The 288,358-nt window shown below is 36.8% G+C and overlaps 3 protein-coding genes and 2 long non-coding RNA genes across 11 annotated transcripts; 2 read left to right on the forward strand and 3 right to left on the reverse strand.

Annotated features, from left to right (window-relative positions):
* Window positions 1–6,877: 6,877 nt before the first annotated feature.
* Window positions 6,878–190,661, forward strand: LOC149086517 (uncharacterized). Of its 5 annotated transcripts, none has more exons than XM_089255975.1 (7): window positions 6,878–7,095; window positions 77,525–77,606; window positions 80,336–80,471; window positions 127,901–128,011; window positions 170,918–171,010; window positions 171,700–171,795; window positions 190,390–190,661. In XM_089255975.1, the coding sequence occupies exons 2-7, from the start codon at window positions 77,562–77,564 to the stop codon at window positions 190,506–190,508; spliced, it is 600 nt and encodes a 199-aa protein (XP_089112101.1). In that variant the 5' UTR covers window positions 6,878–7,095; window positions 77,525–77,561; the 3' UTR covers window positions 190,509–190,661. The 5 variants fall into 5 exon arrangements, with proteins under 5 accessions (XP_089112101.1, XP_089112102.1, XP_089112104.1 ...); XM_089255974.1 differs by having other exon boundaries at window positions 6,918–7,201; XM_089255976.1 differs by lacking the exon at window positions 77,525–77,606 and having other exon boundaries at window positions 6,905–7,095.
* LOC149086518 (uncharacterized) lies at window positions 17,107–17,595 on the reverse strand. The gene has a single exon (XM_089231786.1). The coding sequence runs from the start codon at window positions 17,593–17,595 to the stop codon at window positions 17,107–17,109; it is 489 nt and encodes a 162-aa protein (XP_089087912.1).
* LOC149086519 (uncharacterized) lies at window positions 17,944–19,694 on the reverse strand. The gene is made up of 2 exons (XM_089231787.1): window positions 18,580–19,694; window positions 17,944–18,487 (listed from the first exon to the last, which is right to left on the reverse strand). The coding sequence occupies exons 1-2, from the start codon at window positions 19,692–19,694 to the stop codon at window positions 17,944–17,946; spliced, it is 1,659 nt and encodes a 552-aa protein (XP_089087913.1).
* On the forward strand, window positions 45,333–46,525 carry LOC149086520 (uncharacterized). Its single transcript, XR_016192554.1, has 2 exons — window positions 45,333–45,543; window positions 46,302–46,525. It is a non-coding gene; the product is annotated as an uncharacterized LOC149086520 (long non-coding RNA).
* Window positions 162,993–166,418, reverse strand: LOC149086521 (uncharacterized). Of its 3 annotated transcripts, XR_016196124.1 has the most exons (3): window positions 165,924–166,418; window positions 164,333–164,643; window positions 162,995–163,693 (listed from the first exon to the last, which is right to left on the reverse strand). It is a non-coding gene; the product is annotated as an uncharacterized LOC149086521 (long non-coding RNA). The 3 variants fall into 3 exon arrangements; XR_016196126.1 differs by lacking the exon at window positions 164,333–164,643 and having other exon boundaries at window positions 162,993–163,693; XR_016196125.1 differs by lacking the exon at window positions 165,924–166,418 and having other exon boundaries at window positions 163,375–163,693; window positions 164,333–165,659.
* Window positions 190,662–288,358: the final 97,697 nt, after the last annotated feature.

A 288,358-nucleotide genomic window follows, 5' to 3' on the forward strand; every position in this document is an offset into this window, starting at 1 on the left:
AAAACAAATTTATGTCCAGTAAGAAAATTATTAAAATATCTTATAAGAAAATTATTAAAAATACGAGAAACTTGTGCGCATGCCAACGTAAAAAAAAGAAAAACATTACGCGAAATTAAAGTAAATAAAGCAATCGTTGCCACAAGTGTTGAAGAAATATTGATTTTTAATACGTAGTAGTAGTTGTAAACTTTTTGCTTTACGTTGATTGGTTGAATAGTGAATTGAACCGTAGAAAAGAACGAATGAACCGAAAGACCGGTTTTTCCTCCGCAACCCGTCACGTGATCCTAAGGACAATGCTCAACGCAAAGGGGAGAGTGCCGCTTAAGGAATTTTTCTTAGCACGTTCCTTACGATAGTTCCTTATCTAACGACAAGCGCGGAACGGGCGTTATATAAGGAAAGTGGGCTTGTTTACCCCCAGGCTACCTAAGTGTTGGGGTACTGGAAACAGGGCTGCAATTGGGGGGGGGGGGAGGGAGGCAAGTGTTCAGGGTGCCGGACTAGAGGGGGCGCAAATTTCACCCTTTAACCTCCCTTCAATATTACTTGAAATATTTTAAATTTCTAAGAGTGATGCGAACGTAAACAGTTTGGGAATCCCTGATTTGTAAGGAGGAAATTTCATATTCCTAGTATTAGAATGCAATGGTACCCGGCTCAGGGCTTTAAAATTTTGCATTCATTTCTTATTTTCTTTTTTTTTGTTTGTGTTATAATTTTATTTTACTATTATGTATTTGATTCCTCATCAAAGGCACCGGAACCTAGGAGCGGAGGATATTTGAGTACCCACCCCCAATAAATTTTGTAAGGGGACTGAACCATCCCCAATAATTTTTAGGAAAACAACGCGTCCTCTGTTTCCTGCGTATGCGCTTCAGTCCCGTATATACGGGACGGCCAGCAACTTTCGGCGCTCTCTTCCCACCCAATGTTAATTTCTTCATGTCAGCGCCTCTGTTGTGAAGGCTCGAAAAATCGGGTTCAATCGTACTTGTTAATAAGCTTATTCGTTGTTCACTTCACTTCCTCCCGCTTTTTTTTTCTGTTGTCTCATGTCCCCATCCCCAAGGGTCACACTCAACAAAAGAAGAAGAGATGCGCTTGAGTTTACCGACAGTACAAGCAAGAGAAAATATTCCACCCCCCCCCCCCTAAGTTATCTCTACAGGTACCTTCAGGCAGCACTCTGGGAGGATGCAATTTAGAATGGATGGATGCCGAGGTGATTGCGAGATAAGACTACTATTGTCACAGAACAAGTGCATTGAAAGAAAAGTAAAAAAAATAAAATTTCGAGCAGATGGTAATGTTATTAGTAATGTTATTTAGAGAAATTTTTTGTCAAAAGTTTTTTCTGAGCCAAGTGTGAGAAAAATATCCACTCGAACTTTTGGGGGGGCTGAGCCGGCTCTTCAAAAATGTTGGGGGGGGGGGGAACTCGGGCCCATGGGCCGGATACAAGTTTACGCCTATGGTGGGGGCCCCTGAAAGTATTATTATGTAAAATAAAATGTAAATTTTTGTGAGGGCCCCATTCTCTTGGCCCTTGGGAAGTGTTCCGGTTGCTCCAGCTAATTTACGGTCCTGACCTAAAAGTTAAAATGGTGGGGCATAGTGCCACACTTTTGAAGTTTTTTCCTCTCTGAAAATAATGTATCATGGGTCTGAAAAGAAGTCATGAATATCTCTCTTGAATTGCAGGAATAGTCACTTGTATACAGCTTCGAATTTTCTCAGCATGAATCTTAATTTCTTTTTAGAAAAACGATTTCCTTAACCAGGACCATCTTAAGAGCATGATGGGGGCCCCGAGATGAGAAATTTTTCTGTGGCCCTACCTGGTAAATTCTAGAAAATTTCAACCAGATCTCATTTTTGTGTGGCCTCCTTTTTCTCTTGAGGAGCCTCATACATTAAGAACTCACAAAATGTACTAGGCAAAAGCGATCATTACAGTAGTGCATTTAATTCCCAAACAATACAATATTTACCAACACTCTAAAATATAGATTTGTGTATGAAATGTTTCATCTCTAATATGAAAATATTTATATTAATGCCAAGCAATGACCCCCCTTGCCCCTTGTCAGCAAATTTTCGTCATCAACTCTGCCCCTCTGAATCCTAACTCATATTTTCATAAAGGGTGGTTGATGACGTAAGCATTATCCAACCTCCCCCCCCCTGCCCCCTTGTCATCAAAAGTCAGCAAATAGAAACCCCCCCCCCCATCGATGATGACGTAATACTTGAACGGCCCCCTATTTAAAAAGCCCATATGAGTAGCTTCTGTCGAGAAAGTAAAAAAAGGAAAAAAGACGATGATATGGCTATGAGAGCTATATAGCTATTTCGATAAGCAAAATATGGTTTTATCATCCCCTTTTTAATGGAAATTGCATTTCACTCCAGCTACGTTTTTCTTTCCTACTCCCGATATATCTTTAATGATGGTTATTCATTTCGCTACGGAATTGCTAATATTCTCAGATTAGATAAATTATATATATTATTATTAGCAAATAATTTATATCGCATATATTGTATTTTCCCACGTATACTCAGCCTATGCGATTTTCATTGCTTTGTAGGAAAAAAAATGTACTTATCAACACATAAAATTTTTGTTGATCGTGAATGAAATGAAGGAAGAAAAGGACGGTCCCACACACAATTGTGTAAAATTTATATTTGAAAAAACATAAATTTTACACAATTAAAATTTTTCAAAAATAATTTTTATCTGAATATTTTTTAAATTACGATTGTTTTGTACCTGAAATCACAATTTCGTAAACACTAATAAGATAAACACATTAAAATTAAAAAGTACAAAATTCAGTAAATTTGATTTCCAAAAAAAAATTTTAATGCTAATAGTAATTCTTGTGATGGACATTGAATATTAAATTACTGAACATTAATAGCTATATTTCCTTCTTATTAGCCAAATAAGTTAATATCTGAGACTGACTTTTTTGTAATTATATTTGTTGAAACTTCTTAAGATACTATTTTTTATGCAATCCTTCCTACACACAAGATGTGCCCCCTCCCAATGTATAAAATGCTAAACCCAACAGTTTTCTTTTCGACAAAAAACTGTTCCAGCATGTGTACTAGTTTTTTGATTAGCTTACATAAAAAGTTAAATTCAGTTGAAAACAGTTCATTATATTATTAAATATAAGTTGAAAGGACTTCCTTGAAGCTGAGAGAGATTCTTAAAAATAAAAAATATGTAAACAATGTTTCAAATCTGACAGTTAATACAAGCTTCAGTGTATGGACAATTTTTTTTACGTGTAAAATGCATCGCTTTTGAATCATGTTCATGTTTAACTAAAGGGTAAACTAGTAGCCAAGACTAAAAATTAAAAAAAAATTGACATATATTTATACAGATTCGTCATTATTCATCATCAAAATCATTTTCCATCCCTGTTTTTACTAGCAGGTTTGGTAGTTAAATCTGGATTTTTTTTAAATATATACTGTATTTACATGATAATCACAATAATCTAGCAATTCGTTACTTTCAAAATTTACACTGTAACCTAAACATAATTAAGGCAGAAATTCAAACTACGTAAACATTTCCTAACATTTTCCTCACTTAAGAAATAACGACAAATCAATTATCAAAAATAATTTATTCATATTTATATGGAAGTATTTGAGATTGCTAAAAGAAATAATGGTACGTATAATACAAACACACATATAGTAACTAAATATTGAGATTTTCTTCCGTGATGGAGTCAGCTCGTCTTCAGTGGCCACATTTTATCATAGATATGTGTTTTCACCCTACTTTTGCTCCCAAATACTTGTTCCATCTGAAAAATTAAACATAGGTTTCATGAAAAAAAAATTTCCCTAAAGAATGAAGCAAATTATACTCATGTGTTGTGATTTCAAATACAGTGGAATCATACTGCATAATACGAATAAAGCACATGTAATCAGCAATCACGTGGTACGAGTTATGTAATGATAGATTACTTAAATATTATAAATTTCACTCAATGATTGCCCAATGCTGGCATGAACTGCACGTAAATAAGGTTCCGAAAAGTAATTTCATGAATTTTTGAATTGGTGTTTTGAGCACGAAAGGTATGATCACACACTAAAATCTCGATAAAATGATATTCTGCAAATCAAGAAAAAATATCATTGTAGAGGGATTGCTGTTGTATTAAGAGTAGAGATGTAAAATTCTTGAGAATATTGTCACGAAGGAGAAGGACTACTATTGTAAATAACTCCAGTTATTTATAATATAATTATATATAATATCCTAGAGAATATTCTCTGGAAAGACTACTTTTATAAATTACTGGGGAATATTCTTATCAAAAATAGGAATTATTCTCAGGTTATTTCTCATATTAATATTCTCATCTCACATCTCTAATCGAGTGGCAGCAGTTTAACACTATACTATAGGAATTTCTTAACAAGAATTTCAAAATATTGATGTAGAGAGATTTATTGTTATATCAAGTATCATTGTAGTGAGGTTTAACTGTAAATAATAAACCAATGAACTGATATTTATATGCAAAATATTGATGCACAAATAGAATGAAATGAGCTGATAATTATATGATATTGGATAATGAGAATGCACCACAGGAAATATTTTTTGTTGTGCATGTGTTTTCATTTGTGATAATACTGTGGATTCTGCTTATAAAGTTTTTGGTTTTTTTTTCAAAAAATTACCATGAAAAATGTAAGCGGGGAAAATGCTTTAAACAGGAAATCTTAATAAAAATTAGTTCGAGTACTAAGCTGGAAAATATTATACGTGGGAATGTTATGAGCGAGATCGAGTGAATATAGAAGGAAAATGTCATGTTTACACTCAGCAGCAAAATATCATGTAATAAATATATTCCTGCCAAGAGGTAAAAGCTAAAAAAAGGTAATATATTGCAGCGTTTTGCTGACTTTTGCTGACAGTGGGGGGGGGGGGGGTCAAAAATGGCTAAAAATTTGCTTACGTAATACTTGAACGGCCGCTAGGTGACAAATGCAGTAGTGACAAATAAAAAGAATGACCATGCCTGCTTGTCAAGTTTGCAGTTACGTCTATAGCCACCTTAAGGGCATGTCCCCCCAAGGGCAGGGCTGACAGGGATCCAGCCCTGGGGCCCTAGATGATTCTAATCATTTGTTACAACTATAACTTCATTTTAGAGTGACCCGTCGAAGATTCCAATCTGAGAGCCCGGCTGCAAGATGTGGGGGGCCATGCTAAAGGGCATCGGAAGAATGGTCCTCTCATGCTGCAGCAGGGATCCTGGCTGGGATCTCTCACCGGACGTCCATTCTGAATTTACAGTGTGGAAAAAAAGAGAAAATTTTAAGAATTCTTCTATAGGCTGGATTTTGTCAGCCCATCCTTCGTCTTCAGCTCGTCTGCCACTACGAAGGTTACCATCAAGGTCCATGGGTTCGCACTCGGGCATAGAATATTCGAAGCAAGTTCTTTACCCACCGAGCCTAGGGCGACCACCGATGGATGGAGCCTTCATTTCCCACCCAACTCCACTGGTTGGAAATTACCGTATGGCGATATATGACCGGAGTTGGTGTGCGGTGTAGTAGCCCATCCTTCTGGGGGCCATGGTCGAAAATGTTTTATAAGAGCAGTGTTCGGCTTCAGCTTGATGCATGGAACTGATTATTAAAAAAAGGCTGGAGTTTTCGATCTCTTCTGCGGAATAAAAAATATATTTTTTGTATTAAAATAATGTGCCGTAAGTGCTCGAGCAGCCGGGCCGTCTTAAGAGCATCACGAGCTTTCCCGGGCCAAGTGATTTTTCTGAGGCCCTGCCACGTAAGTTCTGGAAAATTTCAACCAGATCTTATTTTTGTGAATCTAATGCGACAATGCCTTAAGACGACACTGTCGAACAGCCGGTGTTTACGCAAGAAAAACACTGCGATGACGACGTTATCGAGAGCACTGTCGTGGCGCTTTAAGTGAAGTTTCTAGGAGGCCAAAATAGCGCTAAAGACGCCAAACGGGAAAGCGCCGTTGCTAATGCGCTATTCTCGATGGGCAGTTGCTTTACCTTAATGTAAATAATAGAATCGTCCGACATGACGTAACGAAACGTAGCCAGTGTTCTTCTCGTGATCGGTAGACTATACTCGCTTGGTAGTGTTTGGAGAATACCGATTTCGCGGTGAAACTGAAACGGGTTTCAACTGATCCGAGTTTCAGCACGCTGAGTGGTGAATACGGCCGCTATTGTCCCAAGTTGTTGTCCTTCAAAGTAGAGATTATTTACATGGAATCAAATACGTATTCAACTGAAAAACTAAAGACTTGATCAATTAATATCATAAATAATTTGCACCATATAGGACACAAGATCGTTCTATATCATAGTTATGACTTCGATATATAACAATATGGTCCAGATATTGTACTATATCGTTGTGCTACTGGGGAATGGTGATTGGTATTGCTTTAGCAACACAAACAGATATGTTCCGGCGTCCCTGGTCTGACACCAAAACCATTCAAGTGCTTAGGGTCTCCAATCATCTTGATCCGGCCCTGGATAATGCTATATACTGTATATTGTATATAGGAGGTAGTGCCTTCAAAGGGGGATTGAAAAAATTTTAATCAATGAGAAACAAAATATTCGGAATTCTCGAATTAATTCTGAAAATCTTTTCAAATATGGGGAATTAAAAGAGCTGTGATATTTAGAAAGTTTTGCGTCGTGATTGATATCGAAAATTTCGGTCGGCATATGTGTGTATCTCGTATTTTTCTGGCATAAATATGGTCAGACTAGTAAGCCAAGATTAAGAGCAAAATACTTCAATGTCCCATATGAAATACGAGTTGTGTGGTCAGAGTTGTAGAAAGTAGATTGACCATTGCAAAGGCTTGATTTTACCGCTCGATGTTTTCCCTTGTGTAGCCTTGGCAGGCAGCATAGAGCCGTGAATAATAAGACCAAGACCCTTGTGAGCTTTACAGGTTAAAAACAAAGTCGCAGAACCCTCAATAATAGGTTCGTTTGGAATTCGGACGATTTTGTCTTCGACCAGGTAAGTCGGCTTTTGGAAAGCAGCCGGAAACATGGAGGAAAGAATAACAAGAGGTGACATCAGGCACGAAAATTGAAGCTGTTGTAGCAACCCTATGAGCTGACAAGTAAGCCCAAACAAACCGCTCTTTTCCCTATACTTAACGTGTTTTGCCGGATCGAATTCTCTTAAAATATTAATATCTAAATAAATTTAAGCACCATGACTGTTTAATGCGTCTTCGGGTAATCTACATGATCCGATAAAGGGGAAAGATAAAAGTTTATCCTTGTATAAGGGGTTTTTATATTTTTAATTTATTTTTGAAAAAGGGGAAGATCACTTTTCACTCTCGACTCGTCATAAGTTTTTAGTTCAGTGCCTTCAATTTATTTTAAAAATTTGATGCATCACTTTAATGTCTATGGGAATATGATTAATTAAAATAACATGAAGCTCCAATAAAATGCAATTTTCATAATTTTTCTTTTAACTGTTTATTTTGCCTTGTCGTTTCGTTCATCATTATCATAGATCCGGGACATTTCAAAAGTGTTTGAAGCCCGTGGGCGCTCGTATTAAGCTTTACATGAGGAATTTTGATTTCTGAAGCAATCCTGAGGTGCTCGAGCACCTTCTGACGGCAGTAGCTAGAATTTTTGCCACCCGGGGCAAACAGCATTTTGCTGCCTCCGTGCCTCAAAGTACTGGAAGTGCTCGAGCGTCCTCTGCCACTGTGTATTTATGGTTTTGCTGCTTGTAGGCTGTACAAATTTCGCCACCCTCTTCTTTCGTTTCACTCTCATATTCTTGAATACATATGATTGAAATATATGCTGCCCATCCGAACCTTCCGCTATGTAGATGTAGTATTAAGAAAAATATTAAAAATAAAAAACTTTTTTTTACGAGCCGCGATAAGTCATCTTTCTGGCTTATAGTATTTAGGAAAATAATCACTTGGGCAGTTTTTTTCCCCCTCTTCATTTTGCACCTATTACTTTGCTTTTAAAGTGATATGTGTACGAAAATTTCACAAAAAACAGTTTCGAATTGAATATGAAATCTAAAATTGTCTGTGCTCGAGTTTTTGTTGTTCTACCTGGACTGGAAGTATTTCTACAATATTTTAATATAAACAGCTGAAAGGCATTATATATGCTAATGTTTTGCATATACACTCATGCCCATAAATTGAGGATAATGCCAGCTCCGGCAAATAAAGGTTCAGAAACAAAACAAACGTTACTTATTCATAAAGCCCATTTATTAAACAAAGAATAAAGAACGAAAACGATGGTGTATGTATGATACCATTCATAAAAACTACGATTTTTGCTCCCTGGAGCAATTGTAAAAAATATCTTTTTTATAAAAACTTACTATTAGATGGTTGGTATGATGGTTAATACATTGTATGTCTCCCATAAGATGAAATACAGTCCGTACAACGCCTAGGCTTGCTGAGTATCAAATTATTGATCTGATCTTGGGGAAGATCACTCCACTCAGCAAGCAATGCTCTCCGAAGTTCCGGTACACATGTAGGAGGTGATTGACGGGCTGTAACTCGTCGGCCAAGCATGTCCCACGCATGCTCTATCGGATTCAAGTCAGGTGAGAATGCTGGCCATTCCATACTGGTTATATCCCCAGATTCAAGGCATTCGTTTACGATGTTTGGTCGGTGAGGACGGGCATTGTCATCCATAAACACAAATTCTGCGCCCATGGCACTCCTAAAGAAATGTACATGTTGTTCCAGAATGATGTCCTGATAAATTTGGGCTTCCATGGTTCCGGTTTAAACATGCAGATCTGTTCTGGAACCCAGTATAATTCCACTCCTAACAAGCAATGCTGCACCACCGTAACGGTGTCGTTCAATGATGTTGTCTTGGTGGGAACGGGTACCTGGCGTTCTCCATATGAAAGTCTGACGTGAATCAGACTGCAAGCTAAATCTGGACTCGTCTGAAAACATCACACAAGCCCACTGTGACGATGTCCACATTGCATGTTCTCTACTCCAGGCTAATCGCTGTCGACAGTGAGTTGCCGTGAACGGAACACATCTGACAGGCCTGCGAGCATATAGACCAATATCTCCCAAACTCCTGTACACGGTTTGCCTTGAAACTGTGGTACCCGTGGCTCAGGGGCGTAGCCAGAAATTTCGTTCGGGGGGGGGGGGACCAAAGTGACAGAACAATGGATTTGGCCATCTTTTTTCCCCTTTTTTCGGTCATTTTCTCACATTTCGGAGGGGGACCAGACCCCCCAAGTCCCCCCCTCGCTACGCCCTTGCCGTGGCTGCAGATAGCTGACGAGACAGGTCGGATGCTGTGCTCCGTCTGCTTCTTTTGGCAGTTACTGCCAAATACCGGTCTTCATTTGGCGTTGTAACTCTGTGGCAACCTGTACTGTAACGTCTACTGACATTTCCGTTATCTTGGAATCATTGCCAAAGCCTAGAGATGATGCTTTGGGCAATTCCAAGTTCTTCGGATACTTCCATCTGAGTACGCCCACATTCCAGGTAGCCGATAATTCTACCACGTAAAAAATATCCACATGCGTCCTCTGTGTCATAACTATTTGCTTATGGCACTGAGCGCCTTACAGAACTCTTGTGAACAATTTTACTTCTTTGCCACCATTCCTTATGTACCCCCCACTTACACTCTCGTCATTGTGACGTACTATCTGCATCATCTGGTGGCTTCCTGGAATTTGCATATCATTCATGCAGATGTGTGTGATAATTCTACAGGTGAAATTTTTACTTTAGATTTCGATTTCCGTGTGATTCTGAATTATCCTTAATTTATGGACATGAGTGTATAATGTTTTTCGCAAAAGAAAAGAAAAAAAGACAGATTTTTTTTTCAAACACCGTTTGTTCAAGTGTCTTTAAACATTGTGTCTCTCTCAGCACTGAGATATTACATGCTTTGGCATAATTTTTTTTTTTAAATTAAAATGCCGAGAAGGAATTTTGGGGCACAAGATATGGGTAAATTTTGGATATTTTTGCAAAAGGTCCTATGTTGTTGAAGTTATTATTCGAAAACAAATAACAACTAAAATTGTGAAAGCTCTCATTCAATTGTATAAATATATCCACAGAATTTGAGGGAAAAAAATAGAGTTCTTAAAGTGAATAGTAAATTTTTAAATGATTTTTAAAAACGGGGATGTTTCTCATAGGAAAGCATGGGAAGCCAGGGTTTGTTTGGGCTTACTTGGCCCCTTTAATAGAGTGATCACTGGCTTCATCTGGCAACCCAGATTCCCCATGCTTTCTCAACGGACGTGCTGGTCGCGTCACCTCCTGTTATTCTTTCCTCCATGAGCCGGAAACAATTTCTCCATCTCTTTTCTTCCCAATGGTTCACATTTGGGTATGGATAGGATGCGGTAACTGCTGCTCCCTTTCAAACGTGGATACCATAGTCATACGACTAAGGGCCTCCTCTCACACGGGGATATTCAAATTGAACTCGAATAACCATAACTTGAACGAGTTGAGTTGCCCATTCTTCCTCACACTGCACTACTAAAAATAATCTCAAAGCCTGGGAAAATGAGTCAAAACCACACTCCTTGTTTTTAGTTCACATCTCGCTGTGTATTATGAACCAGGGTAGGGGGAAAAAATCAAATTTTTAGTAATTCTAGCAGCGATGAAGTTGATATTTTATTATAATTATAAGTAACTATTATTTTGTGCACTATTATTTATGGCTAAGAAAGGATAAATAGACGAAAATTATTGTACATCCTTGGTCCTCCCACATCTTTGTGGCCAGACTTTTCACAAGCCCTTCTGTAGTGAATTTATATGAAAAAACAATAGTAATTGTTCCGGGACCCAGGGCTGAAGCCCTGTCAGCCCCACCCTTGTGGGGGCTATAAGTACATTCAAAATAACACCGGGGTGGGAACTCTGCTCCCATTGCGCCAAAACTAATATCTTGCGCCATCCTGCTCCAATAGCATATTTTTGTATTTTTCTGCGCCAAATAGCGAATTTTGCTTCAGTATGCCTGGAATTTCGGAAAGGACGCCAAAAAATGTTTGTTCCTGCTAGTCACGAAACGATTCTTTCCGAGAAGAGCGTGTTTTATTCCACTATACTTAAACTATCGGCACCTCATCAGGCTTTCCATCACGAAACCCCGATATTGTCCGTGATCGTGGAACTGAAGATGGTTTGCAATGTCTTTCAGCTTTAAAGTACAAATGCGAGTGTTTCTGTTTAAAAAAAAAAAGTTGCCACTGGAAGCAGCAGAAATTTCCGTAGTCGATTGTCATTGTGTTAAATCCCGATGTTTCGTGAAAAAAAATTTCCATTCCGGGAGTAAAAAGCGCATGTCTGCCGAATTATGAATGTTAGTTTAGAAACTTTGCCGAATAACGACCGTTAAATCGTCAATATCGCCAAATAACGAGCGTCAGATCGCTAAATAACGAGCATTAAATCACAATCTCGCCAAATAATGAGTGTCAGATCGACAATCTCGCCAGATAATGAGTGCTGAATCGCCAAACATAGAGTTGATTCTTTGTAATTCTCTCCCATTTCGCAACAATTTCTTTCCAAGTATAAAAAAATTAAAAACTTATAATATTTTTTTAGCTCATTTGAAGTGCTGCTGTTCAAGGCAGCAAATTGTGTCCTCAGTAAGCAAAAATCATCTTAAATAGACGGGTGCAAAACATTTTATGACAGCCGCTTTTTCAAACAAGGTGTCAAAAGCCTAAAACACCAAAAACAAAAATCAAGCTGATGAAAAGATGTTTGATAACAAAAGACAGTGCAGTTTTATTTTGAAAAGGGTTGAGGGTTAACGAAAATATTCTTGTTAATTTCACTGCTCCAATTTATAAATATCTGCTCCGAATCCCATATTTTGCTGCTCCAAAACTGCTCCGAATCCTGAATTTTGCTGCTCCGAAATGGACTTAGCCACTTCCCACCCCTGATAACATCATAAATAACATCGTTACAGCAAACAGGAATCTGATTCCTTTGCGTTCTACAGAATTAGAATATAGACGAGAAGAATTAATTTATTACCCATGAGTCCTGATAATTGACTGATAATCCATAAGGTAAGTCAAATTCGCACACTTTTTTTTTACCGAGAAAAAAAAAATATGAACTGTATTTATATTGAATGGGGTTTTCATATATTCTCTCACACACGTGTGTACATGACTTATTTACACGAATTACAGTCGGTAGGATTATGGTAGACCTGTGTGTGTGCATCACGCAGAATTTCTTTAAAAAATACCATAAATCCAAAAATATCCGTGTGCCCCCCCTCCATCTAACAAACTTGCCAGTGAAAATATTAAGGAATGCTTACACAGTTGCACAACAAATGTTGGCGTTCAACTGAGAGTTGTCAAATTTGCTCCCTGGGTAGATACCCATTTTCCTCCCCGGGCTGGGTTTTTCAGGGAATATTGTTTGTTTTTGAAGAAAATGTGTTACTTTCAGGTTAAAATTTTAGTTTGAGCTTAGTCTTATATATTCCAAAAATTGCTGCATAGTGCAGTGTTTAGAATATGCTATTTTGAAATATCTTTAAATGATTTTTATGAACAAAAATGTGATGAATCATTTCTTCGAATCATAATTTTCATCGAATTTTTTTCGAATCATCACTTTTTTAATTCTTCTGACTACCTTTTTGTATGTAAACATTCAGGTAGGAGATTCACGTATTAAAGTATGTTACAAGAAATTGCAAACAGAAAATTGTAACCATGGACCATTGTTTAACAAATATAGCTGACGTGATATGTGATCAGCATATCCACAGAAATTGCTTATTTATGATAAATAATAATTTTTGACACAAATCCTGGTACAAATAAATTGAAGCCTCTGTGAAGAAGTAAACCAATGTATATATAAACTGAATTTTCATTTAAAAAATATTTACATGTTTGCATTACTTTTTTATAAGTTTTATACAGGTACATCAGACTTCCATAACTGAAATAACAGACAAAAATAACATTATCTCATAACGAAAACAAATTAAATTTCTGGGATTCTTGAATTGAACATTGGTAATGAACACCAAGTGAAATAGAACAAAAAGTATACTTTTTTTTCCTCCAAAAATAAGAGATAACCATAAAATAAGACTTAGCTTGATTTTTCAAGATGCTCATGATATAAGCCTGACCCCGAAAATTTGCCTGTTAAAATCATCAGCCACGTGAAGGCATTCTGTAGGTCTGTTGCTATACATGACAGGTTTTCTTCTATAAAGTGATATTAATATACTATAATGTTATTGACATTTGTATTTAATGATAATTCAAGTTATTCTCTAGTTTTAAGTTCCCAAAAATGGCTAATTTGGATAAGTGGAAAACACCTCCACAGTAATGAATCCTCAGAATGACTGCTATCTGCTCTTCATCAGATCATTTTTTACTTATTACTGCTCCTTTAAAAATATTTCAGGATTTAATTTAATGAAGCAGGGATATTCTTCAACAGCGAGGAATTCAAGAAAAATAGAGACTTTGAGTTTGGGTTCGATTAAAAAAAAACTTTATGGTTTTGGTTACATAGCTAAAGGTTTTATTTTTGATGGATCAGGACACATTTGGGTACATTTTCTGCGGGGTTTGAAAAATTTGGAGAAAAAAATTCAGGCACATTCTGATTTCTCAGAATTTTCATTATCAGAATTCATTTACATAGCTGCCAAGTCTCCCGAATTTTTCGGGAATCTCCCGAAAAGTTCTTAAATCTCGCGAATTTTTACGAAAATCACGAAAATCCCTAATTGTCACTAAAAATTCCCTACTTCATTAAAAAAATCCCCGCTTATGAAAACAATCCCTAAGGAATTTCTTGTGGGGCATGAAGCCTCTTTTTTTTCCCTTTCGAAATGACGTCACACGTCGTAAATGGGGAAATTCCCTTTTTAAGGAAGTTTTACAAACCCTTTACAACAAGAAAGTTGTTTGTCTTATCGTGCAGGGAAATGGCTTAGCAGCCAATAGTCCTGGATAATAATTGAAGATTATGGTGATGCACATGTGGTCAAAATTTCTTTTGTTGAAGTTACGTACGTGCGATATAACAAAGCATGAATAATGATAAGCAAAAACATATTTAATCAATTTTAAAGATACTTATTCCGATGAATTTCCTTTCATCAAACGTTCCAGAAGAGGGCTGACTTTTCCTTTTTGTACAAGTTGTGTTACAGACATAAACATCGGTCATGGAAAGACTGCCATCATCAGTCGTGAAGTGAAAAAAAAACATCAAGCAAGTGTCACAAAAAGTCAGTGTTCTTCAAAAATTGACGGTGTTTTCCTTCATCTTCCGATGATTTTGGGGTCATTCGCGGAGAATGTTTGTTCACAGCGTTTCTGATTGAACACAATATTTATTTTTACATCAATGAAGTTTTGGCCTCCAATTTCACTTGTTTTTTGCGTAGGAATTTTATTCCCAAGGGTTTAACTTCCATGTGTGTAAAATCCCTATTTTAATTGGACTTCAGTTTCTGAGTAGGGATTTTATTCCCTACGCTTCAACTTTTATGTTTGGAAAATCCCTATTTTATTTGGAAAAATCCCTATTTTATTTGGAAAAATCCCTATTGTATTTATTAGGGAGTGGTTTTAGCATAAAATATGGGTGTGTGCGAAAATCTCCCAAATTTTCATTTTCAAAAGTTGGCAGCTATGCATTTATTTTATCACAAACAATCTTCTTGTTACAGTTCTGCATACAACTTAAGGTTCAGATATAATTACACAGAAGTGGGTGTGTTTGTGTGTAAACAATTATTCCCTTATAGTATGAAAAATTTTATTGATCAAATACATAGTTTAACATGCACCAAAAATGTATTTTAGACATAATATAAGATGTATACACAGGGCCGCAACTAGATGCTTAGTCACCTGAGGCAAGTACACATTTTGACACCCCCTTGTAATGTTGGAGAGGTTTCAGAATGAAATTTGCACCCCCTCGGGTCCAGCGCCCGGAGTACGAGACCTGCCTGCTCCCCCCTAGTTGCGGCCCTGTGTACACATGAAGGATGTGTGTTAGATTGGGTCAAAAAAAATTATTTTCGAATCGCTATAGTGTGGAAAAGTTGCCTCCTTTAATAAAAAGATAAATGACATAAAAAATTAAAATCTGTTGACGCATCGTACTTGAAATTTATGAAAATTGATGAAATTGAACATTTTTCTTAATTTTTTTAATATTACTTAAAATTGAATGATCGATACACAAAAGTTTATGTTTATTTTATGGTTCAATAAAGTAAAATAAATTAAAACATCATTAATATTTCAATGTTTATTGGTCACGCAATGTGTTCGCAAAACTGGAATTGACCAAATTTTTGCAAGTTTCATTGTGCAGCTCTTTGCTTTGTTTCATTGTGCATGCTTTGTCAGAACAAAATGACCCAGAACTTACCACGATGAGGTGGCTGCACATCGATTTTCACCCTCACCCTATCCAATCAACCATCCAAAGTAGGAGAGTGTAATTTACATTATAGTTATCAAATTTGACTAGGATTTAGTGGTTTACAGTTTCTTCTATTGTTTCTTTTCCAAGTGTTCACGTTTAAAGTCTGACTTTTGGGAGAAATTAGGCATGACTAATTTTGATAAAAGCGTAAATATGGTGTAGCTATCTCTAGCTTCATCTCCACATACTTTAGTTGAGGATTCTGTAACATGTCAGGCACATCTCTCGACTGCTTGAGTGGGACTGGAGCACATGCGAATTGCATGTGGGAGGACCACTACAGTGGATCACGTGTCTACTCCATTTCAATGAACTACTTTTCAGTCATATTTTTCTGCATAGATTTGTTCTGTTTAGTTCAGACACAGGGCCAAAATCTTTTTCTGGGATAACAGTTTCCTGGGTTTGAACAGCTCACTATGGTGGAGATGGTGGATAATCATGAGATTATTTGATTCTAGAAGTAGCCACAAAGCAGGGTTGTCAAATTTGCTCCCCATTTTCCCCCCGGGCTGGGTTTTTTTAGGGAATATTGTTTGCTTTTGAAGAAAATGTGTTACTTTCAGGTTAAAATTTTAGTTTGAGCTTAGTTTATGTATTCCGAAAATTGCTGCATAGTGCAGTGTTTGGAATATGTATATTTTGAAATATTTTTTAATGATTTTTTAGGAACAAAAATGTGATAATAAATAATTTCTTGGAATCACAAACACCCTTTTTATAATTCTTCTACCTTTTTTATGTAAGCATTTAGGTACGAGATCCACATATTAAAATATTTTACAAGAAATCACAAACAGAAAATTGTAACTGGCACTTCACAATATGCACCTGCTGATTTCTTTGGGGCTTGCTTTGCAGTCGCTTGTTAGGAATTATGAGACGACATTTTAGAATTAGATTTAATTTCTTCAAATATAAAGCATGCGAGCTACATACATTTGCGACTTGTTACCACGATGTTTTGAACGTAACTGTTGCCATCTTACAAAACAGTAATAATGAGAATAAACGATAAAAAGTTAAACAATAAAAAGGAAGAAAACAAAAATAAAACGATCCCCGATTGTCCATACTCCCGCCCCAAAAAGGTGACAGTCAATAATCGACTGGCAAATGACATAGATGATTCATGGAACGTTTGTATTCACACACCATTCACCAATTTGTACCATTCACAGTCTTGATTTCCACAACTCTGACCTTTCCATCGTCACCTGGAAAGACTTGGGTCACTCGAGCCAAGTGCCACTTGAGGGGAGGTGTGTCTTCCTTCAAGATAACGAGATCGCCGACTGCTATGTTTGACGTTTCATGTTTCCACTTCATCCTTGGTTGAAGACTGGTCAAATATTCCCTGGACCATCGATTCCAGAAATCCTTTTGCAATTTTTGTATCTTGGCCCATTTGGCTTGTAGACTTCCCGATGCTTCACCATCACCTTCAGGTACAGCAGTCATTGGAGTACTGATGAGAAAATGTCCAGGAGTCAAAGCTTGCAGTCGTTTGGATCTTGGCCGAGTTGAGTTAGGGGTCTTGAATTCATGCAAGCTTCAATCTGGACAGTCAGAGTAGTTAATTGCTCATAAGTGAGAGCACTTCCCTTGCACGTTTTCAACAGATGATGCTTTAAACATTTGATGTTGGATTCCCACAGTCCACCAAAGTGAGGTGATAACGGAGGAATGAAGTGCCAATGGATTTTTTCTTCAGAGATAACTTTCTGTACATCTTGAGATTTACAGAAATCGAACTGCACCTTTAAATAATTGGCAGCACCCTTGAAGTTGGTTGCATTGTCCGAATACATATCTGTGGGCTTCCCTCTTCTGGATATGAATCTTCTAAATGCTGCAAGGAAAGCTGCAGTACTTAGCTCTGACACTATTTCAATGTGAATTGCCTTTGTTGTGAAGCATACGAACAACGCTAAGTATGACTTGAGTCGAACCTTCTGCCTCTTCAATATCGGCTTCATTGTAATCGGTCCTGCAAAGCCTACACCAGTTCTTTGGAACGGTCTGCAGGGCAAGACTCTGTGTGCGGGTAAATTACCCAACATTGACGTCTCAGGTCGTGCCTTGAATCTGTAACAGGTTACGCACCTGTTGAGTATTTTTCTTACGGTGCTTCTACCCGACGTAATCCGGAATTGCTGTCGAATCATTGAGAGAACCAGTTCAGCTCCAGCATGAAGGTATTTGAGATGGAAATGTTCCACTACCAGGGATGTCAGATGATGATTTTTAGGCAGGAGCAATGGATGCTTGGCACTTGTACTAAGATCCGAATGTTTCAATCTACCACCCACACGTATCAAACCCCTTCAATCGATGAATGGACTTAGTGAAAAGAATTTGTTTGTGGGTGGAAGGGGATTTCCCTTATCAAGAAAACTGTGTTCGTCCTTGAACTCTGAGTTCTGCACGATCCGAACTAATGCTAGAGTAGCATCATTTAATTCAGCAGCACTTAGTGAACCAACGATTTTGTTCTTGGATTTACAATTGTGGATGAAACGAAGACTCCAAGCAGCAACACGTTGAAGTTTAACAAACGATGAATACTTGCTGATCACACTCCATTCTTCCACGATTTCGTGAGATTGGGTTGCATTCACAGACTTCTTTAATTCTGATTCATCCTCCATCAACTGGTCTGAAGGGTCGGAATTGGATGGTATCACCAAGCCACTTTCACTTAACCAATCTGGCCCTCTCCACCACAAGAAATTTTCTCTCAGCTGTGACGGTGGTAACCCCCTGGAGGCACAATCAGCTGGGTTCTCCTTGCCGGGAACGTGATGCCATTGATTTGGATCACTTGATAAGTGAATCTGTTTCACTCGGTTCGCGACGAATGTCCTCCACCTAGTGGGATCGAATTTTATCCAATGAAGTACAACCTTCGAGTCAGCCCACAGAATTGTGTTGTTGATTTTCAAATTCAAGGCTCCATTCACTCGTTCGAATAGTTTAGCCAGCAACACTGTTCCACACATGGTATGGTTGTAGATTTCAATGGGGCAACCTTTGTCTTTGCACATATCAAGGCTACATTCACTGCATCATCTGTAAACTCAGTGCGAAGGTAACAAACTGCAGAATATGCCTTACATGATGCATCACAAAATCCATGAATGTCCATACTCCTGACAGTTCTTGTACTCCCCATAAGAAATCTGGGAACAGCAATGTCCTTCAGGAGAGAAAACTCCTTACTAATTTTTCTCCATCCAACAAGACATGAGGCATCAAAGGGTTCATCCCAACCCCTATGATCCTTCCACAGACCTTGCATCAGAATTTTTAGGATCACGGTGGTCGGACTCAAAAAACCCAGAGGATCATAAACCTTAGCAATCTGGGATAGGAGCTGTCTTTTTGTTTGGATTTCTGTGGAAGTTTCATCAACCTGAACACTGAAGGTATCCACACATGTATTCCATAGAATTCCCAGAATTTTTGTGAACAGAGTTTTTTCGAATTGAACCAGATTTGTAGAACCTTGAAGTGCCGGGGGAAGGTCATTCATAACCGCCTTGATGTTAGAGTTCCACTTCCTCAACTGGAAGCCTCCCCTTTGCATGAGTTTTATCATTTTGTTCATCAACATCCTTGCTTCACTGATGGTTGCAGCACCGGTCAGCAAATCGTCGATGTAGAAATCCTTCGATGCAATCCTTGAAACATCTGGGAATTGTTGCTCTTCATCTTGAATCAGCTGCTGAATTGTTCGAATGGCCAAGAACGGAGCACAGGTTGTACCATAAGTAACTGTAGTCAGTCTATAGTCCTTCAACTCCTCACTTGGATCGTTTCTCCACACTATGCGTTGAAACTCGGAGTGATTCCTCTGAAAGAGAATCTGTCGAAACATCTTTTCTATGTTGGCGGTGAGTGCAACAGCATGCGATCTGAATCGTATAAGAACATCAAAGATATCTTCCTGGAGTCTCGGACCAGAATGCAGAATTTGATTTAGTGAGATACCTGATGACGTCTTGCACGAGGCATCGAACACCATCCTCAGTTTAGTCGTGCTGCTCTGCTCTCTCAGGACACCATGATGCGGCATATAGAAATGCTCAGTGCAATGAATACTCACGCTTGATTCTGGAATGAGCTCCATATGACCCAGTTCTTGGTACTCGTTCATGAAGTCCACGTATTTCTTTTTGAGTTCGGGTTGGCTTGACAAATCGGGTTGGTCTCTCCAGTGTCTTGAATCGTTTGACTGCTATGGATCTAGATTCTCCCAACTCAGCAGTTGTAGATTTGAATGGCAGACTCACTACATACCGTCCCGAATCACTTCTCTTGACATCTGTAGAGTAAATTTCCTGGCACATCATTTCATCTGACAATTCTTCTCTTTCGGCGGGAATCGCTTCCAGTTCCCAGAACCGGTTGAGAATCTCGTCCACACTGGCACTACAACACTGAGTCTGAGTGCAGCTAATTTCGAGTCCTTGCCGTGTCCCCTTAGCCAGCACCCTTCCAGTCAGTATCCATCCCAGTTTTGTCCTCACTGCAAGTGGAGCTCCAGGCATTGAGAGTCGTTCCGGCTCTAGAATATCGAAGAAAACATCTGCACCTAGAATTATATCGATCGGCCTCGATTTGTAGAATTCAGGATCGGCTAGTTGAATGTCACCGAACATCCCCTCAGGAACGGATATCTCGAAGTTGGGGATTTTTGAAGACATTTTTTCGACAACTAATGCTGCTGTTGTATGGATTTGATCCTTGCCGCAACTTGCGATGAACTTCAGATTCACTTGTGCTGTCGAAACGTCACATATTTCATCACTGACGCCTAGAATTGAATGCTTAGATTTGTTGAACATCAGTCCTACTTTCTTGCAACAGTCCTTGGTTATGAGAGATGTTTGGGAGCCACTATCCAGGAGTGCTCGACATTTTACATAATCACCCCGGCACCCGCGGACATTTATGAGTGCTGTAGACAACAGTACTTGACTTGATTTTGCTTTGGAAACATTGAAAGTGCTCGACACAACACATTAGCATGTGTGGTGATACAACACATTAGCTTGTTTACGAGTAGCACAGGAAAAAGCAAGTCTAGAATTGCCTTTCGACTCTTCCCTTGGTCTGGGACCATCTTGGACAGGCTTTAGACACCTGGCCTGTTTTTCAAGGAAAGCTATGAATTCATCACACTCGGGATAATCTTGACCTTGACTTAGTTCCCACTGCTTGATTAGATTATCATCCAATTTTTGTTTTAGAAAGTACACCAACAGTACATTCGAGAGACCACTTACTCCAAGTCCCAAGCACTGTAGATTTCGTATTGCCTCGTTCGCCGTGTCCAGCAGTTCCAAGATGTTTCTTGAATTCACGATTTTCACTTGTTTCAGCTGGAAGATCTTGGCGCACTGTGCATACGCGAGTTCACGCTTGTTGTCATATCTCGACTTCAGAGAATCCCATGCTTGAGAATAACTCGCACTTGTAATCGCAAATCCCATCAGGGCCGCTTCTGGACATCTGATAAAGTGGGGTTGTTCCCGATAGAACCCTAGAAGATTTCCTTGAAGCGCAGCCAACCTCTGAACTCGCCCTTGAACTCCGGTAACTCGAACGTTGGCAGCTTGAGATTATCGTCCTTCGACTGAGATTTTTCACTGGGCTGGCTGAAACTATCTTCAGCCATCGACACCGAACTTGTCATCTCGCGAATTTTTAGTCTCAGCTCTACGTAGCCGTCATACTCCACTTCACCGAGTGATTCATTCGATATCGCGGTAGCACCTCTCTAGATTCTGATTCAAGTTTTTTAGCTCGCGCTTGAATTCCCGTAGCAAATACACGTCATTGGATTCTAAAATGACTGACACCTCTTCTTCCGCCGTTCGAATTTCCTTCGTCCAGAGCTTGAATTCTGGGAGCATATCACTAGATTTTGATTTCGGCATATTGGAGAACGATTTAATTCTAACAGAAACGCCACGGAAAAGAGTTCACTCACCGATAACACTCGCTTATTTTGGTTGACTAAGTTTCCTTTCCTATCACCGAGCTTCCAAATCGAAACAAGTACACACGAAGAGCCTCCGGCTTCTCAACGGACCATTTATCATGCCGCTTCACAATATGCACCTGCTGATTTCTTTGGGGCTTGCTTCGCAGTCGCTTGTTCGGAATTATGAGACAACATTTTAGAATTAGATTTAATTTCTTCAAATATAAAGCATGAGAGCTACATACATTTGCGACTTGTTACCACGATGTTTTAAACGTAACTGTTGCCATCTTACAAAACAGTAATAATGAGAATAAACGATAAAAAGGAAGAAAACAAAAATAAAACTATCCCCGATCGTCCAGTAACCATGGACCTTAGTTTAAAAAATATACCTGATATATGTGATAAGCATACCTACAGAAATTTATTTATAATACACAATAATTTTTCACACACACAAATCTTTGTATAAATAAATTGAAGCATCTGTGAAGAAGCGAACCAATGTATGTAAACTGAATTTTCATTCAAAAAATATTTACATGTTTTTGCAATACTTTTTTATAAGTTTTATACAGGTACATCAGACTTTCATAACTGAAATATCAAGAGACAAAAATAACATTATCTTATAATGAAAAGAAAATAACTGGGATTCTTGAATTGAACATTGGCAACGAACATCTTCAATTGAAACAGAACGAAAAGTATAGTTTTTCTTATGTGAAAATAACACCTAAGCAAAAAATAAGCCTTAGCGTGATTTTTCAAGATGCTGGTAATATAAGCCCGACCCAGAAAATTTGCCTGTTAAAATCGTCAGCCAGATGAAGGTATTCTGTAGGTCTGTTGCTATACATGACAGGTTTCTTGTATAAAGTGAAATTATATAATAATGTTATTGACATTTATGTTTAATGATAATTAAAGTTATTCTGTTGTTTTAAGTTCCCAAAAATGGCTAATTTGGACAAGTGGAAAACACCTCCAGAGTAATGAATTCTCAGAATGACTCTCCTCCTCTTAGCCATATCATTTTTTAATTATCACTGCTCCTTTAAAAATATTTCAGAATTTAATTTAATGAAGTAGGGATATTCTTTAACAGTGAGGAATTTAAGAAAAAGAGAAGCATGAGAATTAGCTCCTGAAAGTTTGGGTTCAATTATAAAAAAAACCTGTGGTTCTGGTTACATAGCTGAAAGGTTTTATTTTTGACTTATCAGGACACTTTTGGTTACATTTTCTGCGGGGTCTGAAAAATTTGGAGGAAAAAAAATTCAGGCACCATTCTGATTTCTCAGAATTTTCATTATCTCCAAATTCACTTATTTTACCACAAATAATTTTCTTGCTGCAGTTCTGCATACAACTCAAGGTTGAGATAAATAATTACACAGAAGTGGGTGTGTTTGTGTGTGAACAATTATTCCCTTCTTTATAATCATGGTCAATTTTATTGATCAAATACATAGTTTAACATTCACCAACAATGTATACTTAGACATAATATAAGATGTACATATAAAGGATGTGCATTAGAGCGGGTCGAAAAAAAATATTTTATTTGCAAATCGCTGTAGTGCGGAAAAGTAGCCTCCTTTAATAAAAAGAAAAATGGCGTAAAAAAATTTTAAATCGATTGACATCTTCCGGTCATGCATCGTGTACTTGAAGTTTATGAAAATTGACAAAATTGGACATTTTTCTTACATTTTTTGAATATTACTTAAAATTTGATGATCGATGTGCAAAAGTTTCTTATGCTTATTTTGTGGTTCAATAAAGTAAAATAAATTAAAACATCATTGATATTGCAATGTTTATTGGTCGCACAATGGGTTCGAAAAACTGGAATTGACCAAATTTTTGCAAGTTTCATTGTACAGCTCTTTGCATGCTTTGTCAGAACAAAATGACCCAGAATTTACAATGAAGCACATTGTGTTTCACCTACACTCTATCCAATCAACCATCCAAAGTAGGAGAGTGTATGTACTTTACATTAAAGTTACCAAAATTGACTAGGATTTACTGGTTTACAATTTTTTTTGTTGTTTCTTTTCCAAGTGTTCACGTTTAAAGTCTAACTTTTGCACAATGAAACTTGCAATGAAAACAGAATTTATCCCCTATTAATTTTTTTACCCTTCAGATTTTCCCTGACTTTTGACAAATATTTAACATTTTTCATGACTTCCCCCGATTCTCCCTGACTTTCCAGGTTGCTCAGAATCCCGTGTTTCCATTCGACTAACGCGTATTGTTGCCATTGACTCCTGTCACATAAGATATTTCATTTCGTCGTGTAAGTTATTTCAAAATGTTTGCTCATACCCATTAGTTGAAGGGGGGGGGGGGATTTTACCTACTTGAAACCAATGTTGGTCAAGGTCACTGAACCTGCTTTTTCAGTAAATGGATGAAAATCATCAAACATTACACTTCACTCATAGTTTGAAGAATATGTAATAGATAGCAGCACTATAACAAGCATTACACAGAAACAAGGTTCACAACACGGACATGCACATTTCAACATGTATCAGTTCTGAGAAATTGAATTTTCTGGATGTTATGCCGGAACTGATATTTTGAAAGAAAAGTGATATGTTTCGGCATAACATCCAGAAAATTCAATTTCTCAGTATATTTTTGGTCTGAAATATACTATCTCTTCATATACCAATTCGTTTTAAGTTCCACAGAAGAATATGGACGTTTTAAATGTGTGGTATAATAGCAGTTGTAAATGGATGAAGGGGTTTTTTTTTTCCATTGTTAAAAACAAAACTCAATACCAGCTCTAATTTATTTTCTATCTCTTCTGAGAAAAGGGTTTATCTTCTTGTTGGTTTTTTTTTTTGCTGCCTCTGTATAGGGGGCCATTAAAATATGTCAAGATGGGGCAGGAGAGGGGTTCTACCTGAGGGTTGTATGGAAGGCAGCTGGATGGGATGAAAGAACTTGTCAACAGTGCCGTCTTAATGAATGGGCTCACCCGGGCACTTGGTGAGAAGAGGGGCCTCGGGAAAAATGAGATCTAGTTGAAATTTTCAAGGGTAAGCGTGTAAATTTGTCTGGTGGGCCTCAGAAAAATCATTTGGCTTGGGGTCCTATGATGTTGTTAAGATGGCCCTACTTGTCAATGGTATATATTTTTTGTTTATAGAATTCGCCTCCTTGCTACACAAAGTTTACAAGACACCACAAATGAGTAAAATTGAAAGAATTGTTTTCTTGTAGGAGTTGTTTTTCTTGTAGAAATTGTTTTAGTTGGAGATGGGTTGAAAATGTGTAATGTTTGGAAAGAGCTGTATAGAGATGTAAAATTCTCGAGAATAATCTTTCGGAGAATATTCTCATCGACGAGAATATTCAAGAATATTCTCTTTACCATTATAAATAACTTGAGAATATTCTCCTCTTATTTATAATATAGTTACATATAATATCCTTGAGAATATTCTCTGGAAGGACTACTTTCATAAATTAGTGGGGAATATTCTTATAGAAAATAATAAGAATTGTTCTGAAGTTATTAATAATAGTCCTTCCAGAGAATATTCTCCTCGATGAGAATATTCTTCAGTTACCGAAATCTTTCCAGAGAGTATTATCAAGAATATATGTAATAACATGTATTATAATAAATAATCTTGATAAATAACTTGAGAATAATTTTTATTTTTGATAAGAATATTCTCTAGTAGTTTATAATAGTAGTCCTTTGAGAGAATATTCTCTGTCCCTGTCTCTCTTCCAGTAGAAAATTAAACCAACAGGGCTGAATTACGCAACTTTTAAAACAAGGGAGTGATACAGAATGTAAGTGTATTGTGCATTAAAAAAAACAACAGTTCTGTATCTTCTTAGAATGAAGGTGATTGTATAATAATTTTGCTTCCTTTATCAATCAAGTTTGGTTTAATTTCTTTTGTGTTGTGAACTTATTTCTGAAAATTTGTCTAATTTTAAAATAATTTTTTAATGTTTTAATTTAATGGTTTCTATATAAAATCTTTATAACCAAATTTTTAAAACCTCTCATCATGACCTGGAGAGGCTAAACTAAAAGTTGTCATTAGGAGTGTCACTCGAACTAAAAGTTGTCATTAAAGGTGATTATGCCAAAAATTGTTTTGTTGTAAATGTTTCAGGCAATGAAAACTGATTTATATTTCACAATATAAACAAAATCAGTAAAAAAATTTTAATTATTGTTTTGTATGTGATTACTGACACATAGTCGTACATAATCCACATTAGATTCTAGGTAGAAGACACAGCTCAAAATATAAAACAACTTTATTCTCTTTCCGGTGCTTACATGCTGGCGGCCTTGACCGCGTTTTTGTTAGTGTTGCCATATGCAAACATGAACACATGACATTCCCTCCCTACATATGCAAAAGAAAAATACTCAGGGATTTTTTTTCTGATAATATTAAAAAATGGACGTAACGAAAGGCATACAACAGGCTGAAGAAATATATGTATACACACAATTTTCAAAAACAAAAACATACTCCCTATTATAGTGCTATATATCCGAACATGGATGCGTAGGGCCTACATACATTAAAACACACACAAAAAAAAAACCCTATAAGTCCCACTTCACAGGTGCACGACAAGAATGCTGTGAGCGTCTTAAGACTGGAATAGTCTTTGGAGTAGTCTGATCAGCCTCTTGAGAAGACTCTACTGGCTGAGGAACCTCGGCACTAGCTGGCAGATCTGGTTCACAAGATTCAGTTGACTCTACAGGTGGTGGTGGTGTTCAAATTCCTCAATCGCAGCTGGTCCCTATGACGAATCACATAGCCCGAGGCTATGTTTACTCTTGACATAACTCTTCCAATGGGAGTCGAAATCTCTCCTGGAACCCACTTTGGACCACTACCATAGTTTTTACACCAAACCTCATCCTTGGACTTGAACTTTGTATTTCCATTAACTGGTAGATGACTTCCAGGCTTCAGCAAGTCCAAACGACTCCGGATGGATTGATTGAACATGAGTAATACCCCTTTGGTGGAGAAAGTCGGAGAACTCCTCACTGGTGAATGATGTCCCGTTATCACTCAGGTGACCAATGTAAAGGTCCTTCCAAGTAAATATTTGCGGAAACGGGAGACGCCGAATATCAGAGCCAAAGCTTCTCTTTCAATCTGGCTGTAGTTACACTCTGCTTTAGTAAGCGATCGGGAAGCAAAGGCAATTGGACGATCTCCACCAGCTGACGGATGCGATAGTACTGCTCCAACACCATATGGACTAGCATCACACTGCAAGCAAACTTCTTTGGTTTCGTCAAAATGCACCAGCAAAGAAGATAACCTTTTCTTAGCTTCATAGAAAGCATTTTTCTCCAACTTAGTCCACTTCCAGAACTCATTCTTATTCAGCAATTTGTACAGCGGAGATAACACTGACATGTTCAGCAGAAATTTAGCATAGTAAGTTAGTAACCCTATGAAGGATCTGAGTTCCTCCACATTGGCTGGTTCAGGTGCTTTCTCAATAGCATCCAACTTTGTTTGGGCAGGATGCAGACCATCCGAATCTATCCTGTGCCCTAAATACTCTACAGATGGCTGCATGAGAACACACTTTGATGGATGCAGTTTGATGCCAGCTTCTTGCAATGTTGTCAGGACCCTTTTTAGGTTCCTTAAATGATCTTCTGCTGATCGACCTGTAATGAGTAAATCGTCTAAATAGCACAAAGCGCTATCATGCCCCTGCAGAAGCTTATCCATTTCCCTCTCGAAGATAGCAGGAGCTGAAGTTACTCCGAATGGTAGCCTTGTATAACGGAATAAACCTTTATGCGTGTTTATCACCAGGATATCCTAAGAGGCCTCGTCCAGCTCCAGCTGACAATATGCATCTGACAAGTCAATCTTGGAGATGGTTGCACCCCCAGAAAGACGTGCAAACAAGTCCACAACATTTGGAAGAGGAGAATGCTCCAGGCCAGTAGCAATGTAGGCGGTCAGCTTGAAATCACTACACAACCTTATTTTCCCATTTGACTTTAGTACTGGCATAGCCCATGCAGATGATGTCACTCTATCCTGTACAACTAACTCCAAAAGCCTGTCACTTTCATCTTCTACTTTCTTTTTGTATGCATACAGTACAGGGCGAGCCTTGAAGAACCTTGGTGTCACAGATTCTTTCTTGTTTAAGTGCACCTTTACATCCTTCAGCTTTCCCAGTCCCGGGGAAAAGAGCTCCTGATGGTCCTTCAAGACTGTCGGTAAGCTTATTTGCAGTGGTGATGGAAGGCAAGTCTGGATCGCGTTTATAGGCAATGTAGACCTGATATCATGCCAGACTTCTAGCTCGTTGATCCAGCTCCTCCCCATCAGGGTCACAGAACACTGTTCCACTACCAGAATAGGAAGCACCACATTTTTTCTCTGTACTTGACAGACACATCCATAGCCCCTGCAATCTTTAGGGCAGCGGTTCTCAACCGGTGCTCTTGGGGCTCCTTGTGTACTCTCCAGGGGCTCCGCGGCCGCTCGAGGAAATTAAAAAACCAGTAAAATTTACAAAATAGTTATAAATATTTTTAATTAAATAAATCAGTACTTTTTTAATGGATAATTAAAAAATGGGCCTACGGGGCTCCGCCATAGAATTATTTTTACTAAAAAGGGCTCCGCGAGTCAAAAAAGGTTGAGAACCACTGCTTTAGGGTATGCTTGGTGAAAGATCTCAACTTGATGTGTGTATCTCGCAATGCAGGAAACTTATGTTTATACTTTAGAAAAAGAGCATGAGGCATTATTGTAAATGGAGCACCCGTGTCTACCTCCATTTCTATCGACAGTCCCTCAACTTCAACACATACTTTACAAGGAGGAGGAACACTCTGTAAAGATATCAATGATAGCACATCATAAACAGAGTCCTGATCACAAGCTGGCACATACATTACTTGATGGACTTTACTAGAATTGTTTTTGAAACCCGCTTTGCTTTTGATCGATTGACAAGCCTTGGCAATATGCCCGATTTTTCCACAGGCATGGCATTTGCTTTTAGAAAATTTGCATGACGGGGATTTGTGCCCTCTCTCTCCACACGAGTAACAGTAAACTCCTACCTTCGATACAGATGACTGCGACTTTGAATTTTTACTGTGTGGCTTCTTCTGTTTCACCATGAAAACTTCTGCTGACAATGCACTGTCCACACGAAGATTTGATGCGTTTCTTGAAACGGCCTCCGCGGATAGTGCTATCTCTGATGCCCGATCGAAAGTTAGGTTCCTTTCAGCCAGCAATTTCTTCTGAATGGTTTCGTCGTTAATACTGCACACCAGTCTGTCATGAAGCATCTGGGACAGCGTAGCACCATAATTACAGTATCTAGCACGGTTCCGGAGTTCCGCAATGAAAGTAGCAACTGATTCATCTGATTTTCGACATCAGCAGCTGAAACGGAAACGCTCCACGATCTCTGAAGGTGGTGGTTCGAAGTGGTTTTGCAATGTATCTAAATAGCTGTGCTAAAGACCGGGCAGTAGGCAACACCGGTGACAAGAGGTTCTTCAGTAAGCTATAGGTTGAGGTGCAGACGATCGATAGGAAAATCTCACGTTGCCGGCCCTCATCTTCAACTTCATTAGCCACGAAAAATTGAGATAGACGTTCCGAATATTTTAAGAATGACTCCTTTTTGCAGTCAAATTCCCCTAAATTCCCAAAAAGAGCCATGGTCGCATGTGATAGCAAGAGCAGTTAGCACCATGGAAGGCCTATCTCGCTACGGAGGCTAAACAACACGGATCAAATGCGTACTTACGACCACACTCCGTCTACCTTCCGACTCGTCGCCACTATTTTGTATGTAATTACTGACACATAGTCGTACATAATCGGCATTAGATTCTAGGTAGAAGACACAGCTGAAAATATAAAACAACTTTATTCTCTTTCCGGTGCTTACATACTGGCGGCCTTGACCACGTTTTTGTGAGTGTTGCCATATGCAAACATGAACACATGACAATTATTTAAAAGAAAAATGAATATTCTCGATTATATTCAAGTTTTACATCCAGGAGAATATTCTCACCTCACATCTCTAGAGCTGTAGACATTTTTGTCAATGTGAAGTTTATATAGAACAAGTCTCTTTCAGGTTAGCCTGCCACCTTTGTTGGTCTAGCAGTAAAAAGATACCCCATTAAGTGTGAGATGAGTTTTTTAAGACCCCCCCCCCCCTCTGAGTGCAAGTCATTCCTAAAACGATTTCAAAGCTCCAAACATTTTGCTCCATTTTTGTTTGAAGCTTTTTTCAAGATCTTGTGAAATCTTATTGCAAGATTGAAACCTGGTAAGGTGGAGGCTGCAGCTTCTGCAAAAGTTGAAAAAAAACACTGAAATTGATCTGGATTGAGAAGGTACCCCAATTTTAATTTTCCTGAATAATCAGTCAACATGTATTTCTTTTTTTTGAAATCTCACACCCTTGAAATGCTCTTTTGCGATCCCGGTTAAGAACCAATTATTCTATAGTCTGTTTCAGGTTAACTTTGCAGTGAAGGGGAAGGTACGAGGGAACCACATCACTCGTTGCTATGGAAACGAAAGCCTCTTAACCAATGCATCGATGCGCGGCCTTGGTAAGGTACGGCAGATTCTTGCCAATCTCACGAGAAAAATATTTTTTTGAGTGTAACGTAATAAGTATAAAAAAATTGCGCAGTAAATTAGTAATAATTATAGAATTTTAAAAAAAACTGCAGATACTTTCAGAAATTAGTGAGATTTTTTAAATCATTTTTGTTTTTTTATTAGAAAGTGCTTTAAAATTTAGAAAAAATAATTACCCTATATCAGTGTGTCACTTACTCCTCATTGATTGGGCCTTAAGTAACACTAAAAATTTCGAAAACATAGTAACATTTTTCTTTTCTATCAGCTGAAATTTATTAATAAAAATTCCAAACAATAAATATGAAAACTACGTATAATTTTAAAATACTGTATATTAACCATGTCTCTCAAAAACTTGGGGATTTTTAATTTTTTCTTCAATTTATATGGAAAAAATTAACGTTAAATAAAATTTTTGAAGCCAATCAAAAATAATAAATTAAGAACATGCAGATTAACTAGAGTTTTCATGTGTAAATGCAGGAATAGCACCAAGTAATAAGGATACAGAAAAGTTGAAAATTTTTTTACTGACTTTTCTTGTCGAAATTTCTGTCGCTCACCCACTTTCCACCCCCCCCCCCCGAACGGTATATGTCAATGGCATGTGTTTTCATGACAGTTTTAGTCTTTTGTTATGATTGATGTGCTGCTCATGGTTATTACGGATGATTCTTATGGAGTTTTGTTTACAGTGAGTATTCAAAAACCAAAATTATAGTATTCAGGAATGGAAGAGCAGAGAACTGTTTACATGGCTATCTCCAGTGAAAAGAAAGATAGAACTGTCACATAAAAAATGAAAGCCTAAACCACTGTGGGCCCCCTCTCTCTTATTTTATCTGCAGAGACACTAAAAGGCAAGGGGCATCTGGAGAAACAATGGAAAATTCAACCAATAATGATATGAAAAATATATATTTGGTCAGGGTTGGCAAAAACCCAGATTTTTTGGGGTTTTTGATATTTGAAACATAAGGAAAGAAAGTTATATATGCTATAAATATATATAATAGACTGGTAATTTATGGCAATTAAGTATATAAGTATATTAATAATTAACATTAAATAAACAGAACATTAAATCAATATTGATAAAAATTTTAGCTGATTTAGTGTGTGCTTAAAGCGCAACCAGAGTTCAAACACCTCTAATGGAGAAACACTGTTCCCAAATGATAAGAAGAAATAGTGTAGCAGTTTATTAGAATTACGATTAAAAAAACAAAAATCCTAACAAATTATTTGTAAGCAACTAAACATTCTGAAACACATCAATCTTATTCTCTGAAAAAATAGTGTAGGGGTCATTCCATGTCAAATCACCCAGCCATGACACCCATAGTCTCAGATTTCAATGATTTTTTTTTTTTGTTGCTTTTACTATCCTTATTAACCGTGTGAAATATTATTTGCATATATTATTTACATAGATTGATGACTGGTGTGTTAGTGATACATATATTTTATATATTTTGTTTAAAAAATCAATGAAATAAAAAAAAATCTGATTTAAATCAAAAATAAATCAATTTTTAAAAAAAAATCAACAACCTTAATTAAAAGGTATATTATTAGCATAAAAAAATTTGGATACTTTTCAATCAAGAACTAACCTTTGGCGGTCACTTGTTTTAACAATAAATTGTCATATTGGCCTTTGGTGTTTGGGTTTTGATGTTCCAGCATCCACAATAGTATTTGAACTTTTGCATGTAGAAACATTATCTTCAAGAGGTTGCTTTCTTTTCAATGAAGTAGATGTCTTTTCACTGCATAAAGATTCATTATCATCAGTGTTTGATGAACACAAAAACGAGGAATGAGCTTCTGATTTCTTGCATTTATTCGCATGAGCACGGATTCTTTCCACTTTTGCACTCTAACTATGGTATTGCAAAACCTACGGGTCACTTGCCATTTGTTATCAGTTTTATCCACCATAGTCCATTCAATGGACTGTTTTCTTCCAGAACTTTCAGTCCTTGGCATGGCTGACTAATTCAGATGACTTTTCCGGGGCTCAATTTTTAAGCTGCATTGTTTGAGAAAATAAATCATAACTTTTTCAATTTTCAATATATTCAAGTGAAATTTCCACTAAAGTGTTCACAAAAACATACAAAATATGAATAAATATAATTCATACACTTACATTTGAAATGTATGTTTTTGTGAACACTTTAGTGGAAATTTCACTTGAATATATTGAAAATTGAAAAAGTTATGATTTATTTTCTCAAACAATGCCGCTTAAAAATTTAGCCTCGGAAAAGTCATCTGCATCAGTTTTTGATAAAGTTCAACATTTTTTTTCTCAAAAAGTTTTAGAGATATGCAAATAATATTTCACACAGTTAATGAGGATAGTAAAAGCAACAAATAAAAAAAAAATCATTGAAATCTGAGACTATGGGTGTCATTTTGGCATTTTGCCGGGTGATTTGAAATGGAATGATCCGTAGATTAAGAGTTAATTTTTTTTCTAGATATATACTTTTGCTTTACCTGAATACTAAATAAGTTGTATTTAGATAATTTTGTTTTTTGTATTTGTTTACAACACTTTATTTCCTTTAAGAGGGAAAGGGAAACATTCTAGAAAGAATTTGTTGCACCTGTGTTAAGTTGTAAAGCACCAGCTGCAAGCCATATCTCTTATTGGATAGAGTTTACAATGATACACTGAAGAGCCAAAAAAACTGGTACAGGCATGCATATGCAAATAAAGAGATATGGAACCAATCAGAGTAAGGCGCTGCGGTCTGCAACACCTATATAACACAACAAGTGTCTGGCATAGTTGTTAGATCGGTTACTGCTGCTACAATGGCAGGTTATCAAGATTTAAGTGAGTTTGAACGTGGTGTTATAGTCGGCGCACGAGAGATGGGACATAGCATCTCCGAGGTAGCGGTGAAATTTGGATTTTCGCGTACGACTATTTCACGAGTGTACCGTGAATATCAGGAATCCGGTAAAAAATTAAATCTACGACATCGCTGCGGCCAGAAAAAGATCATGCAAGAACGGGACCAACGACGACTGACGAGAATCATTAAACGTGACAGACGTGCAACCCTTCCGCTGTAACGTTTTAATGTTACTTCCCGAATTATATTTTTTATCCTCAAGTTTTTTGACAGCACGAGGAAATAAGACGACAACAGAGTTCAAATCAAGACATTTATTCAATTATAAAAACTAAACACAGTTACAATATTAATTCAGAAATCTTCCAACGATATTAAAAAACATTAGTTTAACGTTAAATTAAAAATATAATCGTATCACAGACTTTTTCATATATTGCACTTATCTGGGGAAGGTCCGGAACTTCGGCATGTGGTTATAAGAGAGACACTAAGTCTGGTTTTGAAGTGGATGTCCGCGAAGACGAGACCCGCCAAAGGCAGATTCTCACTGGCCCTGAGATCGGTGAAGCAGTGTTTCCGATTTCAAGGTGGACTGTTTCGAATTAGCACAACATCGGAACCAAGAGTCTGGCGAACCAACAGATGAGAATCTGTAAAAGAGACGATCGTCGGATGTCAATCCAGCGGGTGCCGAAGAGCTAGAACTGCAGGAGATCAGGAATCGGGCGGCGATGAGGCAGATGTTGAGAACAGTCGTTATCGACACATCTATTTCACATAGTTGGCGAAACCAACTAGACCAGGAACCCTGGGTAGAGACCTTTCCGACATCACCCGGTTAGCGTTAGAAGAACCAAACCATTGCACTTACGTAAAGCTACTATTAAAAGTTCGGACCTGCCCAGACACAAATATAAAATTAGATACTCATGATAGGATACGATTCCAAGCCTAAGGCTAGATGAGGTCACGTTACATTAGACCTGACTAGAAGATTAGTACCACTGTACTATAACATCGGAACACCAAACTCGTTAAACGAGTGAGGTGAAGATAAATGCAACGAGATGTGATGAGATGTAATGCGATCGTTCAATAACCACAACTTGTATATATACGCTAGTGGGGAACAAGTATTTTGGTCCACTTGGACCGCGGAAATACTCCGTCACATCATGAAAAATATTACGTCACAATAATAAGAACATTGGTATAATTTGCATATAATTTCGAAATATTAGTATAAACATTAAATTACCGTTTGGCAACATGTCAGGCGAACTGGCCAGGTTCACCCAACACAACCAACGACAATTGGGAAAGTTGACCAACGGAGATCCGCGGCCATCCGCCGGCAAACGAAATATTATGTTAATATAAAACTTGGAACGTACGAAGGAAAACAACCTCCAATGAGACTTGGTGACATCTCACCCGGGAGACACCAACAGATTAAGAATTCTAAAGGTAAGTACACTCTTGACATTAATTAAGGAAACATGACCCGGAGGACGTCATGTTACACCGCAAATTGCTGCAGATTTCAATGCGGGGCCATTAACAAGTGTCATCGTGCGAATCATTCAACGAAACATCATCGATATAGGCTTTTGGAGTCGAAGGCCCACTTGTGTACCGTTGACGACTGCACGACACAAAGCTTTACGCCTCAAATGGGCCCGACAACACTGACATTGGACTGTTGAGGACTGGAAACATGTTGCCTGGTCTGACGAGTCTCAGTTCCAATTGCTTCGAGCTGATGGACGTGTATGGGTATGGAGACAACCTCATGAATCCATGGACCCTACATGTCAACAGGGGACTGTTCAAGCTGGTGGAGGCTCTGTGATGGTATGGGGCGTGTGCAGTTGGCGTGATATGGGACCCCTGATACTTCTAGATACGACTCTGACAGGTGACAGGTACGTAAGCATCCTGTCTGATCACCTGCACCCATTCATGTCCATTGTGCATTCCGACGGACTTGGACAATTTCAGCAGGACAATGCACACCCCACACGTTCAGAATTGCTACAAAGTGGCTCCAGGAACACTCTTCTGACTTTAGACACTTCCGCTGGCCACCTAAATCCCCAGACATGAACATTATTGAACATATCTGGGATGCCTTGCAACATGCTGTTCAGAAAAGATCTCCACCCCCTCTTACTCCTACGGATTTATGGACAGCCCTGCAGGATTCATGGTGTCAATTACCTCCAGCACTACTTCAGACATTAGTCGAGTCTATGCCACGTCGCGTTGCGGCACTTCTGCCGGCTTGCAGGGGCCCTACATGATATTAGGCAGGTGTACCAGTTTTTTTGGCTCTTCAGTGTATAATATAAAAATATTTGAAAATATATTTTTAAATTAATTGATATTTAAAATAATAAAAATTTAAATCACTTTAGAGCTGCATAAGTAATTTTATTCAATTGCAACAAATAATTTTTCATATCTGAAAAAAATTGATTTTAATCAGTGATTTAAAAAAAAAAAATCAGTTGATTTAAATCAACTGATTCAAATCACTACAACCCTGCTTTTAATATAGCTGATAGTGATGCATTCATTTAAAGGAATGTTTAATGCTTTGCATCCGGGTTATATCCCTCCTAATAGGAAGAAATTAGCTGGATCATTATTAGATGAGGCAGTTAAAACTGTTGATATTCTAATGGCAGAGGAAATGAAAAATTCAACTCTCACTCTGATGTTGGATAGTTGGTCAAATGCAAATGCTGACTATCATCCCAATGAGTATCCACACTGGTAAGAGCACCCACTTAATAGATGCTGTCGAATGCGACTCACAAGAAAACAGCAGAATTCTGTGTGGAAATAGCTGAAAGGGCTATGGATACTATTAAGCAAGAGTATGATTAAAGTATTTTTGTTGTTTGTTGCGCTAACGAGAACGAAATAAAAAACTTTCATGATATAATTTTCCAAAACCATCTACATGTCCTTGCTTTTGGCTGCTCAGTCTATTTTATGAATCATCTTGTTAAAGATATCACCCCTAAAAATGTAAAATATGTAGAAATACAAAAATATTTTAGACACCACCATAGACCACTTGGGTGGCTTATGGAAAAAGATGGACAAAAGCCACAATTACCTAATGAAACAAGGTGGAATTCTGGAGAAGTTTGCCTTTCTTCATTCATCCATAATTATCTAAAATACATAGAAATATCCATTGCACATAAAGAAGAAATTGAAAAGTATTGTGATGTTTTTAGATAACAAAGGATTATATTGAGAATGCATCAACTTGCAAGTGCAGTTATCGAGTATTGGTAAAGTCCTAGATAATTTATGAAGAGATAGCTGTACTCTTGGACAGACAATAGAAATATGGCTAGATGTATTGGAAAGTAAAGAATTATCTTCGTATGAGGAGTGTGTTGCACATCGCTTTGAAAAAGCACTAACTCCATTTCATTTCCTTGCAAATATGACTGGTCCTGCTTTGAGAGGGAAAAGATTAACTAAGGAACAAGACGCTTCCGCTGAACAATAGATCAAAAAACTGAATACAGAATTTATTGCGCTACAGATGTTTCAAATAGAAGATGCAGATTTCTATTCAGGAACAATGTTTTCACAAAACATTATAGTCAGTTGAAGCAAAAAAGTGGTGGAAAATCATGCATTGCAAGGCAGAAAAAAATAAGATTTTGAATGCAGACTTTTGCAAATTTTTGGAAGACCTGCATTCAATTACATCTGCATCAATTGAGCGAATTTTTTTCTACTTGTATGGTATATGTACTAGTATGGTCAAAACTGAGAAACAAACTTGGATGTGAAAAAGCAAAGAAATTAGTGAAAGTATATAGATCACTCAAATCAAAAGATGCTATTAAAAAGGATTGGTAATTGTGCGTTAGAAAACATTCATGAAATGTAGAGATGTGACATCCCATCTCCTGGATGTAAAAATTGGAGAATAATTGAGAATATTCATTTTCCTTTCAAATAATTTAGATTTTTTTTATTAATTTTGTTTATATTAGGAATTATAAATCAGTTTTCATTGCCTGAAACATTTACAACAAAACAATTTCTGATATAATCGCCCCCAATGACAACTTTTAGTTCGAGATATTCTGAGAATATTCTCCCGGTCATGATGAGAGGCTTTAAAAATTTGGTTATAAAGATTTTATATAGATATCATTAAATTAAGACATTAAAAAATTATTTTAAAATTAGACAAATTTTCAGAAATAAGTTCACAACACAAAAGAAATTAAACCAAAGTTGATTGATAAAGGAAGCAAAATTATTATACAATCACCTTCATTCTAAGAAGATACCGAACTGTTGTTTTTTTAATGCACAATACACTTACATTCTGTATCACTCCCTTGTTTTTAAAAGTTGTGTAATTCAGCCCTGTTGGTTTAATTTTCTACTGGAAGAGAGACAGGGACAGAGAATATTCTCTCAAAGGACTACTATTATAAATTACTAGAGAATATTAAATAATATAAAAATAAAAATTATTCTCAAGTTATTTATCGATATTATTTATTATCTATATATATAAAATTGATTTTCTGTCTGTGTGTGTGTATGTTCTCTATACAAATCTACAATTTTAGATTGATCGTTGCCAAATTTTGCATATATACCAAATGGGACCCGACTTGAACGATAAGCTACTTTAAAATTTCGTCAGAGTAGGGCAAGTGCCCCAAATAGGCGAAAAACTGTCTGGCAACAATGGTTTTTGGACCTCAGCAATCACTTTCCGAACGTTTACTTTGGTTACCGTGGTTCCCTAGCAATGCGTTTCAGGCATGCATATGCCTTTACAATGGTTTGTCACTTCTTTAATGCTGCCAGTTATGTATAATAGTTTATGCCTTTATAATGGTTTGCCACATTTTCAATACTCTCAGTAATGAGGCTTTTGGAATAGACGTCATAATCATGACCATCATCGCTTTGAGGGTCAGGAAAAGGGTGATCCTCCTAGAAATCAGTGTTATAATTGCCGATTCTATCGTATAAATGCGGAAATTTAGTGGGGTTTTCTGTCACATCAATAATTTTAAAAATTGTATTGAAATCTCGATTTTTGAAATATTAAGGTCGCTTAGAGATAGATATACGAAGCCCAGGAGATTAAATACGAAGTAATTAGCTGGACCTACTTTGAGTTGGATATCCATGCAATAACATTGATTTCAACTTTTTATTTATATCTTCTCAAGCATGAAAATTAATGTCTCCGTATTGTCTTTTGATATTTATTTGCATAAATTCATATAGTTTAGGATGTTTTTAAAATTAGTTTTGGGCCCCGTAAAGTGCATCGAAAAAATTCCTCAGCTTTAATTAAGCATTATTGGAAGCTGAAACAGGCAGAGATGGATAACTTGAAGTTCAGGGGGAGGGAATCGAAATACCTTACACCCATAAAAAAAGGGGGGGGGGGACTATTCATTTCTACGTTTCTTTAAATTTAGATTTATTTCTTTCATGAGTCGCGCAGGACGTCGCCATATTGGTTAACTTAGATACGGTTTGCATGTCCCTCAAAGAAAGAGGGAGATATCGCATGATCCAAAAAGCCTCATTGAAGAAAACCCGGGCAGCGCCGGGTATTGTAGCTAGTAATACATGTTATTACATATATTCTTGATAATATTCTCTGGAAAGATTTCGGTAACTGAAGCATATATTCTCTGGAAGGACTATTATTAATAACTCCAGAATAATTCTTATTTTCTATAAGAATATAATATTCCCCAGTAATTTATGAAAGTTCTTCCTCCAGAGAATATTCTCAAGGATATTATATGTTATAAATAACAGGAGAATATTCTCATCAAGAACTTATAAGAATATTCTCAAGTTACTTATAATAGTAGTCCTACCAGAGAATATTCTCCTCGATGAGAATATTCTCCGAAAGATTATTCTCGAGAATTTTACATCTCTATGAAAATGTTTATTTTCTTTACTTGTAAAAAAACATTTAAAATATAATGGGAAGAAATATAATTTAAATAAGCATTGAATGCAGATTTATTTGTCTTTCTTAGGATAGTCATAACCCCTCCACACATCCCAGAGCCAGGACCCCCTTGGTGGAGATCTTTTGTGGGGCCCCTCTGTAACGAATTTTTAGTGTAAAAAAAAATCGAAAATAATATTTGCCCGAGGGTGGAGTCCTGCAAGCCCCACCCTCGTGGGGGGCCACAGAGTACATATAGACAATGCAATAAAATCACACTCTATCTGTGGCCCCCATAAAGGTATGACAATGCAATAACATCATTACAAAGTATACTGTTTGCAAGTAATTGAAGTTTTAAGAGATGGGTAATTCCATGCTTGACTTACGGCATCAATTTTTCAGGCATTATAGTGTGAATTAAAAAAACACACTCAGCAGTAAAAAACTTTTTTTTGTGTATCAATACTTTCCTATAGGTATGCATATTATTTTTAGCAAATAAAAAAATCTTTGCAACTGATTTATTTTATTTATAAATTTTTTTTTTTAAATTCTGTAACTGTGACTTACATTACCTGAACGGAACTCATTTTTTAGATTTGTTTTTAAACTCTAATTTCTTCTGATTGTCTCATCAGTGAGAAAAATTGCTGTATCATAATTGTGCTGAAAAGTTCTACATTACAGGAAATAAAATTCAAAAGATTTTAAGAACTCAATTCATTCTTTAATTAAATTTCTTCACGTAACTTTCACTACACAATTACCATTTATAAATTAAAGCAACAACGGTGTCTATAACAACTATATCAACCCATTACATAGTTGGAAAAATCAATTTTCAAATGTCAAGTAACATCTACAGTCAAAATTAGGCTCTGGCAGTTTTTTAATGTTCATATCAGTATCAACATCACAAATATCGTCTTTTGATGGCCAAGTAAAACAGCTCCCTTTTTTTGCAGAAACTTTACTTTAACTGACATTTTCTGTTTGTGAACAACTTGGCCTGCAAAATACTTCATTTTGCATTTCCCTGGAAATGGAACTAAACTCTAGTTGCCAACATTTATTTCACACTTTTCTCCTGCTGGCTCATCATTATGCTGTTCTGCTTGAACTTCTCCAGTTTGTAGGTTTATTATAGTGAAATGTTTTGGTTTTGAAGACGCATTAGCTGCCTTCAACACAAAATCTGCAACTTTTATGAAACAATGCAGTTTTCTTGTATTAGGGATAGAAAAGATTTCATTCCCTCTCGGGGAGCACAAGTGATCTAAGTGACTTTTCTCTTTTTCAACTGTATGCTCTGAAATATACAATATGGACAGGGATGCCGGGAGTCAGAAATGATTGGTGTTGCTCAAAGTATGCGAGTCATTTCTCTGTACAGGTCATAATATTTACATATATTTTCGCTTTGACCATACGTCCCTTTTTTGAAGTAGTGTCCTTTTTTTTCGAATTTATTTGATTTTAGCGATGACCCGTTCTTCAACCTACTTTTGTAGTAGTGGTAAGATTTTTACTACAGTAAAATGTAACAAACCTATGCAGGAGGGGTATAGGGGTCCCGTGTCTGCCCCAATACCAGTACCGTCTTAATGCATGGGCCCACCTGGGCAAGGCCCGGGGGCCTCAAGAGAACGCAGGTCTCACAAAATGAGAACAAGTTAAAATTTTCGAAGATTTGCCAGGTGGGATCTCAGAAAAATCGCTTGGCCCTGGGGCCCATGATGCTCTAAAGACAGCCCTGCTCAAGACAATCAAAAATTAAAATTATTTTTTTGAATAAATTAAAATATTGAAAGAAAATTCCTTTATGTGTTATATTTTTCAATTTCTGTTAATTTAAAATGTTTTTTGAAGGTAATAAATTCAAAATGTCTCTAGGACAGATGCCCTGAGTCCCCCCCCCCTCATAATATTCACATAAAACTGTGAAATTCTATTATAAACCGATAAAGTGGTGGAAAATGGGTTTAATCATCAATCAATGATCGTTTTGATCATCAATTCTTTAAAACCATGTTAATGCGTATTCTGAAATCATATAGTTCTATCATATGCATTTTACAGTTTTTAATCAATGATTGGATTGTTGATGATTTAGTTGAATTCCCATTTCAAGTTTCCCGATAATTTAAATTGACAACCATCATCACGCAGTAACGTTGCGGGTCATTTGAGTAAAGTGGTTTCAGAATATTGGTTAAGCTTACATAGAAAACAGAAAGTGATACAAATACATAATGCGGGTCATTCCGTGTCAAGTCAGCACAGTGATTTTACTCCCCATCTCAGATTTTGATGAAACTTGGCACAGAGGTAGCCTACATGTAGATAAAGAAAACTACCCAATTTCATTAAAATACGTCAACCCATTTTGAAAATATAGTGATGTGAAGTTGTCAAAATTCACCAAAAAACACCCCACGGCCATAATTTCAAATTGCTGTTGCAACTCTCCTAATTAAGCTAAAATGATGGGACAGGTGTCATTTTGCAGCATTTTTTATGGGCTTTCCTATGATATACAACATAATATGGGTTTGAGATAAAATGTTTTTTTTTTTAATTTAAATTAAAATTTAAATTTTGAATTTATCAAAAAGCGCATCTTCAAAAATTTGCAAAAAATTATATACAACACTTCACATTATTGTTAACTGATTCCCTAAGTATGAAAGTGGGACTGTCATGGGTTTACTACTTTATAAAATTTCAAAAATACATATTTCACTAAAAAAATTGACATTTTTGTAAAATTTATAGATTTAAGTGGAAATATACATAACTTACCCATAAATAAATCTTTAGTCTTTATTCTTAATATATCTATGTACACATTGAAATTTACTCTTAACACATACGCTGCTCAAAACAATTAGGGGAGCACATGGTTTTAACAAAATTACGCAAAGATGTATACCGATAAGTAACATAAAATGAATCATCCATAATTTAAAGCCTAGCAGGAAATGGAAGAAGAAAACTTCGTATGCAAATCAAAGTTCATGACGTCAAAAACCAGAAAAAGGAGATATCGGGATGTTGTAGAAACGTCTGTTTTACTGCCGTCACTGTGAAATTCGATTGCGCAGTATTTTTTTTTTGAGACAAGGTGACTTGAGGATGTCTCAACAACGTGATTTACCGGAGTCCATGGCATGGCGTGTTATAGGCAGACTGGAATCCGGGCAAACACAATGTAGTGTCGCTGACGCTGTTGGAGTCGCCAGAAGTGTTGTTGCAATTCTGTGGAATCGATTCCAAGAAACAGGAAATGTTAGACGTCGACCAGGGCAAGGTCAGCCACGCGCCACTACAGCAACTGATGACCGGTATATATGGTTAACAGCCCGTCGAAACAGAACAGAGAATGCTACGCAGCTGCAAAGACGGCTGCAAGAGAAGGCCACCTGCTAGCAATTAGCCATTCTTCTGTTTACCTTCTCTTATAGCCATATCATCGTCTTTTTTCCTTTTTTACTTTCTCGACAGAAGCTACTCATATGGGCTTTTTAAATAGGTGACAAATAAAAAGATTGAGCATGCCTGCTTGTCAAATCTGCAGTTACAGCCACCTTAAGGGCATGTCCCCCCCCCCCCCCAAGGGCAGGGCTGACAGGGATCCAGCCCTGGATGATTCTAATCATTTTTTACAACTATAAATTCATTTTAGAGTGACCCGTCGAAGATTCCAATCTGAGAGCCCGGCTGCAAGATATGGGGGCAATGCTTAAGGGCATCGGAAGAATGGTCCTCTCATGCTGCAGCAGGGATCCTGGCTGGGATCTCTCACCGGACGTCCATTCTGAATTTACAGTGTGGAAAAAAAGAGAAAATTTTAAGAATTCTTCTATAGGCTGGATTTTGTCAGCCCATCCTTCGTCTTCAGCTCGTCTGCCACTACGAAGGTTACCATCAAGGTCCATGGGTTCGCACTCGGGCATAGAATATTCGAAGCAAGTTCTTTACCTACCGAGCCTAGGGCGACCACCGATGGATGGAGCCTCCATTTCCCACCCAACTCCACTCGTTGGAAATTATCGTATGGCGATACACGACCGGAGTTGGTATGCGGTGTAGTAGCCCATCCTTCTGGGGGCTATGGTCGAAAATGTTTTATACGAGCAGTGTTCGGCTTCAGCTTGATGCATAGAACTGATTATTAAAAAAAGGCTGGAGTTTTCGATCCCTTCTGCAGAATAAAAAATATATTTTTGTATTAAAATAATGTGCCGTAAGTGCTTGAGCAGCAGGGCCGTCTTAAGAGCATCACGGGCCAAGAGATTTTTCTGAGGCCCCTACCACGTAAATTCTGGAAAATTTCAACCAGATCTTATTTTTGTGAATCTAATGTGACAATGCCTTAAGACGACACTGTCGAACAGCTGGTGTTTATGCAATAAAAACACTGCGATGACGACGTTATCGAAAGCACTGCAGTGGCGCTTTTAGTGAAATTTCTAGGAGGCCAAAATAGCACTAAAGACGCCAAACGGGAAAGCGGCGTTGCTAATGCGCTATTCTCGATGGACAGTTACTAAAAGTAAATAATAGAATCGTCCGACGTGACGTAGCCAGTGTTCTTCTCGTGATCGGTGGACTATACCTGAGGGGCCCAGTGCGTCTGAATAGTTTTGGACGCGAAAAATATTTGCCCGATTTTATATATTGTGAGTAGGAATCGCAAGGGCGTAGTGAGGAGGGGGACTTGGGGGTCTGTTTCCCTCCCGAAATGACCGAAAAAAGGGGAAAAGATGGTGAAATCAATTGTTCTATCACTTTGGTTCCTGCCGAAAGAAATTCTGGCTACGTCTCTGAGGAATCGGCATCCATTATTTCAAAATATGCAAGAGTGCTGTGAAATGTCCATATATAAAATGTTAAATACACAATTCAATATATTAACACAAAAACTGGCGAAATTCAGTGCTGAAGGTAATTTTAAATTAATGAAAGAAAATCAAAAATCCTGAAACTGATAAAAATTTTAGACTTGATGAATCAAAAATAATTGAAAGAAATAATTGCTGTACCAATTCAGAAGTTGCGGGGGGAAAATTTTTCAGTATTGTTGAAAGAAATAATTCCAAAATTGATGAAACTTCAGAATTAATGCAAGAAGTAATTTCAGAATTCACGACAGCCTCAAATAGTTTACCGTGAGTGTAGGGCAGGGTTCGCGCTGCCAATCGCCATTGCGCCAAATCGCGACAAAATATTTCATTTAGCGAATAAAGCAAAGATCGAGTTCGCCAAATCGTGAGTGTCCATTCGGCCTCTTGATAGTCATATCGGCCATTTGATGCATGTGCGAGAATTCGTAAGTGGAAATTTTTGTTGGCCCATCGCGAACAATGTTCAGTTACTTTAGGTACGGTTCCAGAGAGGGGGGAGGGGGTTTGACAGGGACGATGAACCTCATCTATAGTCTGTTTCAGGTTAACTTTGCAGTGAAGAGAAAGGTAGAGAGTGTATTCCTTCGCCGCAAAATATAAATCGGAGGTTTACGATGACCCTTTATACAGAATATTTCAATTTTTTCTATAATTTTGAAAAAAATACTCAAAAAATATCGTTTTGAACCGATGTTTACTTGTTTAAAATCTTTAAATTATAAAAAATATTGGTTACCATTATTATAAATCCATGGCAACGGCAACGACATTCTGGCGCGATATCCTAAAAATTTTCCCTGCCAATATCACTGCCGTGTTTTTTCCGTCGCACAATTATATGCTATATATACATATTTTTTTTCGTTATTAGGTTGAATTTTCCATAACGATACAATTTTTCATTCAGTTTTACATGCAGTTACAGGCTGACACATAAACACAAATATTCAATCAGGGGCTCGGCCATCTACTTGTCGTTCATAACAACCTGTCCCTCGGTGAAGGACAATTCTGAAAGACAAGCTGAAGGACAAAATTCTCAGCGACCATTTTCCACTCGTTGAAGATTGTCGTTCAGACCACGTGATACGATAAGTACGCAAAAATGCTTCTTCGAGAGTAATTCATCTTCTGACCAATCAGCGCTATGTTAAGGAAATACAACTACTACTATGTTTTTTATTTTAATTGTTCTTCCTGCCGGTGGCAACAGAAACATTCTGTTTATTTACTTTCTGTCTCTTCCGTGTGCTTTTTTTTCTCTATCGCAATGAATGGTGCTCAACCCAAGCGATGTTCTAAGACCATCGCCGCTCAGTATGAGGTGATGATAATTTTTTTGGAGAAACGCCAGGCTTTATAATTGAGGGGAAGCTGTTCTCTGACCTCACAAGTCACGACAAAAATACAACATGGTCACGGCTGGCGACAAAATTAAATGCCATTCCGTATGGTCCCAGCAAAGATGGGAAGGATTGGAAAAAGGTGAGTACTTCCAAGTTTGTTGAATTTTACCTTGTAATTTATGAAATATAGTTAATTTATTAAATATGTTTCGTTTATAAAACCAAAAGTTTTGTTTCCTGCTGATGTTAGAAAAATTACAGAAACGAAATAAGGAAATATTGCATTTAATCGCTTAAACTAAATTTTTTTTTTTATCAACATCTCTCAAAGGAAAAAAAATCTAATGTAATTGTTTTTTATGTGGTTTATATAAACAATGGTAGAATGTTACAAAAATTAACAGCGGTCCAAACAGGCCTTTTTGAATCTGGTTTTTGAAGGTTGAATTAATGTGGCAGTTATGCATAGGATGATTATTTAAACCAGAACATTTCTTTTTGTGTAGATATGGACTCACTACAAGAGTGCTGTGAAAAAAAAAAAGTGAAATTCACTTCATCCAATGCCACATTTTCTCACAAGCGAAGAGCTTCTTTACATTGTGATCTCATTAAATTTAACTTTTGGGACACTGTGCCTATTACCTCTGGCATACAGAAATGTTTCACGCATTTCCAATTGAGTTTTGTAGTCTTCCAGTTAGTGCCGTCTTAATGCATAGGCCCCCCACCAGGTTTGAGACTGCCCTGCATTTTCAGAAACTTATAAAACAGTTGTGACATGATGGCATTGGGTTGTATCATTATTGTATATAACTGTCTGAAAGTTTGATGCATAATGGATATGATTATGAGGTATTATTTGTTAAATCTCCTTCACTTGAATACACATTTCAGGTCCTGTTGATGTATCCCTTACTGTACCTTCCCATCAAGAGGAAACAGCCTCAGCTTCATTGAACAGGATGCCACAACGAAAAAAAAAAGCGATAGAAGAGCTCATACAGGCACAGGAGGAAACTGCAATAACCTTCAAAGAAATACCCACTTCTATAAACAATCTTTCATCACAGTTATGTAACGTGTTTAAAGATTTTATTGAAGTATATGAGAAAAATTAAAATTGTGATTTTTTTCCTTTTTATTGATTGAATTTGTATTGCTGTATTTCATTTAGATAGATTATATTTATTTAGATAAATTCAACCATTTAAAAATTCATGAAATGTATGTATGCATTGGCTAACAGAGATCAGGAAATAATAACAGATTGGAAAGTTAAAATAAACATAGGGAAGGATCAAGATCACTAAAACTATTTCCGATATCCTTTTAAAACCAAAATCAATGAATTCCTCACACCTTGATTAAATAATGAGTCAACTCTCAGTTACATTTAGTTTCATTGTGCATTTATTTTATTTTCTTGCAAAATTTGAGGTATGGCAAGAATTTAACTGCCAGGACAATACATTGCAGCATAAAACATTCAAAACACAAGACATTTTATAAGCAATACTATATTCAAAAACTGAAAACATCACAATCAAAAATTCACAAAGATAAAACTTGGAAGACAAACGCAACATTTGTGCATGCCCTTCTGGTCAATAACGCTTTCCCTCCCTATTTTTGACTGCATTCACACATATAGGTTGGAAAAACACACCCGCAGTCAGTGTTCACCGCTCAAAAAAAAAAGCCACACAGTTCACTAGCAATAGTCATCATTACCGCTGAGCATCCATTGCCTCGATGTTAAGAGTCAGAAGTTCTGTCTCAAATAATAAAAAAACTATGTAATGATAGTTAAAAGACTGCATAGAAGCATGTGAATTACTGAAACCTGACATTGTGTCAGACAGAAATCGTTACAAATATCCTGAAATTTAGTAATGGAAAAAAAATTTTCTTTACGTAAAGGTTGAGAACAGTGTTCAGACAACATACGTGTATAGTACTACAAGAACAAATTCTGTTTGATAGTTTGTATAAAGATATCACACCTTTTCTTATTTTATGTCATTGCATAGTGACAGTTTTCATGGAACGTATCATAAATGACTACTTAACCAGACATGCACCTCAGCCATATTGCTCTGCGGAACTTCTAGCAAATTGATACATGTTTGAATGTGCATGTCCGTGTTGTGAACCTAATGTGAAGCTTGTTTCTGTCTAATGTTTGTTATAGTGATGTCATGTGGCACTCATTGAAAATTTGGAGGGAGGGGTTCAGGCTCAAATGATGGTGTCGTATAAATGCAAAAACCATATAACTGGTGCTTTTAAAAAATTAACCCCCCCCCCCACTTTGCACAGACGTTTCCCAAAATTCAAAATCATAAAGGATGACTATTGGCAAGAAGTTTAAATACTATATTTCTCACCAATTGTGCATTGACGGAGTGAAACTGCTTCCCGTTGACGTAAGAAGGCTCTGGATACTTCTTGTCAAACGTTGGTGCCACAACAGGAATGCGTATACAGTCTATGGCACAGATAACTCCCAGGAATTTGAGCTTCTCCCAAAAACTCTCTTGCAGGTCGACATATTGGGACATCTCACATACTTATGTAGCATCAACGTATTGATGGCCTCAGTAACTGTATGGATAGAGTTACTCACAGACTGTTCGTACATCCCCAAACAGACGTCTTGGCTCAGGCTTCTTTGGTAGGCACCAGTGGCATGCACATAGAACCTGCGCAAAAGTTAAATCAAACATGAGGTAGTTGTTCAAGATATATTGTAAAACTATTATATTTGAATAAACTAATGTTATGGTAAAGTGTTACGAGAAACTGTTAGAAACAAATGCTAACGCGCTCACGGAAAATGTAACCACCCCCCCCCCCCCAAAACATGAAAAACAATGACATATAGTGTGGCTATCAGTTAGTAATGGAATGGTTGCCATTAAATAAGGTCATTATAACGAGCATATAGACTGTATACCTGTATAAAAGTACAAGGGAAAAACATGCATAAGTGAGAGCAGGGCCGCAACTAGGGGGGGGGGGGGAGCAGATGGGTCTCGGGCACTAGACCCAAGGGGGGTGCAAATTTCATTGATACCTCTCCTTCAAAACGTTACAAAGGGGCGTCAAAATACTCGCTTGCTCCGGGTGACCAAGCATCTAGTTGTGGCCCTCAGTGAGAGAGGCATACAAGTGAATAGCATTATTATCCATGCAGTGTGCAATCGCTTCAGTACTCACAAAAATAGGTAAACCATTAAGTGAATATTTCATTGGAACAACTGTGATGGACAAAGGGTGATCTAAACAAAATACTGTAAACTTGTTTAGGGTACTTATTAATTTTACACACACACATATACACAGGCAAGGCTTGACAAATGGAAAAAATATTTAGGCGCCAGCCCAATTTCTTAGCTGCCCTGCAAAATTTGGGATTCACAGGTCTGGGGTTGTCTCAAGAACGCAATGGGTCCATGTGCCCCCATTCCGCAGGACCCCTACGCTTGAATCTTTGCCGGTCCTTTCCAGAAAAGGTGAATTTAGAGTGTAAAACAATGAAAAATGATAGAAATCGTTCCCGGGGCCCCTTCAGCCCCAACCTTGTGGGTACCATGCATGGGCCTCAGGCAAAGTTATATTCTAGGACCCCCTTAATTAACTGAAAGGGCCTGTAGATTATAAATTTTATGCTTTCCTCGCGAGAATCAATAGCACCAACTCTCTCTTACGAGGCCATTTATGCACATCGGGTCGTGCCCGGAAGGGGGCCCCACGTGTTAAGACGGCACTGCACAGAACTACATATTTTGTGCATGAGTTTTTCAAAATACTTTTATTTTGAAAGCCTAGTGTTTTTTAATGAATATCAAAATTACCTGAAAACATTGTGAACATAAAAAATGTATAGGCCTAAATAGGCTTACGTTAAGTACTTGATTCGTTTTCCATTATTAATAAAAAAACATTCATTCAAAATTTAAACACCACATTGAAAATGAAACACCACTACAACGAATAATTTCTGATTATAATTATTTTAATTTAAACATTAATTATTACTTAACTTTCTCTCAACTGTCAGCGGTGCCCGGTGTCTCGAGTTCCGACCTATGGGCCAACATCGGCGCAATTCCTCGAACACTTTCCTCGTAGCATTTTTCTTCAACCTAAAAAGGTTCACGAATTCTTTATCCGACAGCTCAAACCCATCCATGACGTATCTATTTCAAACCGGAGCACGTGCAGGCATTTGAGAATCGTAAAAATCATTTAACAACACGTAAGTCGACGCCATCGCCATTGTTAAGCCTACTGAAATAATTGTCCTTCCGCTGAACGAGAGGTTCCTGGCTCTCGTTCACAATTGTCCCTCCCAGCTATCCGCATTTATCGTTCACGAAGAATATGGTCGCAAAAACTTCCCTTTTATCGCTCATAACAAGAAATCGCTGAGTGAACGATAGAATCGTTACCAGGGACAAGTAGATGGTCGAGCCCCAGGTTTATTTTCTCTCAAAAATAGAGTTCAGATATTCACTCATAGATTACAAGTGTTTCTCTTCCACGAGAGTGCCGATACTATCGTGAGAGGCCCTCTATGGGTGCAGAAGTTTTGGTTTTGGTCCTCCTTTTTTTTAATTATTTATTTTTTGCCATGTTTATGGGATAGTTTTAGTTTCCGATCACGGAGAGTGTTGACACGAGTCGTGTCTTCCACTCACACGAACGGACGCCATCTTCCACCCACCTGTTTCTCCAGATGCCCCTTGCCTTTACTGTCTCTTCAGATAAAATAACAGAGAGAGAGACGGGTCCACAGTGGTTTGGGCTTTCATCATTTATGTGACAGTTGTATCTTTATTTTCACCGGAGATAGCCACGCGAAAGTTCACTGCTCTTCCATTCCTGAATACTACATTTTTGGTTTTTGAATACTCGCTGTAAACAAAACTCGATAAGAATCATCCGTAATAACCATAGACTAAAGATATAAATTATTCTTACTCTGTGGTAATAACCATGAGCAGCACATCAACCGTAAGAAAATATTAAAACTGGCGTGAAAACAAGTGACATCGACGTATACCGTTCGGGAAAAAGGGGGGGGGGGAAGGTCGAGCGACGGAAATTTCGGCAAGCAAAGTGAGTAAAAAATTCTAAACTTTTCCGTATCGTTATTATTATTTGGTGCTATTCTTGCATTTACACATGAAAATAGTTAATCTGCTTCTTCTTAATTTATTTTTATTTTTTTTGATTGGCTTTAAAAATTTTATTTAACATTAGTTTTATCCATATAAATTGGAGAAAAAATGAAAAATCCCTAAGTTTTTTTAGAGCCATACAGTATTTTGAAATTATACGTTGCTTTCATAATACTATTTGGATTTTTTTTGTAAATAAATTTCAGCTAAGGGAAGGGAAATATTGCAGAAAAATATTACTACGTTTTTTGAAATTTTTAGTGTTACTTACGGCACATCAATGAAGAGTAAGTGACACGCTGATAGAAAATAATTATTTTTTATAAATTTTAAAACACTTTCTAATCAAAAAACAAAACAAATGATTTCAAGAACATCACTTTAATTTCTGAAAGTATCGGCAATGGTTTTTTTTTAAAATTCTATAATTATTACTAATTTATCTGTGCCATTACGTTACATGTAAAAAACATTTTTCTCAGTGAGATTGACGAGAATCGGCCATACCTTACCAAGGTCGCGCATCGATACATTGGTTAAGAGGCATTCGTCCCCATAGCAACGAGTGATGCGGTTCCCTCGTAGCTTCCCCTTCACTGCAAAGTTAACCTGAAACGGACTATAGAAGCGTTAATAGTTGAGCGCACCCCGAAGAGCCTGCATGCAAAAAACAACCTGTTGTTAGTGAACCCTTTACTCGATGATAATCCTTCCCTCAGCAGAGATGCCGCCGACGAGCAATAAGAACAATGCAAATTTTGGATTTTCATCAAAGGTATCCTAATTCCTTCCCCCTCCAGTTATTATGTTCACATTTATTTTAGTTGCTTATATTTATTAGCTCTATTATGTATAATAATTAGTTAATATATACTATATATATATATATATATAATTAGTTATATTTATATTGCTTATAATTCTTACTTTATTATATTTATATAATTGGCTTTTCTTCATGAATAAGACATAGAAGTGTTAAACACAGTATAAAAATGTTGACAAGTGATCATACATCAATCAAAATGAATATAAGTCAGGAAAAAAGTTTCCCTCTAATAGATGAATATGTATGTAGAGTATCATGAATCTCATTGAAACACAGAATGCGGAATAGAATAAATGTAAAAAAATATAAATAACAGTATTTCTGTTAATGGTCCCAGTAGGCAACAATTGAATTTCGAAAATGCTTTTGAATTGTGGACAGCAAAAAAAAAAATCTCTGCACAAATTCTGGAGAACTGAAATATTTTTTGTACTGTAAAAAAAATTTACATTTTATATTAAACAATTTTTATTTACACATGATTTGCATTTTGATTTATATTTTCATCTTGAACTTGATACGAGTTGTTTTGGAATCCGCATTTTACGACGCGTCAATTTGGCTAAGGTTCTCTCTCATTTGGCTACAACTTTTTTCATCTGATTAGCCAAATTGCTACAATTGATAAAAAGTCAGGGTGAACCCTGGTGCTGGGGCCCACAAAGCACAGTGCCCAGTGCGACCGCTCCTGTCACACATTCCTAAGAGCGGCTCACTTTCGCAGCGGAAATCACTTTTCCTCATTTCTGTTTGACAGCCTCAACCGTTTGTCAGTGAATATTTGTTAAAATTTTTTTGACTGGGCTATGCCCTCACATCCTGTTGGCTGGGATTTTTGGTGGCCCGAAACAGAAGCGGATTTAAGGGCGGCGCACCAGACGCACACCCTGGGCCACGTAAAACCCAAACGTTACACTTTTTTCTAATTTTCTAACTTAAAAGTTATTGTCAATATTTTCATTACCAGTTTAAACGACAGCGGATAGTTTTTCTACAGTTAATTACACAAAAGAAAGCAAATATATATATATATATATATATATATATATATATATATATATATATATATATATATAAAGAAACTATAGTTGCGAAAAGAAACTATAGTTTTCACTAAAATCAAAATGCAACAGCAATGTATTAGATTTCATGGTTTTTTTTTTACATTCTCAAGAAACATTTCTTGTTGTTTTACATAAATATGCTGTAAAAACTGAGGTAATTTTTCTTCCAGTTTCGTGAATATGTCATTCAATGTTAAACAGATTTTTTGTTTAGTGACAACATTTGTTTCATCTTTCATCCACTGATAAAACTTGACTTCCTCTAGTTCACATGTAATCAGTTTAACAAAATCAGACATGCGGTTAGGAAAAAACTCATTCCTTCCATAATATAAGTCTAACATTTTCATGATATATACACAAACATAAATTTGGTGTTTCATGCCTCAAGCAGATGTGGGCTGGACGATACTCACAAAACTTAGAACAAATTTGATGTTACAGTTTTTATTTTAAAAACTTTCATGTGCTTCTCCAAGAGTCATGCATAAATATCTTTTCTGTACCTTGGATTATTTGCCACACCAATCATTAGAAAATATACTGTTTGCGAGTAAGTGTAGTTTTTGTTGGGTTGGGCAAAATCAGACCAACCCTGTATATGGTAAATAATTGTCTAATGAAAAACACGAGAGTGATATATATTGGCGGGGAAAATTTCTAAGATATCGTGCCAGAATGTCGTTGCCGTTGCTATGGATTTTTGATAATGGTGACCAATATTTTTTGTAATTTAAAGATTTAACAAATAAAAACTGGTTCAAAATGATATTTTTTCAGTATTTTTTCAAAATCCTAGAAAAAACTGAAATATTCTGTATAAAGGATCATCGTAAACCTCTGTTGTATGGAACTATATTTTGCGGTGAAGCAATACTCTCTACCTTTCTCTTCACTGCAAAGTTAACCTGAAACAGACTATATGTTTTGTGACTCTGATGCTACACAATAGCATTACATAGCTGCCAAGTCTCCCGAATTTTTCGGGAATCTCCCGAATTTTAGCTTCATCGCTCGATCTCCCGAAAAGTTCTTAAATCTCCCGAATTTTTACGAAAATCCCTAATTGTCCCTAAAAATTCCCTACTTCATTAAAAAAAATCCCCGCTTATGAAAACAATCCCTAAGGAATTTCTTGTGGGGCATGAAGCCTCTTTTTTTTCCCTTTCGAAATGACGTCACACGTCGTAAATGGGGAAATTCCCTTTTTAAAGAAGTTTTACAAACCCTCTGATGGTAACAAGAAAGTTGTTTGTCTTATCGTGCAGGGAAATGGCTTAGCAGCCAATAGTCCTGGATAATAATTGAAGATTATAGTGACGCGCATATGGTCAAAATTTCTTTTGTTTAAGTTACGTACGTGCGATATAACAAAGCATGAATAATGATAAGCAAAAACATATTTAATAAATTTTAAAGATACTTATTCCGATGAATTTCCTTTCATCAAACGTTCCAGAGGAGGGCAGACTTTTCCTTTTTGTACAAGTTGTGTTGCGGACATAAACATCGGTCATGGAAAGACTGCCATCATCAGTCGTGAAGTGAAAATAAACATCAAGCAAGTGTCACAAAAAGTCAGTGTTCTTCAAAAATTGACGGTGTTTTCCTTCATCTTCCGATGATTTTGGGGTCATTCGCTCAGAATGTTTGTTCACAGCGTTTCTGATTGAACGCAATATTTATTTTTACATCATTGAAGTTTTGACCTCCGATTTCACTTGTTTTTTGCGTAGGAATTTTATTCCCAAGGGTTTAACTTCCATGTGTGTAAAATCCCTATTTTAATTTGACTTCAGTTTTTGAGTAGGGATTTTATTCCCTGCGCTTTAACTTTTATGTTTGGAAAATCCCTATTTTATTTGGAAAAATCCCTATTGTATTTATTAGTGAGTGGTTTTAGCATAAAATACGGGTTTGCGCGAAAATCTCCCGAATTTTCATTTTCAAAAGTTGGCAGCTATGGCATTATATTGTGTTCTGCATTTTCAAGGCATAAGCAATGTTTACAAAGCTCTGCAAAGAGCAAGAAATAAAAGTGCTTCATTTATCAAACTGTGACACTAGCATTGAACAGTGAAATGTAAACAAATCCCTTTAAAAAAGATGGACAGTGCAGTAAAACCATCCAGTTCACCTGGACATTGCACCCAGTAATTTACACACTTTGCACTGTGATTTTGGAAGTGTTTGCAAAGGAGTGTCGTTCTTTAAAAAACTTGCATGTCTTCATAATTTGTTGTGCATCAAGGAAGAGAGTTTATACAATGGACTACTTTGGAAGACTCCTGAAAAAAAGAAGGTAATTATTTTGTCTCTTCCCTCACAATATGTTATCTGTGGTTGTATGCCATGGTTCCTACATCCTTACAATCTCCTTAAAAAGTCCTAACTTCTCGTTTCCTTCTGGAAGGGCCCTTATAACTCCTTACTTTTTGCAGCCACTCCTGAAAAAGACCTTATTTTTTTTCTGAAGGGATGATCGGCATAGAATAGGCATTCCCCCATGGTGATGAATACAGGGGTGGGAACTCTGCGCCAATTCGCCGCACTGCGCCAAAACTAATATCTTGCTCCAATAGCGTATTTTCGCATTTTTCTGCGCCAAATAGCGAATTTCGTTTCAGTAGCCCGGAATATCGGAAAGGACGCCAAAAAATTTTTGTTCCTGCTAGCCACGAAACGATTCTTTCCGAGAAGAGCGTGTTTTATTCCACTATACTTAAACTATCGGCACCTCATCAGGCTTTCCATCGCGAAACCCCGATATTGTCCGTGATCGTGGAACTGAAGATGGTTTGCAATGTCTTTCAGCTTTAAAGTACAAATGCGAGTGTTTCTGTTTAAAAAAAAAAAGTTGCCACTGGAAGCAGCAGAAATTTCCGTAGTCGATTGTCATTGTGTTAAATCCCGATGTTTCGTGAAAAAAAATTTCATTCCGGAAGTAAAAAGCGCATGTCCGCCGAATTACGAATGTTAGTTTAGAAACTTTGCCGAATATCGCCAATGTTGCCGAATAACGAGCGTTAAATCGCCAATATTGCCAAATAACGAGCGTTAAATCACCAATGTTGTCGAATAACGAGTGTTAAATCGTCAATATCGCCAATCTCGCCAAATAACGAGCGTTAAATCGCCAATCTCGCCACATAACGAGAGTCAGATCGCCAATCTCGCCAGATAATGAGTGCTGAATCGCCAAACATAGAGTTGATTCTTTGTAATTCTCTCCCATTTCGCAACAATTTCTTTCCAAGTATAAAAAAATTAAAAACTTATAATATTTTTTTAGCTCATTTGAAGTGCTGCTGTTCAAGGCAGCAAATTGTGTCCTCAGTAAGCAAAAATCATCTTAAATAGACGGGTGCAAAACATTTTATGACAGCCGCTTTTTCAAACAAGGTGTCAAAAGCCTAAAACACCAAAAACAAAAATCAAGCTGATGAAAAGATGTTTGATAACAAAAGACAGTGCAGTTTTATTTTGAAAAGGGTTGAGGGTTAACGAAAATATTCTTGTTAATTTCATTGCTCCAATTTATAAATATCTGCTCCAAATCCCAAATTTGCTGCTCCAAAACTGCTCCAAATCCTGAATTTGCTGTTCCAAAACTGCTCCGAATCCTGAATTTTGCTGTTCCAAGGCTGCTCCGAAATGGACTTAGTCACTTCCCACCCCTGTGAATAGCATTGCCTAGAAAAATAAGAGGAGGCTTCCGGACTATAAAGAGGGATAAAAGAGAAAAAACCTCACTTGTGTAATAGAAAACGTGAAAGGAAGGGGATGGGATTGGAACATCCAATTGTCGTGCATACTTGTCGACCGTTACGATTTTACGGTATTTAGTGCGATTTTAGCAAATTAATACGATTATATGCTTTTGCTTTGAAAAATAAGATTTTTTACAGAATAGCTAATGACGTTTTCCTGCCTATGTCACAAACTGGTCAGCGGTAAAAATCGATGGTCCGCCGAACGACATCACTCCGCGGAACCAGTAGCCGAAAATTCCCCCATGCTCAGCGGTGAGAAAAAGTTGAACACTGCTGGGAGTTTTTTTTACTGGTGCGGCGAAGCAATGTCTCCAGGCGCCTATATTAAGCAGTATACTGAGTGATGCCTCAATCCTTTAGCATCCGTTTGATGATCAATATTTTTCTGAAATTTGCATGCCATCCTAACCCTTTATGCTTTCATGAATTATACAGCATTTTATTTATTTTTAATCCAGGTTGAATTTTCTAAATGAACTTGCGTCAAAAATTGTGTTTATAATTCACGCATTTTTGATAGATTTATAATAATAGACAATTTTCCGAAATTTGAGTATCGTCAATTTTTTCATGTCTGAAATTTATAAAATTACTTTTTGGATTACTTAGGATTTTCAGAAATTTTCAACAAAAAATAATATTGCTCTTGATATAGTTCTATTAATATTGATCCTTCAGGTAACTAGAATGTCTAATTTCCAGTTATGAATATCAGTTGATTTTCAGCCCTTTAGCATCCATGTAATTTTGGAATTAGAATTTTTGTTTTCATGTGATCGGGGGACTGTGTCCCCCAGTGAGTGAAATAATATTTCATTTTAGATGAAACATTACAGTAGAACAAAAGATACACAAGCAAACATTTTTTTTCGTTTTATTTTTTAAAATTAAACCATACCTTCATTTCTCATGCAGCAATTACTTTTCTAATTGTAATTATATAACTTCCTAATCAATTTTTAGTATGGGGTCCCAACTCACGTCTTTTTTCCGTGAATTCGAAAAGGGCTGTGTTACGCTTTTTATGAATACAGTAGGATTTTTTTTCCTTCAGAGTTTGGCATGTCTGGTTGTGTGTGTGGGAGGGTCGTTAACAATCCAATCATTTCGGGAGGGGGGGGGCTGGATGAATCTCTTTTTGTTATATAACATTGTAAAATTTGAAACAATGGAAGCCAGAGATAAATCCAGTCAGATGGCCCTGGAATTTATTTGTTGTGAAATTAGTACAAGTGAAACGTTTTTGTGACCCTTAGGGGGGGGGGGGGCAGGGAAAGTCGATATGGTTCCAGTTCTAGGTGGATCTTCCCCAATGGGGAAGTTGACAGGTTTCATTTTGGGGGCCTGGATGAATCTCAATTGTTTTTTGTTGTTTAACATTGTAAAATTTGCAACAGCAGAAGTCTGAGATAAATCCGGTCTGGGGCCTCCACTAAAAATTTGCAAGTAGGGTCCCGTGTCGGGACCCTGGATTTTATTCCTTAGATAAATGAATACAAATGAAATTTTTTTTGCCCTTACAGGGAGAGAAGTCTGACAGACGTCCAGGTTGGGGTCCCCAATGGGGAAGTTGGCAGGTTTCATTTTGGGGCCCTGGATGAATCTCATTGTTTTTGTAGTTTTAGCAGTAAAACTTGGCTATAAATCCATGTATCAGGCCCATAAAAAAACCATGTTGGTTTCCCGCACCTTGGTTGGGCCCTTGGATTGTAGTCGTTGGTAAAATGAATATGAATTAAAACTTTTTGTGGTCCTCATGGGGTGGGGGTACAACAGGGCTCCAGGCTGGAGACCCTCATGAAGGAAGTCATTCATTTCGGAAGTGTGCTTGATGAATCTCATTGGTTTTCTTTTTGTTCCTTTAAGATTGTAAAATTCCTCAGTAAGCTGGTGCTTTCACATGCCACTTTTCATATCACTCTGACAAAGTGGGACAAAATATACCAGATGTGATGTGACGAGAAAAAGGGTGTTGCTGCCGAAGGGTGCAAGAAGACTTTGCCCCCCCCCCAGTATAGGGGGGCAGCTATATTCATAAACTTTTCCCTGATATTTAATTTTTGATAATTTTTGACTCATTCACAAATGCAGATAATTTGAAGCTGTCATGACTTGTAGAAGAAAAACTGAATGAGTTTTCTTAAAAATACATTTTGTGGCTTTTTTTGAAAAAACCCCAAAAAACCAATGTATATATATGAAAGGATTTGAATAAAAAATGAAGTTGTTAGTTATTTTGTAGCTTATGAGCTTATTTCCATAAACAGTTTACAGTGATTTAACTCTTATTTGGTTAACATCTGTTATCTCTCTCACAGAAGTGGCCACGGCTGAAGAAAGATAAAAACAAAATTTATTGCTGACTCAGTACATCACTTCCGATTTCTTAAAATCATTTTAATACTACTACCGCAACTTTCATTCTAGTCTTTCTTAATGCACTTCTCAATACCTAATCCTGATTATGCCCTGTTGCTGTTCGAAATTTGTGTTGTTAAACACAATTTCGCTTGTTACTTGTGCATACAGTCGCAGCATATTTCTTCCTTTTCAAAGCAGCTGAAATTCCTACCCATCATACTTTTAATTCTGAAAGTTGAAATCTTGGAACCATTGAAATAGAAATAAAAAAACTAGAAATTAAAAAAAAGGCATTTCAGTGAAAATCAGTCCGCATGCAGGCTTCTTTTGTTTTTAGTCTAGTGGTGCAATTTTTTTCTGAGGGGGGGGGGGAAGGTGGCCCCACAACTCCTTAAAAACTCCTCACTTTTCATTTGAAAAACTTTGTATGAACCTTGTACACTGTTTTGGCCAAAAATTGTTTTTGCTGCCAAGTCATTCCTGTCATTTTGCTTTAGCTTGTGTAAATCTTATATAATAAGATATTTTTTATTAATAAGATACTAAAATAGTGCTGTGAAAAAATAAATTATTTTTGAATTAAAAAAAAAGGATTTTTGAGGGATTTTTTTAATGTTACGCTATGATTGTTATCTAAGGGGTTACCCCCCCCCCCCTCCTACTTTTTCTAATTTTTTGAGTTAGAACCCTGTATATGCGTTTTTGATCAGGGAAAATTTTGAGTTTGTCCAGGGAGAGTCAGGGAAATGATCGAGCAGATTTTGCTGGAAACACTGAAACAGCTGCTGTGTGGTCCGCCACTTGGCGACTTTTTTTTGGCATTAAACATGTCTGATGGCCCAACGAAAAGTCGCCAAGACCTTCAGATACTATAGGTGCCAAAAAAAAAAAAAAAAACGTCAGCGTACAAAACAAAATAATAGAAACCACCAAGCATAATAATAGCAAAAATATCACTTTCTTTCATTGGTATTAAAAAAATAAAACCTGGACTTTTTTAAAAATAGACGGATCGGATCGGGCATAAAGAATTCCAGGCATGAAAGTTTCTCTTGGTTCCTTTTAAATAATAAACCGATAAGACAATGGATAAATAAGTAATAAATATAATGAAATAATAAAACGTAGAATGAATAGTAAACTAAAATGGTATGATACAACCTGACCAGTAGATACTAATCAAAGTTACACAAGCGACAGGAGAAGGGAGGACTAATAAAATGATTCCAGCTCCTTCAAAACTGTTACCTTATCATAAAATCTCCCCAATTTCGTCCAGTTAGTGTAAAAAATCTGTACATTTAGGGGAAAAAAATTTCCCAAAGAATTTACTCGAAAAAAACTACTTCATAAGCAAATTGTCGCCATTTTGTCAAATCACAAAAAAATCATATTTGGGGAGAAAACACAAAATTTGTCAATCTCCGACCTTTCGAAATCCAAAATTGGCACAATCGCATGTATCTGCTTTATTCACAAATCCTGTTTTGGGCCCGACAGATTTTTTGGTTTGCAAGATTTGGTTTTTGGGAGGTAATTTAACCCAAGGACTTCAACCTACTGGTTGGCCATGATTAGCGATAGCTTGCATGGTGTCATAGTTTTTGCAATGGGAAAATATCCCTAAAATTTCCCTTTTGCTAATGACCGCTAAAATGTTGTAAAAAATCTTCCAAAGTTGACAGCTATGCAAATAAAAAATTAGAAATTGATTCTCAAGCTTCATCTTATCGAAAAAAACTACAGCATTAGGTATAATGGGGAGATAATAATATATGAAGTCAAATAAATTGCTAGTGAACTATATAATGCAGAATTATCGTAAGTGTGGACTTGTATCCGGTCCATGAGCCTATTCCCACTTAATATTTGCCATGGTCTCAGTAATACCTATAAAAAATATTTGGTTTAGCCCCCCCCCCCCCCCCCCCCCCCGCCCACACAGTACTTGAAATAACTTCATGCGTTTGCATATTGTACATGCTATCATTTCTAATTCGATAATGCACTTGTCAGTTTTAAATCCTCTCTCTGTAAAATTTTTCTTATGTATGATCCCTCAAGCAAAGATAAACATAGAAAAAAAAGGGAAAAGATTTCGAGTGAAAAACATGTTTTTATATACTTACACAATTCTCAAGGTTACATTCTTATCTTAGATTGGTGCAAATACTTGACAAGCAAAAAAATGGTGTTTGTATTTCTTCCATAGAACTTCTGACATAATAGTATGTCAGTAACACTGGATGGGTCAAGTCCTTGTGAATCTAAATTCTATGTTATAATTACAAACATTTGCGTATGCAATGCTGGGGCTTTAACCCCCCCCCCCCCCCACCTCAAGCCGAGATTATAGTCTTACTTTACAAGTAAAACCATAACCCCCCATTTGGAAGAATAAAGTTGAAACCCCCAATCCTTGAGAAAATTTTGGGTACGCCCATGATTACAAATACCAAACTATGACTTGGTATGGTGCTCCGCAGGCTCATAGAAATTTTGAATTTGGCCCACAATCTGTGGTTGAAGACCCTTGGTTCAAAGTCACGTGACTATTAGACCAGGGCTGAACAAATCCCAGGTCACGATAGCAACTAAAAAAATTAGTATCGGTATCTAAAATTTTCTCTGTAGCAGACTGAGCAGCGCAAATTGTTTGGAATTTATCTGTATGTATAACATGTTCTGACTGACTGATTCATCATTGCAGAGCCAAAACCACTGAAGCTATTAATATGAAATTTTGTCCGTAGTTTAATTTCATTACGTAAAAACTTACTAACAATGGAGTTTTTTAAATTCGACGTCTGGGAGGATCATAAAGGGGGGGGGGGGGTTCAAAGGTAACAAAGAAATCATACCGAGCAGAAACTGCTGAAGCTACAATTATGAAATTTGGTCAGTAGTTTTATTTCATTATATAAAAACTTATTAATAGTGGTTTTTTCAAAAAGATAAGGGGGTTCAAAGTTTACATACAGAAATCATGCCAAACCAGAACTGCTGAACCATGAGACAGTTCAAATGTTATATGGGACAATCATGACTGAGGGTCATTCCATGTCAAATCACCCGGCCATGACACCCATAGTCTCAGATTTCAATGATTTTTTTAAATATTTTTGTTGCTTTTACCATCCTTATTAACCGTTTGAAATATTATTTGCCTATCTCTAAATCCTTTTGAGAAAAAAAATGTTGAAATTTATCAAAAAATGATGCAGATGACTTTTCCGAGGCTCAGTTTTTAAGTATTAAATTTTCAATATATTCAAGTGAAATTTTCACTAAAGTGTTCACAAAAACATACAGAATATGAATAAAAATAATTCATACGCTTACATTTTAAATTTACATACATAAAAAATTATGTAAACTTTGTTTTTGTGGAATTTTTCGCTAGAAAAAATGCAATTTTTCTAACGTATTTTTAGACCAGAGGCACAGCAGTTACCAAAACAACTTTTATTTTAAACTAGCTGATATCTGGCGACGTTGCCCGCCTCGTAAAAAATGTATATACGTATAGCTTATTAATTATTTCTTAATCAAAAAAATTTCTGCATCAAGTAAGAAAAAACTACTTTTATTTTTAAATATTTTAATTAAAAACTTTAGGCAATCGCTTGTGAATACACAATATTTTTTGTTTTTCCATCTAGTGTGTAGATGTACAAATTTTTGGGATTACCAACACACGAACAGGCGACGGTGAAAAACAGGACTCAAGTAGGTTGATACCTGCCACTGCTAACGACTGGCCTTGCGCTTTGTTGATTGTCATGGCAAAAGCTAAATGAACCGGTAACTGTAATTGCTTGAAAGTGAATGGCATTTCTTCAGTGATGATTGGTATAAGTGAAATGAAGACGTCTTCTCCTTTGGCACATCCAATTAGAATCGTTGCTTCAATGATGTAATTGTTCAATTTCTTCACGCAGAGACTCTGTGTCTCCAAATTTCTTAAAAGCATAGGTGCTCCGACTTTGAGGGTCAAGTTTTATGGTGGCACACCCGGAATATCCAAAGAGTTCAGAAATTCTGCAGGATACAGAACTGTCTGTGACAGTGTCAACTGATTTGTAAGATGTGGAGTCTCTCGGAATAATTTTTTGGATTTTTTCGTTGATCTTGTTCACACTGTCATTTTTCGGTGCCAGAATCTCTCTCTCACAAAGCCACACATGGTTTCGGTGCTTTTGTTGAATGTTTGGGAAGACTGTCTGTAAGTTTTTGAACTGAGTTTAACAACTGGCAAAATCCAAATCCATTTTGGAACGTAATCAGTCCAGTGCTTGGATCTATGGGAATTCTTCCATTGCCAAGTTTGACCAAGTTTGATGTCAAAATGATAGCAGTGCTGAGTAATTTTGCAGTTGAAACTCGTATGTTGGTGGATAATATTTTTTTAATTTCGTGTCAGAGTGTTGATGATTTGAGGCAAGCATTGAGTTCAACAGCTGGCTTTGAAAAGTTGTATTATCAGTTTTGTCGTCGTAGTTATTGTTCTCTGTTGTTAGTGACGTCATACGTCCAGCTTGTGCAGCGAATATTATGCAAACGCCTTTTAAGCATTTTTTAAATTGAAACTATACCACTACGATGGGTGGTTGATGAGATAGAGGCCACATTAGCACTTACAGAACACCCTGTATATAGGGGACCGTTCAAGTATTACGTAAGAAAATTTTTTTGCCATTTTTGACCCCCTCCCTCCTTTGTCAGCAAAAGTAAGCAAAACTCTAACCCCTCCCCCACCCTTGTCAGAAAGATTTCGTCATCACTGCCCCTTACCTCCTAATGCATATTGGTAGGATCAGAAACGTACGCGGGAGGGGGCATAGGGAGTTCGTGTGCCCCCCCCCCCCCAGACGAAAAAAAAATATTTTTAATGCAAAAAATATTTTTAAAAAAAATTAAAATTTCGAAAATTCCTTTATATGTTATTATAATCGATTTCTGTTAATTTCAATGCTATTTGAAGTGTAAGAACTGAAAATTTCTCTTTAAGAAATTGATTGCGACCCACCCTTTAAGCCATATATGGTAAACCCTTGACACGCAGACCAAATGTGGCCCTGAAGGTTATCTGATGTGACTTGGCCCCCTCAAACCTAATTTTGTTAAAATGAACTACGCGGTACATTTACAAATCGCTTAAATGACCCGTGGCACAATTCCAGAGCATTTAAGTGGCCGTGGCACATTTAGAGATTCCTTGAGTGACATGTGGCACAGTTTTAGAGCACTTAAGTGGCCCCAGTGCGGTTCTACATCACTCAATTTACCCGCGGAACATTCCCAGATTACTTAAGTGATCCATGGCATAATTACGGATCACTTGAGTGATGCGTAGCACAGTTTCACAGAGCACTTAAGCGGCCCGAAAACATTTCCAGAGCACTTGAAGGATCCCTGAAACATTTAGAGATCATTAAAGTGGCTCTGTAGGGGACTTATCAATACGTAGAATGTTACTTCAGGTGTCCAATAAATATCGAAAGGTTTTCCGTTTTTGGCGCACCGAATGAGATGCCATTAAGAATATTTCATATCTTCATGAAGGGTGGTTGATGACGTAAGCATCATCCACACCCCTTCCACCCTTCCCGCTTGTCATTAAAAGTCAGGAAATGGGAAACCCCCCTTCCCCATTGATGCTGATGTAATACTTGAATGACCCCTAGGCAAGCAGAACTATCTGGTGCTTCCTGGGTTTTCTTCAATTACTGGTAGGATTGGAAAAGTGACAAACCCTTATAAAGGAATAAACTGTTATAATAACATGAGGTGACTCAATGGTACATGTAGTCTATCCATAATGTACATGTAGTCTATCCATAATGTACATGTAGTCTATCCATAATGTACATGTGGCAAACTCTTGCACCTGCTTCTCGCTGGCACCTGGGTAGTCCAGCAAGGGAAAAAAGATAAGGATACTCACACACACTCTCTTAACTCTCTCCAGACCAGTGGTCACATTAACCAGCCCATTATTATATTTAAAAATGTTTAATATTCCTGTGAAATAAATTGTATTAAATTTCAACTTCAAAGTACACTATTCAAATAATGTGCAACCTAAAAGCAAGCTGAACTAACAAGCCATGTGTGCTTCAAAATTTTAACCTTGGATTATTTAAGAAAGTTCAAAATCTACCAAGCAAAATGCAGATCGCTAGCGGAACCGAGAAAATGTCTCATCATAAATTTGTGCATTTATTTCCTCTCTGGATTGAAAGCTAAAAACGGCGATGAACTCTGCTCTGACGAATACAAAGATACAAGAACGTGTACGAGGTTAGTGTGTTATATTTCTTCTTTTCGCGAGCATCCATACTCATATTTTTCATAAACATGTTGGTAGATAACGCTGATCCTCCGCAAGTCAGTCGTGTCGCGTTATGAATCCCACCTTTTTGGAAACAAAACATAAGATTATGGTTTTTTCAGGTTGAATCAGCTTTCGTTATGTCAGGCATCACACAAGACGAAACAAAATTTGCTAGTTTATTATCGTCGGTTGATTCAGACACTCTTAATTACATGAGTGATTTACTCTATCGGCCCCCTGACACAAACAAATACGAAGCTCTGAAAGAACTGCTCATAGCCGAGTCCGCTGACTCCGAAAGTCGGGAAATAAAAAAATTGCTCAGTGACCTACAATTAAGGGATAAAAAACCATCATTTTTACTGCGGCAAATGTGGGAACTGGCAAAAGATAAATTAAACAATGATTTTTTGAAAAATCTTTGGCTACAAAGACTACCGTCTGAAATTCAAACCATCCTTTCGGCTTCAAGAGAGGAATTATCCCAATTAGCCATTATAGCTGACAAAATCCATGAGGTATCCGCAGAACATATGGTTTATTCAATAAATCCGTCAGAGTTAGAACTGACCGCTGTGTCGTCACCTAATTTGGGTTCCTTGCAAAAACAAATCGAAAACTTAAGCTTGCAAGTAGAGCGACTGTCTAGGGACAGAAACTGACCTCGCTTCAAAAATAAACGCCATTGGTCTCGCAACCGAAACCGCAATGGTTCAGGCCACCGATTTCCTCATGCTAATAACTCAAACAATGGCCTCTGTTATTACCATAACCGTTTCAGTGCTTCTTCTTTCAAATGCAAACAATCGTGTTTTTTCTCTCAGGGAAACGAGTAGCGGCCACTGCCTGTACGGATACAGATGGTGGCGAAAATAAGGGTTTGAGTATCAGCCATCGGTTAAAGGTATACGACAGACAAACAAATTGTAGTTACTTGATTGATACAGGAAGTGATGTTTTGTGTATACCACCACGAAAAGGTGCTCATGGAGCCACCGATCTGGTACTTTTTGCAGCCAACCATTCTAAAATAAAAACATATGGCACAACCCTTTTACACCTTTCCTTGGGCTTGCGTAGATCATTCAAATGGAACTTTGTGATTGCTGAGGTATCTGTACCCATAATAGGCGCTGATTTCCTACAACACTTCGGTCTATTAGTGGACCTAAAAAGGAACGGCTCATAGATTCTACTACTAATCTCAGCATTGCAAGTGATTCCAAGCCTTGCTCTCAAGCCACGGTGAAAACAATAGACAGATTTTCTCCATATCATGACTTCCTGAGAAAATACCCAGATATCACAAATCCGGCATTGAATTTTAAGGAAGTTAAACATTCTACGGAGCATCATATCCAGACGACAGGACCACCTGTTCATTGCAAAGTCCGACGACTGCATCCTAAAACATTTGATCTAGTCAAAAAAAGAATTTGAATACATGTTAGAAACAGGCATTTGTAGGCCATCAAAGAGCCCCTGGGCATCGCCCTTACACGTCGTAGATAAGCCAGCTGGTGGTATACGTCCGGTGGGAGATTATAGGAAGCTAAATGCTCAGTCAGTCCCTGACAGATACCCTATACCCCACTTACAAGATTTTTCTCACGCGCTTTATGACAAGAAAATATTTTCTAAACTAGATATTTTTCGAGCTTACCACATAATTCCAGTACGTGAAGAAGATATTCCTAAAACTGCAGTTATCACACCATTTGGGCTGTACGAGTTCCCATTCCTAAATTTTGGACTCTGCAATGCAGCTCAGACGTTCCAAAGATTTATGGATGAGGTTTTAAGAGACCTAGATTTTTGCTTTGTTTATATTGATGACATTCTAGTTTTTTCTAAGGACGCTGATGAACACCTTCGTCACTTGAAGTTGCTATTCAATCGCTTAAACAAATATGGTATCAAACTTAATGCCTCTAAATGCGAGTTAGGCCTTAAAGAATTGACATTCTTGGGTCATGTAATAAATGAAAAGGGTATCAAGCCCTTGCGCCTGAAAAGGTCCAGTCCATTTTAGAATACCATAAACCTAGCAACTTAAAAGAATTGAGGCGGTTCTTAGGACTAGAAAATTTTTACAGAAGGTTCCTGCCACGAGCAGCAGAAAAAACAAAATGTCTTGACAGAATTTTTAAAGGGCTAGACTAAAAATTCTAATCACAAAATTGATTGGTCTGACGAGGCTTCTACAGCTTTCGAGGACTGTAAACATCAATTAGCCGAAGCTGTACTTTTAGTACACCCATCTCCAACAGCTCAATTGGTCTTGAACGTTGATGCTTCAGATGTAGCCATAGGGGGAACCTTGAATCAAGTGGGACAGACATTAGAACCCCTTGGTTTTTTCTCTCGGAAACTTTCCTCGACCGAAAAGAACTATATCGCTTATGATAGAGAATTGCTTGCTATATTTGCCAGCTAAAATATTTTAGATATATGTTGGAAGGTCGACAATTTAGCATCCAAACTGATCACAAACCGTTAATATATGCATTTCGCCAAAAATCGGAAAAATTATGAGGCAAAACAGACAGAATACATTTCCCAATTTACGACTGACATACATCATATTAAAGGATCAGAAAATTTGGTTGTGGATGCTTTATCACCAATTGAGGAAATTACAACACCATGTCCCATCAATTACACTGAAATAGCGGAAGCCCAAGAAACAGACACGGAGCTAATGAACTTATTATAGACGCAAACTTCATTGGACTTCAAAAAGTGACACTGCTCGACTCTGACCACAAACTGTATTGTGATGTTTCTTCCAGAAAAGTCAGACCTTACGTTCCAAAGGACTTCCGTTACCAGGTTTTTCAGGCGGTGCACAAATTACCACACCCGGGAACCCGAGCCACTACCAAACTGGTCACAGACCGATTCCTCTGGCCCTCGGTTAATAAAGATGTCGCCAGATGGGTCAAGTCTTGTATTCCGTGCCAGAAAGTGAAAGTTCACAGACATACAACTAGCAGTTTGGGCTCATTTGAACTTCCAACCGAACGCTTTAAACACGTCCACCTTGACGTGGTTTTCTTATGCACTCACTATGGTGGATCGCTTTACGCGCTGGCCAGAAGTGGCACCGATCGTGGACATTACTGGTGAGACTGTGGCGAAGGCATTCCTGTCGGTGTGGATATCTCGATTCTGATGTCCGATAGAGGACCCCAGTTTGAATCTTCGTTATTCCAAGAATTATCAAACCTCTTGGGTGTTCAAAAATTATGAACAACATCATTCAATCCCAAAGCAAATGGCATGATCGAATACGTACATCGTCCGCTGAAGGCCGCAATCAAGTGCCAGAATACGAACAGATGGGTCGATATACTACCAACAGTTTTGTTGGGTTTCAGATCAACTTTTCGACATGACCTTAGTGCAACGTGTGCAGAATTAGTATATGGTACAACTTTGCGACTTCCTGGTGATTTCCTCGCACCACAAAGAACTGAAGCAGCTCAGCCGTCAACATTGGTCTCAAGACTACGTGATGACATGCAGCGTTTGACTCCAGTACCAACAAGTTCCCATGGGGTGAAAATGTTTTTGTGCATCTTGAACTTTCGCGCTGTTCACATGTCTTCGTGCGCCACGACGCGGTACGCAAACCTCTACAACCAACATACGATGGCCCATTTGAGATACTAAAAAAAAAAAGACAAATACATGTTTCTCAAAATTAAGGGAAAAAAAGAAGCGGTATCGGTAGATTGGATTAAGCCTGCCTTTTTTGTCGCCGAAGAGGACAGTCAACATAATGGCGAAGCCCCTGAGTCACCCGTGACCACAACAACTCGTTCCGGGAGACACGTGAGTTTCCCAAGACATCTCGTGTCCTACGACACTGGAGGGGGAGTACTGAAGTGACTCAACGGTACATGTAGTCTATTCATAATGTACGTGTGGTGAACTCTTGCACCTGCTTCTTGCTTGCACCTGCTTCTCGCTGGCACCTGCCTAGTCCAGCAAGCGAAAAAAGATAAGGACACACACACACACTCTCTCTTAACTCTCTGGAGACCAGTCGGTCACATTAACCAGCTCATTATTATATTTAAAAATGTTTAATATTCCTGTGAAATAAATTGTATTAAATTTCAACTTCAAAGTACACTATTCAAATAATGCGTCAAACAGAATTAAAAGTGTGACAAACCATTGTAAAGGCATATATTCACGTCTGAAACGCATTGTTGGAAACCACGGTAACCAAAGTAAACATTCCGAAAGTAATTGTTGAGGCCTTAAAACTATTGTTGCCTGCAGTTTTTCGCCCATTTCGGGCATTTGCCCAGCTCTGACGAATTTTTAAAGTAGCATACGGTTCAATCCCAGACCTGTTTGGTATATATGTAAAATCTGGCGACGATCGGTCTAAAACTGTAGATTTGTATAAAGAACATACATACATACTTTCACATTTATGTATAAGATTTCTCCTAAATATATGAAGTAAAATACTGGAGAAAAAAAATAATTGTTTTTTGAGCACTGAAAGGTTTTTTGATTCCTATTTGAAAAATGGTGTGAGGCTTTTTTATCTCAAGTAGTGCTATCCCCCCATCAAACATGCAGGACAACAGAGCAGGCGTGGTTGGTAGGGTCCATCCAAGTGACAGGTTGACTATACCCATTAAGTGATCCTATTCTTTACTAATACACACTCAACTTCAGTACCTGTTCTTTTGTTACAGTATTGGCTATTTTTTTTTCTTTCTGTCGTGCTCACAGAACATATTTAGAAGTTTATTTTTCCTATTGCAATGGAACCTCGCTAAAATGACACTTGATGTAACGATATTTTTCACGTATTGTTTGGAAATGTCTATTCTCTAATGTTAATCGGCTGCCTCTCGATATAGCAATAATCCCTTTACAGCGATATTTTTTCTTAGTCGGCATACTGTCGTTATATTGATGTTGCACTGTATATAGACTGTACTTTTCTCACAAATTTATTGGCGAAAAGAAGAGTTTATTCTCTAAATGCATAGCAACACTATAACAGGGTATTAGAGATTACGCAACAAAGTTTTTCTTTTTTTTTATTAAAAAAAAAATATTTAAGCCTGTTCTGAGTCTACATAGAGTTTCACGGCATTACAATACTTTATAATTTCACTTCCTTGTAATTATTTCGTTACTCTTTCGCAGACGTTGCATGTGACTTATCATTTTGTGGTATCACTAAAAGATCTTAGCACATTTTATCCGAGCAGTGTGATGCAGTTTTCCAATGCATACTTTTCAGTTTAATCAAATTGCTTTATCGCAAGGGAAAAAGCTGCACAGTTTTAAACAGTATAGGAAATCTATGAAAGCAACACATATTATGATAAGGCACAAAAATATACATATATGGTGTACCTTGAATTTTTCCTAGAAATTTGAAAATAACAATAGTCGATGATTTTAATTACATAAACATCGATATTATATCTTATGAGTAAATTTGAAATATGCAATGAATTGGAAAATACCTTCGTTTTTATTTAATCTATTTATACGGCACGAAATGATTTATGCTTCACATATAAAAAACTAACTGATTATGAAATGTATTGATATATCGATTTTATATGTATATGGAGGGAAGCAATATTATGATGATGCCATTAATAATTTACGATACGTTATAAATACAAACGTTTTAAAATCTTATTTTTGAGCTTTGTTTCGCTGGATGGCATGTTCAGCAACGCGATGCATCTCACATAATTTTTTTTCTTTCGATTAAATTTTTTTTTTTTAACTTTCTGTGATGATATACTGACCAAACAATAACTAAAGAAATGGAATATTTGTCAGAATTTTAATTGAATTAAAGATAACTACTTTTCAGGGTTTATCTCAATGTAATGTCACATACAGTTGGTCATATATAATTGAATTCTTATGCTTCACATAAATTACATGAATTATCATAGGATTCTATAAACACATTTGAAGAAAAAAAAACTGCATACATACGCAGTTGTACCCGCTTATAATGAAGTTGGAAAAAATAGCAAATGTATTCAATATACGCGAATTTCATTATATCCATACCAGCTTGAAAAATGATAGGATTAAGTGAATAACACATTTTGCACGAACAATATGAATTTTTCAGTATGCCGTTGTTGGCGATTGAAGATTTAGCTGGTTGGCTTCTGGGTTTCTCGGTCTTTGACTGCCTGTTCGTAGCCCTGTTGATTCCTTTGACAAATGGACACGAAAACAATTGCCAGTCCGATTGCTTGGACGTTTCCTGCATAACCGGTTCGGTGCCGATCTCCTCCTGTTGACAGCATGACCATCGTCGTATCGTTTCGAGTTCATCTCCTTGAGATGCGAGGCCTTGCCCTCGGATGCGTCCTAATTGGTCTTGCACTTGACGAGGGCGAGCGTCTTCTTCACCATGTTCCCGTTGACGTAGGGACAGCACCTCGTACAGACATCTGGTATCTTGGATCCTCGATTGACGACTGCCGCATCGACGACTTCGCCGTGTTCTGATATAAACTGTGACACTGACTCGGGTGTCATTTCCTCGGACGGCATGTTGCAGACCTGCAGACCGGGATCATTTCAGCGCATCCGGTCTCTCAAGCCAGTACGGCACAATCCGGCGCACTTTAGTGCCTCCTCCGTTGACTTGGAATTTGTTCGAGTTCCTGAGACAGTACCGGACGACCCTCCAGTCCTTGGTCAGGGTCTTTAACTTCCTGAAAGATGAGACCAACCTCAGGCTGATGTAGCCCTCCTTGTTTCTCCTTATTTGTTTCAGCAGGAAGTTGTTCTTCCTGATGTTGAAGTCGGTGAAGTAGCTCTCGACTTGGGATATGATCCTCTCTTCAAGTTCTTCGTTAGGTATGCAAAAATCGTTGTTATTGCCGTTACTGGCCATCTGTTTGCCATCGGCAGATGAAGTACACACGCCGTCCTTACGGCTTGGCTCATTGATCGGACTTAGAACTAGTGCATTTCCCAAGAGTTTGTCGTATGCCGTCGGACATATTAACATTTCATTTATCAAGCGACTCGACACTGCGCAAGTAATTGGCACGTACCCTTCGCTGATCTTCATCATACATATTTTCAGAGGGGCTAATCTCACTTTCGCCAAATGCGGACTTGATCCTTATTCTCCCCTCGCCTTCACTGTTGTCGATCTCAACCAAATCAGATCTAACGACTGAGATCTGGGTCCCGGAATCGACTACGCCTCTTATTGTCTTCTGACCACATTTCAAACTCACGGTCTGCGGTGTGTCAATGTTCGCACCAACACCAGCTGCCGGCACCGTGATACGTGCTGTTAGGACTGTGGTTTCTTCAATCGTGTCCCCCTCTTCTGTCTGGACAGAGTTCACCTGGGCCCGACTCAATGGCTCCTGCTGGCCTCTTGCAGGACAAAACCTTGCCATATGGCCTTCTGCTCCACACTCATAACAAGTGACTGCAGCTCTCTCTCTGGAATTCGAACCCATCGTCGCCCTAGGTGGGCAGGACTCACCCTGAAGCCTCTGGTTTCCGCTGGCTTTCCATCTCGGATTTTGATGAACAGGTCTTGGGGTTCTCGTTCTGTCACTAGGGGAGTTGTCCTCAGAGTCCTCTTCACATCATTGAACCTATCTAGTTTCTCCGATAGCTCACTTGGAAACACCATATCACTCCATTCGTTCAGATAGTGTTCTTTAAATTCTGCTGGGACGCGTTTTTTCATTTGATCGGTGATGATTAAATCTCTTAGTCACTCAAACGTCGTGACCCCCAAAGCCGCCGTCCATCAATCAAAATAGGTACACAGTTCTCCAAGTGCCTTCATGATTCTTGTGGTGCGAAGAAAACATCTGTCGGAACTTCCCTGGGGTGAGTTTGAATCTCCGCAATAATAATTCTTTAACTTGGTTATAGTCCTGTACTTGCTCTTCCGGTTCGCGGGCAATTAACTGGTTCATCTCGTAGGGAAGAAGTCCCAAGAGCTCAGCTAACCAATCTTCCCGTGCCAGGGCCACACAACGAGCTTGCCGCTCGAACAGCACCAGGTACAGACTTATGTCTTCTTCCATCCTGAACTTTTGCATCATGTTTTGGAAATCCCGGCTGGGGGTTCTGCCGCACCCAGCTTGATTATTCTCCTCTCTTCTGGCTCCTGTCTCGATCCTCAGTCTTTCGAGTTCATGTTCCATCTCCATCTCTCTACGCCTCTCCTCCATCTCTTTGTCTCTACGCCTCTCCTCCATCTCTTTGTCTCTACGCCTCTCCTCCATCTCTTCGTCTCTACGCCTCTCCTCCATCTCTTTCTCTCTATGCCTCTCCTCCATCTCTTTCTCTCTATGCCTCTCCTCCATCTCCATCTCTTTCTCTCTACGCCTCTCCTCCATCTCTATATCTCTACGCTTCTCCTCCATCTCTTCTCTCTCTTTCCTATTGCCTATGATCGTTTTCAGCATCTCTCTGCATGTCGCTTCGTTGTACAGTTCACTTTCCTGTATGGTACTCACTAGTTGCATTAAGTTGAACTCCGGTCGGACTTCTACCCCCAAGTTGGCGGCCATGGTCTCCAGATCCTTCTTGCTCCCTTTTGCTAAATACGCCATCTTTATTTATCGTCTCGATACTGCCGTACAACACTTGCTCCTGTTTTCCTGGGCAGGATTGCCCCTCTCAGCACCGGTTGTTGGGTTGACTTCACGAAAAAAAACAGCGCGTGTGCTCGACGCCGCTACTATCCTTCTATACGAACCGGGGTGCTTCCACCATCGCCAGGACACTCTTCTTCGAATTCAGCTCACAATCTTGAGTCATTGAAGCCACGACCTCATCCTGTCGACTGCGCCAGTAAACTTTCCCCGACTTTTTCTCTGTCGTAGGTCCTCGGCTATACCTCCACCACAATTTCAGGGCGAAATAACTGAATTCTAGACTCCCAAAAGAAGAAAACAACACTTTATTTAATTTATTATCCAACACCTCCAACGGAACTGTCCTGTCTCTTCGGTACAAACTTTTACACTTTTTTCTTTTTCGAATGTCTCAACTCGTTCTCGTTTCTCTCTCTCGCGACTCCTGTTTCTCCTCGGCCTTTTCCCAACCTCTTTTCTCCTGAACCTTACAGAAAAATTCTTGTGTAATAAAAGAAATTGAGATATCAGATAAAACAGTAGATTTTGCTTTCGAAGACAAATTAAACATGCAGCACAATGTTTCAAAAGGGCCACATCACATATGTTTTAAAATAAAGAAAAATCGTGGTTTTGGCATACACCGTCAGAGCTATGCAATTCACATGGGCTATTATTGCTTTCGAAAGAGAAAAACCCTCTTTCTGATACTTTGGAACCACCATATCTCAGTTAAATCTAATGTAGTAGGTTTTTTCAAAAAAAAAAAAACTTTTTTGGTGGTGGTAAATTTTATACATTGATCCCTATGTATGGGATATTGATATTCCGATTCCTTTGATCGCTAGAGTTACTTTCTCTAACCATAATTATAAATGCTCAAAATTATCACAAAACAATACGCCAACGTGGCGATGAACTTAAATCATAGGAATCAATACATAGGAGCCGGCCAAAGCACAAAATTCGGACATTGGCCGGGCAAACTGTCTAATTTTGGGCTTCGTGACTAATTTGTGTGCCGACCAAAAAAGAAATATCATTGTATATGGGTTATCGCTATATCAAGAGGTAGCAATTTAATATTAGAGTATTGACATTCCCGCACAAAACTTGAAAAAATATCGTTGTTGAGGGATTTATCGTATTATCGATTATCGTTGTAGTGAGGTTTCACTGCATATAAAAAATTTTTAATATAAAATTAAAACATGTAAAACAAAATACAGCCATTGCGTGAAATTAACAAATAGTATGAAATATTATGCAAGCCACACGTTAAATTTATGTAACTTGGAATAAATTCTAAAAAAAAAATTCAGTTTATCTTCTAGCCAATGAACTTTGTATTTTAGTGGATTGCATACGTTTATTTACGTGTATGCAGTGAAATCTCGCTACAATGATACTCGATAAAACGATAAATCCCTCTACAATGATATTTTTTCCATTTTATTTAGCAATGCCTATAGCCTGATATTAAACTGTTGCCTCTCTATATAGCGATAATCCCTCTACAACAATATTTTTCGTGGTCTCCAGATTATCGTTACATCGAGATTTCACTGAATTTAAAATAAAAAAACGATAATTTTCAGAATAATTTTTACGTACAGCTTCACATGTTGTGAATATAATGGGGAAAAAACAAAGATTAATAGTTTTCTTTTTCTCTCTCTATACTACCCTTCCCAAATTCAATTCTAACAATCGTGCATTTTCACTTTCAAAATACCAGTGAAAAATACCACACCTTGTTCTATACAGACTGTATTTATTGTGATGGTCTGGAACCAATTCATTGTAACTGTTCAACCAAGTGCTTCATTCATTTTAACTAGCTTTTACAACGTGAGAATTAAGGAGGCGTGAGGATTAGGAGGCGTTGAAGGTGTCAATCAAGGTACAATAGGCCAAGGTGGAAGGAACAGGTCTTCCGTGATCTATATATTCGTCACCACCGCTCAAGGATTGGAAAAAATTTCACCCATATATTCTTCATCACCACTCAAGGATTGGAAAAAGTTTGACCATATATTCGTCATTGCCACTTGACTGGTTAATATATTTATTCTGGCTCGCAACACAAAATTCATCGAAATAAGACTGGATCGCTCCGATTTCAAATCATTCAACTAGATACTGAAATGCAACCCATCATCCCAGATTCCAATTATTATTTTTTGTTTATTTTTTCTACCATCCATGTTGACCATGCAAAATTTCATGTACGTAACTCAAAAACTTTTAGAGAGAAAAAAAAATGTTTTCTAACTTAGGAATGACATCTTTTAAGCTAACCCCATTCAAGCAATATTATTTGTGAAAATATATAACTTTCAGGTTTTTAGTTCATTCAAATCAAATTTCTACTAAAATGCTCACGAAAAAAATGTAGATTATGACTAAGAAAGAAAATTTAAACGTCTGCATTAAAAAATTAGATTGTAAAAAAATAGTTAAAATTTAATATTTGATTCTTTTTATAATAAAAACACAATTGCTCACCTTTGCTTTTACATTTACAAAAGCTCTTTTGTTTTTCGCACAGCATATTCAGTGACATTGAACTCTCCACAGATTTTTTCCCTTGTTCCATGAAGCAGGGGCCAGAGTTAAAATTTGCAGTTTTTCCCTTGTTGTGATGGTTAAATTTTATTAGTCTTATTTCTAATTAACTTTATCAAAATAATCATATCATTTGCTTTCTGTTTAATATCTTCATTAAGTGTGCTTTGAGATTCATTTTCTGGTACTACAAACCTTTGATTTTAAAGTGTTACTGGCAGATTCAACTTTCCTTTTGGCATTGTTTGACTTGCACTGTGGAGCTACCCTATGAAGTTTAATTGGAGACTCTTTTCTATGTTCTGTAGAGATGAATTTATTTTTTCAAGTGCTTCTTGTTTACTAATTGACATTTCCAAGTTATTTATACATTAATATCACTGTTCATCTCTTCACAGCAGGGTTGGGGTTTTGGACGTCCGAAACTGGTTTTGGACAGGACACGCGGGATAAACTGTCTAAAACTGTACAAAAGTGTCTGAAACTGTCTAAAACCTCCAAGTTTCAAAATGTTGTTTAATACTAGCAGAAAATAAAACAATCAAAAATATTTCAAAAAGGTGCCATTTGTTTTTTTTTCCTAAGTTAACTGTTTCACTAAATTGATGGTTTTAAGTTTGAAATCTGATAGTAAATTAATATCATGTAACTGTTTAAATAAACACTATTTTCAGTTTTTTAGTTTGTTATAAATGTTATTTCTACTTCACATCTTATTTTTCATGTATGATTATGAAGCAGGTACTGTATTTAGGACAGTGATTGTCCAAAACCCTGCCGAATCTCCCCAAACACTTTTCTTTAAAAAATACATTATATTGAAGGTACCAAATATGTATAGTCACAGTTAATAATCATTGCATTATTGTGAAACTCAACATAAATATTATTTTTTATTAGATAGCAATATAATGATGTGAATATATATCATGGTGTAGTGTTTATTTGATGCAAATTGTTCTGTTTTGACTTTTCAAACTTTTATTTTAAATTTATCTTTTTATTTTACATTCTCAATTTTTAAAAACTAATGATAAATAAAGGAAAATATATCTGAAGAAAATGAGGGCACTATTTAGCACCTACTCATGACTAACAGAACACAATTTCACAAACACTGATTACGCCTATATGATGATAAGACTTCAAGACCCAAAGTTTTTGTTAAATTTAAATTGCTGTGGTTATGAGGCTAGGAGCTAATATTTTACTGAATAAATTCAAGCTATATTTACAATTCTATCATATGGGGGACAACAATACGAAAAACACTGGAAGAAGGCTTATCACATTGTTTTTTTATTTTCATGTCCCCCAAGTTATGCATCAATTGAAAGAATATTTTCAAATTTTGTTATCTTAGAAATCATTTTGGCACAGATAGGGCAGCTAAATTAGTTATGTGTTGTCGAATGTTAAAAGGCACAGCTGCGCTTGATTATTACGTAAGTTTAATTTCATTCTGTAGTCATATCTATTGTTTTTTTTCTAATTTCCATGCAACAACTTTTTATTCCATTCTTGTATCTTTCATGTTTTCATAAATCTAATATCTAACCTCAAGACAGTTCAGTTTCAATTGTTTGATAACCTGATATCAGTCATATAACCCTTTGCACATACTGTTTTGAATTTCAGAATTATATTTAATGTAATTTTAATATTATAATATAATTTATATAATATAAAGTTTATTATTTGATTATAGAAGTTACCTCTTCATCAAATTACAAAGTTTTTCACTTAGTTATAAGTATGAAGTTTTGGACAGATTTGGACAGTACGATTTTATATTTTACCGTACTGTCCAAAATCTTGCCGACCCTGGTAAATATTGTTTAATGCCTTAAAAATATAGAAGACAACTGAATGCTATTGGGTAGCATCAGAATCACCAAACTTAGAATAGGCCTATGTATCCAACTGCTTTGTAATGCAAACTGTTGTTTCACCTATTTGCACCATAATTTTGAATGATGAATGTTAGTTACTGTCCAAGACCATGAAGAGTAATACAAAATTATTTTTTTTCAACCAGCAGAAGTTTTTAATGACTACTGTACTTGTTGAACCCTCAAACTAAGCAAATGAAAAACTAATAAACCAAATGGTCCACATACACCCCGTCCCCAAATAACCTTTAAAATGATACAATTTTAGCTTCGGCAGAATCATTAATTGCAATCTCCAACATTTGTAATATTTGACAATATATCAAGGATTCCCTGCTCAATTAAAATCAGTTACATAAATTTTGTTGATAGAATTTGGTAAAAAGTAGGACAAAACAATTAGGACATTTTACTGAAAAGTAGGACTAGTGGGAGCCCTGCAAATGGGTGCTTGTTGCACACCTCTAGCCAGTTTAATTTCTGACCTCACAGCAAAAAATCATGTCACTTAATTAAAATTATTGTACTGAAATGAGTATTCTACTACCTCTCTTTTGGCCTAACTTTTTGAAAAACCCTGTATTGTTTTCAAATAAAAAAAAAACGTTCAGAAAGTGACAAAAAATTTATAAAATGAAAAATAATTTACACTCTTCATGTTTCCTCTTCGTTTCCAACCCTTTACATATACTGTTTTGAATTTCAAAATTTTATTATATTTAATGTAATTAATAATATAATATAATTTATATAATATGAAGTTTAATTGATTATAGAAGTTACCTCTTTATCAAATTGCAAAGTTTTTCACTTATAGTTATAAATAGGAGGTTTTGGACAGTAAAAACCACGGTATTTACCGTACTGCCCAAAACCTTGCCTCACGGTATTCAGTTTCTTCACCTAAATTATTGATGTTTATATTCACTTTGTCCCTACAGGCATGGCATATTTTTTGCCCTGGAATTGATTTTGTACAACCATCTATTTCATTTATACAGTTTTCTATACTTAAACCTTTTGTTATTTTTTATGACATTTAAAAGGATTAAAGCATGCTTTCGGGTGTATTTCATACTTTGAGAAAAAAGTTCTATGATGCTTACACACAGTAGATAAATGTTCAGAACTTGCTCCACTCCTGGAGATCAAAAGATTGATGTCCAATGATGTAATGGGTAGTAGATTTTCCACTTTTACATAACATTTTTTATGACAGTCAGATCCAGTTTCTTTTCTAACACTATAAATTTCAAGTGTCTTTTCTGACATTTTACTTTGAATTCCAAAATGATATAAAATATTTAGCTCAAATGGAAATTGTGTTATCATAAGAAAAATTTGCCAACCCTGGAGTAGGCTACTCTATGGAGCACATTCTGTCTTCAGCAAGATCATAATTGAGACATGCATCATTTGATGGGGTGGGGGGCAGTTTAGTTCTAACACTTTTGTTTTAGTTTTCTCAATGAAGCAGCAGCAGTGACTTTATCATCACCTGCTGGGATGATAGTCTTATAATCAAATAAGACACCAGCTGCCCTCTGAAGAACAAAGACCAGTGTGCCATAGTTTATATCTTCACAGAAGCTATATTTTTTTACAATCATCACAACAAGAAACATCACATCTAATACATCAAACCACCAGGCATTATATACATTAGGTTTTAATTCTACTCTCTTCCATCTGCCTCAGCTACAACAATAGGAAAATAGGGTGGCACCATGCCCTGCCGGGGGGGGGGGCTTCTTCCACAAACAGCTATACAGAGAGTTGATCCAAAATGTCACATTGCAGAGAATGATCACATATGTGCAGTGGATAGGAAAAGGGGAGAAAAAAAGCAGTGCAAAATTAATGCTGAAATGTCAAATGTTGCGAAAATTATGATACACAAAGTATTGATGCAATAATGACATGGTAAAAAAAAAAATTTCTGGTGCCTAGACTTCTTTGCAGATTTGTTCAGCCCTATATTAGGCAATCTTTCCTCTGCTGCAGCCATTCTTTTTGTGTTTACTACACCATCTCTGAAACACTGTCTGTTTCCTTGTATTATTTTTGTAAATAATGGTGCTTTCATATTGGACTTGTTTTGAAAAGTATGTAATTTGTTGAAACAAATATAGTGAAAAATTTTTTTTTAATAAATGTTAAAATTTGCAAAATCGTAAATTCTCTTATAACACAATTTTTTTATAACGAAGTGATTTCTTCAGTCCCTTGGAATTCATTATCATGAGATTAAACTGTACATTATCTACAATTTTCTTTCACAGGTGGTTTGGAGCTTCATGATGAACAGGGGAGAAATATTCCAAATTGAAAAACAAGCAGCAGAAGTTTTTGCCAAGTATGGGGATTTCTGCAAAGTACTGACGTATTTTTCGAAAGAATACAGTGGAATTGCTTATAGTGAGTAATTTCTTTTTCAAAGATTTGTTTTTAGAGAAAGGATTATTATGCTGCTAAAATAGAACAGGATTATTGTTAAAAATTGATAAATTTTACATTAAAAAATTAAAGTCATATGATAATGATTGATGCTATGAAAACTTATTCATTTTGTTGTGATGCTAGGCACTCTTGTTAGAACGTAAAATTTAAAGAATAATCCAGAATAATCCATCCGGGGTTGATGGGGGCCCGTGAAAAATCCTGGCCTGGCGCCAGTATGTGGGGCCATGGGTTTCGCCTCGCGTTCGTGCCAGGTTGGGTCTCGTGTCAGATCGCAACCTTGTCCACTCTTTTCAATGTCAATGATGTCACAGCCTATGTAGTAGAATCGTCCAACTTCAACTGCAACTTTGGACTATGATATCTCTTTGGACTTGCATGCAGACTGGTATGATTATTTGAGAATTCTTTTATTGTTAACAGTTTAATTGTAATCTAAATAACCTCTGAAAATGTTAATAAATTACTTTTGTTAAAATTGAAGATCTCGTTCTAATCATTTGTGTCTCCCTCTGTACCTTTACACTAATTCTCTGGTTTACAACTTGGGCCGTATGCAGGAACATTGCAATATGTCAGGGCTGTAACTAGGATTTTTGTCTCCCGGGGCAGTTGCCCCTCTACTTCTATCTAGTTTCGGTCCTGCATATGGACACTACATATAAGAGTACATATGGTTTCTGATATTTCTATTGAAAGCACATTTCAATAGTGCTTCAAAACAGAGTTGGGTTTTCGAAGCATCAAAAACTGGTTGAAACCGTCAAAAACCTAAGTAAATGCTTTTGGATAATATTTCGAACATCATTGGGTTGATAACATGGATGAGAAATTTTTTGTATATTATGATTTATTTTTGTAACACATTTATTACAATAATCAAAACAAAATATTAATTATAATTTGAAATTTTCACTTTCTCTACCGACAGAGTCTAGAACAGATAATATATAATTTTATGGTTCATTTTATCTTTTGATTACCAGTATTCAATTTACTGAGAGAAATGGAACTGTTTATTCAAAATACGTGTGATAGGAGATTACAGGGTTAGGTTTTTGAACTTATCTCAGTATTAAAACAGTCAAATTTATTGTCAAAATGTTATCATTCTTACTTTTGAAATCCACAACAGTTCACTGCGAGATTATTTAGTGCATCGACAATTCAGTGCAAGGGAAATAAAAGGTTAATAATATAGTTTATAAACCTCATTTATTACCTCTAAATGTTCCTAATAGATGGCACTGCAGGTTCTACTGTTACAATCAACAGGAAACTGCAACTGGTCTCTTATTGGCTCACTGTACTAAGTCTAATTTGCTTGGTTGTTCTAGCGCATTAAGTCAAATGTAGCGCGTTGCCATTTTTTTCCAGTTTTCCATGCCATACATTTGATATTTTTTGTTCTATGATGGAATTTTTAATCAGTGAAAAGGGACGTAACATGCATAACTCATAATGGTTTTGTTAGATAGCGAGTACTACAGAGACAATGAAGAATATTTACATGACATATATTAAATTATTTCAAAGACACCTGGATTGGGAGGTGAACACAATGAGATCGTCAGAGAGATCCAAAATTTCCCGTAGGACTGGAATCAGTTCGACGCTACTATTGATGGCTTGGCGAAAACCAATAATAATATCATCCAAATGTTTGGAAATTCGTAAGAGCTCTGCAGGAAGAGGAAAAACTCACAAATTAAAATAGAGCAGTGCATCTTCGGTCAAGGAAATACTAAGCGTCGTAAAAGAGCTGTGGACACTGGAAAAAGAATTTTTGAAATAGTTCAGAATTACGAGAACCGAACATCAGATGAATTTTCAGCTGCAAGCGTAACTATTTTTTATGACATGATTCATAATTCTAATACATTTCTCATTTATTTACAAAACATAATCACTGCGCTGAATTGTCTTGCGCTGTATTGCCACCGTGCTGAATTGTTGGCACTGAATTGTCTTGCGCTGAACTGTCGTGATGCCTTACTTTTGTGCTTTAGGTTTACTACTCCTAGTAAACTTTGTACTTTATTCCTAGTTTTAGCTTTTCCTGAGCATCATATGCAATTAGCACTATTCAATTGAAGAGCATTTTAGTCCTTTAATTTAGTATTTTTATTGCTAGCTATATTCTAATGTTATGCACAATAAGGATACCATTTTAAGCATCAGTAGTTATCTAGATAATTTAATAACAAAAATAAACATTACATATATGGCGTAAAAGAAGTTTTTTGAACATCCATCTGTTACAGGGTTTAAGCTACGGTCGCATTTTTCATAAAATGCGAAAGAAAATCATAGAATGCGAAATAAGTGGTAGCCACTTTCGCAAAAATGCGTACAGGAGGTACAAAACGAGTAGACATCCAATCGTCAATCATTACAATAGCATTATAGCATTTTGTTAAAGCTTTTCTCCCCATTTTCGCTTTTTTGCGAAAGAAATTTTTTATCTAGTTTAAACCCTGATCTGTTATGAAAAGAATACAGCTGATTTATATCAATACACATATATAAACAGTGGAAGAAATTTTGGAAGGTCGAGAATATATATATATATATTCTTGACCTTCCAAAATTTCTATATATATATATATATATCATGTTGAATTGAAGAATATCAAATAGTTCCATAGTTTTTCCCTATAACTGCTTTTATATTATGCTCTATTAAAATTGCATGTTTTATAGAAAAAATACAAATATATATTGTCCAAATAATTCTGTAAAGAACAGATTATTTTACAATCATATTATATATAAGTATTTATTCTTTGTATAATATAGTTACTTTAAACATTACATGCAATGAATGTGTGTATTTTCAGCAGGAATTTTTATATTGAAAAGCAATATTTAAGGTTTTTGATGTAACAGTTTAAACCGCCAAAAACTGCCATGTGTCAAAAACCTACCCAACCCTGCTTCAACCATAAAGTGATTTCTGCTCAAATGTGCTTTGATAAAACTATAATTTTTTATTTTAAAAGCAAGACCTTTAGAATTCAATATTGTCTACAAGCTGAAATTAGAACTATACCTGTTTAAAAATTATCTTTAACAAAAACGGGTCTAGGTCAATTTGTGACAGCGTCAATTCGTCGTGCTACAAGTTTGTCGCGGTACGAATTTGTCGCAAGCTCATTTCATCGCGGTACAATATTTTACGCAGACTCATTCCATTGCTGTACAAAGTTGTACCAAGTCGTTTCGTCACGACAAATTTGAATTGCTTTAAAATTCATGTTTGTTATGATCTTATAAATAGGGTAGTTGCTTTAGGCATAAAAAATGAAACTAATTTTTTTTCTCATTTATTGGAAATGTTCCCCCTTTCCATCTCTGTTTTAATTTTTAGTAAATGAAGAAAAGTATTCATTGAAGTCATTGAGGGACATTGGAACGTACACCCAGATAATAAATTGGGATCCAATAAATTTTTAAAATTTAATTTTCACCATGTAAGCCACATTTCTGTCGGGATTTCCATTTCTTGCAGTGAGGGGCATTGGGGAGCTTACCCAAATAATAAATATTGAGATCGAACAAATTTTTAAAATTTAATTTCTTCCATATAAGCTGCCTTTCCCACTTTTTGTTGGGATTTCCATTTCTCGCAGTGAGGGGCGTTGGGGAACACACCAAGATAATAAATTGAGATCAAATAAATTTTGAAAATTTAGTTTCCATCGTATAGGCAGCACTTCCCACTTTCTGTAGGGATTTCCATTTCTTGCAGCGAGGGGCGTGGGGGTGCACATCGAGATAATAAATTGTGATCAATTATCAATCCCATTTGCCCCAGCACGATTTCCGTAATTTACTATTAAATGTATCCATGAATAGAATATATCTTTAAGTAATTTTTTATCGACAATGTATTTAAGTTTTATGTGTAACAGCTGCGAAAAGTCTTATTTTCGAATTATTATTTTTTTTGCAATGCAATGTACATTCAAATCACTTTGTATTATCACATCGAAATGATATTCAAACACTCTGACCATAGGCGCCAGAAACAGGTGCGGTCTTAGGGCAGGCAGTGTGACCGGTGCAATTGCACCGGGCGAAAAATAATGGGGGGCGCCGAAACAAGGTAGAAAAATTAGATTCACATAAATAGAAAATAATCTTTTAGGTATATTTAAAAAAGAAAAATTATTGTACAAAATATACATGGAAAACAACAGCATGTAAAAAACAAGTATATACTGTATAAAGACGATTTTTTAAAGGGAAAAAGACTCTGAGCAGTGCACATGGGGGGGGGGGGCACATTCAACTATTCTAGCGTCTACCAATTTCGGTGAAAATAAGAATGCACAACGCTAGCTTTTTTTTTCAAGCCCCTCCCGGACAAACTAGACAGTTTGCTTCCTCTTTTGTTGTCCCTGAGCTCATAAGAATTGGAGTCGTATCCCTCGATCACCCAATTTTTCTTCTAACAAGAAAAAGAGTTCCCCCCTTCCTCAATGGTGTTTCCTGTGTTGCAGGGAGTCAAGAGAAAGTTGTGGGTTTTTCCCTCTTGAGAGAGAGATTTTTTTGCGGTAATGGCCAGACAGGCCGGACCATCTAGAAGTTCTTAGTGACCCCCCCCCCCCCAATTATGGAATCCAATTGTGAACACAGTATATTTTTTAAATATTGACTTAAGAAATATTTTTTCAAAAATGAATGAGAATAAAAATAATTATTTGTAGGCCCTGTTTGAATAGAGGGATCTTCCGCTGGGCACTGTTTTTTCTGCCCGTCTCACAAGGACAAATTAGAAAAAAAAATGTCTCACATTGGGAAATCATGCATTTTGGCGTCTCAAATTACTTAGGACTCCTGGTATGTCTCCAGGCTCACCAGACTTTCCTAGTGCAGCAGGGCATGTATGTGGACAGAAAAATTATAACATACCACTCATTCACAACTGAACACCCTTTAGAGTTTCATAGACTGAAGTTCCAGGTACCCAGGCCCAGAATTAATTTAGTGCGTAAGCAGGGCGCAACTAGGAAGGAAAGTTAACTCTGTCGCCTGGGCCAGGTTTCATTATAGCGCCCCACTCAATACAATGTTTAACAGAAAAAACTGACTCAGTGCCCTTAGTTGTCGCCCAGAGGGCCAGACGCCCCTGCTCTCGCTTGATTACAGTCCTGTGCATAAGGTGTGATCATACCAGGCCTCAAGAATGAAATTCCTCTCTTTTCTTTCAAGGAACTGATGAAGAATTTTTGTTAAAAATCCAATTTTATTTTTTTTTAATAATTGTGTTTGGAAACCAGAATTCCAAATTTTCCCAATTCCGTTTATGAATAAAGGAAGAAGTTTAAGGTGAAGAATAGCGCTTTATAGGATATTTCTTCCAAAACTATGCTCTGCTGCATTATTCTGCGATTAGGTAAGCTGGGGAGGGGGGTGTATACGATACGTCTCACCAAATAAATTTATTAATTTAATTGTGTGACGATTTATTAAAACGTGTATTTTTTATATTTTCCCCCCACGTAATGCATATTGCCTTGAAATTAATCAAGCTGCACTGTAGTTAGGTGGGCTTATGTTGTGAATTGGTAAACTTTTTACAAAGGGCACCGCAGACCAAAAAAAAAGGGGGGGGGGGCAACTGGGGCGATTTTTATTGCCGTGCTGTAGGAAAAGGAAACATGTAATAGATAAACGATAAAGATAATATCTGAAAGAAATGCAGGATTTTCAGGCGAAGATTGGGTGGTCTTTTATTGTCATTAGAAGGAGATGTAAAACAGAGATGTATCGTAAGAGACTAATTCCTCTGCTATAGTCACTTTAAATTCGTAAAAGGGGGGGGGGAAGGAAATATACTTTCGAGGGGATGTTTTGTAACAGCCTTGTTGGAGTGGTCAGCCAATGATTTTTTAAGCGTCATGGTAAATACAAATCAACGCAGCACAAATTCTTGACCAAGACTTGGGATTGCTTGAAAAAAAATATATCAGCCGCCTTTATCACGAGGGGCCTAATTGTTCAACATGAATTTGATGATCGTAGTGAAATTTTATCGTTGTTGTATTAGTTTTCTATGAGTTATACGCTTTTTTAGCATCTTTTGAAAAAAAAAAGATTGGACCTTTACAATTAGGCCAGAGACAATGGTCCATTGCAATTGATCAGACCAGAGAGTTCCACGATTAAATTAACACTGAGCCTTTGATGGCTACAAGACTTTTCTTCGGAAACCAAAAATCGCCTGATATCACTCTAATATACATAGATGGTTTTTGTATCAACATCAATGAAAAATTTTACAGCTTATGGCATTCTGGAACTCTAGAGAAGCTCTCACGGAGACCTTATTAGAAACTAACAGACGTCTAAAAATAGGAAAGTCCTTTTTTTTCTTTTTTTTTTCTTTCCTGGATGTGAGTCGTGGATAAGAATTAAACTAAACTCTACCATATTTTGTTGATAAGGTTTTCGCGGCCATCATTTGATAAAAATTGTTTTTTCGGGTTCGGAGACAGTTGTCCGTTTGAGTTAGTTCTCAACGTTTCCCCAACACTAGTGATTGGCATCATCAGGAGAATAGATAAACTGGATCAAAGTCAAGTTTTCCGGAGTCTCAGGTTGTATTTATGCACATAAGTGGCTTGAACTACACTATTGTTTTGCAATTGGTCAGTTGATTCTATGACTGGCAGCGTATTGAAAACAGTTGTTATGCTGGTAGAACCTGATTGCTCGAGAGATGTGGAGTTATCTGATTGGCTGTTGTTGTCATTCTGTTGCTGGATCTTGAAGGGGAAGGTTCTTGTTCTTCTGAGAGCTGGTGTCCAGTATCTGCTCAATTTCAAAGTTTCTTCTCTTCTATTATAGCTGTTTTTGTGCTTGTATATTTCAATAGTCTCTCTGTAGATTCGTGGGAAGAAGTGGTCAACATTAGCTATTACCTGTGTTTTGCTGAACTGTACACTGTGGTTGTCGTAAAGCGCATGCTCTGCAGCATCGTTCGTGCTCTTTTATTCTCGTGGCCACAGATCTTTTTGTGGTTCCAATATATACCTGACCACAGGTGCACGGTATTCGGTAGATCCCCGGTGTTGATAGAGGGTCGCGGTGGTCTTTTGCTGATCGCAGCATTTCACATATTTTTCTGGTTGGTTTGAAAATGGTCTTTATATGATGTTTTTTCATGACCTTGCCATCACTCCGGGGATAAAAGGCAGCACAGCTTTTCCAATTGATTGTGACTCCTCATTTTCCGTTGGTGATTCCTTGATGGAGCGTAAGGCTTTTTTGATGTCATCTTTTGTGTACCCATTAGAGCGGAAAACTGATTTTAAGTGCTCAATCTCTTTACCTAGATCTTTTCCTTCACATAGTCTTCTTGCCGTCTCGATCAAGGTTTTCCGTATGCCTCGTTTTTGGTGAGGGTGGTGATTGGAGAGCTTATGAACATATCTGTTGGTGTGAGTAGGCTTGCGATAGATGCTGTGGCCTAAACGTTGACCTTGACGGCTGACCAGAACGTCCAAGAGCGGGAGCTGTCCTTCTTTCTCTATTTCCATAGTGAACTTGATGTTCTCATGAATTCCGTTGAGATGGTCCAAGAATCGGTGAAGATTTTCTTCACCATGCCCCCAAACAACGAATGTATCGTCAACGTAGCAGAGCCAAATTGTTGGTTTGAGAGGCGCTGTTGTTACTTCCTGCTTCTCGAATTTTTCCATAAAGATGCTGGCAACTACCGGGCTCAAGGGGCTTCTCATAGCTACTCCATCCGTCTGCTCATAAATGATGTTGTTCCAGGTGAATAAGGCAAAGCTGGAAACGGCTTACTATATCTTTTTGGAATATTTCATCAAGTAGTGCTAAGATGTCTTTCAGTGGCACTTTGGTGAACAATGATACGATGTCGAAGCTCACCAGTATATCATAAGGGTTGCAAGTTGATATTTCTTATTTTTTCGACGAAGTGACCGGAATCTTTCACAAATGTGCTTGTTTTTCCTATGTGCGGCTGCAAGATGGTGGTTAACACCTTGGCTAGATTGTAGGTGAGAGATCCAATGGAACTTCCTTCTTCCCACAAATCTACAGAGAGGCTATTGAAATATACAAGCACAAAAACAGCTATAATAGAAGAGAAGAAACTTTGGAATTGAGCAGATCCTGGACACCAGCTCTCAGAAGAACAAGAACCTTCCCCTTCAAGATCCAGCAACAGAATGACGACAACAGCCAATCAGATAACTCCACATCTCTCGATCAATCAGGTTCTACCAGCATAACAACTGTTTTCAATACGCTGCCAGCCATAGAATCAACTGACCAATCGCAAAACGATAGTGTAGTTCAAGCCACTTATGTGCATAAATACAACCTGAGACTCCGGAAAACTTGACTTTGATCCAGTTTATCTATTGTCCCGATGATGCCAACCACTAGTGTTGGGGAAACGTTGAGAACTAACTCAAACGGATGACAGTCTTCGAACCCGAAAAACAATTTTTATCAAATGATGGCCGCAAAAACCTTATCAACTATTTACATTGCCTCTACGGGGAGTGAGTTGTCCAATCTTACCAGAAGTTAAGTAAACTTAGGAAATCAAATGCGCAACTGCTGTCGTCGCTCGCATTCTTGTCACGTTGCCGAGATTCGAATATCATTCCCACCTTTCTGAAGATGAAACGCCTCTTCGTTACTGCACAAGCTCACAGCATCTACAACGGATTGGAGAAATCGTTGCTTTGCGAACGCATTCACTTCACGCGAAGAGAACTTGCCAGAACCGACAAAAACATACTGGATATATTCTATCAACTGAGTAGCAAGCTGAGTCCCGAGGACTGGAATAAAATCGATGGGATCACGTACAGAAGTATGGAGAACACATCAACCGCAACACAGAACGTCAAAAATTGAAGTTTCATAAGATCAACTAATGCCGGTTTGAGCATCCACCCATGGACATGAAAAAGACTGTGGTGAACTTGACAGATCGAGTGCTGACGGAAAAGAAAGTATCAGTGCTCGCCAAGGGAGGAAATTTTGCCATCACCCCACGCGAAATTCCCACTGAAGAAATCATCGCAAATGTTGAAGCAGCCATGAGAAACATGCCAGAAGAGCAAGCAGAAGAAATACGAGTAGAAACATCCAGAATTCTGACAAGAGCCAAGCCACCCTGGAAAAATCTAAAAGCAGCCGAACTACGAGCGATTAGGAGCCTCAGCTCCGATAAAGATATTCTCATTCTGTCAGCAGACAAGGGAAATGCAACGGTAATAATGAAGACAGAAGAATACGGCCGTAAAATGACAGAACTCTTGGATCCATCAACGTATAGAGTGCTCAAAAAAGACCCAACACAAAAGATCCTGAGGAAGATGAACAGTTTGGTAAAATCCTTGTCTTTACCTGAAAATGAGAAAAAAGGTATCTGCAGAACAGAAGCACTTTCTCCTCGCATTTATGGTTTGCCGAAAATACATAAAGAACTGGTTACGTTGCGGCCGATTGTGAGTTCTATTGGATCTCCCACCTACAATCTAGCCAAGGTGTTAACCACCATCTTGCAGCCGCACATAGGAAAAACAAGCACATTTGTGAAAGATTCTGGTCACTTCGTCGAAAAAATAAGAAATATCCACTTGCAACTCTTATGATATACTGGTGAGCTTCGACATCGTATCATTGTTCACCAAAGTGCCACTGAAAGACATCTTAGCACTACTTGATGAAATATTCCAAAAAGATATAGTAAGCTGTTTCCAGCTTTGCCTTATTCACCTGGAACAACATCATTTATGAGCAGACGGATGGAGTAGCTATGAGAAGCCCCTTGAGCCCGGTAGAAGCCAGCATCTTTATGGAAAAATTCGAGAAGCAGGAAGTAACAACAGCGCCTCTCAAACCAACAATTTGGCTCCGCTACGTTGACGATACATTCATTGTTTGGGGGCATGGTGAAGAAAATCTTCACCGATTCTTGGACCATCTCAACGGAATTCATGAGAACATCAAGTTCACTATGGAAATAGAGAAAGAAGGACAGCTTCCGTTCTTGGACGTTCTGGTCATCCGTCAAGGTCAACGTTTAGGCCACAGCATCTATCACAAGCCTACTCACACCAACAGATATGTTCATAAGCTCTCCAATCATCACCCTCACCAAAAACGAGGCATACGGAAAACCTTGATCGAGACGACAAGAAGACTATGTGAAGGTAAAGATCTAGGTAAAGAGATTGAGCACTTAAAATCAGTTTTCCGCTCTAATGGGTACACAAAAGATGACATCAAAAAAGCCTTACGCTCCATCAAGGAATCACCAACGGAAAATGAGGAGTCACAATAAATTGGAAAAGCTGTGCTGCCTTTTATCCCCGGAGTGATGGCAAGGTCATGAAAAAACATCATATAAAGACCATTTTCAAACCAACCAGAAAAATATGTGAAATGCTGCGATCAGCAAAAGACCACCGCGACCCTCTATCAACACCGGGGATCTACCGAATACCGTGCACCTGTGGTCAGGTATATATTGGAACCACAAAAAGATCTGTGGCCACGAGAATAAAAGAGCACGAACGATGCTGCAGAATGGGCCAAACAGAAAAGTCGGCGGTGGCAGAGCATGCGCTTTACGACAACCACAGTGTACAGTTCAGCAAAACACAGGTAATAGCTAATGTTGACCACTTCTTCCCACGAATCTACAGAGAGGCTATTGAAATATACAAGCACAAAAACAGCTATAATAGAAGAGAAGAAACTTTGAAATTGAGCAGATACTGGACACCAGCTCTCAGAAGAACAAGAACCTTCCCCTTCAAGATCCAGCAACAGAATGACGACAACAGCCAATCAGATAACTCCACATCTGTCGATCAATCAGGTTCTACCAGCATAAAAACTGTTTTCAATACGCTGCAAGCCATAGAATCAACTGACCAATCGCAAAACAGTAGTGTAGTTCAAGCCACTTATGTGCATAAATACAACCTGAGACTCCGGAAAACTTGACTTTGATCCAGTTTATCTATTGTCCCGATGATGCGAACCACTAGTGTTGGGGAAACGTTGAGAACTAACTCAAACGGACGACAGTCTTCGAACCCGAAAAAATAATTTTCATTCCGTATTTTCTTGCGTATAACCCACAGATGCGAGTTTCGCTAGTTTGAGGAGAAAAAGATAGCGAACTTCGTAGCAGGCAAGGTTCGCATATCCTTACAAACTTCTTAAAAAGTCCTAACTTTTCATTTCCCTCTAGAAGGGCCCTTATAACTCTTTGCAGCCACTCCTTAAAAAGTCCTTATTTTTTTTCTTTGAAGAGATGACCTTTCTTAGAATAGGCATTCCCCATGGTGATGAATAGCATTGCCTAGAAAAATAAGAGGAAGCTTCCCCCCAATATAAAGAGGGAGAAAAGAGAAAAAAACAACCCCCTTCTTTGTAATAGGAAATGTGAAAGCAGGGGGATAGGATTGGAACATCCAATGGTTGTGCATACCTGCCAACCGTTGTGATTTTGTCGTATTTAGTACAATTTTAGCAAATTAATATGATTATACGCTTTTGCTTCTAAAAATACAATTTTTTACCAAATCGTTAATTTTGACGTTTTCCTGCCTATGTCGCCAACGTTGGAAATCTATGGTCCGTAGAACGACATCACTCCGCGGAACCAGTAGCCGAAAATTCCCCCACACGCCGTGGCGAGAAAAAGTTGAACACCGCTGGGAGTTTTTATTGGGAGTTGGGAGTTGGAGCTTATGCGGCGAAACGATGTATCGAGCCGCCTATATACTGAGTGCAGACCTCGCAGCACTCCTATTTTTCCTACGATTTTCTTACTTTCGCCGCAATCGCCCTTTTTTACCGCAATTCTCTTCTACTATTCCTGTTTTATTCCCCCCTTCTTTTGTTTAAAGCCAATATCTCACTACGAGAAACCGCAAAATGTGACTGCTTTCCGCAGTTTTTTTTATGTGTTTTATCACATCGCAACTCGCTACTGGAAAAGAAGATTTTTTTTTTTTTCAGTTCCAACTGGAGTAGGGGGGTTTGACGTCAAGTGTATATTTTCGCTGGCGCACCATAAAGTGCTGGAAATTGACAGTCCAGTGGGGAAAGCGAATCCATTTCGCAGATTAGTTGCCGTAAATAGGCTCTTATCAAGTCGCCTTACCGTAAATAAAAAGGCAAAAAAAGGAGGGAGGTACAGGCTGTATCCACATACCAGAGATTCCATGAGAGACTAGGTTTCTCTTTCCTGGGATCCGGTAACGAGCATTCATCCCTGAAGCAAGGTTTTTCTACACTGGTGAAATAAATTAAGAGAATTTGCATATTTTATCGAATTTCATGAAAAGAACTGAACTGAATGTAAAACCACTGCTTCTAGACAAAAATGCAAATCTTGTACGTCAAATATGTAAGCGTACACGTGTGTGTAGGCGGAGCCAGTAGAGAAACAGGCTTTATAAGCGCGCGTAAGTTAAGGCGCATTTGGTTCGCTAGCACACCTCGGCGAATTTCTTGTGTTCTTTGCAGCAATCGGTTAATTTCAACTTGTAACAGTAAAAATGAGTAACCACCAACGTTTAGATGATGGAATGAGGTGGCGAAGTGTGGGGAGGCTAGGAGCAGGCCAATCTCAAGTCCAGATTTGTAGAGAGTTCAATTTTACGCCCAGCGTCGTGTGTAACTTATGGAAACAGTTCCAGGATACCGGATCCTTCGAGAGAAAGCCTGGGCAAGGTCGTCCAAGAGCCACGACGGCCAGAGAAGATCACCATTTGTCGATTATAGCGAGGCGTAACAGGAGTGCTACAGCTTCTCAGCTCTCTCGTGACTTGTATGCAGCCACAGGAACCCGTGTATCAAGGGTGACTGTTTCCAAAAGACTTCATGAGAGAGGGTTGTTTGCAAGAAGACCTGCTGTTTGCGTCCCGCTCACTTCTACGGACAGGAGAATCTGTTTATCATGGTGCAGAGAGCATAGAGATTGGAGTATGGATCAATGGGCAACCGTTCTCTTCATTGATGAGTCCCGGTTCAGCCTAAGCACCGATTCTCGTCGTACGTTCATATGGAGAGAAGCAGGGACCCGCTACCTACCCTCCAATGTCCGCGAAATCGACCATTATGGCAGAGGAGGTTTAATGGTCTGGGCAGGCATCATGTTGGATGGCCGCACACCTCTCCATGTCTTTGAAAGAGGCGCTGTGACTGGTGTGAGGTATAGAGATGAGGTCTTAGAGCCCTATGTTTGCCTTTTCAGGGGTGCAGTTGGCCCTGACTTCATTTAAATGGACGATAATGCGAGGCCACATAGAGCTCTTCTGCTCGACGATTTTTTAGAGAGTTAGAATATTCGCCGGATGGATTGGCCAGCCAGATCTCCAGACCTTAACACTATAGAGCATGTCTGTGACGCTCTGGGGAAGGCAATTGCAACTCGCAACCCCCCTCCGGGAACCATCCAGGGAATGAAAACAGCGTTGCTGAACAAGTGGGACCAATTGCCACAGGAAATGATAAACTGCCTTATTTCAAGTATGAAATCACGCTGCGAGACCATTATATCTGTAAGAGGGGACCATACCCCCTATTAACCCACTTTTTTGTTTATTCTGCAACCGCTGTTTCATACCTTCCGACTCCAACGAGTGTTACTCACGATCATGCGTGTGTATTCCAATTATTGAATGGTTATTCGTTTTGTATTGTATCAATGTATGTACATATCAAATTTCATTAAAATCGGTACATTAGTTCTAGAGATAATCCACCAAGTCTGCAAATTCTTTTAATTTCTTACACCAGTGTATTTCAAGGAGACTCCAAGAAAAGACTGCTCCCGAGAAAGCACGCTACGACCCTGGGAAGGGGCAGGGCTGTCTTAAGAGCATCATGTACCCTACGGGCCAAGTGGTTTTTCTAAGGCCCTACCTAGTAAATTCTAGGAAATTTTAACTAGATCTCATTTTCGTGAGGCCCCTCTACTCTTCAGGCTTCTGGACCGCTCCCGGGTGGGCACCATGCATTAAGACGGCACTGGGAAGGGGTTGTTTTTTTCACTGTAGAGTTTTTTTTTAACCTCAGGGCCTTCGGCTTTAATTTCAATGATAACGCACAGTTCTTGAAGTTTGGGCTGAACATCCCTGATGTTAAAAAAAGAATTCTCTTAATTTCTTACACCAGTGTATAAGTAGGCTTTTGACTCCGCGTGAACCGAACTGGATCATTTTGCGTCGGCAGAAATGTGTTACATAATCATGTTAAGCATTTGTGTTTTCCAAACGTGGCGCTTCAGCTCAGGACGGCTATATAGTATATGACCCTTGCGTCAGCTACTCTATCGGCTGCATGCTCCGGTTTGAAGGGAAGAGAGACAACACGAAAATGAAGAGAAGATCGCTGAAACGCGCGGCATACGATGCGACACTTAACTCCTCCAGTTGCAGTCCGCCAATCACGCCCGACGCTAAGCGCTGTCGTGAGCTGTATTGTGCTCTGTAGGAAAACAGTCATACTGCTTTTCTTATTGATGAATAGACTGCGTGTCGCGATGGCTGATTCATGTCGCACGTGGCACAGAAAACATGCTTCTAGAAAAACCCAGCTTTAAGTGACAGAGCCCGAGCCACGTCTGGTTTTACAGGAGGGGAGACGGGCCGATCTGCCGCTAGTTGAACCCATTTTTTTTTAACCTTCAGAAAATAACTTTCGGTTATCTTTATGTCAGCGGTCATTCAAGTATTACGTCAGCATCGATGGGGGGGGGGGGGGTGTTAATTTCTGATTTGATGACGGGGGTTTGGATGATGGTTGCTTACGTCATCAACCACCCTTTATAAAAATATGAAATATTCTTAATGGCGTCTTACTCGGTGCGCGAAAAACGAATAAAACTTCACTAGTTTGTGGGCACCTGAACTAACATTCTTCCTATTGAGTCCCCTACAGAGCCACTTTAGTGATATCTAAGTACTTAGCCGATTTAAGTGATCGGGAAATGTGTCGCGGACTGCTTTAGTGCTCTAGATCTGTGCCGCACGTCGTATAAGTGATCCGTGATTATATGCTGCGGATCATTTAAGTAATCTGGGAATGTCAGGGTTCGTACGGTGCTTAAAAACTCATTAAAAAGTCATTAATTTTCATTTCCTTTTTAAGGGCCCTTAAAAACTCCTTGAAATCCTTCCAGCTGTTTCTAGAAAAAGTCGAGTTTCCAGCGCTCTCAATTTTGTCCTCGAAAATCGGATTGTGGTAACTGCAGCTCCTTATTCAAATTATCGGCTCCTCATCGGGCTTTTCATCGTGAAACCCTGATCATATCCCTGATCGTACAACTGAAGATGGTTTACTCTAGTTCAGTGTTTCTCAACAACAGACCGCGGTTTCAGTTTTCAAAAAAAGAAAAAGTCGCCACTGCAAGCAGCAGAAATTACTATGGTCGATCATCATTGCGTCAAATCCCGATGTTTCGTGGGGGAAAAAAAAAATTCATTTCATGAATAAGAGCTCGTCCGTCGAATTATGAGTTAATTTGTAAATTTCGATAAATAATGAGTGTTAAATCGCCAATGATGCCAAATAACGAGTGCTAAATCGCCAAACATCGTGTTGAATGTCCTGAAATTTGCTCTCATTTTGCAACAATTTCTTTCTGAGTACAACTGAAAAACAAGAAGGAAAATTGAAAAACTTAATTTTAGAGAATTTGTGTATGTGTTGATCCACTTTGAGCGAGAGATGAATAAAGAGTTGCTGCAAATATAATTTTGCAAGAAAAATCTTTGTCAGCTGTGGATTTTATTTTGAATAATTGGGGGAAGGGAATGAATATCCCTTTCAGAATTTTTATAATATATGTGATGTTGTGTTATGAGTTATATTTTTGACCAAAACTTCAAAGTTTTAGAACACTTTGGTGACAACAGAAAAGTATGTATGTAGATTGATTATTTTATGAATTCTTATGATGCTGACAAATCAAAAGTTGTAATTTCTGAACCACATCTATGTCTATATTTTTGAGAAGAGAGAAAATTTGGCAAATAAAAAATAAATTTGCATATGTGCCCCACCCTTTTTTTTGCTGTAAAAGTTATTAAGTTTGCCATGACTCCTTAAAAACTGCTTGAAACTCCTTAAAAAGTCCTTAATTTTTATTTAGGAAATTTTGTATTAACCCTGCCAGGGCATATATCCCCAACCAGAAAAAAATTCCATTCACCAATTTAATCTTGAGGTATAGAAGGGGTTGTTTATACCGTTTTTGCAAAAACAAAAATGTCGATTTTTCTATGTATATGCCTAGATGAATCTTCAAATTAATTTAAAAAATATTTATTTCAATTCAAACTTCTAAGAAAAATATTCGGCAGATACAAACGTAGTGGTATATAGTGCTCAATAAGAAATTCTGTGGGAAAGGAATTTTTAACGTTTATAAAAAAAAAAAAATCTGCATATAATACGCAGGAAAATACGTTAAGTTTATTGTGATTTCCATGGAAAACAGAAAATAAAGTAGTACCTCACATATCTAAAACAAAAGAATGGGAGTGGCAAATCCGTTTCGAACAAGATAAATTTCAGATATAAGTATCTTCGTAGAGGTGGAATGAGGTATTTTAAAGCTGATAAAATTCATAATAAAATAGTGTGGTAAATGTGATAAATCGGTTATTATGCATCACCAATCGTCTCGGTAGTGTTGATAAATTTCACTGCATTCATCAATTTTACCCTCAATAATTTTCAAACGGAGTTAAAAGTCGCCCCGAGAAGGCACGCACAGTTAAGTTGCGCTAGTGTCATCAGTTGATGCAAGAGCACTGAAAGGAGCACTGCCAACGAATGAGGCAATAAAATTGGGAGGTAGCATACAACTCAGGATTTTGGCAGGATATCACTTTTTGTGAGATGTTGCTTGATATATTTATATAAATACTTCAGGTATAGAACAAAGACAGATCTAATATTGAACTTTTATCAAAATTGTGGTTGGAAAAAATATTTTTCTCCCACAAGATGTCGCCAATAAATGTAACAAAGATATGCGACTTCAAAATTATGAGAAACGCCGGGGGAAGGGGGTTGGTGCACGCAAATTTTCTAAATAACACATTTACAAATTTTTCAATTTCAAAATACTGTAACTGGTGTTACTTTGCGTCTGTGTTCACCTTTTTGTTCTACTTGAAGTATTTTTTAACATATTTTAAAAAATATAAACTTCTGGCTAAATGTTTTCCATTAAAATGCTCTTTTCTCGAAAAAACTGAGGTTTTTTTTTCTGATAAAGAATATTTTTTTAAAAATCATGTGTTCAAATGTCTTGAAACTTTGTGTGTGTCTGCCAACACTGAGGTGTTACATACCTTAATGCGAGAGGATTTCTTATTAAAATGTTTTAAAGAGATTTTATGACACAAAGTAGGAGTAAATTTCAGTGTTTCTTGAAAAAGCTGTAAATTGCTGAAGTTAATATTCGAGAAAAAAAACTATCAAAATACTAGCCGCTCTCTTTAAATGGTATAAAAACATTCATAGTATTTGAGAAAAAAAAAACAATGCCTAAAGTGTATAGAAAATGTTTAAATGTTTCTAAAAGGAAGGAAATGTTTCCTATAGGAAAAAGCATGTGTAACGCATACGAAAAACTAAGATAGTGCACCAACCCTCTTAATGCAGTGGTTCCAGGGCTGTCTTAAAAGTGTCATGGGAAAATTTACTTGTCTGGTTCTTACAATTTCAACCAGATCTAATTTTCGTAACGTGCCCGAGTGGGCCCATGTGTTAAGATAGCTCTGAATTACTCAAACTTCTGTCCCCCATGGCTTCCTTGCCTATTTCATGGTTCATCTGCGGTTTCCCAGAATAGTTTATTAGATATTTTACCTTATGAAAGAATCACTTCAGGGTGACACATAATAAATCAATGTTTACAGCTCACTACACTGCCCCTGACAAGGTTGGCGACGGGGCAGCCTCGACGCACACTTTGAGAAACACTGTCTTAATGGATAGAACCACTCATGGGTGGTTGATTATTTACATTGAGAACAAAATCACCAGTTCCGAACGTCAAAAATGAGCATCTCTAATTGAGAGCCAAAATCACGCAGTTTTGGATCAAAGAAGAGACTTATAGTCAATTTAATTTTTCAGGTTAAAATGAAACACTTGTCAAGTGAGAATGTGATGTTAAGTAAGAATCATCAGCAGTGGATGTATTTTATTCGCCACAAAAAGTTAAATTAAAGGCCACTGTGTGTAAAGAGGTATATCGTATTTCTGTACAATGCACAGAAACGAGCAATAAACTACATTGATACTTTCGGCGGTCAGTTGATCCAAAATACTGATATTATTTGATACCCTCACAAGAACAAAAGCAAGTGAAGAGTTTAAAAACATATTGAAAGCATTTTGATCGAGATATAAAGAAATTTTGTAGCGTTTTCGAAATCTCTGATTTATTGTGGTAAAGGATATTGCTGTATTAAGAGGAGTTTTACATTAAGTCAGCGGTTCCATAGAAACCTATGGAAAATCGTGTTTTGGTTTACAAATGTGATCCCAGAAGGAATTATCTTCGTTAGCCGAGGTATCTCGGTATATGAAAGAATTCAATGGACTCACCAAAATGGTCAGTAATTATGCATAATCACCGATATGTTTGATTTTATCAGATTTATCACTCTTTTACTGTGATATAATATGATATTGTCCTAACGTCGTTCTCTGTTATTCAGATTTTAAAAAAATTGAAAGTTTCGACGCTCAAGAGACGATGAAAATTGATTGGTCGTTTGGGCACGTACCTATTATTTTCACGTGCACTAGCAATTAAATTACATCTTGAGAATATCCATTTTCGCCCCTCTTTGTTTCAGAAATCCAGCGTTTCTTTGCTGTGAAATTCACTGATGGCTCCTCAAAAAAGAAAGTCAGGTGCAGAAAAAAGTAAAAGGAAAGCAAAAAGAGAGGCAGAGCAAAAAAAAAGCTGCACATAGTTTCCAGAAATATTTTAACAAGCAAAGTGAAGTTTCAATTTTGCCTGATGCCCAGGGTAAAACCATTGTTCTTGTCCAAAATGCTGTAGAGGAAGTAGAATCTTGCGCATCAGCCAATTCACCTATTGCGAACAAACTTTTCATAGAAATGATGATAATTATGCTTTAAGTTCTGAAGAGTGGAAAGAAATGAATAATGAGGGCCAAAGGAAAGCAACCGAAACCGATGAGGGCAACAAATATCTGGAAAACCGAGCTTCTGTGCATTGGTGGAGTTTTCTTTACTGCAGGAGTGGAAATCTGCTACAATTGCTACAATTTCCTATGTCTGCTACATTCTGCTATAACTTTGACAATTTTCCCCTCATTTGCTACATACTGTTACAAAAATGCTGAAATTCTTCAATTCTATGCCATCTTGCACCACAAACAAAATTTTCCCTTAGGGGATTTTGAAGTTGTGTCACAATAGAATCTGACTTTTCGATAATGCCATTTGTCCTCCTCGCAATTTTATTTCTTGGGGGCCGTAAATGGAATTAGCCAGCATCTTTAACAGATTTTCAGTCTCTCGTTTTGCTTCCAAGTTTACTATTATTCCTTTTCTGCTATTCTTTCTCTTGATATGTCATTTCCTTTTACACCATCCACCAGCATGTCTAGTGTTCAATGGAAAATGGTTTGCTGTTGCGCATGAATTAAAATTACCATGGTCATGGTTGGTTTGAAAGGTATTTGATGTAAGATTCCATGCTTATTTAGGCAGACAAGCAAAGGTCAACAAAAATTCACAAAACTTTTCTTTGGGTATTTGGTAGACACTCTGATAATGAAAATGATATTGTAACAAGCTAGCATTCCTCACAGCTACAGTGACCATTTTTGTCTCATCATTATCATATTCCGCATACCTAGGCTAATTGTATTGAGATCTGCAGTTTATAGCCGATTCCAAAACAGATGCAGTTCCAGAGGACAGTGATGGCCCCTTCCAAGATCTGAATACTATGAGAAACATTGGTCTGTATCATAAAATATGAGATGATCTAACACGTAGTTTCTCAATCTTTTTTGTCCCATCGCCCCCCTTCTTCAGAAATTTTTTTCTCCCATCGCCCCCAAAGCAATTTAACCCATAGGATCCTATGTTATACCCGTAGCTTCTACTGCCCCCCCCCCTGGAACATTTCATCGCCCCCCCCCCAGGGGACATTAACATTAACGCCCATGTTGGGAATCACTGATCTAACAAATCTATGAAATAAATTGTCCTGGACCTATCCTTTTTTAACGGTCATCCCACACAGGCTACAGTGCTTTTAGATGGAGCAGTTATATCGACAGCTATGGGCATCCACATCTGGGAATGTGGTTTGCCCTCGTCATTATTTTCTATGGACACCTACGTCACAATTCTGCACGGGTCTCTTTCTTAAAAAAATATATATAGCCCCTATGCAATCATGTGAAGGAGCAGGGAAGGCTTGAGACAAAATTCTCACCTGTGCAAGACATCATTCTGGCGCCCCTCTGGCATATAAGCCGCATGAGTAAAATTATATGGGGGAAACACAGATTTTTGTTTATGCCATGAGTAATATTGTGAGAGATCAGGGGCAGATCTAGAGCTCTCTGTTGGGAGGGGTGTTTTCCCCCTTATATTGTTGTGACCATACTTCCCGTATTTTTGGGGCAGTCATGGTTTTCTTTCTTTCCTGACTTTTTTTAGGAAAATGCCCCGGTTTTTTCCATTTTTTAGTCTAAGTTTTTTTTGAATTTGTTATTTAAGCAAAAATATTGATACGAGTAATTTCAACGGATTTATTGAATGCAACATTATCATATTCACATTTCATCATTTGGGGGGGGGGGTGATCATGATGACTCCCCCCCCCCCCCCCCATAGGTCCGTACCTGTGAGAGATAACATAGGCATAGTTTGGTTATTAAAGCTCTTATTGTGGGCTTTATATTCACTTACTTCATAAACTTACACATATTTATTTTATTCTATCTTGAGTTGTGTTCCAGCTAAATGAGATGAATCATAAATTACAATGGTTTCTGAAAATTATTCCATCCAATACAGTCATAATTTAAAATTTGCAGAAAAATTTGGTCTAGACCAGTGGTTCTCAACCAGGGGCCATAGTGGTACTGGGATACTTACTTCAAGGGGGCCATGGAAGAAAATTTAGAAAGGGACCATGACAGGTGGTTTGGGGGCTGCAGAGAGCTGAGAATAAAAATTAAGGTGTGAAGAAATAATGATTTTATGTTAGTGACTGTACACTTACATAATCCAACAAAACCAAGACCGTCTTAGGACATGGACCCACCAGGGCCTCACCGCCTACATTTTGCAGCAAAATGTAGATGCCCCTGGATGGCTTGTCCATGGTATGGGGTTTTTCGTAGGCCCCCGGATAAATTTTTCACAGACCTTTCCTCTACATTAAATGATAGTGTGAAAAACAAAAAATGATGAAAACCATATCAGGCCTCGTGCTGCAGCTCTGTCAGTCCCACTCTTGTGAGGGGTCATGCCCGGGGGTCTCATGTCCATAAGTAACCCCACCTTATATTTTGCATAGTACAATAAATTTTGCTAATAAGTAGGAAATATGTAGGCTATTTATTTCCGGCTAAGTGTGGGACTCCCATAGCATCACTTTGCCTAGGGGGCCCATGATGTTGAGACGGTCCTGAATAGAACTCAGATTAGCGGGGAGCTCAATACATTCTAGGTCACAGTGGCCTGGAGGCCAATCTTATTTGCAAAATTTTCATTCACTATAAATTCACTAAAAAATAAATTCAATACTATAAAGGACCTTGCTTCTAGATGAGGGTCAAAGACTCTGGGTAAGACAGGGAAGCCACGAGAAAAAAAAATATGCTTCAAAGGAGGGCCATGGGCAAAAAAAGGTAAAAGGAGAAACTGAAAATCTGTCAAAGATGCTGGAAAATAAAATACATGGAACAATCACAAATCAGTTAAAAATAAAGAGCGAAAACAAATGTACTCGGATTGAATTTTTTGTGAAAATAGAATATCATTCTATTAAATTTCTAATAGTTTAATCATTATTTTATAGTTTTTATTTCTGTAGTTTAAATAAAAATAATTTAAGTCTAGTTTTTTTTTAATCACTATTAAATTTCTGAGAATTTCTAATGAATATTCTAAGAATTACCCAGGAAAAGAAGTCATCTCAAAGTATGCCGAATCAAATTGAAGTAATATAATCAAGGCAAGCTCAAAGAGAAACACATCATTTTAAATATGAAATGGGTAAACTCTGGTATAATAAAACAAGATCAAACATTCAAAAATGCTTGAAACTGAAGAGAACAAATGCTCTACTTAGACTTACATCAGCGGCAAAAACAAGATAAACAATAATTACTTCTCAAATTACTGTAATGTCTTCTCTGTAGCGATTTCATTTTTAATTAGTGATTGTATCAAGTCTCAAGCTAAATCTAAAAACACTCATTTTCAAATTATTTTTTAAATCTGAAACGTCGTCTGTATGTTAAAAGCCTCTCATTTGTTGATATTCTAGAGCAGTGTTTCCCAACCGGTGTGCCCCGGGTGCTGCGATATCAGCTAAGGGGTGCTGCAAGATATTATGGAGATAAATCAAAAAATATTAGCCCACTTAAGGTCTTAAAATAAATCAAGTCGAATAAATCACTCTCATGCATGACAGACTAAGTCACCATCTATGGTTGCAGTGTTAGCAATGTGAGCTTTTGCCTGAGTCTGGCTGTCCATGTACAGCCCCGTTCAGAGCACACGAGCTCTAAGAAAAGATAATTCGTTGGCTTTGTGTAGTCTCGTGCGCTCACCCGGCAAGTGAGAGGACGTAGGTTCAATTTCCCTCAAAGACAGTTGAATTTTCTTTCTCGGATTTATCTTCGCATCAGTCAACTGTCGAAACCTTCATAATAATAGCTGAGGGTGACATCATATTCGGATAAGCTGAAAGACTTCATTTTTCAACGCTTATCAAGATTGCAAGAGCATAGGCTGTCCCCCCCCCCCCCCCGTATCTCCGCCCATGTGCAAGATGCAATAGATATGTATTTTCCATCTCTTTGTACTGAGAATCTTGACTGGGTTGTCTCACCAGATACAATGTCGAGTGGTTTTGCACAAGTGTATTTGGCCGCGAACAAAAATTATCCTATTAACCGAGCATGGTCCATTTCCGACATACTTGCAGTACTTTGGATGATCATCTTACAATGCTTGTAAGTGTGGTGCTACGGGCTTGCTATGGCACTACGTCTGCCAATGTCTACACACATCAACGTTTCATTTTGGTCAGATGTTATAGTCAGATGACGGCATTCAAGAGAAGAATACTAAAAAGTCATATGAACTTCTCATGCATTCAAAATTTGATTCAATTTTCAGACCATAAACTATATTTGCTGCACGACAAGAAGGGTGGACTACGGAAGAAAAAGGATGAATTTCAGCCTTCTAGACCAGTAAAGCTGATACCAGGGAGAGTCTGCAACTTGCGGTCATGTAGGAGTACTGAAAATTCATGAAACTGATATCGCGTGAAATGGCAAACTTTATTGGAGAAACAATAAACGCTTAACATGTAAACAAGGGTGAATAAATGTCACCCATAATCCAGACGATGTAGCTTTGGGAATGATGAAATTCTCCTAATTGTCCAGGAGAATTAAGATGTAAGATACCTACTGTAGATGTGGAACAGGAATGTGCGCCTAGCATGAGCTAAAACATCTGGGTGTCCGAACATTGGCTGAGCTGGACACTTGGACCAGGACTCCATGTGATGCAAACATGACATTGATTTGTCTTTGTACGGCCTACACGACTATATCTTGTGACATCCAATGAACGCGGATGGACCGCCACCAATGGAACTTTGATTGGAACTTTGAGTCCAGACATGCCAAGGACGATATAATATCAATTTAGATTTTAATTCTTCGATTCACATAATTATTTCGTTGATTTATACTCCTGTAATTGGACTTGTTATTCTGTCATAAAAATTTATGTAGATATATATACATACTCATTTAATAAAATTTCGGATGCACCCATCTTTTGAGAACGCTTCGATATCTCCTTGAGATGGGAAGCTGGTTGTGTCCGGTCCTTCAATGTTCAATGTCTCACCATTTAATTTTGCAGACAGTGCAGAGAAAATAGATTTCACTGCTTGCCAGACCAGATGAATTTATTGATCTTTACGCTGATTCCATGCTCACAGGTAAGTTCACCAAGAGTGAGGCGTCGGTGGCGGTTTTTTGGCTTGGATTGAGAGAGGAGTATCTTAATCTAATGAAGAAAGCAATTAACACACTTTCCACCCTTTTCAACATCATATTATATGAGAGCAAGTCTTTTCTGATTATGGAGACAATAGTTTTTACATTTATCGTCATACACTGCAAGCCCTTGAGGACGATATGGGTGTTTCGTTGCCACCTGTAAGGCCTGATATCAAGTGTCCGTGCTCTAAGCATTAGTCAAAAGTTTCACATTAATGATTAATCAAACAAAACTCTATTGATGTATTTTTACTCTGTGATTTTTGTTTTATATCTCTGTATTCAAGGGGAAGGGTGCCCCAAATTTTGACGTTATTCCCAAGGGTGCCCCAAATTTTGACGTTATTCCCAAGGGTGCTGAGAACTTCAAAAGGTTGGGAAACACTATTCTAGAGAATGTAAAAATATAAATTTCAAGAAGTCTTCTCAAATAAAATTTTGATTAAAAAAAATATAATTATTTCTTCTAGAGGAAGTCTCTATGTATTTTGTACCTTGTGGGGGGACGAGACACCCCTCTTCTTCCGAGCTGGAAATAACACTTTTTCTTGAAGTAAAGTGTAATCCTGTGTATGCTACTGCATATATGTATATAAAAATTGTATTTTATTTACTGCCAAAAATTTAAAGTGCTACAAAACTGATAAATGCTGCTACAAAAACAACATTTTTGCTGCTACGAAAATAATTTTTCCTGCTACAAAAATCAAATTTTCATTTTCCACTCCTGCTCACTGTTAAACCTCTGAGTGAAACACGATGGGAGAGTCGCATTGACAGTGTCAAAGCTGCCAGACTTCAGAGGAAAGAGGTTTATCAGGTGCTGATGGAGATACCGGAAATATCTGATCCGGGTATGTGGCATGGAGCCTGCTGTCTAGCCGAACAACTTTCAGATTTTCAATTTTTAGTTTCGCTTTGCGTGTGGTAACCAATATACAGCATAAGCAAAACTTTGCAATAAAAAAACATCAACCTAGCTGTAGTCAATACCTTGATTGAAGGAACATTAACTAGTATTTCGTCTTATAGAGAAGACTGATATGCTGAAGCAAGAAAAAAGGCTGAAGAGATAGCAGAATCTTTAGAAATAGAAGCAAAATTCATTGAAGACGTATGAGTTAGGAAGAAAAAGAAGTTGTTCGAATATGAATCACCAGACCAGGGAGCAGTGAAAACTCCAGAAGATAAAATTTAAGCATGAATTCTTTTACCCCACATTAGATACAACTTTTGTATCCTTACAAGAGTGCTTCATGCTATTGAAAGAACATTATGCCTTGTGTGGATTCTGACAAATGAAAATTTAACTTTGCGCTGTAGAGCCCTTCATTCAGCTTTGCAAGGGGACAATGATGACATTAGTGGAACAGAATTGGAGCACAAACTCAAAGAATTGAAGCATTTTATTCCTCCAGGTCAGGGTTCGCCTATCCAAGTTCTCCACTTCATCAAGGAATCCAATCTTCAGGATTGCTTTCCTAATGTGTGGGTGGCATTGCAGATTTTATTGATCATTCCGGTGACCGTGGCAAGTGCCAAAAGGAGTTTTTCTAAACTGAAACTCATAAAGACCTATCTGCGTTCAACGATGACAGATGATAGACTGTCTTCTTTAGCAATTCTATCTATTGAGAATTCAATTGCACATAGCTTGGACTTTTCAGTATTGCTAAAAAAATTCGCCGAGGCGAAAGCTTGTAAAGTAGCTTTTCTTTGAGTTTGTATTATATAATTATTGTTTACTTTGTATTATGTATTATTTTTTACTTTGTATTATATATTATTTTTTACTTTGTATTATATATTTTTTAAAATAATTTAATTGCATATTTCATTATGTATTTTAGTTGTATATTTCATTGAGTACCTTAATTTTATATTTTATTATGCAGATATATTTTGTATTTCATTTATATGTAGTTGTTTAGCAGGTTTATCGAGTTTTAACTTTTCCTAAACGAAGCACAATCTATTTTCGGGAATCAGAATTAAAAAATGTAATTACAGCCTTTGTGATTAATTATATTTTCCGTAAATGCGTCATTTTTTTAAATATTTATATTATATGTGTAAATACTGGATCAGTACATTTTCAATCTTTGACCAACTTCGTTCCTGTAACTGGTGGGGGGGGGGTGAAGAGGAGGGGGGCATCGACAGTAGGTTTTGCACCAGGCGCCGATTGGTCTAAGACCGGCCCTGGCCAGAAACTGGGGACTGATGCCATTTGAGCCCCTCCCCCCCCACTTCAATAACACATGAATATACAATGCAATGTACCATTTCGCCTCCTGAGTACAGGTTTGAGTCCCTTATATACTGAATGAATTGTCAAGGTGGGAAAAGTCGTGGGACACTTTCCCTCCTTTGACAAATAAGCCTGACATATTTTTAACCCAGAATAGTCATGTCTAATAAGTGAAATCGTCAAATGTAGATTTAATTGTGTTGTTTGTCGTGTGAATAATTATTGAGCTTCTGTCTTTATTTTATTGTGGAAGGCTGAGATGAATCTCGTGGTTGTCTATTTTTATTTTACTTGTGTTATCATTCCGTCCGATATTCTAAAACGTCCATGATCTGAACCACCGATCGTTTGTGGACACACACTCTTTATGCATCACACTGTATGTGTTTGTCGGAAAATCCTAAATATTAAATGCTTTGCTTTGACATCTCAATCTTTTGAGCTCAACAACAAATTCCTTGAATTTTTCTGATTCTTCCTGTAAAATTTTGGGAAATTCCGAGTTAAATTGAAGGAGAAAATGTGTGTTCTTTTGAATAATATATTCTTTCTTTTATGAGAGAGAGACACCTAATGATTCACAGATAATCGAAGATATCATCGCAATATTGGTGAGTCAGTTTTCTTGTTCCCGCACGAATGCTTCCGGTACGTGTAAAAGGAAGATGCTTTTCTCTTTTTTTTTCTCTCTCTCGCTGTTCGTAACCCGTTGAATATTTTTTTTTGTTCTTGAAAAACCGATTTTTCGCCTTCAGCATATTCTGAGTCTGTTTTTTTTTTTAAATAAGGGAAGCGAACATTTTTGTTAATCAAGAGTTTAATAATTTTGAGACCTTGGGAATCTGTCAATTTTAAAATTTAATTTTTTTTCCTTTTCTCTCCACTGTTTCCGATGCTTAAATAAATTTAAAAAAAAACTGTTGTAACATATTGTGAGGGAGAGAAACTTTGAAATAATGTTATATGCTTGAAATTGTTGTCTGTCATCGAGAAAGTGTTGAATTTGAATTTTTTTAAGAATTTCCTTTGTTTAGATTTAAATTTTTCACATGTCACGAATCAAGAATATTTTTATATGATGTAGAATAGGGGTCGTTCAAGTATTACGTCAGCATCGAGGGGGGGGGAAGGGGTTCCGGATTTGCTGACTTTTGATGACAAGAGGGGGAGGGGGGTTTGAAGGTTGCTTACGTCATCAACCACCCCTTTTTGAAGATATGCAATATTCTAAGCTGCTGACAAAATTTTGCTGACAAGGGGGGGGGTCAGTGTTTTGCTGATGGGGGGGGGGGTCAAAAATGGCTGAAAATCTGCTTACGTAATACTTGAATGACCCCCATATCGTTAGAAAGCAAAATTTTTCCCCCACGCAATGATGTTGATGTTTTTTGATTTTGATGAATATTAACCAGCTGAGGGGCTGCGACACATATGTGAGTCAAAACGCTAGTGTACCAAAAGGGGCAGCAACTCACATATGCGTTCACCAAAAATGGTTTCGAAAGTGCCAGGAACGCACATCTGCGTCGGAGAAAACCAGTTCCTTCCCCCATATCTTTTGTATTGCACCGGACACTAATACTGCCATGTCATACGCCCCTTTCCTTTCTCCATTTTGAATCTTTCAGACTGCCCCTCACTTGAAGATCTCTAAAATAAAAGGACACGGGAAAAGAAGAGTTGTGGGGCACATGTACCTTCCTACACATTGATAACATAAATACTCATACATAGACGAATACAAATGAACAATTGAGTGTTGTTTGACATCGGTTTTCTTCTAGGATTATCAGGAAAACTACTTTGGGTTGGGGAGGTATTAGGAACTCAGCAGTGAAATAGAAGCATTCTTGGATATCAGATAATTCCCGTCAACAAAGGGAAACAGATTTTCTTGTAAAAGGCGTTAATAGACTGTAGCATATTTCATTCTGTCAGTTTATCAATGTCGCCAATTTTTATTAAACGTTGTGTTTATCATAGAAATTTTATGCAACCTTTCAATAATTGTGTGTTGCAATTGAAAATTAAATACCTATAGCAGAGCAATAAAATCATGAGCGGAAACAGGGGGGACTGGTCGCCTCTACCGAGTGGCGTAAGCAGGATCAACTTTCGGGAGAGGCATAAAAGACTTCGGGGTGAGGGGGGAACAAAAGTTTTCAAAAATTTTCTTCCTGAGAGTTACTACTCTTCAAAAAGCATTTATATTAACAGAAATTGGTAAATATAATATATAAAGAGTATTTTCTTTTGATATTTCAATTTTTTTTACGTAAATCTAGTGAAACTTTCATAGGCGGCCAACCCTATTCTCTGGCCAATTCTCTTACCTTTGCGGCAAGTTTTTCTCGGAACGGAAAATAGGCTCCATAGACATAATACAAAAATAACCCCTATTTCGTGACCATCTCTGTATGCGATCAGCGGCCAACCTCTTGTTTTAGATGAGTTTCACTGTATAATTTCTTTTTCCTAATTTTTAATGGGCTTGGGGGGGGGGGGGTCGGTGCATGGGCCCAGCCTCCTACCGCCCTCCGTTTCCCCAAAAATAAATCTGTATTATTATAGGCGGAAAGTGGAGGAGGAAAATCTGCCCTGCCCCCCTCGTTCGAAGCGCCTGCATCCGCTTATGAATGAAATACAGTGTGAATCCCCTTTCTTGCGGACACCCTGCGGAATAAAACAACTTGTCCATAACAGAGGAGTGACCGTAAAGAAGAAGTTTTTCGATTGTGATAAGAGAAATTAATTTTTGAGAAAAAATTCTCGCTCTCATCATTTGAACATCGGTGACAAAAGGTCCATATGTGGCTCCTTTGATCTCAGATTTATTTTTCTTGTAATCTTGCATATAGTCATGAGCAGGGATACAGAAGTTCCAGGGGGTGGGGGGTTCAACATAGTTTTTAGGAATTTATTCAGGTTTATTAGCTTTGCGTTGAGATCAGGGTTGGCAGGTTTTTGACGCATGTCAGTTTTTGACGGTTTAAACTGTCACGTCAAAAACCCTCTGTCAAAAACCTCAAATACTGCTTTTCAACATATAAATTCCCATTGAAAATACGCACATTGATTGCATGTAATGCTTAAAGTGGCTATGCTGCAATACATAATGTGTGATTTTAAAATAATCTCTAATAATCTCCCCCCCCCCTACATAATTATTTTGGACAATTATATACATGTATATATACTTGTAAAATATAGAATTTGAGGTCATAGCATAAAACTACGGAAGGATATGTAATGTATTCAAGATAGTTTCAACCTTCCAAAATTTCTTCAACTGTCTATTTATATATGAATATATATATACAGGGTGATTATAAAAAAACTATCCTGACGTATGGGCCCCTAACTATCATACCATTCACAGAAACTGAATGAAATTTTGGCATACAGTATTTTGATGTATGCGCTCAAGAATGATATGGAAAACAACAGTGTCACTCTAACAGTTACGGTTACAGTGAGAAAATTTCGAAAATATCAAATGGTAACACCAAGTTTTTTGTATTGGAATGTGATCTCCATACTGAAAAACCCTAAATAGCGTTCGAACGGCAACTGTAGCATGAAAATCACCGGCGGTAGATAGGCTAAAAGTGAGGACAGCCAATAAGGACAGAGAAGCAGCATAAAATGAAGCATTTTATTGTGTTTCACAAATTTTCCACATGACCTCGTTCACACACGATGACACTTTGCATGCGGCAGATGGTGGATAGCACTGCAGCACGTACCATGGCAGTAGGAATTCTGATGGCATCTTTCAAATCAGATGCAGTTTGCGGACTAAACTGATACACTTTGGATTTCAGATATCCCCACAGCCAGAAATCCATTGGTGTGAGATCAGGAGACCTTGGTGGCCACGGAAGCGGGAAATGACGGGAGATAACTCTGTCACCAAACTGTTGACTTAAGACACGTTTGACTGAAGACCCTACATGTGGAGGAGCGCCATCTTGCATCCTCACAACTTCAGATAGAACATTTTGCAGTTGCAATGCGGGAATCGCGTAACAAGTTAACATGTCCAGATAGCGAGCACTCGTTACTGTACATGTTTGCAGATCACCGGCAGTAACCTCTTCAAAAAAGTAAGGGCTGAGGATGAACATACTCGTTATACTACACCACACAGTCACTTTTTCCTCGTGTAATGGACGTGCAAGCACATCATGTGGATTATTGTCTGCCCAGTGCACACAATTTTTCGAATTCACGTTACCAGTTAACGAGAAATGTGCCTCATCTGTCCACAGAATGCGTAAAGGCCAGCTGCTATCTTCATCGTACCGGATAAGGAATTGATTCGCAAAATCCAGCCGTAATTGATAGTCTCCCGCTTCCAACATCTGGACATGCTGGAATCGATACGGAAACATGTTTAGAACAGAGCGCAGAATCTTGCGGACAGTTGAATTCGGCAGATTCAGAACATGTGAAACACTGCGTGCACTTGCGGGATGAACTATGCTTATCGTCTGATGAACTTCTGCAACAGCTTCCACGGGAACGGAAGGTCATCCAGACCGTGGTCGATCGCATGTGCAACCAGTTTCTTCAAATTTATGAATCAAGTCCCGTACAGCTTTGGCAGTGCACGGGCCTCACCGTAATCCATGGTTTCTGCGGTAAACACGCAATGTCTCTGTGGCATTTTGTCCATTCAGGTAATAAATCTTTACGATTTCCCCACGTTCTTTCCCTGAAAGCGGCATCTTGTTCGGAATGGCAGAAAGCAACATACGTGCAGTGACTTTTCTTTCACCTAGCGTGACGACGTCAGTCATGACTGTGTCTTACGTAGAACCTGAAATTTGCATTTCTTGGTTTCTTCTTCTCGTTTTGTGGAGGACTAATCAGGCTGGGATCTCAGCCGAAGAAACGGTGTGACGAATGAAAAGAACATTAATGCTCTGGTGCACGGCAAAGTCCTTTTTAATTTTTCCTTGCCTAGCTCCGGGGATTTTCGTGCTACAGGTGCCATTCCAATGCTATTTAGTGTTTTTCAGTATGGAGATCGCATTCCAATACAAAAAACTTGGTGTTGCCATTTGATACTTTCGAAATTTTCTCACTGTAACTGTAACTGTTAGAGTGACACTGTTGTTTTCCATATCATTCTTGAGCGCATACCTCAAAATACCTTATGCCTAAATTTCATTCAGTTTCTGTGAATGGTATGATAGTTCGGGGCCCATATGTCGGGATAGTTTTTTTATAATCGCCCCGTATTTGCATATCAACATCTGCTCTACTTTTTTTTTTTTTACAACAGATACATGTTTAAAAAGTTCTTTCATGCTTGCTATATATAATGTTGATTTCTGTTATTATATTATCTAGACAATCCCAGATATTTAAAACAATATTCTTATTGTACATAACATTAGAATATATATATCCAGCAATCAAAATACTAAATTATCCTAAAATAATTTTTCCCCTGAAAAATTAATTAGTTCATTATTAGTCAAAATTTTTCATTGTTACCACAGTTTCTATTCTTGGGTTACATTTGGTGGTATATTTTTAAATGATAAGTGTTTTTTTCCCCTTCAAAAAGACCTTATAAAAGTAGCCTGAATATACATATTTTTTATATAAAGTATCTTAGTTACTTAAGTTATATTACAATATCAAAATTGCTAATTCTTACCACATTTTCTAACCTTGGGCTATGCATTCTGACGTTCTATTTTTAAAAAATTCATGAATGGGGATTGCATCACAGATCTAAATGTAGTTGTATATTATCTCACAGGGTTTTCTTTTTCTTTTTCCTTCACCAAGAAGCAGCAACAGTAGTGACTGCATTATCATGCTAAGGGCAGATGGTCTTATAATCCAATAAAGACACCAGCTGCCCTTAGAGGACAAAGACCAGTGTACTAGAGAAAAGTCCAACTTTGCTATTTATTGTTTGAATTGTAAAGTAGTGAGGATTAATATGGAAACCAATTTCAGAAATTTCATTTGATATTTTTTTATGTTTAGTGAAACCAATTTCTAAGAAATCATAAATAGTTAGTCTATTATTAGTTTAAAATATAATGAATCATGGTGGAAGGCCACAGCATATAACCTGGCAAAATTTTGATAAAGTAGAGAAAAATGGAAAGATATATGCAAAATGCATTAATTGTGGAGTTATGCGATGTAATCGTGTGGACAGGATGAAGAGCCATATAGCTCTGTGTATTGGAAGGGGCAATGATGTTGAACAAATACCTGATGTACAAAAAGGAACTACATCAACATCTACAGAGTCCACTGCTTCACAGCCTATTTTGTTGGAATCAACAGAACCTGAAATTTTCACTCAAAAAAAGAAGCAAAAAATTGATGACTTCATTGTGAAATCAAATTCTGCTACAACTAAAAAAATTGATTTATTAGTGGCAAAGTTTTTTTATGCCAATAATATCCCATTCAGTGTTGTTGAACATTCAAGTTTCTGCTTTGCGACCTGGTTATAATACCCCAAGTAGAAAAGCTTTGGCTCAGTCATTGCTTGATGAAGTTACAAGAGAGGTTGAGAAAACTGCAGAAGACAATCTCAGTGGAAAAGCTGTAACTTTAATTGAAGATGGATGGAGCAATATTCATAACGATTGTCATAGCTACATGTATACATTCTGAAGGTAAATCCTATTTTCTTGAAGCTGTTGAGTGTGGTGCTATTATGAAAAATGCAGATTACCACAAGCAAATAATTGACAATTCCATACGTTTGGCCCACGATAAATATTCTTGTTAAGTAAAGGCAGTTGTAACTGATAATGCGAAAGTAATGGAGAAAGCCAGGCAACTTTTGCTTAATGAGATTGACCAAAATTTAATAGAATATTGGTGCTCTTCTCATTGGCTCAACTTACTCGGACAAGATCTAACACCTGAAGCTGTGCTCAAACAGGTGGTTAAAATACAAAAATACTTTAGAAACCATCATTTGCCTTCGGGATGGCTTAATGAACATATGGGGTCAATAAAACCCCAATTACCTGGTGATACTCGATGGAAGAGTACACTTACTTGTCTTGAAACATTTTTACACAATAGGCCATTTTTTCAGAAAATAGTAGAAGATCACGAAAATGACATTGACAAAGGAATTGTTATTTTAATCAACAATTATAATTTATACAAACAGTGTAAAGATCTTTCATTCCAACTCAAGCCAATAAGTGTTGCATTGGACATTCTTCAAACAGATACAGCTACAATAGCTGACTCATGCAGTGTTTGGCTAAGCCTTTTCAAAGAAAGTGCTCTTCAGCCTCACATTGAAAAGATACAAAACAGGATGGACCTGATTCTGAGACCATTTCATTATTTGGCATATAATTTGCACCCAAAATATAAAGGTGAAGGACTGACTGATGTGCAAAGTGATTTGGCTCGCACATGGGCAACAGAGAAAATTAACGGTTGTCTGCCATTGCTAATTTCATATGAAGCGGAAGAAACTTCTTTTCCACCTTCTTATTTCAGTGCAGCAGGAAGAATGACAAACCCTGTGATTTGGTGGAAAGGACTTTCTAAATGTAATGCTTTTTCAGCTGAGCCTGCATCTGAACTCATAAAACTAGCAATGCTTTTGCTGTCCAGTCCCGCCCGCTCAGCCTCCATTGAAAGAGTATTTTCTAACTTTGGATTTGTCCATTCAAAACTTAGAAATCGTTTAGGTGTAGAAAAATGCGCAAAATTAGTTACATGTTATCGGATGCTGCGTGGTAAAAATTAACCATACTATTAATTATATATCTATTATAGACATTTGTACCTCAAATTCAAAATCGCAAATTATAATTAATATTCTGTTTCAATTTTAATAAATTAGTGTTTGAAAATGAAACATTGTAATATCGAAGTGCCTCATCATTAAGTTATATATTTATTCTATTCGAAACATCCCAAAGCATTCATTTAGGTTTTTGATGGTTTTTGACAGTTTTTGACGGTTTAAACCAGTTTTTGACAGTTTAAACCAGTTTTTGACACTTGTCACGTCAAAAACTCAACCCTGGTTGAGATAAGTAGACCATTCTTCAAATACAGATAAATACCCCGTATTACCTGTACAAAATACATTCCTATTCATTATACTAGCAAGTTTGAAAGAAACTTAACTTCAGTACCAGCAAGTGAAAGAGATAAAGATTTTCCTTTCCCCTCTAAATCCTCTTCCACAGTAAGAGAGTTGGAATTCTTTTTTTTCCCCCTCCTTTTATTGTTAGCTAAAATTGTTTCTTTCCTGATAAGAAAACGGCTATTCTCAAAAACGGTTATTCAGTTGCCTATCATCAATTGACTGCTTCATCACCTTCATTTTCACTTGCGACAATATTGAAACAAAGTAAAAAAAAGTGAGCGACAGAGAAGAGCTTTTATCAAGCTCAGAAAATGAATCATCTAAATCATCCGTTTCAGAGTTGTAAGAGGAAGATATAAATGATGTAATATGGACTGGTGCAAACTTAATGCAAGAAATCCTCGAGAAATATGCGAGAATATTATTAATATTGCAAATGTGCCGCTAGTTCTCAATGCCTTGCAATGCGGAACATTTTACTGAATTTTCGTAGCCTACTCTGTATTTTTATGGGGACTTTTTCTCATTCTTTTATTTTTCTACTATCGGTTCAATTCACAAATTTAATTTCTACTTCAGGTGTCTTTCTTATATTCATTATAATTTTCAAGTACTTCGTTTACCCCACATCTGTATGTTAGAGAAAATACTTCATTGAAAAGCTATCAAGATTCATTTTGTGAGAATGGTATGAACTCATATGTATATGTTGCAGTAAATATGAAAAATTAGTGATTACCCATAATTGCCAGTTATTATGCGTAATCAACAATCGCGTCGGTATAAAGTAAATTAATTTTCCTATATTTATCACTTTTATCAGTGATTACGCATAATTCCCGAATGTGGTTGATAAATAACATAAATATGGAACAAATCATGCAGAAATATCCCCAAATTCAACCACTTATCAGTTTTTCCCGTACTTGATAATAGGAATTAAATTAAATGAAAATAATGTTATAATGATAAAAACATATAACTTATTATCAATCTTGTAATGTTAGCTATCGTTAGAATGTTGGAATTACCTATTGGGTGAGACAAGTGTTAGAGCAATGGGCAAAATTTGCCTAGGTTTTTCCCTTTTGGGACGCCAAATGATGATGGTGATGATTTGGGTGAGACAATATAATAGGGAAAACAACGTGAACATACAAAAAATTAGAAGAGAACAACAGTTAAATGAGTTTCGGAACTGTATGAAGTTCCTTCTTCAGTAGCAGAGACAAATAGTGGAAAGACAAAATAATCTTTATAGCTGGAGTTACTTGCTGTTCAAGACAAAGAGTCGGACTTTTTGACTGTTTGTCTTGAACATCGGTATTTGTCTATTTATCACCGGGAAATGTGATAAATTTGGAAAATTTAACAAATTTGTCAAAATGGTCTGGAATTATGCATAATAACCAAATTTTTTGCATTTACCATAAAATATAAACGGGGGGGGGGGGGCACGGGTAACTGTATGCACAGCATTTTATTGGCGAACGTTGTCACTAGAGGCATACTCCCAATTAGAAAAAGTATCCAAATATCGAGCACTACTCAGATACGTCATTCATGTTTCAAAAGGTTGTTAGTTACTAAAATAAAACACATTAATTTTTATACGGACACCCTGTGCCCGAAAATCAAGTTAAAAAGTTGTACCCTGTCTGTGTCTCTACTGCAGCCAACAAAAACAAATTCCACGTTTCCACGTGGTAAAACAGTTTACCCACATTCCAATGCTATTTTTCCCCAATTTTTGTAATTCGAATATCTCAGTGAATATTCCACTTGGAAACGTGGAATTTTTTGACATCATAAGGAGAGTCAGGGCAACAACTTTCTAGTTGGATTTTTGGGCATAGTATGTCCGTATAGAAAGTTAAATTTTATATTTTAATAACTATAGCACCCCTTGCAACATGAATGCGTGTCTGTGCATTCACGACTTCAGTAAATTTACAAATTTAAATAAAGCCTCGTTGAAAAAAACGGAACAAATTGTATAAAAAAAGTAATCGGAACAAAAATTACAGGAATGTCCCATAATAGGTGACACATGTAGTCCGAAAAATTGTATGAGACATTCCAGTGGTCCTTGGGTTCAGAAAGGTTGAGAAACGCCGAACTAAAAAATTTGAGTCTTGAAAACGGAATTGACATAGCATTAAATTAAATAGGAGTTTTTTGACTTTTTTTTGCCATAACACAAATCCAACAGAATGATCAACTTTAGAAGCCTTATATTTTGAATCTGAAAGCGCCTATTAAATACCACTACAAACGCCTATAAAAAAGTTTGTACAAACAAAATGTTCGATTTTCATTGTTCGTGAAATTAGTGGAACAGCAAATATAAGGTATATTTATAATTTAGATGGATTTGTATGACCCATTTCTGAAGCCGATGTGATAAGAACCCCTAAAATAGATTGATGATCTAAAAAAAAATCAAGCATAAATTATACGTTCAAGATCTATACACACTTTTCCTCCTTTATTTTTTTAACACCTAAATTATAAATTATCTCATATGCAGAACACCTAAAATACAAATTTTTCAGCATATTTCCATCTATATTTCTAAATAGTTAAACCGGAACAAGTAAATAACTTTCTACTCTGTCAGTACGATTGAGCATGTTTGACAAAAATCCAGAGGTGCACTATTGTTCAGCCGAAAGCATAGAGGCATTAAGTGGGCGTTACACAAATGCCACTTCAGTCAAATCCCTAGCACCCCTTGCTCGATGTCCTGCGGAGCAGAAGGGGGGAAGGGAAAGCATTTTCTAGCTGGCCACTTTTGAAAACATTTTGTTGAAGGTGAAGTGCTTTTTTTCAAACCATTTTGTGAATCTTGTGATCCTCAGAGGGTTAATGCATTTAATCCGGAAATCTTATATTGTAACATTCAAGGCCGACCGTATTCATGAATAGAGGTGGCGCGCCCGAGATTCGCTCTCGCGGCAGTCGTGTTCGAGGGTGGTTCGAACGAAGTTGTTGTGATGTCGTCCACGCATGTTCACGATATCTACATACAAAATGTTCGGAAGCCCGTATTCTGTTGCCTGATTGGTTAATTTAGTAGAGGGTGGTCAGGCCTGGCCATTTATGAGTCACCTGCTGCCCCCTAGTTGCGGCCATGGCCCCCACATCCTGGAGCAGGGCCCTTAGGCTGGTATCTTTTACGGGGCCCCCCGGTCAGACTTTCCACGATTCCTTTTATAGTTAATTTATAGCGTGAAAAAGCAAAAAATTATGAGAATTGTCTCTGGGCCCCAGAGCTAGAGCCCTGTCAGCCTTGCCCATGTGGGGGCAGTGGTTGCTGGCCTGAGATCCCAGCCGTAGGCATATATATATAATATATGAAGTGACGTCATCATGTTCCCCCAGATGTTCAAGTCTATCTCCGCCTATTCTGGTGACCCATGTCCACCCACAATTACGGGTCTGAAAGAGCTCAGGATGATTCTTTTAACTTTTTTATATTTTTCACAGAACAAACTTACTGTGGGGGATGAGACGCCAAACATCCCAGCTGAAGGATGTGTGGTAACTATACATTTTTTGTGTAAGTTTCCGTAAATGTAATAAATCCGGTGATTATGGACCAACATGGCCCCCACAGCCTGAAGCAAGGCCCCTAGGCTGGGATATTTTGTGGGCCCGCAGACCAAACTTTTCATGGGCCCTTCAACAGTGAATTTGTAGCATGAAGGGAAATTATTGTCCGGGGCCCTACCTAACCTTGCGGGGTCATGGCGACCATTATATATTGCATATCATCGTGCCCTTCCCCCAGAACTTGTCTATGTATGCCTTACACGGGTGTAAAAGTGTCATCTCAACACAAACTCACCCGAGTCTGGCGGGATCGTCTTCAAATTTTCTTTAGTGTATGCATGTAAATTCATAGGCAGACCATTTTTAGTCAGATAGGACCTCAGAAAAATCTTGGCCAGACATCCGCCCGCGTCTCAGGTAGCTGTTTAAGATCTGAAGTTCTCTTACATAGCCAGAAATTTTTTCTGTGGGGAGAGAAATCTACCCCTTTCAGTGACCTTGCTTTGACCACATCCAGCATAATGGTAATTCTTGAAATGGTTTCCAATTGGGATGTTGAACAGCACTCTTGGGTGCTAGCAAGCAATAGGCGAGATGAGTTTTAAATCATTAATCTATAGGGAAATTCAAAAAAATCTGTTTACAGCCTTCGCTCCTCAGGACCATTTCATCACCCCCTCAGAAGTTATTGGTTGAAAAGGAGGAAAAAATTTAAGGTTTGGGAAACTGGGCTGATCACTTCTCCATGGTGTCAGAAGTGTTTCAATCATGTGGGTGATTGTCTTGAGCTTCACATAGGAAATTTTTTTATTTCTGAATCGATTCTGGAATTATTTATTCTAATAATTCAGGATTCTCATCAATCTTATCTCTAGGAATTATCTCTATCATTAATTCTGAATTTTCGATTAGTTTTGGAATAATTTCTTAACTAAATTTTAGATTTCTTTCATTCATTCCTGGAATTATTTCCTTCATTTATTCTAGAATTATTTCTTTTATAAATTCCGAAATTACAGTATTTATTTCTTCTTGCATAAATTCTGAAATTACTTTCTCATTGATTTTGAAATTATTTCTTCAATTAATTCTCTGGAATAAATCGTTTTTCAATGTTTTCAACTATTTTCAGAAAATGATCAGCGGGCCACACATTGAAGACTCTTGGTATATAACGGAAAGGCTATACACTATACAGTACCTACCATAGCGGTTTCTTTGTTTGTCACATCTTTTACTCTAAAAATAATGGTTTTTCCCTCCTCGTCATCTCTGATTATTTTATAACACTAATTACTGGGAAGATCCTCCATTGCGATCAATGTGATTTGGTCCTGAGAAGCGCCTTTTGTTAAATTAATAAAATTAAGCGTAAGATTAAAAATTTAAAAGATAAAAATCGAAAATGGGAAAAATAAAGCAAGAAAATTTGCCGAGAGAAATGTATAAAGAACGTGATGGTAACCTCTCCCAACAAAATTTCCTTTTTGACTAAATTTTTCTCACGTATTCCAAAAAATATGCTGCCATCTACCGGCGAAAATTAGTCAAGTATTTTACAATAGAAAAGTATTGCATTGCATTAATATTTTTTTCAAAAAATTCTTTTGCTTGTAAACTCTCAAAATTTCCCACAAATGCTAAGAAATTTCCCACTTGGCCAAATTTTGGCCAATTTTTCCCACGAATATGAGAAATTTCCCACGTGTTCGTTTTCAATCTGAAAAGAATTCATCGCATCGGCTGTTTCGAAATTCACGGAAGTGTTCGTCGAGTGTGAAAATGTTTAATGTTCTTTTTTTTTATGTTGTTCCGCACGTCTCAAAAGTGTAAATTTTTTTTATTGTTATTGAAACATTCGTTTATATATAGTGTGACATGGCTTATTTAGCAAAAGGAAAGAAGCAAGACCTCATCATTCTAGCTCAAGCATTGGGAGTAGCAGTGTCAACCGACATGACAGTCATTCAGATAAAATCTGCAATAATCAACCACGACGATTATGATTAGGACTTTATGAAAGAATTCCTGCTAACTGTCATAGATGAGAGAATTTTGGACTCTAAACGCCAAGATCAACGGGAACAAGCCACGCTTCAAGCGGAAAAGGAAATCGAAATCCGAAAGTTGGAAATGCAATTCGAACTTGAAAAACTCAAACTTCAACCCGAAGTCGCTTATAACAGAGCCAGCTCTGTGTCAACGTCACCAGAACTTATATTTGAACTTCATAAACTGCTCCCGAGTTTCGATGTTCAAAAGGATGACATATCCGTGTTTCTATCTCTCGCTGAACGGCAACTCAAATTGACGAAGGTCCCTGAAGAATTTTGAGTATCCCACCTCATCACAGTCCTGCCGAGTAGTGTAACATCGCTCATCACACAGGAACCTGAAGATAAAGCATCTGATTATCAACATGTAAAAGGGGTCCTCCTGAAACGTTTCCGATTATCTGCTGAAAAATTCCGTCAACTGTTTGCTACTCACAAGAAATCGAAAGACAGTACTTGGCGTGACTACTATTTCGAGCTCAGGTCATTCTTCGAGAACTGGTTAACTGAATCGAACATCACAACTTTCCATGGGTTAAAGGACTTGATCATCACTGACCAGATGAAAAAGAAAGTCCCTCCTGAATGCAAAGAGCATCTAATGGATGAGTGGACAGAAGTAATCTTACCCACTGTTCTTGCCGATAAACTAGATGCCTATGACAATATCAGAAGTATTTTCAACCGAAACAATTTTCCGAATAAACCCGAACAAGTTCGTCAAACTGTGCAACCCCAAAAATCCGTACCTTTTCATTACAGATCGCCTATCGTTTGCTATGGATGTCGTATGCCAGGGTTCATCAAAGCAAAATGTCCAAATTGCTCTCCATCGACTGCGACAGCTGTGAAATCACCAAACAACGCTATTTTGTACAGCTGTCAACCCACAGACGCTCAGGTATCACTACCGCTGATAGAAATTCAAGTATGTCAAGATCGTGGTCTCATATGTATCGACACAGGTGCGACACACTCTGTTGCAGGGGAACTCTTATACAAGCTTTTCCTGAGTAAAAATATACCAATGCACAGTGCCACCACGACTATTTGTCTGGCTGATGGTAACCGGTCTATCAGCAAGGTCTATGAAGTCAAAGTACCTGTACGCGTTGGAAATCAAACTATTGATACCACCTTTTTAGTGTTTCCAGAAGCAAAGGGAAACCGATCGCTGCTGGGATTAGACTTCCTGACGGCAGCAGGCATCGCTGTGGATCTAAAAAGGAAATGTTGGTTTTTCAGTGACACTCCCCATCACCAATTCTCATTCCCACAGCTTCCAGCGGCTGATTGTGCAGTATCAGAATCAGTGGACCTCATGCATTCATACCGATTGCGTGCTGACGAGGGAAGATATTTGACTCCCGAGCAAAAGCGTCAACTTAGCGCCCCGCTAAGCGAACATCAGGATGTCTTCAAACCAGGGGGAGAGCCTACTCCATTCGTTCAACATCATATCAACACTGGTAATAGTTCACCAACACCTGTGTCTCAGTACCGAATGTATCCAGCGAAAACCAAGAGGGGTCGCAAGCCTGTCCCGCCTCGACTCGTGGACATCCGAAGCCAGAGAGAAAGGGGACGCAAAAAGGTCGAAGCCTTGATAGAAACAACAGTTATGCCTGGAAAAGACGATGCAAAGAAACAAAGGGTCGCCGCGAATCCTCCGCTCGATGCCAGATATTTATTCAGATGTCACGTCTGCCAGTTCGTTCAGAAGAGTCAGTTTCAGAGACGCGTTGACGAGCAACACTCAAAAAACCATTCCATGTCCACAAAGTCACCAACTTCAAGCAGCTGCAATGTCGTGTCCGCCAGTCGCTTGCAGGCTGCATACGTTTGCGGAATCTGCCGGTCCACATTCAGTCGGAAATTGCAGATGATAAAGCACATCATGACCCACATGAACGAGGCGTACGCCGAGGAAACGACAGCGTCATTGCCAGAATCGCGGCAGCCGATTCGCGTCCAGGTGATCATCTGTCAATACTGTGAGATGATCTTCGAGGACGAATCCGTCTTCCAGGATCACGTAGAGTTCCACAAGACGAAAGAAAAAGACGAAAACTGTAGACGCTCATTGCCGAAGTGCCAAAATTATGCAGTGTCCCAGAGATCTCCATGTAGACATGATGTGGCCAGTACATCTTCACCTCAGGTATCACTTGGAGTGAATCATACATCAGCAATTTCGACCTTGCAAAAACATTGCACAGACACCGGTGATGCCTATGCGGTGACGAGGCCGCACTACGAAAAAGTTGTAGATTGATCTACCTACAAGTCATTGTTCTCATGAAGAATGAACTATATATATATATATATATATATATTATTTTTGAAAATGTGATTTTTATTTTTTTTGCCCTCCACTATTGAAATGTGTTCGTCAAATATTTTTGATTGTTTATATGCACCGTATTGTTTATGTTTGAAGACTTCCTGGTTTCATACCGAGATGGTTTCATGAAACCAGAGGAGGAGTCTGTAACGGTCACAGCCGACTGTATTCACGAATATAGGTGGCGCGCCCGAGATTTGCTCTCGTGGCAGTCATGTTCGAGGGTGGTTTGAACGAAGTTGTTGTGATGTCGCCCATGCGGTGTGTATGTTGTCGTAAGCCGGATTTTTTTCCCCCCAGATGTAAATTTTCAGTCCCTTGAAAATAAAAATATAGTAGTTTCAACCCTACGAGGCTACAATATTGAAAATTATTGTTGTCGTTAAAATCTTTGTTTTAGTCCTTTCATTTTGTCGGATCAACCCCGTGGTGTTTTTGTTTTGGTTTCATGTTCTAGTTTTAGTTGGCCCCTCATGATACGATTGGATAAAAGTTTAGATGACGCAATTTGCGTGACAAATTAGAGGGTGCGCTTTCTCAAGCCCCGCCCATCACTCGATTTTTGGAGGCGTGCAGTTCATTTGCACCAGTGGCTCAAGAAAGTGTGGTCCCTCGCGAATAAAAGTTCCCCCCATGAAACTGGAAGATCCCCTGAAACTTATAGTCCCAAGTCACTCAAACCCATGGCCCCACATGGGGGGGGGGGGGGGGGGCTGACAGGGCCGGAAGTCAGGGGGCCCGTGGGAAAGTCTTTTCGATTTTTTTTTCCTTTCAGATATGTCCCATAGAAAAATAGGCAAATAGACAGGACTCTAATCAGTCATATCAATTTTTACTCGTATGGACGGATATTTTGAATTATGTACCTTCTATTCTCATTGCAATTTTTTAACAGTACACATGTACAAGTAAACGAGAAAAAAAAAACCAAAAAAGAAATGGAAACGAAGAAAAGAACAATATACAAGGGGGGCCCTGCTCTCGGATGACAGTCGTTCCCCTGGAAGGAAGAAAAGACATTGTGATGGTCATGGCTACTGACGTATAAGGACACCGGCATTTTGTATGTGTCCTCAGGGCTACAGCGTGACCCCTGCTGTTTCAGTTCCTAGAAGGCCATAATGTCTGGAAGGAATGAAAATTGGCATAAACAGATTTCGCATTCCACAGTGAAATTGCCTTTACCGATAAAGCACATGAACCCCCCCCCCCCCCCCCCACAACATCCTGGAACAGGGGGGCCCGTAGGGTGCACTATTCAGCGGGCCCCCTCTATAGTGAACTAACATTGAAAAAAAAAAGACAAAAAATGACAAGAATGGTATAGGCCCCAGGCCTGAAGCTCCACCAACCCCACTCTCGTGGGCAGGCCATGATACTGAGACAGCTTCGCTGCAAGCTTTTGCACACAATACAGCGAATCCCGCTTATAGTTTCCTCCTTAGTGTGACTTATTTTCCTCTCTCTGGTGCCAACTCTTATTACTAATACTCATCGAGATTTCTTGTTTAAGCTTTTTCCTGCAAAAATCATTGTACGGAATGGCTATTAAATGGCATGTGTACTGAATCACGTGATTTCGCTCACGGCCCCTCTAATAATCCCCTCCCTCCCCCAGTCCGAACAAATCAAGGTGTTTTTTCCTTGCTTCTGAAAAAAAGGCTACATTCCGCATCGCCCTTTTTTATTCGCTGTACTGTCTTGAGGACACATCTCCCCTGAAAACTTCTATTCACAGACGACATTGTTGGATCGCTTAAACAGAAAAATATTTACGGTTCGCGTCTGCAAAAATACAGTTGTTCAAAATCTTTTAGTAAAATAGTTGAACGAGTTTGCGTACATAAAGGATTAATTTTTTTTCCCACGTGGATGAATCCTACGGTTCTAGCCCAAAAGAACGGTAAGCAAAGCTAAAAATGTAAGTTTTTGTAAAATTTTTATTTTGAGCATTAAGAGTTAAGGGCTCATTCAAGTATTATGTCAGCATTGAGGGAAGGGGCACGGGGGTTTCGGATTTGTTGACTTTTGAGGGGGGGGGTGTCAGTGTTTTGCTGACTTTTGTTGACGGGAGGGGTCAAAAATGGCTAAAAATCTGCTTACGTAATACTTGAATGGCTCCTAACTATAATAAATCTATGTCCGAAGAGTTAGGCCCTGCCTTTGAGACCAGATGCGATGTTTGTTAAATTGTGTTTCATAAAGTTTAAAACGCTTATTTTTAATAGGTCATATCTACTAATTACAGAGTTACCTCGTTCACCACTCAGTTATACGATTTTCACGTTTATACGAGGTTTCGCTTTGGTCGCAATTGGTTTCTATACATTTTAATGTTAAAGTAATTCATTCATTTATTTAACGTGTAACCTCAATTATTTGACGTTTCCACTTCGACTCAACCTCGTAAATTTTTGAAAAAAAAAAAAAATTTTTTTATGCAGTGAAAACGCGTTGCTGCAACAGTTCTTCTTGCATATTGTCACCGCAAAAGACATAAATTTTAGGGTGATTGCTGACGTATACAAAAATTGCCAGTGAGATGGCTAATGGCCATTTAGAGTGAACACTTAGGTGATTTGTTTATTGTTTGTTTCTGAAAATATGCAGATGTGGCGAGTCCCGATGAAATGCGTTTCAATTATTTTGACGGCCATATGTCCTTTCAGAATTTTTTTTTCTCCCAATGTTTTCAGCGTTATCCCCCGAGAGGGTGAGAAAGTCTACTGCAAGCATTTGGAGGGTACAGGTCTGCCGAAAAGCGACAGATACTGTAATGCACAGTAAGTTCTATCAATCATTTCCTGTAGAATTTTCTTTCGATGTGGTGCTTTGCTTGCTGACAGGGCCATTTTAAAAGCATCATGGGCCCCCGGGCCAGTTGATTTTTTTGGGGCCCAACCTGGAGAATTCTCGAAAATTTCAATTAGTTCCCATTTTTGTGAGGTTTCTCTTCTCTTGAGGCCCCCGGCCATGCTTGGGTGAGGCCATGCGTTCAGACGGCAATGCTTGCTGACTGTGTCAAATCCGCCGTTCGTAATGTCGAAAAAACAAAAAACTCTCTCTCTAAAAAACTGGAAATTTTGGAAGAATTCAACAAGAATTTTAAATTAATAACGAAAGTTCATCTTGCACATCTTGCAAATGAATATTCTCGTTTCAAGTTTTTGAAACGATTATAAAGCAGAGAAACAAAATCAAAGAGCAAGCTCCTGATTGAAGTCATCTACTGCCAAAAAAAAATCAGGGTCCAAGATGGGAGAAATTTTTGCAAGTCGAGAAGATTTTGTTGCAATTTTGTACCCAATGTCGTGCCTCAAAGGTAATGTTGTGCTAAATTTTATTTCTTTAAATGATTTGAAATGTGATTTAATTTCGTCTCAAGTATGAAATGATATTTTTTAGAACAGTGTTGGAATGCAATCAAACACATTAAATTTTATAACATTTTATATGACATGAATGTTGCTCTTCACTTGTTAATACAAGATATACAGAAGACTGGATGTTGTGAAGATATTTATTATTTTAGATGTTAATTTTTTTTTTTTTTTTTTTTAACATCTAAAATAATAAATATCTTCACAACATCCAGTCTTCTGTATATCTTGTATGAGCATTTTATATGTATGGGGGGGGGGGGGAATAATTTTTTAAAAAGGCTCAGTTATTCGACTTTGACTTACACATTTATAAAACGTTTTGACCCGGCCTCTTGAACGTCGTATAAGCGACTGTACCAGAATTGTCAAGTTGTTTAATTGAATAGATAGAGTGAACATAAATATTTGAATTATTTCAGTTCAATTTTGCTGGCTGGTGCTTCGGCCAAGGCCAATGAAAATAGTTTTTATTATTATTACTTTCATTAACTCTTTTATTCACAAAATTATTATTTTTGGACGCCTTAAGGGAATCGCTTCGTTTTAATAAAAAAAAAACATTGTATAGAATAATTTCACGTTAGAGCAGGGCAGCTGTTTAACAAAGAATATTTTCGAAAACCTTTGTCAGGGTCACTGCGGTGGTGGCCCTGACAAAGGTTGGAGGCTCACAGTTTGAGAACCCGTGCGTTAGAGGATTGATCTTTGATGTTCTAAATCAGTGGTTCTCAACTGGTGCTCTGCGGAGCCCTTAGGGCTCTTTTTGGACTGCTTTTCCTAAACTGCAGTCCTACTTCAATGGCCATTTTGAACTTGTCAAACAAGGCTAGTATTGTTATTTATAAGTCATGTGATACGAAATATATACAGTTTTGTGTTTAATACCGCTGTTTCTTTATTTTGTATTGCTCCTGTGACACTGGTACAATTTTTTTCTGTGAATTATTGGATATATTCAAAAAATCAGTTATTCGAACACCCCCAAGTCCCCAATTTTTTGTGATAATCAATGCTCTACTGTAGTTTAATTTTTTGGGAAAAAAAACTGATTTTTATCAACCACAATAGAGGGTCTGAATTTTTAAATTTTATCTGCAGAAGTGCTTGAATTGTCTTTGAATTTTTTCAGTTTCAAAGAGTATGAACCATGTAATCAGCCTGATATTTTTTGTCTTATGTAATGAGCCCATATACTAGCTAAGCAGAAGATTTCCATTTGTTTGTTCAGTACAGCCTGATTTTACTTTATCGTAGTAAGCCTTGTCTTGTGCCAGCTTTTTGAAAAATTTTAATCTTATGATTTTTATCATTTAAAGGATGAAATTATTGATTTTTAATTCCAGGTGATTGTCAATTCCATAAGTTGTATGCAGATATTCAGCAAGCCAAAGCTAAAGAACAAAATTTGTTGTTGCATATTTTGGACCTAGAAAAGCTGTTTAATAACAAAACAGGTGTGGATGTTATCCTTTGAATTACCATTACTGCCAATTAGTTTGGTACAAAAACATCGAAATCATGGCTAGTTTTTTTAAAAAGCCTGGTTTTATTTAATTAATAGTTTACAGTAGATTTATTGATGTTTAGATAACTGGTTTATGTCATGAAATAATTGAATGAAAGTAATGGAATCAACTGCAGTAATCTGTCAAATTATTTGTGTTACTTATTTGCCAAAATGTCAACTGATTCTATGAATTATTTTGAATAAGTAATAACACTACTGAATACTAATTTTATTGCTGAAGATATTTCAGTGGTTTAGGGTGACTTTGGGGTGCTGAATGTGAATCAGGCATTAGTTTTGTCAGGTTGGCTCTACTTTTTGAGATAAAGTGAAAATTTAACTTCAATAGCAATGCTTTAAGCATAAGTCTTAAGATTTGACTTCTCAGGAATTGACCTTCAACCCTTCTTTAGGGACAGCCAGAAAAGAGAGAAGAGAAATCTATTCCTTTTTGAGTAAAGCCATTCAAAATGTACATGGGAAGGTTTTAGCAATCGTTGTAACACCTTAAGTAAAGTTATACACTTCAAGTTTGCACTCCATCTTGACAAGTAAAGAATGGCGGGGCAAAGTTGATCTTTTAAAATACATTTGCGTTTAGCGAAAAAATGACAATTGCAGAATTTTATAAAAATGTTGAATGTATCAAACTTCTATCAAGCAATTTTTTCATGCAGCCTGACTTTAGTCCCAAGTTCATGTATATTTTTTCAATTGTCAGAAATAAGTTGTAACAGCAACCCCCAAGCTTAATAAAATTTGCTGTTTCAAGTGTGTTTATTTTCCTGATCATTTTGACCCCAATTTCTTTGATTTAACAAATAAAATGATCAATTTTGTCTGATTCATTAAATCAGGATTCAACTACAATAATTCTACAATAATTTTTGTAGCCATACTTTTTCACCCCTGACTCGCATTATAAAAAAAGGAAGTCACTTTTTTAGAGTTACATAAATCTGAATATTTCTGTTCTCCTATAAAGAATTTTTGAAAATTAATTGCTAAAATGAAAGGCTGACATTACTAAGATATTTTTCATGTAAAAAAATAAGCTTTTAATGTGATTTGAATAACATAAATCATTTTTGAGGTGTGCCTGAAGTTACATTTGTGAATTTGGATATTGTTGATGATTAAATACTTTAAAGTGTGAAAAGTTAATTTTAGCTCATGAATCTTTTCATTCTATATTTAAATATCATTGTATGTATAAGGTAACCTCCATTCTTTCTTTTCTTTTTTTTTATAGCAACCATTTTTGAAAAAAAGTAGTTAGTGTATGAGTTTTTTTTTTCTTTTCTTTTTTCATTGAGAACATCTTAAAGTTATGAATGTCGGCTTATACGCGGGTCAGTTTTTGACTAAAAAAATTCAGCCTGAGTTTTATCGACTTCCTCTCCCATAGCAAAGAGCACTAATTCTAGCCTGTAAAGTCAGTTCGACCTGGCCCATGCAAAAACTAAAAAAGGAATACTTCAGGCAAAAAGGCACTAAAAATGCCTAAGAAAGGCATTGAAAATTAATGGTAAAAAAAAATAACTAAAAGCTACAATATCTAGGGTCCGAAAATTGGCTGAAATCTTGCCTTCACTCATTTAATCTCTGTTTCAATAATAGATTATAACAATTGCAAGTTAATTTGATATTATCATGCGAAAGGAAAAGTGTTTGTGGTCCCTCAAGGTTGGGTCTAGAGATGGAACGAATATTCAGCGTATTCTGCCCTTTTACAGAATATTCGGTTTGGCCGAATAATACTTAGGTATTTGGCCAAATATCTGTGTAGATCTAAGCACGACAAACTAATTAAAAAAAATTATGTTAATTCAAATTTTTCATATAAATTAACAGTTTACTGATGATATTTTATTATGTGGTGCATAGCTTCGTGTAGCTAGTTGTATGGTCATTGATTTTCTGTATATATGGTGATTAAGAAAGAATCATCTGATTTCAAAATGATTCTACACTTGAAATCCGCCATTAGAAAAATGGTTCATAAACAGGGTGTCTACCATTATGGAAAGAAATGTCACGAAGTCACGGAATGAGAAAAGGTCACGGAAGTCTCGAAAAAGTCATAAAATTTGAGTGGAGGTCGTAGATTTTTTGATTCTTCTGAGGGCTTTTTTAAAATTTTTTTCCCTAAAATCTAGGCTTTGGAGAAGCTGTGGCATTCAATATTTTTTCTTTTCTCAGGTTTTATTTCTACTTTCTTTGCTCCGGAGAGATGGATGTGTGAGTAGCAACAGAAAAGAACAATGCCAATGTGTAGCCACCCTACATTGGGGCAGACATTATATGGGTGGGGCAAAAAAGTTATTTAGACTGGACAAGAATTTTCTCTGCTTGTCCAGACCTTTCAACATCTGTAATATTCCCCCAAAAGCAATGTTCTCATGATCGCGCGATAATTCTTAGAGGATGGGGACTGTAATAGCAGCAGGGAGTCCTCTTGGGAATAATATTGGTTTTGTGTAGAAAGGACATGATTTTTCCCTCACATCGTGGAGCAGGGCTGTTGAATTCTTGGCGGGTCCTCAAGCCAGAGTTTTTGCTGGGTGGGGCTCTGTAATGAATTTATGTCATGAAAAAACAATAATGGTGATTGTCCCGGGCCTTAGAGCAGCATGTCAGCTTCATCCTTGTGAGGGGCCATATGAAAGGGCAAAATTTTTTCCCCCGCGTAGGAAGGAAATTTTTTTTTTTTAAATCATTTTTGTTTATTTTTTGATCACGTAGATCTTTACCAACTAGCTATAGCAAATGCCGATATTGTACAGTATGAAAAAAACAAACAATGATGGTGATTGTCTGGATCCTCTGGGCTGCAGCACTGTCAGCCCATCCTTGTGGGGCCAGGTTTGAAAGGCACTAATTTTTTCCCCATGGAGGAAAAAAGTTGTTTTTTTTAATAATTATCATTCATTATTTTTAATCGCGTTGATCTTTACAGAGTAGCTATAGCGAACAAAGAAATCGTACAGTATACGTGTGTGACAGAATGAGAGAGTTCAAGAGAAGACAGACATCAGATTCATTTGCCATTAATTGTGTTGCGACGCAGCATTTAGGCCGAATTTAAAGGTGTACCACAGTATTTTCAAAAGTGTGCGTCGTGGCTCCTAGGAATGTTGTGGTGAGCTGAAAGTATTGATTTGTGCCCCTATTTATGCTTTGAAGTGGTTCTTTTACATGGTGAAAATATCCGCTGAACTTTTTGGGAAGCCGCTGTAGAACCATGAATTATGCAAGGGAGGCAGCTGACGAAAGAGAACCGTTGGAATATGGTGACAAGCTTGAGATCTAGACCGACACCTAGGCATGACGGTAGAGCAAATAACAAGCGTCTAGTATTGGAATTCGAAAAATGTGAATAGGAAAAAGAATATAGGAAATCCGTGCTTTGGAAGGACCCTTGGTTTGTCTAGTGCAGTGTTTCGCAACCGCCGAACCCCGGCATCTGCCAAACCAGGCCGTGAGTGGTTTTATTGTTTCATTTTTACCCATTTTATTTTCCATTACTGTTGTATATGTCCAGGCCTTCCAATCAAGAAAGAAAATCAACCGTGCCGCAGGATTACAAAGGTTGTGAACCACTGGTCCCATATACTGCAGTAGGGTTCCCTAAGCTGAGATATTTGGCGGGCTCAGGCCAAAATGTTCACGGCCCCCGTATAGCGAATTTATAGTGTGGAAAAACAAAAATGAGAATTATCTCATTTACGGTCCCTGGGCTGGAATCCTAGCAGCCCCCTACTGTGCTTTCCTCCTAATTGGAAAATCGACTATGTACCCTTACACAATGGTTTCGGCTTTCATATATAAGAAACGTTTCTTGCAATTTTTATGTTTGTCTATACTCTGCAATGCAATCAGTAAAGAAATGGGCTATGTCTATAAAAGGGAAGTGCTATGTCCCCAAAATGAGGTACAAACTGACGGTACCAACTGCACAATCCCAAAAATTGCTGTAACTGCTTAACGCTTCTGGGTACATTAAATTGTTGAACAACTGCAGTTTGACTTGGCTTTACGTTTCATCTTTTTCTTGTTAAGTTGACACCCAAGTATTCTAACTCTTTTTTGAATAGACTACATTCCGGCTTCAGGGTTAAACCCGCATTTTGTCAACATGAAAAAACACTTTCTAAATTTTTTAAGCGAGACTGAAAATCAGGACTATGGACCACACACACACAATATTGCCTAAATAAAACTCTGCATATTTACCAACCAGGTGATCCAGAATCATGGTCGTCATGCGTTGGAACGTGGCAGGGGCATTGTTAAGCCCAAAGGGCATCACTTTAAATCGGTACATACCTGAATCAGTGATAAAGGCAGTTTTATCTCGATCTTCTAGCCTCACTGGAACTTGCCAATACCCGGATGCCAGATCGAACGTAGAGACAAATGCTGAGTCACCTACTCGTTGCAAAATGTGATCAATGCAGGACAATGGATATCGATCAGGTGCTGCGATTTTATTGAATTTTATGTAATCAACTACAAACCTCCAATCCCCAGTCTTTTTTTTGATAAGGAAACAAGGAGAGCTCCAATTTATAGAGGTGGGTTCAATTATATCATCTTTTAACATTTGCTGAACCTGTTCCTCAATCAATATTTTTTTAAATCGCGGAAGAGAGAACTGTGGACGAAAAACTGGTTTTCCATCGGTAATGATCTTATGTTCGATCATTAGAGTTCTGCCAGGTACATTTCTAAACAAATTTTGATAACTATTCAACAAATTCAACAATTGATCTTTCTGATCGGGGTCAAACTTTGAACCAAGTTTTTAATTTTTTCATGATCAATTTTCCCCTTATAACACAAGAGACCTCTTTTAATTCGCGAGTTTTAAAATCAACTACGATCTCAGCTTGATTCAAAATATCATTACCCAACAAAAATTTGAATGGAACTCTAGTGAGTACAACCAAATCAGTGTTGACAATACTATTATGTATTTCAACCTGTGCTTTAAGAACTCTGATAGGTCGGCAATACTCATCAGAGGCCAATCTAAAACTAACCCCTTTATAAGGTAGAATTTTATGTTGATTTAAACTCAATTGTCGAGCTAGATCTAAACTGATCACAGAATGATCGGCGCCAGTATCGATGATCGCATTAACAAAAACATTGTTGATCCTTACAACGGGAAACAAAAAATCCAATGGAGGGGATTTTTTTTGATGAACGGGCACAGTACCCCCTTTTAGGTACCTGAAGAAGAGTTTCCCCGATTTTTTGATCATTTAAGGGACATCTCCAACCTGATTACAATAAAAACATCTTATTGTTGACGGAAAGTTATTAGATCTTGTGATTGCGTTATTCGTAGACCTACCATGCCCACGTGATTGAATATTCGGAACAAAATAAACTCATGATTGTGAAAACTGGTCTATCATTATAAACGAATGTTGTAAGGTCGTTGGTTTCCTCACTTCAAGAAAACTCTTGACCGGATAAGGAAGTTGTGATACAATTAATTCAATCTTTTCTGCTACGGGAACTGACAAATCAAAAGACTAAAAAAAATTAATTTATGTAGGACGAAATCTTGATACGATCCCGAAGAATAAATTTCCGAAAATAACGCTCGAGCTAACTCAACACGAGAATGATACTTTGAGAATGTTTGCAATAACAAATTCTTGAATTTTTCCCACAATTGATCACGTCCTTCATGTCTCCCACTCATATTTTCCATTATTTTGCCACCATGATTGCGTTCTGCTTTCAAACGTGCTAACAATCAGTTCAACCCTATTGAGTATATTACACAATGCAAAATAAGACTTACATTTAAGTAAAAAACTTCGAACATCTTCATTTTGCCCAGAAAATTTTAAACTTCCCCAACCCCACTGAACTGGAAAATTCAGAGCATTACTAGGGTTAAGTGGAACTACCAGGGGAAAGATCACCCGAGTCTCATTAGCAGGATTACCAGGATTAATCCCATCGACAGGATTAGAAAAAGACATATTTGAATCAACAATAGGATTCGTATAAGACATATTCGAATCTACGCAATCTGGTTCAATTTGAACCAACACATATCGACTGTCCATATTTCTAGGCGTACTATGATCCATACCAAAAAATAAAATATAACTTCAAATGTATAAATGTCTCAGTTCAATATATTTCCAACTACTGTCAAAACTTAAACCTGAATCGGTCGAGCCCCCAATTAAGTGCAACGTGTTTAGTTCACTCCCAGATTCTACTTTTAACTTTGAGTTTAACTTTAAGTTTTTTGACAGCAAAAAGAAATAAGTCAATACCAGAATTCAAATAGAGATATTTATTCAATCACAAGAAAAGTAAACATTGTACACAAAATTGACTTAAAAACTTTCTATTAAAAATTTAATATAACGTTAAATAAAGAACATTTAAATATATCACCGAGACATTTTTCACATATTGCACTTATCTGAATGTGGTCCGGAACTTCAGCATACGACTAGAGATAAGTCACCGTTTCCACACGACTTCCAAAGTCCAGTTTTGAAGTGGACGTCCGGTGAGTAGTAGACCGACGGAGGCCAATTCACATTGGTCCCGAAGTGGACGAGGCGTGCTGGTGGACGTTTCACCAAATTTCGAGACGCACTGTCTAGAATTGGCACAACATCAGGCCAAGAAGAGAACCCGGCGGGGCAGGTGATGCAAGTCCGTAGGAGAAACGAACATCGGACGTCAGCCCAGAGAGTGCCAAGGGCCTATGAATGCAGGAGGTTGGAAATCAGGCTGCGATGAGGCAGATGTTGAGAACAGCCATAGTCAACCCATCCATCGTACGTGGTTGGCGATACCAACTAGATCAGGAGTTCTAGGTGTAAAGGCATTTCCGTTGTCACTTAGCTAAAAGAGCTAAGTCACCGCTCATATGTGAAGCTACTATTTAAAAGAAGTTCGGACCTGCCAAGACACAAATGCAAATTAGAAAAACATCACAGGATACGTTTCCAAGCCTAAGGCTAGATGAAGTTACGTTACATTTAATCTGATTAGCGAAAAACTAGCACCACTGTGCTACAACATCGAAGAACTGAAGTCGTAAAATGAGTGAGGTGAAATGAAACGCAATGTAAACGTTCGACAAACATAACCCGTATTTATACGAATCATGAAACAAATATTCTTGGTACACTTGGACCACGGGAACACTTCGTCCTAACAAGAAAACTATTAGGTCACAACGTATACTTTGACATAATTTACATATAATTTCAGAATATTAGTGTAAACAATAAATTAACGTTTCGCAACATGCAAGGTGAACTGGCCAGGTTCACCCAACACTACCAACAACAATCGGGAAAGTTTACCAACGGAGGACCGCGGCCATCCGCCGGCAAACAAAATACTTAAGTTTACAACATAAAACTTATGGTTAAACATACAAAAGGACACAACCTCCAATGAGACCAGGGGACATCTTTCCTGGGAGGCACCAACAGATTAAGTGGTTAAGAAAGTAATATCACTGAGAGATTTATTTAGGTGGGACATTAGCAGCCCGACCTGCAGTCTCATCCTCGTCAAGCAACTGGAAGACTCCACGCTCCAGCCGAATGACTAAGCTGACAAATTAGCCCATACTGGAATGCTAGCGAGACCTTCTGTGGTTTCCGGTAGCTAAGTGGTCCCTGGGGGTCTAAAGGTAAGCACTCTCTGTTGATATTAGGATTATTGAAGAAAAACATGACCCGGAGGCTGTCATGTTACAACAGGGGGGGGGGGACAATAAAGATGATTGCTGTTCTCCCTCATTATTTAAAAAAATTATTGGCTTATATATAGAGCAAAAGGTGGACATTAGTTCCCTCCCCACCTTGTTAGGGAAACCAGGGTGTCCACCATCACGGAAAAGTCATGGAATAAGGAAAAAATCATGGAAAAGTCATAAAATTTCGGCAAAGGTCACAGATTTTCAAGTTTTTTTTCTGAATCACTTTTTCTGGGCATTCAGTATTTTTCTTCTTTCTCCTTTTCTTTTCTCTAAGCTTTTTTTTTGCTGTGGTGGTGGATGGGTAAACAAAAATCAAGAGAGGCATTATCTGTTAATGTGTATATTGGGGAAAAGGATGGGTAGGGAGAAAATTTAGCTGGATGAACAAAAAGAACAACTTTTTCTTTGTTTGTTAGACCCTTTCAACATCTGCAATATTACCCTGAAGCAGTGGACTAAAGACCTCTTTAAGGCCCTTCGCACTATGACTGGGGTCCAGTAATCCTCCTTGAGCCTCGGGGAAACAATAATTTATGTCTTTCAATACTAGTCATAGAATAATGACCGAATGGGAGGTTTTCTCCCCTACCAAGGGTCTTCCTTTGAAATTTCTGCAAAAGTAGAGGAAAAAGTGACACCAGTTGCCGATAGCATTTTGCTGTATATATCCAACAACATTTTTATTATCTTTCACCTTTTATCTGACTGCATGGGAACCCAGTCATAGTGCGAATGCCGCTTTGGGAATAATATTGGTTTGCATATGAGAAAGGACATGACACCCACCCTGAGAAAGATTTTAAAACAATTCGAAACCATTGAATTTTATTGATTCATATGTGCTGTATATGGCAATCTAACAGCTGAGGTGCTTTATATATACAAACATGTTTAGTTTAACAGGACTAGCGGAGGCATTGGAGGTATTTTGAATCAGTGAGTGCTGCTAGTCTTGAGCTTTATATATAGGAAATTTTAATTTCTGAAGAAATTCTGGGGTACTGAGACCTATCACCTATTACCATGGGTGTTTGAGCACCCATGGTTTTAACACCACTAAGGACATTGTTCTAATTCTCAGTTGTAATTCGCTTTACTTGGTTTCGTTTGAATAAACCATTGTGGGCACAAAATGACTGTGGTGCTGCAAAAATGAACAAATTGAAAATTTTCTCAGTAATAAGACTGTGATAAAGAAATTTTATTTCTGTTTGTGTTGTAAGACAGTGCTTGTTATGGGTGGAGATACATGAAACATAAAGGGGTTGCAACCCCCCCCCCCCCTACATCAAATATTTGTATGTTCGATCAAAATACATTGTGTATACATATACATTGTAAACATATGTATTGACATCATCATGCCCCATGAAAAGTTCCAAAAGATTCATATTGATTTCTTATGCTTCTATAATGTAAATTCATTCACAACCCCCCCCCCCCCCAAATTTTATTAACTCACAAACCCGCCTAGGGTGTCGCGACTCACAGTTTGGGAACCACTGATATGAAAAAACAGTCCACCATGGTTCATTATGTCAAACGCAAAAGTCACCAAAAAATCACAAAATTTTGCTTTTGGCATGTGGTAGACACCCTAGGAGAGACAGCAAGAAATTTCTAATTGCTTTTTTAGGCACAGGTGTCCATATAAAAAAAAAATATAGTTTTTTTTTATTTTAATAATTCAACCCCTTGTCACATAAACACATATCCAGGGGTGGGAACTCTGTGCCAATTGTGCCGCACTGCGCCAAAATTAACATCCTGCTCCAATAGGGTATTTTCTTATTTTTTTGCGCCAAATAGTGAATTTTGTTCCTGCTTGCCGCGAAACGATTCTTTCCGAAAAGAGCGTATTTTATTCCACTGTACTTCAACTATCTCCGTATTTAAACTATCGGCCCATCATCGGGCTTTCCATCGCGGAACCCCAATAATATCTGTGATCGTGCAACTGAAGATGGTTTGCAATGGTCTTTCAGCTTTAAAGCGCAAATGCGAGTCAGTTTCCGTTTTCAAAAAAAAAGTCACCACTAGAAGCAGCAGAAATTACTGTAGTCGATGGTCATTTCGTCAAATCCTGATATTTCGTGAAAAGAAATTTCATTCCGGGAGTAAAAAAAGTATGTCCGCTTAATTACGATCGCTAATTTAGAAACTTTGCCGAATAACGAGTGTTAAATCGCCAAATAACGAGTAAGACCGCCAATCTCGCCAAATAACGAGTGTCAGATCGCCAATCTTGCAAAATAATAAGTGCTGACTCGCCAACCATCGCATTGATTCTTCCAAAATTCTCTCCCATTTTGCAACAATTTCTTTCTGAGTATAAAAAAATTGAAAACTTGATATAGAAAATTTATATCTATAGAGACACTAAAAAATTTTTAGCCCATTTGAAGGGCTGCTGTTCCAGACAGCAAATAGTGCCCTCAGTAAGAAAAAATCATCTTAAATAGACTGGTGTGAAAAATTTTATGACAGCCACTTTTTCAAACAAGGTGTCAAAAGCCTGAAACACCAAAAACAAAATACAAGCTGATGAAAATATGTTTGATAACAAAAGACAGTGCAGTTTTATTTTGAAAAGGGGTGAGGGTTAACGAAAATATTTTTGTTAATTTCGCTGCTCCAATTTATAAATATCTGCTCCGAATCCTATATTTTGCTGCTCCAAAACTGCTCTGAATCCTGAATTTTGCTGCTCCAAAGCTGCTCCGAAATGGACTTTGGCACTTCCCACCCCTGCATATCTGAGTACTACACATTATTTAGATAGGTTTTCTAACTGGAAGTTTGCCTCTAGAATCAACGGTTCCCCAGTAAAATGTCATATGCTTGCTCTGTTACCTATAATCCCCTGTATATGGGTCATTCCAAAAAAAAAAAAGAAAAAAATGTAAATATTTTTTTCTCTGAGACTTCATAATTTTTTACAAAATTTCAGAGCACTCTGGAAGTAATTTTGATTTTTTCCTAGTTCTTAATTTAATTCTCTTTCATAGGGCATTTCTTAATTTGTTTCAGATGGTATCCAACTTTTTTAAAAAAATCATTGCTTGTAACAAAATGTCAAAACATGGTTGTCCCAGCTTGAAAAAAGTGTTAAACAAAGCGACTTGGTGTAAATCACAGGGATTTTTTTTCCAAAAAACTTGGAATCACGTTTTATATGTGTACCGTAGATGAATAAAAGTGGCAATAAAATTCTGAAGAAATTTTTTTTTTCTCCTTAAAAACTTTTTTGTTTGTCCCAAAATTTTTCACATTTTAAAATGTTCACTCTGTGATGGTCATTTACGAAATATATTTTTATACCAGATTGAATCTAACACTTTTGAGCTTAGTGAAAGGTTTATTTTTAATGCTTGCTCAACAATTTTTGATTTGACTTTTGCAAAACGACTTAATATTCATGTTATGTCTTTAGTACCCGATTTTTCTCCGTTGGATGTCCACTCTGTTATGTCATTATCATAAATGCGATTTTTTTTAGTACATGCTTCATGCATATACATTTTAAAATATAAAAGTTTTCATCAATCATTTAAATTTTTAATAAAATAATAATTGTCTAATTTGTCCACTCTGTTGCATTTTCCAAAAATTCAAGCAATGCAACAGAATGGAAACTATGATTTAACGATAAGTTTTCTTAGAGTTAAAGATGTGTTTTGATGTTTTAAGTTATCTATTCAATTTAAACCCTTTACAACTTTCTCCATCATGTTATTTTTCAGTTAAATATGAAAGTTAAATAGTACAGATTGTCAATAACTGCCGGGGGGGGGGGGGCACAGATCCAGGGTCATAAGGGACATTTTAGTATGAGTAAAGTCATTATTTCACAATACATTCTGCATTTTATGGGGCAGAGCCATTATTTTTCTATAACATTTTTGATTCCAGGCTCTATTTCCCCCACCTAGTTCACTCTGAACAGGGTTCCCAAAAGCCAGTGGTTTTTCAGAAAAAACCCAGCTCACTAGGGGTTTTGGTGATTTTTAGGTTTATAATATGAGAGCATGAGTAAAACCAAGTTATTTATGTTGTAACCTACATAAATATAATAGACCTAGTAATCTATAGAAATTATTTATGTAATTATTATATCAGTGGTGGCTCATTACTAAAAATTCTGGAGGGAGGCAGAATTGTTTTGCATCTTATTATGAAGAATCCATGTATAAAATTAATTGTCTCTGTGTGTGTATGTTCTTTATACACATCTACAATTTTAGATTGTCGTCAAATTTTGCATATATACCAAACGGGACCCGACTTGAACCAGAGATGTCATTGACGTGCTATAACATGCCAAATACCCAGAATTTCGGAAAAGGATGCATAAAAATTTTTTCCACGCGTCCTCTTTCCTAGTTCTAACGCAGTTCCTAGTCGTCTGACGCAGGGCGCAAGTGTATTCCAAGCGGAGGCATATGCAATCTTGAATGCCGTCATCTGGGCCTCGCAACAAAGCTCCCCGGTGGTTATACATTCACATAGCTGCCAAGTCTCCCAAATTTTTCGGGAATCTCCCGAATTTTATCTTCATTGCTCGATCTCCCGAATTTTATCTTCATTGCTCGATCTCCCGAAAAGTTCTTAAATCTCCCAAATTTTTACGAAAATCACAAAAATCCCTAATTGTCCCTAAAAATTCCCTACTTCATTAAAAAAATCCCCGCTTATGAAAACAATCCCTAAGGAATTTCTTGTGGGGCATGAGGCCTCTTTTTTTTCCCTTTCGAAATGACGTCACACGTGGGTCACACGTAAATGGGGAAATTCCCTTTTTAAGGAAGTTTTACAAACCCTCTGACGGTAACAAGAAAGTTGTTTGTCTTATCGTGCAGGGAAATGGCTTAGCAGCCAATAGTCCTGGATAATAATTGAAGATTATGGTGATGCACATGTGGTCAAAATTTCTTTTGTTGAAGTTACGTACGTGCGATATAACAAAGCATGAATAATGATAAGCAAAAACATATTTAATCAATTTTAAAGATACTTATTCCGATGAATTTCCTTTCATCAAACGTTCCAGAAGAGGGCTGATTTTTTCCTTTTTGTACAAGTTGTGTTACGGACATAAACATCGGTCATGGAAAGACTGCCATCATCAGTCGTGAAGTGAAAAAAAAACATCAAGCAAGTGTCACAAAAAGTCAGTGTTCTTCAAAAACTGACGGTGTTTTCCTTCATCTTCCGATGATTTTGGGGTCATTCGTGCCGAATGTTTGTTCACAGCGTTTCTGATTGAACACAATATTTATTTTTACATCATTGAAGTTTTGACCTCCAATTTCACTTGTTTTTTGCGTAGGAATTTTATTCCCAAGTGTTTAACTTCCATGTGTGTAAAATCCCTATTTTAATTTGACTTCAGTTTTTGAGTAGGGATTTTATTCCCTACGCTTCAACTTTTATGTTTGGAAAATCCCTATTGTATTTATTAGGGAGTGGTTTTAGCATAAAATACGGGTGTGCGCGAAAATCTCCCGAATTTTCATTTTCAAAAGTTGGCAGCTATGCATTCAGATAGCGCTTCTTGCCTTCAAACTATCTGCGATCCCCGCTCAACACATCAGGATATTCGTAGGATTCGACAGCTACTTTGCTCTCATCATTCGATTAGTATAATATGGGTAAAAGCTCACCCATTAATTGCAGGTAATGAGATGGCTGATCGTCTGGCCAAGGATGCCACTAGTTCGACCACAGAGGAACAACACTTACTGCCACATAGCCACGTCAAATACCAATTAAAGAGTGAGCTGTTACGAAAGTGGCAATCACAGTGGGATCATAACATCCAGAAGGACGCATATAGAATCCAACAGCATGTTCGCTGGCATCCTTTCATTTGGTCGCGCGAAAAGATTATTATGGTTACAGAGCATGGTCCATTACCAGTATATTTAGAAATCTTTAAAAAGTCCAACAATGACAAGTGTCTCTGTGGTCAAGTCGGGACATTACAGCATTATCTGTGTTCCTGCTCGCACACTAAACAGTTCCATTTCGGCCACATTCTGGATAATGGAAAGCTTTGCTGAAAGCGACGAGCCCAATCAACTTCGGCCGACTTTGCCAGCTGATCCAATTCCTGGACAAAAATCTTCATCATATCCATACCAAATGGGTTGGCACGAAGTGTAAACGAGGTGCTGATAACAACCATGTACCAGCTTGGTGCTTTCGCCTGGACCCTACTAGAATATACGATCTGCGGCCTCGTCGCTGAAACTCATCTACTGAGAGCCAAGTGACGTTGCGCCTATCGACATTTTGTACTGACGAATGTCTAATCAACTTGTAAATTGAGATTACATTCCAGCGACAATCAATCTTAATTAGTCTTGGCGATACTACGATTATTCAAATCAACTCTTTACTATAAGATGAGCGTGATCTGGTGGTTGTACCTTTCGGAGTTCTTTAATTTCTTCCTCAGTATATTATGATACGTCCCAGGGTTGGTAAAAAAATTTTTTTTTTGGTTTAAACCAGTTTTTTTTAGTTTAAACCGGTTTTTTCGTTTTAAATAGTATTAACATTAAAAACAATGAAATTTCTAAAAAATTATTCAAACTTCCAATAATTAACTAAAATAAAATGTTTATTAATGTAATTAACACTATTCCCATGCTAATTAATCAATAAATATTTATTACATTTTAACAAAAACCAACTTATGCAATTTAATAATTTTTTGCTTAACTCAATGGATTACTGTGTGTTTGAAAATTCTTTTAATGTGGTTATTAATCATATAATATATATAAGGTTTTTCTCCACTTACTTTCAGTATACTTAATTAGGAAGCTATTTTGCGATAAGTAATAAAAATTAGATGAATATAATGTATTTAATGAAGCATAAATAATGCAGATTAATTAGCAATGATTTACGATATACAGGGTGATTACAACTAAGGTTCTGATTTCAAAACACTGTAAAAAAAGAATGATTGTCAGAATGACTTGAAAATTGACATGAATATTCCTTAAAAAATTCAATTTTATTTGATAAAGGGAAAAAATACTTAAAAATGTAAAATTAATGACATCATCCAACATTTGGGAAATTTGCTCGCAGAATGGAAACGATAGCCAGTCATGGCAAAATGATACCTTAATTATAGCATTTCACGATTTCATAATTCATGGAAACATCACAAAAAAACGAAGTAATTGAACAAATAACTACAACTTACTTAAGAAATGTTAAATATGTTGTCCACCGCGTGTTCTGGTTATGAGGTTGAAAGCACAAAAATTCTTGCCCCATAGTCATAATGTGGATGTGCTTGCAATTCAGCTTTATTAAACCAAACGCCCCCCCCCCCCCCCGTTAATATTCCTGAGGAACTTCTAACATATAGGGAATGTGCTGGAGATTGCAATTCACTAAAGTCTCCAATCTGACCACTGTTTATAAATTTTGAGGTACCCCCACAGCCAGAAGTTGCAAGGGTTAAGGTGCATCCTGTCAAAATAAGTCTTCAGCAGCTGCTTTGCTGGTATTGCAATGTGCATCTTGATAGAAGTTCTATTCACACACTGATGCTGTGGAAGTGCCGAAATGATGTGGTTGCACAAAATAGATTATACTGCTGGCCAAGTACAGCATCATCTACTTGCACATTTTGCACTTTTTTCTTTTGCGAAAGAAACTTCCATTGCTTCAGGAGTATCCATGCAAGTCATTCTGATCAGTACTTATTGTATAGTTTTGGAATCAAAACTTAAATTATAATCGCCCTGTATATAGCTGATTATTTTCCATAAATCTGTTACTACTATACAGTAAAACCTTGGGTAGAACTGGGCTTAACAGTGTGTGTGTGTGTGAAAGTATAAAAAAAACAACTGTTGAATATTAAGACTGGGAGATATACAGTAGGAGATGTGCTACTTCTTATGGGAAAGAAAATGAAAATGTATGTGAGGTAATGTAACAACTAGTACACTAGTCTTTGTCCTTTAAGGACAGCTGATGTCTTTATTGGATTATAGGACCACCTGCCCCTAGCATGATGGTGTCACTACTGTTGCTGCTTCTTTGTGAGAAAAGGGAAAAAGAAACCCTGTGAGATAATACACCACTACATTTAGATGTGTGATGCAATCCTTATTCGTGAATTTGCTTAAGATAGAGCATCAGAATGTAGCCAAAGGTTAGAAAATGTTGTAAGAATGAGAAATTTTGGCTTTTATATATAACTTTAAATGACTAAGATACTTCATATGAAAAATATATATATATATTCTGGCCACTTTTATGAGACTTTTTGAAAAAAACCTCTTATAAAATCTTAGATCATTTAAAGATATACCATCAGAATGTACCCCAAGGATATAAAATGTGGTAAAAATGAAAAATTTTGGGTAATAATGAACCAATATGATATTTTTCAAGGAAAACAATTATATTTAGGCAACTTTTATTTGATTTTTTGAAAAAAACCAAAGTGGTTTTTAAAAAAAAAACCAAAGTGGTTTTTTTAAAAAAAACCATGGTTTAAACCAATGTGATTTAAACCAAACAACCCTGATACGTCCATTGATGAACATTGATTATATGTGAATTTATATGTGCAATCTATATGTAATATTTTTATTTATTATGCTGAAGAAATTTATAACACATCCATTCTCCAGGAACGCTTTGATATCTCAATGAGATTGGAAGCGGGGTGTGTTTGGTTTTCAAAGGGTGTTTCACCCGCATCTTTAGATATTTTTTCTCCCAGTGAATGCCATACGTTCATAGCTCGTTGTTTAATAAAAGTATTTCATTTTTCAAAAGTTTTATTCACTGCGAGTCACTTAGTCCAATGCGCTCTTAGTTTGAAATTTGTGCATAAAAACTTCTTTCAATTTTTGTCGTTTTTCTCCTTCACCCCTGATTCAGAGAGTGCTAGCCATTCTTTGGTGCAGCCTAGAGCCATTCTTTGTGGTTTAATCTAGAGCCCCATAGAATATGGGTATAAAGATGCCTTCAGTTCGATCCTCACAAGTAGTTGATGGGAGAAAATATCTTAAAATATTTTGAAAAAATAAATGTTAGATTTTTGGAAAATATGAAAGAAAAATTCCAATGATGTTCCAAAAAAGGGGGTTATCAAAGACTTTGCAAGTAGAAAAAGGGGCAGGGGTAGAGATTTTCAAAATGTCTGTGCTTAGAAATATTCACATCACAATTCTGTCTTAAGCCTGGATTACACTATTAAACATTTTATTATAATTCTCCTTTACAAATGCAACCAATAAGCTGATCGGTTGCATTTGCTCGAATTGAACCGATAAATTTATTGGTTGCTTTTTTTAAGTTTTATAAAATGACATTCATAAACCTTTTAGAGTGAAATCCCATCCTTAGATTAGTTACTTCTGAAATATAAAATTTCACTTATTTTAGTTTATAGACTCAATATCATGTAAAATATATAAGTAGGTATCGGGGGGGGGGGGGGACACCAAAACTATTCAAGTGCTTAGGGCCTTTATCTGGCCCTGAGTGAACACTGTACGTGGATAACATTGTTTAATAAAAGTATTTACCGTATATACTTGTGTATAAGCTGAGTTTTTATATGGAAAAATTTGTTCCTGAAGTGGGGGGGTCGGCTTATACTCGGGTACAGCCTTGGGTCAGTTTTTGATGAGAAAATATTGATTCCCGCAATTTTTAGTCATTTTTGTAGCAGTGTTCGAGAAACCAGCATTACTGGTATGGGATATATTCAAACCTCAAAGAACCGATAATGTCAAAGCTGAGGCAAAAAAATTGAAAACATCATTGGCTTTGATACCAGGTGGGCTAATGTCGATTGTACAGCCTTTAGATGTGAGCATCAACAATCCTCTCAAAGACTATTTGAAGAATTTGTGGATCGAATGTGGATGAGTTCCGATGATAAAGAAACTACAAAAAGTGATGCTTTGAATAAACTTGGCATTGGCCTTGTGTGCCAATGGGTGCATGAGGCGTGGAATTCTGTTTCCACCCAAATTATCATCCGATCCTTCAAAAGGGGTTGCATCAGCAATGCGATGGATGGAACTGAACATGATATCCTCTTTGAAAGTGACAATGGCGATGACAGCCCAGATGAGGATAAAAATTAAGATGCCGAACCCCCCATGATGATCTGATGGATTGCGATGAGCTTGGAGACTCAGAAGAAATGGATTAAAAGTTTGAATCATTTTCTATTGTAAATTTCTGCAAGCTATTTATTTTGCATGAAAATATAAGAATTTTTTTTCTCTAAAATGCAGGGATTTTTTGGGGTCTGCTTATACACAGGTTTTCAATTTATTATGGTTTTGGTGATAATGAAGTGGGGAGTCGGCTTATACACGAGTATATATAGTAGTTTTAAAAGTTTAAAAAAATTAAAGATTAAAAATTTAAATTAAGAAAATAAACATTTAAAATAATTTTTTAAATAATTTTAAAAATTTAAATTAAGAAAATAAACATTTAAAATAATTTTTTAAATAATTTTAAAAATTAAAAAAAAAAATTTTTTTTAATTAAATTTAAAAATTATTAAAGTATTTAGTCAATTAAATATTTGTAATGAATTGAACGGCTTATACTTATACTTTTACTTGTTACATAGATCACAAATTTTATAGTGGTGGTTTGTTTTTTTTCAGAAAATTTCATTCCCAATAATGGCCACTTCCCAATAGCGGCTACATTTTCATGGTCCCGTCAGTTGCCGTTGTTGACAAGTTTTATTGTATAAAATTGTAAAGTATGGACAAAGGACAGTTTAAGTTGCTATATACCCTTTATCTCAGAAGGAAACGGAGGAATAGGCGTACGTGAGTACATCCTACTGATGAATAGTGACCTTCATATGGTGCTTTTAAGGGTATTTATGGCAATTAATTAAAAACATTCCATGCGAATTCATCTTTAAAAGTAGCCAAAGATTCAGACGAATTCCCCCTGGACTCACATCGTGTGAATAGCTCCATATAACCTTATGTACAAAACCTGTATGTGTGGATGCGGATCCCACACTTAGGTTTTGACACATGTGGACGCCATCTGGACCTGCATGAAAACTTTGAAGTTGTGGGCACAATCCACATTGTCTGAAAGGCTCTGAAGCGAAAGCGGTAATGAATTTTATTATTTATTTAACATATTTACAAAGAATGAGAAATGCGACGGCATCAATGGCACATGGTGAACTCAGCGGTTGAAGACAAACTACTACAACGTTCGTAGATTAGTGGTGTCGACAGATATACTGTGTCCTCACAGAAATTCTTTCTCCTTCTGCCAGTATCCGTGTTGCCATCTGTCGGATTTTTACTTGACTTGCAAACCCCACAGTATACTCCACCCCACCAGTGGCTTCAGTCACGATTTATAGCGATCAGGGAATCAGACTTTTCTCCCACCACGAGTGGTAGGTTCGGTGGTCGTTTTCACTGGCTGAGAGTTTTGTGGTAGCACATCTTCCTGCAGCAAAAATGCTGCCTTTAGTCGATTTATGGACACCGTTTCATGTTAATCTTTAATCCGTGACAAAAAGTATTTGGGCGTCCGCTGCATGACTTGAAACGGGCCATCATAGGTGCACTGGAGCGGAGGCTTCACTATATCTCTGCGCATAAACACATGAGTGGATGTCTGTAGTACTGGATGAATGAAGATCTTCAGTTTATTGTGGTTAGCATTAGGAACGGGCGCAATATTATGCATGGTGCTCGTTAGTTGTGCTGCGAATGTTGGTGGATCCGTGGGCTTCTCAGTTCTCAGAACCAAGAACTCCACAGGTAACCACAGTGTGGCACCATAGAACAGTTCTGCACATGTGGCCTTGGGTGCATAGGTTGAACGGAGGCCAAGGAGAACAATTGGTAAGACATTCACCCATCTGTCTGTGAGTTCACACGTCAGAGCTGCCTTTAGTGACTGATGGAAGTTTTTGACCAAATCGTTGCCTTGAGGATGAAATGATGTCGTTTAAAGTTTTTTTATTCCTAGCAGCTGCGCTAGTCCTTGGAATAACTGTGCCTCGAACTGTCGACCTCTGTCTGTGGTGATTCTGCTAGGTATGCCAAATCAGGAAACCCAAGTTGACATGAAAGATCTTGCAGTGGTTTCCACCTAGATATCTGCGACAGGCACTACTTCCAGCCAGCGTGTGAATCTGTCAATCATCGTTATTGTGTATCAGTTGCCCTGGCTTGGTGGAAGTGGTCCGATGATATTGATGTGTACGGGGTCAAACCTTACGTTTGGCAGCAAGAATGTTCCGGAGTCGCTGACTGCGTGACGCTGCACTTTCATCCATTGACATAGTATGTATGATGTCACCGATGTTTTACAGTCTTTCTTGACCGACGGCCAGATGATGAGTTGTTGCGTTGCTTTCACTCCCGGATGTGCGAGTTACCTTGAAGACTTGTTGTCGAAAGTCCTTCGGTATATACAGTCTGACTCTTCCATCAGAAATTTCGCATAAAACTTCCGCTGAAGTTCCAGGTAGGAGAAGCTTCTGAAGCTGCAATGAAGAATTCGTCTGCTCGGACTGCTCTGGATCAGTCATCTGTGCTTGAGCAATTGCTTCATAATTGATTTGGCTGGAAAGTTTGATCACATTTATTCGGGAGAGAGCATCAGCAACCTGATTGTCAGAATCTTTCACGTAACGAATGTCAGTCATAAATTGTGAAATGAACGAAAGCTGTCGTGTCTGTCAAAGTTTTCTCCAGTTTTTGATTGAAGGCAAACGTTAATAGCCTATGGTCTGTGAGTATGCAAAATTGCCTTCCTTCGATCATGAATTGGAAATGTTTCGTAACAGCGAACACAGCGAGCAATTCTCGGTCATAGGCGCTGTACCTTTGTTCTGTCTCACTCAGTTTTCTCGAGAAAAAACCGAGTGGCTCAAGTTTATTATTGATTGGTGAAGTGTAATAGCGTAATCCGATGCATCAACATGCAAGGCTATCTGAGCGTCTGGATGAGGGTGCACGAGTAGCATCACTTGAGCTAATTGCTGCTTAGTTTCTGTGAACGCTTGTTGATCTTCTGTCCAAGGTATATCCTTTTTTTCGTTTTTATTAGAGCCTTTGAGAAAAGCAGTTAATCTGGCTTGTTTGTGTGCAGCGTGTGGAAAGAACCTTTAATAACAATTTAAAAGTCCTTGAAATTCTCTCAGATCTTTAATGGTCTTAGGCAACAGGTAGTCTGGGATAACTTGTACTTTTTCAGGTAGCACGGTTCGGTATTTGCGCCCCCTCTAGTCCGTCGCCCGGGACACCAGACCCGCCTGCACCCCCCTAGTTGCAGCCCTGCCTACCAGAACGCATGATACGTCACTGCTGGTATCGATCAAATATCGACGATTTGTGGTCCTGTCGTAAAAGTGTAGCCTGCGACTTATGGAAAGAGTTAATCTACCACCTACTAGCTGCTAAGTGGCAGCTGCTACTCGTTTCCTGACTTCGAGAAAGTGCAAGGATCTCTGTATTTTCGAGCTAAATTTCTGAAACGGTCATGATAATAACAATGTTCAGTGTTCAGTTCCGATGCAAAATTTAGACGTGGCTGTTGTGACATATTGAAGCCCCTAGAAAATGAACGTCGGTCGTGAGAGGTCGATCATGAGCGTCAAGGTCCAATGCCAGCTGCAGAAACATTATTGGCACTTTGAATTCACACTTGGATACGTTGAGCTATATACCATATTGGTCTAGCTGTCGAAAAATTTGTTGGAGATGGGATACACGTGAATCATCATCGTCTGAAAAAACGAGTATGTCATCTAGGTAAGCGAAACAGTTCGGAACGTCACAGAGAATTTCATTGATGAAACTTTGAAAAGACTGGGCAGAATTGCACAGACCAAAATTCAGTAACGGAAACTTGAACAGTTCAAAAGGAGTGATGATAGCAGTTTCTTAAATGTCCGGTTTGTTGACTCGGATTCAACCTTTGAGGTCGGATGTGTATGGGCGGGCCAGTGGTCTGAATATAATGAATGGTGTTGTGTTTCACAGAGCAAAATGTTTCAGATTGATTAGTTAACTCTGGAAACTCCTTCAAAATTGTATGGTAGGGAGAGGAGTCATCAATCACAGGAACAGTACACTGGGAACATGAAAGATCATAATTGAGACTTGTATCATTTGATGGGGTGGGGGGCAGTTTAGTTCTAACACTTTTGTTTTAGTTTTCTCAATGAAGCAGCAGCAGTGACTTTATCATTACCTGCTGAGATGATAGTCTTATAATCAAATAAGTCACCACCTGCCCTCTGAAGAACAAAGACCAGTGTGCCATAGTTTATATCTTCACAGAAGCTATTATTTTTTACAATCATCATCACAACAAGAAACATCACATCTAATACATCAAACCACCCGGCATTATATACATTGGGTTTTAATTCTACTCTCTTCCATCTGCCTCAGCTACAACAATCAGGTTGTATCTGATAATTATTTCATTCTTTGTGATTTGATGCCTCATATTCTGGCTTTTTATCAGCAATTTTAAATAATTTCTTGGGAAAAATCTATAGGCCTGTGTTAAGTATTATAATGTAGATTTTTTTTTCACACAAATGTAACCATTTCATATTTATCATATATATTAAATATCTGCTGTAAAAATCAAACTAATTAAAAAAAATTTAACACTGTTTTGGTAAAATAACTTTATAATTAAGCATGTGAAAAAACTCAAAAATACATCTATGTATATGATTAATAATATCTGGATTTATCAAATACAAAATAATTCTTTATGCAAACATATAACATCAGATTGCAAAAGTTCGCCTTTGTTGCATCATAAAAAATATTTATAGATCAATTGAAAGTGAAATTAATTATTCTTTTAATTGTTTGGAATTTGAACATTTTTCTAAGAATCTGAATTTTTTAAATTAAATCTTCATGATTTAATTTAAAAAATTTTATTCAACAATAAATGAATTTATTGTAAGTATGAATTTAAACCAAAATCCTTTTTTTTTCACCAACTCTGATTACATTACATTAAAATTTCTAATTATTTCATAAATTCATTTAATCCTAGAATTTTAAAATTTATTGTTTTGAATTATTGCATTAACTACTCATGAAACTTAATTTAGTGAATACTGTAATAAACATATAAGCGTACATGAAAAATGAAATGTAAATTTATTTTTATTAAGCATGAATCATTATATTAAGTCAAAATGTACAAATTAGTCAGTCATATAAGTACAATTGTGTTTTGTTACTCAAATGTATTAACTGTCAAAATAATGTTTATTCTTCCAAAGTCTTCTTTCTTAATATAATAGGATTAAATTTTAAAAAAATTCAAAAAAAATGCTGTGCATCCAAAAAAGTGTTTAAAAAATTGTGTTAAAAATAAAAAAATTAAATTCAAATGACTTTTTTCCTCTAAGGTTTACATTTTTTTTTTGTATTCATAATCTGCATTTTTTTCTGAGCATTTTAGTGAAAATTTCTTTTGAATGTATTGAAAATCTGCAAAGTTATGATATATTTTCATAAATAATATTGCTTGAATGGTTAGCCTTAGAGACGTCATTTGTTAGGTTAGAAAACATTTTTTTTCCCAAAAAGTTTTTGATATATGTACATGAAATTTTGTATTGTTAACAAGGATGGTAGAAGTAATAAATAAAAAAATAATAATTGGAATCTGGGATAATTGGTTGCATTTCAGTATCTAGTTGAATGATTTGAAATCGGAGTGATCCAGTCTTATTTCGATGAATTTTGTGTTGCGAGCCAGAATAAATATATTAACGGTCAAAAAACAATTATTTTTTTTCTCCAGTATTTTACTTCATATATTTAGGAGAAATTTAAAATAAAAGTTGTTTTTTGGTAACTGCTGTGTGCCTCTGTTCAAAAAAATATGTTAGAAAAATTGTATTTTTTCTAGCGAAAAAGTCCACAAAAACAAAGTTTACATAATTTTTTTGCATGTAAATTACATGTAAGCATATGAATTATTTTTATTCATATTCTGTATGTTTTTGTGAACACTTTAGTGAAAATTTCACTTGAATATATTGAAAATTGAAAAAGTTACAATTTATTTTCTCAAACAATGCCACTTAAAAATTGAGCCTCGGAAAAGTCATCTGCATCATCTGTATTTTTTGATAAATTTCAACATTTTTTTTCTCAAAAAGTTTTAGAGATATGCAAATAATATTTCACACGATTAATAAGGATGGTAAAAGCAACAAATAAAAAAACATAATTGAAATTTGAGACTGGTTGATTTGAAATGGAATGACCCTTAAGCTCAAATACAGTGTGGCACAATGCTTGATGGCGACGAGAACAGCTGCTCCAAATATTCATAGATGCTGAGAATGTGATGCAAAAAACTCTAAAATAAACATACATATGTGCGATATAAAAAATAAAATATAGTTATATATATATATATATAGAGAGAGAGAGAGAGAGGGACGGTGTGTCAATGCTCTTGGGGCCACGAGAGACAGCTATACAAAAAATTGATACAGGGTATCTTCTTCATGCAGAGAGTGTGGTGCAAAAAAAAACAGTTGTGCCACAATAGTGCATTTTGCGGAAGATGTGATTCAGCAAGATGTGATTCATCGATGGTTATATGCAACGTGCGACATGAAATTTAGCATGCAGGAAAATAGAGTGGCACCATGCCCGGGGGCCTTCTTCCACAAACAGCTATACAGAAAGTTGATCCAAAATGTCACGTTGCAGATTATGATCACTTATTTGCAGTGGATAGGAAAAGACGAGAAAAAAAACAGTGCAAAATTAATGCTGAAATGTCAAATGTTGCAAAAATCATGATACACAAAGTATTGATGCAATGATGACGTGGTACAGTAAAATGTGTAGTAAGAAAATAGGGATAAAAAATGATTTATCTCTTTTTTTCTTCCTGTCCCTTTCATCTTTTCTTCTCTACCATAACTGACAAAGGGACTGTATCCGCACGATATTGTTCAGCTGAAATATTTTTTCATGCACGTTGTTAGTAGCAATTAACAGTAGCTTCTAAAATACTCAATTCTTGATTTGGTTGAAACAATAATTTATTTTTTAATAAAAATACCAAAAACAAAATTAAAAATGTATTTATAAATTGCTAACTCACTCGAAGGAAAAAATACCTGCCTAAAATTACCTGGAAAGCTATAGAATTTCTGAATGAAAGTGATTTTGCAAAAGTTTAGATTGATGTGCTGTATACTTAAAGCTCCTTCTGGGCAAAAACTAAGACGCATGATGAGCCAAAAAAAAAAAACGCATCAAGAAGGTGGGGTTAATTCAGTCTTCATCTGTGAAAAAATCAGTTGAATGGCAAAACCTTTTTTTGGGGGGTTTTTTGGTCACAATTTTGCAAAACTGACCACTGTGTGACGTGCAACTTCAATTACAGTATTCGACATTTTCACTTTGACTTGAATTCTAAATATTTGGAATCTATGGAAATTATTCCCATGCATAAAATCTGTAATTTTTGCAGAATTTTTGAAAACGGGTAATTTTTTCATTCGTATTATCACAGCAAAAGCCATGAACTTTAAATTTGCAGATATGAAGAGACACATTGAGCCAGCTATAGACATTTTAATGTATATATACACTGAGGTCAGAATTCATTGCATTTTTTTGAGAAATCAGCAGACACTGTGAGTCTCAAACAAATGGATTTGAATTATTTAAAATGTGGCCATATGCCCTTTAGAATTTTTCTTATGTCCACAACATTATTCCTGCAGAGTAGGAAAATGCATTCAAATTATTTGGGATGATACATCAGAACGGTATCGATAATAGGCCAGTATCGAACAGTATATGTACAGTATTACAAGATATACGGAAGACTGGATGTTGTGAAGATATTTAGTATTTGAGATGTTAATTTTTTAAGGAAGGAAAAAACTCATCTCTGCCTCTACCAGGAGTCGAACCCGGGTCCCTCGATTGCCGGACGAGTGCTCTGACCACTAAGCTACAGAGGAGATAGAGATTTTCCTTCGCTAGAGCATATATATGCCGAACGGAACCGTGCGATGGACGGTGAAACCGATCAGCTAATAGCTCATGGACGACGAGCCACCAGAGGGCTATATATATGACATGAATGTCGCTCTCCACTTGTTAATACAAGATATACAGAAGACTGGATGTTGTGAAGATATTTAGTATTTGAGATGTTAATTTTTTAAGGAAGGAAAAAACTCATCTCTGCCTCTACCGGGAGTCGAACCCGGGTCCCTCGATTGCCGGACGAGTGCTCTGACCACTAAGCTACAGAGGAGATAGAGATTTTCCTTCGCTAGAGCGTATATATATGCCGAACTGAACCGTGCAATGGACGGTGAAACCGATCAGCTAATAGCTCATGGTTTTACTGATTGGTTTCTATAATGCAGATACAATGTATTGAGACCACCTCTAAGATTAACACCAGCAGCTCTTTAACAGTTTTCTAAAAGAAATAATCAATACTGTACATATGACATGAATGTCGCTCTCCACTTGTTAATACAAGATATACAGAAGACTGGATGTTGTGAAGATATTTATTATTTGAGATGTTAATTTTTTAAGGAAGGAAAAAACTCATCTCTGCCTCTACCGGGAGTAGCGAAATTAACATCTCAAATAATAAATATCTTCACAACATCCAGTCTTCTGTATATCTTGTATTAACAAGTGGAGAGCAACATTCATGTCATATATATAGCCCTCTGGTGGCTCGTCGTCCATGAGCTATTAGCTGATCGGTTTCACCGTCCATCGCACGGTTCCGTTCGGCATATATACGCTCTAGCGAAGGAAAATCTCTATCTCCTCTGTAGCTTAGTGGTCAGAGCACTCGTCCGGCAATCGAGGGACCCGGGTTCGACTCCCGGTAGAGGCAGAGATGAGTTTTTTCCTTCCTTAAAAAATTAACATCTCAAATACTAAATATCTTCACAACATCCAGTCTTCCGTATATCTTATATTAACAAGTGGAGAGCGACATTCATGTCATATGTACAGTATTGATTATTTCTTTTAGAAAACTGTTAAAGAGCTGCTGGTGTTAATCTTAGAGGTGGTCTCAATACATTGTATCTGCATTATAGAAACCAATCAGTAAAACCAACGAAAATAAGACCTTTTTAAATATTAAATGTGCTTGAAATTGTTTTTCTTTTTTTCTTTTAAATCCTGAAAGGAATAGCATAAGAATACTTAGGATTGAAGCAACAAATTGAATGCCAATTAATAGTTGAAATTTCATGTGTAGCATATGATCTCAAAACCATGTTTGTGTCTTGCAAACGAGGGAGCATCGTTTTGAAACGCCCAAAGTTAGATTGTGAAATGAGAGCATAAGGTGCTCCTGTATCAACTTCCATTTCAAGGTCGCATTGTTCAACTCAAAGAATCACACGTGCTGGGGGCAAAGCTTGCAGTAATCGCAAATCAGTAGCGTTAAAGTTTGAGTGTAAACTTTATGTTTGATTTGAAACTAGCAACATGGAATCATTTTTATTTTTCGGATCAAACATTTTAACTCTTGACTTGGCATTTGATTTTTGTGATGATTGAAATATTCGGGCAAGATGTCCGATTTTTGAACACTCATGACAAATAGTTTTTATATACGGACACGGAGATGAAAAATGGTTATTGGATTCACACCGCATACAGAAATGTTTACAGAAGTTATTTTTAGTTGTGCATTTACTAGAATTAACTGGCTGTCATTCCTGTAATTCTCTATCTCTTGATCGTACGAAGTTAACACCTGGAGAAGCAGTAGAATTTTTAATGTCACCAACACTGCGCATAGCTGAATCCATGGCGACAGCTATTTCGATGGCATGTTGTAAAGTTAAATTTGGTTCAGCGACCAACTTCAGAGTACTTTCATCACATTAAATTCCACAAACTATTTGATCCAAGAAATTGCCAAAACATATGATCCAAGAAATTGCCAAAATTGAAATATTTTGACATGCGACACAATTCCACGATGAAAGTTTGTATCGATACCCCTGGCAAACGATTTCTCTTGAAAAATTTCAGAGTCTCAATAGTCTCTAAAGGGGTCAGTTCAAAATATGTTGTTAGAAGCTGAACCAACTGCACAAAAGTTTTGTCAGTGGGTAACGCAGGAGAAAGCAAATCGGACAGCCTACTGTAAATTTCTGAGCCTACTACCATAAAAAATATGGCTCTATTGCAACGCAAGAAAGTTGCATTCCCGGTTCAATTAATGATTTCCTGACCCATTATTGCACTACAGATGACAAGAATGAATCAACACTTTTTTCTTTGTTTTAAAACATTTATTTTAACATTTCGAGAATCAGATCGTACACAATTAATATTTCATTCAACCTTGGTTATAAATATTAGATTTTTCGTTAAAGTTCTTATAACAACAGCTTCTAGAAAAAGTTTTGATCTCATCAATTACATAGCATCGGACCACCGTCACAAGAGTCATACGGTTCAATTGAGAGGTTCGTCCCAACCATCATTCGATGATGTCACCGCGGCAGCGGGGAACCAGGCGGCAAACGGCATCTCCGATGAACTTCCGTACCAGTAGAATCGATGTTTTCCAGTTCGATCAGTAACGTAACGGCCATGTGAAGAAATCTGATGACCAGAATTAGCACATGATGTTGGTAGAGGCAATCGGTAACCAGGCAGAGCTGTGCGTAAATCCGCTACTCAATCAACGGTTCATGACGATGCAAAAGGCGATGTCTGGCGTGCACCCGACCAGGCACAACGCCTTAGTAGGAGCAGTTCAGTGCATTGGTGACTCAGTATATTTGCGCCGTTTCCAGCATACCGCCGCTATTTAAAAGGCTATTCCCAGCATCCCCTGCTTCACCATTCAATCAGGATGTGTGATCTTCTGCTGTGGAAAGGCAAGTGCTATTTGCATAAATATTCAGAATAAAAATACAATGACATGAAATCTTGCAATACTGATATGATCTAGGACTATTCCATGGGGGGGCCCAAGGTAATGTTACTCTCGAAGGGCATCCTCAATTTTATTCGCAATGAAATATTGCTTCAAATGCGCAACATATTGTGACCACTGGTCGACGGATGTATTAAAAGCTTGAACGCTTCCCAATGTCATGTTCACAAAAATAACATTGAAAATCTTCATAAATTACTGTCGTCAACTTAAATAATTCTCGTCGCCAGTGTTGTGACCGGGTGGTAAGGAGCACTCTACAACAGTGTATGCAGGAAAACACAACGAAGGTTTAATCCATTAATGTGAACATTAATGATACATTAGAAACTAATCACGATGCAGTTAAACGTACAGGCACGCGAACACACATGGGCATCACCGGGGAAGACATAATGAAAAACAAGCAAACAGAGCGCCCACAACAGGGTTGCACAGGATATATATAGACATACGAAAATTCCAGTGGCGCCACCTAAGGTTTATAAACACAAATATGCAACAATTCCCATACAGAAGAATTTTCATGAACGTTGCTTACAACATCAAAGAAATCACAACGATTAATTTTTTCTTTCTTTTGTTTTTATGACATGTCTTTTTATGAAAATTCCCCATTTTTCCCAAATTTTTGATAATTTTACCTACAGTTGGTTATATTTTTAGCAAAAATTTGTGGTCTCATATTTATTATCCCAATTCATCGTACCGTTCTAGATCTTATTGTGGTCAATGAACAACTTTATTTACATTATTTGATTGCATCTGATTACATATTTGATAAAAAAAAAAATCAAGTATGTCAGCCTCGCTTGTAATGACTAGAGCCCAGAAGTTTAGGCACTAAAAATGGTTGAAATAGGCAGGTAAAAAAGCACTAAAATGCCTAAAATAGGCATTTATGGCACGAAAATTTCAAAAAAGGCATTTTTACCAACAAAGTTTAAAAATAGGCAAAAAAAGACATTTATTGCATTTTGCCTGAACTTCCGTGCTCTAGTAATGATGAATCATTTCTACCAAAAAATTTTGCAGAATTTTTTATATCGTTTTAACCGTGTTTGGCTGTATAAATAAAGTATTTTTTTGAATTATAACTTTATGATCTGCAATTGCTGAACTGGTCAAACTTTTTTTTATCAGTTATTGGCGCCTAAAACTTTTTTTTGTAGATACCAAATTTCAGGCTGAGGGCGGCACGAAATGTTTTGCACGCTATAATCTGTTTTGCTTATCGAGAAACTTATGAAAGTGGTATTTTAACTCAAGTAGAGAATTACAGTAGTCTCGCGATAATTTGAGGAGGATTTAACCTATGCGACCTCCGATTAAGTAAACAATTAAGGGATAATGCCATTGTCCACCATTACAAAGAAAATGGTCAAACTTGCACATCTCTCGATGACCCCCGAAAGTTGAAATGGTCTGTGTTCTTTCAAGGGAGTCTATAAAATACATGAATCAGAAGACATATTTCAGGGCACTTTTTGCCTTTTACCGACATCAATTGTACGTATTTTTCTTGCCCTGCGCATAGGCGGAGATAGACTTGGAAGTCTGGGGGGCATGATGATGAGGATGTCAATTCATATATACGCATATACATTTTGATTTTATATTAGGTTCCCTCTACTTCATTGATTCTTTAATAGTAAATTATATCTGACCTGCGATTTCTTCTATTTTTCTTCCTGCTCTTCTGCAGCTGATATAATTGCACGAGGTAAACAGTGAATAGCAAGAGCGCGTCGTCCATTGTGGACATCAACTATCACAAGCCGGATCGCAAGAAAAAACGGTTGAAAAATCGTTGCGTGTAGACAGCTCCACGATTTTCAGACCTGTTTGGTTCGACCCCAGAATGGATGACAAAACCGTGCGTGTAAATGTGCCTTTATTTCGTATTTTAAATTAAAATTGAGAAAAAAGTAGTACAAAAAAGTCGTACCACCTTTTAGATTGCAAAAGATGTCAGATTCAATAGAATTACACCGTATATACATACATATACATTTGTCTCAAAATCTTATAATAATGTTGCCAATCTCGTATGAATTTATGACAAATTACATAAACACACATACAAATCACTAATCGCTTGTTTTCATTAAACTAATAAAGATTATATGAGACTTGCTCAAAACTACACTAAATTTCATCTTTAACTACTCAAATGCTTATAGTAGACATTCAACTATCCTGCCACCCAATCACAGGTCCAAATTAATTATTTTTATTTCTTTGAGTTGTATTTATGACTGCCTCAAGGTCCATATTGGCTAGCCTAGGTACGTGGGTGGGTATGGAGGGGTTCGAATAAATATCCCTTAAAGACAGGCAGCACACGCCATTCCTCCTCCTTTTATTTTTCTAATTATGATAACGGGAATTCAATTTCTTTGGCTTTCATAGCATACCGCTATTCCTTTTCTGCAATTTTGGCAGAGGCAATGGATTGGCACCCCCACTCAAAAGTCATGTTAAAAAAAAACACGCATAGCAATCATTCTTTATTCGATTTTCTGACTCCCAGACCACCCAGTGTCTGGCTAGGGAGAGTTGGCCCTATGCTAGATGGCTATCTGTCTGTAATTGCTTGAAAACGATGTTCCATAATATCTCCTCACATTGACAAACTTTTATTTTTCTCCCCTCTTCCAGGATTACATTTACTACACAATCACCATAACCAGCACCCAAAAGAATGTTGATGAATGGTCAAAACATCTTTGTCTGCTTTTTAAATGGCAGCTTCTTTGTATGAAAAGTCTCCGGACAATTTCTTGTCTTTACAGTTATTCCAGGGGTTCTGAAATTCCATTTTATAAAATGATCTCGTGAGCAAAGGCCTCCGAAGGAAAGCCTCCCAAAAAGAAAGACTATTTTCGCCCGAAGCTACATCTATAGTTTGTTTCTTGGCAGTGAAAACATATGTACTCGGATAGAATTTTTTGTGAAAATAGAATCATTCTATTTAAAATTCTAATAGTTTAATGATTATTCTATAGTTTTTATTTCTGTAGTTTAAATCAAAAATAATCTAAGTCTATAATTTTTAATCACTATTGAATTTCTGAGAATTTTGAATAAATATTTTAAGAATGACTCGGAAAAAGAAATACTCTCAAAGTATTTTGAATCAAACTGATTACAAAATGTATTTTGTACCTTGTGGGGAGGGGGAAACACCCTCTTCTGAGCTGAGATAACACTGTTTTTTGAAGTAAAAAGTAATCCTGTGTACGCTACCTCATATATGTATAGGCCTATAAAAACTATTTTATTTACTGCCAAAATTTTCAAGTGCTACAAAACTGATAAATTAAACTAATAACTGTGCTACAAAAACAATATTTTTGCTGCTACAGAAATCAAATTTTCATTTTCCACCTCGTGAATGTTATGTACCGGCAGATTTGAACACTCAAAAGAATGCAGATTGTTGTTTTATGGGAATAAAATAAAATATGCATCTAAAGTCTGTTCCAGATAACTTGGGTCCGGATGTAAATTAACCGCTTTACCAATTTTTGATATCACTCTGCATCTCTATTGGAAGTAATTTTACCCGCACCTTCATTACATATTATGAAGCACAAGTTTTTTTTTCAAACTTGAGATTGTAAATTCATTATAAAAGAATTTTCCTGAGATAAAAGAAAAATTTTCACGGTTTTCTAAATTTCATTGAAATAAAACCTGTTGATAACACTAATTGAAATGACACTGCTTTAAAATAAAAATCTCTAAAAAAAATCTATAAGGTATTCTGTCCTTATCATGGCACTCTCCTCAAGAGTTGATGACAGGGCCCAACCTGGGGACCTCAGATAATTCTTGTCATTTTTTTGTTTTTTCATGCTACAAGTTTACTATAGAAGAGCTCTTCATAGTTTGGTTTGAAGACCCCCGAAAGATCCCAGCCTAGGAGACCTTGCTGCTGGATATGGTGACCATGGTCATTATAAAAGCTTGAGAGACCTCATTTTATGGAAGATACTGGAAAGTCCTCAGTTTTTCCTATTACTTTTTTTTCGAACTTCTACAATTTTGTTTCTGAACTAATTTATGCCATATGATTTTCCTGTGCCGGATATGCTACTAATCATAATATAAAACAAATTATGAACAACTTACCGTTATTGTGTTGCCGCTTTTTATTTTTCTTGAGGGTCTATATATTTAAATATTTCATAATAATCCACGGGCTGTGGCAGTTCCTATTTGATGAGTCATCCAGTATTTCGTTTCTTCAACCTGTTGATATTCTGTTTCTGCCAAGACAATACGGTTTTTTATCCATGCGTACATTGCGAGCCATGACCTCACCATCCAGCAGCAAGAGCTTCTGAACTGGGATCTTTACTGGGGTCCTCTGGCCATACTTTCTCTCAGGCCACTCCATAGGGCATCTATAGTGTCTGTCACAATGAGGCTAACTGAATCAAAAATGAGCAGTATGCTTTTGAACCAGATTTTCAAAACTTCACCTTCATGTGTTCGTGATAAACTTCAGACTTTTTTTCATCTCGCCACCATTGATGAAACCAATATTACTGTCTCCCAACAAGCTGCTCAAATGGAACTGTGAAGCAGGGGCTCGACCATCTACTTGTCGTTCATAACAACCTGTCCCTCGCTGAAGGACAATTCTGAAAGACAAGCTGAAGGACAAAATTCTCAGCGACAATTCTGAGCGACCATTTTCCACTCGTTGAAGATTGTCGTTCAGACCACGTGATACGATAAGTACGCGAAAATGCTTCTTCGAGAGTAATTCATCTTCTGACCAATCAGCGCTATGTTAAGGAAATACAACAACTACTATGTTTTTTATTTTAATTGTTCTTCCTGCCGGTGGCAACAGAAACATTCTGTTTATTTACTTTCTGTCCCTTCCGTGTGTTTTTTTTTCCCTATCGCAATGAATGGTGCTCAACTCAAGCGATGCTCCAAGACCATCGCCGCTCAGTATGAGGTGATGATAATTTTTTTTGGAGAAACGCCATGCTTTAATTCAGGGGAAGCTGTCCTCTGACCTCACAAGTCACGACAAAAATACATGGTCACGGCTGGCGACAAAATTAAATGCTATTCCGTATGGTCCCAGCAAAGATGGGAAGGATTCGAAAAAGGTGAGTACTTCCAAGTTTGTTGAATTTTACCTTGTAATTTATGAAATATAGTTAATTTATTAAATATGTTTCATTTATAAAACCAAAAGTTTTGTTTCCTGCTGATGTTAGAAAAATTACAGAAACGAAATAAGGAAATATTGCATTTAATCGCTTAAACTAAATTTTTTTTTTAATCAACATCTCTCAAAGGAAAAAAAATCTAATGTAATTGTTTTTTATGTGGTTTATATAAACAATGGTAGAATGTTACAAAAATTAACAGCGGTCCAAACAGGCCTTTTTGAATCTGGTTTTTGAAGGTTGAATTAATGTGGCAGTTATGCATAGGATGATTATTTAAACCACAACATTTCTTTTTGTGTAGACATGGACTCACTACAAGAGTGCTGTGAAAAAAAATGTGAAATTTACTTCATCCAATGTCACATTTTCTCACAAGCGAAGAGCTTCTTTACATTGTGATCTCATTAAATTTAACTTTTGGGATACTGTGCCTATTACCTCTGGCATACAGAAATGTTTCACACATTTCCAATTGAGTTTTGTGGTCTTCCAGTTAGTGCCGTCTTAATGCATAGCCCCCCCCCCCCCCCACCAGGTTTGAGACTGCTCTGCATTTTCAGAAACTTATAACACATACAGTTGTGACATGATGGCATTGGGTTGTATCATTATTGTATATAACTGTCTGAAAGTTTGATGCATAATGGATATGATTATGAGGTATTATTTGTTAAATCTCCTTCACTTGAATACACATTTCAGGTCCTGTTGATGTATCCCTTACTGTTCCTTCCCATCAAGAGGAAACAGCCTCAGCTTCATTGAACAGGACGCCACCACAACGAAGAAAAAAAAAAAAGGATGCTATAGAAGAGCTCATACAGGCACAGGAGGAAACTGCAATAACCTTCAAAGAAGTACCCACTTCTATAAACAATCTTTCATCACAGTTATGTTACATGTTTAAAGATTTTATTGAAGTATATAAGAAAAATTAAAATTGATTTTTTTTCCTTTTTATTGGTTGAATTTGTATTGCTGTATTTCATTTAGATAGGTCACTTTTTAATCTCCCACAGGAGACTGGAGGATAATATGGCCCTGTTTACAGTTAAATTCAACCATTTAAAAATTCATGAAATGTATGCATTGGCTAACAGAGATCAGGAAATAACAGATTGGAAAGTTAAAATGAACAAACATAGGGAAGGATTAAGATCACTAAAAATATTTTAATAAAAACTATTTCCGATATCTTTTTAAAACCAAAATCAATGAATTCCTCACACCTTGATTAAGTAATGAGTCAACTCTTAGTTACATTTAGTTTCATTGTGCATTTATTATTTTCTTTTCTTGCAAAATTTGAGGTATGACACGAATTTAACTGCCAGGACAATACATTGCAGCATAAAACATTCGAAACAAGACATTTTATAAGCAATACTACATTCAAAAACTGAAAACATCACAATCAAAAATTCACAAAGATAAAACTTGGAAGACAAACGCAACATTTGTGCATGCCCTTCTGGTCAATAATGCTTTCACTCCTTATTTTTGACTGCATTCACACATATAGGTTGGAAAAACACACCTGCAGTCAGTGTTCACCGCTCAAAAAAAAAAAAGCCACACAGTTCACTAGCAATAGTCATCATTACCGCTGAGCATCCATTGCCTCGATGTTAAGAGTCAGAAGTTCTGTCTGAAATAATAAAAAAACTATGTAATGATAGTTAAAAAGACTGCATAGAAGCATGTGAATTATTAAAACCTGACATTGTGTCAGACAGAAATCATTACAAATATCCTGAAATTTAGTAATGGAAAAAAAATTTCTTTACATAAAGGGTGAGAACAGTGTGTATGTTGTTCAGACAACATACGTGTATAGTACTACAAGAATAAATTCTGTTTGATAGTTTGTATAAAGATATCACACCTTTTCTTATTTTATGTCATTGCATAGTGACAGTTTTCATGGAACGTATCATAAATGACTACTAAACCGGACATGCACCTCAGCCATATTGCTCTGCGGAACTACTAGCAAATTGATACATATTTGAATGTGTGTGTCCGTGTTGTGAACCTAATGTGAAGCTTGTTTCTGTCTAATGTTTGGTATAGTGATGCCATGTGGCACCCATAGGCATAAACTCATTGAAAATTTGGAGAGAGGGATTCAGGCTCAAATAATGGTGTCGTATAAATGCAAAAACCATATAACTGGCGCTTTTAAAAAATTAATCCCCCCCCCCCCCCACTTTCCACAGACGTTTCCCAAAATTCAAAATCATAAAGGATGATTATTGGCACGAAGTTGAAATACTATATTTCTCACCAATTGTGCGTTGACGGAGTGAAACTGCTTCCCGTTGACGTAGGAAGGCTCTGGATACTTCTTGTCAAACTTTGATGGTGCCACAACAGGAATGTGTATACAGTCTATGGCACAGATAATTCCCAGGAATTTGAGCTTCTCCCAAAAACTCTCTTGCAGGTCGACATATTGGGACATACTTATGTAGCATCAACGTATTGATGGCCTCAGTAACTGTATGGGTAGAGTTACTCACAGACTGTTCGTACATCCCCAAACTGACGTCTTGGCTCAGGCTTCTTTGGTAGGCACCAGTGACATGCACATAGAACCTGCGCAAAAGTTAAATCAAACATGAGGTAGTTGTTCAAGATATATTGTAAAACTATTATATTTGAATAAACTAATGTTATGGTAAAGTGCTACGAGAAACTTCTGTTAGAAACAAATGCCAACGCGCTCTCGGAAAATGTAACCAACACCCCCCAAAACATGAAAAACAATGACATATAGTGTAACTATCGGTTAGTAATGGAATGGTCATTATAACGAGCATATAGACTGTATACCGTATCTCTCACTCATCCCCCCAGTGCAAAAGTACAAGGGAAAAACATGCATAAGTGAGAGCAGGGCCGCAACTAGAGGGGGGAGCAGATGGGTATCGGGCACTAGACCCGAGGGGGGGGGGTGCAAATTTCATTCTGATACCTCTCCTTCAAAACGTTAGAAAGGGGCATCAAAATACTTGCTTGCCCCGGGTGACCAAGCATCTAGTTCTGGACCTCAGTGAGAGAGGCATACAAGCGACTAGCATTATTATCCATGGAGTGTGCAATCGCTTCAGTACTAACAAAAATAGGTAAACCATTAAGTGAATATTTCATTGGAACAACTGTGATGGACAAAGGGTGATCTAAACAAAATACTGTAAACTTGTTTAGGGTACTTATTAATTTTACACACACATATATACACAGGCAAGGCTTGACAAATGGAAAAAATATTTAGGCGCCTGCCCAATTTCTTATACCCATTGCGTCCATGTGCCCCCATTCCGCAGGACCTCTACGCTTGGATCTTTGCCGGTTCTTTCCAGAAAAGGTGAATTTAGAGTGTAAAACAATGAAAAATGATAGAAATCGTCCCCGGGCCCCTTCAGCCCCACCCTTGTGGGTACCATGCATGGGCCTCAGGCAAAGTTATATTCTAGGACCCCCTTAATTAACTGAAAGGGCCTGTAGCTTATAAATTTTATGCTTTCCTCACAAGAATCATAGCACCAACTCTCTCTTACGAGGCCACTTATGCACATCGGGTCGTGCCCGGAAGGGGCCCCACGTGTTAAGACGGCACTGCACAGAACTACATATTTTGTGCTTGAGTTTTTCAAAATACTTTTATTTTGAAAGCCTAGTGTTTTTTAATGAATATCAAAATTTCTTGAAAACATCGTGAACATAAAAAATGTATAGGCCTAAATAGGCTTACGTTAAGTACTTGATTCGTTTTCCATTATTAATAAAAAAAACATTCATTCAAAATGAAACATCACTACAATGAATAATTTCTGATTAAAATTATTTTAATTTAAATGTTAATTATTACTTACCTTTCTCTCAACTGTCAGCGGTGTCCGGTGTCTCGAGTTCCGACCTATGGGCCAACATCGGCGCGATTCCTCGAACATTTTCCTCGTAGCATTTTTCTTCAACCTAAAAAGGTTCACGAATTCTTTATCCGACAGCTTAAACGCATCCATGACGTATCTATTTCAAACTGGAGCACGTGCAGGCATTTGAGAATCGTAATAATCATTTAACAACACGTAAGTCGACGCCATCGCCATTGTCAAGCCTACTGAAATAATTGTCCTTCCGCTGAACGAGAGGTTCCCGGCTCTCGTTCACAATTGTCCCTCCCAGCGATCCGCATTTATCGTTCACGAAGAATATGGTCGCAAAAACTTCCCTTTTATCGCTCATAACGAGAAATCGCTAAGTGAACGATAAAATCGTTACCGGGGACAAGTAGATGGTCGAGCCCCAGGGTTGGTAAAATAATGGGTTTTTTTGAAGAAAAAAAACAAAAACTGGGTTTCTTTGGTTTAAACCGGTTTTTTTGGTTTGAATAGCATTAACATTAAAAACAATAAAATTCTTAAAAATCATTAGATCTTATAATATAAGTGTAATTAAAATAAAATGTTTATTAATGTAATTAACACTATTTCCATGTTAATTAATCAATAAATATTTCTTACATTTTAACAAAAACCAACTTTCGCAATTTATTTTTTTTGCATAACTCAATGACTGAGATTGAAAATTCTTAATTTTATTATTAACCATATAATATATAAAGATGTTTTCTCCAGTTAATTTCAGTATTCTTAATTAGAAAGCTATTTTGCAAAAACTATATTAAAAAGTGAATATATTTAATGGAGCACAAATAATGCAGATTAATTAGCGATGATTTACGATATACGTTGTGATTATAACTAGGGGTGTGGTAGCCCGGTCGATAAGATGCTCGCCTAAAGTACCAAAGGATGTTTAGAGGTGTCGCGAGTTCGATACCCAGTTCGTCCTTGTCAGAAAACTTTCCTGACACAGGGTTACAACAAAAAACGGCGACTTGACCGCAGCAAAAATTGCTACCGCAGGGAGTCCCCCATCGAGGGGTTAGCGCACCAACCTCTCGATGAGTATGAAAAACAAGCCTGCCGTTCGGAATCGGCAATAAATTGTAGGTCCCGGTCTAATTAGCCCTCGTGTGCAGAAAATGACCGTGGTGCGACAAAAATGATCAAATGATCAAATGTGATTATAACTAAAGTTCTGCTTTAAAAACACTAAAAAAGTACCATTGTCAGACTTCACAATTCACATGAATATTCCTGAAATTGAATTTTAAATGGCAAAGGGGAAAATATACTTAAAAATTTAAATGTAATGACACTGTACTCATCCAACACATGGGAAATTTGCTCACAGAATGGACAAGATAGCCAGTCAGGGCAAAATGATAACTTAATTAGCATTGCACGATTTCATAGTTCATGGAAACACCACAAAAATGAAGTAATTGAACAAATAATTACAACTTAAGAAATGTTAAATATGTTGTCCACAGTGTTCTGGCTATGAAGTGAAAGCACAAAAATGTGTGTGATTGTTCACCAGCAGATCAAGAGTATGCCATGGTCATGATATGGATGCACTTGCAATTCACCTTTATTAAACTTAACGCACTCCCACTTTAATATTCCTGAGGAACTTCTAATGTATAGGGGATGCGCTGGAGCTTGCAATTCACCAAAGTTTGCAATCCGACCACTGTTCATAACATTTTGAGGTACCCTCTACAGCCAGAAGTTGCAAGGGTTAAGGTCAGGTGAACTGATGGCCGGCCATGTGTCATGTCATTCTGTTATTGTTAAAATGGGTCTTCAGCAGCTGCTTTGCTGGTATTGCAATGTGCATTTTGATAAAAGTTGTTCTATCCACACACTGGTGCTGTTGAAGTTCCGAAATGACGTGGTTGCACAAATTAGAGCTATACTGCTGGCTAAGCACAGCATAATCTACTTGCACATTATGCATTACTTGCTCTTTTTTTTCTTTTGACAAGGAAATTTCCATTGCTTCAGGAGTATCTATGTAAATTTTCAAGTCATGCTGACCAGTACTTATTGTACAGTTTAAGAATCAAACCTCTTCAATTATAATCACCCTGTATATAGCAGATTATCTATATATATAAAATTGATTTTCTGTCTGTCTGTGTGTGTGTATGTTCTCCATACAAATCTACAATTTTAGATCGATCGTCGCCAAATTTTGCATATATACCAAATGGAACCCGACTTGAATGATAGGCTACTTTAAAATTTCGTCAGACCAGGGCAAATGGGCAAAAAACTGTCCGGCAACAATGGTTTTTGGCCCTCAACAATCACTTTCCGAACGTTTACTTTGGTTACCGTGGTTCCCTAGCGATGAGTTTCAGACGTGTTTATGTCATTACAATGGTTTGTCACTTCTTTAATGCTGCCAGTTATGTATAATAGTTTATGCCGTTATAATGGTTTGCCACATTTTCAATACTCTCAGTAATGAGGCTTTTTGAATAGACGTCATAATCATCACCATCATCGCTTTGATGGTCAGGAAAAGGGTGATCCTCATAGAAATCAGTATTAAAATTGCCGATTTAACCGCATAAATACGGAAATTTAGTGGGGGGGGGGGGGTGGGGTCCCTGCCACATCAATAATTTTAAAAATTAAATTGAATTCTCGATTTTTGAATTATTGAATTCGCTTGGAGATACGAAGCCCAGAAAATTAAGTATGAAGTAATTAGCCGGATCTACTTTTGAGTTGGATATCCATGCAATAACATTGATTTCAACTTTTTATTTATATCTTCTCAAGCATGAAAATTAATGTCTCCGTATTGTCTTTTGATATTTATTTGCATAAATTCATATAGTTTAGGATGTTTTTAAAATTAGTTATGGGCCCCGTAAAGTGCATCGAAAAAATTCCACAGCTTTAATTAAGTATTTTTGGAAGCTGAAACAGGCAGAAATAGATAACTTGAAGTTCAGGGGGAGGGAATCGAAATACCTAGCACCCATCAAAAAAAAGGGGGAGGGGACTATTCATTTCTATGTTTCTTTAAATTTAGATTTGTTTATTTCATGAGTCGCGCAGGACGTCGCCATATTGGTTATCTTTAGACACGGTTTGCATGTCCCTCAAAGAAAGAGGGAGATATCACGTGGTTCATAAAGCCTCATTGAAGAAAACCTGGGCAACGCCGGGTATTATAGCTAGTTTTTCATAAATCTGTTACTACTATACAGTAGAACCTTGATTAACTGGACTTAATATTCAATAGTTTTCTTTATACTTTCACCATTGAGACGGTGATATACAGTGTGAGATGTGCTACTTATGTGAAAGAAAATGAAAATGTCTAAGGTAATGTAACTACTAGTGTGTACACTGGTCTTTGTCCTTTAGCGACAGCTGGTGTCTTTATTGGATTATAAGGCCACCTGTGTGTGTGTGCCCCTAGCATGATGGTGTCACTACTGTTGCTGCTTCTTTGTGATGGAACAAAGCAAAAAAAAAAAACCCTGTGAGATAATACACGCTACATTTAGATGTGATGCAATCCATAATAATGAATTTGCTACAGATAGAGCATCAGAATTTAGATAAAGGTTAGAAAATGTGGTGAGAATGATTTTGGCTTCTGTATATAACTTCAAATAACTAAGATACTTCATATGAGAATATATATATATATTCAGGTTACTTTTATGAGACTTATTGAAAAAAACAACTTATATCATCTAAAGATACACCATCAGAATGTGCCCAAGATTATAAAATGTGGTAAGAATGAAAAATTTTGGTTAGTAATGAACCAATATATATATATATATATATATATTATTTATTTATTTTTTCAAGGGGAAAAAATTATATTTAGGCCACTTTTATTTGATTTTTTGAAAAAACCACTTGAATAAAACCATGGTTTAAACCAAACAACCCTGCTGTGAAGTCTTTGGAAATGCATACACTCACCACGATAAGCTCAAGTGTATGTCAAAGCGCAGAGGTGGAAAAAAAGAAAATTGTCTTGTCTTAGCAGCAAACCCCTATTTATTATAATAATAACAAAAAAGAGGTAAAAAAAGAAAAATGTAAACTCTGTAAAAAAAGAGGTAAAATGTTCTTTTCTTCTACCAATCATTTTGAGTATAGCACACGTACTTTTGTTGACATTTCGACTGTATGTAGAAGGAACTAAGTTTAATCAATATTTTTGAGTCATCTTGTTAGGAGCATATGTTGAAAATTAAGTAAAAGTGAAGGGTTGAATGTGTGTATGAATTAATTTAAAAAAAATGAGTTCCTTAATGGCTTATACATTTCCTCTATTCCATTTGAGAACATACTGGTTGTTTTACAGAAACTAACAAAAACATTTGCTAGAATTCCCAGCACCTTTAACTTTGTATCTAACGTGCCTGTCTACAAAACATTGTAACCCTAAACTAAACAGCACTTGGCCCAATTCAAAGCTAGTGGACATACCAACTAGCTTTTCAAAAAATAATGATTTCTGATAAAACTATGACACATTTGTCCCAAATTGGATTGAAAATTATTTTTCAATTATTGTATAGGCAAAATAATAAGAAAAATTGTTTCACAGCTCTTTTACTCGCAGCATTGCCTCAAAGTCGGACTTTAATTTTTTGTGCAACATTTACATTGGTTGACCCTAAAGCCAATACATGAATGCTAGTAACTTTAATTCATTTGCTACCTTTTCAAATCCACTGGGACAAATGTTTCCCTCTAAAATTCTATAAAACCTATAAATTTTTTCTTCAAAGTAATGTTTTATGTTGAATATATACCTAATAAACTAATTTTAATGCCTAAAACATGGTATTCCTCTGTTTGATGGTCCTGAAAGAGTTAAGAAGAAATATTTTTTAGGTTTAACATATTGTTTTGTTTGAAATTTTTTTTTTCTCAAAAGTTTAATGTTTTTTAAATCTTATATTTTTAAGAAACTGAAACAAAGAAAAAAACACAGACTGCTACAAATAGAACTGTGAATCTGTATCGTCATCATCTAGGCATGAAGATAAAGAAATCAGAATGTATGTTCATTTTTATATTTTGATTCTTTCAGTTTAAATACATTTTATAAGATCATCGAATAAAGCTATTCATGGTTTTACAAATATTGTAATACTTCGATTTATGCTTTCCTGAGCATAATTTCTGAGTTGCTTGATTTTCTGTGAGAAATGTACATTTCTTAAATTCATGCATTAATCACTGAATTGTTGCTTAGATAGTAGAAATTGCACACATTAAATGATTATTAAGTAAAAATTATGTACATTAAATCATATGAAATAAAACGACACTCATTTTGAAGAGACTACAGTACATCAAGATGAAAACTTTGTCGTTATTTAGAAATGGAATTCCAAGTCTTGTATACCATATCTTATGTGGGCCAGATGGTATTGTTGGTCAAAACAGCATCTTGGAAACCTATTGTCTCATTTATGTCAGTGTTTACATTTGATTTTAAGGCTGTCTAGGCACCTTGAATATAACCATTTGCAGATTGATTGTATAACAATGTTTACAATTGTATAACTGATGAACTCGCTCATATTAACATAAGCAGAAAACTAATTTCACATAAAATAAACATACAGTGTGTCACATCTTCCATAGCTTTTCAAGTATTGAATTTTTTTGGTTCAGGAACTGTGTCGTGTTAATTATTTTCATTGTTCAATTATTAATTATACTTGTTTTTTGTAATTTTTAGGTGACCAGGTTTCATTCATATTTACTCACCTTGACAAAGAGCGTCCAAATCATTGTTGTTTCTTTGACATCAGGTTGGATAACCAGATATATAAAAGTATGTTATCGTTTCCATACCTCAAAAACTTTTGTTTTAAAAATAAAAAAAATTTATTCAAATTTTCGGAATTGAAAAACAATAAATAATTATACCTTGGTTGATGAGCACTTCTGCTTACAAATTCTTTTTCAATAAGTTTTTTTTTTTCGGAATATTTCTATATTAGCTTATGAACATTTCAAGTGACATGGATGTCACACACAGCAGGGCTGTGAGCTGAATTTTTCACGCATTCATTATTGCTTTCTTTCAAACCTGATTAATTTATGTCAGCCTCAGTATAACTTTTCAGATACACCTTTTTTTCATCCAGAAAGCTTTTGAACTATTTTGTGTGAAATAAATGATTAAGCGAAACAAAAAATTCATTCAAAAAACACCTATACTTGGTTTTTTTTTTCAGCTCACACATTCTTTCAGTGCAAGACTCTTAGCATCAAACTGAGCTGTCTGAACATTTTAAGAAATTATTTTTTTCTTCTGCATAAGTACGAGATGCAGAAATGTTTGCGAAATTGTTTGCACAGCGGATATCTCTGTTTACTTTTGAAACATACTATAGACACCAATTTGGATACCTATCTGTATAACCGGGTGTTGAGCAGCATTATAAAAGATGATAAAAATCAGAAGGTTTTAATGAATAAACAGCATAATTTATTAGGATGCAGAGAAATTTAGGACTTCTCATACACATGGTTTCTTGCCATCTATTTAGAAAAACATTCTGTTTTCTTCGTAACTTGCGTGCTAGGTAACAACTTTTTCAAGAAAGGAATGGGAAACATGACATCATTTTGCCACTGTGAGTTCAACTAAAGGTCGCTATACTTTCCCCCCCCCCCCCAGTGTCAATGAAATTCTGTGGTAGAGTATTTGTCGGGGAAGTGAACATGACGACGGGAACGAGTCACAGTTGCTGGTACAGTATATGTTGGACAGACGGGCAACGTGGAAGGCTGTAATGGTCACTAAGGAAAGCTGGAATCAACCGATGGATAGAGGTTCTCCTGGATGTCCTGTCTAAGTCTATGTCAAAGAATTTATCTCATTGATTTTTGACCAGAAATAAGCCTTGATAAGTAGGTTGCAAGGCAGATTGTGGTACTTCGTTACACAAATATGTGTTTGGCTTACACAGGAAGACATTCAACATGGATTGTACATCTGTAAGAATATATGTTGGCATAGATGCGTGAGTGGTGTTGTAGGTATGGGTTTCATTGAACCCATTAGTTGAAGTTGATGGATGAAATCAGATAGTTTGATGTATTCTATTGCTGACAAGTACTCACCAAGCAGTTTCAATAGTGATCCGAGAGGATTTTTGCAGAAGAGCACCCTTAATCTTTCACTGCTGATCTTATGCCTAGCAGCACTAATGGAATAGCGTCAACCTAAGCTGGATGCGATTGAATTCTGCATCTTAGGGCAGCTTTCAGTGTTGTCTCTCAATGACTCCATTCACCTGTGGATGATATGCAGTAATCTTGTGATGTTGGAATCCGAGGTATCTGCTGAAGGTCTGGAAAATATGGCTCTCAAACTGTCTTCCTTGGTCTGTGGTAATCCTTTGTGGTATGCCAAATCTGGCAAACCAGGTTGCAATTAAGGTTTTGGCGACTGTTTTGGAAGTTTGGTCGGGCATAGGTGAAGCTTCAATCCATCTGGAATATCTGTATTATCGTTAGGAAGTACCGTGAGCGAACTATGTCGAGATTGATGCGTTGAAATCAATTGTTTGGTACTTTGAATTCGGCCAGAGCGGAACAAGTGTGTTGGTGAACTTTCAAACACTGGCATGCAACGCATATTCTAGTCCATGTCTTACTATCTTTTTGATGTTGCGCCAGATGAAATGTTGAGAAACTTGTGGTGGTAGCTTTGACTCCTGGATTTGAAAGTGTATGGAGTGATTCAAAAGCTTGTCTTCGGTGTGGTTCTGAAATATAAGGATGGATGTGTCCCGTGGAAATGTCACAAACAGGCCAACAACAGCAAAATCTTCAATCGTTACACTTCACTTATAGTTTGAAAAATATGAGGCAGGTGGCAGCACTATAACAAGCATTACACAGAAACAAGCTTCACATTAGGTTCACAACACGGACATGCACATTCCAACATGTACCAATTCATTAGAGTTCGGCAGAGGAATATGGATGAGGTGCATGCATGGTTTAGTAGTAGTAGTGGTGAGATTTGTTCGAGTTCACACAATTCATTTTCACATTGAGAGCCAAAAATCGCATCTTAATCGATTGTTGATGGAGAAGCAATAGTTTTGATGCATGACAAAGTATCAGCAACTACATTGTTTGCTCTGGGAATATAATTAATATCAGTAGTAAATTCTGCAATATAACTCGATGTAGTTGTCGAAGCAAAGCTTTGTTTGGGTCTTGTTTGAAGGCATACATCAATGAGCAATGATCAATATGAATGGTAAAATGTCGTCTTTCTAGTTGTCATTGAAATGTTTAACTGCTCTATAAATAGCTATAAGTTCTGTCATACGCACAGTATTTTACTTGTATTTTACAGGGGAATGAAAAAACTGGGGGTGAATCACTGTCATGTTCTTGCTGTAGCACTGCACTGATGACATTGTCAGATGCATCTCTTACGAGGGAAATGTGCGCATTTGGTTTCGAATGAACGAGCAAAGTAGCATTGTGGAGTGCTTCCTTGACATTGGTGAAAGCTTGTAAAGCTTGTTAAGTCCAATTGAGTGGTTTCCGGCTGTTTTTTGCATGCGCTGCTAATATAGCGGTGAGTGGCCGTTGCAGGTCTGCACACTTATGTACTTATGTATGAACCGGTAGTACAAATTTCACATGCCCAAGAATTGGTGCAAGGAAGTGGCCAAAGTGGGTTGGTTGCATAAAGTTCTTGATTACATCTACTTTGGCAAATAACGATTTCAATCCATTTTTGCTAATTTCATATCCCAAGAATTTGATGGTCGGGATGCAAAATATGCATTGTGACAAATTTATGCACAGTCTGTATTGGTCAAGTCGACTGAATATTTGACACAAGTGCTGGAGATGAGTTTGCTTATCTAGAAAAGTAACCAGAATATCGTCCAAGTAACTGAATACAAATTCCAGTCCTTGTAAGACTGCATTCATGAATCTCTGGAAGGTCTGTGCTGCATCACATAATTTGAAGGTCATATACAGAAATTCAATGAGTCCAAATGGTGTAGTTATTATGGTTTTTGGAATGTCTGGCTCGTTGACTGGAATTTGTTGATACGCTCTAATCAGGTGGATTGAAGAATATATTGCCATACCATGGAGAATGTTTGAGCAATCTGTGAGGAAAGGAATCGAGTAGCGATGAGAAACAGTGATCTTGTTTAGCGCTCTAGTCTCCAGTTACCAGATTTCTTTGGTACTATATGAAGTGGACTAGACCAACTATTTTTAGAATGCTGACAAAGTCCTTATTGCATAATATGAACTCTTTTCATGTAACTTTCAACTTTTCCATGGAAAGCCGCTGAGGTCGGGCAAAAACTGGTGGACCTGTAGTCTCAATAAAGTGCTTGATATTGTGCTCTTTAATTTTCATATTTTTTGGATGTGTGGACAGAGGATATCGGGAAAACTCTTTGACTACATCCCAATATGGCGATGGAAATTGGTCGATACTCTTGTTCAGTCATCAAATTTAAGATCGAAAAATAACAAGTCGAGTCGGGCCAAGTTTAAAAATAATCTATCGGCATCAAAGCCGGTTTTATTCAAGGCAAATGAAAAGATAAGATACAAAAAAAGCACATCATGTAGTCTATATATATACACACACAATCAGTAATCCGCCCATCTGGCACTACGAACAAAACAACCAATGAAAACAGGTTTACTCGGCGCCGTATTCAAAAATGAAGATAACATCAGTATCAGAGAGAGAAAAAAAAGGGGGGGGGGAAATCTTTATCGCTCGACGCAAGCAGATCAACATAGGATGCGTGATCATAGGAAAAGAAGAATCAGCATTTCTGCCTAACAATTGCCCTCCCTCACATGATCATGAAAAAAAAATAAATGCTTATAATCGTAATACAAGATCATCCTTTTTTTTTCAAATTCAACATATTCAAAGCAAAATCGTATAAAATGATCGTTCTTTTAAACACAATATTTAAACTTTCATGAAAATGTTATCAACAAATTTTTTTAATTCATATTTACACAAAGGTTTCGTAAAAATATCGGCTAGATTATTTTTACCATTAATGTGATGTAAATCGAATTTTCGTTCATACACCAGATTTCTTAAAAAATTGTATTTTATATCTATGTGCTTAGTTCTGTTATTTTCAATAGGAGAATTTGAAAAATCAATCGCTGCTTGATTGTCGCACAAGAGTTCATTTTTGTAATTCGAGGAAAGTTTAAATAAATTCAGATCATTACTTTCATTTATTATTTGAGCAATCCACATAAGTTCCTTTGCGGCTTCAGTCAAGGTGACGTACTCAGCTTCCATAGTTGAAAGAGATACACATTTTTGTTTAAATGTTCTCCACATGATAGGTACACTATCCAATAACAAAATAATACCGCCCATGGAAACACGATCGTCTCTGTTAGCTGCAAAGTCGGAATCGCTGTAACATTTGATACTAAAATTTTCTATATTAGACAAATCAAGTTTCAAATACTTTGTATTTTCCACATAACCTAATAACTTCATTAGACAGTTCCAATGCATCAATCTGGGATTTTCTTGGAATTGTGAGAGGATATTAACGGTGAAACTGATATCTGGCCTAGTGCGACCAGCGATATACGATAAACATCCTATCACATTTCTATATGGCAATTTTTCCATTTCTCTGGTCTCCGCTTCGGAGTTAGGACAGCTTAATTTGGATAACAAAGTTCCCTTAGCTATTGGCAAAGATGACATAGGAAATTTAAATTTCCTAAAAATATCACATATTTTACCGATATAATCTATCTGATGAATGAAAAACTTTCCTTCAATTTTCTCAAAATTGACACCTAGGAGTTTCCTAGTTTTCCCTAATATTTTAAAATCAAACTTTGATTTTAACTTAGATATGATCTCATCAATATCGCGATTTAGTTTGCTAAAAACAACAATATCATCCACGTAAAGTAATAATACTACTTTGCCGTCATAAGTGTATACGCAATTACACCAGTTCAATTTTTTTAAAGTTTAGTTTCTCTAAAACGCTGTGAATCTCGAAAAACCATTCTCGACCACTTTGGCACAATCCGTAAATAGCTTTATTCAGCTTACAGACATAATTTGGGTACTTGTTGCTGGTAAAACCTTGCGGTTGATGCATGAAGATTTCTTCATTGAGATTAGCATATAAATATGTGCACTTTACATCAAGTTGACAGTGTGTCCAGCCAAGCAAGCAGACTAATAATGTAAAAAATAGTCGTATTATTGAAAAATTGATGACAGGGCTAAAAACTTTGTCGTATGTTTCCCCTTTACGCTGTTTATATCCCTGAGCAACAAGACGTGCCTTTTACCGTACTATTTCTTGTTTTTCATTTCTCTTGACGGTATAGACCCACCTGCTTCCCACAATAGGGGTATTATTGGATTTATGCACTAAATCCCAGACATTTCTATCTGACATTATTTGCATTTCATCCATCATGGCTTTATGCAACTGCTCCTGTTGCGGAGATCTTGATGCATCATTATAATTCTTCGGAATATCAATGTCAACAAAATATGTTTGTGGTGTAATATTAGAATCAATATCACTATTTTTCATTACACCTGAATATATATTTTTTCCGCTGAAATCAAAAAAGTTTTTATCGTATTTGATATTATGAGCTCGGCATCTTTATGAGATCTTAATCTCAAATTAGTTCCTTCAATCCTGTAGTATACGTCGATGCGGGAGCTATCTTTTCTAGGTATAACCTTTCTCACCCAAATACGTGCAGTGTCTCGATTGGATGTTTCGGCATTGTCAAAATTGGATTTAAATTCTTTCTTCACAACATCTAACTCCTCAGATTCCGAATCACCTTTTATATCGTCCAACTTCTCGGGTTTACGATCACATTCTGAGTCACTTTCAAGATCACTTTCAGATCCACTTTTAATGTGGATAAATGTTGGTCTTGTGTCCAGGACGGTTTCTCGATCACAGTTCTTAAAGGTAACATTTATAGTTTCAATTGTATGCATCTCGTCGGGTATCCAGATACGATAACCACGAGTGTATAAAGCATAGCCCACCATGATGCCCTTCTTGGCTCTCAAACTTAATTTATTTCTTAGCTGTTTAGGCACTCCAATGTATACTGTGCTACCAAATATCCTCAAATGTTTTACAGACGGCTTTTGGCCACAATATAATTCAAAGGGACTTTTTGTCTGTCCATGGTGACATACTCTGTTCCAAGTGTACGTGAAGCACAATAGAGCTTCCGCCCAAAAAGTGTTACTCAAATCTGCATCTTTCAGCATGGTTTTAATGGCATCCAAAGCTGTATAATTAAAACGTTCGCTAACCCTGTTTTGCTCGGGCGTGTAGGTGTTTGTGCGTTCAGTTTTAATACCTTGTCTAGAAATTCACAAAATTCATTGTGTGTAAATTCCATCCCGTTGTCAGTTCGGATATACTTTTGTTGGCAAGGACGATAAGATTGAAATCACATCACAAACTGGGAAGAAATTGTTCGTAGCAAACAAAGAAAATGGCCTATATTACTGTAAGCCTACATATCCCAGACGAATCAAAGCACTAAGTTTATCAGTTGAAGGAAACTTAAAGGAGTGGCATAAAAAATATTGTCATATTAATTTGAAGTACATTACGTGGACGAGTCAGTCTGGAAGCGTCCTGGGCATCCCTGCTCTAAAATACGAGAATTTAAATTGCGAAGATTGTAGACTGGCAAAATTGAGAAGAAAATCCTTCAAGTCCATATCAAAAGTAAGATCATCCAAACCCTTGGAACTTTTGCATATGGATGTTTGCGGGCCTCTTCCTACTATTTCTAAAGGAAAAACCCGATATTTTCTGACTATTACAGATGACTTTTCTCATAGGGTACACTACAACCTTTCGGTTTGTGTTACAAGTTTCATGGGTCAATTGAGTGTTCCGGAACTGTGCCACGGTGATCTCTAAATATGCTGCAAAATATTTAATGATCAGAAAACGTCCCGTGGGGTCACTTGAATGACATGTAAATATGCCATGGGTCACTTGAATGATGTGCAAATGTACCTGGGGTCACTTGGAGTGGTCTGGAACTCTGCCGTGAGTCACTTAAGTGTTGGTAAACAGTGTCGCAGATCACTCAAGTGATCTAGGAATGTGCCACAGCTCACTTATGTGAAGTGGAACAGCAGCTCGGGTAACTTGAGTAATCTGGAGCTGTGCCGTGGTGATCTGTAAATATGATGCGAGCCACTTGAATGACCTGAAACTGCCACAGGCCTCTTGAACGATCTGGAAGTGTATCGCTTAGTTCATTTTTACAAAATTAGGTTTGAAAATGTGGGCCACAACAGATGACTCTGGGACCACATTCGGCCCGTGGGCGATGGGTTAAGCACGCATGCTCTACATTTCTATGGCACCTAGACAGATTTTCTTTCTTCGAAAAGCAGGGAGGGGGGAATGGATCAAAAGATCATTAAGTGGACTTTTCAAGTAACAGTAGAAATTTGATTAATTTCTTTTTAGTTCTGCCATTTGCATTGTTTTTGATCCCACATTCTGTGAAAATGAAAGATATTTAAATTTGTTAGGGGGAGAGAGAGAGAGAGAGAGAGAGTGTGTGATTGAGTTTCTTGAAATATCAATAGATAATACTATAATTAAAATATATAAGGTGTGAATCTCAATGACACATTTTTAAATGCCACGATAATTTGGGAATTCCATTTTTTCCTTCCTATTTTTCCTACTTTTTTTTCCAAATTTTCACTTTTAGGCCTGAAGTGATAAATAAATAAGAAATTAATAATTAAAAATTTTGATGCAAACAGTGTTAGTGCAATTAAAAAAAACAATTCAATTATGAAATAAATGAGGTAGAGAGCCGAAGGTGTAAGTAAAACAGACAAGAAGAATATATCTATGTATATACTATAATTGGAAATTTCAGTAACGGAAGTTGTGTGTAATGAAGAAATTTAAGTTGTATAGGTATATGTCATAATGTAGATTACGAAAGAGGGTGTTGGTTTGGAGGTGGAAGAAAGAAGGAAATGAAACATCTCGGTGAGAATCAGAAATATTGTTCAATGTCAGTACTGTAATTGAAAGGTGAGATTTGATTAATCTTCTAAACATGTATATCAACAGGGCTGCAACTAGATGCTTGGTCACCCAGGGCAAGTGTGCATTTTGACGCCCCCCCCCCTTGTAATGTTGAAGGAGAGGTTTCAGAATGAAATTTTCGCTCCTCGGGTCCAGCGCCCAGAAACGTTGTCGCATGTCCAACAGTCAACCACTTGTCCATCTTTAACTCCATGGCCTTTTCACTCGATCCCATTATTATACATCACTTCATTTCACTTCCGACACTTACCCCCTTTTATGTTTATTTTTTCATAAAAATGACTCTAGTCTATCGTTTCAGTCAGCGGATAGTGCTGGGGCTTCAGCACCACACGACTGCATCGTGTTACTCCAATGGGGACGGATGTTTGTCCTCTTAACGACTGTCCAGTTGGCCTTCTTGGCGTGGTGTTGTCATCCCGGACTGTCGGACCAGCAGGTGGGAGCTCTACAATTCTGAACCAGGCTCAGGGCATTCAGTCTTTTTCAGGTGGAACTGATTTCCTTTCACAGATCCCCTTGGCATCTTGATAATGAAAGATCTCGGGGTATCTGCCCTGCGCTCGATTTCACCCCACGTCTTCATGTCCGCCACCCACACTGTGTCTCCTACATTCAGTTGCTCTCAAGTGCGGACACCAAAGCCGCTTGAAAGATAAGCGTATCCACTCAATGGTAAAGAATGGCCGCGGAATTGATAGCAGCGCCATCTGAAGTGCGGAAGAAGAAACTTTCAGACTGATGGGCGTGGCTTCCACGCCCCTTTACTTTCGTTAGTACGATTTTATCATTGACATTTTTATTATTGTAGTCTATTGCTACGAAATCGAGAAATTCCTCAGAGAAGCAGCAAATTTTTTCTTAGGAGACATTTATGTTAAAAAATACAGATCAGTCAATTTGCAATCGATACTCTATTTATTATCTTCATAACCCCCCCCCCCCACCCACCCCGATCAACTTTAATATTTCGCGATTGTGTAGTGAGCTAATTTTTTAAAAAAGCAAAGAAAATTTACTTTGTTTTTAATGCATGTAAATTGTATCACTATCCAAACTCATTCAGACAAAATGCTTAAAGTACAAAAACAATTTTCAAACAAAACTTTTATTACAGAAAACTTTACTTAACAGTAAAGTATACCAAACCATTCTATAGTAAAAATATCGGGCCATTCTATGGTAATTACAGCCCACTATTGACTGATAAATATAAGACTGATAAGATGAGTTTTTTCCTTCCTTAAAAAATTAACATCGCAAATAATAAATATCTTCACAACATCCAGTCTTCTGTATATCTTGATAAATATCAGTTCATTCTTCAATGAAAATATCAAGCCATGCTCTGATTACAGCCAATGCTCCACTGTGAAATATCAGTCCATTCTGTGCTAACATACTAAGCTATTTTTTAATTTTATGTTCATGAAACACCAATCCTGGAAATGTCTCACAAACACGACCATTGGCATGTAGTTTTTCAGCAGAAATTCCTATGAGTTTCGGGTTGTTACAGGCAGCTACTCATTTTTGACACCTGCAAAGAAAAAAAAAATTGTACATGAGAAATCTATTTTTCATTAAGGAAAGTAAAAAAATAAATAAATAAAAATGAAAACTTATGATTACAACAGTAGGGTATGAAAAAAATCATGATTTTTTTTCAAACTATTATTTTGATTTGAATTAATTATTTTGTGAACTAAAAATCAACTGATTGTTTACCAAGAAAATCTTGATATTTATTAAGAACTTTTATTTCATCTTATTTTTCAAATTTAACTAATTAGTTTTTCTTATATTATTCTCTATATATATTTAGCATATCTTCTATATTTCTTTTAATTGAGAAGTTTCTGACTATCACATTCCCATATCGTCTCCTGAAGCCAGAACCATGAATGTCCAAAATTCACCCTTTTTTGTTATCAGAAAGTTATTTTGCTTTCTAATCACATTTCAGGCAAAACTGAAATGCATATGTGTATACTATCGAAACACGCCACAAAAAGCATTTTAGGAAAATAAATTCTGTGGAGTAACATGAGCAGAGTGAACATTAAAATGTCATTTCTTACGTTTTTTTCCCATGGACTTTCATGCTTTGACGACAAAATTTTACATATATACCACTAGGTTATTTTTACTTAAACTATTCAACTAAATTCCGTTGTTCAAATCACCGAAATTTTACGTCATAATTTTAACCAGTCTACTCTGCAGAACAGTATGAGACTAATGCCATTCCTCGATAGTATTTTTATGTAAGCAAGAATTTTTTTGAACAGATTTTTTTTCAGAGAAATGTAGCTTGGTTGACTAAGTATTACCGCCATAGCAATTTATAGTTAACATATTTTGTTAAAATAGTTTCATAAAAATAAATGTGAATTTTAAACAAATCTTAACTCACTTCACAAATGTGAACAATTTTTTTATAATCTAAATCAGTTGTTTTCCTCTTTGATCAGACGAAATAATTAGGAGTTAGGACACCACAGAATTTGAAATAGGGTCGACATGCCCTGGAAAAGTGAAAAAAACATTATTATTGGACCTGGTTTTCCAGGTACAAAAATAGCTTCTACAAAATTTATGAGGTCTACATATCTTTGTGATTCAGGGCTTGACTGACAAACTATAACTATACTCCACATGAATGAAATTACAATGTTTTGAAATTAAAAAATTTCAATGAGTACCATAGTATTTTTTAAAATTTGTGTACAAAAGAATTTCAATTTTTTATGTCTTTCCAAGCAAAACTTTTGGAAAATTTATCCTTTTTTTAGAAAAATTATCCTGTTCCAGATTGAAAATCTGGGACATTTTTTTCTCGACCATGAACAGATTTTCTTCCAGAAATGGGAAATATTTTTTTCTTACATTTGTTTGTCACATTATACATGAGCTTTCCCAGTATCATTATCACCAATTATTTTATTTAAATTAACATTAACTAGATAGTTTATTAATTGCGAATTTACATTAATTACAAGTAAAAACGTGCTGCCCTGACATGTCTACCCCCTCAACGTCCGTGAAAATGAATTGAAATATTACAATTATATATATGTGAAAGTGCAGTGGAAAATCGATTACCTTCTATCATCAAAGCACGTTATTATTACCCCTACCAATGTTAGGCTCTTTCCCCTTCAGTGAAATTTCGCGCATTTTTACGGTTCTAATGTGGTGTAATGAAAATTATGGATGAGAATGACTGACTATAGCCCTGATAAATCAATTCTTTTATCATGTCCTAGAAAATAATATAAAATATAAAATGAAGGAAATTTTTCACTTACCTGTTGCTGTCTTTCGGAAATTTATACATGTGAACACCAGTTTTTGAGTTCATTTTGCAACCATCAAATCTGCAATAAAACTTCGGATACGCGGACATATTCAATAAATATAGCTACAAGGTATGTAGAGAATTTTAGTTGGCCCTTAGAAGGATCTTTTTAAGAATTTTAAAGATTAAAATTCGCCAAAAAAATAAAGAGCAATAGCTAGCTAAGCGTCTTCACATGAGTAAAGTAAACAAAATGGCGTGGAGGGGAAAAAAGACGATTCCTTCCCGACGCAAGCAGCCAATCACAGGCCAGCAGTAGGAGTTTGTCCTTCCTCAACAGAGAGGGCGCTGATGTCATGTGTGGATTCCGGTTTTCCCATAGGACTGTTCACGCTTACTCTTAATGCAGCTTTGGCGGACACCGTGGCGATTATTGTTATGACGTCATCTAACGTAACCCTTGTATTCATTAGCATTCCGCGTATGTCGCTACTGTTTGTGACGTCACCGATCGAGATTGTATATAAACCTGTGCACAGTATTAGCACTACTACGGTTGTCTAACCGTTATCATGTTTAACAAATAAATAGTTGTGTTTACATTCAGCCTCTAAGCCTCCTTTTAACAATTATCATAATTTTTCCTCTGCTTCTCAATCCTTGCCTTCTCCTTCCCCCTTAAGCGATCTTCGTTGGGTTGGTAAGGCTTTAGCAGATGAGGGTATATCGGAACTGTTGTTCTAAGGCGACGCCCTATCAGCAGCTGAGCTGGACTACAGCCATTCTCTAATGGCATGCTCCTGTACTGCAGCAGTGCTAGGTATGGATCTGAATTTTTCTTCATCAGCCCTTTGGCCACCTTGACCATGGATTCGATGGAACCATTCGTTTGCTGAAATCTTGGACTTTACGTCATGTGCTCAAATCCATACGTCTGTGCAAATTCTTGGAATTGGGAGTTTCTCACTTTCTCGAATTGACCCCCATTGTCACTGTGTACCTCCTTCGGAATGCCATGGAGGGAAAGGATTTGCAGTGCTCAATAACATTCGCTGAAGTGAGCGAGTTTAACAACTCGTACTCTGGGTATCGAGAGTAGTAATCTGCAAGAAGCAAATACCATTTTCCGTTTAACTTGAACAAATCAATGGCTACCATTTCCCATGGAAAATCTGTTTGAATTAGTGGATCATGCCTGTTGCTCCTATTCTGTGAACACACAGCACATTTCTTGATCCTGTCATCAATTTGCGTTGACAGACCGGGCCACCAAACACACTCGCTTGCAAGAGCACGACACTAGTTCACTTCCAAGTGACCACAATGAAGTCGTTCTAGAATGTCTTGTTGTAAGACTGGTGGAATCGCAAGGCGACTGTTTCGTAGCAGTAAGTCATTCTTGATGAACAGCTCGTCCTTGACGTAGAAGTGTGGTAATTCTGCTTGGCTCAATGTCTTCTTATCTGGTTAAGTGCCAGCAATCAAAGAAATTATCTTCGAGATCGTGACATCTTTCTTCTGTCCATCTTTGATCTCTAATATCTTAGCCTCCGAAGCAAGAAGTGTAGAGATGACAAGTTTCACATAGGTCTTAGTCCCTTCCTCCAATTTGCCAAAGTTGTCACTCTCAAGAGGGGCTCTTGAAAGGGTGTCTGTTACTAAGAGCTGTTTACCTGGACTGTACGAGATTGAGAATGAATATCTCATCATCCATAGCCTGAAGCATTGTAAATGAGGCGTTAATTCATCCAGTTGCTTCGTTGAAAATATGGGCACGAGTGGTTTGTGATCGGTCTCAAGACACACTTCGAGTCCCATAATGAAGTCTTCAAATTTCTCACAAGCCCGAGTGAGTGCTAATGCTTCTTTTTCGATTTGTGTGTATCTTCTTTCTGCAATGGACATAGTTCTTGACACGTAGGCCACAGGGTGTACCGTACCGTCCTTGTGTTCTTGAAGCAACACACTTCCCAAGCCGTAAGATGATGCATCCACAGAGACGATGACCAGTAGCTTAGGATCAAACCGTGCTAGGACTGGTGCCGACGTAAGCAAGCATTGATTTCCTTGAAGCATCGAGCTTGTTCGGAGTCTCGCACAAAGTCATTGGCTGTTTTCAGTAGCGCTTGAACTGGAGTCAAAATTTCATTTAAATTTGGTATGAACCTGGCCAAATATTTCACCATTCCAATGAAACGTTGTGCTTCACGTAGATCTTTTGGTGGTTGAAGATTTTCTATGGCTTCTTCTTTCATTGGGTCAGGCCGGATTCCTATGTGGTCTATCAGATGACCTAAGAACCTTAGTTCAGTGATGCCGAAGACACACTTGTCTTTGTTGAGGGTGACGTTCGCATCATGGAATCGTCAAAGAACCTCTCTGAGACGTCTGCCATGTTCTTCTTGAGTGATGCCTCACACTAAAGTGTCATCTGTCAGGTTCGTCACGGCTGGAATACCCTGTTGAAGGTCTGTAATGTCTCGTTAAAAAACTTCTGGAGCTGAAGAAATTCCAAATGGAAGTCTCAAGAAACTGAACCTTCCAAAAGGCGTGATGAAAGTCGTCAACCTTCAAGACTTCTCTGCCAAAATCCTGTTTTGGCTTCCAGCTTGGAAAAGATCATGGCCTCTGGGGGTATCTGGCCCAACAGATAATGAACTGAAAGTAACGGAACCATAGCTAAACGAATCATCGATATGGCTGATGACGTTAAAGATACACTCATCAGCCGCATCAGGTGCACCGAATTTGCGCTACAAATGGATGAGTCTACTGACGTCGCGGGTTGGCAGTTTTAATGGTGTTTGTTAGATGTGTTCATTTACAAAGCTTTCGGGAAGACCTCCTTTTCTGCAAACCATTGCCAACCAACACATCAGAAAGTGAGATTTTTGATCTTTTGGACGAATTTTTATCATCAATGAAATGCCATGGTGCTGATGGTGCAAAGGTAATGATGGGCCACAATGCTGGAGCAATTGCCAGAATTAAAAATAAGGCAAAAAAATGTAGCAGTAGCCATGCGTTCTTCATAGACACGCACTAGCGTCGAGAAAAATGCCTTCTGAAAAATGAAGTTATGGCTGTGTTGAACCATTCTATAAAAATGATAAACTATATCAAATCGAGGCCTCTTAAAAGCAGGCTCTTCAAACAAATGTGCGAAGACATGAGAAGTCATCATGTGTCCCTCCTGTTGCACATTAAAGTAAAGTGGTTATCTCGAGGGAAAGCGCTTATACGTTTGATGGAACTTCGCTCAGAGGGAGCCGTATTTTTGATGGATCAGAACGTTTCATTGGCGACGGGTTTGAATGATGGAGACTGGGTTCACAAACTTGCATATTTGGCCGATATTTTCAACAAAATTAATGAAATTAATTTATCATTACAAGGAAAAAAAACCCACAGTTTTTGATGCAAGTGCCAAAGTGTCTTCTTTCAAGAGGAAACTTGTGTATTGGTTGGAATGTGTTGAAAACATGGACAGGGATTACTTTCCTCTAACAAAGAGCTTCCTGAAAAAAAATAATCTCAAAATTCAAGAAGCAGTGCAAAAAGCTATCCAGGCACATCTCGAAACTTTGAAAGACTCTTTTGAACATTATTTTTCTACAGCTCAAGAGAAGACACTCGATGACTTTAAATGGGTATTGAATGTATTCAGCGGGAATAAAAGACCACCCAGTCTAAACTCAGAAGAATACGAGGTCTTGGTAGATTTGACATCACATAGCGAACTAAAAATTGCATTCAAAAACCAAAGCGTACCCAAATTTTGGCTTAAATTACAAGATGAATTTAAAATCTTGTCTGAGAAAGAAAAATTAGTACTGCTGCCTTTCTCAACCACATATCTCTGTGAAGCAGGATTCTCTGCATACACAGGAACCAAAACGAAATGCAGAAGCCACCTGAATGCAGAACCAGACATTTGTCTGCAATTATCAATTGATCCTGAAATAAGAAAACTGTGCAAACAAGTGCCATCACAGGTGTCTCAATCATTTATCAAACATACTATCATACTTGATCAAATGTAGATACATTTTTCATTGATAATTTATTTTGTGTTATGTCCTAATTTAAGCCTACTTTTGCATTAAACTGTACTCTAGATATATTTAGTAGATACTGAATTTGAATTGCCTTTTATGAATGGTAATTAAAAAAATATACATAATGAACGACGATGCATTTGAATTTAATTGGATATAAATTGAAGGAACTGAGTTTAACTCTGCTCACAGGTGTAGGGCCGGATGGGCATAGCAGTCTGTGCCTTCTTCCCCAGACGATAAAAAATTTTAAATATCTTAAAATATTCGGTGAAAAAATTAAAATTACGATTTAAAAAAACCCTTTACTTGCTGTCTTAATCAATCTGTTGATTTAAAATGCTTCTGGAGGTTAGTAACTAAGCATTTCTCTGAAAGAAAGTTCATGGGCCCCCTTCGAAGGTTGAGTCTGTGTACACCTCTAATTTCAAGGATGGTATTGTTGTTCTCGTTAATAAATAATAACCAGTTACAATATAAATGGTTTGATTTATTAAAATTTGGAAGAGATTCCATGTACGGTATGGTTAAATTTTGATAATAACCTGTATATATCTTATTTGTATGTGTAAGTAGGATTATAAATTGAGATATTGTGGTAGATTTCAAATTTTTGTGGTAAGTTTTCAATTATAATTTCATTGTAAGGGCATTTCATAATTGTTTAGACTTTGTTTTTACTTTGCATTTATCTATTAACCCCCCCCCCCCAGTTAGACTCTGGACACAGATGCACTCATACTAGCATTAAGACAATATCCATTTTTGAGAATGAAGTCTCAACCGCTGGGATTCTCTGGAAGCCTCTACAACTCGTAACAACCAAAAAAATGAATTGTTGCTCTCAAGCCAATATATGATTGTCTTGGAGCAGAATTAGTTTAAACACTTCCTGGTTTTCAGTTTTACTGGCTGTGACACAACAGGCAAGTTTAATGGAAAAGGAAAATTAACATTTTAGCGAGGATTTCTAAAGATTGGACAATGTGTCATTGAAGCATTTACAGCACTAGGAAAAAAAACATTTATTGGGTACACATTTTAGTGCTCTTTGTGTGGCAGTTATACAGATAACTTAAACAAATAGCTAACGTTAAAGATCTTCATTGGCATATGTTTGAGAGACTGCAATCTGAAAGTCTACCTCTAACTCAAGCTACTCTTAAACAGCAAGCACTTAGAGCTCATAATCAAGCTTTAGTTTGGGCCAATGATATCGAACTGATACCAGCTCTGCCTCCGCCCGAATTGTGTGGTTGAAAAAAGATAACTGTTTTGTTCCAGTTATTACTGACTTACCACCTGCTCCTGATGCTATAATAGAACTGCATGGCTGTAATACTAGCATGTGCCAAACTGGGAGGTGTTACTGCGCAACTCTATATACAGAAATGTGCAAATATGAAGGGGTAGAAGAAAAATGCATGAATTCATGATTGCACGTACTGTATGTATCTGATGATTTTTCAAACTATGATGACTAACTGAACCAAAATGTGCATTATTCACCACGCTACATTATGTACACTAAATGTAGATTAAATTCATGTAAATTTCTAACTACTTTAGTGTGGAAAATATCATTGTACAAAATATTTGTAATGTTCCCTTTATTTGCTACAACAATAAACGTCTTAAGGGGTTGCAAACCCTTTTACATGGGAAAAGTTATATCATTAAAAATACTATTTAACCATTGGTTTTCAGAGTTTTTCCACCACATTTTTTTATTTAGTATGCCTTCCTGTGCCGATATAAAATTTTTTATATCTCATACTTAATGTATTTTTTGAATAGTTTAAAAAAAATTAAAAACAGCTTGTGTGCATGATAAAATGACATGGCATAAATGTAACCATACAATATTGAAATTAAAATGAAGAAAATGGTTCATTTCATAAAATGAATCTGAGACTGAAATTTCATTGAATCATTCTTATTAAGAATTTAATTTAAAATTTAAATTTTCAAAAATTAATTTTTTTATAAGACACATATTTATGTATGGATCTGAAATGTTTTAGTTCATTTTATGAAAAGAACGGTTTTCTTCATTTTAATTTCAATATTGAATGGTTACATTTGTCATATCATTTTATCACGCACGGAAGCTGTTTTTAATGTGGGTTTTTTTTTTGAAAATTTTAAAAAAATTAAGTATTAAAGATATGTAGAATTTTATACTCTGGCATTAGGATAGTATACTTAATCAAAAGTATGTGAAAAAATTTCTAATAAATCAATGTAAAATAGTATTTTAATGCTATTTTAACTTTTCTCTATATTAGAGGGTATGCGACCCCTTAAAGAGTAGAAATTTTACCTTGTGATTGAATAATTTAACCCCCAAGGTAAAACTAAAAATTTACACCAAACATTTTATGTTCCCTGTAATGTACAAAATTAATATAAACTTTCAGGAGGAACTTTTTTTTAAACATGCTCCTAAACTATCGACATGGACTGGTTAAAATCCCGAATTTAACCAATCCGTGTCTATCACTAATCCTTTAACCTGCAATTGCAGTTAAACTCTTTTGGTGCATACGACCATTAGGAAGGCAAGAAATAATAGATGTGTTGTTTTTTGGTAAAGAATGGAGAGTTTAAGGTTTCGTGTAGAAACAATTTTTTTTTTTAGAATTAGATCTATTATTTATTACACATGATAATTTAACTAGCTTAACGTAAGACGGGTTCTTAACCTATGGGCCATGATATAAATTTTGGTCACAGGGCTTTCTGAGATAGGTTGTGCAAATCTAATTACTGTCATGTTATAAATGCACTTATTGCCAAACTGATTTTAATAATTTTGTAAATTTAACAGAGTTATCGGTTGCGGCTTAAAACAGGTTAAGAACCTCTGATCTGAGAACTAGATTAACCTAGTTTTTAATTATTTACCTCTATTTTAGTTGTCAACTGTATCCCAAACATCCAGGAAATTGCCTCCTTGGTAGCTGATTTGAACATCACAAATGACCTTTCTGCATTTGTAATGGCAGTAAGAAAAAACTTCAACAGACTTTTGTGAATATATTTTTTTCAACTATCAATTGATTATGATGATAATAAAATATTTATTTCTTCATAAAAAAAAACTAGAATATTCTTCACATTTAACCTTGTTTCTGTGAGCTTTTGTACATGCTGATACAATAAAAGAAAACAATATATATATTTTCAATTCTAGGATATTGATTCATTTTCCTCCTTTGTGCTCTCGGTTCATTCCATGCCAAATCACCCTGCCATGAAACCCATGGTCACAGATTTTGATTTTTTTTTCATTTATTGCTTTCACCATCCGTACATCCTTACTAACCATGTAAAATATTGTTTCCATATCTCTAAAACTTTTTGAGAAAAAAAATTAAGTTAAAATTTATCAAAAAATGATACAGATGACTTGTGAGGTTCAATTTTTAAGCAACTTTGTTTGAAAAAATCATTACTTTTTAGGTTTTCAATATTCAAGTGAAATTTCCACTAAAGTGTTCACAAAAACATACAGAATATGAGTAAAAATAATTCGTGTACACTAACATTTGAAATTTATATGCAAAGAAATTATATAAACTTTATTTTAAATTTTTCATGAGAAAAATTTTTTTAAACATTTTTAGACCACAGGCATAAGAGTTACCGAAACCAGTTTTATTCCCCCCCCCCCTAAATATATAGAGTAAAACATTGAGAAAAAATTGATTTTTTGACCAGCTGAATATTTATATTGGCTTACAACACAAAATTCATTGAAATCAGGTGACAAGTCCCAGTTCTTTGCAAAGCTTTTGATGAGCTGGTCTTTGCAATCCTTTCGTAAGTATATCTGCAATCATATCTTGATCCTGAACAAATTCAAGGAATATGTCCCCTTCTCTGATCTTGGATCTAACATGATGATGCCTTACATCAATGTGTTTAGTGTGAGCACGGAATTTTGGGTTCTCTGCAGATTTTATTGCAGATTGATTGTCACAATAAATCACAGTGGATTTCTGATGTCCTTTCAATTTCAGCTCGCACATTATTCCTCTCAACCAGGCACATTTCTTAGCTGCTGAACTTAGACATATATTCAGCTTCGGTCGAACTGAGAGCTACGGAGTGTTGCTGTTTTGACATCCAGGTGACAGCTCCTCCTGACATCATGAATGCATATCCAGATATGGACTTTCTGGTGTCCAAACAATTTCCCCAATCTGCATCAGCATATGCAGAAAGTTCAGAGTGATCAGCTTCATACATCATTTTCATAGAAACAGTTGACTTGATGTATTGAAAAACACGTTTCAGTGCAGTCCAATGAGCTTTTCCAGGGTTGTTGTTGTTGAACTTGCTTAGATGACCAACAGCAAAAGCTATATCAGGCCTCGTTGAATATGCAGCGAAGATGAGAGAGCCAACCAATTCTCTGTAAGGTACATTGGACATCTCTTTCTTTTCAGATACGGTCTTCGGTTCATCATTCTTGGATAGACTAAGTCCTACTTCAAGAGGAGTGGCAACACCATGACAACATGGGCAGCGTGCCCCCTTCCCCAGCGTCAAAGGTGAAGTTGACTGATCTAATGTATATATGCATATGTGAATTGACATCATCGTGCCCCCCCCCCCAGACTTCCAAGTCTATCTCCGCCTATGCATGACAATCAGACATGCCAAAACGGACACTAACATCCTTCAGATATATTTCTTGATCAATGAAAATTTTTCTGTTCTTTCGATCACGAGTGATCCTCATACCCAAACAATGGTTCACTTCACCAAGGTCTTTCATCTTAAACTTTTTGACAAGGGCAGTTTTGAGATCATCAATAGCAGATTTATCATCACTGAAAATTAGAATGTCATCCACATATATTCCCACAATGATTATTCCCACCCACCCCCCCCCCCTTCGATCTTGAAGTACACACAAGAATCTTATTCGGACAGAGTGAACTCAAGGTCGAGAAGAACATCATGTAGTAACATATACCATGAACGACTGGCTTGCTTCAAACCATAGACAGATTTCAAAAGACGACAAATGGATCCAGATGGAAGCTTGACGTACAGGTCTTCATCCAACTTCGGATGGAGGAAGGCTGTCACAACATCCATGTGATGAACATTCCAGTCATATTTAGCAGCAAGGGCAAGCAGAAGTCTGATCGAAGTTGTTCGGATGACCGGTGAGAAGGTTTCATCATAATCAAGGCCATAGCTTTGGGAGCATCCACGAGCAACCAAATGGGCTTTGTACCTTTCAATAGAACCATCAGCAGTCTGCTTAATCTTGAATACCCATTTCATGGAAATGGCTTTCCGACCTGGAGGAAGTTCAGCTGGACTGTCGCAAGTCAGTTTCCGACCTGGAATCCATGTTTGATTATCAGCATGCGATTTTAGTTCCTCGTCGGGGGCCGTTCAAGTATTATGTCATCATCGATGGGGGGGGGGGGGTTTGGATAATCCTTACGTCATCAGCCACCCCCTTATGAAAATATGAGTTAGGATTCAGAGAGATGAAGCTGATGACGAAATTTTGCTGACAAGGGGGGGGGGGGTCAAAAATAGCTAAAAATTTGATTATGTAATACTTGAACAGCCCCTCAATGGTCTTTGTCCAATGTTCAGCATCCTGGCTGTTCAGAGCTTCAGTCAATGATTCAGGTGGACATTCACACAATGAAGCTTGGAAGGATTCAAAATCATAATTGAAGATACGAATGTTCTGTTGGCGTGTATGTTGAGGATAGCGATCGGATCTAATTGGAACATTTGGCAAAACATCAGGTGTCCTTACAGTATAGGAGAAAGAATGTTCTGAACTGCTTTCCAATGATGTTTCAGTCTCTAGAGATGGCTCGGAAATAGTAACATTTGAAAACTGTGTACTCTGCATTTTCAGGCGACGGAAATGGATCATGACTCGGTGAATCCATTTTGCCAAATGGAAACTGGTTTTCAAAAAACTTCACACCTCTAACAATTTGCACCTCTTCTGTTTGGGGGTTGTAAATGTGATAACCCTTGGTTTCGTCACTGTAGTCAAGAAGGATACCATCCCAAGCTTTAGAATCCAACTTCTTTCTTTTACACTGGGGAATATGAACCATGGCTCGACATCCAAAAATGCAAAGATGCAATATGCTATGTTTTCATCCAGACCACAGTTCTTGGGGAGTGCGATTTTTCAGTGCTTGTGTAGGACATCGGTTACGAATGTAGGTAGCTGTCAAGACAGCCTCGGCCCAAAACACAATGTCCAAATTAGAGTTGAAATGCATAGCACGAGCAGCTTCCGTCAAAGTGCAGTTGAGGCGTTCAGGTACTCCATTCCGCTCGGGTGTATGTGACACAGTTCGCTGATGCAATATTTCAGCATCTTTCAGAAAATTTTCCATTTTTCCAGAGACATATTCTCCACCATTGTCAGAACGTAAGGCTTTGATTTTTCTTTTCATCTGATTTTCCACAAATGTCTTGAATTCAATAAATTTGTCAAAAACTTGATCTTTAGACTTCAGGAAGTATACAAAGCATTTTCGGGAGAAATCATCAATGAAAGTAAGAAAATAACGAGCTCCACCTTTTGATTAAATTTGCATGGGGCCACAGAGACAAGTTCCAGAAGATTTCCTGCACGTGTCTTGCTTGATTTTGGAAAGGATTGGCGGTATGATTTTGCACGAACACAAACATCACAATCCTCAAAATGAGATTTTAAATCACACTTGAAATAATGTGACTTTTGCAGCTCTCTTAGGGAACGAAAATTAAGGTGACCCAGTCTCCTGTGCCATATCTGACAGGTGTCTTGCTTCATTGAAGTGGTACAAACAAAGTTTGTTTCATTATCGAGACGATACAGTCCATTCACCTCTGTTGCAGTTGCCAAAACGGATGAGCTGTCAACCATGGGTTTCTCTTTTAGTATCTTGCAACCGGTCTCATCAAAGATGACTGATAGCTTAGGCTGACTGTGTATAAGTTTGCTAACACTCAACAAATTCAGTGCGAGCATAGGCACAGACATCTTTAGCATGTAGTGTTTTTGAAGAGCTGAGCGCTATGGCTACGTCCCTGTAACTGGCAATTTTTCGTCATTGGCTAGACCAGTGGTCGGCAAATTCATTATTCAAAAGAGCCAAATATCAACAGTACAACGATTGAATTTTGTTTTGAGAGCCAAATTTTTCAAACTTAAATTATATAGGTAGGTACATTGTTACTAACTTAATTGGGGTACTCCTAAGCTATCCTTTGCTAAAAATGTCCTCGATCTGATTGAGGTACGTTCGCTGAGGTCGACCCCTACCAACTCTCCCATCCACACTCGTCTTGTATATGTGTTTCGTCGATCTCTTTTCGTCCATTCTCTCTCTATATATATATATATATATATCCAAACTATCACAACATACCTTTTTCAATCCTCGACACTACATCATCTTCCACTCCATAACGCTCCCTAAAATAAACTTTAAATAAAGTTCAAGTTATTATTTTACTTGTTGTCTTACTGATATCTGGCTCACTTCTCTGGGAAATGTGCGGAAGACGGGTTCACTGTAAGCTCGTCCGACGAGATGTTAGCCTTTGACCTTTGAAGATCGGACACACCCCGCTTCCCATCTCGGAGAGATATCGAAGCGTTCCCGAAGAGTGGGTGTATCCGGAAAGTTTTATTAAAAACAATGTAACATGACCACCTCAGACGAAGGCAGCAAAAAATAAAATAACATAAAAATTGATCGTCAACCTGAAGCCATATAACAGATAAATCAACGGCAATGGGCAATCAAAATCATAAACGGGATTATAAGATGGTGGTGTATAGCCGTTCCATCCCATAAGAATCTAGTAATCGTCAATTGATTGGCGATAATCTTGGAATATAAAATTTCGAATCACGGTAAATTAGTCGCAGTCATCATCGTCTGGGCCGCAAGTCGTTACCGGGTGAACTAAGATCAGCACAATTCACTATATAGCCGAGTAAATAACACTTGATTCGTCCTTGCCATCAATGACTCATGGCCCCCCACATCCTGGAGTAGGGCCCTAGGCTGGGATCTTTTGCGGGCCCCCGGACCAGACTTTCACGGGCTCTCTTATGTATTTACAGCGTGAAAAAACAAAAAATAATGAAAATCGCCCCAGGGCTGGAGCCTTGTGGGAGCTATGCAATGACTTGATTCATCTCATTGCAGGTGAACTTGCTTATGTTTTCCATTTATCGGCTACTCTTGTTGACGCCGACGTGGTCGAAGATCATATTTCCTCTTCAGATCAATCACTGGGGCTCTTGCCGGTTTGATTTCGTCATCGCTCAGACGCGCACTTCCAGTTTTCTTTGTATGTATGCGGTGTAAGTTGTTATCGAGGAACAATATAATCCACCGCACCCGAGCAAGGCTCGCAGGGCTCTTTAAAACTCTTCTTTTGAAACACAGTTGACCGTTTTCGGGCATAGCACCAAAATGAAATTTTTTTTGTATGTGGGCAAGATGTCAGGTAATGCCATAAAGATCCAATCTCACCACAAGCACACATGGCGTTTGTCCGACTTCTTGAAACGTTCTATATACGTCGGTAATGGGCCTTGCTCAGTTATCATAATAACTTTCTCTAGACCAAATGGTACCATTCCACCGGACGCGTTTCTGTATCTTGTATGCATTCTTTATGTGCATTCTTGTCCCATAGCTGTTGCCACTTTTGTAACAGGTCACTTTTTAGCGCCTGTTTGATGTGACTGCGTGGTAGCAAGAGTTGTTCTTCCGTTGGGAGATTAACGGCCGTATTCACCAACACAGTTTCAACTGCAAGCGCAGGTTAAACGATCAGCGATCGATACGGATTGGTTAAAATCCTTAATTTAACCAATCCGTTTCGATCTTCAATCCTTCCACCTGCGATTGCACTTGAAACTGTGTTGGTGAATACGGCCGTTAGAGCATCTTTGGCCAATCTGTCCGCAATTTCATTCCCCGCTATTCCTGCATGGCCTTTGACCCATTTGATACTGATAGACGGATGGTTGTATAAATGCTTGCGTATTCGCCGAGCATTTTCATGTGGAGTGCGCTGATTACGAATCGCATTAATACTAGACGCGCTGTCACAGTCTGTTGTGAGAACTACAACAACTACGAACTAAAAATTGTGGTGGTCAATGCCGTCCTCCTTCTGTTGTTTACCTTTTTCTACTTCGCGGGCGGTTTTTTTTTTTTTTTTTTAAATATATATATATAAACGCGAAGGCACGTGTGGTAGTTCCTTAGTGTTAATTCGCGTTTTTCGTAAAAATTTTGTTTTTTCTAGTTTTTCCTTTCAACGTGTTTGGATTATTCTATACTTTTCTAGTGGTTCGGTGATTATTTATTTTGATATTTCGTAAATTATTTTTTCGATTTGAAGTGAAATCTTATAAAGTTCGGACTCAAGGTAAGGGCTCTGTTTTCCCACGTGGTTACAATGCCCTTCTCAAGAACAAGGATAATTTCATAGATTTTCTGGCTAATAGTATCAAAGTGTTCCAAACAACCATGAATTCTGCCAAGTCAGAGACCTTCGCTTCGGCTAGCACAGGTAAGGTGCCTAACCCTTTTAATGTTTGGTCATCTTCGATTTGTGACATGGATATCATCGATCATTCCGAACCAGCGTGTCTGTTTACTCTCAAACTTTCCGGTCCGCAAGCTATTCCGAAAACAAGACCCATTGATTTGAAGAAATACATTTGTGGCCAAATTTCAAACCCCAAAAATATTCATGAAATTCGCTTCACCCGTGCCGGTGAGCTTCTGATTACCACAGGTGATCCACAAATAGCTAAGGAGATCTTGAAGATAGTCAATATATTTGATATTCCTGTCAAACCTTTCCTTCTTACAGAATCCATCTCATCTAAATTTATTCTTAATAATGTCCCTACTGATATTCCGGTTTGCGAAATCGCAGATGAGCTCCAAAGTGAAAACCTCCAGGTTATCAGTGTCCGTCGTTTCATCAAAGACAATAATCCCTTGCAGACGGTATTAGTCACGATTCTTGGTAAAAGTATACCAAGTGAGGTCAAATTGTGGTTCCTAATTTTCCATCCACGCCGTTTCATAGATCAACCAAAGCAATGCCAAAAGTGTTTTAACTATTCGCACAGAAAAAAGTTTTGTAGAGCTACTAATCAAATTTGCAAAAAGTGTGGTGGCAATAACCATGACTATGACCAATGTCAAAACTCTGTTTCTTGTATAAACTGCAAAGCTTCTCACTTTGCTATTGACCGAAATTGCCCGACATTTATTTTTGAAGCGAAAGTCCTCAAATACAAAGCTGAAAATTATGTCCCCATAAACATTGCGCGAGCCAGGTGCAAATCTAATGATACGTCGTATGCTGGTCGAGCCAATATTTCAACTTCGTCGGACATTAACTCTTTGAAACAGGAGATCAGATCCCTTGTTCATGCAGAGGTAAACGCTCTTAGAGAAATCGTTCTCAAGGAGCTAAATGCTAGTCTCCAAGAATCTCTCCACAACTCAATTAAATCCTTGATACCGGTGATCGTGAGCTCAATTCAGTCATCACTCCGAAATACGTGCATGCCAGCTTCAGACGGTGGACATGGAGGCCTCCGGTCCTTCTGGTATAAACGTTAATGACACACTACCATCTGAGAAAGGTCTAATCTCCGATGTTTCTAGTGAATTCTAGTGTAATGATTTCTCCATTTCGCCCGCGGAAAGAGCGAAGCAACGCCGAACAATCAAAAGACAAAAAAAGGGGTCTGAGCCCCAATCCTGAACTTGAGTGCCCCCCGCACCCGATCGTTATCAAGTAGATAGCGATGTTTTTTGTCTTTTTTGTCTTTGTTATGTGCGTATTTTTTTCCCCCCTTGTTTTTCTTTCTGCATTCAGTGAAAAGATTTCATTGTTATCGTGCTCAAACTTGTTTTGTTGTTCTTTTCCCCCCTAAAGTCTGGGTTATTTTTATGTTTTTTCCTTACTTTTTTTTTTTTTACTATTTGCTATATAATGAATAATGTTGACAGTAATATCAAGATTATCTCATGGAATGTTAGGGGTATTTCATCTAAATATTTAGCGATACATAATTATATGTTAGATTATGATGCTTTATGCTTTCAGGAATCTTTTTTGAAGCCATCAAAAAATTTCTTCCTTCCGGATTTTCATATCTATCGTGCTGATAGACCTGACGATTTCGGGGGTGGTCTTGTACTTGCAGTTCGTTCAATCTACCCCTCCCAATTTATTTGGAAAAGAGTGGACTCATCGTTTGAACTCCTTATTGTCAAAATATTTTTTACAGATCGTCCGTTATACCTCATCAATGCTTACCGGCCCTCATCTCCTTTTATCTTTCACAGCTATTAATGAAATTTTCAAGTTTATTTCCGGGGGACTTTGTTCTTCTTGGTGATTTTAATGCCCATTTCTCTGCGTGGAATTCGCATTTTGATTCAACTGCTGGCCGAGCTCTTTATAACTGGTATTTATCCAATAATTTTTGCCTTACTCCTCCCACCTGCCCTACCTATTATGGTGCTACCACGCAATCCTATCTGGATTTGTGTTTTTCATCGCCTGAGGTTCATCGTTCACTATCCTGGTCACCGTTGTCATCATTATTTGGTAGTGATAATCTTCCTGCTATGATCTCATTCTCCTCATTGTCAAGTTCTAATATCTACTGCTCATACAAAATTCGTTGGGCATCCTTACTTAAAGATTTAAGTAGGGTTTCCGCTAGCGCACCGTTTGATACTCTCTATGCTTCCATTTCTGAAACGGTTCAAAATAATTCCTTTATCACCAGGCGCCCTCGTATTTCTCTTGATAAAGATGGGCGTCTTCTCCTTAAGGAGAAAAAACTGGCCTTTCGTCGTTTTAGGTTTTCTCCTTCGCAAGACAACTGGGTCTCATACAAACGGTTGTCTGCTAAATTTCGGTGCCACCTTCGCACTCTGAGAGTCAAACTTCTCTCAGATGAGATACTTCCTTTCTCTCCGCCTTCCAAGATTTATTCAACACTAAGACGGCATAGATACGTCGCAAACAAATCTTTTGATAACTCTCATCATATTTTTGTCATTGCCCAAAACTCATTGCCGACGCTCTTGATCAAATTGACCTCTTCCGAGATCATTTCCCGTGCGGTCGTAGGGTTCCCCCTCATGTCTTTGTGGGCCCCCCTCATTCATTCGGTGAACATATGGATATGGCGTTTACAAATATAGAATTATTGTGAGCTCTTCGGACTGGTAGGTCGAGTACTCCGGGTCCAGACAGTATCCCACTACGAGTCTATAAAAGTCTTCCAAAAAAAGGTCTGGAATTTCTGCATGCGTTCAACGATTTATGGTCATCAAATTATATCCCTCCTTCATTTAAGGAAGGCAGAATTGTCTTTATTCCAAAACCTGGCCGTTGAACATCGGAACCCTCTGCTTTTAGACCTCTCACTTTGATTAACACTGTGAACAAAATTTTCGAACGCCTCATTCTTTTTAGATTAAATTGGATTTCATTCAAATTTAATTTGTTCTCTTCCTGCTTTTATGGGTTTCGCCCCAAAACTGGTTCAGAATCATGCTTACGAGACATTGTGTCCACTATCTGGGATGCTTTCAAGAACTCTCATGTCTTGTATCTCATTGCCTTAGACTTGAAAGCAGCGTATGATTCGGTTCGTCATGATCATAATTAACAAGTTAGCACGAATGGGGTTCGATAAGAAATTTCTATCGTGGCTTTATGAATACCTCATCAACCGTCTCCATTTTATTCACTGGAGAGGCAGGAAGTCCAGTACGTTTTCTCCTACTACTGGTCTTCAAGAGCTCTTCTTTATCGCCTCTTCTGTTCGCTTTATTTACGATTGATTTACCTTCATACTTGCCTCCCAACATTCATCTCTTCTTGTATGCGGACGATTGGCCGCAAGTAGTTCGGATGGATCCTCCGCTGAATCTTCTCTTACTCTCGCTGTATCTAAGACCATGCAATGGGCTGAAGACAGTGGTCTCACTATCTCCCTTCCCAAGTCAAAATTTTCAATTTTTACTAGGAAACGTTCCTTTCATGTTCCTACATTTACAATTGGTGGAGTGTCTGTTCCTTTTGATCCCTTCATAAAAATTCTGGGGGTCTTTTTTGATAGTTCTCTGACTTGGGCAAAACAACTCAGTACTATTAAAACTAAAGGCACTTTTATTTTAAATATTTGTCGGTCCATCGCATTCCGCTCTCGAAATGTTCCTTGCAAGTATACGAAACCCATTATCTTGAATATGGTGTCTGGTCTTCTATGCTATGGGGCACATGCTTGGTTCAATTCCTCTCGCTCATCTCTTTCTAAAATTAATATTATTTATCACTCTGCTTTGCGTTCGATTTTAGGTTTACCTATATCTACTAGAATTGATAAAATGAGAATGATTTTGGCATTACCGACTCTTACTGAACTCCTTTCATCTCGATGTGGCTCTGCTTGCATTCGGTCAACGGCGTCACCCTCCCAGGGCCCTTCTAATCTGTGGGACTCGGGTTTCAGACGTTTACCCCCCCCCCCCCCCTCTGAGGACGAAAATGGAAAACTTTTCCGATACTATTGATTTCAATCTTACAAGCACTCTTCAACCTATTTTTGATTTTTACCCTTGGCATCTTCAAAACGTTTCTTTCATCACTGATGACTTGGATTTTCAGAAAAGTTTCCCCCATGGTTCCTTGCAACTTTCGTTCCAGCACTATTTAGACTCCTTGGACCCATCTTCCATCATCATTGCCACGGATGCCTTTAAGAAAAACCAAGTTGTCTGCGGTGCTTTCTGTCCCTTAACTAACGTCGTCAAGACATAGTTTATCAATTCTAGCTCTTCTGTGTTTACCGGGGAAGCTCTTGCAATCATTCTTGGCCTCCGATTTTTTATTCCTGGTTCTCGGCAACCCATTGTCATAAACTCAGACTCCAAATCTGTTATTTCTGCAGCACGAGCGTTCTCATTCCATTCTCCTACAGTCATTTTTCTTCTTTATTACCAGCTTGTTTTCACAAGCTGTCTTTCCAGTCACATTTCTATTATCTGGGTCCCTGGTCACTCTGGCATTACTTTTAATGAGATTATTGATAGTCATGTTCGCACTGCGGCTTCTTCTCAGCGTGTGACCCCTTCCAGCCTCTACCCAGAAGATCTGATCTCAATTTTTAAATCCAGATATAAAAAATATTTCACTCCTAATATACACTTCCTGATTTCCGTCCATTTTATGACTGTTGCAAATTGTATTCATCCTTTTTTTTCGTCCGGTAAATTTGAAAATATGTTTTACAAGCTCCTCTGTAACAGGGCTCCTCTTTTTGAGTATTTACATCGCATTAATAGGGCGGATAGTCCATTGTGTAGCCATTGTAACAATTTGGAAACTGCTTCTCATTTTCTTTTTTATTGCAGTCATTATGAATCTGTGCGTAATGCTACTTTCGGCAATCTTCATTTTCCGGTCTCTTGTTGGAGAGATTTTGCGTCGACTCCTCCTAATATTATTATTCCTCTCTTTGAACGTTTCGACGGATCCGGGCATGTTGAATAAATAAATATTCTATGCACTAAAACTGAAACCCGGACCCTTTTTTTAATAAACGGATCCGGGCATGAAAAATTCTGTAGGTTCATTTTAAATAATAAACTGATAAAACGGAAGGCATGGCAATGGATGAATAACTAATAAATACAACGAAATAATAAAACGGTATGATACAACCTGAGCAGTAGATAATAATCCGTAATGACGTAAACTACAGAAGGGAGGAATAATAATCAAAGAGAGAGAGACGCGCTAGAAATGGAACAACGGCTGCCTAGAATTTTTGAAAAAACGCGGTGAACAAAAGAAAAATCCTGTTTGGCGAAGCTCGCGCCATCTAGTATCACCCAACGAAACTGGAAAAGTGTTAAAAAAATACGACAACCCAGAGAAGCATTATGACGATCTTGGCGACTTATCGCGAGAAAAAAGTCGCCAAAGTCGTGGCGGACCATACTGCATCTGTTCCCGTACCTGTGCTGCCTGAATCAACATTTCGAAGCCCACGGTGTCACCGAAGACGAGCAGAAACGTGCGTATTTCTTGTCATGAGTCGGTGTTGAAACTTTTGGATTACTTGAGAAACTGTTCGCGGAAGCCGATGTCGCAACTCGTTCGTATGCGGACATTGTACAGAAACTTACTTCTTATTTCGAATCTAAAACCCATGTGCTTGCTGCTAGATGTGAATTTCTCAGATGTCATATGCAATCAGGCCAGACGTACGCGGAATGGGTCGCTGACTTACGAGGAATTGCAAGGGACTGTAGATTTGTATGTAGTCGTGATGGATGTTCTCAATCTTTCGTGGACTCTCTAATTCGTGATGCCATAGTTCTTCATACTCCTCATGACGAAGTTCGCTCTGCGGCTCTCCAGCATACGAACCCCAGTCTTGAAGATGTCTTCAAAATTGCGGAAGCCTTTGAAGCTACCCAGCGCACAGTGCGGACTCTGAAAGAGAATCCTAATGGTCCAAGTTGCTCGTGGCCACAGTGATGGACTCGCATCGCGGGGATCCGGGTTCGAACCCCACCGCCGCCACAGTGGTGATCGGTTGAAGTTGGTTTTCAAGGTACGAATGTGTGTGCGAGCCGATCTCCCCGTTAAAAAGTCTCGCCACCGAGAGCAACAGGCCTACAACGTTACAAATATTCAATCATTACGCTTCACTCACAATTTGAAGTATAGATGGCAGCACTGAAATATCAAACACAACACTAGCTACGCACTCAGACTGTTAGGTGCACGCACTTTGTCCCAGACTCTGCCATGAAGCTGGGCTGGAAGAGATCTCTGCAACGGGATAAGCCCGGTGACGGAGCCCCTGGCGCTCATTCATGTCTAGGAGCCAAACCTCCTATCTGGCTCGAGCCTCATAGGAGGCTTTACTGTTACTCACCGGATATCTGGAACATGATCCATGAAACTCCGAAAAGATGTTCAGTTGTTTATGTACGTTCGTTACAATTTTCGACACACATACATACGTTGCACTCAGGGGCGGGTCGAGACAAAATCTCTACCCGAGCGGGACCTATTTTTGGGCCCCCCTGACTTCCCCGATTAGGAAAAAAAACCCTTTTGTTTTAATAGCTTCGTTTCGATGCGTTCAAAGGAACAGCGATATTTTATGCCATAACACATCACATGTCGAATGTTTTTTTTTTTGCCCTTTTACCTTGGCGCTCCTTCTAGAGCGAGCAGAAATCATTTTCCAATATTTTCCCCATTTACTTCAGACTTAACGCCCCTCCTAGAGAGGGCACAAATAAGTTTTCCTAATTATTTTGCCTTTCCACTTTGGATATGACGCCCCTCCTAAAGCGAACAGAAATCATTTCTCCTAACTTTTTTTGCCCTTTCACTTCGGATTAGACGCCCTTCTAGGGCATACCCAGTCCACCGAGCTGCCCTGGTTGAACAAATACGAAAGTCTGGCGAGTCGGGACACTGGTTAATAAAAGTAATATAAGTCGGTAAAAAGGCATGAAAGGCCTCTGGCTCAAAATCTTTCCCACATCAAAAGACACCTTCAATTCTTATAATACTCCCCACAACACAGCTCCCAAAATCTCCTGCAGGGGTAAACGAAAAGAGCTCGAGAGAGAAAGAGCGTGTATCTGACCAAACTCGCTACGTACTGCACATATATAGGTGCACTACCAATCGATTCTTTTCTTTTCGAGAAATAACCGTAATATTATATACACACAAACCTCCAATTTTTTTCTCATCTCGATCATTTTTCGTGTATATTTTAGTTACTTTTTTAAATAAGTACCTGTACTTTATCTTTCAAATCAGCAATGTTACTGCGATATTATTTAGGTCCAAATTTGAAAAAAAAAATTTAATTTTGCATAATTTCAAACTCAGGACTCTCACTTCTTTCTTGATTAAGACTGGTAAGCATCAACGGGAGAAAAATCATTGCAATGTATTATTTTATTTTACGTACAATTCTGAATGAATCTCATTGGATATTTACCATTGTTTTATGAACATATCAGAAATCTCGTTAGATCCCAACGAATTTCATTTTTGAATTTTTCATCATTGAAAGAAAAAAATTCAGATGAAACCACGCTAATTAAAAGTAAAACAGTCGAAAATTCTTTGAAAGAGATATGATTGATAATATAAACTGATGAGCCAAAAAAACTGGCTCAGGCATGCGTATATGCGGTCCGCAACGCCTATATAACACAACAAGTGTCTGGCATAGTTGTTAGATGGGTTACTGCTGCTACGATGGCAGGTTATCGAGATTTAAGTGAGTTTGAACGTGGTTTTATAGTCAGCGCACGAGAGATGGGACATAGCATCTCCGAGGTAACGATGAAATTCGGATTTTAACGTACGACCATTTCACGAGTGTACCGTGAATATCAGAAATCCGGTAAAAAATTAAATCTACGACATCGCTGCGGCCGGAAAAAGATCATGCAAGAACGGGACCAACGACGACTGACGAGAGTCGTTAAACGTGACAGACGTGCAACCCTTCCGCACATTGCAGCAGATTTCAATGCTTTGAAAAAACTTTTTTCAAGCTATCAGAAAACAATTAGATGCATTTTATAGGGAATTTGATTTAGAATAAGAAAAACTAAACCATAATCATGTCACTCCTACATGTCCGGAAGAAACCCGAAAAAGATTTTTCAAATGCCATGATTCTTGGGTGTCATATTTCCAAGTCAGGGTACTGTGGATTTTTGAAAATTTTTTTTTCAAGCTATCAAGAAACCTTTAGGTGCGTTTTATAGGAAATTTGATTTGCAATGAGAAAAACTAAACCATAACACTGTCGCTCCTACATGTGCGGAAAAAAACCGAAAAATCTGTTTCAAATGCCATGATTCTTGGGTGTCATATTTCCAAGTCAGGGTACTGTGGATTTTCGAAAAAACTTTTTTTCAAGCTATCAGAAAACCATTATCTGCATTTTATAGGGAATTTGATTTCGAATCAGAAAAACTAAACCATAACCATGTCACTCCTACATGTGCGGAAGAAACCCGGAAAAACTGTTTCGAATGCCATGATTCTCGGGTGTCATTTTTCCAAGGGAGGGTACTGTGGATTTTCGAAAAACAATTTTTCAAGCTATCAGAAAACCATCTGGTGCATTTTACAGAGAATTTGATTCCGAATCAGAAAATCTAAACCATAACCATGTCACTCCTACATGTGCGGAAGAAACCCGAAAAAGATTTTTCAAATGCCATGATTCTTGGGTGTCATATTTCCAAGTCAGGGTACTGTGGATTTTTGAAATTTTTTTTTTCAAGCTATCAAGAAACCTTTAGGTGCGTTTTATAGGAAATTTGATTTCGAATCAGAAAAACTAAACCATAACCATATCACTCCTGCGTGTGCGAAAGAAACCCGAAATATCTGTTTCGAATGGCATGATTGTTAGGTGTCATTTTTCCATGTCAGGGTACTGTGGATATTAGGAAAAACTTTTTTTCAAGCTATCAGGAAACCATTATGTGCATTTTATACGGAATTTTATTTCGAATAGGAAAAACTAAACCATAACCACGTCACTCCGACGTGTGCGAAAGAAACCCGAAATATCTGTTTCGAATGGCATGATTGTTAGGTGTCATTTTTCCATGTCAGGGTACTGTGGATATTAGGAAAAACTTTTTTTCAAGCTATCAGGAAACCATTATGTGCATTTTATACGGAATTTTATTTCGAATAGGAAAAACTAAACCATAACCACGTCACTCCGACGTGTGCGGAAGAAATACGAAAAATCTGTTTCGAATGCCATGATTTTTGGGTGTCATTTTTCCAAGGGAGGGTACTGTGGATTTTCGAAAAACTATTTTTCAAGCTATCAGAAAACCATTAGGTGCATTTTATAGGGAATTTGATTTAGAATAACAAAAACTAAACCATAACCATGTCACTCCTACATGTGCGGAAGAAACCCGGAAAAACTGTTTCGAATGCCATGATTCTCGGGTGTCATTTTTCCAAGGGAGGGTACTGTGGATTTTCGAAAAAACTTTTTTTCAAGCTATCAGAAAACCATTATCTGCATTTTATAGGGAATTTGATTTCGAATAAGAAAAACTAAACCATAACATGTCACTCCTGCGTGTGCGAAAGAAACCCGAAATATCTGTTTCGAATGGCATGATTGTTAGGTGTCATTTTTCCATGTCAGGGTACTGTGGATATTAGGAAAAACTTTTTTTCAAGCTATCAGGAAACCATTATGTGCATTTTATACGGAATTTTATTTCGAATAGGAAAAACTAAACCATAGCCATGTCACTCCTACGTGTGCGGAAGAAATACGAAAAATCTGTTTCGAATGCCATGATTCTTGGGTGTCATTTTTCCAAGGGAGGGTACTGTGGATTTTCGAAAAACTATTTTTCAAGCTATCAGAAAACCATTAGGTGCATTTTATAGGGAATTTGATTTAGAATAAGAAGAACTAAACCATAACCATGTCACTCCTACATGTGCGGAAGAAACCCGGAAAAACTGTTTCGAATGCCATGATTCTCGGGTGTCATTTTTCCAAGTCAGGGTACTGTGGATTTTTGAAAAAAAAATTTTCAAGAAATCTTTAGGTGCGTTTTATAGGAAATTTGATTTGCAATGAGAAAAACTAAACCATAACACTGTCGCTCCTACATGTGCGGAAAAAAACCGAAAAATCTGTTTCGAATGCCATGATTTTTGGATGTCATTTTTCCAAAGGGAGGGTACTGTGGATTTTCGAAAAAACTTTTTTTCAAGCTATCAGAAAACCATTATCTGCATTTTATAGGGAATTTGATTTCGAATCAGAAAAACTAAACCATAACCATGTCACTCCTGCGTGTGCGAAAGAAACCCGAAATATCTGTTTCGAATGGCATGATTGTTAGGTGTCATTTTTCCATGTCAGGGTACTGTGGATATTAGGAAAAACTTTTTTTCAAGCTATCAGGAAACCATTATGTGCATTTTATACGGAATTTTATTTCGAATAGGAAAAACTAAACCATAACCATGTCACTCCTACGTGTGCGGAAGAAATACGAAAAATCTGTTTCGAATGCCATGATTTTTGGGTGTCATTTTTCCAAGGGAGGGTACTGTGGATTTTCGAAAAACTATTTTTCAAGCTATCAGAAAACCATTAGGTGCATTTTATAGGGAATTTGATTTAGAATAAGAAGAACTAAACCATAACCATGTCACTCCTACATGTGCGGAAGAAACCCGGAAAAACTGTTTCGAATGCCATGATTCTCGGGTGTCATTTTTCCAAGGAAGGGTACTGTGGATTTTTGAAAATTTTTTTTTCAAGCTATCAAGAAACCTTTAGGTGCGTTTTATAGGAAATTTGATTTGCAATGAGAAAAACTAAACAATAACACTGTCGCTCCTACATGTGCGGAAAAAAACCGAAAAATCTGTTTCGAATGCCATGATTTTTGGATGTCATTTTTCCAAAGGGAGGGTACTGTGGATTTTCGAAAAAACTTTTTTTCAAGCTATCAGAAAACCATTATCTGCATTTTATAGGGAATTTGATTTCGAATCAGAAAAACTAAACCATAACCATGTCACTCCTGCGTGTGCGAAAGAAACCCGAAATATCTGTTTCGAATGGCATGATTCTTAGGTGTCATTTTTCCATGTCAGGGTACTGTGGATATTAGGAAAAACTTTTTTTCAAGCTATCAGGAAACCATTAGGTACATTTTATAGGGAATTTCATTTAGAATAAGAAAAACTAAACCATAACCATGTCACTCCTACGTGTGCGGAAGAAATACGAAAAATCTGTTTCGAATGCCATGATTCTTGGGTGTCATTTTTCCAAGGAAGGGTACTGTGGATTTTCGAAAAACTGTTTATCAAGCTATCAGAAAACCATTAGGTGCATTTTATAGGGAATTTTATTTCGAATAGGAAAAACTAAACCATAACCATGTCACTCCTACATGTGCGGAAGAAACCCGAAATACCTGTTCCGAATGCCATGATCCTTAGGTATCATTTTTCCATGTCAGGGTACTGTGGATATTAGGAAAAACTTTTTTTCAAGCTATCAGGAAACCATTATGTGCATTTTATACGGAATTTTATTTCGAATAGGAAAAACTAAACCATAACCATGTCACTGCTACGTGTGCGGAAGAAATACGAAAAATCTGTTTCGAATGCCATGATTCTTGGGTGTCATTTTTCCAAGGAAGGGTACTGTGGATTTTCGAAAAACTGTTTATCAAGCTATCAGAAAACCATTATGTGCATTTTATAGGGAATTTGATTTCGAATAAGAAAAACTAAACCATAACATGTCACTCCTGCGTGTGCGAAAGAAACCCGAAATATCTGTTTCGAATGGCATGATTCTTAGGTGTCATTTTTCCATGTCAGGGTACTGTGGATATTAGGAAAAACTTTTTTTCAAGCTATCAGGAAACCATTAGGTACATTTTATAGGGAATTTCATTTAGAATAAGAAAAACTAAACCATAACCATGTCACTCCTACGTGTGCGGAAGAAATACGAAAAATCTGTTTCGAATGCCATGATTCTTGAGTGTCATTTTTCCATGTCAGGGTACTGTGGATATTAGGAAAAACTTTTTTTCAAGCTATCAGGAAACCATTATGTGCATTTTATCGAATGCCATGATTCTTGGGTGTCATTTTTCCAGTGTTATACTGTGGATTTTCGAAAAACTGTTTATCAAGCTATCAGAAAACCATTATGTGCATTTTATAGGGAATTTTATTTCGAATAGGAAAAACTAAACCATAACCATGTCACTCCTACATGTGCGGAAGAAACCCGAAATACCTGTTTCGAATGCCATGATCCTTAGGTATCATTTTTCCATGTCAGGGTACTGTGGATATTAGGAAAAACTTTTTTTCAAGCTATCAGGAAACCATTATGTGCATTTTATACGGAATTTTATTTCGAATAGGAAAAACTAAACCATAACCATGTCACTGCTACGTGTGCGGAAGAAATACGAAAAATCTGTTTCGAATGCCATGATTCTTGGGTGTCATTTTTCCAAGGAAGGGTACTGTGGATTTTCGAAAAACTGTTTATCAAGCTATCAGAAAACCATTATGTGCATTTTATAGGGAATTTGATTTCGAATAAGAAAAACTAAACCATAACATGTCACTCCTGCGTGTGCGAAAGAAACCCGAAATATCTGTTTCGAATGGCATGATTCTTAGGTGTCATTTTTCCATGTCAGGGTACTGTGGATATTAGGAAAAACTTTTTTTCAAGCTATCAGGAAACCATTATGTGCATTTTCTAGGGAATTTTATTTCGAATAAGAAAAACTAAACCATAACCATGTCACTCCTACATGTGCGGAAGAAACCCGAAATACCTGTTTCGAATGCCATGATCCTTAGGTATCATTTTTCCATGTCAGGGTACTGTGGATATTAGGAAAAACTTTTTTTCAAGCTATCAGGAAACCATTATGTGCATTTTATACGGAATTTTATTTCGAATAGGAAAAACTAAACCATAACCATGTCACTGCTACGTGTGCGGAAGAAATACGAAAAATCTGTTTCGAATGCCATGATTCTTGTGTGTCATTTTTCCAACGGAGGGTACTGTGGATTTTCGAAAAACTATTTTTCAAGCTATCAGAAAACAATTAGGTGCATTTTATAGGGAATTTGATTTAGAATAACAAAAACAAAACCATAACCATGTCACTCCTACATGTGCGGAAGAAACCCGGAAAAACTGTTTCGAATGCCATGATTCTCGGGTGTCATTTTTCCAAGGGAGGGTACTGTGGATTGTCGAAAAACTTTTTTTCGAGCTATCAGAAAACCATTATGTGCATTTTATAGGGAATTTGATTTCGAATAAGAAAAACTAAACCATAACATGTCACTCCTGCGTGTGCGAAAGAAACCCGAAATATCTGTTTCGAATGGCATGATTGTTAGGTGTCATTTTTCCATGTCAGGGTACTGTGGATATTAGGAAAAACTTTTTTTCAAGCTATCAGGAAACCATTATGTGCATTTTATACGGAATTTTATTTCGAATAGGAAAAACTAAACCATAACCATGTCACTCCTACGTGTGCGGAAGAAATACGAAAAATCTGTTTCGAATGCCATGATTCTTGGGTGTCATTTTTCCAAGGAAGGGTACTGTGGATTTTCGAAAAACTATTTTTCAAGCTATCAGAAAACCATTAGGTGCATTTTATAGGGAATTTGATTTAGAATAAGAAGAACTAAACCGTAACCATGTCACTCCTACATGTGCGGAAGAAACCCGGAAAAACTGTTTCGAATGCCATGATTCTCGGGTGTCATTTTTCCAAGTCAGGGTACTGTGGATTTTTGAAAAATTTTTTTTCAAGCTATCAAGAAATCTTTAGGTGCGTTTTATAGGAAATTTGATTTGCAATGAGAAAAACTAAACCATAATACTGTCGCTCCTACATGTGCGGAAAAAAACCGAAAAATCTGTTTCGAATGCCATGATTTTTGGATGTCATTTTTCCAAAGGGAGGGTACTGTGGATTTTCGAAAAAACTTTTTTTCAAGCTATCAGAAAACCATTATCTGCATTTTATAGGGAATTTGATTTCGAATCAGAAAAACTAAACCATAACCATGTCACTCCTGCGTGTGCGAAAGAAACCCGAAATATCTGTTTCGAATCTCATGATTCTTAGGTGTCATTTCTCCAAGGAAGGGTACTGTGGATTTTCGGAAAACTGTTTATCAAGCTATCAGAAAACCATTATGTGCATTTTATAGGGAATTTGATTTCGAATAAGAAAAACAAAACCATAACATGTCACTCCTGCGTGTGCGAAAGAAACCCGAAATATCTGTTTCGAATGGCATGATCCTTAGGTATCATTTTTCCATGTCAGGGTACTGTGGATATTAGGAAAAACTTTTTTTCAAGGTATCAGGAAACCATTATGTGCATTTTATAGGGAATTTTATTTCGAATAGGAAAAACTAAACCATAACCATGTCACTCCTACATGTGCGGAAGAAACCCGAAATACCTGTTTCGAATGCCATGATCCTTAGGTATCATTTTTCCATGTCAGGGTACTGTGGATATTAGGAAAAACTTTTTTTCAAGCTATCAGGAAACCATTATGTGCATTTTATACGGAATTTTATTTCGAATAGGAAAAACTAAACCATAACCATGTCACTGCTACGTGTGCGGAAGAAATACGAAAAATCTGTTTCGAATGCCATGATTCTTGGGTGTCATTTTTCCAAGGAAGGGTACTGTGGATTTTCGAAAAACTATTTTTCAAGCTATCAGAAAACAATTAGGTGCATTTTATAGGGAATTTGATTTAGAATAACAAAAACAAAACCATAACCACGTCACTCCGACGTGTGCGGAAGAAATCCGAAAAATCTGTTTCGAATGCCATGATTCTTGAGTGTCATGTTTCCAAAGAAGGGTACTGTGGATTTTCGAAAAAACTTTTTTTCAAGCTATCAGGAAACCATTACGTGCATTTTATAGGGAATTTCATTTAGAATAAGAAAAACTAAACCATAACCATGTCACTCCTACATGTGCGGAAGAAACCCGGAAAAACTGTTTCGAATGCCATGATTCTCGGGTGTCATTTTTCCAAGGGAGGGTACTGTGGATTGTCGAAAAACTTTTTTTCGAGCTATCAGAAAACCATTATGTGCATTTTATAGGGAATTTGATTTCGAATAAGAAAAACTAAACTATAACATGTCACTCCTGCGTGTGCGAAAGAAACCCGAAATATCTGTTTCGAATGGCATGATTCTTAGGTGTCATTTTTCCATGTCAGGGTACTGTGGATATTAGGAAAAACTTTTTTTCAAGCTATCAGGAAACCATTATGTGCATTTTATACGGAATTTTATTTCGAATAGGAAAAACTAAACCATAACCATGTCACTCCTACGTGTGCGGAAGAAATACGAAAAATCTGTTTCGAATGCCATGATTCTTGGGTGTCATTTTTCCAAGGGAGGGTACTGTGGATTTTCGAAAAACTATTTTTCAAGCTATCAGAAAACCATTAGGTGCATTTTATAGGGAATTTGATTTAGAATAAGAAGAACTAAACCATAACCATGTCACTCCTACATGTGCGGAAGAAACCCGGAAAAACAGTTTCGAATGCCATGATTCTCGGGTGTCATTTTTCCAAGTCAGGGTACTGTGGATTTTTGAAAAAAAATTTTTCAAGCTATCAAGAAATCTTTAGGTGCGTTTTATAGGAAATTTGATTTGCAATGAGAAAAACTAAACCATAACACTGTCGCTCCTAGATGTGCGGAAAAAAACCGAAAAATCTGTTTCGAATGCCATGATTTTTGGATGTCATTTTTCCAAAGGGAGGGTACTGTGGATTTTCGAAAAAACTTTTTTTCAAGCTATCAGAAAACCATTATCTGCATTTTATAGGGAATTTGATTTCGAATAAGAAAAACTAAACCATAACATGTCACTCCTGCGTGTGCGAAAGAAACCCGAAATATCTGTTCCGAATGGCATGATCCTTAGGTATCATTTTTCCATGTCAGGGTACTGTGGATATTAGGAAAAACTTTTTTTCAAGCTATCAGGAAACCATTATGTGCATTTTATAGGGAATTTTATTTCGAATAGCAAAAACTAAACCATAACAATGTCACTCCAACATGTGCGGAAGAAACCCGAAATACCTGTTTCGAATGCCATGATCCTTAGGTATCATTTTTCCATGTCAGGGTACTGTGGATATTAGGAAAAACTTTTTTTCAAGCTATCAGGAAACCATTATGTGCATTTTATAGGGAATTTTATTTCGAATAGGAAAAACTAAACCATAACCATGTCACTCCTACATGTGCGGAAGAAACCCGAAATACCTGTTTCGAATGCCATGATCCTTAGGTATCATTTTTCCATGTCAGGGTACTGTGGATATTAGGAAAAACTTTTTTTCAAGCTATCAGGAAACCATTATGTGCATTTTATACGGAATTTTATTTCGAATAGGGAAAACTAAACCATAACCATGTCACTGCTACGTGTGCGGAAGAAATACGAAAAATCTGTTTCGAATGCCATGATTCTTGTGTGTCATTTTTCCAAGGGAGGGTACTGTGGATTTTCGAAAAACTATTTTTCAAGCTATCAGAAAACAATTAGGTGCATTTTATAGGGAATTTGATTTAGAATAACAAAAACAAAACCATAACCATGTCACTGCTACGTGTGCGGAAGAAATACGAAAAATCTGTTTCGAATGCCATGATTCTTGGGTGTCATTTTTCCAAGGGAGGGTACTGTGGATTTTCGAAAAACTATTTTTCAAGCTATCAGAAAACCATTAGGTGCATTTTATAGGGAATTTGATTTAGAATAAGAAGAACTAAACCATAACCATGTCACTCCTACATGTGCGGAAGAAACCCGGAAAAACTGTTTCGAATGCCATGATTCTCGGGTGTCATTTTTCCAAGTCAGGGTACTGTGGATTTTTGAAAAATTTTTTTTCAAGCTATCAAGAAACCTTTAGGTGCGTTTTATAGGAAATTTGATTTGCAATGAGAAAAACTAAACCATAACACTGTCGCTCCTACATGTGCGGAAAAAAACCGAAAAATCTGTTTCGAATGCCATGATTTTTGGATGTCATTTTTCCAAAGGGAGGGTACTGTGGATTTTCGAAAAAACTTTTTTTCAAGCTATCAGAAAACCATTATCTGCATTTTATAGGGAATTTGATTTCGAATCAGAAAAACTAAACCATAACATGTCACTCCTGCGTGTGCGAAAGAAACCCGAAATATCTGTTTCGAATGGCATGATTCTTAGGTCTCATTTTTCCATGTCAGGGTACTGTGGATATTAGGAAAAACTTTTTTTCAAGCTATCAGGAAACCATTAGGTACATTTTATAGGGAATTTCATTTAGAATAAGAAAAACTAAACCATAACCATGTCACTCCTACGTGTGCGGAAGAAATACGAAAAATCTGTTTCGAATGCCATGATTCTTGGGTGTCATTTTTCCAAGGAAGGGTACTGTGGATTTTCGAAAAACTGTTTATCAAGCTATCAGAAAACCATTAGGTGCATTTTATAGGGAATTTTATTTCGAATAGGAAAAACTAAACCATAACCATGTCACTCCTACATGTGCGGAAGAAACCCGAAATACCTGTTTCGAATGCCATGATCCTTAGGTATCATTTTTCCATGTCAGGGTACTGTGGATATTAGGAAAAACTTTTTTTCAAGCTATCAGGAAACCATTATGTGCATTTTATACGGAATTTTATTTCGAATAGGAAAAACTAAACCATAACCATGTCACTGCTACGTGTGCGGAAGAAATACGAAAAATCTGTTTCGAATGCCATGATTCTTGGGTGTCATTTTTCCAAGGAAGGGTACTGTGGATTTTCGAAAAACTGTTTATCAAGCTATCAGAAAACCATTATGTGCATTTTATAGGGAATTTGATTTCGAATAAGAAAAACTAAACCATAACATGTCACTCCTGCGTGTGCGAAAGAAACCCGAAATATCTGTTTCGAATGGCATGATTCTTAGGTCTCATTTTTCCATGTCAGGGTACTGTGGATATTAGGAAAAACTTTTTTTCAAGCTATCAGGAAACCATTAGGTACATTTTATAGGGAATTTCATTTAGAATAAGAAAAACTAAACCATAACCATGTCACTCTTACGTGTGCGGAAGAAATACGAAAAATCTGTTTCGAATGCCATGATTCTTGGGTGTCATTTTTCCATGTCAGGGTACTGTGGATATTAGGAAAAACTTTTTTTCAAGCTATCAGGAAACCATTATGTGCATTTTATCGAATGCCATGATTCTTGGGTGTCATTTTTCCAGTGTTATACTGTGGATTTTCGAAAAACTGTTTATCAAGCTATCAGAAAACCATTATGTGCATTTTATAGGGAATTTTATTTCGAATAGGAAAAACTAAACCATAACCATGTCACTCCTACATGTGCGGAAGAAACCCGAAATACCTGTTTCGAATGCCATGATCCTTAGGTATCATTTTTCCATGTCAGGGTACTGTGGATATTAGGAAAAACTTTTTTTCAAGCTATTAGGAAACCATTATGTGCATTTTATACGGAATTTTATTTCGAATAGGAAAAACTAAACCATAACCATGTCACTGCTACGTGTGCGGAAGAAATACGAAAAATCTGTTTCAAATGCCATGATTCTTGGGTGTCATTTTTCCAAGGAAGGGTACTGTGGATTTTCGAAAAACTGTTTATCAAGCTATCAGAAAACCATTATGTGCATTTTATAGGGAATTTGATTTCGAATAAGAAAAACTAAACCATAACATGTCACTCCTGCGTGTGCGAAAGAAACCCGAAATATCTGTTTCGAATGGCATGATTCTTAGGTGTCATTTTTCCATGTCAGGGTACTGTGGATATTAGGAAAAACTTTTTTTCAAGCTATCAGGAAACCATTATGTGCATTTTATAGGGAATTTTATTTCGAATAGGAAAAACTAAACCATAACCATGTCACTCCTACATGTGCGGAGGAAACCCGAAATACCTGTTTCGAATGCCATGATCCTTAGGTATCATTTTTCCATGTCAGGGTACTGTGGATATTAGGAAAAACTTTTTTTCAAGCTATCAGGAAACCATTATGTGCATTTTATACGGAATTTTATTTCGAATAGGAAAAACTAAACCATAACCATGTCACTGCTACGTGTGCGGAAGAAATACGAAAAATCTGTTTCGAATGCCATGATTCTTGTGTGTCATTTTTCCAACGGAGGGTACTGTGGATTTTCGAAAAACTATTTTTCGAGCTATCAGAAAACCATTATGTGCATTTTATAGGGAATTTGATTTCGAATAAGAAAAACTAAACCATAACATGTCACTCCTGCGTGTGCGAAAGAAACCCGAAATATCTGTTTCGAATGGCATGATTGTTAGGTGTCATTTTTCCATGTCAGGGTACTGTGGATATTAGGAAAAACTTTTTTCAAGCTATCAGGAAACCATTATGTGCATTTTATACGGAATTTTATTTCGAATAGGAAAAACTAAACCATAACCATGTCACTCCTACGTGTGCGGAAGAAATACGAAAAATCTGTTTCGAATGCCATGATTCTTGTGTGTCATTTTTCCAAGGGAGGGTACTGTGGATTTTCGAAAAACTATTTTTCAAGCTATCAGAAAACAATTAGGTGCATTTTATAGGGAATTTGATTTAGAATAACAAAAACAAAACCATAACCATGTCACTGCTACGTGTGCGGAAGAAATACGAAAAATCTGTTTCGAATGCCATGATTCTTGGGTGTCATTTTTCCAAGGGAGGGTACTGTGGATTTTCGAAAAACTATTTTTCAAGCTATCAGAAAACCATTAGGTGCATTTTATAGGGAATTTGATTTAGAATAAGAAGAACTAAACCATAACCATGTCACTCCTACATGTGCGGAAGAAACCCGGAAAAACTGTTTCGAATGCCATGATTCTCGGGTGTCATTTTTCCAAGTCAGGGTACTGTGGATTTTTGAAAAAATTTTTTTCAAGCTATCAAGAAACCTTTAGGTGCGTTTTATAGGAAATTTGATTTGCAATGAGAAAAACTAAACCATAACACTGTCGCTCCTACATGTGCGGAAAAAAACCGAAAAATCTGTTTCGAATGCCATGATTTTTGGATGTCATTTTTCCAAAGGGAGGGTACTGTGGATTTTCGAAAAAACTTTTTTTCAAGCTATCAGAAAACCATTATCTGCATTTTATAGGGAATTTGATTTCGAATCAGAAAAACTAAACCATAACATGTCACTCCTGCGTGTGCGAAAGAAACCCGAAATATCTGTTTCGAATGGCATGATTCTTAGGTCTCATTTTTCCATGTCAGGGTACTGTGGATATTAGGAAAAACTTTTTTTCAAGCTATCAGGAAACCATTAGGTACATTTTATAGGGAATTTCATTTAGAATAAGAAAAACTAAACCATAACCATGTCACTCCTACGTGTGCGGAAGAAATACGAAAAATCTGTTTCGAATGCCATGATTCTTGGGTGTCATTTTTCCAAGGAAGGGTACTGTGGATTTTCGAAAAACTGTTTATCAAGCTATCAGAAAACCATTAGGTGCATTTTATAGGGAATTTTATTTCGAATAGGAAAAACTAAACCATAACCATGTCACTCCTACATGTGCGGAAGAAACCCGAAATACCTGTTTCGAATGCCATGATCCTTAGGTATCATTTTTCCATGTCAGGGTACTGTGGATATTAGGAAAAACTTTTTTTCAAGCTATCAGGAAACCATTATGTGCATTTTATACGGAATTTTATTTCGAATAGGAAAAACTAAACCATAACCATGTCACTGCTACGTGTGCGGAAGAAATACGAAAAATCTGTTTCGAATGCCATGATTCTTGGGTGTCATTTTTCCAAGGAAGGGTACTGTGGATTTTCGAAAAACTGTTTATCAAGCTATCAGAAAACCATTATGTGCATTTTATAGGGAATTTGATTTCGAATAAGAAAAACTAAACCATAACATGTCACTCCTGCGTGTGCGAAAGAAACCCGAAATATCTGTTTCGAATGGCATGATTCTTAGGTCTCATTTTTCCATGTCAGGGTACTGTGGATATTAGGAAAAACTTTTTTTCAAGCTATCAGGAAACCATTAGGTACATTTTATAGGGAATTTCATTTAGAATAAGAAAAACTAAACCATAACCATGTCACTCCTACGTGTGCGGAAGAAATACGAAAAATCTGTTTCGAATGCCATGATTCTTGGGTGTCATTTTTCCATGTCAGGGTACTGTGGATATTAGGAAAAACTTTTTTTCAAGCTATCAGGAAACCATTATGTGCATTTTATCGAATGCCATGATTCTTGGGTGTCATTTTTCCAGTGTTATACTGTGGATTTTCGAAAAACTGTTTATCAAGCTATCAGAAAACCATTATGTGCATTTTATAGGGAATTTTATTTCGAATAGGAAAAACTAAACCATAACCATGTCACTCCTACATGTGCGGAAGAAACCCGAAATACCTGTTTCGAATGCCATGATCCTTAGGTATCATTTTTCCATGTCAGGGTACTGTGGATATTAGGAAAAACTTTTTTTCAAGCTATTAGGAAACCATTATGTGCATTTTATACGGAATTTTATTTCGAATAGGAAAAACTAAACCATAACCATGTCACTGCTACGTGTGCGGAAGAAATACGAAAAATCTGTTTCGAATGCCATGATTCTTGGGTGTCATTTTTCCAAGGAAGGGTACTGTGGATTTTCGAAAAACTGTTTATCAAGCTATCAGAAAACCATTATGTGCATTTTATAGGGAATTTGATTTCGAATAAGAAAAACTAAACCATAACATGTCACTCCTGCGTGTGCGAAAGAAACCCGAAATATCTGTTTCGAATGGCATGATTCTTAGGTGTCATTTTTCCATGTCAGGGTACTGTGGATATTAGGAAAAACTTTTTTTCAAGCTATCAGGAAACCATTATGTGCATTTTATAGGGAATTTTATTTCGAATAGGAAAAACTAAACCATAACCATGTCACTCCTACATGTGCGGAGGAAACCCGAAATACCTGTTTCGAATGCCATGATCCTTAGGTATCATTTTTCCATGTCAGGGTACTGTGGATATTAGGAAAAACTTTTTTTCAAGCTATCAGGAAACCATTATGTGCATTTTATACGGAATTTTATTTCGAATAGGAAAAACTAAACCATAACCATGTCACTGCTACGTGTGCGGAAGAAATACGAAAAATCTGTTTCGAATGCCATGGTTCTTGTGTGTCATTTTTCCAACGGAGGGTACTGTGGATTTTCGAAAAACTATTTTTCGAGCTATCAGAAAACCATTATGTGCATTTTATAGGGAATTTGATTTCGAATAAGAAAAACTAAACCATAACATGTCACTCCTGCGTGTGCGAAAGAAACCCGAAATATCTGTTTCGAATGGCATGATTGTTAGGTGTCATTTTTCCATGTCAGGGTACTGTGGATATTAGGAAAAACTTTTTTCAAGCTATCAGGAAACCATTATGTGCATTTTATACGGAATTTTATTTCGAATAGGAAAAACTAAACCATAACCATGTCACTCCTACGTGTGCGGAAGAAATACGAAAAATCTGTTTCGAATGCCATGATTCTTGGATGTCATTTTTCCAAGGGAGGGTACTGTAAATTTTCGAAAAACTATTTTTCAGGCTATCAGAAAACCATTAGGTGCATTTTATAGGGAATTTGATTTAGAATAAGAAGAACTAAACCATAACCATGTCACTCCTACATGTGCGGAAGAAACCCGGAAAAACTGTTTCGAATGCCATGATTCTCGGGTGTCATTTTTCCAAGTCAGGGTACTGTGGATTTTTGAAAAAAATTTTTTCAAGCTATCAAGAAATCTTTAGGTGCGTTTTATAGGAAATTTGATTTGCAATGAGAAAAACTAAACCATAACACTGTCGCTCCTAGATGTGCGGAAAAAAACCGAAAAATCTGTTTCGAATGCCATGATTTTTGGATGTCATTTTTCCAAAGGGAGGGTACTGTGGATTTTCGAAAAAACTTTTTTTCAAGCTATCAGAAAACCATTATCTGCATTTTATAGGGAATTTGATTTCGAATAAGAAAAACTAAACCATAACATGTCACTCCTGCGTGTGCGAAAGAAACCCGAAATATCTGTTTCGAATGGCATGATTCTTAGGTGTCATTTTTCCATGTCAGGGTACTGTGGATATTAGGAAAAACTTTTTTTCAAGCTATCAGGAAACCATTATGTGCATTTTATACGGAATTTTATTTCGAATAGGAAAAACTAAACCATAACCATGTCACTCCTACGTGTGCGGAAGAAATACGAAAAATCTGTTTCGAATGCCATGATTTTTGGGTGTCATTTTTCCAAGGGAGGGTACTGTGGATTTTCGAAAAACTATTTTTCAAGCTATCAGAAAACCATTAGGTGCATTTTATAGGGAATTTGATTTAGAATAAGAAGAACTAAACCATAACCATGTCACTCCTACATGTGCGGAAGAAACCCGGAAAAACTGTTTCGAATGCCATGATTCTCGGGTGTCATTTTTCCAAGTCAGGGTACTGTGGATTTTTGAAAAAATTTTTTTCAAGCTATCAAGAAACCTTTAGGTGCGTTTTATAGGAAATTTGATTTGCAATGAGAAAAACTAAACCATAACACTGTCGCTCCTACATGTGCGGAAAAAAACCGAAAAATCTGTTTCGAATGCCATGATTTTTGGATGTCATTTTTCCATTACTGTGGATTTTCGAAAAAACTTTTTTTCAAGCAATCAGAAAATCATTAGGTGCATTTTATAGGGAATTTTATTTCGAATAGGAAAAACTAAACCATAACCATGTCACTCCTACATGTGCGGAAGAAACCCGAAATACCTGTTTCGAATGCCATGATCCTTAGGTATCATTTTTCCATGTCAGGGTACTGTGGATATTAGGAAAAACTTTTTTTCAAGCTATCAGGAAACCATTATGTGCATTTTATACGGAATTTTATTTCGAATAGGAAAAACTAAACCATAACCATGTCACTGCTACGTGTGCGGAAGAAATACGAAAAATCTGTTTCGAATGCCATGATTCTTGGGTGTCATTTTTCCAAGGAAGGGTTCTGTGGATATTAGGAAAAACTTTTTTTCAAGCTATCAGGAAACCATTAGGTACATTTTATAGGGAATTTCATTTAGAATAAGAAAAACTAAACCATAACCATGCCACTCCTACGTGTGCGGAAGAAATACGAAAAATCTGTTTCGAATGCCATGATTCTTGGGTGTCATTTTTCCATGTCAGGGTACTGTGGATATTAGGAAAAACTTTTTTTCAAGCTATCAGGAAACCATTATGTGCATTTTATCGAATGCCATGATTCTTGGGTGTCATTTTTCCAGTGTTATACTGTGGATTTTCGAAAAACTGTTTATCAAGCTATCAGAAAACCATTATGTGCATTTTATAGGGAATTTTATTTCGAATAGGAAAAACTAAACCATAACCATGTCACTCCTACATGTGCGGAAGAAACCCGAAATACCTGTTTCGAATGCCATGATCCTTAGGTATCATTTTTCCATGTCAGGGTACTGTGGATATTAGGAAAAACTTTTTTTCAAGCTATCAGGAAACCATTATGTGCATTTTATACGGAATTTTATTTCGAATAGGAAAAACTAAACCATAACCATGTCACTGCTACGTGTGCGGAAGAAATACGAAAAATCTGTTTCGAATGCCATGATTCTTGGGTGTCATTTTTCCAAGGAAGGGTACTGTGGATTTTCGAAAAACTGTTTATCAAGCTATCAGAAAACCATTATGTGCATTTTATAGGGAATTTGATTTCGAATAAGAAAAACTAAACCATAACATGTCACTCCTGCGTGTGCGAAAGAAACCCGAAATATCTGTTTCGAATGGCATGATTGTTAGGTGTCATTTTTCCATGTCAGGGTACTGTGGATATTAGGAAAAACTTTTTTTTCAAGCTATCAGGAAACCATTATGTGCATTTTATACGAAATTTTATTTCGAATAGGAAAAACTAAACCATAACCATGTCACTCCTACGTGTGCGGAAGAAATACGAAAAATCTGTTTCGAATGCCATGATTCTTGGGTGTCATTTTTCCAAGGGAGGGTACTGTGGATTTTCGAAAAACTATTTTTCAAGCTATCAGAAAACCATTAGGTGCATTTTATAGGGAATTTGATTTAGAATAAGAAGAACTAAACCATAACCATGTCACTCCTACATGTGCGGAAGAAACCCGGAAAAACTGTTTCGAATGCCATTGTTCTCGGGTGTCATTTTTCCAAGTCAGTGTACTGTGGATTTTTGAAAATTTTTTTTTCAAGCTATCAAGAAACCTTTAGGTGCGTTTTATAGGAAATTTCATTTGCAATGAGAAAAACTAAACCATAACACTGTCGCTCCTACATGTGCGGAAAAAAACCGAAAAATCTGTTTCGAATGCCATGATTTTTGGATGTCATTTTTCCAAAGGGAGGGTACTGTGGATTTTCGAAAAACTTTTTTTCAAGCTATCAGAAAACCATTATCTGCATTTTATAGGGAATTTGATTTCGAATCAGAAAAACTAAACCATAACCATGTCACTCCTGCGTGTGCGAAAGAAACCCGAAATATCTGTTTCGAATGGCATGATTCGTAGGTGTCATTTTTCCATGTCAGGGTACTGTGGATATTAGGAAAAACTTTTTTTCAAGCTATCAGGAAACCATTAGGTACATTTTATAGGGAATTTCATTTAGAATAAGAAAAACTAAACCATAACCATGTCACTGCTACGTGTGCGGAAGAAATACGAAAAATCTGTTTCGAATGCCATGATTCTTGGGTGTCATTTTTCCAAGGGAGCGTACTGTGGATTTTCGAAAAACTATTTTTCAAGCTATCAGAAAACAATTAGGTGCATTTTATAGGGAATTTGATTTCGAATAACAAAAACAAAACCATAACCACGTCACTCCGACGTGTGCGGAAGAAATCCGAAATATCTGTTTCGAATGGCATGATTGTTAGGTGTCATTTTTCCATGTCAGGGTACTGTGGATATTAGGAAAAACTTTTTTTCAAGCTATCAGGAAACCATTATGTGCATTTTATACGGAATTTTATTTCGAATAGGAAAAACTAAACCATAACCATGTCACTCCTACGTGTGCGGAAGAAATACGAAAAATCTGTTTCGAATGCCATGATTCTTGGGTGTCATTTTTCCAAGGGAGGGTACTGTGGATTTTCGAAAAACTATTTTTCAAGCTATCAGAAAACCAGTAGGTGCATTTTATAGGGAATTTGATTTAGAATAAGAAGAACTAAACCATAACCATGTCACTGCTACGTGTGCGGAAGAAATACGAAAAATCTGTTTCGAATGCCATGATTCTTGGGTGTCATTTTTCCAAGGAAGGGTTCTGTGGATATTAGGAAAAACTTTTTTTCAAGCTATCAGGAAACCATTAGGTACATTTTATAGGGAATTTCATTTAGAATAAGAAAAACTAAACCATAACCATGCCACTCCTACGTGTGCGGAAGAAATACGAAAAATCTGTTTCGAATGCCATGATTCTTGGGTGTCATTTTTCCATGTCAGGGTACTGTGGATATTAGGAAAAACTTTTTTTCAAGCTATCAGGAAACCATTATGTGCATTTTATCGAATGCCATGATTCTTGGGTGTCATTTTTCCAGTGTTATACTGTGGATTTTCGAAAAACTGTTTATCAAGCTATCAGAAAACCATTATGTGCATTTTATAGGGAATTTTATTTCGAATAGGAAAAACTAAACCATAACCATGTCACTCCTACATGTGCGGAAGAAACCCGAAATACCTGTTTCGAATGCCATGATCCTTAGGTATCATTTTTCCATGTCAGGGTACTGTGGATATTAGGAAAAACTTTTTTTCAAGCTATCAGGAAACCATTATGTGCATTTTATACGGAATTTTATTTCGAATAGGAAAAACTAAACCATAACCATGTCACTGCTACGTGTGCGGAAGAAATACGAAAAATCTGTTTCGAATGCCATGATTCTTGGGTGTCATTTTTCCAAGGAAGGGTACTGTGGATTTTCGAAAAACTGTTTATCAAGCTATCAGAAAACCATTATGTGCATTTTATAGGGAATTTGATTTCGAATAAGAAAAACTAAACCATAACATGTCACTCCTGCGTGTGCGAAAGAAACCCGAAATATCTGTTTCGAATGGCATGATTGTTAGGTGTCATTTTTCCATGTCAGGGTACTGTGGATATTAGGAAAAACTTTTTTTCAAGCTATCAGGAAACCATTATGTGCATTTTATACGAAATTTTATTTCGAATAGGAAAAAATAAACCATAACCATGTCACTCCTACGTGTGCGGAAGAAATACGAAAAATCTGTTTCGAATGCCATGATTCTTGGGTGTCATTTTTCCAAGGGAGGGTACTGTGGATTTTCGAAAAACTATTTTTCAAGCTATCAGAAAACCATTAGGTGCATTTTATAGGGAATTTGATTTAGAATAAGAAGAACTAAACCATAACCATGTCACTCTTACATGTGCGGAAGAAACCCGGAAAAACTGTTTCGAATGCCATTGTTCTCGGGTGTCATTTTTCCAAGTCAGTGTACTGTGGATTTTTGAAAATTTTTTTTTCAAGCTATCAAGAAACCTTTAGGTGCGTTTTATAGGAAATTTCATTTGCAATGAGAAAAACTAAACCATAACACTGTCGCTCCTACATGTGCGGAAAAAAACCGAAAAATCTGTTTCGAATGCCATGATTTTTGGATGTCATTTTTCCAAAGGGAGGGTACTGTGGATTTTCGAAAAACTTTTTTTCAAGCTATCAGAAAACCATTATCTGCATTTTATAGGGAATTTGATTTCGAATCAGAAAAACTAAACCATAACCATGTCACTCCTGCGTGTGCGAAAGAAACCCGAAATATCTGTTTCGAATGGCATGATTCGTAGGTGTCATTTTTCCATGTCAGGGTACTGTGGATATTAGGAAAAACTTTTTTTCAAGCTATCAGGAAACCATTAGGTACATTTTATAGGGAATTTCATTTAGAATAAGAAAAACTAAACCATAACCATGTCACTGCTACGTGTGCGGAAGAAATACGAAAAATCTGTTTCGAATGCCATGATTCTTGGGTGTCATTTTTCCAAGGGAGCGTACTGTGGATTTTCGAAAAACTATTTTTCAAGCTATCAGAAAACAATTAGGTGCATTTTATAGGGAATTTGATTTCGAATAACAAAAACAAAACCATAACCACGTCACTCCGACGTGTGCGGAAGAAAGCCGAAATATCTGTTTCGAATGGCATGATTGTTAGGTGTCATTTTCCCATGTCAGGGTACTGTGGATATTAGGAAAAACTTTTTTTCAAGCTATCAGGAAACCATTATGTGCATTTTATACGGAATTTTATTTCGAATAGGAAAAACTAAACCATAACCATGTCACTCCTACGTGTGCGGAAGAAATACGAAAAATCTGTTTCGAATGCCATGATTCTTGGGTGTCATTTTTCCAAGGGAGGGTACTGTGGATTTTCGAAAAACTATTTTTCAAGCTATCAGAAAACCAGTAGGTGCATTTTATAGGGAATTTGATTTAGAATAAGAAGAACTAAACCATAACCATGTCACTCCTACATGTGCGGAAGAAACCCGGAAAAACTGTTTCGAATGCCATGATTCTCGGGTGTCATTTTTCCAAGTCAGGGTACTGTGGATTTTTGAAAATTTTTTTTTCAAGCTATCAAGAAACCTTTAGGTGCGTTTTATAGGAAATTTGATTTGCAATGAGAAAAACTAAACCATAACACTGTCGCTCCTACATGTGCGGAAAAAAACCGAAAAATCTGTTTCGAATGCCATGATTTTTGGATGTCATTTTTCCAAAGGGAGGGTACTGTGGATTTTCGAAAAACTTTTTTTCAAGCTATCAGAAAACCATTATCTGCATTTTATAGGGAATTTGATTTCGAATCAGAAAAACTAAACCATAACCATGTCACTCCTGCGTGTGCGAAAGAAACCCGAAATATCTGTTTCGAATGGCATGATTCGTAGGTGTCATTTTTCCATGTCAGGGTACTGTGGATATTAGGAAAAACTTTTTTTCAAGCTATCAGGAAACCATTAGGTACATTTTATAGGGAATTTCATTTAGAATAAGAAAAACTAAACCATAACCATGTCACTGCTACGTGTGCGGAAGAAATACGAAAAATCTGTTTCGAATGCCATGATTCTTGGGTGTCATTTTTCCAAGGGAGCGTACTGTGGATTTTCGAAAAACTATTTTTCAAGCTATCAGAAAACAATTAGGTGCATTTTATAGGGAATTTGATTTCGAATAACAAAAACAAAACCATAACCACGTCACTCCGACGTGTGCGGAAGAAAGCCGAAATATCTGTTTCGAATGGCATGATTGTTAGGTGTCATTTTCCCATGTCAGGGTACTGTGGATATTAGGAAAAACTTTTTTTCAAGCTATCAGGAAACCATTATGTGCATTTTATACGGAATTTTATTTCGAATAGGAAAAACTAAACCATAACCATGTCACTCCTACGTGTGCGGAAGAAATACGAAAAATCTGTTTCGAATGCCATGATTCTTGGGTGTCATTTTTCCAAGGGAGGGTACTGTGGATTTTCGAAAAACTATTTTTCAAGCTATCAGAAAACCAGTAGGTGCATTTTATAGGGAATTTGATTTAGAATAAGAAGAACTAAACCATAACCATGTCACTCCTACATGTGCGGAAGAAACCCGGAAAAACTGTTTCGAATGCCATGATTCTCGGGTGTCATTTTTCCAAGTCAGGGTACTGTGGATTTTTGAAAATTTTTTTTTCAAGCTATCAAGAAACCTTTAGGTGCGTTTTATAGGAAATTTGATTTGCAATGAGAAAAACTAAACCATAACACTGTCGCTCCTACATGTGCGGAAAAAAACCGAAAAATCTGTTTCGAATGCCATGATTTTTGGATGTCATTTTTCCAAAGGGAGGGTACTGTGGATTTTCGAAAAACTTTTTTTCAAGCTATCAGAAAACCATTATCTGCATTTTATAGGGAATTTGATTTCGAATCAGAAAAACTAAACCATAACCATGTCACTCCTGCGTGTGCGAAAGAAACCCGAAATATCTGTTTCGAATGGCATGATTCGTAGGTGTCATTTTTCCATGTCAGGGTACTGTGGATATTAGGAAAAACTTTTTTTCAAGCTATCAGGAAACCATTAGGTACATTTTATAGGGAATTTCATTTAGAATAAGAAAAACTAAACCATAACCATGTCACTGCTACGTGTGCGGAAGAAATACGAAAAATCTGTTTCGAATGCCATGATTCTTGGGTGTCATTTTTCCAAGGGAGCGTACTGTGGATTTTCGAAAAACTATTTTTCAAGCTATCAGAAAACAATTAGGTGCATTTTATAGGGAATTTGATTTCGAATAACAAAAACAAAACCATAACCACGTCACTCCGACGTGTGCGGAAGAAATCCGAAATATCTGTTTCGAATGGCATGATTGTTAGGTGTCATTTTTCCATGTCCGGGTACTGTGGATATTAGGAAAAACTTTTTTTCAAGCTATCAGGAAACCATTATGTGCATTTTATACGGAATTTTATTTCGAATAGGAAAAACTAAACCATAACCATGTCACTGCTACGTGTGCGGAAGAAATACGAAAAATCTGTTTCGAATGCCATGATTCTTGGGTGTCATGTTTCCAAAGAAGGGTACTGTGGATTTTCGAAAAAACTTTTTTTCAAGCTATCAGGAAACCATTACGTGCATTTTATAGGGAATTTCATTTAGAATAAGAAAAACTAAACCATAACCATGTCACTCCTACATGTGCGGAAGAAACCCGGAAAAACTGTTTCGAATGCCATGATTCTCGGGTGTCATTTTTCCAAGGGAGGGTACTGTGGATTGTCGAAAAACTTTTTTTCGAGCTATCAGAAAACCATTATGTGCATTTTATAGGGAATTTGATTTCGAATAAGAAAAACTACACCATAACATGTCACTCCTGCGTGTGCGAAAGAAACCCGAAATATCTGTTTCGAATGGCATGAATCTTAGGTGTCATTTTTCCATGTCAGGGTACTGTGGATATTAGGAAAAACTTTTTTTCAAGCTATCAGGAAACCATTATGTGCATTTTATACGGAATTTTATTTCGAATAGGAAAAACTAAACCATAACCATGTCACTCCTACGTGTGCGGAAGAAATACGAAAAATCTGTTTCGAATGCCATGATTCTTGGGTGTCATTTTTCCAAGGGAGGGTACTGTGGATTTTCGAAAAACTATTTTTCAAGCTATCAGAAAACCATTAGGTGCATTTTATAGGGAATTTGATTTAGAATAAGAAGAACTAAACCATAACCATGTCACTCCTACATGTGCGGAAGAAACCCGGAAAAACTGTTTCGAATGCCATGATTCTCGGGTGTCATTTTTCCAAGTCAGGGTACTGTGGATTTTTGAAAAAAATTTTTTCAAGCTATCAAGAAATCTTTAGGTGCGTTTTATAGGAAATTTGATTTGCAATGAGAAAAACTAAACCATAACACTGTCGCTCCTAGATGTGCGGAAAAAAACCGAAAAATCTGTTTCGAATGCCATGATTTTTGGATGTCATTTTTCCAAAGGGAGGGTACTGTGGATTTTCGAAAAAACTTTTTTTCAAGCTATCAGAAAACCATTATCTGCATTTTATAGGGAATTTGATTTCGAATCAGAAAAACTAAACCATAACCATGTCACTCCTGCGTGTGCGAAAGAAACCCGAAATATCTGTTTCGAATCTCATGATTCTTAGGTGTCATTTTTCCAAGGAAGGGTACTGTGGATTTTCGAAAAACTGTTTATCAAGCTATCAGAAAACCATTATGTGCATTTTATAGGGAATTTGATTTCGAATAAGAAAAACTAAACCATAACATGTCATTCCTGCGTGTGCGAAAGAAACCCGAAATATCTGTTTCGAATGCCATGATCCTTAGGTATCATTTTTCCATGTCAGGGTACTGTGGATATTAGGAAAAACTTTTTTTCAAGCTATCAGGAAACCATTATGTGCATTTTATAGGGAATTTTATTTCGAATAGGAAAAACTAAACCATAACCATGTCACTCCTACATGTGCGGAAGAAACCCGAAATACCTGTTTCGAATGCCATGATCCTTAGGTATCATTTTTCCATGTCAGGGTACTGTGGATATTAGAAAAACTTTTTTTCAAGCTATCAGGAAACCATTATGTGCATTTTATACGGAATTTTATTTCGAATAGGAAAAACTAAACCATAACCATGTCACTGCTACGTGTGTGGAAGAAATACGAAAAATCTGTTTCGAATGCCATGATTCTTGTGTGTCATTTTTCCAACGGAGGGTACTGTGGATTTTCGAAAAACTATTTTTCAAGCTATCAGAAAACAATTAGGTGCATTTTATAGGGAATTTGATTTAGAATAACAAAAACAAAACCATAACCACGTCACTCCGACGTGTGCGGAAGAAATCCGAAAAATCTGTTTCGAATTGCATGATTCTTGAGTGTCATGTTTCCAAAGAAGGGTACTGTGGATTTTCGAAAAAACTTTTTTTCAAGCTATCAGGAAACCATTACGTGCGTTTTATAGGGAATTTCATTTAGAATAAGAAAAACTAAACCATAACCATGTCACTCCTACATGTGCGGAAGAAACCCGGAAAAACTGTTTCGAATGCCATGATTCTCGGGTGTCATTTTTCCAAGGGAGGGTACTGTGGATTGTCGAAAAACTTTTTTTCGAGCTATCAGAAAACCATTATGTGCATTTTATAGGGAATTTGATTTCGAATAAGAAAAACTAAACCATAACATGTCACTCCTGCGTGTGCGAAAGAAACCCGAAATATCTGTTTCGAATGGCATGATTCTTAGGTGTCATTTTTCCATGTCAGGGTACTGTGGATATTAGGAAAAACTTTTTTTCAAGCTATCAGGAAACCATTATGTGCATTTTATACGGAATTTTATTTCGAATAGGAAAAACTAAACCATAACCATGTCACTCCTACGTGTGCGGAAGAAATACGAAAAATCTGTTTCGAATGCCATGATTCTTGGGTGTCATTTTTCCAAGGGAGGGTACTGTGGATTTTCGAAAAACTATTTTTCAAGCTATCAGAAAACCATTAGGTGCATTTTATAGGGAATTTGATTTAGAATAAGAAGAACTAAACCATAACCATGTCACTCCTACATGTGCGGAAGAAACCCGGAAAAACAGTTTCGAATGCCATGATTCTCGGGTGTCATTTTTCGAAGTCAGGGTACTGTGGATTTTTGAAAAAAAATTTTTCAAGCTATCAAGAAATCTTTAGGTGCGTTTTATAGGAAATTTGATTTGCAATGAGAAAAACTAAACCATAACACTGTCGCTCCTAGATGTGCGGAAAAAAACCGAAAAATCTGTTTCGAATGCCATGATTTTTGGATGTCATTTTTCCAAAGGGAGGGTACTGTGGATTTTCGAAAAAACTTTTTTTCAAGCTATCAGAAAACCATTATCTGCATTTTATAGGGAATTTGATTTCGAATCAGAAAAACTAAACCATAACCATGTCACTCCTGCGTGTGCGAAAGAAACCCGAAATATCTGTTTCGAATCTCATGATTCTTAGGTGTCATTTTTCCAAGGAAGGGTACTGTGGATTTTCGAAAAACTGTTTATCAAGCTATCAGAAAACCATTATGTGCATTTTATAGGGAATTTGATTTCGAATAAGAAAAACTAAACCATAACATGTCACTCCTGCGTGTGCGAAAGAAACCCGAAATATCTGTTCCGAATGGCATGATCCTTAGGTATCATTTTTCCATGTCAGGGTACTGTGGATATTAGGAAAAACTTTTTTTCAAGCTATCAGGAAACCATTATGTGCATTTTATAGGGAATTTTATTTCGAATAGGAAAAACTAAACCATAACAATGTCACTCCAACATGTGCGGAAGAAACCCGAAATACCTGTTTCGAATGCCATGATCCTTAGGTATCATTTTTCCATGTCAGGGTACTGTGGATATTAGGAAAAACTTTTTTTCAAGCTATCAGGAAACCATTATGTGCATTTTATAGGGAATTTTATTTCGAATAGGAAAAACTAAACCATAACCATGTCACTCCTACATGTGCGGAAGAAACCCGAAATACCTGTTTCGAATGCCATGATCCTTAGGTATCATTTTTCCATGTCAGGGTACTGTGGATATTAGGAAAAACTTTTTTTCAAGCTATCAGGAAACCATTATGTGCATTTTATACGGAATTTTATTTCGAATAGGAAAAACTAAACCATAACCATGTCACTGCTACGTGTGCGGAAGAAATACGAAAAATCTGTTTCGAATGCCATGATTCTTGTGTGTCATTTTTCCAAGGGAGGGTACTGTGGATTTTCGAAAAACTATTTTTCAAGCTATCAGAAAACAATTAGGTGCATTTTATAGGGAATTTGATTTAGAATAACAAAAACAAAACCATAACCATGTCACTGCTACGTGTGCGGAAGAAATACGAAAAATCTGTTTCGAATGCCATGATTCTTGGGTGTCATTTTTCCAAGGGAGGGTACTGTGGATTTTCGAAAAACTATTTTTCAAGCTATCAGAAAACCATTATGTGCATTTTATAGGGAATTTGATTTAGAATAAGAAGAACTAAACCATAACCATGTCACTCCTACATGTGCGGAAGAAACCCGGAAAAACTGTTTCGAATGCCATGATTCTCGGGTGTCATTTTTCCAAGTCAGGGTACTGTGGATTTTTGAAAAATTTTTTTTCAAGCTATCAAGAAACCTTTAGGTGCGTTTTATAGGAAATATGATTTGCAATGAGAAAAACTAAACCATAACACTGTCGCTCCTACATGTGCGGAAAAAAACCGAAAAATCTGTTTCGAATGCCATGATTTTTGGATGTCATTTTTCCAAAGGGAGGGTACTGTGGATTTTCGAAAAAACTTTTTTTCAAGCTATCAGAAAACCATTATCTGCATTTTATAGGGAATTTGATTTCGAATCAGAAAAACTAAACCATAACCATGTCACTCCTGCGTGTGCGAAAGAAACCCGAAATATCTGTTTCGAATGGCATGATTCTTAGGTGTCATTTTTCCATGTCAGGGTACTGTGGATATTAGGAAAAACTTTTTTTCAAGCTATCAGGAAACCATTAGGTACATTTTATAGGGAATTTCATTTAGAATAAGAAAAACTAAACCATAACCATGTCACTCCTACGTGTGCGGAAGAAATACGAAAAATCTGTTTCGAATGCCATGATTCTTGGGTGTCATTTTTCCAAGGAAGGGTACTGTGGATTTTCGAAAAACTGTTTATCAAGCTATCAGAAAACCATTAGGTGCATTTTATAGGGAATTTTATTTCGAATAGGAAAAACTAAACCATAACCATGTCACTCCTACATGTGCGGAAGAAACCCGAAATACCTGTTTCGAATGCCATGATCCTTAGGTATCATTTTTCCATGTCAGGGTACTGTGGATATTAGGAAAAACTTTTTTTCAAGCTATCAGGAAACCATTATGTGCATTTTATACGGAATTTTATTTCGAATAGGAAAAACTAAACCATAACCATGTCACTGCTACGTGTGCGGAAGAAATACGAAAAATCTGTTTCGAATGCCATGATTCTTGGGTGTCATTTTTCCAAGGAAGGGTACTGTGGATTTTCGAAAAACTGTTTATCAAGCTATCAGAAAACCATTATGTGCATTTTATAGGGAATTTGATTTCGAATAAGAAAAACTAAACCATAACATGTCACTCCTGCGTGTGCGAAAGAAACCCGAAATATCTGTTTCGAATGGCATGATTCTTAGGTGTCATTTTTCCATGTCAGGGTACTGTGGATATTAGGAAAAACTTTTTTTCAAGCTATCAGGAAACCATTAGGTACATTTTATAGGGAATTTCATTTAGAATAAGAAAAACTAAACCATAACCATGTCACTCCTACGTGTGCGGAAGAAATACGAAAAATCTGTTTCGAATGCCATGATTCTTGGGTGTCATTTTTCCATGTCAGGGTACTGTGGATATTAGGAAAAACTTTTTTTCAAGCTATCAGGAAACCATTATGTGCATTTTATCGAATGCCATGATTCTTGGGTGTCATTTTTCCAGTGTTATACTGTGGATTTTCGAAAAACTGTTTATCAAGCTATCAGAAAACCATTATGTGCATTTTATAGGGAATTTTATTTCGAATAGGAAAAACTAAACCATAACCATGTCACTCCTACATGTGCGGAAGAAACCCGAAATACCTGTTTCGAATGCCATGATCCTTAGGTATCATTTTTCCATGTCAGGGTACTGTGGATATTAGGAAAAACTTTTTTTCAAGCTATTAGGAAACCATTATGTGCATTTTATACGGAATTTTATTTCGAATAGGAAAAACTAAACCATAACCATGTCACTGCTACGTGTGCGGAAGAAATACGAAAAATCTGTTTCGAATGCCATGATTCTTGGGTGTCATTTTTCCAAGGAAGGGTACTGTGGATTTTCGAAAAACTGTTTATCAAGCTATCAGAAAACCATTATGTGCATTTTATAGGGAATTTGATTTCGAATAAGAAAAACTAAACCATAACATGTCACTCCTGCGTGTGCGAAAGAAACCCGAAATATCTGTTTCGAATGGCATGATTCTTAGGTGTCATTTTTCCATGTCAGGGTACTGTGGATATTAGGAAAAACTTTTTTTCAAGCTATCAGGAAACCATTATGTGCATTTTATAGGGAATTTTATTTCGAATAGGAAAAACTAAACCATAACCATGTCACTCCTACATGTGCGGAGGAAACCCGAAATACCTGTTTCGAATGCCATGATCCTTAGGTATCATTTTTCCATGTCAGGGTACTGTGGAATTTAGGAAAAACTTTTTGCAAGCTATCAGGAAACCATTATGTGCATTTTATACGGAATTTTATTTCGAATAGGAAAAACTAAACCATAACCATGTCACTGCTACGTGTGCGGAAGAAATACGAAAAATCTGTTTCGAATGCCATGATTCTTGTGTGTCATTTTTCCAACGGAGGGTACTGTGGATTTTCGAAAAACTATTTTTCGAGCTATCAGAAAACCATTATGTGCATTTTATAGGGAATTTGATTTCGAATAAGAAAAACTAAACCATAACATGTCACTCCTGCGTGTGCGAAAGAAACCCGAAATATCTGTTTCGAATGGCATGATTGTTAGGTGTCATTTTTCCATGTCAGGGTACTGTGGATATTAGGAAAAACTTTTTTCAAGCTATCAGGAAACCATTATGTGCATTTTATACGGAATTTTATTTCGAATAGGAAAAACTAAACCATAACCATGTCACTCCTACGTGTGCGGAAGAAATACGAAAAATCTGTTTCGAATGCCATGATTCTTGGGTGTCATTTTTCCAACGGAGGGTACTGTGGATTTTCGAAAAACTATTTTTCAAGCTATCAGAAAACAATTAGGTGCATTTTATAGGGAATTTGATTTAGAATAACAAAAACAAAACCATAACCACGTCACTCCGACGTGTGCGGAAGAAATCCGAAAAATCTGTTTCGAATTGCATGATTCTTGAGTGTCATGTTTCCAAAGAAGGGTACTGTGGATTTTCGAAAAAACTTTTTTTCAAGCTATCAGGAAACCATTACGTGCATTTTATAGGGAATTTCATTTAGAATAAGAAAAACTAAACCATAACCATGTCACTCCTACATGTGCGGAAGAAACCCGGAAAAACTGTTTCGAATGCCATGATTCTCGGGTGTCATTTTTCCAAGGGAGGGTACTGTGGATTGTCGAAAAACTTTTTTTCGAGCTATCAGAAAACCATTATGTGCATTTTATAGGGAATTTGATTTCGAATAAGAAAAACTAAACCATAACATGTCACTCCTGCGTGTGCGAAAGAAACCCGAAATATCTGTTTCGAATGGCATGATTCTTAGGTGTCATTTTTCCATGTCAGGGTACTGTGGATATTAGGAAAAACTTTTTTTCAAGCTATCAGGAAACCATTATGTGCATTTTATACGGAATTTTATTTCGAATAGGAAAAACTAAACCATAACCATGTCACTCCTACGTGTGCGGAAGAAATACGAAAAATCTGTTTCGAATGCCATGATTCTTGGGTGTCATTTTTCCAAGGGAGGGTACTGTGGATTTTCGAAAAACTATTTTTCAAGCTATCAGAAAACCATTAGGTGCATTTTATAGGGAATTTGATTTAGAATAAGAAGAACTAAACCATAACCATGTCACTCCTACATGTGCGGAAGAAACCCGGAAAAACAGTTTCGAATGCCATGATTCTCGGGTGTCATTTTTCGAAGTCAGGGTACTGTGGATTTTTGAAAAAAAATTTTTCAAGCTATCAAGAAATCTTTAGGTGCGTTTTATAGGAAATTTGATTTGCAATGAGAAAAACTAAACCATAACACTGTCGCTCCTAGATGTGCGGAAAAAAACCGAAAAATCTGTTTCGAATGCCATGATTTTTGGATGTCATTTTTCCAAAGGGAGGGTACTGTGGATTTTCGAAAAAACTTTTTTTCAAGCTATCAGAAAACCATTATCTGCATTTTATAGGGAATTTGATTTCGAATCAGAAAAACTAAACCATAACCATGTCACTCCTGCGTGTGCGAAAGAAACCCGAAATATCTGTTTCGAATCTCATGATTCTTAGGTGTCATTTTTCCAAGGAAGGGTACTGTGGATTTTCGAAAAACTGTTTATCAAGCTATCAGAAAACCATTATGTGCATTTTATAGGGAATTTGATTTCGAATAAGAAAAACTAAACCATAACATGTCACTCCTGCGTGTGCGAAAGAAACCCGAAATATCTGTTCCGAATGGCATGATCCTTAGGTATCATTTTTCCATGTCAGGGTACTGTGGATATTAGGAAAAACTTTTTTTCAAGCTATCAGGAAACCATTATGTGCATTTTATAGGGAATTTTATTTCGAATAGGAAAAACTAAACCATAACAATGTCACTCCAACATGTGCGGAAGAAACCCGAAATACCTGTTTCGAATGCCATGATCCTTAGGTATCATTTTTCCATGTCAGGGTACTGTGGATATTAGGAAAAACTTTTTTTCAAGCTATCAGGAAACCATTATGTGCATTTTATAGGGAATTTTATTTCGAATAGGAAAAACTAAACCATAACCATGTCACTCCTACATGTGCGGAAGAAACCCGAAATACCTGTTTCGAATGCCATGATCCTTAGGTATCATTTTTCCATGTCAGGGTACTGTGGATTTTTGAAAATTTTTTTTTCAAGCTATCAAGAAACCTTTAGGTGCGTTTTATAGGAAATTTGATTTGCAATGAGAAAAACTAAACCATAACACTGTCGCTCCTACATGTGCGGAAAAAAACCGAAAAATCTGTTTCGAATGCCATGATTTTTGGATGTCATTTTTCCAAAGGGAGGGTACTGTGGATTTTCGAAAAACTTTTTTTCAAGCTATCAGAAAACCATTATCTGCATTTTATAGGGAATTTGATTTCGAATCAGAAAAACTAAACCATAACCATGTCACTCCTGCGTGTGCGAAAGAAACCCGAAATATCTGTTTCGAATGGCATGATTCGTAGGTGTCATTTTTCCATGTCAGGGTACTGTGGATATTAGGAAAAACTTTTTTTCAAGCTATCAGGAAACCATTAGGTACATTTTATAGGGAATTTCATTTAGAATAAGAAAAACTAAACCATAACCATGTCACTGCTACGTGTGCGGAAGAAATACGAAAAATCTGTTTCGAATGCCATGATTCTTGGGTGTCATTTTTCCAAGGGAGCGTACTGTGGATTTTCGAAAAACTATTTTTCAAGCTATCAGAAAACAATTAGGTGCATTTTATAGGGAATTTGATTTCGAATAACAAAAACAAAACCATAACCACGTCACTCCGACGTGTGCGGAAGAAATCCGAAATATCTGTTTCGAATGGCATGATTGTTAGGTGTCATTTTTCCATGTCCGGGTACTGTGGATATTAGGAAAAACTTTTTTTCAAGCTATCAGGAAACCATTATGTGCATTTTATACGGAATTTTATTTCGAATAGGAAAAACTAAACCATAACCATGTCACTGCTACGTGTGCGGAAGAAATACGAAAAATCTGTTTCGAATGCCATGATTCTTGGGTGTCATGTTTCCAAAGAAGGGTACTGTGGATTTTCGAAAAAACTTTTTTTCAAGCTATCAGGAAACCATTACGTGCATTTTATAGGGAATTTCATTTAGAATAAGAAAAACTAAACCATAACCATGTCACTCCTACATGTGCGGAAGAAACCCGGAAAAACTGTTTCGAATGCCATGATTCTCGGGTGTCATTTTTCCAAGGGAGGGTACTGTGGATTGTCGAAAAACTTTTTTTCGAGCTATCAGAAAACCATTATGTGCATTTTATAGGGAATTTGATTTCGAATAAGAAAAACTACACCATAACATGTCACTCCTGCGTGTGCGAAAGAAACCCGAAATATCTGTTTCGAATGGCATGAATCTTAGGTGTCATTTTTCCATGTCAGGGTACTGTGGATATTAGGAAAAACTTTTTTTCAAGCTATCAGGAAACCATTATGTGCATTTTATACGGAATTTTATTTCGAATAGGAAAAACTAAACCATAACCATGTCACTCCTACGTGTGCGGAAGAAATACGAAAAATCTGTTTCGAATGCCATGATTCTTGGGTGTCATTTTTCCAAGGGAGGGTACTGTGGATTTTCGAAAAACTATTTTTCAAGCTATCAGAAAACCATTAGGTGCATTTTATAGGGAATTTGATTTAGAATAAGAAGAACTAAACCATAACCATGTCACTCCTACATGTGCGGAAGAAACCCGGAAAAACTGTTTCGAATGCCATGATTCTCGGGTGTCATTTTTCCAAGTCAGGGTACTGTGGATTTTTGAAAAAAATTTTTTCAAGCTATCAAGAAATCTTTAGGTACGTTTTATAGGAAATTTGATTTGCAATGAGAAAAACTAAACCATAACACTGTCGCTCCTAGATGTGCGGAAAAAAACCGAAAAATCTGTTTCGAATGCCATGATTTTTGGATGTCATTTTTCCAAAGGGAGGGTACTGTGGATTTTCGAAAAAACTTTTTTTCAAGCTATCAGAAAACCATTATCTGCATTTTATAGGGAATTTGATTTCGAATCAGAAAAACTAAACCATAACCATGTCACTCCTGCGTGTGCGAAAGAAACCCGAAATATCTGTTTCGAATCTCATGATTCTTAGGTGTCATTTTTCCAAGGAAGGGTACTGTGGATTTTCGAAAAACTGTTTATCAAGCTATCAGAAAACCATTATGTGCATTTTATAGGGAATTTGATTTCGAATAAGAAAAACTAAACCATAACATGTCATTCCTGCGTGTGCGAAAGAAACCCGAAATATCTGTTTCGAATGCCATGATCCTTAGGTATCATTTTTCCATGTCAGGGTACTGTGGATATTAGGAAAAACTTTTTTTCAAGCTATCAGGAAACCATTATGTGCATTTTATAGGGAATTTTATTTCGAATAGGAAAAACTAAACCATAACCATGTCACTCCTACATGTGCGGAAGAAACCCGAAATACCTGTTTCGAATGCCATGATCCTTAGGTATCATTTTTCCATGTCAGGGTACTGTGGATATTAGAAAAACTTTTTTTCAAGCTATCAGGAAACCATTATGTGCATTTTATACGGAATTTTATTTCGAATAGGAAAAACTAAACCATAACCATGTCACTGCTACGTGTGTGGAAGAAATACGAAAAATCTGTTTCGAATGCCATGATTTTTGTGTGTCATTTTTCCAACGGAGGGTACTGTGGATTTTCGAAAAACTATTTTTCAAGCTATCAGAAAACAATTAGGTGCATTTTATAGGGAATTTGATTTAGAATAACAAAAACAAAACCATAACCACGTCACTCCGACGTGTGCGGAAGAAATCCGAAAAATCTGTTTCGAATTGCATGATTCTTGAGTGTCATGTTTCCAAAGAAGGGTACTGTGGATTTTCGAAAAAACTTTTTTTCAAGCTATCAGGAAACCATTACGTGCGTTTTATAGGGAATTTCATTTAGAATAAGAAAAACTAAACCATAACCATGTCACTCCTACATGTGCGGAAGAAACCCGGAAAAACTGTTTCGAATGCCATGATTCTCGGGTGTCATTTTTCCAAGGGAGGGTACTGTGGATTGTCGAAAAACTTTTTTTCGAGCTATCAGAAAACCATTATGTGCATTTTATAGGGAATTTGATTTCGAATAAGAAAAACTAAACCATAACATGTCACTCCTGCGTGTGCGAAAGAAACCCGAAATATCTGTTTCGAATGGCATGATTCTTAGGTGTCATTTTTCCATGTCAGGGTACTGTGGATATTAGGAAAAACTTTTTTTCAAGCTATCAGGAAACCATTATGTGCATTTTATACGGAATTTTATTTCGAATAGGAAAAACTAAACCATAACCATGTCACTCCTACGTGTGCGGAAGAAATACGAAAAATCTGTTTCGAATGCCATGATTCTTGGGTGTCATTTTTCCAAGGGAGGGTACTGTGGATTTTCGAAAAACTATTTTTCAAGCTATCAGAAAACCATTAGGTGCATTTTATAGGGAATTTGATTTAGAATAAGAAGAACTAAACCATAACCATGTCACTCCTACATGTGCGGAAGAAACCCGGAAAAACAGTTTCGAATGCCATGATTCTCGGGTGTCATTTTTCGAAGTCAGGGTACTGTGGATTTTTGAAAAAAAATTTTTCAAGCTATCAAGAAATCTTTAGGTGCGTTTTATAGGAAATTTGATTTGCAATGAGAAAAACTAAACCATAACACTGTCGCTCCTAGATGTGCGGAAAAAAACCGAAAAATCTGTTTCGAATGCCATGATTTTTGGATGTCATTTTTCCAAAGGGAGGGTACTGTGGATTTTCGAAAAAACTTTTTTTCAAGCTATCAGAAAACCATTATCTGCATTTTATAGGGAATTTGATTTCGAATCAGAAAAACTAAACCATAACCATGTCACTCCTGCGTGTGCGAAAGAAACCCGAAATACCTGTTTCGAATCTCATGATTCTTAGGTGTCATTTTTCCAAGGAAGGGTACTGTGGATTTTCGAAAAACTGTTTATCAAGCTATCAGAAAACCATTATGTGCATTTTATAGGGAATTTGATTTCGAATAAGAAAAACTAAACCATAACATGTCACTCCTGCGTGTGCGAAAGAAACCCGAAATATCTGTTCCGAATGGCATGATCCTTAGGTATCATTTTTCCATGTCAGGGTACTGTGGATATTAGGAAAAACTTTTTTTCAAGCTATCAGGAAACCATTATGTGCATTTTATAGGGAATTTTATTTCGAATAGGAAAAACTAAACCATAACAATGTCACTCCAACATGTGCGGAAGAAACCCGAAATACCTGTTTCGAATGCCATGATCCTTAGGTATCATTTTTCCATGTCAGGGTACTGTGGATATTAGGAAAAACTTTTTTTCAAGCTATCAGGAAACCATTATGTGCATTTTATAGGGAATTTTATTTCGAATAGGAAAAACTAAACCATAACCATGTCACTCCTACATGTGCGGAAGAAACCCGAAATACCTGTTTCGAATGCCATGATCCTTAGGTATCATTTTTCCATGTCAGGGTACTGTGGATATTAGGAAAAACTTTTTTTCAAGCTATCAGGAAACCATTATGTGCATTTTATACGGAATTTTATTTCGAATAGGAAAAACTAAACCATAACCATGTCACTGCTACGTGTGCGGAAGAAATACGAAAAATCTGTTTCGAATGCCATGATTCTTGTGTGTCATTTTTCCAAGGGAGGGTACTGTGGATTTTCGAAAAACTATTTTTCAAGCTATCAGAAAACAATTAGGTGCATTTTATAGGGAATTTGATTTAGAATAACAAAAACAAAACCATAACCATGTCACTGCTACGTGTGCGGAAGAAATACGAAAAATCTGTTTCGAATGCCATGATTCTTGGGTGTCATTTTTCCAAGGGAGGGTACTGTGGATTTTCGAAAAACTATTTTTCAAGCTATCAGAAAACCATTATGTGCATTTTATAGGGAATTTGATTTAGAATAAGAAGAACTAAACCATAACCATGTCACTCCTACATGTGCGGAAGAAACCCGGAAAAACTGTTTCGAATGCCATGATTCTCGGGTGTCATTTTTCCAAGTCAGGGTACTGTGGATTTTTGAAAAATTTTTTTTCAAGCTATCAAGAAACCTTTAGGTGCGTTTTATAGGAAATATGATTTGCAATGAGAAAAACTAAACCATAACACTGTCGCTCCTACATGTGCGGAAAAAAACCGAAAAATCTGTTTCGAATGCCATGATTTTTGGATGTCATTTTTCCAAAGGGAGGGTACTGTGGATTTTCGAAAAAACTTTTTTTCAAGCTATCAGAAAACCATTATCTGCATTTTATAGGGAATTTGATTTCGAATCAGAAAAACTAAACCATAACCATGTCACTCCTGCGTGTGCGAAAGAAACCCGAAATATCTGTTTCGAATGGCATGATTCTTAGGTGTCATTTTTCCATGTCAGGGTACTGTGGATATTAGGAAAAACTTTTTTTCAAGCTATCAGGAAACCATTAGGTACATTTTATAGGGAATTTCATTTAGAATAAGAAAAACTAAACCATAACCATGTCACTCCTACGTGTGCGGAAGAAATACGAAAAATCTGTTTCGAATGCCATGATTCTTGGGTGTCATTTTTCCAAGGAAGGGTACTGTGGATTTTCGAAAAACTGTTTATCAAGCTATCAGAAAACCATTAGGTGCATTTTATAGGGAATTTTATTTCGAATAGGAAAAACTAAACCATAACCATGTCACTCCTACATGTGCGGAAGAAACCCGAAATACCTGTTTCGAATGCCATGATCCTTAGGTATCATTTTTCCATGTCAGGGTACTGTGGATATTAGGAAAAACTTTTTTTCAAGCTATCAGGAAACCATTATGTGCATTTTATACGGAATTTTATTTCGAATAGGAAAAACTAAACCATAACCATGTCACTGCTACGTGTGCGGAAGAAATACGAAAAATCTGTTTCGAATGCCATGATTCTTGGGTGTCATTTTTCCAAGGAAGGGTACTGTGGATTTTCGAAAAACTGTTTATCAAGCTATCAGAAAACCATTATGTGCATTTTATAGGGAATTTGATTTCGAATAAGAAAAACTAAACCATAACATGTCACTCCTGCGTGTGCGAAAGAAACCCGAAATATCTGTTTCGAATGGCATGATTCTTAGGTGTCATTTTTCCATGTCAGGGTACTGTGGATATTAGGAAAAACTTTTTTTCAAGCTATCAGGAAACCATTAGGTACATTTTATAGGGAATTTCATTTAGAATAAGAAAAACTAAACCATAACCATGTCACTCCTACGTGTGCGGAAGAAATACGAAAAATCTGTTTCGAATGCCATGATTCTTGGGTGTCATTTTTCCATGTCAGGGTACTGTGGATATTAGGAAAAACTTTTTTTCAAGCTATCAGGAAACCATTATGTGCATTTTATCGAATGCCATGATTCTTGGGTGTCATTTTTCCAGTGTTATACTGTGGATTTTCGAAAAACTGTTTATCAAGCTATCAGAAAACCATTATGTGCATTTTATAGGGAATTTTATTTCGAATAGGAAAAACTAAACCATAACCATGTCACTCCTACATGTGCGGAAGAAACCCGAAATACCTGTTTCGAATGCCATGATCCTTAGGTATCATTTTTCCATGTCAGGGTACTGTGGATATTAGGAAAAACTTTTTTTCAAGCTATTAGGAAACCATTATGTGCATTTTATACGGAATTTTATTTCGAATAGGAAAAACTAAACCATAACCATGTCACTGCTACGTGTGCGGAAGAAATACGAAAAATCTGTTTCGAATGCCATGATTCTTGGGTGTCATTTTTCCAAGGAAGGGTACTGTGGATTTTCGAAAAACTGTTTATCAAGCTATCAGAAAACCATTATGTGCATTTTATAGGGAATTTGATTTCGAATAAGAAAAACTAAACCATAACATGTCACTCCTGCGTGTGCGAAAGAAACCCGAAATATCTGTTTCGAATGGCATGATTCTTAGGTGTCATTTTTCCATGTCAGGGTACTGTGGATATTAGGAAAAACTTTTTTTCAAGCTATCAGGAAACCATTATGTGCATTTTATAGGGAATTTTATTTCGAATAGGAAAAACTAAACCATAACCATGTCACTCCTACATGTGCGGAGGAAACCCGAAATACCTGTTTCGAATGCCATGATCCTTAGGTATCATTTTTCCATGTCAGGGTACTGTGGAATTTAGGAAAAACTTTTTGCAAGCTATCAGGAAACCATTATGTGCATTTTATACGGAATTTTATTTCGAATAGGAAAAACTAAACCATAACCATGTCACTGCTACGTGTGCGGAAGAAATACGAAAAATCTGTTTCGAATGCCATGATTCTTGTGTGTCATTTTTCCAACGGAGGGTACTGTGGATTTTCGAAAAAATATTTTTCGAGCTATCAGAAAACCATTATGTGCATTTTATAGGGAATTTGATTTCGAATAAGAAAAACTAAACCATAACATGTCACTCCTGCGTGTGCGAAAGAAACCCGAAATATCTGTTTCGAATGGCATGATTGTTAGGTGTCATTTTTCCATGTCAGGGTACTGTGGATATTAGGAAAAACTTTTTTCAAGCTATCAGGAAACCATTATGTGCATTTTATACGGAATTTTATTTCGAATAGGAAAAACTAAACCATAACCATGTCACTCCTACGTGTGCGGAAGAAATACGAAAAATCTGTTTCGAATGCCATGATTCTTGGGTGTCATTTTTCCAACGGAGGGTACTGTGGATTTTCGAAAAACTATTTTTCAAGCTATCAGAAAACAATTAGGTGCATTTTATAGGGAATTTGATTTAGAATAACAAAAACAAAACCATAACCACGTCACTCCGACGTGTGCGGAAGAAATCCGAAAAATCTGTTTCGAATTGCATGATTCTTGAGTGTCATGTTTCCAAAGAAGGGTACTGTGGATTTTCGAAAAAACTTTTTTTCAAGCTATCAGGAAACCATTACGTGCATTTTATAGGGAATTTCATTTAGAATAAGAAAAACTAAACCATAACCATGTCACTCCTACATGTGCGGAAGAAACCCGGAAAAACTGTTTCGAATGCCATGATTCTCGGGTGTCATTTTTCCAAGGGAGGGTACTGTGGATTGTCGAAAAACTTTTTTTCGAGCTATCAGAAAACCATTATGTGCATTTTATACGGAATTTTATTTCGAATAGGAAAAACTAAACCATAACCATGTCACTGCTACGTGTGCGGAAGAAATACGAAAAATCTGTTTCGAATGCCATGATTCTGGTGTGTCATTTTTCCAAGGGAGGGTACTGTGGATTTTCGAAAAACTATTTTTCAAGCTATCAGAAAACAATTAGGTGCATTTTATAGGGAATTTGATTTCGAATAAGAAAAACTAAACCATAACATGTCACTCCTGCGTGTGCGAAAGAAACCCGAAATATCTGTTTCGAATGGCATGATTCTTAGGTGTCATTTTTCCATGTCAGGGTACTGTGGATATTAGGAAAAACTTTTTTTCAAGCTATCAGGAAACCATTAGGTACATTTTATAGGGAATTTCATTTAGAATAAGAAAAACTAAACCATAACCATGTCACTCCTACGTGTGCGGAAGAAATACGAAAAATCTGTTTCGAATGCCATGATTCTTGGGTGTCATTTTTCCATGTCAGGGTACTGTGGATATTAGGAAAAACTTTTTTTCAAGCTATCAGGAAACCATTATGTGCATTTTATACGGAATTTTATTTCGAATAGGAAAAACTAAACCATAACCATGTCACTGCTACGTGTGCGGAAGAAATACGAAAAATCTGTTTCGAATGCCATGATTCTCGGGTGTCATTTTTCCAAGGGAGGGTACTGTGGATTGTCGAAAAACTTTTTTTCGAGCTATCAGAAAACCATTATGTGCATTTTATAGGGAATTTGATTTCGAATAAGAAAAACTAAACCATAACATGTCACTCCTGCGTGTGCGAAAGAAACCCGAAATATCTGTTTCGAATGGCATGATTCTTAGGTGTCATTTTTCCATGTCAGGGTACTGTGGATATTAGGAAAAACTTTTTTTCAAGCTATCAGGAAACCATTATGTGCATTTTATACGGAATTTTATTTCGAATAGGAAAAACTAAACCATAACCATGTCACTCCTACGTGTGCGGAAGAAATACGAAAAATCTGTTTCGAATGCCATGATTCTTGGGTGTCATTTTTCCAAGGGAGGGTACTGTGGATTTTCGAAAAACTATTTTTCAAGCTATCAGAAAACCATTAGGTGCATTTTATAGGGAATTTGATTTAGAATAAGAAGAACTAAACCATAACCATGTCACTCCTACATGTGCGGAAGAAACCCGGAAAAACAGTTTCGAATGCCATGATTCTCGGGTGTCATTTTTCGAAGTCAGGGTACTGTGGATTTTTGAAAAAAAATTTTTCAAGCTATCAAGAAATCTTTAGGTGCGTTTTATAGGAAATTTGATTTGCAATGAGAAAAACTAAACCATAACACTGTCGCTCCTAGATGTGCGGAAAAAAACCGAAAAATCTGTTTCGAATGCCATGATTTTTGGATGTCATTTTTCCAAAGGGAGGGTACTGTGGATTTTCGAAAAAACTTTTTTTCAAGCTATCAGAAAACCATTATCTGCATTTTATAGGGAATTTGATTTCGAATCAGAAAAACTAAACCATAACCATGTCACTCCTGCGTGTGCGAAAGAAACCCGAAATATCTGTTTCGAATCTCATGATTCTTAGGTGTCATTTTTCCAAGGAAGGGTACTGTGGATTTTCGAAAAACTGTTTATCAAGCTATCAGAAAACCATTATGTGCATTTTATAGGGAATTTGATTTCGAATAAGAAAAACTAAACCATAACATGTCACTCCTGCGTGTGCGAAAGAAACCCGAAATGTCTGTTCCGAATGGCATGATCCTTAGGTATCATTTTTCCATGTCAGGGTACTGTGGATATTAGGAAAAACTTTTTTTCAAGCTATCAGGAAACCATTATGTGCATTTTATAGGGAATTTTATTTCGAATAGGAAAAACTAAACCATAACAATGTCACTCCAACATGTGCGGAAGAAACCCGAAATACCTGTTTCGAATGCCATGATCCTTAGGTATCATTTTTCCATGTCAGGGTACTGTGGATATTAGGAAAAACTTTTTTTCAAGCTATCAGGAAACCATTATGTGCATTTTATAGGGAATTTTATTTCGAATAGGAAAAACTAAACCATAACCATGTCACTCCTACATGTGCGGAAGAAACCCGAAATACCTGTTTCGAATGCCATGATCCTTAGGTATCATTTTTCCATGTCAGGGTACTGTGGATATTAGGAAAAACTTTTTTTCAAGCTATCAGGAAACCATTATGTGCATTTTATACGGAATTTTATTTCGAATAGGAAAAACTAAACCATAACCATGTCACTGCTACGTGTGCGGAAGAAATACGAAAAATCTGTTTCGAATGCCATGATTCTTGTGTGTCATTTTTCCAAGGGAGGGTACTGTGGATTTTCGAAAAACTATTTTTCAAGCTATCAGAAAACAATTAGGTGCATTTTATAGGGAATTTGATTTAGAATAACAAAAACAAAACCATAACCATGTCACTGCTACGTGTGCGGAAGAAATACGAAAAATCTGTTTCGAATGCCATGATTCTTGGGTGTCATTTTTCCAAGGGAGGGTACTGTGGATTTTCGAAAAACTATTTTTCAAGCTATCAGAAAACCATTATGTGCATTTTATAGGGAATTTGATTTAGAATAAGAAGAACTAAACCATAACCATGTCACTCCTACATGTGCGGAAGAAACCCGGAAAAACTGTTTCGAATGCCATGATTCTCGGGTGTCATTTTTCCAAGTCAGGGTACTGTGGATTTTTGAAAAATTTTTTTTCAAGCTATCAAGAAACCTTTAGGTGCGTTTTATAGGAAATTTGATTTGCAATGAGAAAAACTAAACCATAACACTGTCGCTCCTACATGTGCGGAAAAAAACCGAAAAATCTGTTTCGAATGCCATGATTTTTGGATGTCATTTTTCCAAAGGGAGGGTACTGTGGATTTTCGAAAAAACTTTTTTTCAAGCTATCAGAAAACCATTATCTGCATTTTATAGGGAATTTGATTTCGAATCAGAAAAACTAAACCATAACCATGTCACTCCTGCGTGTGCGAAAGAAACCCGAAATATCTGTTTCGAATGGCATGATTCTTAGGTGTCATTTTTCCATGTCAGGGTACTGTGGATATTAGGAAAAACTTTTTTTCAAGCTATCAGGAAACCATTAGGTACATTTTATAGGGAATTTCATTTAGAATAAGAAAAACTAAACCATAACCATGTCACTCCTACGTGTGCGGAAGAAATACGAAAAATCTGTTTCGAATGCCATGATTCTTGGGTGTCATTTTTCCAAGGAAGGGTACTGTGGATTTTCGAAAAACTGTTTATCAAGCTATCAGAAAACCATTAGGTGCATTTTATAGGGAATTTTATTTCGAATAGGAAAAACTAAACCATAACCATGTCACTCCTACATGTGCGGAAGAAACCCGAAATACCTGTTTCGAATGCCATGATCCTTAGGTATCATTTTTCCATGTCAGGGTACTGTGGATATTAGGAAAAACTTTTTTTCAAGCTATCAGGAAACCATTATGTGCATTTTATACGGAATTTTATTTCGAATAGGAAAAACTAAACCATAACCATGTCACTGCTACGTGTGCGGAAGAAATACGAAAAATCTGTTTCGAATGCCATGATTCTTGGGTGTCATTTTTCCAAGGAAGGGTACTGTGGATTTTCGAAAAACTGTTTATCAAGCTATCAGAAAACCATTATGTGCATTTTATAGGGAATTTGATTTCGAATAAGAAAAACTAAACCATAACATGTCACTCCTGCGTGTGCGAAAGAAACCCGAAATATCTGTTTCGAATGGCATGATTCTTAGGTGTCATTTTTCCATGTCAGGGTACTGTGGATATTAGGAAAAACTTTTTTTCAAGCTATCAGGAAACCATTAGGTACATTTTATAGGGAATTTCATTTAGAATAAGAAAAACTAAACCATAACCATGTCACTCCTACGTGTGCGGAAGAAATACGAAAAATCTGTTTCGAATGCCATGATTCTTGGGTGTCATTTTTCCATGTCAGGGTACTGTGGATATTAGGAAAAACTTTTTTTCAAGCTATCAGGAAACCATTATGTGCATTTTATCGAATGCCATGATTCTTGGGTGTCATTTTTCCAGTGTTATACTGTGGATTTTCGAAAAACTGTTTATCAAGCTATCAGAAAACCATTATGTGCATTTTATAGGGAATTTTATTTCGAATAGGAAAAACTAAACCATAACCATGTCACTCCTACATGTGCGGAAGAAACCCGAAATACCTGTTTCGAATGCCATGATCCTTAGGTATCATTTTTCCATGTCAGGGTACTGTGGATATTAGGAAAAACTTTTTTTCAAGCTATTAGGAAACCATTATGTGCATTTTATACGGAATTTTATTTCGAATAGGAAAAACTAAACCATAACCATGTCACTGCTACGTGTGCGGAAGAAATACGAAAAATCTGTTTCGAATGCCATGATTCTTGGGTGTCATTTTTCCAAGGAAGGGTACTGTGGATTTTCGAAAAACTGTTTATCAAGCTATCAGAAAACCATTATGTGCATTTTATAGGGAATTTGATTTCGAATAAGAAAAACTAAACCATAACATGTCACTCCTGCGTGTGCGAAAGAAACCCGAAATATCTGTTTCGAATGGCATGATTCTTAGGTGTCATTTTTCCATGTCAGGGTACTGTGGATATTAGGAAAAACTTTTTTTCAAGCTATCAGGAAACCATTATGTGCATTTTATAGGGAATTTTATTTCGAATAGGAAAAACTAAACCATAACCATGTCACTCCTACATGTGCGGAGGAAACCCGAAATACCTGTTTCGAATGCCATGATCCTTAGGTATCATTTTTCCATGTCAGGGTACTGTGGAATTTAGGAAAAACTTTTTGCAAGCTATCAGGAAACCATTATGTGCATTTTATACGGAATTTTATTTCGAATAGGAAAAACTAAACCATAACCATGTCACTGCTACGTGTGCGGAAGAAATACGAAAAATCTGTTTCGAATGCCATGATTCTTGTGTGTCATTTTTCCAACGGAGGGTACTGTGGATTTTCGAAAAACTATTTTTCGAGCTATCAGAAAACCATTATGTGCATTTTATAGGGAATTTGATTTCGAATAAGAAAAACTAAACCATAACATGTCACTCCTGCGTGTGCGAAAGAAACCCGAAATATCTGTTTCGAATGGCATGATTGTTAGGTGTCATTTTTCCATGTCAGGGTACTGTGGATATTAGGAAAAACTTTTTTCAAGCTATCAGGAAACCATTATGTGCATTTTATACGGAATTTTATTTCGAATAGGAAAAACTAAACCATAACCATGTCACTCCTACGTGTGCGGAAGAAATACGAAAAATCTGTTTCGAATGCCATGATTCTTGGGTGTCATTTTTCCAACGGAGGGTACTGTGGATTTTCGAAAAACTATTTTTCAAGCTATCAGAAAACAATTAGGTGCATTTTATAGGGAATTTGATTTAGAATAACAAAAACAAAACCATAACCACGTCACTCCGACGTGTGCGGAAGAAATCCGAAAAATCTGTTTCGAATTGCATGATTCTTGAGTGTCATGTTTCCAAAGAAGGGTACTGTGGATTTTCGAAAAAACTTTTTTTCAAGCTATCAGGAAACCATTACGTGCATTTTATAGGGAATTTCATTTAGAATAAGAAAAACTAAACCATAACCATGTCACTCCTACATGTGCGGAAGAAACCCGGAAAAACTGTTTCGAATGCCATGATTCTCGGGTGTCATTTTTCCAAGGGAGGGTACTGTGGATTGTCGAAAAACTTTTTTTCGAGCTATCAGAAAACCATTATGTGCATTTTATAGGGAATTTGATTTCGAATAAGAAAAACTAAACCATAACATGTCACTCCTGCGTGTGCGAAAGAAACCCGAAATATCTGTTTCGAATGGCATGATTCTTAGGTGTCATTTTTCCATGTCAGGGTACTGTGGATATTAGGAAAAACTTTTTTGCAAGCTATCAGGAAACCATTATGTGCATTTTATACGGAATTTTATTTCGAATAGGAAAAACTAAACCATAACCATGTCACTCCTACGTGTGCGGAAGAAATACGAAAAATCTGTTTCGAATGCCATGATTCTTGGGTGTCATTTTTCCAAGGGAGGGTACTTTGGATTTTCGAAAAACTATTTTTCAAGCTATCAGAAAACCATTAGGTGCATTTTATAGGGAATTTGATTTAGAATAAGAAGAACTAAACCATAACCATGTCACTCCTACATGTGCGGAAGAAACCCGGAAAAACAGTTTCGAATGCCATGATTCTCGGGTGTCATTTTTCGAAGTCAGGGTACTGTGGATTTTTGAAAAAAAAATTTTCAAGCTATCAAGAAATCTTTAGGTGCGTTTTATAGGAAATTTGATTTGCAATGAGAAAAACTAAACCATAACACTGTCGCTCCTAGATGTGCGGAAAAAAACCGAAAAATCTGTTTCGAATGCCATGATTTTTGGATGTCATTTTTCCAAAGGGAGGGTACTGTGGATTTTCGAAAAAACTTTTTTTCAAGCTATCAGAAAACCATTATCTGCATTTTATAGGGAATTTGATTTCGAATCAGAAAAACTAAACCATAACCATGTCACTCCTGCGTGTGCGAAAGAAACCCGAAATATCTGTTTCGAATCTCATGATTCTTAGGTGTCATTTTTCCAAGGAAGGGTACTGTGGATTTTCGAAAAACTGTTTATCAAGCTATCAGAAAACCATTATGTGCATTTTATAGGGAATTTGATTTCGAATAAGAAAAACTAAACCATAACATGTCACTCCTGCGTGTGCGAAAGAAACCCGAAATATCTGTTCCGAATGGCATGATCCTTAGGTATCATTTTTCCATGTCAGGGTACTGTGGATATTAGGAAAAACTTTTTTTCAAGCTATCAGGAAACCATTATGTGCATTTTATAGGGAATTTTATTTCGAATAGGAAAAACTAAACCATAACAATGTCACTCCAACATGTGCGGAAGAAACCCGAAATACCTGTTTCGAATGCCATGATCCTTAGGTATCATTTTTCCATGTCAGGGTACTGTGGATATTAGGAAAAACTTTTTTTCAAGCTATCAGGAAACCATTATGTGCATTTTATAGGGAATTTTATTTCGAATAGGAAAAACTAAACCATAACCATGTCACTCCTACATGTGCGGAAGAAACCCGAAATACCTGTTTCGAATGCCATGATCCTTAGGTATCATTTTTCCATGTCAGGGTACTGTGGATATTAGGAAAAACTTTTTTTCAAGCTATCAGGAAACCATTATGTGCATTTTATACGGAATTTTATTTCGAATAGGAAAAACTAAACCATAACCATGTCACTGCTACGTGTGCGGAAGAAATACGAAAAATCTGTTTCGAATGCCATGATTCTTGTGTGTCATTTTTCCAAGGGAGGGTACTGTGGATTTTCGAAAAACTATTTTTCAAGCTATCAGAAAACAATTAGGTGCATTTTATAGGGAATTTGATTTAGAATAACAAAAACAAAACCATAACCATGTCACTGCTACGTGTGCGGAAGAAATACGAAAAATCTGTTTCGAATGCCATGATTCTTGGGTGTCATTTTTCCAAGGGAGGGTACTGTGGATTTTCGAAAAACTATTTTTCAAGCTATCAGAAAACCATTATGTGCATTTTATAGGGAATTTGATTTAGAATAAGAAGAACTAAACCATAACCATGTCACTCCTACATGTGCGGAAGAAACCCGGAAAAACTGTTTCGAATGCCATGATTCTCGGGTGTCATTTTTCCAAGTCAGGGTACTGTGGATTTTTGAAAAATTTTTTTTCAAGCTATCAAGAAACCTTTAGGTGCGTTTTATAGGAAATTTGATTTGCAATGAGAAAAACTAAACCATAACACTGTCGCTCCTACATGTGCGGAAAAAAACCGAAAAATCTGTTTCGAATGCCATGATTTTTGGATGTCATTTTTCCAAAGGGAGGGTACTGTGGATTTTCGAAAAAACTTTTTTTCAAGCTATCAGAAAACCATTATCTGCATTTTATAGGGAATTTGATTTCGAATCAGAAAAACTAAACCATAACCATGTCACTCCTGCGTGTGCGAAAGAAACCCGAAATATCTGTTTCGAATGGCATGATTCTTAGGTGTCATTTTTCCATGTCAGGGTACTGTGGATATTAGGAAAAACTTTTTTTCAAGCTATCAGGAAACCATTAGGTACATTTTATAGGGAATTTCATTTAGAATAAGAAAAACTAAACCATAACCATGTCACTCCTACGTGTGCGGAAGAAATACGAAAAATCTGTTTCGAATGCCATGATTCTTGGGTGTCATTTTTCCAAGGAAGGGTACTGTGGATTTTCGAAAAACTGTTTATCAAGCTATCAGAAAACCATTAGGTGCATTTTATAGGGAATTTTATTTCGAATAGGAAAAACTAAACCATAACCATGTCACTCCTACATGTGCGGAAGAAACCCGAAATACCTGTTTCGAATGCCATGATCCTTAGGTATCATTTTTCCATGTCAGGGTACTGTGGATATTAGGAAAAACTTTTTTTCAAGCTATCAGGAAACCATTATGTGCATTTTATACGGAATTTTATTTCGAATAGGAAAAACTAAACCATAACCATGTCACTGCTACGTGTGCGGAAGAAATACGAAAAATCTGTTTCGAATGCCATGATTCTTGTGTGTCATTTTTCCAAGGGAGGGTACTGTGGATTTTCGAAAAACTATTTTTCAAGCTATCAGAAAACAATTAGGTGCATTTTATAGGGAATTTGATTTCGAATAAGAAAAACTAAACCATAACATGTCACTCCTGCGTGTGCGAAAGAAACCCGAAATATCTGTTTCGAATGGCATGATTCTTAGGTGTCATTTTTCCATGTCAGGGTACTGTGGATATTAGGAAAAACTTTTTTTCAAGCTATCAGGAAACCATTAGGTACATTTTATAGGGAATTTCATTTAGAATAAGAAAAACTAAACCATAACCATGTCACTCCTACGTGTGCGGAAGAAATACGAAAAATCTGTTTCGAATGCCATGATTCTTGGGTGTCATTTTTCCATGTCAGGGTACTGTGGATATTAGGAAAAACTTTTTTTCAAGCTATCAGGAAACCATTATGTGCATTTTATCGAATGCCATGATTCTTGGGTGTCATTTTTCCAGTGTTATACTGTGGATTTTCGAAAAACTGTTTATCAAGCTATCAGAAAACCATTATGTGCATTTTATAGGGAATTTTATTTCGAATAGGAAAAACTAAACCATAACCATGTCACTCCTACATGTGCGGAAGAAACCCGAAATACCTGTTTCGAATGCCATGATCCTTAGGTATCATTTTTCCATGTCAGGGTACTGTGGATATTAGGAAAAACTTTTTTTCAAGCTATTAGGAAACCATTATGTGCATTTTATACGGAATTTTATTTCGAATAGGAAAAACTAAACCATAACCATGTCACTGCTACGTGTGCGGAAGAAATACGAAAAATCAGTTTCGAATGCCATGATTCTTGGGTGTCATTTTTCCAAGGAAGGGTACTGTGGATTTTCGAAAAACTGTTTATCAAGCTATCAGAAAACCATTATGTGCATTTTATAGGGAATTTGATTTCGAATAAGAAAAACTAAACCATAACATGTCACTCCTGCGTGTGCGAAAGAAACCCGAAATATCTGTTTCGAATGGCATGATTCTTAGGTGTCATTTTTCCATGTCAGGGTACTGTGGATATTAGGAAAAACTTTTTTTCAAGCTATCAGGAAACCATTATGTGCATTTTATAGGGAATTTTATTTCGAATAGGAAAAACTAAACCATAACCATGTCACTCCTACATGTGCGGAGGAAACCCGAAATACCTGTTTCGAATGCCATGATCCTTAGGTATCATTTTTCCATGTCAGGGTACTGTGGATATTAGGAAAAACTTTTTTTCAAGCTATCAGGAAACCATTATGTGCATTTTATACGGAATTTTATTTCGAATAGGAAAAACTAAACCATAACCATGTCACTGCTACGTGTGCGGAAGAAATACGAAAAATCTGTTTCGAATGCCATGATTCTTGTGTGTCATTTTTCCAACGGAGGGTACTGTGGATTTTCGAAAAACTATTTTTCGAGCTATCAGAAAACCATTATGTGCATTTTATAGGGAATTTGATTTCGAATAAGAAAAACTAAACCATAACATGTCACTCCTGCGTGTGCGAAAGAAACCCGAAATATCTGTTTCGAATGGCATGATTGTTAGGTGTCATTTTTCCATGTCAGGGTACTGTGGATATTAGGAAAAACTTTTTTCAAGCTATCAGGAAACCATTATGTGCATTTTATACGGAATTTTATTTCGAATAGGAAAAACTAAACCATAACCATGTCACTCCTACGTGTGCGGAAGAAATACGAAAAATCTGTTTCGAATGCCATGATTCTTGGATGTCATTTTTCCAAGGGAGGGTACTGTGGATTTTCGAAAAACTATTTTTCAAGCTATCAGAAAACCATTAAGTGCATTTTATAGGGAATTTGATTTAGAATAAGAAGAACTAAACCATAACCATGTCACTCCTACATGTGCGGAAGAAACCCGGAAAAACTGTTTCGAATGCCATGATTCTCGGGTGTCATTTTTCCAAGTCAGGGTACTGTGGATTTTTGAAAAAAATTTTTTCAAGCTATCAAGAAATCTTTAGGTGCGTTTTATAGGAAATTTGATTTGCAATGAGAAAAACTAAACCATAACACTGTCGCTCCTAGATGTGCGGAAAAAAACCGAAAAATCTGTTTCGAATGCCATGATTTTTGGATGTCATTTTTCCAAAGGGAGGGTACTGTGGATTTTCGAAAAAACTTTTTTTCAAGCTATCAGAAAACCATTATCTGCATTTTATAGGGAATTTGATTTCGAATAAGAAAAACTAAACCATAACATGTCACTCCTGCGTGTGCGAAAGAAACCCGAAATATCTGTTTCGAATGGCATGATTCTTAGGTGTCATTTTTCCATGTCAGGGTACTGTGGATATTAGGAAAAACTTTTTTTCAAGCTATCAGGAAACCATTATGTGCATTTTATACGGAATTTTATTTCGAATAGGAAAAACTAAACCATAACCATGTCACTCCTACGTGTGCGGAAGAAATACGAAAAATCTGTTTCGAATGCCATGATTTTTGGGTGTCATTTTTCCAAGGGAGGGTACTGTGGATTTTCGAAAAACTATTTTTCAAGCTATCAGAAAACCATTAGGTGCATTTTATAGGGAATTTGATTTAGAATAAGAAGAACTAAACCATAACCATGTCACTCCTACATGTGCGGAAGAAACCCGGAAAAACTGTTTCGAATGCCATGATTCTCGGGTGTCATTTTTCCAAGTCAGGGTACTGTGGATTTTTGAAAAATTTTTTTTCAAGCTATCAAGAAACCTTTAGGTGCGTTTTATAGGAAATTTGATTTGCAATGAGAAAAACTAAACCATAACACTGTCGCTCCTACATGTGCGGAAAAAAACCGAAAAATCTGTTTCGAATGCCATGATTTTTGGATGTCATTTTTCCATTACTGTGGATTTTCGAAAAAACTTTTTTTCAAGCTATCAGAAAACCATTATCTGCATTTTATAGGGAATTTGATTTCGAATCAGAAAAACTAAACCATAACCATGTCACTCCTGCGTGTGCGAAAGAAACCCGAAATATCTGTTTCGAATGGCATGATTCTTAGGTGTCATTTTTCCATGTCAGGGTACTGTGGATATTAGGAAAAACTTTTTTTCAAGCTATCAGGAAACCATTAGGTACATTTTATAGGGAATTTCATTTAGAATAAGAAAAACTAAACCATAACCATGTCACTCCTACGTGTGCGGAAGAAATACGAAAAATCTGTTTCGAATGCCATGATTCTTGGGTGTCATTTTTCCAAGGAAGGGTACTGTGGATTTTCGAAAAACTGTTTATCAAGCTATCAGAAAATCATTAGGTGCATTTTATAGGGAATTTTATTTCGAATAGGAAAAACTAAACCATAACCATGTCACTCCTACATGTGCGGAAGAAACCCGAAATACCTGTTTCGAATGCCATGATCCTTAGGTATCATTTTTCCATGTCAGGGTACTGTGGATATTAGGAAAAACTTTTTTTCAAGCTATCAGGAAACCATTATGTGCATTTTATACGGAATTTTATTTCGAATAGGAAAAACTAAACCATAACCATGTCACTGCTACGTGTGCGGAAGAAATACGAAAAATCTGTTTCGAATGCCATGATTCTTGGGTGTCATTTTTCCAAGGAAGGGTTCTGTGGATATTAGGAAAAACTTTTTTTCAAGCTATCAGGAAACCATTAGGTACATTTTATAGGGAATTTCATTTAGAATAAGAAAAACTAAACCATAACCATGCCACTCCTGCGTGTGCGAAAGAAACCCGAAATATCTGTTTCGAATGGCATGATTGTTAGGTGTCATTTTTCCATGTCAGGGTACTGTGGATATTAGGAAAAACTTTTTTTCAAGCTATCAGGAAACCATTATGTGCATTTTATACGAAATTTTATTTCGAATAGGAAAAACTAAACCATAACCATGTCACTCCTACGTGTGCGGAAGAAATACGAAAAATCTGTTTCGAATGCCATGATTCTTGGGTGTCATTTTTCCAAGGGAGGGTACTGTGGATTTTCGAAAAACTATTTTTCAAGCTATCAGAAAACCATTAGGTGCATTTTATAGGGAATTTGATTTAGAATAAGAAGAACTAAACCATAACCATGTCACTCCTACATGTGCGGAAGAAACCCGGAAAAACTGTTTCGAATGCCATGATTCTCGGGTGTCATTTTTCCAAGTCAGTGTACTGTGGATTTTTGAAATTTTTTTTTTCAAGCTATCAAGAAACCTTTAGGTGCGTTTTATAGGAAATTTCATTTGCAATGAGAAAAACTAAACCATAACACTGTCGCTCCTACATGTGCGGAAAAAAACCGAAAAATCTGTTTCGAATGCCATGATTTTTGGATGTCATTTTTCCAAAGGGAGGGTACTGTGGATTTTCGAAAAACTTTTTTTCAAGCTATCAGAAAACCATTATCTGCATTTTATAGGGAATTTGATTTCGAATCAGAAAAACTAAACCATAACCATGTCACTCCTGCGTGTGCGAAAGAAACCCGAAATATCTGTTTCGAATGGCATGATTCGTAGGTGTCATTTTTCCATGTCAGGGTACTGTGGATATTAGGAAAAACTTTTTTTCAAGCTATCAGGAAACCATTAGGTACATTTTATAGGGAATTTCATTTAGAATAAGAAAAACTAAACCATAACCATGTCACTGCTACGTGTGCGGAAGAAATACGAAAAATCTGTTTCGAATGCCATGATTCTTGGGTGTCATTTTTCCAAGGGAGCGTACTGTGGATTTTCGAAAAACTATTTTTCAAGCTATCAGAAAACAATTAGGTGCATTTTATAGGGAATTTGATTTCGAATAACAAAAACAAAACCATAACCACGTCACTCCGACGTGTGCGGAAGAAATCCGAAATATCTGTTTCGAATGGCATGATTGTTAGGTGTCATTTTTCCATGTCAGGGTACTGTGGATATTAGGAAAAACTTTTTTTCAAGCTATCAGGAAACCATTATGTGCATTTTATACGGAATTTTATTTCGAATAGGAAAAACTAAACCATAACCATGTCACTCCTACGTGTGCGGAAGAAATACGAAAAATCTGTTTCGAATGCCATGATTCTTGGGTGTCATTTTTCCAAGGGAGGGTACTGTGGATTTTCGAAAAACTATTTTTCAAGCTATCAGAAAACCAGTAGGTGCATTTTATAGGGAATTTGATTTAGAATAAGAAGAACTAAACCATAACCATGTCACTCCTACATGTGCGGAAGAAACCCGGAAAAACTGTTTCGAATGCCATGATTCTCGGGTGTCATTTTTCCAAGTCAGGGTACTGTGGATTTTTGAAAATTTTTTTTTCAAGCTATCAAGAAACCTTTAGGTGCGTTTTATAGGAAATTTGATTTGCAATGAGAAAAACTAAACCATAACACTGTCGCTCCTACATGTGCGGAAAAAAACCGAAAAATCTGTTTCGAATGCCATGATTTTTGGATGTCATTTTTCCAAAGGGAGGGTACTGTGGATTTTCGAAAAACTTTTTTTCAAGCTATCAGAAAACCATTATCTGCATTTTATAGGGAATTTGATTTCGAATCAGAAAAACTAAACCATAACCATGTCACTCCTGCGTGTGCGAAAGAAACCCGAAATATCTGTTTCGAATGGCATGATTCTTAGGTGTCATTTTTCCATGTCAGGGTACTGTGGATATTAGGAAAAACTTTTTTTCAAGCTATCAGGAAACCATTAGGTACATTTTATAGGGAATTTCATTTAGAATAAGAAAAACTAAACCATAACCATGTCACTGCTACGTGTGCGGAAGAAATACGAAAAATCTGTTTCGAATGCCATGATTCTTGGGTGTCATTTTTCCAAGGGAGCGTACTGTGGATTTTCGAAAAACTATTTTTCAAGCTATCAGAAAACAATTAGGTGCATTTTATAGGGAATTTGATTTCGAATAACAAAAACAAAACCATAACCACGTCACTCCGACGTGTGCGGAAGAAATCCGAAATATCTGTTTCGAATGGCATGATTGTTAGGTGTCATTTTTCCATGTCAGGGTACTGTGGATATTAGGAAAAACTTTTTTTCAAGCTATCAGGAAACCATTATGTGCATTTTATACGGAATTTTATTTCGAATAGGAAAAACTAAACCATAACCATGTCACTGCTACGTGTGCGGAAGAAATACGAAAAATCTGTTTCGAATGCCATGATTCTTGGGTGTCATTTTTCCAAGGAAGGGTACTGTGGATTTTCGAAAAACTGTTTATCAAGCTATCAGAAAATCATTAGGTGCATTTTATAGGGAATTTTATTTCGAATAGGAAAAACTAAACCATAACCATGTCACTCCTACATGTGCGGAAGAAACCCGAAATACCTGTTTCGAATGCCATGATCCTTAGGTATCATTTTTCCATGTCAGGGTACTGTGGATATTAGGAAAAACTTTTTTTCAAGCTATCAGGAAACCATTATGTGCATTTTATACGGAATTTTATTTCGAATAGGAAAAACTAAACCATAACCATGTCACTGCTACGTGTGCGGAAGAAATACGAAAAATCTGTTTCGAATGCCATGATTCTTGGGTGTCATTTTTCCAAGGAAGGGTTCTGTGGATATTAGGAAAAACTTTTTTTCAAGCTATCAGGAAACCATTAGGTACATTTTATAGGGAATTTCATTTAGAATAAGAAAAACTAAACCATAACCATGCCACTCCTGCGTGTGCGAAAGAAACCCGAAATATCTGTTTCGAATGGCATGATTGTTAGGTGTCATTTTTCCATGTCAGGGTACTGTGGATATTAGGAAAAACTTTTTTTCAAGCTATCAGGAAACCATTATGTGCATTTTATACGAAATTTTATTTCGAATAGGAAAAACTAAACCATAACCATGTCACTCCTACGTGTGCGGAAGAAATACGAAAAATCTGTTTCGAATGCCATGATTCTTGGGTGTCATTTTTCCAAGGGAGGGTACTGTGGATTTTCGAAAAACTATTTTTCAAGCTATCAGAAAACCATTAGGTGCATTTTATAGGGAATTTGATTTAGAATAAGAAGAACTAAACCATAACCATGTCACTCCTACATGTGCGGAAGAAACCCGGAAAAACTGTTTCGAATGCCATGATTCTCGGGTGTCATTTTTCCAAGTCAGTGTACTGTGGATTTTTGAAATTTTTTTTTTCAAGCTATCAAGAAACCTTTAGGTGCGTTTTATAGGAAATTTCATTTGCAATGAGAAAAACTAAACCATAACACTGTCGCTCCTACATGTGCGGAAAAAAACCGAAAAATCTGTTTCGAATGCCATGATTTTTGGATGTCATTTTTCCAAAGGGAGGGTACTGTGGATTTTCGAAAAACTATTTTTCAAGCTATCAGAAAACCAGTAGGTGCATTTTATAGGGAATTTGATTTAGAATAAGAAGAACTAAACCATAACCATGTCACTCCTACATGTGCGGAAGAAACCCGGAAAAACTGTTTCGAATGCCATGATTCTCGGGTGTGATTTTTCCAAGTCAGGGTACTGTGGATTTTTGAAAAATTTTTTTTCAAGCTATCAAGAAACCTTTAGGTGCGTTTTATAGGAAATTTGATTTGCAATGAGAAAAACTAAACCATAACACTGTCGCTCCTACATGTGCGGAAAAAAACCGAAAAATCTGTTTCGAATGCCATGATTTTTGGATGTCATTTTTCCAAAGGGAGGGTACTGTGGATTTTCGAAAAACTTTTTTTCAAGCTATCAGAAAACCATTATCTGCATTTTATAGGGAATTTGATTTCGAATCAGAAAAACTAAACCATAACCATGTCACTCCTGCGTGTGCGAAAGAAACCCGAAATATCTGTTTCGAATGGCATGATTCTTAGGTGTCATTTTTCCATGTCAGGGTACTGTGGATATTAGGAAAAACTTTTTTTCAAGCTATCAGGAAACCATTAGGTACATTTTATAGGGAATTTCATTTAGAATAAGAAAAACTAAACCATAACCATGTCACTGCTACGTGTGCGGAAGAAATACGAAAAATCTGTTTCGAATGCCATGATTCTTGGGTGTCATTTTTCCAAGGGAGCGTACTGTGGATTTTCGAAAAACTATTTTTCAAGCTATCAGAAAACAATTAGGTGCATTTTATAGGGAATTTGATTTCGAATAACAAAAACAAAACCATAACCACGTCACTCCGACGTGTGCGGAAGAAATCCGAAATATCTGTTTCGAATGGCATGATTGTTAGGTGTCATTTTTCCATGTCAGGGTACTGTGGATATTAGGAAAAACTTTTTTTCAAGCTATCAGGAAACCATTATGTGCATTTTATACGGAATTTTATTTCGAATAGGAAAAACTAAACCATAACCATGTCACTGCTACGTGTGCGGAAGAAATACGAAAAATCTGTTTCGAATGCCATGATTCTTGGGTGTCATTTTTCCAAGGAAGGGTACTGTGGATTTTCGAAAAACTGTTTATCAAGCTATCAGAAAATCATTAGGTGCATTTTATAGGGAATTTTATTTCGAATAGGAAAAACTAAACCATAACCATGTCACTCCTACATGTGCGGAAGAAACCCGAAATACCTGTTTCGAATGCCATGATCCTTAGGTATCATTTTTCCATGTCAGGGTACTGTGGATATTAGGAAAAACTTTTTTTCAAGCTATCAGGAAACCATTATGTGCATTTTATACGGAATTTTATTTCGAATAGGAAAAACTAAACCATAACCATGTCACTGCTACGTGTGCGGAAGAAATACGAAAAATCTGTTTCGAATGCCATGATTCTTGGGTGTCATTTTTCCAAGGAAGGGTTCTGTGGATATTAGGAAAAACTTTTTTTCAAGCTATCAGGAAACCATTAGGTACATTTTATAGGGAATTTCATTTAGAATAAGAAAAACTAAACCATAACCATGCCACTCCTGCGTGTGCGAAAGAAACCCGAAATATCTGTTTCGAATGGCATGATTGTTAGGTGTCATTTTTCCATGTCAGGGTACTGTGGATATTAGGAAAAACTTTTTTTCAAGCTATCAGGAAACCATTATGTGCATTTTATACGAAATTTTATTTCGAATAGGAAAAACTAAACCATAACCATGTCACTCCTACGTGTGCGGAAGAAATACGAAAAATCTGTTTCGAATGCCATGATTCTTGGGTGTCATTTTTCCAAGGGAGGGTACTGTGGATTTTCGAAAAACTATTTTTCAAGCTATCAGAAAACCATTAGGTGCATTTTATAGGGAATTTGATTTAGAATAAGAAGAACTAAACCATAACCATGTCACTCCTACATGTGCGGAAGAAACCCGGAAAAACTGTTTCGAATGCCATGATTCTCGGGTGTCATTTTTCCAAGTCAGTGTACTGTGGATTTTTGAAATTTTTTTTTTCAAGCTATCAAGAAACCTTTAGGTGCGTTTTATAGGAAATTTCATTTGCAATGAGAAAAACTAAACCATAACACTGTCGCTCCTACATGTGCGGAAAAAAACCGAAAAATCTGTTTCGAATGCCATGATTTTTGGATGTCATTTTTCCAAAGGGAGGGTACTGTGGATTTTCGAAAAACTATTTTTCAAGCTATCAGAAAACCAGTAGGTGCATTTTATAGGGAATTTGATTTAGAATAAGAAGAACTAAACCATAACCATGTCACTCCTACATGTGCGGAAGAAACCCGGAAAAACTGTTTCGAATGCCATGATTCTCGGGTGTGATTTTTCCAAGTCAGGGTACTGTGGATTTTTGAAAATTTTTTTTTCAAGCTATCAAGAAACCTTTAGGTGCGTTTTATAGGAAATTTGATTTGCAATGAGAAAAACTAAACCATAACACTGTCGCTCCTACATGTGCGGAAAAAAACCGAAAAATCTGTTTCGAATGCCATGATTTTTGGATGTGATTTTTCCAAAGGGAGGGTACTGTGGATTTTCGAAAAACTTTTTTTCAAGCTATCAGAAAACCATTATCTGCATTTTATAGGGAATTTGATTTCGAATCAGAAAAACTAAACCATAACCATGTCACTCCTGCGTGTGCGAAAGAAACCCGAAATATCTGTTTCGAATGGCATGATTCTTAGGTGTCATTTTTCCATGTCAGGGTACTGTGGATATTAGGAAAAACTTTTTTTCAAGCTATCAGGAAACCATTAGGTACATTTTATAGGGAATTTCATTTAGAATAAGAAAAACTAAACCATAACCATGTCACTGCTACGTGTGCGGAAGAAATACGAAAAATCTGTTTCGAATGCCATGATTCTTGGGTGTCATTTTTCCAAGGGAGCGTACTGTGGATTTTCGAAAAACTATTTTTCAAGCTATCAGAAAACAATTAGGTGCATTTTATAGGGAATTTGATTTCGAATAACAAAAACAAAACCATAACCACGTCACTCCGACGTGTGCGGAAGAAATCCGAAATATCTGTTTCGAATGGCATGATTGTTAGGTGTCATTTTTCCATGTCAGGGTACTGTGGATATTAGGAAAAACTTTTTTTCAAGCTATCAGGAAACCATTATGTGCATTTTATACGGAATTTTATTTCGAATAGGAAAAACTAAACCATAACCATGTCACTGCTACGTGTGCGGAAGAAATACGAAAAATCTGTTTCGAATGCCATGATTCTTGGGTGTCATTTTTCCAAGGAAGGGTACTGTGGATTTTCGAAAAACTGTTTATCAAGCTATCAGAAAACCATTATGTGCATTTTATAGGGAATTTTATTTCGAATAAGAAAAACTAGACCATAACATGTCACTCCTGCGTGTGCGAAAGAAACCCGAAATATCTGTTTCGAATGGCATGATTCTTAGGTGTCATTTTTCCATGTCAGGGTACTGTGGATATTAGGAAAAACTTTTTTTCAAGCTATCAGGAAACCATTATGTGCATTTTATAGGGAATTTTATTTCGTATAGGAAAAACTAAACCATAACCATGTCACTCCTACATGTGCGGAAGAAACCCGAAATACCTGTTTCGAATGCCATGATTCTTGGGTGTCATTTTTCCATGTCAGGGTACTGTGGATATTAGGAAAAACTTTTTTTCAAGCTATCAGGAAACCATTATGTGCATTTTATCGAATGCCATGATTCTTGGGTGTCATTTTTCCAGTGTTATACTGTGGATTTTCGAAAAACTGTTTATCAAGCTATCAGAAAACCATTATGTGCATTTTATAGGGAATTTTATTTCGAATAGGAAAAACTAAACCATAACCATGTCACTCCTACATGTGCGGAAGAAACCCGAAATACCTGTTTCGAATGCCATGATCCTTAGGTATCATTTTTCCATGTCAGGGTACTGTGGATATTAGGAAAAACTTTTTTTCAAGCTATTAGGAAACCATTATGTGCATTTTATACGGAATTTTATTTCGAATAGGAAAAACTAAACCATAACCATGTCACTGCTACGTGTGCGGAAGAAATACGAAAAATCTGTTTCGAATGCCATGATTCTTGTGTGTCATTTTTCCAACGGAGGGTACTGTGGATTTTCGAAAAACTATTTTTCGAGCTATCAGAAAACCATTATGTGCATTGTATAGGGAATTTGATTTCGAATAAGAAAAACTAAACCATAACATGTCACTCCTGCGTGTGCGAAAGAAACCCGAAATATCTGTTTCGAATGGCATGATTGTTAGGTGTCATTTTTCCATGTCAGGGTACTGTGGATATTAGGAAAAACTTTTTTCAAGCTATCAGGAAACCATTATGTGCATTTTATACGGAATTTTATTTCGAATAGGAAAAACTAAACCATAACCATGTCACTCCTACGTGTGCGGAAGAAATACGAAAAATCTGTTTCGAATGCCATGATTCTTGGATGTCATTTTTCCAAGGGAGGGTACTGTGGATTTTCGAAAAACTATTTTTCAGGCTATCAGAAAACCATTAGGTGCATTTTATAGGGAATTTGATTTAGAATAAGAAGAACTAAACCATAACCATGTCACTCCTACATGTGCGGAAGAAACCCGGAAAAACTGTTTCGAATGCCATGATTCTCGGGTGTCATTTTTCCAAGTCAGGGTACTGTGGATTTTTGAAAAAAAATTTTTCAAGCTATCAAGAAATCTTTAGGTGCGTTTTATAGGAAATTTGATTTGCAATGAGAAAAACTAAACCATAACACTGTCGCTCCTAGATGTGCGGAAAAAAACCGAAAAATCTGTTTCGAATGCCATGATTTTTGGATGTCATTTTTCCAAAGGGAGGGTACTGTGGATTTTCGAAAAAACTTTTTTTCAAGCTATCAGAAAACCATTATCTGCATTTTATAGGGAATTTGATTTCGAATAAGAAAAACTAAACCATAACATGTCACTCCTGCGTGTGCGAAAGAAACCCGAAATATCTGTTTCGAATGGCATGATTCTTAGGTGTCATTTTTCCATGTCAGGGTACTGTGGATATTAGGAAAAACTTTTTTTCAAGCTATCAGGAAACCATTATGTGCATTTTATACGGAATTTTATTTCGAATAGGAAAAACTAAACCATAACCATGTCACTCCTACGTGTGCGGAAGAAATACGAAAAATCTGTTTCGAATGCCATGATTTTTGGGTGTCATTTTTCCAAGGGAGGGTACTGTGGATTTTCGAAAAACTATTTTTCAAGCTATCAGAAAACCATTAGGTGCATTTTATAGGGAATTTGATTTAGAATAAGAAGAACTAAACCATAACCATGTCACTCCTACATGTGCGGAAGAAACCCGGAAAAACTGTTTCGAATGCCATGATTCTCGGGTGTCATTTTTCCAAGTCAGGGTACTGTGGATTTTTGAAAAAATTTTTTTCAAGCTATCAAGAAACCTTTAGGTGCGTTTTATAGGAAATTTGATTTGCAATGAGAAAAACTAAACCATAACACTGTCGCTCCTACATGTGCGGAAAAAAAACCGAAAAATCTGTTTCGAATGCCATGATTTTTGGATGTCATTTTTCCATTACTGTGGATTTTCGAAAAAACTTTTTTTCAAGCTATCAGAAAACAATTAGGTGCATTTTATAGGGAATTTGATTTCGAATAACAAAAACAAAACCATAACCACGTCACTCCGACGTGTGCGGAAGAAATCCGAAATATCTGTTTCGAATGGCATGATTGTTAGGTGTCATTTTTCCATGTCAGGGTACTGTGGATATTAGGAAAAACTTTTTTTCAAGCTATCAGGAAACCATTATGTGCATTTTATACGGAATTTTATTTCGAATAGGAAAAACTAAACCATAACCATGTCACTGCTACGTGTGCGGAAGAAATACGAAAAATCTGTTTCGAATGCCATGATTCTTGGGTGTCATTTTTCCAAGGAAGGGTACTGTGGATTTTCGAAAAACTGTTTATCAAGCTATCAGAAAACCATTATGTGCATTTTATAGGGAATTTTATTTCGAATAAGAAAAACTAGACCATAACATGTCACTCCTGCGTGTGCGAAAGAAACCCGAAATATCTGTTTCGAATGGCATGATTCTTAGGTGTCATTTTTCCATGTCAGGGTACTGTGGATATTAGGAAAAACTTTTTTTCAAGCTATCAGGAAACCATTATGTGCATTTTATAGGGAATTTTATTTCGTATAGGAAAAACTAAACCATAACCATGTCACTGCTACGTGTGCGGAAGAAATACGAAAAATCTGTTTCGAATGCCATGATTCTTGGGTGTCATTTTTCCAAGGAAGGGTTCTGTGGATATTAGGAAAAACTTTTTTTCAAGCTATCAGGAAACCATTAGGTACATTTTATAGGGAATTTCATTTAGAATAAGAAAAACTAAACCATAACCATGCCACTCCTACGTGTGCGGAAGAAATACGAAAAATCTGTTTCGAATGCCATGATTCTTGGGTGTCATTTTTCCATGTCAGGGTACTGTGGATATTAGGAAAAACTTTTTTTCAAGCTATCAGGAAACCATTATGTGCATTTTATACGGAATTTTATTTCGAATAGGAAAAACTAAACCATAACCATGTCACTCCTACGTGTGCGGAAGAAATACGAAAAATCTGTTTCGAATGCCATGATTCTTGGATGTCATTTTTCCAAGGGAGGGTACTGTGGATTTTCGAAAAACTATTTTTCAGGCTATCAGAAAACCATTAGGTGCATTTTATAGGGAATTTGATTTAGAATAAGAAGAACTAAACCATAACCATGTCACTCCTACATGTGCGGAAGAAACCCGGAAAAACTGTTTCGAATGTCATGATTCTCGGGTGTCATTTTTCCAAGTCAGGGTACTGTGGATTTTTGAAAAAAAATTTTTCAAGCTATCAAGAAATCTTTAGGTGCGTTTTATAGGAAATTTGATTTGCAATGAGAAAAACTAAACCATAACACTGTCGCTCCTAGATGTGCGGAAAAAAACCGAAAAATCTGTTTCGAATGCCATGATTTTTGGATGTCATTTTTCCAAAGGGAGGGTACTGTGGATTTTCGAAAAAACTTTTTTTCAAGCTATCAGAAAACCATTATCTGCATTTTATAGGGAATTTGATTTCGAATAAGAAAAACTAAACCATAACATGTCACTCCTGCGTGTGCGAAAGAAACCCGAAATATCTGTTTCGAATGGCATGATTCTTAGGTGTCATTTTTCCATGTCAGGGTACTGTGGATATTAGGAAAAACTTTTTTTCAAGCTATCAGGAAACCATTATGTGCATTTTATACGGAATTTTATTTCGAATAGGAAAAACTAAACCATAACCATGTCACTCCTACGTGTGCGGAAGAAATACGAAAAATCTGTTTCGAATGCCATGATTTTTGGGTGTCATTTTTCCAAGGGAGGGTACTGTGGATTTTCGAAAAACTATTTTTCAAGCTATCAGAAAACCATTAGGTGCATTTTATAGGGAATTTGATTTAGAATAAGAAGAACTAAACCATAACCATGTCACTCCTACATGTGCGGAAGAAACCCGGAAAAACTGTTTCGAATGCCATGATTCTCGGGTGTCATTTTTCCAAGTCAGGGTACTGTGGATTTTTGAAAAAAATTTTTTCAAGCTATCAAGAAACCTTTAGGTGCGTTTTATAGGAAATTTGATTTGCAATGAGAAAAACTAAACCATAACACTGTCGCTCCTACATGTGCGGAAAAAAACCGAAAAATCTGTTTCGAATGCCATGATTTTTGGATGTCATTTTTCCATTACTGTGGATTTTCGAAAAAACTTTTTTTCAAGCTATCAGAAAACAATTAGGTGCATTTTATAGGGAATTTCATTTAGAATAAGAAAAACTAAACCATAACCATGCCACTCCTACGTGTGCGGAAGAAATACGAAAAATCTGTTTCGAATGCCATGATTCTTGGGTGTCATTTTTCAATGTCAGGGTACTGTGGATATTAGGAAAAACTTTTTTTCAAGCTATCAGGAAACCATTATGTGCATTTTATCGAATGCCATGATTCTTGGGTGTCATTTTTCCAGTGTTATACTGTGGATTTTCGAAAAACTGTTTATCAAGCTATCAGAAAACCATTATGTGCATTTTATAGGGAATTTTATTTCGAATAGGAAAAACTAAACCATAACCATGTCACTCCTACATGTGCGGAAGAAACCCGAAATACCTGTTTCGAATGCCATGATCCTTAGGTATCATTTTTCCATGTCAGGGTACTGTGGATATTAGGAAAAACTTTTTTTCAAGCTATCAGGAAACCATTATGTGCATTTTATACGGAATTTTATTTCGAATAGGAAAAACTAAACCATAACCATGTCACTGCTACGTGTGCGGAAGAAATACGAAAAATCTGTTTCGAATGCCATGATTCTTGGGTGTCATTTTTCCAAGGAAGCGTACTGTGGATTTTCGAAAAACTGTTTATCAAGCTATCAGAAAACCATTATGTGCATTTTATAGGGAATTTGATTTCGAATAAGAAAAACTAAACCATAACATGTCACTCCTGCGTGTGCGAAAGAAACCCGAAATATCTGTTTCGAATGGCATGATTGTTAGGTGTCATTTTTCCATGTCAGGGTACTGTGGATATTAGGAAAAACTTTTTTTCAAGCTATCAGGAAACCATTATGTGCATTTTATACGAAATTTTATTTCGAATAGGAAAAACTAAACCATAACCATGTCACTCCTACGTGTGCGGAAGAAATACGAAAAATCTGTTTCGAATGCCATGATTCTTGGGTGTCATTTTTCCAAGGGAGGGTACTGTGGATTTTCGAAAAACTATTTTTCAAGCTATCAGAAAACCATTAGGTGCATTTTATAGGGAATTTGATTTAGAATAAGAAGAACTAAACCATAACCATGTCACTCCTACATGTGCGGAAGAAACCCGGAAAAACTGTTTCGAATGCCATGATTCTCGGGTGTCATTTTTCCAAGTCAGTGTACTGTGGATTTTTGAAAATTTTTTTTTCAAGCTATCAAGAAACCTTTAGGTGCGTTTTATAGGAAATTTCATTTGCAATGAGAAAAACTAAACCATAACACTGTCGCTCCTACATGTGCGGAAAAAAACCGAAAAATCTGTTTCGAATGCCATGATTTTTGGATGTCATTTTTCCAAAGGGAGGGTACTGTGGATTTTCGAAAAACTTTTTTTCAAGCTATCAGAAAACCATTATCTGCATTTTATAGGGAATTTGATTTCGAATCAGAAAAACTAAACCATAACCATGTCACTCCTGCGTGTGCGAAAGAAACCCGAAATATCTGTTTCGAATGGCATGATTCGTAGGTGTCATTTTTCCATGTCAGGGTACTGTGGATATTAGGAAAAACTTTTTTTCAAGCTATCAGGAAACCATTAGGTACATTTTATAGGGAATTTCATTTAGAATAAGAAAAACTAAACCATAACCATGTCACTGCTACGTGTGCGGAAGAAATACGAAAAATCTGTTTCGAATGCCATGATTCTTGGGTGTCATTTTTCCAAGGGAGCGTACTGTGGATTTTCGAAAAACTATTTTTCAAGCTATCAGAAAACAATTAGGTGCATTTTATAGGGAATTTGATTTCGAATAACAAAAACAAAACCATAACCACGTCACTCCGACGTGTGCGGAAGAAATCCGAAATATCTGTTTCGAATGGCATGATTGTTAGGTGTCATTTTTCCATGTCAGGGTACTGTGGATATTAGGAAAAACTTTTTTTCAAGCTATCAGGAAACCATTATGTGCATTTTATACGGAATTTTATTTCGAATAGGAAAAACTAAACCATAACCATGTCACTCCTACGTGTGCGGAAGAAATACGAAAAATCTGTTTCGAATGCCATGATTCTTGGGTGTCATTTTTCCAAGGGAGGGTACTGTGGATTTTCGAAAAACTATTTTTCAAGCTATCAGAAAACCATTAGGTGCATTTTATAGGGAATTTGATTTAGAATAAGAAGAACTAAACCATAACCATGTCACTCCTACATGTGCGGAAGAAACCCGGAAAAACTGTTTCGAATGCCATGATTCTCGGGTGTCATTTTTCCAAGTCAGGGTACTGTGGATTTTTGAAAAAAATTTTTTCAAGCTATCAAGAAATCTTTAGGTGCGTTTTATAGGAAATTTGATTTGCAATGAGAAAAACTAAACCATAACACTGTCGCTCCTAGATGTGCGGAAAAAAACCGAAAAATCTGTTTCGAATGCCATGATTTTTGGATGTCATTTTTCCAAAGGGAGGGTACTGTGGATTTTCGAAAAAACTTTTTTTCAAGCTATCAGAAAACCATTATCTGCATTTTATAGGGAATTTGATTTCGAATCAGAAAAACTAAACCATAACCATGTCACTCCTGCGTGTGCGAAAGAAACCCGAAATATCTGTTTCGAATCTCATGATTCTTAGGTGTCATTTTTCCAAGGAAGGGTACTGTGGATTTTCGAAAAACTGTTTATCAAGCTATCAGAAAACCATTATGTGCATTTTATAGGGAATTTGATTTCGAATAAGAAAAACTAAACCATAACATGTCATTCCTGCGTGTGCGAAAGAAACCCGAAATATCTGTTTCGAATGCCATGATCCTTAGGTATCATTTTTCCATGTCAGGGTACTGTGGATATTAGGAAAAACTTTTTTTCAAGCTATCAGGAAACCATTATGTGCATTTTATAGGGAATTTTATTTCGAATAGGAAAAACTAAACCATAACCATGTCACTCCTACATGTGCGGAAGAAACCCGAAATACCTGTTTCGAATGCCATGATCCTTAGGTATCATTTTTCCATGTCAGGGTACTGTGGATATTAGAAAAACTTTTTTTCAAGCTATCAGGAAACCATTATGTGCATTTTATACGGAATTTTATTTCGAATAGGAAAAACTAAACCATAACCATGTCACTGCTACGTGTGTGGAAGAAATCCGAAAAATCTGTTTCGAATGCCATGATTCTTGAGTGTCATGTTTCCAAAGAAGGGTACTGTGGATTTTCGAAAAAACTTTTTTTCAAGCTATCAGAAAACCAGTAGGTGCATTTTATAGGGAATTTGATTTAGAATAAGAAGAACTAAACCATAACCATGTCACTCCTACATGTGCGGAAGAAACCCGGAAAAACTGTTTCGAATGCCATGATTCTCGGGTGTCATTTTTCCAAGTCAGGGTACTGTGGATTTTTGAAAAAATTTTTTTCAAGCTATCAAGAAACCTTTAGGTGCGTTTTATAGGAAATTTGATTTGCAATGAGAAAAACTAAACCATAACACTGTCGCTCCTACATGTGCGGAAAAAAACCGAAAAATCTGTTTCGAATGCCATGATTTTTGGATGTCATTTTTCCAAAGGGAGGGTACTGTGGATTTTCGAAAAACTTTTTTTCAAGCTATCAGAAAACCATTATCTGCATTTTATAGGGAATTTGATTTCGAATCAGAAAAACTAAACCATAACCATGTCACTCCTGCGTGTGCGAAAGAAACCCGAAATATCTGTTTCGAATGGCATGATTCGTAGGTGTCATTTTTCCATGTCAGGGTACTGTGGATATTAGGAAAAACTTTTTTTCAAGCTATCAGGAAACCATTAGGTACATTTTATAGGGAATTTCATTTAGAATAAGAAAAACTAAACCATAACCATGTCACTGCTACGTGTGCGGAAGAAATACGAAAAATCTGTTTCGAATGCCATGATTCTTGGATGTCATTTTTCCAAGGGAGCGTACTGTGGATTTTCGAAAAACTATTTTTCAAGCTATCAGAAAACAATTAGGTGCATTTTATAGGGAATTTGATTTCGAATAACAAAAACAAAACCATAACCACGTCACTCCGACGTGTGCGGAAGAAATCCGAAATATCTGTTTCGAATGGCATGATTGTTAGGTGTCATTTTTCCATGTCAGGGTACTGTGGATATTAGGAAAAACTTTTTTTCAAGCTATCAGGAAACCATTATGTGCATTTTATACGGAATTTTATTTCGAATAGGAAAAACTAAACCATAACCATGTCACTCCTACGTGTGCGGAAGAAATACGAAAAATCTGTTTCGAATGCCATGATTCTTGGGTGTCATTTTTCCAAGGGAGGGTACTGTGGATTTTCGAAAAACTATTTTTCAAGCTATCAGAAAACCATTAGGTGCATTTTATAGGGAATTTGATTTAGAATAAGAAGAACTAAACCATAACCATGTCACTCCTACATGTGCGGAAGAAACCCGGAAAAACTGTTTCGAATGCCATGATTCTCGGGTGTCATTTTTCCAAGTCAGGGTACTGTGGATTTTTGAAAAAAATTTTTTCAAGCTATCAAGAAATCTTTAGGTGCGTTTTATAGGAAATTTGATTTGCAATGAGAAAAACTAAACCATAACACTGTCGCTCCTAGATGTGCGGAAAAAAACCGAAAAATCTGTTTCGAATGCCATGATTTTTGGATGTCATTTTTCCAAAGGGAGGGTACTGTGGATTTTCGAAAAAACTTTTTTTCAAGCTATCAGAAAACCATTATCTGCATTTTATAGGGAATTTGATTTCGAATCAGAAAAACTAAACCATAACCATGTCACTCCTGCGTGTGCGAAAGAAACCCGAAATATCTGTTTCGAATCTCATGATTCTTAGGTGTCATTTTTCCAAGGAAGGGTACTGTGGATTTTCGAAAAACTGTTTATCAAGCTATCAGAAAACCATTATGTGCATTTTATAGGGAATTTGATTTCGAATAAGAAAAACTAAACCATAACATGTCATTCCTGCGTGTGCGAAAGAAACCCGAAATATCTGTTTCGAATGTCATGATCCTTAGGTATCATTTTTCCATGTCAGGGTACTGTGGATATTAGGAAAAACTTTTTTTCAAGCTATCAGGAAACCATTATGTGCATTTTATAGGGAATTTTATTTCGAATAGGAAAAACTAAACCATAACCATGTCACTCCTACATGTGCGGAAGAAACCCGAAATACCTGTTTCGAATGCCATGATCCTTAGGTATCATTTTTCCATGTCAGGGTACTGTGGATATTAGAAAAACTTTTTTTCAAGCTATCAGGAAACCATTATGTGCATTTTATACGGAATTTTATTTCGAATAGGAAAAACTAAACCATAACCATGTCACTGCTACGTGTGTGGAAGAAATACGAAAAATCTGTTTCGAATGCCATGATTCTTGTGTGTCATTTTTCCAACGGAGGGTACTGTGGATTTTCGAAAAACTATTTTTCAAGCTATCAGAAAACAATTAGGTGCATTTTATAGGGAATTTGATTTAGAATAACAAAAACAAAACCATAACCACGTCACTCCGACGTGTGCGGAAGAAATCCGAAAAATCTGTTTCGAATGCCATGATTCTTGAGTGTCATGTTTCCAAAGAAGGGTACTGTGGATTTTCGAAAAAACTTTTTTTCAAGCTATCAGGAAACCATTACGTGCATTTTATAGGGAATTTCATTTAGAATAAGAAAAACTAAACCATAACCATGTCACTCCTACATGTGCGGAAGAAACCCGGAAAAACTGTTTCGAATGCCATGATTCTCGGGTGTCATTTTTCCAAGGGAGGGTACTGTGGATTGTCGAAAAACTTTTTTTCGAGCTATCAGAAAACCATTATGTGCATTTTATAGGGAATTTGATTTCGAATAAGAAAAACTAAACCATAACATGTCACTCCTGCGTGTGCGAAAGAAACCCGAAATATCTGTTTCGAATTTCATGATTCTTAGGTGTCATTTTTCCATGTCAGGGTACTGTGGATATTAGGAAAAACTTTTTTTCAAGCTATCAGGAAACCATTATGTGCATTTTATACGGAATTTTATTTCGAATAGGAAAAACTAAACCATAACCATGTCACTCCTACGTGTGCGGAAGAAATACGAAAAATCTGTTTCGAATGCCATGATTCTTGGGTGTCATTTTTCCAAGGGAGGGTACTGTGGATTTTCGAAAAACTATTTTTCAAGCTATCAGAAAACCATTAGGTGCATTTTATAGGGAATTTGATTTAGAATAAGAAGAACTAAACCATAACCATGTCACTCCTACATGTGCGGAAGAAACCCGAAATACCTGTTTCGAATGCCATGATCCTTAGGTATCATTTTTCCATGTCAGGGTACTGTGGATATTAGGAAAAACTTTTTTTCAAGCTATCAGGAAAACATTATGTGCATTTTATACGGAATTTTATTTCGAATAGGAAAAACTAAACCATAACCATGTCACTGCTACGTGTGCGGAAGAAATACGAAAAATCTGTTTCGAATGCCATGATTCTTGTGTGTCATTTTTCCAAGGGAGGGTACTGTGGATTTTCGAAAAACTATTTTTCAAGCTATCAGAAAACAATTAGGTGCATTTTATAGGGAATTTGATTTAGAATAACAAAAACAAAACCATAACCATGTCACTGCTACGTGTGCGGAAGAAATACGAAAAATCTGTTTCGAATGCCATGATTCTTGGGTGTCATTTTTCCAAGGGAGGGTACTGTGGATTTTCGAAAAACTATTTTTCAAGCTATCAGAAAACCATTAGGTGCATTTTATAGGGAATTTGATTTAGAATAAGAAGAACTAAACCATAACCATGTCACTCCTACATGTGCGGAAGAAACCCGGAAAAACTGTTTCGAATGCCATGATTCTCGGGTGTCATTTTTCCAAGTCAGGGTACTGTGGATTTTTGAAAAAAATTTTTTCAAGCTATCAAGAAACCTTTAGGTGCGTTTTATAGGAAATTTGATTTGCAATGAGAAAAACTAAACCATAACACTGTCGCTCCTACATGTGCGGAAAAAAACCGAAAAATCTGTTTCGAATGCCATTATTTTTGGATGTCATTTTTCCAAAGGGAGGGTACTGTGGATTTTCGAAAAAACTTTTTTTCAAGCTATCAGAAAACCATTATCTGCATTTTATAGGGAATTTGATTTCGAATCAGAAAAACTAAACCATAACCATGTCACTCCTGCGTGTGCGAAAGAAACCCGAAATATCTGTTTCGAATGGCATGATTCTTAGGTGTCATTTTTCCATGTCAGGGTACTGTGGATATTAGGAAAAACTTTTTTTCAAGCTATCAGGAAACCATTAGGTACATTTTATAGGGAATTTCATTTAGAATAAGAAAAACTAAACCATAACCATGTCACTCCTACGTGTGCGGAAGAAATACGAAAAATCTGTTTCGAATGCCATGATTCTTGGGTGTCATTTTTCCAAGGAAGGGTACTGTGGATTTTCGAAAAACTGTTTATCAAGCTATCAGAAAACCATTAGGTGCATTTTATAGGGAATTTTATTTCGAATAGGAAAAACTAAACCATAACCATGTCACTCCTACATGTGCGGAAGAAACCCGAAATACCTGTTTCGAATGCCATGATCCTTAGGTATCATTTTTCCATGTCAGGGTACTGTGGATATTAGGAAAAACTTTTTTTCAAGCTATCAGGAAACCATTATGTGCATTTTATACGGAATTTTATTTCGAATAGGAAAAACTAAACCATAACCATGTCACTGCTACGTGTGCGGAAGAAATACGAAAAATCTGTTTCGAATGCCATGATTCTTGGGTGTCATTTTTCCAAGGAAGGGTACTGTGGATTTTCGAAAAACTGTTTATCAAGCTATCAGAAAACCATTATGTGCATTTTATAGGGAATTTGATTTCGAATAAGAAAAACTAAACCATAACATGTCACTCCTGTGTGTGCGAAAGAAACCCGAAATATCTGTTTCGAATGGCATGATTCTTAGGTGTCATTTTTCCATGTCAGGGTACTGTGGATATTAGGAAAAACTTTTTTTCAAGCTATCAGGAAACCATTAGGTACATTTTATAGGGAATTTCATTTAGAATAAGAAAAACTAAACCATAACCATGTCACTGCTACGTGTGCGGAAGAAATACGAAAAATCTGTTTCGAATGCCATGATTCTTGGGTGTCATTTTTCCAAGGGAGCGTACTGTGGATTTTCGAAAAACTATTTTTCAAGCTATCAGAAAACAATTAGGTGCATTTTATAGGGAATTTGATTTCGAATAACAAAAACAAAACCATAACCACGTCACTCCGACGTGTGCGGAAGAAATCCGAAATATCTGTTTCGAATGGCATGATTGTTAGGTGTCATTTTTCCATGTCAGGGTACTGTGGATATTAGGAAAAACTTTTTTTCAAGCTATCAGGAAACCATTATGTGCATTTTATACGGAATTTTATTTCGAATAGGAAAAACTAAACCATAACCATGTCACTGCTACGTGTGCGGAAGAAATACGAAAAATCTGTTTCGAATGCCATGATTCTTGGGTGTCATTTTTCCAAGGAAGGGTACTGTGGATTTTCGAAAAACTGTTTATCAAGCTATCAGAAAACCATTATGTGCATTTTATAGGGAATTTTATTTCGAATAAGAAAAACTAGACCATAACATGTCACTCCTGCGTGTGCGAAAGAAACCCGAAATATCTGTTTCGAATGGCATGATTCTTAGGTGTCATTTTTCCATGTCAGGGTACTGTGGATATTAGGAAAAACTTTTTTTCAAGCTATCAGGAAACCATTATGTGCATTTTATAGGGAATTTTATTTCGTATAGGAAAAACTAAACCATAACCATGTCACTCCTACATGTGCGGAAGAAACCCGAAATACCTGTTTCGAATGCCATGATCCTTAGGTATCATTTTTCCATGTCAGGGTACTGTGGATATTAGGAAAAACTTTTTTTCAAGCTATCAGGAAACCATTATGTGCATTTTATACGGAATTTTATTTCGAATAGGAAAAACTAAACCATAACCATGTCACTGCTACGTGTGCGGAAGAAATACGAAAAATCTGTTTCGAATGCCATGATTCTTGGGTGTCATTTTTCCAAGGGAGCGTACTGTGGATTTTCGAAAAACTATTTTTCAAGCTATCAGAAAACAATTAGGTGCATTTTATAGGGAATTTGATTTAGAATAACAAAAACAAAACCATAACCACGTCACTCCGACGTGTGCGGAAGAAATCCGAAAAATCTGTTTCGAATGCCATGATTCTTGAGTGTCATGTTTCCAAAGAAGGGTACTGTGGATTGTCGAAAAACTTTTTTTCGAGCTATCAGAAAACCATTATGTGCATTTTATAGGGAATTTGATTTCGAATAAGAAAAACTAAACCATAACATGTCACTCCTGCGTGTGCGAAAGAAACCCGAAATATCTGTTTCGAATGGCATGATTGTTAGGTGTCATTTTTCCATGTCAGGGTACTGTGGATATTAGGAAAAACTTTTTTTCAAGCTATCAGGAAACCATTATGTGCATTTTATACGAAATTTTATTTCGAATAGGAAAAACTAAACCATAACCATGTCACTCCTACGTGTGCGGAAGAAATACGAAAAATCTGTTTCGAATGCCATGATTCTTGGGTGTCATTTTTCCATGTCAGAGTACTGTGGATATTAGGAAAAACTTTTTTTCAAGCTATCAGGAAACCATTATGTGCATTTTATCGAATGCCATGATTCTTGGGTGTCATTTTTCCAGTGTTATACTGTGGATTTTCGAAAAACTGTTTATCAAGCTATCAGAAAACCATTATGTGCATTTTATAGGGAATTTTATTTCGAATAGGAAAAACTAAACCATAACCATGTCACTCCTACATGTGCGGAAGAAACCCGAAATACCTGTTTCGAATGCCATGATCCTTAGGTATCATTTTTCCATGTCAGGGTACTGTGGATATTAGGAAAAACTTTTTTTCAAGCTATTAGGAAACCATTATGTGCATTTTATACGGAATTTTATTTCGAATAGGAAAAACTAAACCATAACCATGTCACTGCTACGTGTGCGGAAGAAATACGAAAAATCTGTTTCGAATGCCATGATTCTTGGGTGTCATTTTTCCAAGGAAGGGTACTGTGGATTTTCGAAAAACTGTTTATCAAGCTATCAGAAAACCATTATGTGCATTTTATAGGGAATTTGATTTCGAATAAGAAAAACTAAACCATAACATGTCACTCCTGCGTGTGCGAAAGAAACCCGAAATATCTGTTTCGAATGGCATGATTCTTAGGTGTCATTTTTCCATGTCAGGGTACTGTGGATATTAGGAAAAACTTTTTTTCAAGCTATCAGGAAACCATTATGTGCATTTTATAGGGAATTTTATTTCGAATAGGAAAAACTAAACCATAACCATGTCACTCCTACATGTGCGGAGGAAACCCGAAATACCTGTTTCGAATGCCATGATCCTTAGGTATCATTTTTCCATGTCAGGGTACTGTGGATATTAGGAAAAACTTTTTTTCAAGCTATCAGGAAACCATTATGTGCATTTTATACGGAATTTTATTTCGAATAGGAAAAACTAAACCATAACCATGTCACTGCTACGTGTGCGGAAGAAATACGAAAAATCTGTTTCGAATGCCATGATTCTTGGATGTCATTTTTCCAAGGGAGGGTACTGTGGATTTTCGAAAAACTATTTTTCAAGCTATCAGAAAACCATTAGGTGCATTTTATAGGGAATTTGATTTAGAATAAGAAGAACTAAACCATAACCATGTCACTCCTACATGTGCGGAAGAAACCCGGAAAAACTGTTTCGAATGCCATGATTCTCGGGTGTCATTTTTCCAAGTCAGGGTACTGTGGATTTTTGAAAAAAAATTTTTCAAGCTATCAAGAAATCTTTAGGTGCGTTTTATAGGAAATTTGATTTGCAATGAGAAAAACTAAACCATAATACTGTCGCTCCTAGATGTGCGGAAAAAAACCGAAAAATCTGTTTCGAATGCCATGATTTTTGGATGTCATTTTTCCAAAGGGAGGGTACTGTGGATTTTCGAAAAAACTTTTTTTCAAGCTATCAGAAAACCATTATCTGCATTTTATAGGGAATTTGATTTCGAATAAGAAAAACTAAACCATAACATGTCACTCCTGCGTGTGCGAAAGAAACCCGAAATATCTGTTTCGAATGGCATGATTCTTAGGTGTCATTTTTCCATGTCAGGGTACTGTGGATATTAGGAAAAACTTTTTTTCAAGCTATCAGGAAACCATTATGTGCATTTTATACGGAATTTTATTTCGAATAGGAAAAACTAAACCATAACCATGTCACTCCTACGTGTGCGGAAGAAATACGAAAAATCTGTTTCGAATGCCATGATTTTTGGGTGTCATTTTTCCAAGGGAGGGTACTGTGGATTTTCGAAAAACTATTTTTCAAGCTATCAGAAAACCATTAGGTGCATTTTATAGGGAATTTGATTTAGAATAAGAAGAACTAAACCATAACCATGTCACTCCTACATGTGCGGAAGAAACCCGGAAAAACTGTTTCGAATGCCATGATTCTCGGGTGTCATTTTTCCAAGTCAGGGTACTGTGGATTTTTGAAAAATTTTTTTTCAAGCTATCAAGAAACCTTTAGGTGCGTTTTATAGGAAATTTGATTTGCAATGAGAAAAACTAAACCATAACACTGTCGCTCCTACATGTGCGGAAAAAAACCGAAAAATCTGTTTCGAATGCCATGATTTTTGGATGTCATTTTTCCATTACTGTGGATTTTCGAAAAAACTTTTTTTCAAGCTATCAGAAAACCATTATCTGCATTTTATAGGGAATTTGATTTCGAATCAGAAAAACTAAACCATAACCATGTCACTCCTGCGTGTGCGAAAGAAACCCGAAATATCTGTTTCGAATGGCATGATTCTTAGGTGTCATTTTTCCATGTCAGGGTACTGTGGATATTAGGAAAAACTTTTTTTCAAGCTATCAGGAAACCATTAGGTACATTTTATAGGGAATTTCATTTAGAATAAGAAAAACTAAACCATAACCATGTCACTCCTACGTGTGTGGAAGAAATACGAAAAATCTGTTTCGAATGCCATGATTCTTGGGTGTCATTTTTCCAAGGAAGGGTACTGTGGATTTTCGAAAAACTGTTTATCAAGCTATCAGAAAATCATTAGGTGCATTTTATAGGGAATTTTATTTCGAATAGGAAAAACTAAACCATAACCATGTCACTCCTACATGTGCGGAAGAAACCCGAAATACCTGTTTCGAATGCCATGATCCTTAGGTATCATTTTTCCATGTCAGGGTACTGTGGATATTAGGAAAAACTTTTTTTCAAGCTATCAGGAAACCATTATGTGCATTTTATACGGAATTTTATTTCGAATAGGAAAAACTAAACCATAACCATGTCACTGCTACGTGTGCGGAAGAAATACGAAAAATCTGTTTCGAATGCCATGATTCTTGGGTGTCATTTTTCCAAGGAAGGGTTCTGTGGATATTAGGAAAAACATTTTTTCAAGCTATCAGGAAACCATTAGGTACATTTTATAGGGAATGTCATTTAGAATAAGAAAAACTAAACCATAACCATGCCACTCCTACGTGTGCGGAAGAAATACGAAAAATCTGTTTCGAATGCCATGATTCTTGGGTGTCATTTTTCCATGTCAGGGTACTGTGGATATTAGGAAAAACTTTTTTTCAAGCTATCAGGAAACCATTATGTGCATTTTATCGAATGCCATGATTCTTGGGTGTCATTTTTCCAGTGTTATACTGTGGATTTTCGAAAAACTGTTTATCAAGCTATCAGAAAACCATTATGTGCATTTTATAGGGAATTTTATTTCGAATAGGAAAAACTAAACCATAACCATGTCACTCCTACATGGGCGGAAGAAACCCGAAATACCTGTTTCGAATGCCATGATCCTTAGGTATCATTTTTCCATGTCAGGGTACTGTGGATATTAGGAAAAACTTTTTTTCAAGCTATCAGGAAACCATTATGTGCATTTTATACGGAATTTTATTTCGAATAGGAAAAACTAAACCATAACCATGTCACTGCTACGTGTGCGGAAGAAATACGAAAAATCTGTTTCGAATGCCATGATTCTTGGGTGTCATTTTTCCAAGGAAGGGTACTGTGGATTTTCGAAAAACTGTTTATCAAGCTATCAGAAAACCATTATGTGCATTTTATAGGGAATTTGATTTCGAATAAGAAAAACTAAACCATAACATGTCACTCCTGCGTGTGCGAAAGAAACCCGAAATATCTGTTTCGAATGGCATGATTGTTAGGTGTCATTTTTCCATGTCAGGGTACTGTGGATATTAGGAAAAACTTTTTTTCAAGCTATCAGGAAACCATTATGTGCATTTTATACGAAATTTTATTTCGAATAGGAAAAACTAAACCATAACCATGTCACTCCTACGTGTGCGGAATAAACCCGGAAAAACTGTTTCGAATGCCATGATTCTCGGGTGTCATTTTTCCAAGTCAGTGTACTGTGGATTTTTGAAATTTTTTTTTTCAAGCTATCAAGAAACCTTTAGGTGCGTTTTATAGGAAATTTCATTTGCAATGAGAAAAACTAAACCATAACACTGTCGCTCCTACATGTGCGGAAAAAAACCGAAAAATCTGTTTCGAATGCCATGATTTTTGGATGTCATTTTTCCAAAGGGAGGGTACTGTGGATTTTCGAAAAACTTTTTTTCAAGCTATCAGAAAACCATTATCTGCATTTTATAGGGAATTTGATTTCGAATCAGAAAAACTAAACCATAACCATGTCACTCCTGCGTGTGCGAAAGAAACCCGAAATATCTGTTTCGAATGGCATGATTCGTAGGTGTCATTTCTCCATGTCAGGGTACTGTGGATATTAGGAAAAACTTTTTTTCAAGCTATCAGGAAACCATTAGGTACATTTTATAGGGAATTTCATTTAGAATAAGAAAAACTAAACCATAACCATGTCACTGCTACGTGTGCGGAAGAAATACGAAAAATCTGTTTCGAATGCCATGATTCTTGGGTGTCATTTTTCCAAGGGAGCGTACTGTGGATTTTCGAAAAACTATTTTTCAAGCTATCAGAAAACAATTAGGTGCATTTTATAGGGAATTTGATTTCGAATAACAAAAACAAAACCATAACCACGTCACTCCGACGTGTGCGGAAGAAATCCGAAATATCTGTTTCGAATGGCATGATTGTTAGGTGTCATTTTTCCATGTCAGGGTACTGTGGATATTAGGAAAAACTTTTTTTCAAGCTATCAGGAAACCATTATGTGCATTTTATACGGAATTTTATTTCGAATAGGAAAAACTAAACCATAACCATGTCACTGCTACGTGTGCGGAAGAAATACGAAAAATCTGTTTCGAATGCCATGATTCTTGGGTGTCATTTTTCCAAGGAAGGGTACTGTGGATTTTCGAAAAACTGTTTATCAAGCTATCAGAAAACCATTATGTGCATTTTATAGGGAATTTTATTTCGAATAAGAAAAACTAGACCATAACATGTCACTCCTGCGTGTGCGAAAGAAACCCGAAATATCTGTTTCGAATGGCATGATTCTTAGGTGTCATTTTTCCATGTCAGGGTACTGTGGATATTAGGAAAAACTTTTTTTCAAGCTATCAGGAAACCATTATGTGCATTTTATAGGGAATTTTATTTCGTATAGGAAAAACTAAACCATAACCATGTCACTCCTACATGTGCGGAAGAAACCCGAAATACCTGTTTCGAATGCCATGATCCTTAGGTATCATTTTTCCATGTCAGGGTACTGTGGATATTAGGAAAAACTTTTTTTCAAGCTATCAGGAAACCATTATGTGCATTTTATACGGAATTTTATTTCGAATAGGAAAAACTAAACCATAACCATGTCACTGCTACGTGTGCGGAAGAAATACGAAAAATCTGTTTCGAATGCCATGATTCTTGGGTGTCATTTTTCCAAGGGAGCGTACCGTGGATTTTCGAAAAACTATTTTTCAAGCTATCAGAAAACAATTAGGTGCATTTTATAGGGAATTTGATTTAGAATAACAAAAACAAAACCATAACCACGTCACTCCGACGTGTGCGGAAGAAATCCGAAAAATCTGTTTCGAATGCCATGATTCTTGAGTGTCATGTTTCCAAAGAAGGGTACTGTGGATTGTCGAAAAACTTTTTTTCGAGCTATCAGAAAACCATTATGTGCATTTTATAGGGAATTTGATTTCGAATAAGAAAAACTAAACCATAACATGTCACTCCTGCGTGTGCGAAAGAAACCCGAAATATCTGTTTCGAATGGCATGATTGTTAGGTGTCATTTTTCCATGTCAGGGTACTGTGGATATTAGGAAAAACTTTTTTTCAAGCTATCAGGAAACCATTATGTGCATTTTATACGAAATTTTATTTCGAATAGGAAAAACTAAACCATAACCATGTCACTCCTACGTGTGCGGAAGAAATACGAAAAATCTGTTTCGAATGCCATGATTCTTGGGTGTCATTTTTCCATGTCAGGGTACTGTGGATATTAGGAAAAACTTTTTTTCAAGCTATCAGGAAACCATTATGTGCATTTTATCGAATGCCATGATTCTTGGGTGTCATTTTTCCAGTGTTATACTGTGGATTTTCGAAAAACTGTTTATCAAGCTATCAGAAAACCATTATGTGCATTTTATAGGGAATTTTATTTCGAATAGGAAAAACTAAACCATAACCATGTCACTCCTACATGTGCGGAAGAAACCCGAAATACCTGTTTCGAATGCCATGATCCTTAGGTATCATTTTTCCATGTCAGGGTACTGTGGATATTAGGAAAAACTTTTTTTCAAGCTATTAGGAAACCATTATGTGCATTTTATACGGAATTTTATTTCGAATAGGAAAAACTAAACCATAACCATGTCACTGCTACGTGTGCGGAAGAAATACGAAAAATCTGTTTCGAATGCCATGATTCTTGGGTGTCATTTTTCCAAGGAAGGGTACTGTGGATTTTCGAAAAACTGTTTATCAAGCTATCAGAAAACCATTATGTGCATTTTATAGGGAATTTGATTTCGAATAAGAAAAACTAAACCATAACATGTCACTCCTGCGTGTGCGAAAGAAACCCGAAATATCTGTTTCGAATGGCATGATTCTTAGGTGTCATTTTTCCATGTCAGGGTACTGTGGATATTAGGAAAAACTTTTTTTCAAGCTATCAGGAAACCATTATGTGCATTTTATAGGGAATTTTATTTCGAATAGGAAAAACTAAACCATAACCATGTCACTCCTACATGTGCGGAGGAAACCCGAAATACCTGTTTCGAATGCCATGCCCTTAGGTATCATTTTTCCATGTCAGGGTACTGTGGATATTAGGAAAAACTTTTTTTCAAGCTATCAGGAAACCATTATGTGCATTTTATACGGAATTTTATTTCGAATAGGAAAAACTAAACCATAACCATGTCACTGCTACGTGTGCGGAAGAAATACGAAAAATCTGTTTCGAATGCCATGATTCTTGTGTGTCATTTTTCCAACGGAGGGTACTGTGGATTTTCGAAAAACTATTTTTCGAGCTATCAGAAAACCATTATGTGCATTTTATAGGGAATTTGATTTCGAATAAGAAAAACTAAACCATAACATGTCACTCCTGCGTGTGCGAAAGAAACCCGAAATATCTGTTTCGAATGGCATGATTGTTAGGTGTCATTTTTCCATGTCAGGGTACTGAGGATATTAGGAAAAATTTTTTTTCAAGCTATCAGGAAACCATTATGTGCATTTTATACGGAATTTTATTTCGAATAGGAAAAACTAAACCATAACCATGTCACTCCTACGTGTGAGGAAGAAATACGAAAAATCTGTTTCGAATGCCATGATTCTTGGATATCATTTTTCCAAGGGAGGGTACTGTGGATTTTCGAAAAACTATTTTTCAAGCTATCAGAAAACCATTAGGTGCATTTTATAGGGAATTTGATTTAGAATAAGAAGAACTAAACCATAAGCATGTCAATCCTACATGTGCGGAAGAAACCCGGAAAAACTGTTTCGAATGCCATGATTCTCGGGTGTCATTTTTCCAAGTCAGGGTACTGTGGATTTTTGAAAAAAAATTTTTCAAGCTATCAAGAAATCTTTAGGTGCGTTTTATAGGAAATTTGATTTGCAATGAGAAAAACTAAACCATAACACTGTCGCTCCTAGATGTGCGGAAAAAAACCGAAAAATCTGTTTCGAATGCCATGATTTTTGGATGTCATTTTTCCAAAGGGAGGGTACTGTGGATTTTCGAAAAAACTTTTTTTCAAGCTATCAGAAAACCATTATCTGCATTTTATAGGGAATTTGATTTCGAATAAGAAAAACTAAACCATAACATGTCACTCCTGCGTGTGCGAAAGAAACCCGAAATATCTGTTTCGAATGGCATGATTCTTAGGTGTCATTTTTCCATGTCAGGGTACTGTGGATATTAGGAAAAACTTTTTTTCAAGCTATCAGGAAACCATTATGTGCATTTTATACGGAATTTTATTTCGAATAGGAAAAACTAAACCATAACCATGTCACTCCTACGTGTGCGGAAGAAATACGAAAAATCTGTTTCGAATGCCATGATTTTTGGGTGTCATTTTTCCAAGGGAGGGTACTGTGGATTTTCGAAAAACTATTTTTCAAGCTATCAGAAAACCATTAGGTGCATTTTATAGGGAATTTGATTTAGAATAAGAAGAACTAAACCATAACCATGTCACTCCTACATGTGCGGAAGAAACCCGGAAAAACTGTTTCGAATGCCATGATTCTCGGGTGTCATTTTTCCAAGTCAGGGTACTGTGGATTTTTGAAAAATTTTTTTTCAAGCTATCAAGAAACCTTTAGGTGCGTTTTATAGGAAATTTGATTTGCAATGAGAAAAACTAAACCATAACACTGTCGCTCCTACATGTGCGGAAAAAAACCGAAAAATCTGTTTCGAATGCCATGATTTTTGGATGTCATTTTTCCATTACTGTGGATTTTCGAAAAAACTTTTTTTCAAGCTATCAGAAAACCATTATCTGCATTTTATAGGGAATTTGATTTCGAATCAGAAAAACTAAACCATAACCATGTCACTCCTGCGTGTGCGAAAGAAACCCGAAATATCTGTTTCGAATGGCATGATTCTTAGGTGTCATTTTTCCATGTCAGGGTACTGTGGATATTAGGAAAAACTTTTTTTCAAGCTATCAGGAAACCATTAGGTACATTTTATAGGGAATTTCATTTAGAATAAGAAAAACTAAACCATAACCATGTCACTCCTACGTGTGCGGAAGAAATACGAAAAATCTGTTTCGAATGCCATGATTCTTGGGTGTCATTTTTCCAAGGAAGGGTACTGTGGATTTTCGAAAAACTGTTTATCAAGCTATCAGAAAATCATTAGGTGCATTTTATAGGGAATTTTATTTCGAATAGGAAAAACTAAACCATAACCATGTCACTCCTACATGTGCGGAAGAAACCCGAAATACCTGTTTCGAATGCCATGATCCTTAGGTATCATTTTTCCATGTCAGGGTACTGTGGATATTAGGAAAAACATTTTTTCAAGCTATCAGGAAACCATTATGTGCATTTTATACGGAATTTTATTTCGAATAGGAAAAACTAAACCATAACCATGTCACTGCTACGTGTGCGGAAGAAATACGAAAAATCTGTTTCGAATGCCATGATTCTTGGGTGTCATTTTTCCAAGGAAGGGTTCTGTGGATATTAGGAAAAACTTTTTTTCAAGCTATCAGGAAACCATTAGGTACATTTTATAGGGAATTTCATTTAGAATAAGAAAAACTAAACCATAACCATGCCACTCCTACGTGTGCGGAAGAAATACGAAAAATCTGTTTCGAATGCCATGATTCTTGGGTGTCATTTTTCCATGTCAGGGTACTGTGGATATTAGGAAAAACTTTTTTTCAAGCTATCAGGAAACCATTATGTGCATTTTATCGAATGCCATGATTCTTGGGTGTCATTTTTCCAGTGTTATACTGTGGATTTTCGAAAAACTGTTTATCAAGCTATCAGAAAACCATTATGTGCATTTTATAGGGAATTTTATTTCGAATAGGAAAAACTAAACCATAACCATGTCACTCCTACATGTGCGGAAGAAACCCGAAATACCTGTTTCGAATGCCATGATCCTTAGGTATCATTTTTCCATGTCAGGGTACTGTGGATATTAGGAAAAACTTTTTTTCAAGCTATCAGGAAACCATTATGTGCATTTTATACGGAATTTTATTTCGAATAGGAAAAACTAAACCATAACCATCTCACTGCTACGTGTGCGGAAGAAATACGAAAAATCTGTTTCGAATGCCATGATTCTTGGGTGTCATTTTTCCAAGGAAGGGTACTGTGGATTTTCGAAAAACTGT

This window comes from Pholcus phalangioides, unplaced genomic scaffold (assembly GCF_987345545.1).
Source record: "Pholcus phalangioides strain wild (caught in Gottingen) unplaced genomic scaffold, Ppha-v1.0 ptg000004l_1, whole genome shotgun sequence".
Lineage (NCBI taxonomy): Eukaryota > Metazoa > Arthropoda > Arachnida > Araneae > Pholcidae > Pholcus > Pholcus phalangioides.

Coding starts and splice junctions, on each gene's coding strand:
- LOC149086519 (XM_089231787.1), bottom strand. CDS start 19,694: ATGCCGCATCATGGTGTCCTGAGAGAGCAGAGCAGCACGACTAAACTG. Junction 18,488..18,579: donor TGGCTAAACTATTCGAACGA/GTGAATGGAGCC, acceptor CGATCCCACTAG/GTGGAGGACATTCGTCGCGA.
- LOC149086517 (XM_089255975.1), top strand. CDS start 77,562: ATGTGTTGTCGAATGTTAAAAGGCACAGCTGCGCTTGATTATTAC. Junction 80,472..127,900: donor ATACAGTGGAATTGCTTATA/GTGAGTAATTTC, acceptor TTTTAATTCCAG/GTGATTGTCAATTCCATAAG. Junction 128,012..170,917: donor GCTGTTTAATAACAAAACAG/GTGTGGATGTTA, acceptor TATATTTTTAAG/AAACTGAAACAAAGAAAAAA.
- LOC149086518 (XM_089231786.1), bottom strand. CDS start 17,595: ATGAAGCCGATATTGAAGAGGCAGAAGGTTCGACTCAAGTCATACTTA.